The 288,358-nt window shown below is 42.1% G+C and overlaps 1 protein-coding gene and 2 long non-coding RNA genes across 7 annotated transcripts; 1 reads left to right on the top strand and 2 right to left on the bottom strand.

Annotated features, from left to right (window-relative positions):
- Positions 1–108,264: 108,264 nt before the first annotated feature.
- LOC140896863 (uncharacterized) lies at positions 108,265–123,302 on the bottom strand. The gene is made up of 3 exons (XR_012154627.2): positions 123,121–123,302; positions 121,646–121,825; positions 108,265–112,255 (listed from the first exon to the last, which is right to left on the bottom strand). It is a non-coding gene; the product is annotated as an uncharacterized LOC140896863 (long non-coding RNA).
- Positions 123,303–134,956: 11,654 nt separating this feature from the next.
- Positions 134,957–270,255, bottom strand: NFATC2 (nuclear factor of activated T cells 2). Of its 5 annotated transcripts, XM_073309386.2 has the most exons (11): positions 252,757–253,239; positions 241,458–242,490; positions 237,897–238,065; positions 220,823–221,025; positions 219,948–220,120; positions 205,081–205,221; positions 182,778–182,833; positions 181,929–182,055; positions 179,129–179,824; positions 150,409–150,496; positions 141,837–141,908 (listed from the first exon to the last, which is right to left on the bottom strand). In XM_073309386.2, the coding sequence occupies exons 1-10, from the start codon at positions 252,887–252,889 to the stop codon at positions 150,453–150,455; spliced, it is 2,775 nt and encodes a 924-aa protein (XP_073165487.1). In that variant the 5' UTR covers positions 252,890–253,239; the 3' UTR covers positions 141,837–141,908; positions 150,409–150,452. The 5 variants fall into 5 exon arrangements, with proteins under 5 accessions (XP_073165489.1, XP_073165485.1, XP_073165486.1 ...); XM_073309388.2 differs by lacking the exons at positions 150,409–150,496; positions 252,757–253,239 and adding an exon at positions 269,946–270,255 and having other exon boundaries at positions 134,957–141,908; positions 241,458–241,967; XM_073309384.2 differs by lacking the exon at positions 150,409–150,496 and having other exon boundaries at positions 134,957–141,908.
- Positions 263,769–267,454, top strand: LOC140897089 (uncharacterized). Its single transcript, XR_012154679.1, has 3 exons — positions 263,769–263,883; positions 265,997–266,160; positions 266,467–267,454. It is a non-coding gene; the product is annotated as an uncharacterized LOC140897089 (long non-coding RNA).
- Positions 270,256–288,358: the final 18,103 nt, after the last annotated feature.

Below are 288,358 nucleotides of genomic sequence, written 5' to 3'. Positions count from 1 at the left end.
AATGTAATGACAGTAATACAGTCATAGATGGCTGTGGCAATGTTGCACTTGTGCTAGGCTGGATATGAATATCTTTTTTTAAGGAGCACCTTAAGACAAGCTGGTTCTTAAACCTTCTCTGCTGACATGATTTCCTGCTGGTTGAAGATGTTCTATTTATGGGCCTTTCTTATGGTTGTTATGGCAACCAGATGCCAGTTACTGGAAGCTTTTAAGGGCCTCTGTAATGAACAGCGGGTTTAAGTGCTGCACCTGCTGACTCTTAGTGTCTCTGATAGCTTCAAGAGCTCAAACATCCATGAGAATGGCAGAGCCAAACACTTGGACATGGTGGTTCAATGCAGCATCGAACCTTTGGGTAAGGCTCCATCTGAACACTTGGCATTTACTATATGGAAGCGGGATTCATTCATTGTTAGCTTTGAGAAATGTGAAGTTAATTTTAGACACATGCACTCCTGAAGCCTTTCTGTCTTTTTATGTCTGGGCTGTGTGATTGCTCCCTCCTTCTCTCCAGGCCCCTTTGCTCTTCCAATTAATTTCCCTTTGCTTCTTCAGCCTGGCGCTGTACCTGCTTGTGTGCCTCCCCCTTGTAACTGGAATGGCCTTTTTGACTCTGTACTCCGTACATCTTCACTCTCCTTTTGCTAATCCCAGTCTCAGGACTTTTCTTCCATCACCCATCTCCACCCCTGTCACTACTTGAAAATGCAGCTGTAATTAACCCTGCTTGAGGTTGAACCTGTGCGCTCTGGATCCTAAAACATGACTCCCCACAAAGCCTAAGCCAAAGGACCATCTCCCTTAGCAAGATGGCATTAGAAGACACCTAAATCCTCTGTGGCCCAACCACTAGAGGGTTACAAAGACCAATACTTCCAACAACCCCATGGGAGTCAAGGGAAATCCAAGCAGAAATGGGCCCCAAACATGGCAGATGGCAGAGAGAGGTAATAGCTTTGGCACTTGGTTTAGGGCAAGAGCATTGCAATTCCTGTTCCAGTGCTTGGAGGAATCTCAGTGGCATCCGTGAGGGCCGAAGATAGGGGGTGGGAGTTGGGTGTCAGGGATGGCAGTACTGGATTTGGGTATATTGATCCAAACTATGAACTTTTGGAGGTTTTTTTTTTTCTACCACTGCCTGTCATGCAAGAAAACCACATAAAGGAATTGCAGCGGCTCACACTATGCTTTTTGCAGAAGGCTTTAAGGAACAGAAATACTGTGCTATGGTTGCCCTTCCTTTTGGAGGGAATCTCCTTTTTATATTTTATTTTTTGTCATGTGCTTATTATAGCTATTTCCCAATTCGTTTCTCTTACTAATAGCTGGCATATTACATCCAGTCAGAGAGAGTTGTAGAAGTCCTAGGTTTTAACACTGAGTGACTACAGAGTGGGGCACTGCCATTTTTCTTGCACAAATGACTATGAGAAAGGATGGTTTTAGTGCTGTAATAATGAGCTTGGAGGGAGAGGGAAGAGAGCCAATCCCTCAGAGGACTGCAGTGGGTCACGTTATGGTCTCCTAATATTCCCTTTTTGTCTACTGTATGATTCTAGTGCACTTTCTAAGGGCATATATTCCACCCTGTAAGTCATCTTTATTTTATTCTATATCAGTTTTTTTGCTGCTGGGTTTTGGGTCACCTTCACCATGGTATCTCGATGTCTTACCAAATTTTGATAGAAGCCTTCTTGTTCAGAGTCAGTGTGGGGTATTAACTGTGGGAGGATACATCTATACATGGGTAAAAAAACAGATGTCAGTGTAATTATGCACTAAGGCTGGTATCTTATCAGCAGTAATATCACTGCCAGGTTGTGAGAGCATAAAGGGCCCCTCTGAAGCTACTGGTCTGCACAGGCAGAGGTGAGAGGACCACAGCTCGTGCTACTCGATTAGGTTGGGTTATGGAGTGATTGAGCGTATATGATGAGATGATGTTCTGAGAATAAGGGATGTTTGGACCCATATCCACACTAACTTTGCTTGGGATTTGAGGCTGAAGCAGAGTTCAGATTCAATTACATCAAAATCTCATGAACCTTTTCCACAAAAGTTCAGCCCTAAATGGAATCCAACTCTTTGAGGTCCAGTGTTTTAATGAGGTTTCCAGTGTCTCTTGTGTTTTTGGCTCCACTGTGGAACTAAATCAGCAGGGTGGTTTGGCACCAAGGTTTTGCATAGAAATTCCTCTGGCATTCAGAAGGTTTCAGATTGAAGTTTCTGGTTTTGGCCTTTCTCCAGAAATGAGAACACACTTTTTTAGATTTCCATTTAATTTACACAACTGCTCCAAATGCCTGAAATAGTAGAAGAGCTATAGACAGAGCATCTGCAACTGGAAAACTGCCCTCCAATTGCAGTGTAGTGTAAAGTGGGAAACTGAGGCATGAGTCCACCCAATTAAATTTTCAGACAATCGTTGTCACTTAGTTTCTGATTTTATATATATGAATGAACAGATAAGAGAGAACAGGCATGGGGCCAAGTTACTATGTTCTGGGGTATTGGGAAGCTCTCCACTTCATGATTGTTGTCTCAGGCTTTGGTCTGGTATTTCCAACTTGGGTACTTGTTCACTTGGGCTTTTTGTATCTTTCTTCATTATGTATTCATTTGCTTTCTTCCAATAAACATTAAGGATGATCTCTTACATAACCCATACATTACACATGTGAAAGCTTCAACTGACATAACTTTTGCTGTCTATATCTATTTTCATGTCATGTCAACGTGAACAATGTGCCCCAATATCCCCAGTGTCAGCAGCATATTCTTATCTTTTCCAAACATGGATTTCCAGAGGACTTTTTTGCTCAAAGTTTAGCACTATGCTTGTAAATCATTAAAAACCCTGGTCAGTAATTTTTCCTGTTGCATGTTAAGGTGCTTCATTCAGTTTAGAGCCTGGGTATTTAATTGTTCCCCAACACTAGACATACTCCAAAATGATCTGAACTTCATGCAACATGAAGCAGTTGCTAACTCATTCAGTGTCCACCTCTCTCCTCGTGCCATGTTTTCACACACACAAGCTTAATGTTTACTTTTGATAGCTTCCTCTCATCTGTTTATTTAAAAAACACATTTAAATGTTAAGCACTGATTAACATCACTTGTCAATTGGAAGAGTAGCTTGAACCTCTTCCTATGCCTTTTTTTATCCAACACTTTAATAAAATGCAGTCAGACCACCAAGCTTTACATAAGATTTAAGATTGGTCTGAAATAATTTTGATGATACCCTGATTTGGTGTGACAGCGAGTGATGGGAGCAAGAAACACCATGGTAGAACTGAACTGGCATCATATTCAAATATAAAGATTTTATTCGTGCAATTTGGTGATGTCTTTATTCAAAACACTTAGCTATTTATCACTGCAGTTATACAATGCCATTATTCATTGAACTTTTCCTGTTGTTTTTGGTTTTTTTCCCCCTTTCATCTGCAAATTATCATTATTTTGCTAACATACACTGACCTTATCAGCTAATGCAGTCAAAATTAGGTTGATTCGGCTACCATCCCTCGTTTTACTCAGGTGTCACAGATGACTTTAAACTTATTAAATGATCCCTTATGAAAAAGCCCCATAGAACTGAATTGAACTTACAGGGCAGGATACTTTTTCCTGGGGGGTAGTGAATCTGAAAAGGACTTGGGGGTCATGGTGGATAGTCAGCTGAACATGAGCTCCCAGTGAGATGCTGTGGCCAAAAGGGTTAACACGATCCTTGGATGTGTAAACAAGGATATATCAAATAGAAATAGGGAGGTTATTCTACCTCTGTATTTGGCACTGGTGCAACCGTTGCTGTTATACTGTGTCTAGTGCTGGTGTCAACAATTCAAGAAGGATGTTGATAAATTGGAGAGAGTTCAGAGAGTGAGCTCCTTGAGTCAATCAATGTGCATAGCTTAATAGAGAGAAGGTTATAGACAATGATCAAATCACCCCATAACTGCCTACAGGTTTGATAATACAGTAGGTGGCTTTTCAGCCTAGCAGACAAAGATTTAACAAGATAAAATGGTTGAAAGTTGAAGCTAGAAAAATTCAGAAACAACATTTTTAACCATGAGGCTAATTGACCATTGGAACACCCTACCAAGGGTTGTGGTAGACTCTCCATCACTGGAAATGTTTAAATTAAAATTGGATGTTTTTCTAAAAGATAGGCTGCAGTTCAAACAGGAATTAACTCAGGGAGGTCCTGTGCCCTGTGTTATGCAGATCAGACAAGATCACAATGGTTCCTTCTAGCCTTATCTATGAATTGGAGTTATGAAAACAATAATTCCATAGAAATTATTAAATTCTATAGGTTTTTAGAGTAAAGAGGTAGCTTTTCTATCAAATGTTTAAACCACCCTAAAGAATGTAATATAGAATTCTGTCTGCTATGGAAGTTTGTAGGATTTTTTTTTAAAGTACCCCATTTTGCATAGGAGATCATTCTCCTTTTCATAAGGGTCAGGAGGTCTTAAATGTTGAATACTGAATCCTCCAACCTTTTCCAGACACTGCTGTGAACATTAACCCCTTAATTGATGTATTATTAAAGCAGTAGGTGAAACGAGGAGTCAAATAGCTCAAAACACTCGAAATGTTGTCTTCAGGGTCTGATCAGCTGAAAGGTCTGACAGTTGTTCCTGCATTTGTCACCTCACGCATGGGTAATGGCAATGAACTCTGTGTAGGGCGACCTTTGAACCTCATCAAGAATGCTATTGCCTACCTCTACAATGGGGTGAGCCGATATGAGCATCAATCGCCAGTGCTTCATGCTCTGCCTTGGCTGTCTATTCAATTTTTAGTGCAATTGAAGATGTTGATGACCATCTCTATAGCCTTTGGTAGCTTGGGACCTGGCTGTTGGAGAAGCTGCCTCTTTCCCATCCCAAGTCAACTTGGGGCACTGTTGCTGTTGGTTCATAGAGCTGAACATGGCAAAGAGGCAGTGTCAGAGCTTTCTTCGTGGAAAGACCTCCTCTGCAGAATTCATTCCAGGCGACTTTATGAATCCCAGCTGGCAGCATGCAGGTGACAAGATAACTACATCTGTTGTGTTTATTTATGCATTTATTTTAATTACAGTGTTTTCAGCTGGCAGGATAACTTTAAGTTCTAACAAAGCAACATTATTTCTATTCAGTTTGTTTCCACTATGGAATTTTAAAGCATAGCTCTAGTTGTAATTACTGAGTCTCTATATGTTCACAGAAAAGTATCACTTCATAAATATTGAATTGTGCTATTATGTACAGTCCATTTTGTGCGTGATGGTTACCTAGAAATAAATTATCACTGGAGGTATTTATGAGGATTTGAAAGCAGATAAATAATAAATAGGAATGTTGTTTACTCATTCAGCTTTAAAACCAAAGAACATTCTTGTCATTATCTCATTGATGCATCCGGTCCAGTAAGCAGGAAGGACTATGTGAAGGAAGAAAAGAAAAAAGCTAAAGGCAATCTAGGTGTTTTACAGGCAACAATTGTCACCGAAAACAGGCCAACATTGGGGATGCGGGGACAGGGTCTTGAAGAGGAACAAAACTGCTTAGTAGATTGTTTCAGTAGACTTTAGTCCCTGGGTGCTTAAAACTTCTCAGGATTAGGCCCTGTAAAAGATGACAACCACTTGTACCCTGTATCCATTGAAGTTGGGCCCTGTCCCAATTTAATAAAACACTTAACTGAGTTTAAGTGCTTGCTCAATCTGGGCCTATGTAAGCTAAGTGTTTATCAGTTTAAACTGCCTGCACGTGTTAAAAATTCATTCTGTGCATCACTCCTTTCTGCTTCACTATCATCTCTGCCAATGAGACCCAGCATACTGAAGACTCTGAAATATTAGGATATTGTTACTTCCATGATTGCCAGCAACAATATAAAAAACACCACGTCATTTGATTTTCGTAAATCTTATCTGTACCTAGAGGTGAGATTAAAACCAGGTTGCATTGTGTGACTAAGAGGACAATACAATGGTTTCTCTTAATTTGTTTTTACACTTGTGCTTCACCAAATCACCTATTACAAAGTGTACATTGATTTAGACATTTTGCAGGGGCCCTGAGCTCAGAGTGGTGTCTGAACTACTGCTGTGTAATCATCTTCAGTGAAGGTTCTTTTTATCATCTGCATTGGTGGTTAGCCTTCCCCTGCTTCCCCTCCTATTTTGCCCTATTTCAAAGTTCCATTAGTCAAACTCTGTTTGATAAAAATGCCGAGGTCTCTTGTTACCTTCCGCCATGTAATGGCTTTCTTATATATCCCTCTCTGTGCATTGTTGATTTCTGACTTCATTTGTCTGGCTGTTTACAGTCATTTTCTGAGTCCCAGCACCAGAGAAGCAATTTATAGACAGAAAGTAGAGAAAACTTGTGTGTTTATCTTGGATACTTAAAAAATAATTTTCAAACATTAAAAAAACAAAAAGCTAGGCATTTCAGCTTAAAATATATTCATATGTTGAGAGTCGCAAAAGCAAGTATTATTTTCAATCAGCTGTGTATGAATCAAAGTTAGGATACAAACAATGTTCAGAATCTTTACTCAAGCTGCTTATGTTCTACTGGCATTTGAGAGGGACAGGACTGAATTTATTGATGTTTTAAATTCTGTTAAAGAATATTTGACTGGCTATATGTGATCTTTCTGAGTCCATTGATATTTACACCTTTTTCCTACTTGTTATTTTCAGACCATCTTTTTTTTTCTTATGAAAAACTGCATTCTTTTTATATGTTCAATGATTTTTCTCTTTGAGTCAGTACTGAATCATTCTCCCAGCGTGGCATTATGGCACACTGCATGGCTGGCTGTGTCATCCATTGGATGAGATGTAATATTGCAATGTTGAACACTGGTGGCTGTTTAAAAAATCAAACAAGCAAAAAACTCACTGTCACTTTTGGGACTGTTTATAACGAGTGGCAAACTATTGGAAATTCAAGAAGTAAGGGTTTTTTTTTTTTTTTTTGTATTTCATCGTGAATTTAAAAATGATCCTATTTTGCTTGCTAAATTATCTAAATATAGTTAATTTCTTTTAAAAAAATTGGTGGACCAGTTTGAGTGAAAGTAACATACTGGAAATGAAAGAATGTGTCACGTGAATGTAAAATAACCATTTTGTCAAAGTGAGGAAACTCCAAATTTGGCTAAAAATGAAATGGTTAAAAAACAGGGGGAGGAGGGGAAGGAATCACTCACTGTTGTCTCACAACCTCAATGTTAACCTGATAAAATTCCAGTGTGGGTAAATCTATCCTGCCTACTTAACATTCCCCTTGTAGTCTCATGAGGAATAAGATAGACAATATCTCCTGTTCTCAAGTTTTTGATAGTTTTGCTGTTGTATAGGAATTGGGAGCCCTTTAGATAGTTTGGGAGTCCTCTAGTGGACCTCCCAGTCTTTTATTGTAGAAATCACCAGATCTTAACAGATAGACAGTGTGTGTATATAGAGAGAGATGTGGACCTTGTACGATTGTATGTAGTCAGTGAGCTTCGTTATTTAGAACCCACCTGTGCCCATGTGGTTTCCTAATATTATCAGTGCTGTGAGGAGAGTAAAGACACAACAGCTGGACACTGTTAATAGCTGCTTTGGTTTGCTGTAGAGGTAGTTGCACTTCACTAGTGATTCTTAACACTACTTGCAAATATCTTGGTAAAGTTTTTGCAAGGCATTCTGGAATGCTTCTAAATGAAAGACCCTATATATAATTAGAATCATGATTAGCCATAAGTAACCATAGTGCAAAGAAGACAGTTACTACATCATTCCGTTTTGTGGCCTCTTATTACAGTTTAGGAAAAGCTCGTTCCCCTGTCTAACACAGATTTGATGCTTTCAGTTCTTCAAGGTTTGACCCATGTTACCTTCCATCTTGACATGAAACTGATCATTATATCATAAGGCAGGAAGAAAAATAAAACCACATCTAGATCCATTAATCAATGCAGTACTGGAATTATTTGAGCTGATTTCCCCACCCCTCACACTTCCCTTCTCCCCAGATTGATGGAAATATAATAGTTAATAAAATGTGTTTTCGGGATAGCCTCATGCTTTGGATAAGGAATCACTTATCTCTAATGTGCATGTTATTGCATAAAGGCCAATGGAAAAACTATTTAAAGCATACAAAGCTGCCCTTTTCCCTTCCCAATAGCTGCTAACTCTTATGTTCCAAGATTTTTCAATTGCTGGCGCAGAGAAATGATTAAAAAAACAAACAAACTTGACGTTTGTTTATCAGTTAAACTCTGAACAAATAGGTGGTTTGCGTGGGAGCTCTGTGGGCTGCAGTTACAAACTGTGCTCTCAGACATGCTTGTAACTAAAAGTTCAGTTTAGCAGATCCTTCTGTTCCAGGGTGTCTGTTTGGGGAAAGCATCCGTGAGGCGAATAGGGCTGTGCCAGCTGTACCGTATGGAAACTAATCCTGTTCCCATTGAAGGCAAAGGGCCCAGGATTGGGTCCATGGTACCTGACCTTTTTTCTTTTTTTCTTTTAAGTTCTGATCTGGCAATTTCTGTGGATGAAATGAAAGATCTTGCCTCCAAAGAGCTAGTGACCTGGTAGCAGTGGGTGAAGTACCTGAAATGAGGAGAAGAAGATAAAGAGAGAAACCTCCGAAAAAAGACATTTTCCACTCCTCCAGCTCCTTTATGGTGCTCTGTTGGCATAAAGGGGGGCAGAAATGACACCCCCCCACCCACCGGTCCTCTTCCTCCCAATCCCTCCTTAGGGTGAAGTTGGGAAGGGAAAGAAGTGGGACGGGGTGGAGAGAGGGTATCGCCAGATCACTGCTGCAATCTGGGTATTAATTGCCTCTTCTATTCTCCTTCTCTTGGCTCCTTATGAGACTTTGATTAGGAGTTAAACTAGGCAGGATCTTGGCGGGGTCCAGAATATGGTGGTTCCAAAGTGGCTCACATCTCCTGCCGCCTTCATTTCTGCACTGAGTGCAGGAATTGGGACATGAGGGGAGATTTTCCATTGCCTTGCCCTGTGTGTAGTCGTTTGCACCTGTGCAAAGCTGGGTGTAAAATGCTGCTGTTTCTGATGTGGGTGGCTGTATGTGACAGCATAAGGTACAATACAAAGGCGAGACAGGTTCATAATGATCTGTATAGGAGCTGCTCCTAAAATGGCACAGTGTTCAGTTTTCTTCTTTTGAAGGAGGCCTTTTTGTTTGGCCTTTTCTGGTTGTCTGGGTAGAATATTACAGCAAATATCACTGAACAGCCATGATTAGACAGATTGCTGTTTGTATTCCCTCGGTGCACTGGGCAGGAGTGTTTCATTTCAAACATCATTGACAACTTGCTTCAGTGATTCTATGGCATCCATAGCATAACCCTATCATGAGGGACAGATGAAAGGGAAATATTTATATATTTTATTTTGGAAGATAGGCACATTGGACACACACATCCTTGCTTTCCCACAACAACAGCTGTATTGAGAGCAAAGAAATCTCACTATCTCTCAGCCCATCAAAGATCAAAGCAAATGTAGTTTTTACTTTGTTGTCTGAAAGTTCCATTTTAAGATTAGCTGGCACAATTTTCATTCCACTTATCATGATTGAGCTCAGCTGATAGTGAAGTCACAAATCCTTAATGCAAGTCAAAAGGATATAGAACAAGATATTTGTAATGGGTTCTTTATACCTATTAACCTATGGTAACCTTGTTGATAAATACTGATTTTTAAGTTACATGACAGAAGTGTATTGCTTGACTTGGCTGTGTACCTTGCATGAAATCAGAGCTGATTTGAAGCATAAGGAGTTATGAGTTAGTATCCTGGTAAGGGATCTTTTGCAATCTTATGGATAGTCCCACTGGTTTCAACGGAGCCTCTCACATGAGTAAATATTGCAGCATTTGGCCCCTGTACACTAACAATAAATAGCCATAAGTACATTAATCGAAATTCCAATTGTTTTAATTAATAACTGGGAAATGAATCTTTCTTTTCTGCTCCCAATATAATCACAATGTCCTTTACTTAAAAATTGAATTAAGAACATCTTTCTGAGGCTAGCCTGAGTTCATCACCTAGAGCAACTCTCTTGAGCTAAGCAAAGGAAAGTACATTACTGTTCAGAATGGTGGGTCCAGTGCTGAAAAACTAAGTGTCTTCGAACGTTCCAAGTAAAGTAATTGGAGTGGGGGGTATTGTGGTGCCTGGAGTGGGTCAAAGCTGTGAGTGCCGGTCACAGGTCAGACTGTCAGAAAACTGGGCAGACACACCCAAGCTGGTGGTATATTCTATAATTAGATTTTACTAAACTAGAAACAAATGTGCGCTCCTGGATCACTACATTAGTTTTACCATAGAGTGACAATCTGCCTTAGACTCCACAGCCTGCACTTTACCACCTAGACAGACTGGACTTTATGATGAAAGGTTATTAAAACCCAAATCACTGCACATTAGGTTCTTCCAGCCCCAAAGGGCCAGTCACTTACCCTAGGTCAAGGTACCTGTCAGATCTCACCAAAGACAACACTGGAGCCAATTTCTGTACTAAAGTAAATTAAAGATTTATTAGCTATGAAAAGAAAAAAGAGTTGTTGAGAGGTTAAAGCAGGTAAAATACATTGCAGATTAATCAAAGTTTGTAAGTCCAATCTGATAGCAGAAATGGTGTATCTGTTTACTTCTCCATAAGTCTCTCAGGGCTGCCCAAAAATGATTTTGGTTTGGGGATCTCTGTCTTGTATCTGGAACACTCCCTGACAGCATCCACATAGATCAGAGATGAAGGATTTTCTTCTTATAGCCATTTTCTTTGGAAAGCAATCTGGCAGGTGTTTTTATCACAGCATGCATTTTCCACTGACGAAGAATAGGCAATGTAGACAATGTAGTTTGTGAATCTCCATTGTTAAACTAAGGAATCTTGCTTTGAAGACAGGATGCTTCCTCAGTTACAGTTCTAAGGCAGTTTTCATGAAGCTTTCACATCAAATACATTCTTATCTTAAAACGAACACACTGTAAATTAAGGTTATTAAATTACCAGAGAGTACATAATAGGATAGCCGGAAACAATTCTTCATTGGCTTTCATATCATTTACATATTAAGTATGTTCACATATAAACACTAAATACAGGCCTTTTGACCTAATGTTAACTAAGTAGAGTTGCATACTTAATGTACAGGTAATCACAGAATTACAGGACATGAAAAAGGATATAGCAACAACAGGTTAATTTAGTTACACTAGTATACATCAAACAGGATATAGGTAGATGAAGACAAATACAATTAACATCTGTTTTAACAAGTGAATTGTCTAGATGCACAACAGTACCTTTTAACACTCCTTTGTAGTTTCACACACCAGTGAATTGCCCGAGGGCTCTGATCTGTCAACATCACAGGGGGAAATTGTACAGAACAATATGTCACCAGAAATGGTGGTTGTTTGAGGGTTTGGTTGTATAGACCTTGTGACAGATATGGGGCTGTCTCTAATAACTTATGAAAACCATATGTTAGACTGATTATTGAAGTGTTTTCTGTATGACTGTATGCACTCTGGTATACACTGCTATTTGCACTGCCTGAAGTTGGAACTGTGGGGCACTGTAGACAAGCCCTTAGGATAAGAAGACAATCCATGGCCCAAAGGCTGTAGTCTAACAACTGACTCAATAACTTGCCATGCTTATGACTTTTGAAGTTTGAAATTAGAAGTCTAGATATTAGAGATAAAACCTCTTTAAGTCCCGTCCCCCCCCCATGGAAAACAAAATTTTCATTGAAAAAATTGAACACTCAAAAAAGAAAAAAAATGTTGGTTGTAATTCAGAAAATGTTAATTTGGCAATGCTGCCATGGTGCCTCATGGGAATTACAGTTTGGGTGCCTTGTGCCCCCGTTCTCCTCTGGGTATATTACATTTTCCATGATGCCCTCTGTTCTCCCCTCTTGCAAAGCCACCATGAAGCAGCATGGGAGATCTAGGCCAGCCATCAAGCTCATCCCACAGAGGAGAATGAGAGCATGAGGCACCCATACCTACAACTCCCATAAGGCACCATGGCAGCTATTGTGAAACTAAATTCAATTTTCAAAGGTTTAATTTCTCAACAAAAACTGCATTATTTTGTGGAAAGCAGACCCTTTTCACAAACATAGCTGAAAACCTAATTTTCTGTCAACTTGTTTTGACAGAAAACTTACAACAAGCCCTACTAGAGATGGGTCTGAGCTGCAAACTTTGGGCCCAGATCCAAGTTATGAAGGACATTTGAGCTGCTGGTAATATTTTTATGAATATTATATGCTCCATCAGTTTGTCTGTTGTGGTGTTTACTCTATTAGTATAAAGGGTTAATTCAATCAGGAGCTGACAGCAGGTAGACAAAGGGAGACGATGACCTGGTAACATCTCCTACAACATCTGGGCAGTGCTGGAGTAATTTGATGTGATGCTCTGGCTAGATCCTGTTTTAATAACTGGGCCTACAAGGCCCTTAATTGTGAGCAAGTTTATAACGTGCCACAATAACCTATAACTATAAATGTTAATGGGGAAAGATGCAAATGAGAGATGGAGAAACAAGCAAAAAGATCTACTGATATAAATCAAGGACTGTGTTCAGATCATGCCTGGCAAGCAAGAGAATTGTGGGACTGGAAATTAAGGGACCAAAACTGGCATGTCAGAAATTAGGCCTAATTGGTGGACAAAATAACGAGAGGACAGGCTGTTCTTTCCATGACTCCCTTTTGGGATTCTCAAAAAGAGATTTTTGTGGTGAAAACTGGTTGCCATGAAGGATAACAGACGGAAAGAAAGGGATGGAACGAGCTCCATCATTATGGCTGCCAGCCCCACCATCTCCTGGGATCCAGTGTGACAACATTGTGCCTTCTTCTTCCTAATCCTGAGAGAAGTCCTGACTAGACTGGGCCAGAGAGATGACATCACCACCTCCAATGCTCTAGCTAATCCCAATTTCCACCTGGGATGTGAGACTTGGTTACACTGCCCCTCTTCCCTCTTCCTTGTCCTTCCACACCCTTCTCTTCTTTCCTTATCCCTTTCCTTTTTCCCCCTTTCTGCATATTTTGAAACGTTTTAAATATGTGACCGGAGAGACAGCCAAAAACGACGTCCTAAACACCTTGACGCTGATACGGGTTTGCCAGGTTTCAGAGTGGTTGATAAGGCCATGTGCTGTTTCTGTGTTTTTCCACCAGCTAGGCTGCAAGTGAGAGTCAACCCAGAGACAGAAGCTGCATTTTCTCTTTGCTGTTCTTTTCTTTCCACTTTTGTGTGTTTGTCTTGTTTTGTCTTCTAGAAAATGGGATCGAACTTTAACAGCTCCAGTCTACCTCAACTAACATCTTCTCTTTTCCCCAAAAATGAGTTATTACCATTTGAGACTGTCAAATAAAGGGATTTTTTCTTCTCAAAACTCTCTGCAGTTAAAGGGAAAAGGAACACGGGATGTTGTTAAAATGAGAGCAAATGCTTTAACTTTTTTTCTTTTTTCTCTCTCTATGTTTAATCAAAGGTTTTGTTTTTTCACAAAAGGATTTTTAATGAGGTATTTACCTTGGTACTAAGCAGGCTGAGATCTCTGTATATCAAACCCTGAACTTTAACACCATTTAATATTGGAGCCTGGTAGGGTTAAGTTAACATCTTTGACTCTTTGGGCCCATATATTCCATCTAATACAACAACCTCCTCCTACTGGGTTTGCTAAACAGGTTTCTCCAGGAATGTCTGAACTTCAGCAGTTAGGGTGTGGGAGATTTTTTTAAAGACACAGAGGCCAGACAGTTATGGGAGAGATTATTGGGGAGCAGTTTGATATTCATACCCTGAGGTCAGGAGGGTAAGATAGGCCTTTAGATATGATAGACAAGCATATAGCCTGTGGTTTTAAAATCCTTTTCTCTTCTTAGGTTATGGTACTGTTAGGATTAAACAATGCTTTGTTTTAAGAAGGCTGCTTTGTGCTCCCTCTATTCTTCACTGGTCACAGTCCCAAAGGGAGGATTTGCAGGTGATGACCCTAGTTGGCCCTGTTGAGAAATCATGGATGACACACAGAGGGCTGTAGCCTGGGGACCTGGTCTAAGAGTGGGAGAATTGCAGGATTTCACCCAGAGAGAGATGATGGCACAGGCCCTATTACATGAAGTGGTACCTGCTGAGAGGCCCGAGAGGGGTCAAAGGTGCAGCTCTCTCTAAATGTGACTCATGACTAAAGTCCTGGGAGTTTGGTTTAGGGGCATCTCTACTGCAATCTGAACTTCTGCTTGGAGAGTATTCAAATATCATGTGAAGAAAAGTTAGGTGATACTGTTTTCTCTAGGGAATTTGGAAATCAAAATTTAACACAATATTAAATGGAAATAGAATTTGAATGTAAGCTATATTTCTGTCCTGTAAGATGAACAGTATGTGTAACGTAATGAAAAGGTAACAGAAGAAAATGAGAAGAGAACATTGTAGAAGAATTGTATTAAAATATATAGCACTTCCCTCTATGTCCAATATTATATGCTAAAGAGCCACTTACTGTAATAACTTACAGGCAGCATGGTCCTTAAAATAGGTTATGATGAGAGTGGGAATCAGGAGAACTGGCTTCTGTGTTCAGCCCTGCCACTGACTTACTTTGGCAAGTCATTTATAGCTTGATTCTGCACCCATTGAAGGCAGTAACCATATCGACTTCAATGGGTGCAGGGTCAGACTCCCATAGCTTTCTGTGCCTTAGTTTCTCCGGGTGCAAAATGGGCATAATCACACCTACCACTTCTGTAAACTCTTTGAGATGTACCGCTGAACTGCTAATTATTGATATTGTTATGAAAAATAGTCTTGGAACTGTATTTTCTGCAAATGTAAAGATCCTTGTATTAGTGCTCTCACTGACTTTCATTCATATTTCACATTAATATTTTGCTCAGCAACCACCACCAAAAGAGAGAGGGAGAGAGAAAGCAGTGGGGGGAGGGGAGCAAAATCAAACTGAAATCTTAAGGCCTTAAGTAGATAACGTACTGAGAGACAGAAGCATGGCACAGGATTACCAAAGTAACTTATCATTGGCCTGATATAAAGTGCTGTACTGTGCCTGAATTATATCATTATATCACTGTGATCAATGGAGGCTAATGCATCCATCTCTACAATCTGAGCCGACGAATTATAAATCCCCCCCCCCCCCCCCGCCTCTGATGAACAAAGTGTGTCATCAAGTTAGGTCCAATGTAAATGCAAATCATCAGCATTAATTAACAGGAACTGCACAGCAGTTATTATGTACTGCAAGAACATGTACAAAATTCATAGATCCCCTGCAGCTTTGTCTTTTGATAATTAGATTTCTTAGAGAGGAGAAGGAATTTCAGAAGGCAGCAATTGCTTTGGACAGGGAACAGCCCTGACACGCTTGTCTCACTTTGTAATACCCTGAGTGTAATCACTATGCAGAGTGAGCCATCCCTTCCCACAGCAGTCACCAACCCCTCACCATTACTGAGATATGGCCCTGCAGGAACAGAACCCTTAAAATAACACATGGTGCATAAAGCAGTCAGAAGGCAGAGGTGTTATTAAAGCATATGTGCAATTTTTTAAAAGGCCTTTTATGTTGCCTGCAGCTGCATAATTGCCAGCTTTCATGTACAGGGGAAGGGGCTGTGCCGCTACTATACAGCATTTTAAATACTTGTTCAACAGGAAACATCAAAAGGCCCAAAGATACAATTGTGACAGTAGCTAGTCTCCAGTAAAAGCCATTACAAATTATCCATCAATGTGGCTAGTCTATTCCTGTAATTATTCGAGCTGTCTTCCCATCTTTGTTTCAATAAAGGTTAGGAATCTTACAAATGTGCTCCATATATAACGATGCTGTAAGATCAGCCCTCTAGTTTTTAATTAAACAATGTATAATTGGGGAGTGAATGTCACTGTGGATTGGTGGGCTGAGCTCTTTTACCTCCAGAGGGCGATGGCTTTCTGTACCAATGAGTTGGCAGGGATGAATGATAAGGTAAGCAGTGGATCTCACTTCCTATCATACAGTATCCATTCCATGCAATCAGGCTTCAGTGATATTTGCTTTTGAAAGGCCAACAATTATGTGTTTGTGGAAACCAGATTCTTTCTGAACTTAGGAGAAATGAGGACACATTGTGGGTTGTGATTTTTCCCCCCCCAGGTCTTCAACTTTTTAGGTTCTATTAACTCATCTCTTACTTCCCCCAAATCTGCTATGGGACAAAAGTGTCCCATATTTTAAAAGCACATTGTTTTATTCTCGAGAACACTTGGATTTTGCAATGCGTATCTTTGGTATCGAATATGCTTTTACCAGGCTGTCAAGAACAGGCATCATGCTGGGATTACAATGTGCTTTTAAAATATTAATTAAGCCTCAGACTATCCCTATGAGTCAGTGAAGCATTAACCCTATTTTACAGAGGGAGAAACTAAGGTAAAGTGACTTATCTAAGATCGCCAGGGGGTCAGTCAGTCAACAGGGCCACTAAGTGTCTCTACTTTCGGCCCCTATTTCTGGCCACAAGACCATGCTCTTTTATTGTGCTCTGCCTGCCATAGTGCACGTGCTTTACAACAGCCTTGACTTCTCAAGTTTAGGCAGTTATGAGCTTCCTGAGGTTTTAACAAGATGATTTAATAAATAATTAACTTTTGCCTTCTGATGGGATGTTGTATTGGGGCTCAAGCCATAACATTTGCATGGTGGACCTCTAGATGTCTGGGAGCAGTACAATTAAACTTTTCCAAGTGCATGAGGCTGTTGGGGTGTAGAATTCGGGGTCAGTCCACTCCAGAGAAATGGACCTTTGTGAAGCGTGGCTCTTTCTGAAGGCTTTTGCTTGTATTCTATCTAATGTAAATAGCACCATTTTCCCAAACAACCCTATATGTTTCAGAGTAGCAGCTGTGTTCGCCTGTATCCGTAAAAAGTAAAGGAGGACTTGTGGCACCTTAGAGACTGACAAATTTATTAGAGCATAAGCTTTTGAGAGCTACAGCTCACTTCATTGGATGCATCCTTATATGTTGTTTCCTATCAATCATGAAACTGTTTGCAGCAAAAATAAAAGTAACTGTGTGCGTGTGTGTGTGTGTGTGTGTACTGAAAGCTTTGCTATGCTGCTGCAATACAGGTATTATTAGACAGGCACCCCTTCACTTCCCCCACAGCCCCCTTATTATCTACCTTCTCCTCTAAAAAAACAAGCCTGCATTGAATCCTTCGCTGGTGATTACATTTGTCTATTGACAGGTTTCAGAATAACAGCTGTGTTAGTCTGTATTCACAAAAAGAAAAGGAGTACTTGTGGCACCTTAGAGACTAACAAATTTATTTGAGCATAAGCTTTCGTGAGCTACAGCTCACTTCATTGGATGCATGCAGTGGAAAAGTATGCAGTGGGGTCAGACAGCAGCAGTAATCAGAGTTAAGTGCATACAAAGCACTGACACCTGGTGCTTTAGATAAAACAAGTTAATTCTTTGGCACCTTAGGCGATGGAAAATATTTTGTATTTTAGTCTGTATTTTAAATAGTTCTTCCACTGAAACATCTTGATTTCAGGGCTGGTTGCGTTATGGTAAGAGAGAGTGTCGCTGAGGTGAGAAGAATTGTGTGGACTAAATTTTCTAAAAGGAGATGCTTCTGTACTCCAGTTATCACTTTCCCATGGGATATTTCTATTAATATACTGGTGAGGTGCCTATCATTTTAGGAGTTGATTTCTCACCTACATTTCCTCTTCCTTTAAAACAAACAAACAAAAACAAAATACGTATCTGGGACATTTCTGGGGGTTGAGTGAAATTCTAATTAGACCTGTCTCTCTCTCATTGATATACATTATTTTCTTCCTTCATTCGCTTTGAAGAAAATAATGTATATCAATGAGAGAGAGATAGGTCTAATTAGAATTTCACTCAACCCCCAGGTTTCAGAGTAACAGCCATGTTAGTCTGTATTCGCAAAAAGAAAAGGAGGACTTGTGGCACCTTAGAGACTAACCAATTTATTAGAGCATAAGCTTTCGTGAGCTACAGCTCACTTCTTCAGATGCATATCGTGGAAACTGCAGCAGGCTTTATATATACACAGAGAATATGAAACAATACCTATTCCCACCCCACTGTCCTGCTGGTAATAGCTTATCTAAAGTGATTTCCAGCACAAATCCAGGTTTTCTCACCCTCCACCCCCCCACACAAATTCACTCTCCTGCTGGTGATAGCCCATCCAAAGTGATAACTCTTTACACAATGTGCATGACAATTAAGCTGGGCTATTTCCTGCATAAATCCAGGTTCTCACATCCCCCCCACCCCCATACACACACAAACTCACTCTCCTGCTGGTAATAGCTCATCCAAACTGACCACTCTTCAAGTTAAAATCCAAGTTAAACCAGAACATCTGGGGGGGGGGGTAGGAAAAAACAAGAGGAAACAGGCTACCTTGCATAATGACTTAGCCACTCCAAGTCTCTATTTAAGCCTAAATTAATAGTATCCAATTTGCAAATGAATTCCAATTCAGCAGTTTCTCGCTGGAGTCTGGATTTGAAGTTTTTTTGTTTTAAGATAGCGACCTTCATGTCTGTGATCGCGTGACCAGAGAGATTGAAGTGTTCTCCGACTGGTTTATGAATGTTATAATTCTTGACATCTGATTTGTGTCCATTTATTCTTTTACGTAGAGACTGTCCAGTTTGACCAATGTACATGGCAGAGGGGCATTGCTGGCACATGATGGCATATATCACATTGGTGGATGTGCAGGTGAACGAGCCTCTGATAGTGTGGCTGATGTTATTAGGCCCTGTGATGGTGTCCCCTGAATAGATATGTGGGCACAGTTGGCAACGGGCTTTGTTGCAAGGATAAGTTCCTGGGTTAGTGGTTCTGTTGTGTGGTATGTGGTTGTTGGTGAGTATTTGCTTCAGGTTGCGGGGCTGTCTGTAGGCAAGGACTGGCCTGTCTCCCAAGATTTGTGAGAGTGTTGGGTCATCCTTTAGGATAGGTTGTAGATCCTTAATAATGCGTTGGAGGCGTTTTAGTTGGGGGCTGAAGGTGACGGCTAGTGGCGTTCTGTTATTTTCTTTGTTAGGCCTGTCCTGTAGTAGGTAACTTCTGGGAACTCTTCTGGCTCTATCAATCTGTTTCTTTACTTCTGCAGGTGGGTATTGTAGTTGTAAGAAAGCTTGACAGAGATCTTGTAGGTGTTTGTCTCTGTCTGAGGGGTTGGAGCAAATGCGGTTGTATCGCAGAGCTTGGCTGTAGACGATGGATCGTGTGGTGTGGTCAGGGTGAAAGCTGGAGGCATGCAGGTAGGAATAGCGGTCAGTAGGTTTCCGGTATAGGGTGGTGTTTATGTGACCATTGTTTATTAGCACTGTAGTGTCCAGGAAGTGGATCTCTTGTGTGGACTGGACCAGGTCATTTTGAGAACTCATAAAGCAGCTAAAAAGCAGATTTTTTTTTTATAGCTTTGGAAAGCTTTCATGCATTTATTCCATTTAAAGAGCCTCTCACTAATTCTCTTGAAGGGTATCCTGTTTCCCCTATTTGTTTCTCTTTTTCTTCATGATTTCCAGGATGGTACTGGAGCTCCTTCTGATTAGTGCGTGTCCTGGTTCAACACAGTGTCTGTGTAACCTGCTAGTCAGTGTGTTTCATGTCCTCTGTCTCAACCTGATTCAGCAGGTTTGAGTATGTTACAGCTCCAAGCTACTGAGATATTCGTTTAGCTGTAAAAGTCACTGGTTCAAGCCCCGGCATGACTAAGATAGATTCTGTTAACATCTGCATAAGTAGCATGTGTGACTGATGTGAAGGAATAATCAGAATAAATATGGACATTGCTGCACAGCAATGTGTAACTCCAGCTCTTAAGTCATTGTCCTGTGGAATCTCTCTGAAATCTTTTTACACAACTTCCTGGCTCTTCAGCAGAGCATTTTAATACAAATACATAGAGGTTCTGTACTGGTGTGTAGTGTGATGCGGGAAGAGGGTTCCTGTCCATAGGAGCCAGCTACAATCATGTCTTTATGCCCTCACCGCACAAGGACCAAGTAAATCTAACTCCATTCTTGGCACTTGCAACATCAAAGGAGAAGGCAGTCTTCACTTAAAAATTAGATCTTGAGGCTGTGAAAAATTTCACACCCTGAGTGCTGTAGTTAGGTTGAGCTAACCCCTGCAGTAGATGCAGCTAGAATTCTTCCCTCAAACTAGCTACTGCTTCTTGGAGAGATGGATTATCTACATGGAAAAACCTCTTCTATTGATGTAGGAAATGTCTACACTACACCGCTACAGCTATGCCTGAAATGCTTAATGCATTTTTAGTTATTATAATACATGGATCTAAATAGTATATTTTTAAAAACTTTTTGCAAACTGCTTTACAAACAGTAATTCTCATAGCCTAGTATTATCACCTCCATTTTACTGAACTGAAAAAAGACGGCTTTTTTTTAAGTGACTCACCCAAGGCCAGAAAAGAGGCTGCTCTCACAGCTGGGATTTGAATTTAGGAGTTCCTAGCTCCCTATCATATGTTCAGGCCACTGGGCCATGCCAGTTCCAGCTGATTCCATATTAAAGCATACAGCACAACATTACATGATATCTGTTAAGTGACAGGTTGCATTACTCATCCTGTTTTTACATAAATTTAAAGGGCCAGATACTGGGATCCTTAGTCAGGCAAAAATTCCATTGAAATTAACTGGAATTTTGCCTGAATAAGATCTGAGTAAGAACAGCAGGATTTGGCTTAAGGTGTGGTTATCATAGGAACGTAAAAATGACATTGTTGGGGTTGAATTGGATCCTTCAGCAGTATACAAATGCCATTAATCATAGTAACAAAGCCATAGCATTGATTAATTTGAAATATCTGTCTGCTCTAGCCCTGTGGAATACCCTATAAGAGTTCAATCCTATGGTTTAATAATAAGAGCTGTATATATATAAGCTAGGAATTACTATTGTTACTGTTAATGAAGTTCACACAATGACTGTAGATACCTAAAGGGGGTGGCTAAATTGCAACATCGGATGAGACCATTTTGTTTCTCTCCAGAGGCTCCTCTAGCCCACCTGTTTGTCAGGATCAAGATTGCTTTAAATTCATAACTGTTTTTCAAGACAGTAAAATCTCCCATAACACAGGAAAAAAGTCTATTTGGTCTCAGGAAATTTTGAAAGTCAGTTCTTCCCTCCCTCTCACGCATCCACTCAGCCTCATTTTCAAAAGTTTAGATACCAAAAATGTGTGAAAACTATAATTATTTTTTCTTAAAATACATGTGTATTTGTGTCTAATTCATACAAGCGATCACTATGATTGCACACAAATGGATTTTTTGTGCAGCCAATTAATTTAGTGGCACAACTGGTTGTGCCTGTAAATACCTGATTGCATGTGGTTGCTGTAATTACATGTGCAAATTAGATGCATGTATTTTTACATGCATGCCTGGTCACTTGACCTTTTTGAAAGCCAGGCCCTTAGTTTCTTCAGGTGCTCATATCTCTCAGCTCATGTGGAAGAAGGAATTGAAAAGAGAGAGGAACACCTGTAAGTGTGGATTACCTGAGGCTTCTGCTCCCAGTAAACATTGTCTAATAATATGCAAAAAGAAAGAATAGCCTGTTCTATAGCTGGCAGTTAACTGGCAATTTAGGGATATAAAATGTTGTAGAGCTTTATAAAAGTGGCGATAATAAAATGCTTCCTGCTCCTGGCAGCCCTGTTTTTGCTGGAAAAATTGATAAGCTGCTTGCTTGAATATGCCATGTATAGATTACATAGGGTGTGTGTGTATTGATCTGGCATTTCTAACTTGTGGAAAAGATTCAGTTCAGTCTCTTTTAATTTCTATGGCTACCATCTTTTGGTGAGAGACTCCTAATGGCCAAGATCAGGAACTTTTAATAAAGTAAGAGCAGGATGTTTACATAATCTCCCCCAACGCTTTCTTTAGCAGTGGTTACAAAATGGGACTCACCAAATTTGGCAAGGAAGGGCTGTGCCTGAAATACTGACCCAGAACATCTTCAGCCTCAGTGGAGTATAACCCCTAGCTGCCCATGGGGCGATAAGTGTCCTAGGGTCAGACGGATGTAATCCCGTAATCACTGATAGTTTCTCCTGTCAAAACAGCCTCAGGGAAGCTTGTAAAATGTACTATGTATTGAGACAAGCAATAATGAAAGACACTGTACTAATCAAGCTCAATGTATGGAGGTGTTCAGAGACCTTCACTGTAGTATTTGCCTACTTAGTGCTGGATTGTGTCCCTCTGTGGTTGCAAGAGGGACACTGTGGTGTGGAGGGCATAAGGGTGGGAGGATGTAGTGCTATTGTTTTACAAGGACTAGAGAGGGGGCATGAATTCCATACTTATGCTTCTGGCACGTATGGACTAGGGACTTCAGTACAGATGCTGGTACCAGAAAGCCCATAGAGGGCAGGGACACAGCCCCTGTAGCCATTTTGCGCTAGCTGTTGAATGCTGGTGCAATGTGGCGCATCACACTTTCTTGAAGAATAAAACTGATGTTATTGTAATGTGGGCCCACAGTGGCCCTTGAGAAGCACAATACATGCCAGGGCTACCACCAGCACTTTTCACCTGCACCGGGGCAATGAGTTAAAACCACAGTTTAGCTCTCAGTGAATTAGAGCTATGACCTTAACTTGAGTGTACAGAGCAATACAAGCTGGGGGAGACGGGGGGACATTTGATGGAGTAGTATAAAAGAAATAATGTTGTGATCTGTAAGAAATAAGTTTATCTTCCTCTTAAATCAAACAAACAAAAACAACAAACCATCCACATTAGGAGTACAAGAATTGTTGTTCACAGGAATATAAACCTCATCATTAGCAAATGAATCTTCTTACCTGTTACCTATATGGATAAGATAATCCAAAAGCAAAAAGTCAGACACAGGCAATTGGAGATATATATCTGCCATATGTGTCATATGTTACATTTATTGAAACCACATGTCCATGGGTACATCAAGCAGCTGTGTGTGTCTTTCAGGGAAATACACTCTCGTGGCCATGCAATTGATTTGTATTCATCACATCAGAGTGAGGGAAGCTGCAGTCAGCACATGGAGAAGGTGTGCTCTGGATTCTAAAGGTGAGAGCTGTGGGGCTAAACTGACTCTTTTTTAACTCAATCCACTGTCACACTGGAGTTTCCTTTAGCTCTTAATGTTGCTTGATGTCGTCATTATTGGTGCAGCCGAATATCTAGCAGTGGAATCAAAATGTTGATTTCCCATTCATCCTGGGTAAAAGAATTAATGTGTGAGACATATGGCATACAATCTCATGTGACAGGAGATCTGTGTGATCCAGTTGCTGTCCTGGTACAGTAGGATTATAATGTTAAATGACACTGGTACTGGGCTTTCATGAATTTGTGAAAATAACGTCCTCCATATGAATTCCACAAATCATAAGCTTGTATCTTCTGGTTTTTGGTTTAATTGCTAACAGTCCCTGTTTAAATGGGCATTTTTTTTACCAAGGCACATCTGGGTTTTGGAATAAAAATTTAAAGCAGTACATGAAAGAGATAAGAGAGAGACTGACTATATGGAGATTCCCCCACTGAAGATTTTTACGCTGATTCAGAATTACAATGAGGAAATATTTTTGTCTGTGAAGTAATTAGTGATATTCAGCAAAGAGAAGAGACAGTGTCTTCCTGGAAGCATTAAAGGGATCCTTTTGTTTTAAAAACAATTAAACATTAATAAACTCATTCTCATTTGCAAGTGCCAATATCATAAATGGTGTAGTGTAGGAATAGTTTTAGCCTTGGTCTACACTAGGAGTTGAGGTCGAATTTAGCAGTGTTAAATGGATTTAACCCTGCACCCGTCCACACGATGAAGCCCTTTTTTTTGACTTAAAGGCCTCTTAAAATTGATTTCCTTACTCCACCCCCAACAAGGGGATTAGCGCTGAAATCAGCCTTGCTGGGTCGAATTTGGGGTTCGATGGACACAATTAGACGGTATTGGCCTCCATGAGCTATCCCAGAGTGCTCCATTGTGACCGCTATGGACAGCACTCTCAACTCAGATGCACTGGCCAGGTAGACAGGAAAAGGCCTGTGAACTTTTGAATTTCAATTTCCTGTTTGGCCAGCGTGGCAAGCTGCAGGTGACCATGCAGAGCTCATCAACAGAGGTGACCATGATGGAGTCCCAGAATTGAAAAAGAGCTCCAGCATGGACTGAACGGGAGGTATGGAATCTGATCACTGTATGGGGAGAGGAATCCATGCTATCAGAACTACATTTCAGTTTTCAAAATGCCAAAACATTTGTCAAAATCTCCCACGGCATGAAGGACAGAGGTCATAACAGGGACCCGAAGCAGTGCCGTGTGAAACTTAAGGAGCTGAGGCAAGCCTACCAGAGAGGCGAACGGCCGCTCTGAGTCAGAGCCCAAAACATGCCACTTCTACGCTGAGCGGAATGCCATTTTAGGGGGTTCAGCCACCACTACCCCAGCCATATTGTTTGACTCCTTCAATGGAGATGGAGGCAACACGGAAGCAGGTTTTGTGGACGAGGAAGATAGCTCACAGCAAGCAAGTGGAGAAACCAGTTTTCCTAACAGCCAGGAACTGTTTCTCACCCTGGATCTAGAGCTAGTACCCCCCGAACCCACCCAAGGCTGTCTCCTGGACCCACCAGGCAGAGTAGGGACCTCTGGTGAGTGTACCTTTTAAATTACTATACATGGTTTAAAAACAAGCATGTTTAATGATTAATTTGCCCTGGCATTCGCGGCTCTCCTGGATGTTGGATGTACTCCAAAGCCTTTGCAAAAGGTTTCTGGGGAGGGCAACCTTATTCCATCCACCATGGTAGCACACTTTACCACTCCAGGCTAGTAGGACGTACTCGGGAATCATTGTAGAACAAAGCATTGCAGTGTATGTTTGCTGGCATTCAAACAACATCCGTTCTTTATCTCTCTCTGTTATCCTCAGGAGAGTGATATCATTCATGGTCACCTGGTTGAAATAGGGTGCTTTTCTTAAGGTGACATTCAGAGGTGCCCGTTCCTGCTGGGCTGTTTGCCTGTGGCTGAACAGAAATGTTCCCCGCTGTTAGCCACAGGGAGGGTGCAGGGTGGAGGGACTAGCCATGTGCTGGGGGGGGGAGGCAAAATGCGACCTTGGAACGAAAGCACATGTGCTATGTATGTAATGTTAACAGCAAGGTTTACTGTGAAAAAGTGTACCCATTGTTCTATAAAAAGTGTCTTTTTAAATACCACTGTCCCTTTTTTTTTCTTCACCAGCTGGATGTGTTTCAAGGATCACAGGATCTTCTCCTTTCCAGAGGCTAGTGAAGATCAGAAGGCAAAAAAACCGCACTCGCGATGAAATGTTCTCTGAGCTCATGCTGTCCTCCCACACTGAGAGAGCACAGACGAATGCGTGGAGGCAGACAATGTCAAAGTGCAGGAAAGCACAAAATGACCGGGAGGAGAGGTGGCGGGCTGAAGAGAGTAAGTGTTGGGCTGAAGAGAGGGCTGAAGCTGAAAGGTGGCGGCAGTGTGATGAGAGGAGGCAGGACTCAATGCTGAAGCTGCTGGAGGATCAAACTAATATGCTCCAGCATATGGTTGAGCTGCAGGAAAGGCAGCAGGAGCACAGACCGCCGCTACAGCCCCTGTGTAACCAACCACAGTCCTCCCCAAGTTCCATAGCCTCCTCACCCAGACACCCAAGAACGCGGTGGGGGGGCCTCTGGCCACCCAGCCACTCCACCCCAGAGGATTGCCCGAACAACAGAAGGGTGGCATTCAATAAGTTTTAAAGTTTTAAACTTTTAAAGTGCTGTGTGGTCTTATCCTTCCCTCCTCCATCACCCCTCCTAGTGCTTCTCTCCTCCACCAACCCTCCTGGGCTACCTTGGTAGTTATCCCTCTATTTGTGTGATGAATTAATAAAGAATGCATGAATGTGAAGCAACAATGACTTTATTGCCTCTGCAAGCGGTGATCGAAGGGAGGAGGGGAGGGTGGTTAGCTTACAGGGAAGTAGAGTGAACCAAGGGGCGGGTGTTTCATCAAGGAGAAACAAACAGAACTTTCACACCGTAGCCTGGCCAGTCATGAAACTGGTTTTGAAAGCTTCTCTGATGTGCACCACGCTCTTCTAACCACCCTGGTGTCTGGCTGTGCATAACCAGCAGCCAGGCAATTTGCCTCAACCTCCCACCCTGCCATAAATGTCTCCCCCTTACTCTCACAGATATTGTGGAGTGCACAGCAAGCAGCAATAACAGTGGGAATATTGGTTTCGCTGAGGTCTAACTGAGTCAGTAAACTGCACCAGCGTGCTTTTAAACATCCAAATGCACATTCTACCACCATTCTGCACTTGCTCAGCCTGTAGTTGAACAGCTCCTGACTACTGTCCAGGCTGCCTGTGTATGGATTTATGAGCCATAGCATTAAGGGGTAGGCTGGGTTCCCAAGGATAACTATAGACATTTCAATATCCCCAATGGTTATTTTCTGGTCTGGGAATAAAGTCCCTTCCCGCAGCTTTTGAAACAGACCAGAGTTCCTGAAGATGCGAGCGTCATGTACCTTTCCTGGCCATCCCATGTTGATGTTGGTGAAACGTCCTTTTTGATCCACCAGTGCTTGCAGCACTATTGAAAAGTACCCATTGTGGTTTATTTACTCGCCGGCTTGGTGCTCGGGTCCCAAGATAGGGATATGGGTTCCGTCTATGGCCCCACCACAGTTAGGGAATCCCATTGCAGCAAAGCCATCCACTATGACCTGCACATTTCCCAGGGTCACTACCCTTGATATCAGCAGATCTTTGATTGCATTGGCTACTTGCATCACAGCAGCCCCCACAGTAGATTTTCCCACTCCAAATTGATTCCCGACTGACCGGTAGCTGACTGGCGTTGCAAGCTTCCACAGGGCTATTGCCACTCGCTTGTGAACTGTGTGGGCTGCTCTCATCTTGGTATTCTTGCACCTCAGGGTGGGGGAAAGCAAGTCACAAAGTTCCATGAAAGTGCCCTTATGCATGCAAAAGTTTCAGAGCCACTGGGAATCGTCCCAGACCCGCAACACTATGCGGTCCCATCAGTCTGTACTTGTTTCCCGAGCCCAGAATCGGCGTTCCACCACATGAACCTGACCCATTAGCACCATGATGCCCACATTGCCAGGGCCCGTACTTTGAGAGAAGTCTGTGTCCATGTCCTCATCACTCTCATGACCATGCTGACGTCACCTACTCGCCCAGTTTCGCTTTGCCAGGTTCTGGTGCTGCATATACTGCTGGATAATGCGTGTGGTGTTTAATGTGCTCCTAATTGCCAAAGTGATCTGAGCAGGCTCCATGCTTGCTTTGGTATGGCATCTGCACAGAAAAAAGGCGCGGAACGATTGTCTGCCATTGCTCTGATGGAGGGAGGGGCGACTGATCACATGGCTTACAGGGTTGGCTTACAGGGAATTAAAATCAACAAAGGGGGTGGCTTTGCAAGAAACAGAATGGCCCCCTCAAGGATAGAACTCAAAACCTCAAGGATAGAACTCAAAACTGGGTTTAGCAGGCTGTTGATTTCACGGAGGAAGGGAGGAGAAAATGAATACAAAACAAATCTGGTCTATTTCTCGTTTTGAGCCACTTGGTCTATCTTTATACATCTTGCTGGCAGCAGACTGTGCAGTATGACCGCTAGCCATCGTCATCTCCTAGGTGCTCGGCAGAAGACGGTGCTGGATGACTGCTGGCCATTGTCTTCTGCTGGTGCTGATTAAAAGACAGTGCAGTGCCAGTAGGACTGCATCACCATGAGATGAAGCTTAAAAGGGAAATGACCTGGCTGAGTCACTCCCATGTTTGCCCAGGCACCCGTGACCTCATCGAGGTCAGTTAAAAGAGCACCCTGGACTACGTGGATGACGGCTACCAGTCATGCTGCACTGTCTGCTGCCAAAAGGCAATAAAGTGCTGCTGTGTAGCAATGCAGTACCGCGTCTGCCAGCACCCAGGAGACATACGGTGATGGTTAGCTGAGCGGGCTCCATGCTTGCCGTGGTATGGCGTCTGCACAGGTAACTCAAGAAAAAAGGCACAAAACGATTGTCTGCCCTTGCTTTCACGGAGGGAGGGAGGGAACGGGGGTCTGACAATATGTACCCAGAACCACCTGTGACAATGTTTTAGCCCCATCAGGCACTGGGATTTCTACCCAGAATTCAAATGGGCAGCGGAGACTGCAGGAACTGTGGGATAGCTACCCACAGTGCAACGCTCCGGAAGTCGACGGTTGCCTCGGTTCTGTGGATGCACTCTGCCGACTACATGCACTTAGAGCATTTGTGTGGGGACACACACCATCGCCTGTATAAAAACGCTTTCTACAAAACCAACTTCTATAAATTCGACCTAATTTCGTAGTATAGACATACCCTTAGTTTTAATTCCAGAACTTTAATAGTTGCTCTTAATCCTTAATTGTAAATGACATTGCAACACCTCTTGCAAAATTTCAGGAAATGGATCAACACAGCAGCATGTGAAGATTTCTGATACATCAAATGATCATTATACCTTTTTACTTCAAGAGCTCCTAGGAATAAAATACTCCTAGTAAATTACATGCATTGCAATCTTCATAGCAAGTAATCCTATAGGCAACAGTCCTGTAAAATGCTGAGTACCATCATTTCCCATTGACTTGCATCTCAGAAGGTGCTCAGGACCTTGCAGGATTGGCCCCACAATTTGCAATGGAATGACATTCTGATTACAGATAATTTTCTAAACATACCCTTCATGCCATGTCACTTCGGTGACTCTGAGGCCATTCCATTCAACCCTTGTCATGTGTGAATAGCACAGACCCTGATTTTGTAGAGTAGAATTTAAGTTAACTATCAGCTATGATGTATCAAAGTGGTGGCAGTCAATGAACAAATCTTGTTAGTTGCCATAATACAGTATGTAATTACTTGCAAGCTGATACTTTTAGGGGCTGGGTGAAAGGGTTTGTCTAAAATCAGAACTGATGACTCAAACTTCCATCCAATACTCTGAGTAAACTTATTTGTGGCCTGAAATAAAATGTATGTAACTTCCTCCCCTTTAAGTTTAGTTTTATTATTTTCACATTTCTCTGCACATCCTTCTCAGGGCTGGAAGTAGAGATCTGTAGTACAACAAGACAGGGTATTTCTGGCCCAGCTGGAAGCAGGAAATCCAAAGAACTTCCTAAGGCCTGGTCTACACTACGAGTTTATGTCATTTTAGCAGCGTTAAATCTGAATTAACCCTGTACCCGTCCACACAACGAAGCCATTTTTTTGACATAAAGCGCTCTTAAAACCGAATTCTGTACTCCTCCCCAAAGAGGGGATTAGTGCTGAAATCGACATCGCCGTTTCGAATTAGGGTTAGTGTGGACGCAATTCAAAGGCATTGGCCTCCGGGAGCTATCCCACAGTGCACCATTGTGACCGCTCTGGACAGCACTCTGAACTCGGATGCACTGGCCAGGTGTACAGGAAAAGCCCTGGGAACTTTTGAATCTCATTTCCTGTTTGGCCAGGCAAGCTCATCAGCACAGATGACCATACAGAGCTCATCAACACAGGTGACCATGCAGTCCCAGAATCGAAAAAAAGCTCCAGCATGGACCGAACGGGAGGTACTGGATCTGATTGCTGTATGGGGAGAGGAATCTGTGCTATCAGAACTACATTCCAAAAGATCAAATGCCAAAACATTTCAAAAAATCTCCGAGGTCATGAGAGACAGAGGCTACATCAGGGACACAGCGCAGTGCCGCGTGAAACTTAAGGAGCTCAGACAAGTGTACCAGAAAACCAAAGAATCAAGCGGATGCTCCAGGACAGAGCCCCAGACATGCCTCTTCTACGCTGAGCTGCATGCAATTCTAGGGGGGGGCTGCCACCACTACCCCACCCCTATCCGTGGACTCCGATGATGGGGTACTCTCCGCCGTGGCTGAGGATTTTGCAGATGGGGACGATGAGGAGGAGGACAAGCTTGGGGAGAGCCCACAGCACACCATTCTCCCCCACACCCAGGATCTTTTTATCACGCTGACTGAAATACCCTCCCAACCGAATGAAGCCGGAGAAGGGACCTCTGATGAGTGTACCTTTTTAAATATAATACATGTTATAAAAGCAAGCGTTTTTTAATGATTAAGTAGCCCTGAGGACTTGGGATGCATTCGTGGCCAGTACTGCTACTGGAAAAGTCTGTTATCATGTCTGGGGATGGAGCAGAAATCCTCCAGGGACATCTCCATGAAGTTCTCCTGGATGTACTCTGAAAGCCTTTGCAGAAGGTTTTTGGGGAGAGCAGCCTTATTCCATCCTCCAGGGTAGGACACTTTACCATGCCATGCTAGTAGCAAGTAATCTGGTATCATTGCATGACAACGCCTGGCAGTTTATGGTCCCGGTGTTTGCTGGCATTCAAGCAACATCCGTTCTTTATCTCTCTGTGTTATCCTCAGGAGAGTGATATCGTTCATGGTAACCTGGTTGAAATAGGGGAATTTGATTAAGGGGACATTCAGAGGTGCCCATTCCTACTGGGCTGTTTGCCTGTGGCTGAAAAGAAATCCTCCCCACAGTTAGCCACACGGTGGGGCGGGGAGGGGTGCCATTGGCGCTGAGCTGTTCGCGTTTGGCTAGCAGGGATCTTCCCTGATACCAGCCAGGCGGTGGGGGGAGGGGAAAAGCAATCATCCCAGAGAATTGGATGGGGGGAGGGGGTTAGTTTGGTTTCTGCTGCTGCACGTTAACAGGAAAACTGCAGCACTAAATGGCCAACTCAACGGGCTTTGCTTGGTATGGGAAAGGAGGGGGCTGCTGTTATGAAGGTTGCAGAAGCCGAAAGACTATGGCTTACCATGGCCGTCTGCAAGCCGAATTCTGTTACCTGGCCCTGCGTGTGTGATCTCGAATACCAAAGCCGCAGGCACTCAATATAAGATGCAAAATGCGATCTTGTACCAAAATCACACGTGCCATGTAATGTGAATAGCATTGTTCACCGTGAAAGAGTATAGCCATTGTTCTGTAAAATGTATCTTTTAAAATACTTCACTCCCTTTTTTTCCTCCAGCAGCTGCAAATGTTTCAAGCCTCTCTCCTCCATCCCAAAGGCTATCTCAGATAAGGTGGCGAAAAAAACGTACGCGCAATGACATGTTCTCTGAGCCCATGCAGTCGTCCAGTACTGACAGAGCTGTGTGGAGGGACACAATAGCAGAGTACAGGACGGTGGCCGATGAACGTGAGGAGAGGTGGCGGCAGGAAGATCAGAGGAGGCATGAGGCAACGCTGGGGCTACTGCGGGATCAAACGGACATGCTCCAGCATCTGGTGGAGGTTCATGAATGGCAGCAGGATCACAGACTGCCGCTGCAGCCCCTGCTTAACCGCCCTCCGTCCTCCCTAAGTTCCATAGCTTCCCCACCCAGACACCCAAGACCGCGGGGTGGGAGGATCTGGGCACCCAACCACTCCACCCCAGTGGACAGCTCAAGCAACAGAAGGCTGGCATTAAACACGTTTTAAAGTGGCCTTTTCCTTCCCTCCTACCCTCCTCCCGCACCCCACCCGGGCTACTTTGTGAGTTATCTCCCTATTTTTGTAATCAATTAATAAAGAATAGATGTTTTTTAACTGATAGTGACTTTATTTCCTTTGCAAGCAAGCTGTGATCAAATGGGGAGGGCAGGTGGCTTACAGGGAATTTAGAGGCAACCAAGGGGGCGGGTTTTCATCAAGGAGAAACAAACAGAAGTGTCACACAGTACCCTGGCCAGTCATGAAACTGGTTTTCAAAGCTTCTCTGATGCGCACCGCTTCCTGCTGTGCTCTTCTAACCGCCTTGGTGTCTGGCTGCGTGTATTCAGCGGCCAGGTGATTTGCATCATCCTCCCACCCCTCCATAAATATCTCCCCCTTACTCTCACAGCGATTGTGGAGCACACAGCAAGCAGCAATAACAATGGGAATATTGGTTTCCCTGAGGTCTGAGCGAGTCAGTAAACTGCGCCAGCGACTCTTTAAATGACCAAATGCGCACACTACCACCATTCTGCACTTGCTCAGCCTATAGTTGAATAGCTCCTGACTATTGTCCAGGGTGCCTGTGTATGGCTTCATGAGCCAGGGCATTAAGGGGTAGGCTGGGTCCCCAAGGATAACTATAGAGATTTCAACATCCCCAACAGTTATTTTCTGGTCTGGGAAGTAAATCCCTTCCTGCAGCTTTTGAAACAGACCAGAGTTTCTGAAGACGCGAGCGTCATGGACCTTTCTCGGCCATCCCACGTTGATGTTGTTGAAACATCCCTTGTGATCCACCAATGCTTGCAGCACCATTGAACAGTACCCCTTGTGGTTTATGTAATGGCTGCCCTGGTCGTCAGGTTCCAAGATAGGGATATGCGTTCCGTCTATAGCCCCACGACAGTTAGGGAATCCCATTGCAGCAAAGCCTTTTAATATGACCTGCACATTTCCCAGAGTCACTACCTTTGATAGCAGTAGCTCAATGATTGCGTTGGCTACTTGCATCACAGCAGCCCCCACAGTAGATTTTCCCACTCCAAATTGATTCCCGACTGACCGGTAGCTGTCTGGCATTGCAAGCTTCCACAGGGCTATTGCCACTCACTTGTGAACTGTGAGGGCTGCTCTCATCTTGGTATTCTTGCACGTCAGGGGAGGGGAAAGCAAGTCTCAAAGTTCCATGAAACTGCGCGTACACATGCAAAAGTTTCGGAGCCACTGGGAATCATCCCAGACCTGCAACACTATGCAGTCCCACCACTCTATGCTTGTTTCCCGGGCCCAGAATCGGCGTTCCATGGCATGAGCCTGCCCCATTAACACCATGATCTGCAAATTGCGGGGGAACGCGGTTTAAGAGAAAAGTGTGTTCATATCCTCATCACTGTGCTGCTGTCGCCTCCTCGCCTGGTTTTTCAGGTGCGGGTTCTGCATACACTGCACGATAATGCACGAGGTGTTTACAATTGTCATAAATGCTGCGGTGAGCTGAACAGGCTCCATGCTTGCTGTGCTATTGTGTCTGTTCCTGCTCGGGCAATCCAGGGAAAAGGGCACGAAACATTTGTTTGCTGTTGCTCTGATGGAGGGAGGGGTGACTGACAACATGGCTTATAGGGTTGGCTTACAGGGAATTAAAATCAACAAAAGGGGTGGCTTTGCAAGAAACAGAATGACCTCCTCAAGGATAGAACTCAAAACCTCAAGGATAGAACTCAAAACTGGGTTTAGCAGGCCATTGATTTCATGGAGGGAGGGAGGAGAAAATGAATACAAAACAAATCTGGTCTATTTCTCGTTTTGAGCCACTTCATCTATCTTTATACATCTTGCTGGCAGCAGACCATGCAGTACGATCGCTAGCCATCGTCATCTCCTGGGTGCCCGGCAGAAGATGATGCTGGATGACTGCTGGCCATTGTCTTCTGCTGGCTGCTGATTAAAAGACAGTGCATTGCCGGTAGGACTGAATCGCCATGAGACGAAACTTAAAAGGGAAATGACCTGGCTGAGTCACTCCCATGTTTGCCCAGGTGCCTCTGACCTCATCGAGGTCAGTTAAAAGAGCACCCTGGACTATGTGGACGACGGCTACCAGTCATACTGCACTGTCTGCTGCCAAAAGGCAATAAAGTGTTGCTGTGTAGCAATGCAGAACCGCGTCTGCCAGCACCCAGGAGACATACGGTGACGGTTAGCTGAGCGGGCTCCATGCTTGCCATGATATGGCATCTGCACAGGTAACTCAGAAAAAAAGGCCCAAAACGATTGTCTGCCCTTGCTTTCACGGAAGGAGGGAGGGAAGTGGGGCTTGACGATATGTACCCAAAACCACCCGCGACAATGTTTTAGTTCCATCAGGCACTGGGATTTCTACCCAGAATTCAAATGGGCAGTGGAGACTGCGGGAACTGTGGGATAGCTACCCACAGTGCAACGCTCCGGAAGTCGACGGTTGCCTTGGTACTGTGGAAGCACTCCGTCGACTACATGCACTTAGAGCATTTGTGTGGGGACACACACAATCGCCTATATAAAAACGCTTTCTACAAAACAGACTTCTATTAATTCGACTTAATTTCGTAGTGTAGACAAGGCCTGAGAGAATCTGCTCTCTTGAGACTTCATCCCATGTTTGCAAACTCAAATGGACAGATTTACCCCTTGTGTTACTCCATTGACATAAAAGTTTATCTCCAAAACTTTGAGTTTAAAAATTTGGCATTTAGTCTAATTATTAAACATTTATTCAGTATCAAAGATGTGCATCATCCTTTGGAGAACAAATAAGACATGGGCTTCTCCCCCAAAAGCCTAAACAAACTTTAACAATGTGTAGTAGCTGCTGCCAGGCTGTAAAAAGAAAGACACATGGGGTACCAGGATCAGTGAGAAGGAATGGTTAATTATGCATGTTTCATGGTACAGAACTAACCTCAAAATCTTATTGAATAGTTTTAACTAGAGATGGGTCTGAACTAAAATACTAGGTTTGAAAGAGCCCATCATTTTGGAGGCAAAAATGTTTGGAATCCAAACCTTTCAAACATCCCTGGACTTTGGTGTGTTCTAAATCAATATCAAAACGTTTTGTGATGGGTTGATCTCTAGGTTTAGCCTATCAGGAGTTAAAATGGGAAAGAACACGATTGTTGACTGCTGCAAATTATTGTTGCTTTGAAAAACTGGCAACACATTTGGCCAGGGATTTTGCTTTTTGTCAGTGTTTCTTGTGCACTGTGGTAAGAGCATTATACATGAATGTAATTCCATCTAACAAAATAGATTTTTCATTGTAGATTACAAAAAAATATCATGCCATTGTGTATTTGATTTATGAAACCATTAAAATGTCACACCAGGGATACTTTATCACTCCAAATCATGAATATAATATATCAGTGCCAACATAGAATGGATGTGTCATAATATTGCGTGCTGTATGGTACTGGAAAGATTATGATTTGATTCTAGACACCCCATAAAGTGATTCAGACAGCAGAGGGTATGATGGATTTTATATCATTTCTCATCTATTTAACTACATTAGATCTAAGATAACATATATTCACTAGAAGCCTGGCATCTGTCTCCTCAAGTATGTAGGTTGCTTAGCAGGGTCAAGCTATACCTCTAGTATTTGGATTTGCATGCCCATTTGTTGTGCTTTGTACAAGCATGAGTACAAAACTATTTCCCCATCTTTTTCCTTTCACACTTTACTGGCATAATTTCATATGTTTCAAAAACATACTTAAGTCTGACAGCATGAGGATATCAGTGATTTTGCAGTGGAACTGTATAAAGTCATTCACCAAAAATGTGACATGATCAACGTTACTGGGTATTATTAGCAACTAATCAGAATTTGCCCATTGTTACTATATCACTTCAAAATCCCTAGAAGTTCCTTCTCATGCAAAATTTTCCTATTGACTTCAATGGGAGTTTTGCCTGATGACCCTTTGATTAAGGAACTTGGCAATTGGGCTCAGTGATTGCAAATATAGAAGTAAAACACTTGTGGTGCTATAGTATTTTGTATCTGTTTTTACTGGACTCTTGGAATCCATTGTGTAACCCTTTGTGTGTGTGTGTGTGTGTGTGTGTGCGTTCACATGTGAGTAAATTCCTACAGTGTATAGTAAATTCCTACAGTGTATAGCACATACTAGAGCTGGTTCGAAAATGGGAGGTATTTTCTGCAAAACACTTGGAAGGAAATGAAACTTTTTGTGGAATGGAAAATGTTACCTTTTGCTGATCAATATGGTAGTCTCCTTCACAGGGCAATTATGATTAAAACCAAGGGTTTATATGGGGTGGATTGTTCCACAAATGGCAGCAGAAAAATACTGAAACTGCCAGCAGCACCCAGTGTGGTTATTTGGCATTTGATTTGTTGTTAGATATAAACTTGAGGTGGGAGGAGCCCATCTGTCTTCTTCATTGTCAGCAACATGGGTGGCACAAAAATGTTCCATTTTGCCTTAAAACGATGACATAGTTTTTCTGAGTTCCTATATACTGATGCCTTTTATATCCAGGAAGGAATGATATGAAAGCATGTTGGACTTGCTTTTGCAACATCCAGGCAATACCGATGAGAAAACTGCATTAATTTGCATGTTGCTAATTAATTTAGCTGATTGTTGTCATAAAATGTAAGGTTAGCTTTCATCACTGGCTGATTAGCTGTGTATCAGGGATTCTGAAATTGTTCTTGCATGTTCAGAGGATGATTGTTTCAGTTCAAGTATTTTTTTAGCTTTATCTGTGGAGATGGGGCTTGAGCCTCTCTGTCATGAAGAAGTCATTGCCTTTGTCTTGAAGAAAAGTGCTCTCTCTGAATGAATAAAGGTTACAAAGAAGGTGTAACCACACAGCTTGCTAAATCCGTTCCAACAGTCACATATGCAGCTTGGGAGCTACAGTCTCATTGCACAGGTTGAATCTTGACCTTTCTACTCTTGACTCCCCCTCACAAAATGTGTACTGTTTATACAGTAGAACCTCAGTGAATTGACACCTATGTTCTCAGAAAGTTATGTCTTAGTTGTACCGCAGTAGTGTCTAGAGGCCCCAGCTGAGATTGGAGTCCAGTGGTTTTAGGCACTGTATGAACACATAGTAAGAGTGAGAGTCTCTGACTCAAAGCTCTCAGTCTCAGAGAAGGCGGCAAGCTACAGCTGGGTGTGGGGTGGGGGGGTATGGGGGGAAGGGAGGGTGTGAACCAGAGGCACAGACACTTGCTCAAGGTTGCACACTGTGAATGGCAAAGCCTGGTACAGAAACCAGGTCTCACATTCTGGGTGCAATCAGACCAGTGAGGAGTTGTGTAACTGCCTGCCCTGTTACCCTGGGTGCCTTAAATCCTCTGCTGCTGTGACTCACAGCCTGGACACCAACAACCAGCAGACAAGCATGCACTGAGTGGGTCTGTGTGTTAAGTAGCTCTGGCTTAGCACTTCTTTCCAGCAACTTGCTTTTTACATCCCAGCCACACTCTGGTATCTACCAGCAATGGTTACTGCTAGCCAAGTGACTCCAACACACTTCCCGTCCTGATTTTCCCTAAAACGATGTGCTCTGCAGTCTCCAGCCCTTTCTTGGACCATTCAGGGAATAATAAGGTCTGTTTGCTCCTTTAAAGATACAGTACCCAACAGTTTGCCACATTAACTGCTATTAACAATCACTTCAATTCAAATATAGCACTGGGTTGGTTTAGATTAAAATAAAACAAGTTTATTAACAGGACATAGGCTAAGTGATGCGAAGTAAAGGAAATAAAGGTAGAGATGTTTACAAGCAAATAAAAATGAAAAACACAGGTTTAAAACTTAATCTAGCACAGCACAGCCTTTGATTAAGATGATTTCTCTCACCAGCCACAAGCTGTCCAGCTTGGCTGACTCTCTCTGTAAGGCCTTCCACAGAAGAACAGGGTGCTGGTTCCCCATGTCTTCCGAGATGAAAGAAAACTTGGGGTTCTTTGTCCCTCTCTTTTATAGTACAGTGAACCTTTGAAATGGATTCTTCCAAAAGTTACCCCCCGAAATAAAATTCATTCCAGCTATGAGGAAGGAGACATGGAGAAGGAAGTTCCATGCTGGTTTCTTCCCCGATTGTGTTTGCTAAAATGCAAATTGATCTGTTCCTGCCCTCTTCAATGCAAATGAATGGCACTTGACATGTGATAGCTAATCGACTCTGTCACCTGGATGGAGGCATTGGCTTGTTCTTTGTCTAGGATAAACTGTTTACCCACTCCCCAAACTTGTCTGGTAAACATATTTTAGTTCAACGTTTCCTTCATATTTGTATGGTCTCATGGACATTTACTATACACACACCATGCAAGAATATTAATTATCAACATGGTATTAGTTTTCTAATGATATCTTACATGACACACATCAGATACAGTTTGACATTAGTGAATTGGGATACACTGAACTGCTCAGGCCAGCTGAAACTCATTACCAGGTAACAATGAGCCTCTTGCACTGTGATGCTGTTTGGGTCACACCAGATCTGCTGATTCCCAGTCCAATGCCTTAGTCACTAGACTATGCTGCCACTCATCTCCTTTGCCTACTTTGTGTCTTTCGGAATGTAAGTTCTCTGGGGCAGGGATTGTCTCTTACCTATATTTTTAAAATGCCCTGCTGTGATCTTGATTGAGGCCTTTGTTGTACATTATAGTATAAATACTTACTACTAGTAAAACTATAAATGACACAGAAATATGTCTGGATGATCCTAAAGCTTACTCAATGAGCTCTGTGCATCATTTGAATAATTAAGGTTGCACTGAATGGTTATACTTCTTGTTTTTTTTATTACAGCAGTTTTTACGAACTCCTCTCAAGGATCATGCTCATTGTACTAGGCAAAAAGAAAAGGAGGACTTGTGGCACCTTAGAGACTAACCAATTTATTTGAGCATGAGCTTTCGTGAGCTACAGCTCACTTCATCGGATGTACTAGGCAGTGTACCAAGAAGAAAGTCCCTGCCTCACAGAGCTCCAAATGGACATGATGGCTGGGATGTAACAGGTGGACAAAACAGACAATTGGGATGCGGATGGATTGAGAGAAGGAATCAATGATAAAACAAACGGGGTAGCAGAAGTGGCAGCTCATCATTTGCCTACTCGATGTCAGATGGGAGTGATTTGGAGGCATCCCAGCAGAGGCAGGCTTTAAAGACAGATGTAAACTTAAAATAATAAAAGATAAAGCCAGCATTTTTGTGAAAGAAATTGTTGTGAATCGTCAGATATGTTAGGCTGCTCATTGGCAATTCAGAGGAATATTACTCAGCCGTCTGGTAGGTTGGAGTTTGGGACAGGTTGCTGAATGCCCCAGGCTGGAACTGGCTGAGCTTCTTATTATCACATAAATAACACACTGTGTTTGTTAATGCACAATGTAAAGGTGTTTTTTCTTTGTTTGTTTATGCCTACGGCTGAACTGTTAGTAATATGTTGTTGTATAGTAAAAACAGTAGTAACTACTTTGTCTGGAAACCTACACAGATGTGCCTAGCTGTGTACGTGGGGAAAGGAAAGGAGACTTCTGATGAATCTACCAAGGACCAGCCACAGCATAGCTGTGCATAGAGGAGCAGCATAGAGCAGCATAGAGGAGAACATTTGCTGAACTCTTTAGTAGGGTGGTTTTGCTGCTATTGTAGAATGCACTCTGAGCCTCATGAAGAATTTAAACTAAGTCCTCCAGAATTTCTCTTGGGGGAGGGCAGGGGTCCGATTAGCAGCATAGCTTCCTCTACACCCCCTCCTCCTGTGTTGCTGGGCTGTGTCTTGAACGTATCGCCTATCCCAGAGTTCATATGACAGATTTGCATCTCCATAGTTAAGGTTTAAGCTAACTTCCCACTATAAACCTGACTGTCAACCTTCTGAAGTCCCCCTCCCCCACAGCCCCAAAGAAACTAATCCCATTGAAATTTCACGTTACTTGAGCTACTGGGGTAGAATTTTTCTGGGAAATCTGGAAAAATCACAGATACAATTTGAAAGTGATGGTGTTTGCAAACCTTTCATTGTGGTTGACTTTCCCCCCCAAACTTTTTATTTTGTTAATCTCCAAAATAATTTGGTCTAAAAACGCCACGTCTGTGTCATTTCATTGGCCTTGCTAAGGAGAGGGGATGTTTAGTGGTATTTTTGGGGGGTGGGGCAGGAGTAGGGGGAGACAGCCTGGAAATTACAAAGATACATGACAAAACCAATTTGTGATGGTAGTGCAAATCAGCTGTCATAGGATCAGTGCAGTGTGGCCCTCCATATCTTCTGTTGTTCTCAACTCATCCCTTTCCTTATAACATCACTTTCACAGCCTTTACATCATCCTTGATTCTGAACCTCCATTCTCCTCCCACATGTGCTATGTCCTGCATATAAATTGTTGCCATTGCCAGTACATGTCAATGCCTTAAACCCACCTCTGCTGAAATGCTATTCCACGTCTTCTCCACCTCCGATCAACTTGACTACTGCTGTCCCTTCTTTGTAGCTTTCCCATACTTCAGCTCTCCATACTGCAGCCTGGGCAGAATGGCTCAGTTGACTTTTCACGCTTACAAAGTCTTGCAGCTCCATCATCTTACAGATTCTTCATTCATGTTCATATCAGACCTAACTTGACCACCTTAATTTGTGGATTTTGCTCTTGTGCACCTCTCTGTTCCTTCACCGTGATTTGTGCTTGCTGCTTCTGCCATCTGGGACAGTTTCTTTGTGTCTAAATGCCTCCTTGACATGACTCCTGATTCCAAATCTTGGAGGTGAAAACCTCTGTTTTTATTGCCTATTTATTTCTCTCTCCTTTTTGGTTTTTGTAACACTTATTTAACTATGAAAGGCATTTTAGTTAAAGTTTGTATGAAAGACTTTGTTTGATATGTCTATACAAATGGAACTCCTTCTCTTAAGATTTCTATTCTTTGTGCAATTGGATCATATTGGATCTAGATTGAAATGAAGAATGTGAACATCAAAATGAGTGGTAGCCAGACAGTGCCTGAGGGGAAGAATAGAGAAGCTAGTATAAAGGAGAAAATGTGGAAGTTTTTAATTACAGTAAAACTTTATCCTCATGAATATACTTGTTATTCCTCCTCCAGTTTTGCCCAATTTAATGAAAGCTTGGAGAACTTTAAATCCTGTACACCTCCTGATTTTTAATGAAAACCCATGGAAGGGAGTAGATATTTACTTGTAATCTCTTTGGTAAAATGAATAGATGTCTTCATATTACAAACCACTCCTGCATAAAAGCGCCTATGAAATGCATTTTTCTGTATCCCTGCTTTATTTACTTCCTGTTTTAACGGACAAAATCTGCTAATTCTGATATTCACTGGGGACATTCGTTTACACTGGAGAATGGAATGCTAACTGGTGGTTAGAAGAAAAGTTGGTGGGTTAGGACTCCTGGCTTTTCCTTGTGACTCTGCCACTGACTTACTGTGTGCCCGTGGGAAAAGTCCCCTCTCTCTGCCTCAGTTTAATCCTCTGTGATGTAGAGATAAGATTTAGCTACTGCAAAAGGAATTGTGAGGCTACGTTCACTATAGTTTATGAAGCTTTGAGATCCATAGATGCAACGTGTGATGGTACAAATTTACTAGCAGTTCCTTTTGAAACACTTACTGCACAAATAACACAAGGGGAATCAGATTCAGAGATGTTTCAGATAGTTATACAGATACTAGAAATGTGTCAGAATTCTATTTTACTCTGAGAAAAGACTTTAATGTTTTCTTCACTAAATTCAAGGACATTCAAATATTCAAGGACATCCTTCTTCTGGAGTGATCCAAAGAGCCTATAAGCAGATTCATTTTGCTGACAGGTGTCTTCCAATAAGACATAGAATCAGTCATTCTGAATGGGAGCTTGAGGCTTGAAGGCCCTGGCTGTCACCATAATAATATTAATTTAACACTTACAGGCCCAGATTTTCACATGTGCCCTTCTGTACACTTGAGTTGGGTTTTGCACATGCAGAACCCAACATGTACAAGTGAATTGGGGTTGCACGTGTGAGGTATGCAGTAAAGTGCACTTCTGAAAATCTCTCTCATGTAGTTTCATCTGGGGATCTCAAAGTGCTTTACGAAGATGGGAAAAGTTAGAGAGTTTAAATGATTTGCCCAATGTCACTCAGCAATTCAGTTTTAGAGTTAGGTGATAAGATGGGTGTCCTAATTCCTCTTGCCCTATTCTATTAGATCAGCGGTCGGGGGCGAGGAGTAACATTCGGGGTGAGGGAGGGTAGCTGAGGCCCAGACCAGCCCCCACAGGGGGTGGGGAGGCAGCACCACCCAGCTCCACTCCTGGCAGCCTCGGCCTCCTTACCCCTGTCCATGTCCCCCCTCCTGGAGCTGTGGCCCCACTCCCGGCTCCATGAGGGAGAGGGGGCGTGGATGGGGCAGGAAGGTAAAAAGTTTGGGGATCACTGTTCTAGATCATGCAGCTCTCACATATCTAAGGCATCTAGAGTGTGGAACATTCGTTGGCCCTCGCCGCTTCCCGCAGCCCCCGTTAGCCTGGAATGGCGAATCGTGGCCAGTGGGAGCTGCAATTGGCCAAACCTGCGGACGCTGCAGGTAAACAAACCATCCTGGCCCGCCAGTGGATTTCCCTGATGGGCCGCGTGCCAAAGGTTGCTGATCACTGCTTTAGGCCCTTCTCTTAATATTTCTAACTTGGTGTTTTGTTGATGGAGTTAGTTTGCTTTAACAGGCATTCCTGCACTGGATATGAGGGTAGAGTTCTGCAGAAGAGATTAGAAATTTTTAGTTGCGTGTATGTGGGAGGAGAACTTACGTAGTCGTGTACTTTTAAGATAAACTCTTGCTGCAGTTTTTCTTACTTGTCACTTAATAGTTAATTACTTGTGCTCCAGATTCTGTGGTGATCAAAACTTTGCTGTTACACTACGGCCTTGGCTACACTTGCAAGTTAGAGAGCATTAACTCAGCCCTGGGTGCCCTAACTCCTGAGGTGGCCACACTGGCAAGGCACTTAGAATACCTGGACTCTGCAGCTGGAGCACCCCAGTAATCCACCTCCACGAGAAGCATAAAGCTTGCTGTGCCCTGGCTGAAATGCCCGGGTGTCAGTGTGGATGACGGGTTGCATTACAGCGCTGTGATTGGGCTCCAAAAATGTCCCATAATCCCTTGAAGTCAAGTGGCCACTCTGGTCATTGGATTGAACTCGGCTCAGGCATGCGGATATCCCCTTTCAAAGCTCCGTTTCTGACAGCCTGCATACTTATCTGCTCCAGGACACAAAGCAAACCATTACTGTGGAATGCTCCTGCTTCACAGGCAGGCTTTTGTGCATGTGTGAGAGAGAGGCGGGGGGGTGGGGGCTGATGTCGGGGTTTCCCTCTTCCCCCTGCCGCTGTCTGAACTTACAAGACAGCATGCTGACACACTCTCTGTCCCCCCAAACACACTGTTTCTCCTCCCACATACACACAACGCAATCCCTGTCACACTCCACCCCCGCCATTTGAAAAGCACACTGGGATAACTACCACAATGCACTGCTCTATGTGGCGTTGCAAGACCGGCTAATGTGGCCACGCCACTGCGTTTGCTGCTGCCACTGTGAGCACACGGCAGCGCTTTCCCTGCTGCTGTCTTCGAGGGCTGGTTTAACTCCCAGTGCTCTACATCTGCAAGCATAGCCATAGCCTTCATCTAATGATAGAGCATTTACCCAGAAATACAGATGGCCTCTATGTCACCTCCTTTAATTAGGCAGGTGGTGACTCTAAATCTGTGGGATTATTCTGAGAGTACTGTACTACTGACCATGAGTAAGGGTAGCAGGATTGAGCCCCTTCACTTTCTTTGCACTGCACAGTATTCTTGAATGAAGAGCTGCTCAGATTCAGCTGTCTAGAATTTATAGGAAATGCTGTATGTGTCCTTAAGTGAAATATCATTAATGCTCAAGGCTGAGAGGTAGATCCATATTTTGCTGGCTGAAAATGCCAATGACCAGTTTCCATGTTCCAGATGTGATTCATGGGGCTGCTGTCTGAGAAGTTTTTATATCCAACCCTAACAAAGATAAATAGAGTGACACAGTTTATTAAGCCGGAGGCAAAGGTAAATGATAAAAAGCTGCTGTGTAAGAACCACATTAAACACATCCTGTTACATGATATAAACCAAATTTTGTAGTTGCTTAAACTTAACACACTTTTTTTATTTCTCTAATTTCCCAGTAATTTTAAATCTCTATCACTCAAGTTTTTTTAATGAGGTAGGAAAATTTATGAATTGTGCCTCTTGTACATTTTAATACAAATATTATCAGTGTCAAAATACTACATGGAATAATGTTATTAGGATAGATATTGGTCTCTAAATATTCCGTAGTTCAGAAAGGGAGCCTCCTTTTATATCCACACAATTTTTTACCCATAGCTGAATTGTGAGTATTTGTCCCTCTGCTTGCTTGTGGGCACTAGTCAGGTAGTTAGGTATGCTACTACTTAGATTTACAGACCTGCAAGTCGATTTGCAAGCACAGAATTGGAAGGTATAAATCGCATCTACAAACAAGGAGGCTGGGCTTCAGGGTGATTGCGAATATACCCTTCAAATATGACTGCAGGTATTAGAACAAAATCTACTGGCACTAGTAGGTTTTCACATCCATTGCCTGCAATAGGAAAAGAATTAATTTGGCCTTTAGTCCATTATCAATTCAACTGACAGGGTCAACCAGGGAGAGCGGGTTTTCTAACAGGTGCATTAAGAGATATCTGTCAAACTGTACAGACAAGCAAGGTGTTGGCAACGACACCAGCTACTAATCTGCTGTCATGGCCTTGGCTATAACAAGAGCCTTTTATTATTCCTTTGGGGCAGACTGGACAGCTGGGTACAGTTTGCCGTGTGAGAACCCTGTTAGGGGCTTCTTTTTAAACGTACCTGTTGCAGACAGGCTTTCCGCAAGTTTTAATCTGTTCCATTTCTCTGATTTTTTTTGGTGGATAAATGCAGCACCACAGCATGTGATCTCATTCAGACAGGCCCCTCCTCACCAAATCTGGGACTGAAAGCCCATCCCACCTATGTTAAAAACAGCTGCAATAAATATTCTGAGTGGATTGCAGCTGAGCATCTATGGCCCTCTGGCATTCGTTAAGGGTTACTGAAGACTTTTCTCTGTCAGGAATAATCTTCGCTAATGCAAGGGAATGTGAGTGTAAATAACAACTTGTGGAGCTTCCACTGATTCCGAGTGAAAGGAAGGGTGTGTGTTAGCTAGGTGCATCTAGCTTTCTGAAAGAGGCCAGAAGTGTGGTGGGTTTTTTTTTTTATATACTTGATTAAATGCTACCAATTGGGAGCAAGGTTTTTAGAAATGTTCTGTGCAGACCGGAATGCAAAAAAGATGCACAATACCCATGGATGCACATAAACATTGCATGTGCCAGTGGGTATAATTAGGGCCAGATAGTGGCCTGGTTTATGAGCATTGCAAAGGGAGCAAGGGGGTGAACTTGCCAGCTACCTGGATTATGGGAAAGCAGTGTGGGGAGGAGAGTAAACTCTTTGAACTTTGAACCCTCTCTGCTTCCAGAACATTGCACTTCATTATTTTTAATTTTTAAGCGCATCTGAATCATAGCTACTGCTAGATGTGGAGGCAGAGGTCTCCAGACAGTATGAAGGAAGCTGGTTTTTAGGTAGTTTTATCATGACCAGGAGTTGAAACGTACTGGAAATCTGGCTCAGAAGCCTCTTTTTCTGATTTCCAGATAGATTTTGCAGGCTCCATAGGCTCAGTTAATCTAAAGAAACATCTGAACTACATTCATTTTACCTGCACCACCTTACCTGAAGCTTTGGACACTTTTCCTAACTAGCTTGTGAGATTTGCACTAAGACCACATCAAGGTACCGTATAGCCAGGGAGATCATCCATGCTTCCAAGCCCTGCTAAATCCCACAGAGTAGAGAAACTCATGCTTTGGAGTGATTTATTCCTGCTAAAATGAGAAGTGTTTCCATGTATCACAGCTTTATCGCCTTCTTTTAGAATTTTGTTTGGCATAAATTTAGATGTAATTTGTTGTTCGTAAATGTGAGAAATGGAAATACGGCCTTGAAAGATTGAAGGATATAAAGGATTCAGATGCACTGCAGGTCTCCACTCACTTGCTCAAAGTCTATTGTTGTCCCAGTCTTTTATTGTTCCAGTGTTTGGCCTACTTTTCTGAAACAGATGCTGTCAGGTTGCATGTGATATGTGGATAAATATCCATTCATTACTAGGTTAATACTTGCTTTCTTCATGCATGAGAATGAATTTAGTTAATGAGAACAACAAAACAAGAAAGAACAAAAGTAAAGTGTCCATGAGCAAAGCACAGTGGATGTATCTCTCTTCCTTGTGGAACAGGCTGCAGTAGCTCTGAGAACAAAATGGCTCCTTTTCTCTACGTATAGGCAGTGCTCTGAGAAATGTGAAGATGCAATGTACCATGAACAAAGGCATCACCGTTTCAGAACTCGTGTGCCCCAGTAAAGATAATCAAATTCATTTTAATTGTGTCTTCTTACATTTGAAACCAAAGGTGTTAGTAAGTGGTGAAAAAGAGAGTAAATTTCCCTCTCTTTGAACCCTCTCCTAAGGCTGAAAAGGAAATATTGAGCTCAGTTCTGAATCTGGACATGGAGAGGAGGGTTCAGGTTCAACTCAGACAGACTTCAAGTTCACTGGACATAGGGTTGCCAGCATTGTATTTCAAAAATAAGGGACTGTTTTCTTAGCACCCCCACTCCACGCCTCCTCTCAATATTATTATTATTTATTAATAAGCGGTACTCCCCTACATTCACCAGGGGTATTTCTTGCTGCTTTTTGCAGTACTCAGCAACTTCCGATCTTGTTGTACAGAGATGAAAAAATAACACCAAAATCTCATGAGAACAATAATTCTCACAAAATGTTGGCTATGTCTGAATCAAGCCTGGAAAATAGGTTCTTTGCTTTTGGCCTGTGGAATTTTGTGTGTGCATATATTTATATTAGACTGTTTAGCAGCTGTGTGCATTTCCCATCAGAAAAGTAACTAGATTTTAACATAGTGTAAAGGGCAAGCATAGACCTATGTTATCTCTCTTATGAGTGAGGCGCCCTCTCTGTGCATGTCATGTGATCCAATTTTGCTTTTTGAATTTTTCATTTACACACTTGTGCAGTTTCTCTCCTGATAACCTGCTGCTCTCGGCCATAAATGATCAGCAGTTGTAGCCCTGAATAGTTCCACAAAATAAGCAATCAGTGCTACTTGCTCTACTCTACTTCTGTAGCCTTTGTGGTTTCTTTGCTGTCCTTACATTTGTTCAGGTACGGACGGGCTGTACTCAAGTTGTTCAGCACTAGGTCCAGTAGATGTTACACTTAAAAAATGTTTCAAAAGAATATTCTTCAGGGAGTATTTTTTGTGCTTGTACCATTAGGGCCATTAGATTTGGGTGCCTATTACACCCCTACATGCTCCACAATTTGTGTTTTTCCTCCTACCTTTTTAAAAATAGCCATCTCAGTGCTCTGCAGCATCACAGTGTGTTGCTGTGGAGACGACTGTGATGTTGCCTATGGAGACTGTGACTTCACTGACAGACTCTGAAGCAGAACAGAAACACAGAGAGCGGTTATTGTTTTTGTTTCAGCGTCCAGTCCCTAATGACTTCATTCTCACAGTTGGCTGTGTTCCCCATGCTTTTACACACTGCATATTGAACTGGAATTAGTGCACCAGTCCCCTTTCTTTCTCCATGCTGTCTATGTTTTGCCATATTTAAATATATTTAAGGTAAGCCCAAATGTAGTCTGCAGAAAGACGCAGAACATGGGCATCTAGATACTGATTTCTACGTGCAGCTGTTGTTGCCCAACACAAATTTGTACAATATGGGGGCTGAGCTGTTTTCTTGTATGTCTTCCTTGTAAAGGTCAGCATTGTTTACCTTGGGCTAAGAGCAGGCTTTTCCCGCCAATTCACACCATTGCCCAACAACAAACAAAGTAACTTTTTGCCCCCAAAGCCACTGGATTGCAATGCAAAGGTAACCTTCCCCGACTCCCACAGCTCCTCCTCTCCTCTTCCATATTTCTCCTTGCCACCCTCAGGGTCAAGTGTGAAGCACAAATGAGCCTTGCAGCATGACCTGAAGGGATTTGGCATTTGGTGAACAGCTGAGAACCCTCACCGGGAATGCCCCGTCTCCAGCCTCCTCACTTCTTAAACAAGAGAAGTGTCCGTTCTAGTGCTTCAGGTTCTAGTGCCATGGTTCCCTTTTAAAAATGTTGTTTATTACCAGAAGGCCAGGGTAACTGTTGCAGAGTAAATTATTTATTTTCATTAGATCCATGTGTGGAAGATGCAGGGAGTGGCATTCCAAGAGAAAAGTGAGGGGGCTGGGATAGGGCCAGTTCACCAGGCATCGTTGTCCGTCCGTCTTGAGCTCCTGGTGGAAATGTAATGCAATTCCAGGTTGTGTTACGGAGCCCCGTCTGCACTCTGGGTATCTTAATGAGAAATGAGTTGCATGGGAGTTGTTGGGAGGCCATGAGGACACAGAGTTGGCTTGGACAGTCTGTGGTTGGGCCCTGTGGCCTGTTCTTCTGCGGGAGATGAGGAACAAACCCCATCCTCTGATGGAACGACTGGAGAGAAATCTTGGTGAGGAAACCTTTTAGTCTCCTCCTGTGGGTTTTTCCGTGGCATGGGGTAATCAAGCCCTTAGATTTATAGCTAGATGGTACTATATTGGAGCTCCCATGGTCAATGTCAAACTAATGTTCTCTTCCAGGCTAAAAGAAAATCTAACTCCAGTGACTAGAGCAGACCCTGTATGTCTATTTGTGTAATTTGTAGTTCTACAAAGTTTTGTATGAAACTCCCAAACTGTCTAAACGAATGACAAAGTTAGCACTCTAGAAATACAACATATTTCTTTCTGGCAATCTGGGAGCTCATATTGAAAACTTCTTGCACTCTGATGGTAATTGGGTGCCACTTGATTGCAGCTGAACTATGAATCAACTACAGCCCATGTTTAATAATGAAGTACTAAAACATATTCAGAAATGTACTTTCCAATGCTCTGCTACAGATTACAACAATTATGTGCAGGAGATGGTGCCCATGGCCTCCTCTTAAGAAAAATTCAATCTTCAGAACAGCTGATTTGACATGAAATGGAACAGAATGCAAGAACAAATATTGCTCTTTTCTGTGCCCCAGTGCAGTCCTGTTTCTGACATCCTGTTTGAGAGGAACTTCCTTTCATAGCCACTATGCAATGCCAAAATAATCAGCAGGCATTATTGTTAGTAGGAGTGAAATGTGTGCTTTAAATCAGTTGTGAAAATGGTGCATTAACCTCAAGTGTGGATAACTGAAAACTGTATTTTAGCTCTCCTCAATAAATGACAATGCCTGATAATATTAATACATGGATAAGATACTGGGGTGATGGAGGCCATATAAATAATTAGATAGAAATGAATATATGTGTAATACCTTTCAGGTGAGATCTAACACCACACCCCTGACCACTAGTAGCCATTAATGATACCTTGGCACTTTGTGGTAGGATAGGGTGTGTTAGTACTAGTGCTCAAGCCAAATTCCTTTTTTCTTGGCTAAAGGCTTGATCCTGAGCACATCATTGAAATTAATGAATGTTGCACATTTTCAGCACACTTCAGGTGTAGAATTCCTCCAGCAGTTCCAAATGGTCCTGGTACTCCTTACTTCCTATCCTAAGCTGTTGTATGGTCATAGTGTGTTAAACAGTTTCCTTATTCCTCTCCATTGTTTTATCATCCTCCAGCTCTAGATACTGAATTTTGCCCAGGTCATCTCAGCTGAATAGAATTCTCTTCCCATGAGGTACATTCCACCTGAGCAAATGCAAATTCCAGACAAAACTCCAAAGCTGATACTTTTCTAGTTCTCGCCATCTCAGTTCCTATTGATGTCCTTTGTTTGGTTTCCAAGATTCAGTGCTCTGCTATTTGGGAAGAGAGCTCCATTGGATTGTAGACCTGGACTCAGTTTCCTTATGATTTATGGCACCCTTTGTTTCTTGTGGCAATTATGGTGTAAGGGCAGTAGATCTGCTCCTGCAGAATAATCTTAGAACAGGGGCAACTCCATCTGGCTCAGAATTGATGCAGCTGGCTGTACAAAATACAGGTCAATGAAACAGGTGGTCTGGGCCATGACTGGGTTAAGGGGACATGGCTGGTGCACCACTGCTATATTCTGCTGACACAATGGCCCTGAGGAGCCATGGACTACTGAGGCCCGGTTTAAACTAGAAAATTAGGTTGGTTTAACTATGTGGGTCAAGGGTGTGAAAAATCCGCACCCCTGAATAGCAGTGTTAAGACGACCTAAGTCTGCATAGATGGCGCTAAGTTGACGGAAGAATTCTTCCTTTGACTGAGTTAGCGCCTCTCAGGGAGGTGGATTACCTACGCTGGTGAGAGATCCCCTGCTGTCAGCATATGTCGTATCTAAACGGAAGTGCTACAGAGGTGCAGCTATAGCATTTTAAGTGTAGATATACCCTCTGTGTGTGTTTAGAGCAGCACCGAGGCTGGCTGAGCAGATCCTGGACAGCCACAGGTGCAGTGGAGAGGTGCAGTGCACTGGTCAGGAAATGCCTCATCTCCCACCCCGGAAAATGTCAATAGAAATGAAAAAAATGGATATTTAATGGAAAAGCACACTGATTTTTTCAGGTTTTGGCCAATTTTTTCCCCTAGTTTTGGGTGTTCAATTTTCCACTGAAAAATCAATTTTTTTCAAGGAAGCCAGATGCTTTCAGGAAACATTTGTTTAGTTGAAACCCAGGGTTTCCATCAAAAATGTTTTGGTGGAAAATTTTCAGCCAGCCCTAAATGTCACTTTGCCTCTCTCTGAGCCCAGGCTGGCCAGAATAGACAACTGGGTCCTTTAACTGCCTCCATCTTTGTCTGTAAAGTGCCTGCTGCAGTTTGGGAGCTGGATATGTAAATAATAGTAAAGATACAGTACCATTTAATTAAAAAGAGGCCGGGTTAGTTATTAATGTTTTGCCCACAACTTGTGTCAATCTACAGGATCTAATACAGTGATTAAAAATGTTAAGAGTACTAGATCATGTCTGACCTCTGCAGGTCTTGCTTTTGTCAGAAGAATTGGTTTAATTGGCTAGGCTCTTAGAATCATAGAATCATAGAATATCAGGGTTGGAAGGGACCCCAGAAGGTCATCTAGTCCAACCCCCTGCTCGAAGCAGGACCAATTCCCAGTTAAATCATCTCTTTGGCACTGATTGTCAGACCTGCAATCTTCAGTTAATCTTCAGGAAGGGACTCGGGACTCAGTCTGTGGAGAATTCCATGAAATGCTGTTCAGTGGATGATAATAGAATGACATGGATAACACAAACTGGGCAAGGAGAACAGCAAGGTTAATTTACTAAAACTGGCACTTTATGAGCTGTTGATTTATTGATGAGCTCTGCTCTGCTTGCTGAAGAGATTAGCTGGATTAGCTACTTTTAATTAGTCTTTCTGAACTTTACTGCCTTTTTTTCAGAACCAACTCATGCTTTGCTAAATTGAAGCAGATCTGATTAAATCAGAAGAAAGGAAGGGAGCAGTCTTTTGACTTTAAATGCTTAGGGACAACACCGTGGTGGGGAGAGCTGGCTGCAGCTTCATAGAGTGATCGGTAGGTTGACTTTAATGTGGATTACGAGGGTTAAATTTCTCTTTCAGTTTCTTTGCATTCTACATGTTGATACAGGGCAGAGAAGTGTTACTCTGCTGATGAGGTTGCATCAGTGGTAAAGGATTTGTATCTCCTGATTGAACAGGCCAATTTGGCTCTTTTGCAGAATTCTGGTGTCGTGGTAGAAATGAAAGCTGACGTGGTATAAAAATCCTGACTGTTGCTATTAGCAGTCCCTTTGGAACAGTGATCAGATTTCCTTTTTAGGTAGTCATACTCTGAAAATGAAATTGAACCAAATCTGCAGATCCTTGATGCGTTTTTACTCAGTTCTTACTCAGTCAAACTCCCATTCAGTAAGTAAGGATTAATTTAAATAAAGGCTTGAGGGCCTTTGGGTTTGATCCATTGTGAAATTCCATATTTACTCCCTTTCAATGACATCCAGGTCCTGGTCTTGTAACTTTTCTTACTTAAGCAGTAAAAGTCAAAGTCTTGCTTGCCTTACTTAGGCAAGTAGATTCATTGATTTCAATGGGACCACTTGCATGAGGAAGGACTATGGAATCAAGCCCCAAATATGTGATAAGTCAGGACCTGAATTTTCTAACATCTGGCATTTGTTCTTCTGCCTCCTATATTAACCCCAGTAATAAAGACTCGAGCACTGAACTTAGATGAGTGTTCTGGTGGTGATACATGATGAGGAAACAAATCCAGCTCCCCCTTCCATTACTCCTTTGGCTCTGCAGTGTTGAGAGAAATGAAAACTGGTTTTGTCAATAAAATAAATAGATGTGGATGAAAGAGCTAGAGGATGCTGAGTAAGAATGTGCTACTTTAACATTTTCTGACCACAAGCACAGTTTATCGTGGGTCTTGATGGCAGCTGTGAGTGACTGACTGTGATGCATTTGCAAGGGACTTCACACAGCTCATTTGCAACACTCTCTACTTGCTCTTTTGGTTTTCCACTGTTTCACATAATGACCGTGAAAGGAAGGTATCAGTCCTCCAGAATTTTTTTGTGATCTTAACCGGCTTGAAGACAAACTGCCACCCCAGAAAAGACCTTTGTTCTCTCCTATGAGGTCAGATGTGATAGTGATGGATACTTTAGAAATGAGGATAATAAATGACAGTGTTTAATGAATGATGAAAAGGGATGTGTGTCAGCTTATAAACTGAGTGAACTCCAATGCTGTGAATGTAGGGTTGAGCCATCTAAGGGAACGTATTTGTGTTTGCACATAATGCTATAGTTTTCCCCTCATTAGTAGCTTTCCTTCTTCTCTGAAGAAAGTTTCCAGTTATGCCTTTTTGAGTGCATAGGCATCAATATCACTGAATATATCCTCAGCTTTTAGCTAGGTGTGATGCTTTCTCGGGGTGTCCAGAACTGTGAGTCACTCTATTACCCTTCTGCTTTAGCAAAAGAGGAGCTTGTTGGTGCTACACTGTGTGACAGCTCCCTGTCACTCCAGTTTGTAAACCTGACAAAGTTCTTAGGGTTCTGCCAGTCCTTGCCATGATGGTTAACACTTTGTGTGCTTCAATTTCTGAACTCTTCAGAAGTGTCTCTCTGCAGCATCCGGCCTCTGTCTCTGGATGCCTGCAGGAACACCAAGCTTGCTGTCTGCAGAGATAGAATATCATTAGCTCAGCTGAAGATGCACACCTCACTTTAATATAGCAGCACTGAGATGAATTGATAATAAAACAAGAATAAGAGGTACTAAGCAGAGATAGGAGAAACAGAAAATGGTTGTAAATAAAACATAAAAATCTAATCATGCTTTCTAGTGACTAAAAGTTAACTCAACAGGCTACACTCCTTGTCTTTTCTCACCTACAGCCAGTCCTTAGTGTCCCCAGCCCCACACAGTTGGGGATCCACCATTCATGGAATGCAAAGAGCACTGACCTCTCTGTTTCCTCCATGATGGGATAACAAGATGCCCTTGTGCTTCTCCTTATATTCCCCAAAGTTCACTGTCTTCGTCTCAAGAGTCAGGATTACCCCTGGTTGTCCTCTGGTTTTCTGACACCAGGCTGTTTCCTCATCCTACTCATAACTGGTGTTTCCCGCAGAAGCAAATGACCCTCCCATTGTCTGTGGCATCCCTATGTTCAGTTTACATCAGAGATGCTGGCAAATCAACATTCCTTTGTCAAGGACAAACGTATTTATCATCTGTGCCCCCAAAGCATGTTTTAGGAACATGTTTCCAGCACATATACATAACTTTTTACACACCATCAGTATATACTTTACCTAATGATATTAATAACCAGTGAGTCACCAGCCTTAATTTGATACTTCACACATCACTCTTTACAGAGAAGTACTATGACAGCAATGGGCTAGGCGTAGTAAGTGTGTCAGTCCATATAGGAGTTACAGAAGAGTGGGGCCTCTGCCAGTTGCATTGAAGGGCTCATAGGGTCACACCGGTTAACTATAGACATTAACTATTTTATTACTTAGCATCCAGCTATTACTGGGATTCTGAGCACAGCTTGATTCTCCCCTTTTTGCCCCCATTATCTGATTCTGACGGACCCACCAAGTTGCACCTGCTTTCACACACACATGTTGAATTCCATATGGGTTCATATCTGTCCATGCTGAACCTTAGCAAATAGTTCAGTGAATCTGAATTAAGATTTGAATTTGAAACAAAAAATGACACCACACATTTAGTTTTCTTTTCTGCTACACATGCAACTGTGCATGCAGTCACTGTGATTGTACACATAAGCTGGACAACTACCTGTGCATTTGACTAACTCTTTGACATTCTGACCTGTGGGATATGGAGCTACCGGACTGGTTTGTGTTGTCACTGTAACTGTGCATTCAGATCAGCTATATATTTGCATGTGCGGTTTAACACATGCAACTGAGCACAACATTTAGCAAATCAAGCTTGGATCATTTTGATTTCAGAAGGACCTCTAGTGGACCATTTAGTCCATGATTAATTTTTGTTATCCTTCAAGTTTAAACTTTCCTGATAGTGATATCCAGTCTAAGAGTTTCTGGGAAACTTTTAGGGAAGGTTTTAGAAGTTATACCAATATGGTTAAGCTGCTATAGTTATACTTGTATAACTCCCCGTGTGGACACTTTTATTCTGGGGAATAAGAGTGTCTTTTTCACTTCAGTTTAAGGCAAAGTGACAACAACTACACTGAAAAAAGCCATTCTCTTATGGTGGAATAGGAGTATCCACTTTGGGAAGGGGGATGAGTAGCTATATTGGTATAACTGTATTTGTTCGCATAACTTTTCTGTGACAAACCCTTTCAATCTCCAGTTAGAGAGGCCTATAACTGACACTGGTAGTCTCTTTCTTTGCCAGGTTTCAGAGTAGCAGCCGTGTTAGTCTGTATCCGCAAAAAGAAAAGGAGGACTTGTGGCACCTTAGAGACTAACAAATTTATTTGAGCATAAGCTTTCATGAGCTACAGCTCACTTCATCGGATGCATTCAGTGGAAAATACAGTGGGGAGATTTATATACACAGAGAACATGAAACAATGGGTGTTACCATACACACTGTAAGGAGAGTGATCAGGTAAGGTGAGCTACTACCAGCAGGAGGTGGGGGGGGGGGGAACCTTTTGTAGTGATAATCAAGGTGGGCCATTTCCAGCAGTTGACAAGAACTTCTGAGGAACAACGGGAGGGGGGTTTAATAAACATGGAGAAATAGTTTTACTTTGTGTAATGAACTATCCATTCCCAGTCTTTATTCAAGCCTAAGTTAATTGTATCCAGTTTGCAAATTAATTCCAATTCAGCAGTCTCTTGTTGGAGTCTGTTTTTGAAGTTTTTTTGTTGAAGAATTGCCACGTTTAGGTCTGTAATCTAGTGACCAAAGAGACTGCAGTGTTCTCCGACTGGTTTTTGAATGTTATAATTCTTGACATCTGATTTGTGTCCATTTATTCTTTTACATAGAGACTGTCCAGTTTGGCCAATGTACATGGCAGAGGGGCATTGCTGGCACATGATGGCATATATTACATTTGTAGATGTGCAGGTGAACGAGCCTCTGATAGTGTGGCTGATGTGATTAGGTCCCATGATGGTGTCTCCTGAATAGATATGCGGACACAGTTGGCAACGGGCTTTGTTGCAAGGATAGGTTCCTGGCTTAGTGGTTCTGTTGTGTGGTATGTGGTTGCTGGTGAGTATTTGCTTCAGGTTGGGGAGCTGTCTATAAGCAAGAACTGGCCTGTCTCCCAAGATCTGTGAGAGTGATGGGTCATCCTTCAGGATAGGTTGTAGATCCTTGATGATGCGTTGGAGAGGTTTTAGTTGGGGGCTGAAGGTGATGGCTAGTGGCGTTCCGTTATTTTCTTTGTTGGGCCTGTCCTGTAGTTGGTGACTTCTGGGTACTCTTCTGGCTCTGTCAATCTGTTTCTTCACTTCAGCAGGTGGGTATTGTAGTTGTAAGAATGCTTGATAGAGATCGTGTAGGTGTTTGTCTCTGTCTGAGGGGTTGGAGCAAATGTGGTTGTATTGTAGAGCTTGGCTGTAGACAATGGATTGTGTGGTGTGGTCTGCCTGAAAGATGGAGGCATGTAGGTAGGCACAGCTGTCAGTAGGTTTCCGGTATAGGGTGGTGTTTATGTGACCATCGCTTATTAGCACCGTAGTGTCCAGGAAGTGGATCTTTTGTGTGGACTGGTCCAGGCTGAGGTTGATGGTGGGATGGAAATTGTTGAAATCATCGTGGAATTCCTCAAGGGCTTCTTTTCCATGGGTCCAGGTGATGAAGATGTCATCAATGTAGCACAAGTAGAGTAGGGGCATTAGGGGACGAGAGCTGAGGAAGCATTGTTCTAAGTCAGCCGTAAAAATGTTGGCATACTTCGGGGCCATGCGCATACCCATGGTAGTGCCGCTGATTTGAAGGTATACATTGTCCCCAAATGTGAAATAGTTATGGGTAAGGACAAAGTCACAAAGTTCAGCCACCAGGTTTGCCGTGACATTATCGGGGATAGTGTTCCTGACGGCTTGTAAGTCCATCTTTGTGTGGAATGTTGGTGTAGAGGGCTTCTCCATCCATAGTGGCTAGGATGGTGTTTTCAGGAAGATCACCGATGGATTGTAGTTTCCTCAGGAAGTCAGTGGTGTCTCAAAGGTAGCTGGGCGTGCTGGTAGTGTAGGACCTGAGGAGGGAGTCTACATAGCCAGACAATCCTGCTGTCAGGGTGCCAGTGCCTGAGATGATGGGGCATCCAGGATTTCCAGGTTTATGGATCTTGGTAGCAGATAGAATATCCCTGGTCTGGGTTCCAGGGGCGTGTCTGTTTATCCCCATGTTTATTTCCCTCCTCCCCCTCCCCCCGGGGCGGTTCCTCAGACGTTCTTGTCAACTGCTGGAAATGGCCCACCTTGATTATCACTACAAAAGGTTCCCCCTCCCACTCTTCTGCTGGTAATAGCTCACCTTACCTGATCACTCTCCTTACAGTGTATATGGTAACACCCATTGTTCCATGTTCTCTGTGTATATAAATCTCCCCACCGTATTTTCCACTGAATGCATCTGATGAAGTGAGCTATAGGTCACGAAAGCTTATGCTCAAATACATTTGTTAATCTCTAAGGTGCCACAAGTCCTCCTGTTCTTCTTTCTTTGCCCTAACTCTTAAAACATCCTTTCCTAATAATTAAACCACTCTTTCTTGGCTGCATCTTAAATCCATTTACTCTTCTGTTTTCATGAACATGAACTTACTGGTACCCATTTTCTTTAGGTATCATACCTCCAGTCTATCTTCTTCTCTCAATCAGATTAGTTTTTTGTACATAAATTTATACTAGTCAGTATTTCCCAAATCCCCAGGAGGTCTTCAGCTCATGATTTTTATTTGTGAATTGGAAAGTGCATATATTTTCACTTGTTCTTACAGCATTCACATACAGTGTTATTATTTCTAACAAAAACTATTTAGTATGCAGATTGCAGTGTAAAAGATATTACCTCACCCTCTTTAGTATGCAGTGTTACTTTACTGATTAATACCACAACTAGCCTTATATACTTCAAAGTTTGTTTGCTTTATCTACATTTGTTTGTACGCAGAATTTTTTGTTATAATGCCAGAAAGCAAAATGTAGCTTCATGTCTCTTCAAAGCATCATAAAACACTAAACAGAGTCAAGAAAACTAGCAGCCCTGAGAGTGGCACAAAGCCAGGAGCCCTGCATAGAAAAGTAAACTCTAGCTAGCTCATTTATTTGTTTCTCATCAAAATAATGGAATATATATCACTGTTCTGTAATCATAGCAGTACTAAAGGATTAGTGTATGGCACAACAGATCTGCAGTGTATGGAAAGAATATTTTTAAAGCAATTGTGCCAAATTGTGCTCTTATACCAGGAAAACCTGGAGGGATGTATTACTCCAGATGTACACAGGTACAGTGTATCTCCTTTTAGGAGGGCTACTTTTTACTCCAAGTGAACTGTTTACATTTCTCGACCCTTTGCATTTACTATAAAGTAAGAGGGCAAAATGTACTTACAATTATTATAAGCCAGTATAATTTGTGTATGCATTTCAACAGGTTGACAGAGAATAACTTGACCTTGAAGGGTAAAGGTGTGTTTGGAAAGAGGGAGCAAGATTATCTTTGCTTTAGAATCATAGAATATCAGGATTGGAAGGGACCTCAGGAGGTCATCTAGTCTAACCCCCTGCTCAAAGCAGGACCAATCCCCAATTTTTGCCCCAATCCCTAAATGGCCCCCTCAAGGATTGAACTCACAACCCTGGGTTTAGCAGGCCAATGCTCAAACCACTGAGCTATCCCTTAGATTGTTGTTACCTAAAACTGGGCCAGCTAGTAAGCTTAGGGAGGACTAATGACCCACCAGAGTTTGGGAGAAAGCAGCACGTTTATTATACTGATAGCTAAGCTCAAAAGAAGGCGGGGGGTGTCACACTCACACTCGCATACTCATGTTCCCAGAACAGGCACAGCACTGGAGATGTCAGGAGCCTTCAAGGTAAGTGTTCCACTGTGCAGTGATGGATGGTGTGATGAAGGTAAGTCTTCCCGAGGCACGATGGAATTCAATGTGGTGAACCACTGGCCAGGTGGTCCCGGCAAAGGGCCTTTACGGGAGGTACAAGCTTGTGAGTGCACTCCTGAGCACATGGCCCCTTCCCCTTTTAAGGACCCGCTCCTCATGGCCTGCCACTAGAGATGACTTGGCCGCGTCTGGCTGGTCACACTCCGCCTCGGCCAGTGTCCTTGCATTGGGTGTGTGATCGCTGCCTAATTAGAGTCCCAGACACCTTGTCTACCTGGGAGCTCTTCTGATCTTCCAGCTGTTCAACCAGCCCATTCATCCCACAAGCCTTCCAGGAGGGAGGGGGAGGGGGAAAGCCACTACACAGGTATTCAAAGTGGGAAAGGAGACAAAATGGGGGGGAAAGTGTAACAGACCTTTTGAACATACAGGTTATACAGAGCACACAGATCACTGCTGCTCCTACAACAATCGTAATTAATTTTTTCAACTCCTTAGTGACAGCCCCTATTGCCTTTCATGATCTTCCCGCTCCAGGGGTCGTGACCCACTGGTTGAGAAACACTGCATTAATATAAAGGAGGGCAGAATTTGGTCCTTGTCATATATCTTGGTAGTGCATATAGGAGTGAATGCCCATGAGGATGCATTCCTAGGGAGACCAGATAAACCATTTTTATAGGGACAGTCCCGTTTTTTGGGACTTTTTCTAATATAGGCGCCTATTACTGCCCACCCCTGTCTTGTTTTTTCACAGTTGCTATCCTGTCACCCTACGCATTGCAAAACATGGGGCCAAATCCTGAAGTTCTGACACAAATTTTACTTACTGATCACTCACTCTTTACTCAAACTTACATTTGAGTCTCACTCCTGAGAGTAAAACAAGGTGCTTAATTTTTTTTACTGACTATGGGAGTTCTGCTTGAGTAAGGACTGAATAAAGTCCACATAGTTTGTTTCAGTGAGAGTTTGCCTGAGTAAAAGTGAAGTGAAGCGTTCAAGATTTGCCCCTAAAGCCAATACACACTACCACACAGCAGTTTGAAAGCTTACACTTCTAATCTATTAACTGGCTCTAAGGAGATAACAAATGGACCCAGGTGCTTAGCAAACATCATTATGTGGTTGGGGAAACATCATTCTGTCCTACTACTGAAAAATTAGACTTTAAAGAAAATGTTAATGCAGCCTGAAATCACATTTGCATTGCAAACAATGCAATTAGTTCTGCTTTTGTACCTGATTAATTTGAGCTCTGTTTGTTGTTTGTTTTAATTGTGAAATAGAATAATGAATCTCCTTTGGGATCCCATCATTGTGAAGAACCTTTCCATAAGCGAGGCAGGGTAAATTAAAACTTTGCTAGACAGACAGTTTACCTCTTCTACTTTCTGACATTCATTTTATCAGCCATCTTCAGAACCCTAATTCTGGCAGGGAGTCCCATTCTCCTCAGAAACGAACAAGAAATATTGTTGCTGGTTTGTTCAGTTAAAACAAGGATTTGAATTGCAGCTAAACTGGGTGAGTAGCTCGGGTTAAGCTGCAGCACAAAGTGGTCTTGTTAGCTCTTTAACTTACAGTAAACAGAATACAGAAAACTATATGCATTATTTGGTAACTGATTAAACATCTAATACTGTAGCAAGCCATAGAGGATGTGAATGCAGTGTAGACAGTAGTCCCTTCCATTACTGTATGATTGGTTAGTCTATCTGGGCAGGGATGTAGGGTGACTCTGGATATGGTGGTACTAGGTTGCCTAGGTGGTGTTTAGTTAGAGAATACAGAGAGAACCACAGAATCTGTGTCTAGCAACTTCATTACAATACAATTTGGCTGGTAGCTATGCTCCATCTAGGTTCTTGTAACACCACAGTATCTTAGGGTTGAGACAGATCTGGGAATTTCACTACACAATGCCTGGTGTGATGTCATCAGCCATGGTCACTCTGGCTAGCGCAATGGTCCTTGGTAGACTCTGGGTATCTGATGATGATGTATACTTCAGGGCTATTTTCTACGTCATCCCACATGACACCAGGCCATTGTTTAACCACAATATTGTTGAAGAGACATTGCCCAGTACAATAACCTCGAATCCTTCTGAGTTATAAATGCTGGTGAGGGAGACAGATTGGAGATCCTGGGTCAAAACCTGCTCCTCCTACAGCTTTGTTTTCAGATTGCACCCAAAATTTCACTCCTGGCTTGGATGCAGTATTTGAGCAGTGCTGATGAAAGCCGTATGACAGTATCTGTATGGATAGTTGCAGCTGAAATCTTGTGAGAACAGACCTGTGGTTCTGAACCCTTGGCCCGCAGGCCACTTGCAGGCCAATCTGCACACAGCTGCGGCCCATGTGATATCCTCAGGGCCGTACAAGTAGTACACATGTGTGGATTTGGCTCTGATAACACACAGAGAGCTGCATATGCAGCCCACATTGGTAAATAGGTTGAGAACCACTGGAACAGATTGAGATTTCAACACTGTCTAATCAGAATCTGAACAGAAACGGATCTGTGTTCACACAAAACAAAAACAAACAAACAAAACACCCCCACCCCCACCAAAACCACAAAAACTTGCAGTATTATAAAGAAGTCACGAACTGCCAACAGCAAACACTGCACACACACACCAGCCCATTCACTACTATCAGCTTATTCATAGAACTCAGAAACCTGCTCTGTTATGAATTTGTCATAAGCTAGAATGACATGCAAGTCAGAGCATCCTGCTTGGCTTCAGAATTCCACGATTCTGTATGGATGTAGCAAGCAGCCTTGAAATTGGAATGGGGTTTCCACAGGCCAGGTTTACATTCTGACATGTTTCATCTTGTTTGGTAACTGATGCAGAAAGATAGTAGGGTTTATCCTGGATACTTACAGTGAAGGGCAATAAAAACCCTGTGGATTTACTAGTCCAGAAAACAAGTGACTGTCAAGAATAGGCAAATTGGTTCAGATAAAATAAGAACCACTACCAAGGCTCATGTAGAACTCAAACCAAATCTTTTTGAAGCTTAAGGAAAAGGTTTTTCATACTGTTCCCCCATCCCACCCCCCCAGTTTCTGAGTCCTCTCTGGGTTCTATTCAAGACCAGAGTTGAAAATGCCAGAATATGATGAGAGGCTGTTCTGATGGATTTTCTGCTTCAAATGGAATTGGGAGATTGTGATATTTCACTCCATATTCTTTATGAAAATATGCTTATGATATGAATATGACATGACTGAGATGTACTTTATGCAAGATGGGTCTTGTAAGATATCATTGGAAAGGGTATAATTTACTGAATGTAATTATCCAATTTGTATGCCTGTATCATTTCTCAGAGTGGCAGCCGTGTTAGTCTGTATTCGCAAAAAGAAAAGGAGGACTTGTGGTACCTTAGAGACTAACCAATTTATTTGGGCATAAGCTTTTGTGAGCTACAGCTCACTTCATCAGATGCATGCAGTGGACATTTCTGTATCTGAAATTGGGACTATTGACTATGTATCTGTATTTCAACTGTGCTACTTTGGGTGACGCCCACAGCTAACACTTCTGGTACAGCAGTGGAAAAGCTGTCAGTGAGGACAATGGACTGTGAAAAGGCTTGGCCTTCCTGCAGATGGATGCCCCATATTGCCCTGACTCATGGACACTGTGATACTACAGAGTCAGATGGTTTTGTCACCTGATACTAAACATTACCTGGGACTTCTTGTAACTTTCCACTGGAAGAGAAGGAGGGGGGTGTCAAGTTTTGGAAACAAAGGATTCCCGCCTTATGTAAATCCTATTTAAGGGTTGGGAGGAAGGAAAACAAGACTCCTTCTCTCCATGGCCTGTCTGCCCAAGAAGAAAGACTGCTAAAACCACCTGAACGGAAGGCAAAGGGGGACTCCAGACTGAGACAGGGGTCCAGTCTGAAAAGAAATATAACTGGAACTCTGAACCACAGAAACTTTGCAAACTGCCTAAAATAACATTTAGGGTGAGAATTTACATTTTGTAACCTGTTTCTTAAGTGTATTGAGCTTAGCTGGCGTACTTTGTTTTATTTGCTCAGTAATCTGCTTTGTTGTGTCTGTTCTCTCTTATATTCACTTGAAATTCACCTTTTGTAGTTAATAAAACTTATTTCTTGTTTATAATGTAACCCATTTTATGTAATTTCTAACTGGGAGGGCAAGAAGTTGTGCCTATCTCCCTCCACATTGAGGGAGGGGGTGAATTTCATAAAACCTTTGGGTTTATGCCCCTTAAAGGGAGTGGGCACCAGAGTGTTGGGGCAAGCCCCTAAGGCTGAATCTTTCCAGAGTGGATCTCTGTCTCTCTCTGCAGCTGGGTGTGGCCCTGCCTATGTGCTTGGCTAGAAGAGGCTTGTAAGCCTAACCCAGCAAGGCCAGGTAAAGGGGACCCAGGCTGACAGAATAGGCTGACTCAGTGGCATCCCAGCATATCAGGTGACACCCCAAAGGGCCCAAACCCATCCTCCCGTGCCCCGCCTGTTCCCTCCCCCTCCTCCAAGCATGCCACATCCCCGCTTCTTCCCCATAGAGCATTCTGTCAAGTGATGGCATCACACAATGAAGTTCATAAGTAAACTGTGACTAGCAGAAAAGGTTATGCAATGCTAACGAGCAATTGCCTTGCAATTTCATAACTTTTGCTTGTATCAGAGCAATTTGAAAGGAGGTTGATATCTTAATAGGGTTTATATGCCTCATATGGCAAATGCTATGAGACTGAGTGCAGTGTCTGATTTAAACAGCAATTTTTCACCATTTACTTCTTTTTTTATTCCTGTTACATGGTTCTAGCACAAAAAGTGAGTGAGTGAAAAATTGCTGTCATAAAAGACTCATCTGCTTTCCATTACAGTGACATTTAAAGACTGTACACATTAAAGTTTTCTTACCTGCTGCAGCAACTGACATGGAAAAAACAGAACGTACAGTATGTGAAATTTACAACAGGTGGGAGATTTTATAATTAGACAATACATTAAAAAGAATCCAATGATTTAGATACTATAATGCTCTCCCCACACCTAATCTCTTCTCACTCCCACATATATCTGGTTGTCAAGAGGATGAACTGCCAGTAGAGGGGAAACTGGGTTTCACCTATCTAATTCTTCACAAGGATCATACTACTGTAGTACAGGAACAAAGTCAGTTGGCCAGGTTCCCTGCTGGCATAATTCCTTTGAAGTCAATGGCTTAATATAGACCAGCGGGTGTAGTCTATTTCCTTGGTTACAGATGTAAGAGAGCATTTTTGTTTAAATAGAGAGAAAATTGGTTCCCAGCCCCTCCACTCTCCTTTGGGCAGTGTATATCCCTGGTACTGTACGTGGGATTTATGGCAAGATAAGGAGGAAAGTTTTTGTAAGAGCCTTATTAAAATTCTAGCAGCACATCTCTGCCTATGGCAGATAAATGACTCTATCGTTAGCATGTGAAAACAAAGGGGAGAGCGTCTCCAGGCCACCCAGGTATTGGCAGCAGAATGGAATCCACCTACCCCACAAAATCTTGCATCCACTTTTTACTGAGTTCCAAAGGCACTACAAGGGGGCGGTGTTCAGACAATGATTGATTTGTTCATTGCAGGGATTTTATGATGAAATCAACCATATCTGTAGGCTTGGCAGAATTTGATTTTTATTTTTTATAATTTTGATGAATAATATTGATGTTTATTTTTAAGCATTTTTTCTATTTTTATCAATTTAAATTTTCACAATGGTAGGAAATTGTGGAGACAGACAATGCTGGGGAGGAGGTCCCAGGGGTCAGACAATAGTTATGTAATAACAGTAGATGTTCCAATTCAAAAATTACAGCTTTGTAACCATTAAAACAAAAATTGTCAAAATATAAAAGGTAAATATTCTTAAATCAATCTAAGTTCTTAACCAGCATTTTTTCTTACTTTGCTTAACTGTAAACTTTGATTATCAGTGATTAAATATTTTTTCAGCAGTTTGTGTGTGTATGTGGCGAAATCGACATTTACCAGTAAAAATCTACTCCTTCCAAGCCTACGTATTGGATATATGCTATCAAAAATATGACAAAGCTAATCAATTGCAACTGAATTTTGCCTTGAATAGAAATGGGCTTGAAACAAAATAAGGAGCAAACTTTTAAGCATGAGGGTAATTGACCATTGGGACATAGCATGGTCTCCCATCATATGAAGTCTTGTTTTTAAAATTAAGGTTACGTATCTTTTTAAAAAGACATACAGTAGCTTTAACAGAAATTATGGGTGTATGCAGAAATTACTGGGTAAGGTTCTCCAGCCTGTGGTATGCAGGATGTCACATTAGTAGATCATAATGGTCCGTTTTGGCATTAAAAATCTGTGAAGCACCTGGGAAGTTTAGGGAAATCACATTTGTGGATCCCCATTTTGTAGCTTCACCCTATCTCTGGTCTTGAGCTTTTGAGTTTGAATGAACCCTTAACTCAGATCACATTTCTTCTCATGAAGGTCTCTGAACCAAATCTACAGGAAAGGTTTGAGTCTTTTATTTGAACAAAAAGTGCAGGATTTTCTTCTCAAGCATTCAGTAGTAGAGCATCTGATTGTCTGCACCTGTTTTTTAAATCTGCTGGACAAACAATTGTGTGTCTAATTTGTGCACACAATTATTGTAAATTGTACGCACAGTTCAGGTAGTTGTGAATGTAAATAAAAACATAAGAATGACCGTACTGGGTCAGACCAAAGGTCCATCCAGCCCAGTATCCTGTCTACCAACAGTGGCCAATGCCAGGTGCCCCAGAGGGAGTGAACCTAACAGGTAATGATCTAGCGATCTCTCTCCTGCCATCCATCTCCACCCTCTGACAAACAGAGGCTAAGGACATCATTCCTTACCCATCCTGGCTAAAAGCCATTAATGGACTTAACCTCCATGAATTTATCCAGTTCTCTTTTAAACCCTGTTATAGTCCTAGCCTTCACAACCTCCTCAGGCAAGCAGTTCCACAGGTTGACTGTGCACTGAGTGAAGAAGAACTTCCTTTTATTTGTTTTAAACCTGCTACCCACTAATTTCATTTGGTTGCCCCAAGTTCTTTTATTATGGAAACAAGTAAATAACGTTTTCTTATTCACTTTCTCCACACCACTCATGATTTTATATACCTCTATCATATCCCCCCTTAGTCTCCTCTTTTCCAAGCTGAAAAGTCCTAGCCTCTTTTAATCTCTCCTCATATGGGACCCGCTCCAAACCCCTAATCATTTTAGTTGCCCTTTTCTGAACCTTTGCTAATGCCAGTATATCTTTTTTGAGATGAGGGGACCACATCTGTACGCAGTATTCAAAATGTGGGCGTACCATGGATTTATATTAGGGCAATAAGATATTCTCCATCTTATTCTCTATCCTTTTTTTAATGATTCCTAACATCCAGTTTGCTTTTTGACTGCCGCTGCACACTGCGTGGATGTCTTCAGAGAACTATCCACGATGACGCCAAGATCTTTCTCCTGATTAGTCATAGCTAAATTAGCCCCCATCATAATGTATGTATAGTTGGGGTTATTTGACTATAAAATGACACCCTGGGGTTTCTCTCTTGTGCGCCATCCACCTTTCATGGACTGAGAACTGTTTAAAAGACAGGGAACAAATGGTAGGAATAAATGGTAAATTTTCAGAATGGAGAGGGGTAACTAGTGGCATTCCCCAAGGGTCAGTCCTGGGACCAATCCTATTCAACTTATTCATAAATGATCTGGAGAAAGGGGTAGACAGTGAGGTGGCAAAGTTTGCAGATGATACTAAACTGCTCAAGATAGTTAAGACCAAAGCAGACTGTGAAGAACTTCAAAAGATCTCACAAAACTAAGTGATTGGGCAGCTAAAATGGCAAATGAAATTTAGTGTGGATAAATGTAAAGTAATGCACATTGAAAAAAATAACCCCAACTATACATACAATATGATGAGGGCTAATTTAACTACTACTAATTAGGAGAAAGATTTTGGAGACATCGTGGATGACTTGTAAACTGAGCAAATTTGTAAACTGAGCAAATAGAGGCGAAGGACATGCAAAACATGGTGTTAGATTCCTGCCCTCCCCTGCCCCCCCAAATGACGCCATTGTGCATATCATTCTCTGTTCATTCTACTTCATACAATGTCCCTGCCAGCAATTAAGCTGGAATTAGAATGTGGCTGGCAGTGGTGCTTCTGCTGTATGACACAGAAAAGAATAGTTTGCACTTTTGCTATTATATGAACGCTGCATCTTGAAAGGAGAAAAAAACTTGATTTTGTCAGTAAACAAAGCTGCTTAGTCCCAGAACATGGATCCTAAGGGGAGTAAGTATGGAGAGTATCAAGGTATCATGGTATTCAGTGTGCACAGTTTTTCTGACCCTTAAAACGCATTATATAAAATGCATCTTTCTGCTTAGTAGAAATTCTCTGTCTGCAGAAATAAGATATTTGCTATTTTAGAGCAAAGTACAAAATGGAGTTAATTTATGAAATGGGTAAAATTCCATAATTCCATAAAATTCCATAATAAAATTCCAAATTTGCTCTTAATCAAAAGCAAAACTGTGTGTAGAAGCCTGGAATCCTGACTCCCTGATCCCTTTCTCACCCCTAAACAGATTATATCCCTATGTTAGTTAACATTATAAAAAAGAAATGGAATTGTCTTGGCTAATCAGAATACAGAGATGCTATACATTTACTGGTCCATAAATACTCTGGTCTAATTAGATGAGGGGGGGTCCTGATTTGCACAATAATTTTAAGATGTGTACAATATGACAATATAAAATAGCAATTAGGGACAATTAAACACACCAGGAGCCAAATAATAAACTCTGGCCTACATATCTGTGGATGCACTTCTGCAAATGTTGATGCTGATGTTTCTCACTCCCAAACGAACTGCGGGTTCAGTATTTCAGCCCTGAATTTATGGCTTTGCAAACATTAACTGTGTGCAGAGATAACAGTTTTCTTGGTGAGAGGGCAAGATTCACTCTATTTAGAAAAGACCAACAAAGGGATAGAATGAATGTCAATACCGTACTATGCATTGCAACATTTAGCTGGTGTGTCAGGGATCAATAACAGCCACTTTCTTTTTAGCAGTATTCTGTTGCCTGTTGCATTATGTGATCTGTTTTCTGTAAATACTGAGGATATGAAACAAATGCTCCTGACAAGATTAGTGGGGAATTGTAATCAAAATGGAGACCAAAGACTATTTGGCAACCCATTTGTAGGGCTTGGAGGAGGGTTAGCAAATTGAAAAGGAGTACTTGTGGCACCTTAGAGTGAGCTGTAGCTCACGAAAGCTCATGCTCAAATAAATTGGTTAGTCTCTAAGGTGCCACAAGTACTCCTTTTCTTTTTGCGAATACAGACTAACACGGCTGTTACTCTGAAACCGGTTAGCAAATTGTAACAGTCCTCTTTGTTATAAAAAGGCCACCGGTACTTCTAAACACCTTTTATTATAGCTGGGTGAAGTTTGGGCAAGTCATTTAATGTCTCCCTTGGTATCTCAGTATCCCCTTTTGTAAAGTGGAAATAGCAATAGAAACTGTTATGTAGGAACAGTATCTGAATCCAATGTTCATATTTTAAATCCATGAATAACACTTATTAAATTGACTAATGGTATAAAACACTCTGTGTTTCTTTTCCCAAGGTTTTCAAAGTCTTATAACAAAACCTGAAATAGAGGGAAGGGTGATCTTAACACACAGGACTGGAACACAGGAGAACAGTGTTCAGTTCTCAGCTTTCCCACAGACTGCCTCTGCAACCTTGGGCAAATCACTTAAACCCCAGTTTAACGTCAAGCACACAAACAGTTCTATTGACTTCAATGGAGCTATGAGCTTAAAGTTAGGCATGTGCTTAAGTAATTTGCTGAATTGGGGCCTTAAACTTTGTGCCTCAGTTCTCGATCCCTAAAATGGAGATAATGATACACCATTTCTTCCACCTTACTTTTCTTGTCTATTTTGGACTGAAAAATCTTTGAGGCAAGGGTAGTCTTTCACCATGTGGGTGTACAGCACTCAAAACAATGGGGACTCTAGATGCAGTTGTAGTAATAATAATAAATAACATAACTTAGGTTCACAAACCTCTCAGGCACCTGGTGTTGTTCATGTAAATGCCCTTAAATGCAACGAGGTCTATGGAAGGATTTATGATTCTACTTTGTTTAGCTTCTTTTACCATGGCCACCACCACCGATATGAGCCATAACTTTGCACATGGTTTGGAATCAATTTGGTGTTTTTAAGCTTTTTTTTTTAAATTTTTGGTTTTGTTTAATAAAAGTTAAACAGACTAAACCGAAAGAACACACTGTGATCAATTAAATCACCATGGCCCGTTGGAAAGAAGCACCTCTTTTGTGTGCCTGGTTTCTAACTGATCCATTGCAGAGTTTTGCTTGGATTGATGTAACTTGGGTGCTTCCAGAAACTGGAGCATCAGCAAATGCTGCCTTAATATGTTCTAGTTGGCAGAAAATACAAAATGAGCTACGTGGGCATAATATGGAAGCAAGTATGGTCAGATTTAATCGAGGAGAAATACAGATGGGTTATTTGCAAATGAGGAAAATATCTAAAGGTGTCTTTTTAATTATTTTAGCCCTGATATTTGCAGAAAATAGTGCCTCAGTCTCCTCTCACTTATACCAGTTTTAAACTGGTTTAACTCCATTGGCTTCAATTTGGTTATGCCTGATTCTACCTTAGTGACCATCAGATGAGAATCAGGCCCTTTATATTCACATTGTATGTGAAGTTAAACACATTATTTTTGTTTTAATTTAGAACTGGGCCTCAAGCCAAAAACCTGCAGATAATCCGTCTGTGGTTTGCACTAGATCTGGATGTGATGGCTTGGCACCATCTCTAAAACAGGGAGAACCAAAATGCTGGACCCTCAGTATCCCCAAGCTTTGGGGAAGATTGACTCTGGATTGAGATTCAGGCTTTGTGGTGTTAGTGTTGCCAACTCTCATGGTATTTGGTGTTTTTGTCGCTAAAGCCCTAGCTGCTGGAAACAGGAGATTGCATGAGAATCTCAGCTTTCCTCTTAAAAAAAGGGTTTTAGCCTTTGTAGTTGTAGAAAAAAGCTTGAAAATGTGAAGCAAGTGCAACTTAAAGGCTCAGAAACCAGAAAGCAATTAAGAAGCACCCAAGACTTCTTATTATTTTAAAATAATGACCTCATGATTTTTAAACCAATCTCATGAAACTTTGAGGCCTGACTCCAGATTTTTAAATTCTTGTGGTTGGCAACATGGGTGGTGCCAAGTCTGTTTCTAAATTACATGCATTAGTGGCTCCTACATGGTGGAATGAGGTAATTTTGGGAGTAGTCTAATGTCCCTCAAACAGACTTGGGCAAGGGAAGAGAGTGGTGAGCAATAAGGACCACAGAGAATCTGACAGGAAAGACTCAGGAGCGAAATCTATTTAGCATAACAGAGAGAAGGTTAAGGGGTGACTTGATCACAGTTTATAAGTACCTACATGGGAAAACAAAAATTTGATCATGGGTGCTTCCATCTAGCAGAGAAATGTATAACAACAACCAACGGCTGGAAGTTGAAGCTAGACTAATTCAGACTGGAAATAATACGTATATATTTAACCGTGAGGGTAGTTAAGCATCGGAATAATTTACCAAGAGTGATGGTGGCTTCTTCACACTGGCAATTTTAAAATCAAGTTTAGTTGTTTTTCTAAAAGCTATGCTCTACTTCCAACAGGAATTAATTCAGGGATGTCCCATGGCCCGTGTTATGCAGTAGCTCAGAGTAGATGATCACACTGGTCCCTTCTGGCTTTGAATCTATGAACCATGGAAGACATCATTAAGTTTGGGATTTACCCATTAGCACTCAGACACTGTGATCAATGCGCTTGAAATATGCTGGATAGATGAGCTAGGTTAGATAGTAACAGCTTGTCAGTGAAATCATTTTACCTCACGACCAGTAGAGAATTCAGGGTCACCTTGCTTTCAAAACCTAACCCTTCCCTCCACCTTTCTCCTGAAAAAAATATTATTTTGGTTCCTTTTAATTGTTTAACTCAAGCTCCATACAATAAAATCATGCTTATTTATCAAGCTTTTTTATAGGCTTGTCACATTTCACTTTAATTTCAGGTGACCTTCAGCAATGATCATGTCATAATTCGAAGAGCACATCAACAGAAGTTAACATCAATTTAAAAGAAAATCAAGGGTGATTTTTCAACTAGCTCTGTTGCTATTTGTATTGATGAATGAGAGAGATCATGTTTTTGTGATTTCAGTCACTTTCTGTAGAAAAGTAGGTATCCCAATTAAAAACCCCAGACATAAAGATCCATAAGTCTCAGAATCCTGAGAAATTATTAGTAATTCAGTAGGATGAATAAATTGGTTTTCAGGTTTTGAGAAGGAGTATTGACAATCCTGGCATTCAAAAGTCAGGAGTCAGGCCCAAACAAGTCATGAGATTGGCTTACAAATCATGACATTTAGAAAAAAAGTTATAAATGTTGGTTGCTTTTTATTTGTCTTCTGGCTGTTGAGTCTTTAGTGGGCTCTTCAGGTCACTTTTCAAGCATTTCCCCATATTCATGAGGGCTAGAAACTTACGTTTTTAAAATGAAAGCTGAGGTTCTCTTGTAATCATTTGATTGCTATAGCTGAGGTTTTGAGAAAAACTTCAAATATCACAAGACTCACAATATAATGGCAAAAGTTGGCAACTCTATTTCAGGCATACTTTCAAGTTTTATACAGTATATTAAGTTATATTTACATAAAGTTAGTCTTAGGAAGGGGACTATTAAATTAAGTTAATTGGAGAATTGATAAAAATATCATCTGAGTGCCTTTATTTTCATAATCTTTACAAATTGCATAAAAAGGCTGAATGCATGTGGCAGAACAAAGGGCATGCAGACATTTGTAACTCATCATGGAAAATAAGGCAGGCAAAAGAAAACATTATTGCCTCTATTACAGGACAATTCACATTCTTATATTTTTGTTAGGGTACAGGTAAAGTAATTGCATATGAGTCAACATTTAAGCAGCAAAAGAGATCAGGAGTAATTCCTAAAAGTCAGTGCAGTTACACTGAGGAGAGGAGAGTTGCAGAGGAGAGGAGAGTGTCTGTCTATAATTGACCCAAGTTATTTCATGCTTCAAGAGGTATTCAGAGAAGGCAGTGCTACTTTAAGCATTTGAGAGGCACAATAATGCAAATATGGGGTTTTGAAGGCTTAATGGGTCCACCCATGCACCTTCCTTTTAAAATCTAACTTTGCCTTTCAATAATGCCTGACATCCAAAGATGGCAGAGGGAGATGTACTTAATTAATTCAGTGCAATAATTAGTAATTAATTAAATGCCCTAACATTCCTGTGAGTTAGGTCAATAGCATTTATCCCAAATCGAGATCCCCAAGAGTTTAACCGAAGGAACTGAATATCTCCTACAAGCTACTGACCATCCTTGCTCTGATTGACGACAGTCAAAACATAAGAATGGCCATACTGGGTCAGTCCAATGGTACATCTAGCCCATTATCCTGTCTTCTAACAGTAGCCAATGCCAGGTGCTTCAGAGGGAATGAACAGAACAGGCAATCATCAAGTGATCCATTCCGTTGTCCACTCCCAGCTTCGGGCAAACAGATGGTAGGGATATTCAAAGCATGGTGTTGCATTCCTGCCAATCCTGGCTAATAGCCATTGCTGGACCTATCCTCCATGAACTTAACTAGTTCTTTTTTGAACCCTGTTATATTTTTGGCCTTTGCAACATCCCCTGGCAAGGAGTTCCATAGATTGACTGTGCATTGTGTGAAGATCTTCCTTTAGTTTGTTTTAAACCTGCTGCCTACTAATTTCATTGGGTGACCCCCCCCCCATGAATAAGCATGGCAGTTCCTGATGCCCTTTATAGAGAGTACTGCTGGGGACACTGATGTCTACTCTGCAGTGGCTACAGAGGCACAGATATGGTGCTGCAGCTGTGCCGCTGTAATGCTGTAGTGTAGACATGTCCTACATTGACAGAACGGGCTTTTCCATCAATGTAGGCAATCCACCTCTCCAAGAGGCAGTAACTATGCTTACAGTGGGGGTTAGGTCAAACTCATTTTTCACAGCCCCTGAGTGATGTAGCTAGGTTGATCTAATTTTTAAGTGAGACTCGCCCAAAGTCAAGCAGAAAGTCAGTAGCAGATCTCTGAACTTGGCTTCCTTGTACCGTGGAATGTTTAAAGAATTGTTAAACTTTTCCCATATTGGTCTCCTTTGATTTATGTTTTCAGTAATACTCTCTCCTTCCAATTTGACAGATATTGCTATATATTTAAACCAGTTATTTATAATGATAGTAAACCCTTTTATAGTTCAAACTCTTCTTTTTTGCTTTAAAATGCTCATCTTGGATAATTTTATCCTTCCTATCAGAAGATTCAAATATTGGCAATCTAATATAAATTGGATATATAGAGAGTTAGATTATATACTGGAGTTGCATAGCTGTAAGATTGGAAGAACACAGTTGGATCTGATCCATATTCATAAGATTTGGAACATGGAGTGGCTTGGAATAAGTAAAAATCCTTTATAAAATATTTTAATTCTTTCCCAGAAGGGTATTTTATTATGGGTATTTTATTATTGTTTACTCTATAATACTGTTGCCCCCTTTCACCTGAGCAACTAGTCAAAGTTTGGGGCCGTAGTAGGGTTTCCAATTTTCCAATCCCACAAAACTGAACACCCTAGCCCCGCCCCTTCCCTGAGGCCACGCCCCCTGCCCCCGCACCTTCCCCAGGGCCCTGCCCCCCTCTCACTACATTCCCCCTCCATCAGTGGTGCTAGGTAAGGTAGACCCTGCCTGTTCCGTTTGAATGGGAGATTCACCTCTGCAACAGTTTTCCAGCCTCAACTTCCACACCTACATTCTCAAATAGGGGGCGGGGGCTGCAAGCCAGTCTGAAATTCTGTCCCTGAAACTGTAAGCACTAGCATCTGTGTCCAATATGAAAGGGGGGGTTGAACCATGGATAGGACAAGACAGTCTTAGTCCCAAAAGCCCTTTTCAACTCTGAGAATGCTAAATCATACCATGTGACCACTGAAATGGTTTCCCTTTTTTTACTATTTGTCCGAAATATTCAGCAAATGAACAGGGATTGGTTCCTGTCTCCGATCCACAAGAGCTTTGGCAGCTAAGATTCCCTGAGACCTGGGGTCTCAAAACAGGTTTCAACTACCCCCGTCTTGCCCTTGATGGAAAGCTATCAAAGCACATAGCTGTTATAATGGTTTCTGCACTTGAGGGCAGGATAATATGTTCAAGGCAAACCAATTACCTAAAAACCATTTGTCTTATGTGCGCTTATATCTTTAAAGGGATTTTCCACAGCATGAATTTGTAGAACACCTTTCCTGGCGTTGGTTACATCGTTATTAGCCATAAGGAAATCCAAGTTAATTATTAGCTCATCCACTATTTCAGCCAGCCACACTTCTTCCTCGAATTCCAGAGGTCTAATCTTCAAACCCCATTTCCCCAGTTTTTGGATAGGTATCTTTGCCCCAGTCACTTGTCTCCATTTGAGACCAGTTTTAGGTAGTTCACTTTGGATCCCCAATTCCCTAGGCTTTTTAGAATATCTGGTTTTATGATTGTTATGTTTGAGCTATGTGACAATCACTGCTGTGTTGTTTATCGATCCTCTTTCAATATCCAAGCTCTCAGTATTGTTGATTAACTGCCCAGATCTAAATAAAAATTGTGAAGCTGTTCCTGATACCTCCACCAAACTTTGTCCCTTTGTCCCTTCAGCTTGGTGCTCCCGTGTTTCCTGAACTGGGAGAGAGGCTTTCATTAGACACTTGAGACAATCTGTCTTGGCCTGCTTTCCATTTATAACAAGCTGCTGTTGTGTGGCCAGTTTTATCACATTACCAGCACTGAACTGAATTGTTTCCTTTTATTTTTGCATTATTGCCAATTTCCTGTTTTTTGTTTTGTTTTTTTTACAAACCAAATCTATCAGTTTTTCTAATCATTCAATAAGTCCATGAACAGATTAGAATCCCTTCTTTCATTGTACCTATTGGACACACGGCTGTATTTACAGAGCTCGTGGCGATCAGTCTGGTGAACTGTTTCAAGCAAAGATTCAAGTTCTGTGGCAAATTCCACAGCCTCACATAGTGTCTTTGGCCTCCTTTTACTGATCTTTCACTGCAAGTCCAAGTCCAGCAGAGCAGTTATGAATTGGTCCATTGCCAGTTTATGTTGGAAGGCCTCAGTGGTATCTGGGTGTGCCAGGAACACAAGTCTCTGCAGGTCCTCTGCCAGTTCTTCTTTTCCTCTCCTTCTAGCTCTTGACTGTGCCCTAGCCAGCTCTCACTGATGGCTATCTCCAAACCGCACGTCAGGAGTTTGTACCAGGTCAAGATAACTCAGTCTTTTCTGGCAGTAAATTCTGCAGCATTGTCAAAACTGGGCCACCCAAGTCGGTTGCTAGAAACCCCCCTTTCTATCCATCTTCCCAGCCGTTCATTTGAGCTATAAAGTTGAAATGAGCCAAGTAAGCCTCCCAGTGAGTTTTCCCCCTCAAAGCTAGTGGGGCTTTTGCATCATTTGCAATGGGACAATCCCACCTCTTTCCTCTGAGCCTCTGTGGGTTACAAACAGGGCAGAAAACTGTTGTAAATGGCCTCTGGCTCAATTCCTCATCAAGCCAGCTGCCTTATGTGACACCCTTTGATTTCCTTCTGGAGCTGAATTTTCAGTTCCTTAAGTCCTTGCTGCAACTCACCTCTGTTAGCAAGTTCCAAACTGGCCAAAGCCTGTTTGATTTTCCACTATTTCCACTAGATTTTAGTAGAAAAAATCTACTGGTCTGTGATAGTCAGATTGCTGGTCGCCTCATCAGTCCGTTTTACCATTCCAGCCTGGGTGTGTTGCAGCTGGATTTTGCAATGTGTCTGGGCTCTTTGTAATTGCTTCTCCAGCAGGGATCTCAGCCTGCAAGTCCTCTCTGAGCCTTTCTGGGAAATCTTTAGCTCTTGCTTTAGGTCTTGTGTTTAATTCCTTTTGTGAAGTATCTAGCTCCTATGCTTTGTCTTGTTTTAAATCCCACTGGCCATTTTTGATGGCTGCGAGCACTGCCATCATTTGTTCCATCAGGATTCCAACTCACAAGCTTTTCCCTTGGAAATGATCCCATGGCTAATGTCAGTGTTGCCCCCTTTCAGCCTGAGTGGCTGGTCAAAATGTGGGGTCTGATAGAGTCACAGCATGTCATGGGTGTGTGCATGCATTGCTGTTTGATTACTAGTTGGTAAGGTTTTGTGAGGAAGTTTTAAAATTAATGGAATAAGATACTAAATTTTACAGAAAAAATATTAGGAGGCAAAATTGAAGGGCCCTTAAAAATATTACATAGGACTTAGTGAATACTAGTTTGGCTGCAACAATGGGAATGTTAAGAATATAACTGAGGGAACTGAACATCTCCTGCAAGCTACTGACCACCCTCAATTGTGATTGGAGACAACGGGCATGGTAGTTTCTGATGCCCTTTGAGGTGCATCATATGTAAACTTCTCACTGCTTAAAAATTGTAACACATCTGATAGAGCAGTTTTAAATCTCAGACCCAACTACGGTATGCATGTGTCTATAAAGGAAGGCAGTGTGGTCTAGAATGAGAGTCCTGGGCGGGGACTCAGCAGACATAGGAGATTTTTGCAGAGCTCAAGTATTGATCTCGCAGTTCTGATTTCACTTGGCAGGAACCAAACAGAAATATCACAGCTGGGATTGTTGAAGGTTGAGACAGATAGAGACCCACACAGCACCCTATTAAAAATTAAGAAGAATTTGAGGTGAAAAGGAAAGCAGAAGGAAGGGAAGTTCTTTCCCTCACATGCAAAAAGCTAACCATTGAGTGAACACAGTGCCTTTTAACTTCCAGCCATGGTCCAGATCTGTTGTCTTTGATAACAACAACACGATCCTGCCAACCCTTTTTTCCTCTAAAGGATTTATTACTTACCTGTAGTCTGATGATAGAAACACCAGTCAAATACTGTGGGCCTGGCAAAAGCTGATTTCATGCTATGTACTTCACAGTCCTTACGCTTGACTCACCTTAGGAAATGAATATGGCAAGTCTCATCCACTTGCCATTGACTTTCAGAATTTATATGCAAAAGCTCTGGGCTTGTCTGCATTGTCTGTAGCCACTAGACCACATCTAAGAGCCAGGAACAGAAACAAAGTTTCTGGATTCCCAAAGTTCCTCCGCTAGTCATGTATTGACAAGTGAGCTGTCCATATAGCTTTGTCTTCGTTATTAAAAAAAAAGTGTTCTTAACTCAAGTTTAAAATATGACATGACTGTAATATGTTTTATGCTAGATATGCCATGTAACATATCCCTGCAAAGGTTACGATCTACTGGATATATTCATCCTATTTACATGCATGTATCATTTTTGTATTCAAAGTTATGAATATTAGCTATTTACTTGTTTGATTTTAAGTAGCCTCAGTGAAGCAGTTGTTCAGCTTCTTGAGAAAAGACTATTCTCAGTAAGTGCCCAGTCAAGAAACACTTAAGCTAACCATGAACTTTGAGAGATGCCAATTCACATCTGAGCTTTCCCGGGAATGTGGCATAGGCTGGTAAAGTTCTGAGTCATGCATGGACATGTGACTTGCCCATGTGACTCCAAAACTCCATCTTGCAGCTGGATTCTGCATAGGAGAGGAGAAGGGGTTTCCACCCACAAGAGAAAGTCTATTTAAGCCCCTGGAAACCCCTTCATTTTGTCTTCAGCTGGCTGAAGAGGTAGCCTCTCCACCCCCAAAGGATACCTGAAAGAAATTGGAACAAAGGACAGTAACTACAGGGGTGTGAGTGATTGCTGGATCCAGACTAGAAGGAGCCTAGTATGTAAAAGAAGCTTATTGGAACATCTCTGAGGGTGAGATTTCATCTGTAATCACTTTTTTACTGTATTAGGCTTAGACTTGCGTGTTTTATTTTATTTTGCTTGGTAATTCACTTTGTTCTGTCTGTTATTACTTGAAACCACTTACATCCTACTTTTTGTATTTAATAAAATCACTTTTTACTTATTAATTAACTCAGAGTATGTATTAATACCTTGGGGGGTGGGGCAAACAGCTGTGCATATCTCTCTATCAGTGTCATAGAGGGTGAACAATTTATGAGTTTATCCTGTATAAGCTTTATACAGGGTAAAACAGATTTATTTAGGGTTTGGACCCCATTGGGAACTGAGCATCTGGGTGTTGGAGACAGGAACACTTCTTAAGCTGTTTTCAGTTAAGCTTGCAGCTTTTAGGGGACATGGTTCAGACCTGGGTCTGTGTTTGTAGCAGGCTAGCATGTCTGGCACAACCAGGCAGGGCACTGAAGTCCCAAGCTGGCAGGGAAAACAGGCTCAGAGGTAGTCAGGTGGCAGTCCTAATGGGGGTTTCTGTGTTTCAACCCGTCACAGTGTTCTTAGGCAATTTTGACTGCTGGATTGTCAAGATTTATGGATACAAGCTTACTCAAAGGTTTGTTTGTCTTTCTTTTATCATCAGTATGTTTAGTGTTCAGAGTAGAAATTGCATATGAAAAGAAACCCTAAAGTGGACCTGCAACAGAAAGATAATTGGGCACATGTTTTGTATATATTAAGGGGTTTTCTTCTGCTTGTTTTTCTCTGTCAAGTCACGTCTTGCCAGGTAACTCATTAACATTGTCACATATGGTTTGTGAGACCTTTCCTATTGTTTAATTGAAGGGGGCAGAGGAAATAAAAACATCTTTACTCTGAAGTGTTTCTTAGATGTCCGAGTTAAAGTAGTAGTAACAAAACCAAACAGCTTTAAATAGTCACCTCCCATCTCAATGATTTAGGATGATAACAGCAGTGATACTGTGCAAGTGAAACCTATCAGTTCTCCAATCATCTTGGAAAATCTGAGTAGATAGGGCCTGAATGTCCAATATACAAACAAAACAGAAGAAGATATTTTTATAAAAATTAAATAAAAATAAAAACATTTGGACCTTTTTTAAAAACACCAGAAGGCACCAAAGATAAAAATAAAAAAGGCTCACAGCCTGTCCTTTTTCCCTTTCAAAATCCCCTTAATAAGGTGTTTTTTATTAGGAACAACTGTGTCAGTTTTGTTCTTTGCTTCCGTAAAAGACTTTCTCCATTCTCTGTGGTACTTATTATTAATTAGGTCTGTGATTTTCAAAATTAGGCAGCTAAAGTGAGTTTTCTACACTTATGCACCTCGGCTGAGACCCTGAAGAGGTATTTAGGTGCCTAGGTTCCTCTTCCGTTATTTTTGAGGATCTGGGTCTTAGGGCCGGATTCAGCTCCCTTTAAACTCAGTGGAAAGATTCCCTCTGACTCCCAAAATAGTGGCCTGATTTTCAAGGGCGCTGAACACCCATTTACTTCACTTTTGAAAATCACGTTTTTAGATTCCTGCTATAGATTTATTTAAGAGCTTAACTTTATTTTGCATAAGTTTGGATATCTTGGCCTAGAGATTTATGTCCAGCTAATAAAACAGCTCATGGTTCACCAAAATGCTTCAATTCTCTTTCTCCAAGGTGATGCTTCTAAACGTAGCCTTTAATGAGGTACTTGGGTGAAAACAAGTTCAAGAGGTCATCTAGGAGGATGAGGTTAATAGTCTGTTGGTTGTCAATCCTTCTGCATCATTAGTGACTGTTCCTTGGTGGTATAAATAGTGTTACTAATTACATTAATATTAACATCACCACCAATCTGATGAAACTTCATTATGGATACAAATTAGGTTTGCTTCAGGATCAGAGAAATCAGCAACAGAGGGAATTTGTGATGGACTCTTGCCAGTGTCCAAGCCACACAAGCACATGCATGCCTGTAAATTAAAGTAGTTTTGAAATATTCAGTCATTAACGCTTCATTTTCTTCCTCTCTGGCGTGGATGATAACACCAAAGAGACCAACCTAACTCTAAATCAATGGAGCGACTCCAGCTGACTTTAATAGGAGTTGGACCAATCTTCAAGGCAGGAAGAAGTTTAGATCTTGGCATCTAAGAGAAGCAAGAGAGGCTTAGAGTTGCCTTTCCTCATTGTTTCAATGGGTAAAGTGAGCCAAGGGAAGAGAATACCCAATGCGAACTACAAAGAGGCAAATTGGGAGAAATGGAAGAGTCACCCATAAGATGATATAATTTAGACTTGAAATTAGACAAAGGTTTCTAACCATCAGAGGAGTGAAGTTCTGGAACAGACTTCCAAGGGGAGAAGTGGGGGCAAAAGACATATCTGGCTTCAAGACTAAGCTTGATAAGTTTATGAAAGGGATTATATGATGGAATAGCCTAATTTTGGCAATTAATTGATCTATGCCCAATGGCCTGTGATGGGATATTAGATGGGGTGGGATCTGAGTTCCTACAGAGAATTCTTTCCTGGGTATCTGGCTGGTAAGTCTTGCCCACATGCTCAGGATTTAGCTGATGGCCATATTTGGGGTCAGGAAGGAATTTTCCTCCAGGGCAGATTGGCAGAGGCCCTGGGGGTTTTTTGCCTTCCTCTGCAGCGTGGGGCACGGGTCACTTGCTGGAGGATTCTCTGCACCTTGAAGTCTTTAAACCACGATTTGAGGACTTCAATAGCTCAGATGTAGGTTAGGGGTTTGTTACAGGAGTGTGTGGGTGAGATTCTGTGGCCTGCGTTGTGCAGGAGGTCAGACTCGAGGATCATAATTGTCCCTTCTGACCTTAAAGTCTATGATTCTATGAAGATTGTAAGTGCGAATTATTAGCAATCAGGAATATCAGGAATTAGCAACCAGAAATATCATGATTCTCACAATATTACACTGTATTTAGCAGTTTCTGCTCTGGTCCCAGCTAGAAGCAGGAAGAGCAGACACAGACTAAAAAATGACTAACAATAAAGAGTGAGATATAATTTCTTTGTAGCTTCAAAATGGTGGTGGAGGTTTTGGATAAGGGTGTAGATTGCTGCTTGTTTTTTGTACACCGATTCCTCCATTCCTAATCACCCCTGAATCTGCTGCCACAACCAGCACCCAAACAAAGGGGCTTATCCTGCAAGCTAGCAAGTACTTCCTGTAAGACTATGGGCACCCTCAGCTCCACTCACCATTTCAGGTGGAGGAGAGGCTGTTCAGCACCTTATAGAATTGCCTAAGAAACAATCTAGTAGGGGATATGAGGGGATGTTGACAACCCCATAATCAAAACTCCAGGGTGCCTTCATAGATAAGCATTTGCTGTATCCTGTATTTAGGGTTACACATGTGCTATTCACAGTGATAACCCTGCCCCACAGCAACTTAATAGCAAGAACTCCACATAAAAATTGTGATCGACAAAGAGAGGCCAGGATTCCTAATAAAAAACTGGAAAATGGTGAAAACTGATGCTGGGCTGTATTATGCTAAGGACTTTCTTTAGAAAGAGAGTTTAAAACTAATTTGGATAATTTTTCCTCTATCAGTAAGTGAAAGCCTGAGGAATTGGTTATTTCAAAGAAGAAGGGAAGTTTTTCTTTTTCTTTTGATTATAATTCTTGGCAGTCTTAAGCTACTTAAAGAAAATTCCTGCGTCCTTCTTGCCAGTAGATGTAGATATCCGAAGTTAATGGCCTTTGCACAAGACAGTCACTGTAGAATCAAAAGCCCTTGAAATCTTTAAGTCGCAGCTTGATTCAGACTATTGTGAAGAAGTCTATTAGTGCTGGACTGTTGCTTGATGGTGTATGGAACGTAGTCTTCTACAAAAGCTGAGCAATAAATGGGACTCCCTTTGAGTTCCTGCGGTACTACATGTTCTCTGATTCTACTGCTATGTGAATGTATTATGTAACTACATTCTGCATCCATAGCAGCCAGAATGAAAAAATAGAGAGGAAAGCTGCCCTTAAAAATGAAGAAATGGGACTGTAAATAAGATGAGGGGAAAGAATAGCCAGATGCATGCAGCTGAGTTTTTGACCAGCCAACAAACAACCCCCTAAAACAATAGAGGATAAGATGTATCCTCTGTATTAAAACCAGTCGGAGAACACTTCAATCTTTTTGGTCACTCGATTACAGACCTAAAAGTGGCAATTCTTCAACAAAAAAAATTCAAAAACAGACTCCAACGAGAGACTGCTGAATTGGAATTAATTTGCAAACTGGATACAATTAATTTAGGCTTGAATAAAGACTGGGAGTGGATGGCTCATTACACAAAGTAAAACTATTTTCCCATGTTTATTCCTTCCCCCCCCCCCCCCCGCTGTTCCTCAGACATTCTTGTCAACTGCTGGAAATAGCCCACCTTGATTATCACTACAAAAGGTTTCCCCCCTGACTCTCCTGCTGGTAATAGCTCACCTTACCTGATCACTCTTGTTACAGTGTGTATGGTAACACCCATTGTTTCATGTTCTCTGTGTATATAAATCTCCCCACTGTATTTTCCACTGAATGCATCTGATGAAGTGAGCTGTAGCTCACGAAAGCTTATGCTCAAATACATTTGTTAGTCTCTAAGGTGCCACAAGTCCTCCTTTTCTTTTTCCTCTGTATTAAGGGGTCCAACTCCATTCAAGTAAAAGCACCATGGGCTACATTCAGCCCTGATGGAAACAGGTACAACAGCTCCATTGGTTTCATTAGCTTATGAGTTCCCAGCCCAGAGGTTGCAACTTACAACAGGTCACACAATGACCCTGCCCCTCCCATATTGCTCAGTGGGAGACTAGATCCCTACCAGCTGGAAGGGAAGGAGGTCCCCAGTATGAAAAATGTTGAGAATGACTGCACTGAAGTCACCAAACACAACCTGGAATTAAACTCTTGGAAGTCTCCAGGCAATGCAAGCCGTCATTTAAGTTACAAGTTGGGGCCTGATTCTCCCTGGCTTGGCAGCTCGCAAATGGTACACATGTGCCAAGAATGTTAAACAAAATCAATCTGGCATTCTCCACTTACTCATTCAGCAGCAGTTGGGTTTTATACCTCATATGCACTCACCTGGCTCAGATATAAATAACTAGGCAAGGAGCAAGGGACACCCAGACCATACCTCTTTTCCCCATCCTGATTTCCTCTGCCAATGGCTGGGAGGGGAGGTGGCACATGCATCACCCAAACATTTCCCCAGGGAGGAGCTGGATCCATTGTCCTTAGGGCTGCTTTGCAGCACTGCAGTGGTGCAGGGTGACCAGAGCACCAAGAGAGTTAAGGCTTCAGCCTCCAAGTGTAAATTGAGAATACATCAGGGAGTGGCAAAATAATGTAACTTGGACTGATTTTGCATTCAGCAATTGTGTAACTTACATGCTGAGATGGGTGTTTTAGCAGGAAAAGCAGCTAGCAGGAGGATATAAAATAAAGCAGTTCCCACCTCATGCACTTAAAGTTATGCCCACATAATCCCCAGAGCAAACTCAAAGCTAGCATAAGTGTGTGTGGCTTTCGTTGCTTTCCATTCATGCCAACGCTGAATTTGATCCTTCCCTCCCCAGTCCTTTCCAGAAAGTGGCTTCCTCTAAATCCCAAATTTGAACCCCAAATCAGATCCTAGCCCTAACACATATAGGAAGCAGGCTGTTCAACGATTAAGGTAACATTTAGTCACTCAGGCCCAGCTCCTTTGAGTTATTTAGGGGCCTAACTCCTACTGTTTTCAATGGGACTCAAGTGCCTATATACCTCTGAAGATCTGTGCTTCCCTGCTAATGGTCGACTCCTTTGGAGAGAGTTTCAGGCTCTTCAAATGCTCTGAGCCCTGGATCTTTATATCCTACCAGTCTGTCTGTTCTGTAGATGCTAAGGAAAGATAATAAGGAAAACAAAGTTAATGGAACTTTTTCAAACCTCAAGAGAGTTTGTTTCAGGTTTTTGGGAAAGGTTCAAGTTGGTTTGTGCCATCCATAAAATGGTACTCTCAATATGCATAGGTTAGTACCTACAACCATGCTGGGTGGTGTGTACACCTATGGTGGAGGCAAATACCCATATCTTTGGTGAATGCAGAACTCTAGCCATCTTTCATTATTAATATTATTAGGAGTATTTAGTGAGTGCCAGTAATGTGTATGGTGCTGTGTAAGATCCAAAATGCAGTGAGTCTCTGCTGTTGCCCTTGCTGTACTGGTTTTGTAAGTATGCAAGCAGGCTCTTGCAATCCTTGAGCTGTAATCCAGCAGCACTAAAAATTAATCTGCAATGGACATATAAACAAATGAAATGCTTGTGAATGGAGCGGGAGGCTGGGTCTGGGCATAACTAGACCCTAGTCTCCGTCCCCTCCCTGGCAGATAAACATATCTACATAATTATTATTTTTTTAGAAAAGAAATTTACAACCATCGTCCGGGTTGCCATGTTGTGAAAGTCTCAGGCAAGATGTAAATTGTGCCTCACCTGGGAGCACCATGACTTTTACTTCAAGATAGTTCTGTTTTTCATCCAAATAAAATTGACATTTCCAAACTAGCTGTCTCTGTTGCTCTCACCTTGAGGGATGAATATGATTTGTAACACGTGGAGTGTAGGAGCCAAATGTCTGACATAGGAAAACAGTCTTGATCCTACCTTTGACCTTTAGAATGAGGTGTTATCTTCACTGGACCTCAGGTTACTTCACTGCTATTGTAACCCAAGTTAGCTAACCCAAGTTAAGTTTCAGAGTAACAGCCGTGTTAGTCTGTATTCGCAAAAAGAAAAGGAGTACTTGTGGCACCTTAGAGACTAACCAATTTATTTGAGCATGAGCTTTCGTGAGCTACAGCTCACTTCATCGGATGCATACCATGGAAACTGCAGCAGACATTATATACACACAGAGATCATGAAACAATACCTCCTCCCACCCCACTGTCCTGCTGGTAATAGCTTTTCTAAAGTGATCATCAAGTTGGGCCATTTCCAGCACAAATCCAGGTTTTCTCACCCTCCACCCCCCCACACACAAACTCACTCTCCTGCTGGTAATAGCCCATCCAAAGTGACCACTCTCTTTAAAATGTGTATGATAATCAAGGTGGGCCATTTCCTGCACAAATCCAGGTTCTCTCACCCCCTCACCCCCCTCCAAAAACCACACGCACAAACTCACTATCCTGCTGGTAATAGCTCATCCAAAGTGACCACTCTCCCTACAATGTGCATGATAATCAAGGTGGGCCATTTCCAGCACAAATCCAGGTTTTCTCACCCCCCCACCCTCATACACACACAAACTCACTCTCCTGCTGGCAATAGCTCATCCAAACTGACCACTCTCCAAGTTTAAATCCAAGTTTAACCAGAACGTCTGGGGGGGGGGGGTAGGAAAAAACAAGGGGAAATAGGCTCAGTACTGTGTAAGTCATGGAGAGGAAGCTACCAATGAGAAGTAGTCCTCTGGTTCGAGGATGAGAGTCATATTGGCAGGGCTGTGTGGAGAAGCTGGTTGTGCTGTACCTATACTGGGGATAGTTAGAATTCAGCCTCTAGGACTCTTGTTCAGCTGTAGCCCCTCCAAACAGCATTTAATTCAAAGTTTTTGTGGGAAAAAATAACTGCAGCTCTCTGTGAATTACAATAATTACAATACAGGTTGTTTACCACTTTTCTCCCTTTTAAAAAGATTTTCCTTTTAACCCACATGCCCTATCCAGACCTGTATACCCAGAGAGCACTCTCCATCTCAGATCTATAAAATTGCCTAGGGTCCTCACTTTCTTTTGATCCTAGGCAGCCATTATTCACTAAACAATCTCATTTCCCCTTTTTATAGATCAGCAGTGTTAACCCTGCAGCTATGAAAGCTCACAGTCTCCTTTGAGACTCTGCTGATAGTCCAGAGCTGACTGCCAGATAGAGTTAGTATAGGTCTACCTGTGGCTACCTACAATGAGTGGATTTAAAATAAAAAGAGAGCTGATAGGTGATAAATGAGTAACACCGGCAGCACAGGGAACCAGGGTTGGAGGGCTTGATTCTGATCTCACATTACTAGTTTTGCGCTTTTTTTCTGTCTCATATACACAGTGTTACATCTAGTGCTGGTGAAGGGTGCTGAACTGACAGGACTGGAGGCTTCTGTTTATTCACCAAAAGGACACATCATTGAACATAGTACATGCAAACTTCCTCACACTGCACCTTAATCCTCACTTGGAATAGAGATTATCATTTATAATTTTTTCTGCAGTTGTACCTAGAGGTCCTGTCAGAAGTATAAAGGGAAGGGTAACCACCTTTCTGTATACAGTGCTATAAAATCCCTCCTGGCCAGAGGCAACATCCTGTTACCTGTAAAGGGTTAAGAAGCTCAGCTAACTTGGCTGGCACCTGACCCAAAGGACCAATAAGGGGACAAGATACTTTCAAATCTTGGGGGAATTGGAGGGGGGGAAGGCTTTTGTTTGTGCTCTTTGTTTACATGGTTGTTCTCTCTTGGGACTGAGAAAGGCCAGACAGAAATCCATCTTCTCCAACCCATCCTAATCCAAGTCTCCAATATTGCAACCAGTATAGGTAAGCCAGGCAAGGCGGATTAGTTTATCTTTTGTTTTATGTGAATTTTCCCTGTGTTAAGAGGGAGGTTTATTCCTGTATTCTGTAACTTTAAGGTTTTGCCCAGAGGGGCATCCTCTATGTTTTGAATCTGAATACCCTGTATTTTCCATCCTGATTTTACAGAGATGATTTTTACCTTTTTTTTTCTTTTAAGAAGCTGACTGATTTTTCCATTGTTCCAAGATCCAGGGGTTTGGGTCTTTGATGATTTTGTAACCAATTGGTTAGGATATTATTCTCAAGCCTGCCCAGCAAAGGGGGTGTGTAGGGCTTGGGGGGATATTTTGTGGGGAAGACGTCTCCAAGTGGTCTCTTTCCCTGTTCTTTGTTTAAAATGCGTGGTGGTGGCAGCATACTGTTCAAGGACAAGGCAAAGTTTGTACCTTGGGGAAGTTTTTAACCTAAACTGGTAAAAATAAGCTTAGGGAGTCTTTCATGCAGGTCCCCACATCTGTACCCTAGAGTTCAGAGTGGGGAAGGAACCCTGACAGGCCCCCACTAAGAACGGGGGCCCCCTGGTGCTAATCACTGTACTGACACAGTATAGTGACAGTTACAGCCCTGAGGAACTTGCAGTCTAATTAGGGGTGAGAAGGTCATTCAGACTCCATGTCCCTCAGTCTTTGCCTTTTGAACCTGGGCTGACAGTAAAGGTGCCAATAGTGGTGGTTGCTTTCATAATATCAATAGCTACCTTCAAGGAGCTGTCTTCCCCCAAATCAGTCTAAACTTCTCTCCAAACAGCCATCAGCTAGAACTGACTTATTCCTCTAAATATCGTTTAGGGCCTGATCCCAAAGTCAGTGGCCCATTGACTTCAATAGGCTTTGGATCCAGACCTTATTCATTAAAATTCTACCAGTGAAAAATATCTGCCTATTATGGGTTTCATGATTTTGTCACTCGACATCAGTAAGGGAAAGTATGGCTTGCTGAACTATTAACTTGTTCGTATAATACAAGGATAATGTGCAGAATGAACCACTTAGGCAGTTTTAATAGCAGGCATGACATTTGAGCATTAAATTAATGACCACTACTCTCCCTTAATCCAGCCCTCTGTTATCTAACATAGAACTTCAAAATGAATGATTTCGGACTTCCATGAGAAGTCTGCAAATTCCCTTAGTGACCATAATACCCTGAATAGCGAAGAGTGAGAATTACATTGTGACCCTCTAATTGCAGAAAAAAGTTATGCAAATCTACAGATTTCCTTGCAAAAAATCCTTGCATATTGAGGCTTTAATGGTGCATGTATAGTACAACCAGTGTTCACTAAAACTTTGTGGGTGTGTTTCTAAAACTTTGTCTCTATTTACCTGTTTTAATGATGACTCCAAACTTTTCTGCCCATAAATCAAAAGACATACCATTCAAAAGTGGCTTCTATGTGACAGTGAATTTTGGACAGAATGTCTCTCCAGTTACAGAAGGAGAAGGCTCCCCTCTTGTGGCTGTGAAAGAAAATTACTGACTTTTGTTTTACTGTCTTCCTCACATCTCTGGTTATGGAGGGAGATAAACAAGAAAGTTATAAAATTCCAACCCCGCCTTCCAGTTACACTAAAAAATACGGTACTGTACACTTTTGTAGAGGTGTAGCAGAATCACAGCAGTCTTTTCCATGACTGCCAAAGCTACATTAGGGCTAAAAGAGCGGTGTGCTGACACTATTCTGCACAGGTTGTATTTAGTCCGACGGGGAGCGAGACAATCTCTAAGAACTACATGTTTAGTCTGTGTCCAGCAGCCTCAATAAAGAATTTGTATCTAACACAACCATTTGGTGTCTCTTCTCTGTTGCAAAGGACATTGAATTTTTCATGGTACGTTTTCTAAGGGAATTTTATGAAGAGGAATAACTTCACTCATCAACAAAATGCAGCAACTTCTGGGCTGGACCACGGCAACTGTTTAACACAGCACTGAGACACCAAATGGGTTAGGGCAGGAGGTTAAATTAGAAACACATCTGCTAGAATACATGTGATTTGGGGAAGTTTTGGAATCACAGCACAGAGATGTCTTGTATCTTGCAATTTGGAGAAGACAGTCCATATTCCAGGGATTGGATTGATAGGTGGGATTCGTATCTGAACTATCACAAAACCCAAAGAGTTATGGATGCAGAGCTCTGCTTTTGGCCTGCCCCTGAAGGAAAATATAGGCAGGTTGGCTCAAGACACTATAACTATAATTAAAACAATCCCTCTTAGTTAAAATTTTCAGCTATTTCTGAAATACAAATATAATAATCCCCAAAATCTAAGCAGTAAAACCTGGTTCCTTTCCTTATGTTGAAAAGAAGAGTTTTCTAGTGAGGAAGCTTTTATTTTGTAAATTTTCCAATTTGTGGTCACTGTCCATTTTCTTTAAAGCAGAAATATTTAGCCCAATAGTTTGGGATATTTAGGAGCATTGTCTTTTTTGCTACAGCTTTAACATACGAGGACACTTAGTCTTGAAACTTTCCTTGTGTACCTGGCAAGTAGCTCTGTTCGAAAAACTGAGATTAGTATGGAAATTGAATCCATCTTTAGGGTATGGTACGAATGGAAAAGAAGCCTAAGCTCACTTCATTCTTCAAACTATATTCTCATCCAGGAGCAGCGGCTCAGGTGCAGCAGACAGAGCTGTAAGCAGGGTGGGTTGAATGGGAGTTCTGTTGAAGGAGAAGGGAGGAACAAGCCTGTGGTCCTTAGGGACAGCGAGTGAGTGTGTTTTTGTGTGTGTTGTGTGTGGTTTTCTGTTTTGTATGGGTGGCCTTTATTTTTTTTTCCCTTCTCCTTGTTCGGTTTGTAGCGGCTGATAGGGGGCAGTGTGCTGTGAGAGAAGTAGAGACCTGGTTAGGGGGTGGGGCTTCCCTGGTTAGGGAGTTTATAAAGGCAGCCAAACAGTCAGCCAGCAGCACAGGAGCAGCAAACAGAGCTGTAAACAGGGGGGAGTTTGAGTGCGAGTAGTCATGCTTGGAGTACCGGTATTGAAGGGTACGTACTGTTCAGGAAAGACCGAAATAAAGGCAAAGGTGGTGGAGTAGCACTGCATATTAATGATGAGGTAGACTGTAAAGAAATTAGAAGTGATGGAATGGATGAGACAGAGTCTGTTTGGGCCTAAATCACTTTGGGGAAGAAAGCTGCTGGAGGTTCCCCTGATATAGTGCTTGGGGTGTGTTACAGATCACCAGAATCTGATCTGGATATGGATAGAGACCTCTTTAATGTTTTTAGTGAAATAAATACTACTGGGAATTGTGTGAGAGACTTTAACTTCCCAGATATAGATTGGAGGACAAGTGCTACTAATAATAGTAGGGCCCAGATTTTCCTGGATGTGATAAATGACAGATTTCTTCATCAAATAGTCGCTGAACTAACAAGAGGTGATGCCATTTTAGATTTGGTATTGGTGAGTAGTGAAGACCTCATAGAAGAACTGGTTGTAGAGGACAACCTTGGTTCAAGTGATCATGAGTTAATTCATTTTTAAACTAAATGGAAGGATTAAAAAAAAAATCTGCAACAAGGGTCCTTGATTTCAAAAAAGCTTACTTTAAAAAATAAAGGGAATTAGTTCGGGAAGTGGATTGGACTGAAGAACGCAAAGGTTTGATTGTGGAGGAGACTTGGAATTACTTTAAGTCAAAATTGCAGAAGCTATCTGAAGCCTGCATCCCAAACAAGGGGAAAAAATTCATAGGGAAGTGTTGCATACCAAGCTGCATGAGCAAGCATCTCAAGCAAGTGATTAAAAAAAAGCAGAAAGCCTACAAAGCACATGAAATTGCAAGCCCAATAGCAAGGATTTTTAATGAATCTGTACCTCAGGGGTCATACTGAAAGGCGAACTGTCAGGCTGTAGGGAGGTTACTCATGGAATTCCTCAGGGATTGGCTTGGGACCAATCTTATTCAACATTTTTATTACTGACCTTGGCACAAAAAGTGGGAATGTGCTAATAAAATTTGCAGATGACACAAAGTTTGGAGGTATTGCCAATGTGGAAGAGGATGGGAATATAATGCAAGATGATCTGGATGACCTTGGAGTAATAGAAATGGGATGATATTTAATAGTGCAAAGTGCAAGGTCATGCATTTATGGAATAAAAATGTTTAAATAAAAATAAGAATGTTTGCTGTAAGCTGGAGACTTATCAGTGACAAACGAGGGAAAAGACCTGGGTGTATTGGTTGATCACAGGATGTCTATGAGCCATCAATGTGATGTGACTAATGCAGTCCTAAGATGCATCAGGCAAGGTATTTCCAGTAGAGACAGGGAAGTATTAGTACCATCACACAAGGCACTGTTGAGATCTCATCTGGAACACTGTGTGCAATTCTGATCTCCCTTGTTTAAGAAAGATGAATTCAAACTGGAACAGCCTATCCAAAAGAAGGCTGAGGGGAGATATGATTGCTCTCTATAAATACATCAGAAGGATAAATACCAGGGAGGGAGAGAAGTTATTTAAGTTAAGCACCAATGTGGACACACAAACAAATGGCTATAAACTGGCCATCAACAAGTTTAGGCTTGAAATTAGGCAAAAGTTTAACCATCAGAGGAGTGAAGTTCTGGAACAGCCTCCGAAGGGGACCAGGGCAGCAAAAACCTAACTGGCTTCACAACTGAGCTTGATAAGTTTATGGAGGGGATGGTATGATGGGACTACCTATGATGGCATGTGGCACATTGGCAACTGCCGGTGGCAAAAATCCCCTACGGCTGGAGATGGGACACTAGATGGGGAAGGCTCTGAGTTATTACAGAGAATTCTTTCCCAGGTGTCTGGCTGGCGGGTCTTGTCCACATACTCAGGGACTAATGGATCACCATATTTATGGTCAGGAAGGAATTTCCCCCCCTCCCCCAGGTCAGATTGGCAGAAACCCTGGGGGTTTTTCACCTTCCTCTGCAGCATGGGGCACAAGTCTCTTTCAGGTTTAAACTAGTGTAAATGATGAATTTCCTGTAACTTAAGTCTTTAAACCATGGTTTGAGGACTTCAGTAACTCAGCCAGAAGTGGGTGGGTGAGATTCTGTGGCCTGCAATGTGCAGGAGGTCAGACTAGAGATCACAGTGGTCCCTTCTGACCTTAAAGTCTATGAGACTGAGTCTGAGACACAAAACTAGTTTACAAAGAAACATGAGAGTTGTCACATCAGATCAGAATATGAGGCCCTCTACTTTAGCATACTGCCTTTGGCAGTGGCCCACTCTAGATGCTATTGAGGAAGACAAGACAAGGAAAAAATTAAAAAAGAAGAAAAAGAAAGAAGAAGAAGAAGAAAAGGAGTACTTGTGGCACCTTAGAGACTAACCAATTTATTTGAGCATAAGCTTTCGTGAGCTACAGCTCACTTCATCGGATGCTCACGAAAGCTTATGCTCAAATAAATTGGTTAGTCTCTAAGGTGCCACAAGTACTCCTTTTCTTTTTGTGAATACAGACTAACACGGCTGTTACTCTGAAACCTGGAAAAAATTGAAATAACCATAATGCACCTTGTCGGTTTGTGCACTGTTATATCAGCGAAATTTATATGGAAAATGCTTTGTCTAACCCTCCCTTATGCACACGTGGAACTTGAAGCATGAGGTTTGAATATACCCTGATTGTACTTTGCATACACAGGTGCAAATGTTATTGATGGTCAGACTGATCCAGTTCTTTCTTGTAATTCAGACAAACTACCATTTTGATTATTATTGATGATTTCCTGTGGCAGTGGTAATTTAACACATATGGCACAGCAGGAACAAAAGTGACTCTGTGTTGCTGTTCTTTGACAATGCAGAGAACATCTACAGCTTTTCAGTTGGAAATATCTCCAAAGTTGTTATTTTTATCTAGTCTGCATACATTATGCATGTCCTTAGGCATGCTGTGGGCTTCTCCTAAGATGTAGATGTGACCACAATATAACTGAATATTTATTCTCATCTGGTAAATACATATGTATTACAGAAGGCAATTTCAGACTGCTGCCTTTAGACCTATATCACCATTTGTACAAACAGTCTTTCTGGAATAAAGGGCACTTAAGAACTCTGTCTGTGCACTTAGAAATGGATATACAGTGCACTTAAAGAGAGATCGAAAGTCCTGTTGTTAACACTGTGTCATCCCTTGTTAGCTCTGTTCTGGTTGTTAGAGCTATCTGATATAGATGGTGTTTAAAGGTGTGGCTGCATAACTTTTAATCACAATTAAAAATGAAAAAATGCTGCATATCAAGACTACTGTGGAGGCTGACAGGGGAAGTGAAAAATGGGAGCTATTCTCTTTACCTGTTGTCTGTGGGGGGAAGTTCAGACATTATTATGCTTCCCTTAAAGAATTGTGCCCTAGACTCAGGTTCTGCCATTTCGCATCAAGCAGTTCATGGTCTAGAACTGTATGATTCAATGACCAGCTACAAACTAGCCTCCCTGGTGGCAGGAATACTTCCAGGGTAGAGTCAATGGATTCTCTATGGGGAACAGCTCTCCCCCTGAAATGAATGGCACAGCCTTATTTTCTGATGGAGATGAGCTCTGTTTCTCAAATAGATATGAGAAATGAACAAAACAAGTTTATGCCTTTTATCTGAGCCTGCGTTGGGCATCCGATTAGAAAGCGGAAGCTGGAGCTGCAAAATTTTTATTTGGATCTACATTTTTTAATATCTGGATCCAGAGTTCTGATGTGGCCCATTGTAGGAAGAAGAGGTTGTTTGCAAAATTTGGAGCTGGATTTGTGTCCAGAGTTTGAACTTATCCAAAGGTCAGAGATTCAAAGATTCAAAAGTTTTGGCTGTAGCTTATCACTGACTGAAATGTGAGTTTTGCTTTTATTTAACAAATTAATATTATTTTGTTAGGCTCCACCTGGCTGCAGTGTGTTCTGGCTCATGAACTGCAGGGGACACAAATTTTGCTTTTGAGTGACTGGCTTACGAATGACACAGCTTCAGTGAGCTTTAGTGAAAGGTTAGCAAAAGAATTTGATTTCAAACTACTCTATTAATAGTGTACAGTGTGTTAGCAAGAACATTTTTTAAAAATGCCTCTAAATATGTGCCCACAATACTTAACACCCACATCATTTGTGGGTGCAAATTCTGACATCTAGCTTCTTGAGTGGAACACATTTGCATCTGCAAATTAGGGAGAGAGATAATAAATGTTTTTTATTTGTGCCTTGAAAGGCTGAGGCACGTACAATGATGGGTGTAAAGGTAGAGACTGGGAGGAGGTCCTTTTGAAAGTATTTCCATTTCTGTGATCTCGTCTTATCTCATATGCTGAGCAGTTTCACTCCTGGCCAAAATGGGGATAGATCTGCAAGAACACCTCCTCCCTCCCTGGTACTCTGAAAAGTGGTTTGAAGGTCAGTTGATGGCACACTCCTATCTGCGTCAGTCCCAGAGATGGATCTAAATCTGATCCAAACCTCCTCAGATATCTTTGAGCATACAGTAGAACCTCAGAGCTATGAACACCAGAGTTACAAATTGACTGGTCAACCACACACCTCATTTGGAACCGAAAGTACACACTCAGGCATAAGAGACCAAAAAAAGAAAAGCAAATATTGTACAGTACAGTACTGTGTTAAACATAAACTACTAAAAAAAATAAAGGGAAAGTTTAAAAAAAGATGTGACAAGGTAAGGAAACTGTTTCTGTGCTTGTTTCATTTAAATTAAAATGGTTAAAAGCAGCATTTTTCTTCTGCATAGTAAAGTTTCAAAGCTGTATAAAGTCTATGTTCAGTTGTAAACTTTTGAAAGAACAACCATAACATTTTTTTCCGAGTTACAAACATTTCATAGTTATGAACAACTTCCACTCCTGAGCTGTTCATAACTCTGAGGTTCTACTGTATTCACGTCCTGATGTGAACTTGGTTTGGGCACATCCCCCTTAGCGACTCACCGTGGTAGTGGAGGGTATGTGCAGTGAGCGTGGCTGTTTCTTTCTGAAAGATTCAAAATCCAGGGCCAAATCCTGCTTTCCTTACTGACGTGAATCAATAGGGTTGATCGCTTGAGTAAAGAAAGCAGGATAATTGTCTGCAGTCAGTCAAATACTAATGCAAGACAGATGCTTGCTTCTGTGTGAAATTCAGCCCTCATGCAGGCACCAGCCCAGGGCCTATGTCCCATTTATGCTCCATTTTGAGGTTTGGGCCTATATCTGGTAGTGACCTACATAAAACCATGCCTTGTGCTGTGCTTTATACAGGAATACATTTTTCCTAGTAGGCATGTAGGGACTGGAAAGAGGAATCCCACAAGGTGTATACAAACTGATCCTACAAACCGACATGTTTTTATAGCTCTTATTTGAGTGAGGAGCCCCAGTAGCTTCAATGAAACTATTCATGGTAGTAAGGATTGGGCCCTTTATACCTCATGGTGCCTTTATACCTTCACATTACCCACTCCATGCTAACCTATCTGTGCTTTACAAAGAGTAGAGCTCACTCACACTTGCAAATTTGTTAGTTTATAAGATCGTTTGGAGTTCTCCAGGGTAAAATGTGCTACTGGAAGCGATGCTGGTTTTATGTTCCAGTTACAATAAGAATTTAATTAGCCCCTGGTTTTCAAAGGTGATGAATATTTGCACAATAAATAGATCAGTAATATTGAAAATGTGTTACAACTTTATTCTTCCCAGCACTAAAGATTATGGGTGAAATCCTGGCTCTGTTGAAGTCAATGGGTCAGATTTTGAAAAGTGGTCACGCTCAGCAATTTCCAGGGAGAAGAGTGGGAGTTGCTGGGTGCCTCACTGAGAGCTGAGCACTTTTCAGAATCTGGCCCTGCTTACCTGCATGACCACCCCATTTGTATACACATTTATGCATGCAGCTTCTTGTACTGTATTTGTAATAGCTTCACCCATTTCTAAAACAGAAACTCTGAAACATTGCTCTAGTGAGCGGGTTAGAATCATCGCTTGTGTCTCCTTGCCTTGCCGCCATCATTAATATCCCAGTGAAAAGCTTTTATTTTATCATTAAACAAAAGTCTCAAAACAAACAACAACAAAAACATTGCCTCCATAAAGGGGGCAATTAAGTTAAAATAATCATGTTTGTACTTTGTTAAAAAAAATGTTTCTGTCCTATTAATAACATTGTAGATTATTAAAGTGAATGAATCTGACAAATCCAATTTGCTTTTCATCGTTGTTTGCTTTTTGCATCACTTTCAACTGGAATAATGAAAATAGTCTTGTGTTATTAATAATAATAATAAATAATATTTGTATTTATTATTTACTGTACTTATTTTATGTCAATAGGAGGCATGCTAAGTGCTTCAGCAAAGACATATAAAGACAAAAAAGTGTGCCTTTTAAAGTCCGTTTCTGGTCACTTTTATGTTGTGGTTGTCATTCCCAGGCACACTGTTGAAACATTTGTGTTGCAAGCACAGCAATTGGTTGTTTACATCCAAACAAAAACCAATTTTTTGGAACTGAAAAAATTAATGGGAATGTTATTGATGTTAGGCTTTTGTAAAGTCTTTTATCTGGGGCTAGATTGAACTGAACAAAAAGGATAGCCACTGGGCATAGCTCCATTGACTTCAGGGAAACTGTGCCAGTATATACCAGCTGAAGAGTCAGCCCCTTGTGTTAAAAATATGTTATATTTATTTATTTGTATTAGTAAAATATGTCTAACATATTATGTGATTCTGCTGCCAAGTAAAGTAAAATCCCATTGATTTAAAAGGAACATGATGGTGCCCATTGGGCCTGATTCTGATCTCACATTCATTGGTGTATCTCAATGAATGGAGTAACACCTCTGTAAGATTGGAGTGAGTTCAGAAGAACAGGTCCATGATCTGTAAGAACAAACAACACAAATGTAATAAAACATGTACAATATTCCATCTAAATTGTCAGGAATAAACCAGGCCCGTATATTGAATGCTCACCTGTTGTTCGTTGTGTATCCATTATGATTGAACTTCTTTTGAAAAATGTCCGTTTTCTTTCTTGTTGGAATGAATATAAATACCAGGCCCATGAAACTGAGTAGATATGGAAAAGCCTTCCATGATTCCATATGGATAAATCTCTTCTGCTGTTGGCAGAATGTCTGAGACACAATGCACACTGATGTCATGGTGTCCCATCACTCTAAATTACCCACCAGTGTGTCTGTGGTCAGCCAGGGTCTAAAAGTGTCTGTGCCATTATGAAGTAAGTTTCCTCAGCTATGGGTTTGGTTACCAATAATTGCTTGTGTATGTACAAATGAGAAACAAACATTTCTGGAGACTTGCAATGCATCATTTGGGACCTTCAGTACAGAATAAACACCCTGGAACCCTAGAGCTCATAAATGAACCTAGGCAATTTAGAGCTTACCATTTGTAAATTACAAATGCCTCTCATTTAAAAAGAAAAAGAAAAAGAAGGGCCCTAGGATTTTTAAGTGGAAACAAGCATGTTTGAAGGGTCTGGTAACAATTTTGTTTGTTACTATTTACTTGTTCTGTTGGAGTGGGAGGAAGAGGTGGGGCGGGGGTTCTTTTTAGGGCAGAACCTTTGGCAGCTCAGTTTAATAGTTTCAGTGATTTTCATTGTGGACTTCACTCTCCCCTTTCACATGTGAAAGAGAGAGGAAAGGCATCAGTGACACCCCACCCTGGCTGTCCTGGGCTGCCGGTCTGTCACGTCATGGTCCCTGGAACATCGGGCATGGTAGCAGAGTGGGATGGATAGGCGTGTTCATGATCCTTGGGAACAACAGGGCCAGTCGCGTATCTGCCCATCTGCGTTATCCACCCCATGGTCATCATCAGCCTGAGAATAACCACTGTCGAAGGGGGATCATTCTGGGGTGTATACCTTCTGTGTTATTGGTGTGGCAGAGAAAAAGGGGATGTGGTTAGAGAAAGTGGCATATCCGGATGTCCCTATGCTAAGGCAGTCCTGGACTATATGTTTGGACCTTTTCGGCACTAAAGTATCTCTTGGGGAGGAAGGAATGCAAAGAGTTGTAACAGGATGGTATAAGGGGGGGCTGTAAATTCCCTTTGTCCTACAGACTCTGCATTTGAGCTGCAACTGAGGAGCTGAGCCCAGAGGTTTTTATGGCATCCAAATTTTTCTTTCATAAGGAAAATCTAAGCTAATTCAGTGAGATAGCTATTTATGTGCACTCAGTGATAGTGGGGGTTATTTGAGGCAAGAGATGTGTAGAGTTGCCATTCATAGGAATGAACTATCTGTGGTTATAACAAAGAAGAAGAAAAATATCTTGCCTTCACCCTGCTCTTTTCTTTGCTTATTATACCCGGGGCTGAGGTTCTGGAAAAGTTTATGAACATTTTATAGGACTTTACTGGCATTGTCTGCCATATGAACCACTTCCTATCATAACAGTAATTTCCTAGCATTATGGCAGTGCGTTTGTGATGCTCTGGCAAAGATGCGTCAGTGTTTCCATTAGAAATTCTGTCTTTCCAGAGTTTTGTAACTGTGGTAGCAATTCCTTCCCACGACAAAACTTGGTTTATAGGGTCTCAAAGCAGGCCCAAGGACACTTCTTCTATAAATGCTGGGCAATTGCCAAAAAGTGATTTACTGGAAATGGGCCACAAAACCAACCCAACAGTAACTCCATTAATCCCTCCACCCAAATTATTACTACTGCTATAACAGTAGCACCTAGAAGCCCAGCTGAGAATAGAGCCCACGGAACTAGTGCTGCACAAACATATACTGAAAGACAGGGCTTGATATGATGAGTTTAATATTCAAACAGATAAGACAGACAAAGGGTAGGAAATGGGAAGGATTATTATCTGCATTTTACAGATCGGAAAATGAGGTGCAAGGGATTATGGCACTTGCCACACAGAAAATCTGTGGCAGAATGGGGTTTAAATGCAGATATCTTGAATCCCAATCCAGTGCCTTACCCACAGGACCATCTTTCCTCTCAAAAATCAAATAAGGAATCCAATTCAATTAGAAATATTCCATGGAGCAGCCATCAAAAATGTTACTTCATAGAATGCTAACATCAACAGATGGAAAATACCAATTAGATCATCCATCTTATTTCCTTGAGACATTAATGAGTTTAGTCTCACAATACTCATGAGATAGGGTAAGGATTATTATATTGACTGAATATATATTATATTCAGATGGGGAACTTGAGCACAAAGGTTAAGTGACTTGCCCAAGGACATGCTGGAAGTTGGTGTCAACAAATAATCCTGACTCTATTCTGTACACTATTTCTTCCTGTTGTGTCTTTTATTGTTATCCTTTCCTTGGACCATGTTATCACTTCTGGTATATTCTTCGTTGACTTTGCAAATCATTACAAATATATAGGTTTCAAACTTAATGGAGGAACCCTGACAGATACATGTTTCTGTGAGGCCAAATTGTCAAGATACCTAATTCTACAGAGAGAGAAATTTTAAGACAAAGCCCAATAGCTCTGAAACAATCTGTATTTTCAAAGATTGTGAGTTTTTAGTGTAGATGAGAGTTGAAATTTATGGAGCCTTTCTTATTAATCTGTTAAACCAAATGGACCATTCCTAATAACATATTCACAAGGTCACCTCTGCCAGTTCCAAAGGAGAATTTCGAATTAGTCTAGATTTCTCATACAGTCACAATGGGTTTGGGCTAACGCCAAAGGAAGCAATGCAGGCCAGCAATAAACAAGATACCCATGAGGCAATGTGTGCTGCCAGGCTTTCATCCAGGGGATGTTTGGAGAGGAGCTGGGAAGCCAGCAGAATCATGGTTTAAGAGGTAGCTCTCCTTTCCATGGTCTTCCTCCTTGTTTTCCCATATTGTTGATCACATGGTCTTCCCCATGAGACACGTATCCCTCATTTACTCTCCTGCTCCTGCTTGCTCCTTCAAGACGTAATTGCCCTATGTGCTGCTTCTTCTCAACTCCTCCATGTGGGGTTCCCCTATACTGTAACTGAAAGAAAACAGTTTGAACTTTATGGACAGGTGTCCAATATTTGTGTGCAAAACAGACGTATGTATTTGCATGCATAATGTACATATGCGCTCATTGAGCTTGCATATGTAACTCTGATATTTATGAGAGCAAATGGCCAGTTAAAGGCCTAACTTTCCATTTGCATATCAATCACAGTAACTGCAAGGGTAGCTGCAGGCACATTTTGCACTCAGACTTCTGCAAACCTGGGCCGAATCCTTTAATTTACTAAAAGTCCTCTCTGAAGGGCTGCTATCATGATCACACAGAATTTCTGCTCTTATTACACAATGTCTGGAGTGGACTTTGTAATTCACTAGATCAGCACGCCTCTGAGGGGATGTTTGCACAGCAACAGCTGCGCATGGGCCAGCCTACCTCCGGTAGCTTGAATCCAGCTTGTGTGGGTAACACAAGTAATGAAACCAGCCCCGCGTGGGCTAGCGAGCCAAACCGGTGCCCAGATTCTGTGCAGGGCTTGTAGTACTGGCTGTGCTGTTTTCACTATTGTTACCAGGACTCGCAGGGTTCAAACTCAGGTGGGCTGGCCTATGCACAACTTTTTCTGTGTAGACATCCCCTAAATTACACGCCCCTTTGGGATACGTGTTCTCCATGAGACACAAGAATTGTACTCGGGTGCTGGCACTGCAATGTTAGAAATCCCGCAGCTTTCAGATGAAGCATTATGGACCACGGTTTTGAAGGGCCTCCAAAATCGTGCCCACAACATTTGCCAGTTCAAAATTTGCACAGGAAAAACCCTGCCTGTGTGTGCACAGCTGGGCATTAGTGCACCCACAACGTATGGGTGCATGTATATGTACCCAGTTTATAGATGAAAATGCAGGGTGCAAAGTGGACACCCTGGGTGGGTGCATATTCGAATGCCATTTTACAATGTGGCCCAACGTATAAAATACAAATCTCAAGACAATAGCTCTTTGGCTGTGAATTTTGGTTCTTTTGTGGATTCTAGTGGCAGCTTTAGCATTCCATTAATTGTATTTTGGATTTTAGAAACTTGACGGGCCAGAGATGTGTTTTGTTTCCATTAATGTTATAATTGGAATTTTGTGCATGAATCTCTCTATTCATCAGAGTGACAGCATGGCTGTTTGTCTGTGAATTGTATCATATACTGCCACTGCTGATAATGTATTAGCATAGTTATGTGTTAATAGAATTTTGATACTCCAAGGAAATTATGGAACTTTGCTAACAGAATTAAATTGGAATAATATATCAGGGCAGTAGTGTCACTGGCAGCAATGAAGACTTTTAGAAGGTGACAGCGTAGAACACTGCCAGCACTGCAGAAAAACACTGAGGACTGTCCATAAAACATGTCAGAATTAAATATTATATGGGTATATTTGCCACAAACTTCCCATTAAATTTAGTAGGATTTATGCATGCACAGCCAGGGGAGAATACATATACTTACACACAGCTGCTCAGTCTTGTCCTTCTGCTATAATGGTTGAAATCTCAGCAAAAGATCTGGTATGAGATTATTACAGCACATTTACCACATGTAAAAGTTTTATAAGTCACCCAGTTCCAGACTTTCACCCTTGGACTCCAAATTTGGATGCTCACGTTTGTATTTCCTGAGACATACAACTGCTAAAGTATAAAATTGGGATACTTGGATGCAGAATTACTGGTTTGAGTGTGGGGTTTTGTGCACATCAGAGAGGTACTAAGTGTCCAATTTTTGGGTGTGGTCAGATGCAAAAACAGAGGCTAGTGGCTGGTGAAACATTTGGATTTCAGCATGCAATTTTGGAGTTACACACGCTGAACCAACCATTCTAATGGTCCCAATGTAATCATTTTGCCATTGTCTGTTTTTAAGATGTCTAGCTACTTGCTATTCATTTGAGAAAGGGACTCACATCTGAGGCCTCAATTCTTCTTAGTAGTGATGTCTATTTGCCAATATGTATACCTGGATCTCTTTGTGGGGATAGTTAAAATTACTGAAAGTTTAGAGTCCATTAAAGGATGCTGGAGATTTTTTGTTTTGTTTTTTAATTAATGTTGGGCTACATGCCCACACAAGGGAGTAAGAACTCCCCTGGCTCATTTGTGTGGGCTGCCTAGACCTTGAGTCCAGGAGTTATGGGGTAAGCACTGTATGCTACCCACTTATTCCTATCCTTGGAGCAATTGGTTGGAGAATGGGAGGGTGGATGTGGGCAATCAGAAGAGTCATGACTCCATCCCTTCTACTCAGTGGTCTGGGTAGCTGAATCAGCAAAGGGTGGGGCTCTTATGCCAGCAGCAAATTACTGTCTCTCTGGACCAAGGGGCCAGCAAGTGAGGAATTAGGACCCAGAGGGATAGCTCTGAATCACAGTGCTGTGTAGGGCTCCTCCTAGTTGTGTAGGGTACAGTTTACACACCACCCTTTTCTCAGGGCTGTGCTTACTCGCCCAGCTTGATTCTCCCCATGTCTGAACTCTGCTGTCTGACCGGGGATGGGTGGGTTGTTGGGGAGCTGGTTACAGCTCCAGGATCTGCACTGAGTATAGACATCTCCACATTACTTTAACTTATGCCCCAGTGTAAGGTTCCTAAGGGCCTTGCACCCATGGAAGGTCATGAGTAGCATAAACACCATAGGTACACAGGTGGCATTTGTAAATGTTCTCATGAGTTAGAGTATTCATTTCTGAGATGTATTTTTAGTTGGCCACCATTATAAACTCTGGTGGCTTCTCTGTTGAGTCTGTAAGAGCTGTGAAAACAGAAATATCCAATATGTGATCGTTGTAAACTACAGCTGGCTTCTCTGGCTCTCTTGTTTGGTTTCCACCCATCTTGAAATTTCTTCACTGGCATAAAAGGCAATAGTACCTGGATTAGAGGATACCAAGTACTTTAAGGGAGGTGCTGTGTGCGACTCATTCTAATTAATAAAAAGAAAAGGAGGACTTGTGGCACCTTAGAGACTAACCAATTTATTTGAGCATAAGCTTTCGTGAGCTACAGCTCACTTCATCGGATTAATTAATGTCAGTGACTGTCTGTAGTGCACTACAAATGGCAGGAATGTCCCTAGATTATCAAGGCTAGCAGAGTGCACTTTGTGTCCACCTCTACATGGTAGATAAATGACAGGAGGGAATCAGAAGTTATAGGGCCTCAGGATGAAATAAAGCTCTACAAGTCCAAATCACAGCATGGTCCTGTCAAGCTGGGACCTTAAATTCTTCAGTTTATTCCATGCCTGATGTATATTTTGCCTTGTGGGAGGTAGTAGTGGAGCCATATGCTGTAAGAAATCCTCCAGGCCCACAAAAGAGCACATTGGAGCTGGCAGAAGGGGAGAACTAAAACAATGAGGGGAGTGAGAGTCCTGCCAGAACGGATGACCAGATGAATGGCTTCAGATACACCATGTACAAAGCCATCCCAGAGCTCCACAGTGCAGGTTTTAGCACCTAGATTGAACTTTTCTTTTTGGCAGCAAGAGAAGAATGGACAGACACCAGTCTGTTTGAGCTCTCTATTTGCAAATAGCTGGGTGGCTCTGCTAAAATGATCATAGTTATTGATCTTTAGACTTCAGAGTCAACAACCACTGAGATAGCTAGGGCCAGCTCACACCAGAGTGCTTCATTCCTCTATGTGCAGACTCTGAAGGTGAGCACTTAATGGGTCACTTGTTTTTTGAATGTTTTTCCTCACAACCAAGATGGCTAGGAATTGAATTTCCTTTTAATGAAAGCTTAAATTCTGCAGAAATTGAAGGGGCCCCAGAGAAGTGCTGGTGCAATGATACCACTGAGTACCAGCTCAATCCAGCCTCTGACTTCAGAGAAGATATTGAGAACATGTTGGAGAAGGGTTACAGTGAACAGAGCAGGAATGGAAAGGGTTCTTTTTAAGTCAGTTAATCATAATTTCTCTCCAGGGTGTGATGGCTGTAATGGCCATCTGCAGTTTTCATACTACCCAAACAAAGCAAGTATTAGAAAGGGAAGGAAACACTGAGAAAACCAGCCTTGATATGCTACTGGTTAATTTTAAAAGCTGGGTGGTGTCTCTGGTACTCCAATATCTGACTAGGGAACCAATATCTGAGCAGGGGTATATTCTACTAGTTAAAGTATTGGGAGCCAGGACTCCTGGGTTTTATTCCTAGTTTTGTTAGTGACTTGTTGCCTGATCTGTAATAGTCACTTTACTGGCTTGTGCCTCAGTTTCCCCATCCGTAAAATGGAGGTAGTACCACCTCCCTACCTTTTTGAGTTGTTTTACAGATTAACTGTTAATATTTATCAAGTGCTTTCAGATTCTCAAATCAAAGGTGCTAATTTTATATCTTTATGCCAGATTTATTAGATCTTAGCGTGTGTGTGTGTCGCGTGTCCTTCCAAGCACTAAGTCTGAAAAAGGGCTCAGCATCTGAAGAGTTAACAGGAGAAAAGTAATTCAGCAACTTCTCTTTGTTTTCATTATGGCACAGTCTCCACTGTACTTTGAATTCCAGCCAATATGAACTACCACCCTGCTTGCAACAATACCTTCTTAGTGCACTCAAAATGTCTCTCTCGTCATGACTTTGTACTTCAGGTCTCACCAAAAGAAATAAAACCTGGTATGCATAGCTCCCAGAATACCAGACTGAACTCCTCTCCCCCCACCTCCCTTTCTTCTGAAGGCTGCAGGCTCTGAAGGTCTGAAGTCAGTTTAGTAAGTGTTCTCTGCAGCATTTTTGCTTTTTATTGTGCCACATTAAACAGTCATTTTTTATTAAAAGAGCAAAACCAGAGCGTTTCTTTTTGAATGTTCCTGGTTTAAATTTTATTTTGAAGTGAAAGCTTTATGCAGAACACCCTACATGAGAATATAGAATCATAGAATTGTAGGACTGGAAGGGACTTCAAGAGGTCATCTAGTCCAGTCCTCTGCACTCATGACAGGACTAACTATTATCTAGACCATCCCTGACAGGTGTTTGTCTAACGTGCTCTTAACAATCTCCAATGATGGAGATTCCAGAACCTCCTTAGGCAATTTATTCCAGTGCTTAACTACGCTGACAGCTAGGAAGTTTTTCCTAATATCCAACCTAAACTGCTGCAGTTATTGTTTCTTGTCCTATTCTTAGAGGTTAAGGAGAACGATTTTTCTCCCTCCTTCTTGTAACAACTTGAAAACAGGTTTCAGAGGAACAGCCGTGTTAGTCTGTATTCGCAAAAAGAAAAGGAGTACTTGTGGCACCTTAGAGACTAACCAATTTATTTGAGCATGAGCTTTCGTGAGCTACAGCTCACTTCATCAGATGTTTACCGTGGAAACTGCAGCAGACTTTATATACACACAGAAATCATGAAACAATACCTCCTCCCACCCCACTGTCCTGCTGGTAATAGCTTATCTAAAGTGATCAACAGGTGGGACATTTCCAGCACAAATCCAGGTTTTCTCACCCTCCACCCCCCCACACAAATTCACTCTCCTGCTGGTGCTAGCTCATCCAAAGTGACAACTCTTTACATAATCAAGTCGGGCTATTTCCTGCATAGATCAAGGTTTTCTCACATCCCCCCCACCCCCATACACACACAAACTCACTCTCCTGCTGGTAATAGCTCATCTAAACTGACCATTCTCCAGGTTTAAATCCAAGTTAAACCAGAACATCTGGGGGGGGGGGTAGGAAAAAACAAGAGGAAACAGGCTACCTTGCATAATGACTTAGCCACTCCCAGTCTCTATTTAAGCCTAAATTAATAGTATCCAATTTGCAAATGAATTCCAATTCAGCAGTTTCTCGCTGGAGTCTGGATTTGAAGTTTTTTTGTTTTAAGATAGCGACCTTCATGTCTGTGATTGCGTGACCAGAGAGATTGAAGTGTTCTCCGACTGGTTTATGAATGTTATAATTCTTGACATCTGATTTGTGTCCATTTATTCTTTTACGTAGAGACTGTCCAGTTTGACCAATGTACATGGCAGAGGGGCATTGCTGGCACATGATGGCATAGATCACATTGGTGGATGTGCAGGTGAACGAGCCTCTGATAGTGTGGCTGATGTTATTAGGCCCTGTGATGGTGTCCCCTGAATAGATATGTGGGCACAATTGGCAACGGGCTTTGTTGCAAGGATAAGTTCCTGGGTTAGTGGTTCTGTTGTGTGGTATGTGGTTGTTGGTGAGTATTTGCTTCAGGTTGCGGGGCTGTCTGTAGGCAAGGACTGGCCTGTCTCCTTGTGACAGGCCAGTCCTTGCCTACAGACAGCCCCGCAACCTGAAGCAAATACTCACCAACAACCACATACCACACAACAGAACCACTAACCCAGGAACTTATCCTTGCAACAAAGCCCGTTGCCAATTGTGCCCACATATCTATTCAGGGGACACCATCACAGGGCCTAATAACATCAGCCACACTATCAGAGGCTCGTTCACCTGCACATCCACCAATGTGATCTATGCCATCATGTGCCAGCAATGCCCCTCTGCCATGTACATTGGTCAAACTGGACAGTCTCTACGTAAAAGAATAAATGGACACAAATCAGATGTCAAGAATTATAACATTCATAAACCAGTCGGAGAACACTTCAATCTCTCTGGTCACGCAATCACAGACATGAAGGTCGCTATCTTAAAACAAAAAAACTTCAAATCCAGACTCCAGCGAGAAACTGCTGAATTGGAATTCATTTGCAAATTGGATACTATTAATTTAGGCTTAAATAGAGACTGGGAGTGGCTAAGTCATTATGCAAGGTAGCCTGTTTCCTCTTGTTTTTTCCTACCCCCCCCCCCCCCCAGATGTTCTGGTTTAACTTGGATTTAAACCTGGAGAATGGTCAGTTTAGATGAGCTATTACCAGCAGGAGAGTGAGTTTGTGTGTGTATGGGGGTGGGGGGGATGTGAGAAAACCTTGATCTATGCAGGAAATAGCCCGACTTGATTATGTAAAGAGTTGTCACTTTGGATGGGCTAGCACCAGCAGGAGAGTGAATTTGTGTGGGGGGGTGGAGGGTGAGAAAACCTGGATTTGTGCTGGAAATGTCCCACCTGTTGATCACTTTAGATAAGCTATTACCAGCAGGACAGTGGGGTGGGAGGAGGTATTGTTTCATGATTTCTGTGTGTATATAAAGTCTGCTGCAGTTTCCACGGTAAACATCTGATGAAGTGAGCTGTAGCTCACGAAAGCTCATGCTCAAATAAATTGGTTAGTCTCTAAGGTGCCACAAGTACTCCTCAACTTGAAAACAGTTATCATATCCCCTCTCTGTTTTCTCCAGACTAAACAAACCCAATTTTTTCAGTCTTCCTTCATAGGTCATGTTTTCTAGACCTTTAATCATTTTTGTTGCTCTTCTCTGGACTTTCTTCAGTTTGTCCACGTCTTTCCTGAAATGTGGCACCCAGAACTGAACACAATTCTCCAGTTGAGCCCTAATCAGCGCTGAGTAGAGTGCAAGAATTACTTCTTGTGTCTTGCTTACGACACTCCTGCTAATACACGTTTCAGTTCCTGCATGCAACGCTGACTGTCTGGAGGCAAACTCCAGTAACCTAGCCTGTGGAGGGAGGGCTGATTCAGACTTGCCAGTGCTATACCAGTTCAAAAAGCCACTCATTCTCCCTCCGCATCCCAGCCCAGAATACCCCTGCCTCAGAAGGCTTTCCCTGACACGCATGAAGATGGCTTTGTTGTCTATGTGTTCACAGGGAGGGACAGTCTGTTCTGAAAAAGTGAGTGACTGGGGTGGTCCTGTAGCAAAGTCTATAGGAGGTATGGGCAGTCTGGTGCATGGTGCCTCCCATAAGGCTATCCAAGCCTGCACCAGGAGCTGAACAGACCTCCAGCAGCACGAGGTTCAGAGCTGGGGCATAAGCTCCTTCCTGTCAGTCTCTGCATTCAGCTCTGTACCAGGGAAGGGATGGCTTGGGGCTGGAGAGAGTCCATGTAGATAGCTCAAACCAGCCAGGTGCTGAAGGTCTCCTCAGCAGTGTATTAACAATGTAGACAGTTGAAAGTATTCTTTTAAATAACAATATTTATCTATTACGGTTGATTCTGCTGTTGTCAGGAAATGGGCCACTCTCATTACCACTTCAAAACTTATTTTTCCTCCCTTGGTATCCTGCTGTCAGTTGAATTGTCTCATTAGACTGACCTCGCACTTGGTAAAGCTACTCACATCTTTTCATGTATTTATATCTGCTCCTGTATTTTCCACTCCATGCATCTGATGAAGGGGGTTCTAGTCCACAAAAGCTTATGCCCAAATAAATTTGTTAGTCTCTAAGGTGCCACAAGGACTCCTCATTGTTTTATCTATTACTGTTGACTGTATTCAGAGTAACAGCCGTGTTAGTCTGTATTCGCAAAAAGAAAAGGAGTACTTGTGGCACCTTAGAGACTAACCAATTTATTAGAGCATAAGCTTTCGTGAGCTACAGCTCACTTCATGTACTGTACTGATGGGCACTGCAGCAAAAGAGAGGAAGGAGGGCTTGAATGCACAGATTGTAGTGGCTTGGCAGATTAGAATTTCCTGTCCTTTTCTCCTCAGAATTACATTATGGACTGTGACTGGGGACCTAATGGGGAGCCAGCTATGATCACTCAACTTGGGTGAACTGCAAAGAATGGGGCAGATGATCCTCATAAAGCTGGTGGATATTCCAATACTTAGATTTACCAAGCCAGCATAAAAACAGCTTCTTTATTACCTTACTGGTTACTCAGAAGTCCAGACAACACTGTTTCCTTAAAGTGATCCAGCCTCAGGCCTCCATCCAGGTACCTAAGTCAAATATGATGAAGATTCCGGAAAATCTTATTTCATCATATAAAAGAAAAGGTTCTACAAAGGATTGGACACATTACCTCCCAGGTTATTGAATGTTTCAGACCTTACCCAAATACACTCTACAGCCAATTCTTATGAATTAAACTAAAATTTATTAAAAAACAAAAGAGAGAGAGTATGGTTAAAAGATCAATATACATACAGACATGAGTTCAATTCACTGAGGTTCAGATTCATAACAGAGATGGTGAACTTTGTAGTTGCAAAGAGTTATTTTAGAAATAGTTCATAGGTTATAGTCCAAGGTCCAAATATCATATTCAGGGCGTACCAACATAACTAGGACCTCAGTCTTGCGACTCAAACTTCCCCTGACGAAGCCTAAGCAGATCTGAGATGACAGAATCAGGACCTAAGGATCTTTTATACAATTTCATGTCTTTTGACAATTTGGAGTTCCTCAGGGAACAAAAGGTAATTTAGGATGACTTTGAAGGAGGTCTGTCACCGGTACTTAGCTATAGAATTAACATAAGGCAATTTATTTGTTCCTCCACCATTCACAGATTATTTGCTATACATTTCAAAGAGAGATGATTACAGAGATATCCCTTGTTTACAATTCATTTAAACGGATGTTCTTTTGATCTCTGAATTATCAGAATACAGCAAAGACAGGGACTGTTGATTACATTGTTGACCCTACTCTAACATATGTAAATACACAAAAACACAAACATTATCTCCCCACTTGTCTTTTGAGGATTATTTATTTTGCAGGATGTTTAACCCTTTCTGGCCACCAGTCACATGGACCATACCCTGCTCCCATTGAAACTAGTCAGAGTTTTGCCACTTAATTGAATAGAGCAGGGACATGCATTAGGGAGATTCTGTATGTCTTTTCTAAATCTTAAGTTCCAGAGGGGGATTTCAGTATCTGTGTTAATTGCCCTGACTCTGCATTGTTGGTCCATCCTATTGATGTGGACACAGTGGCAAAATGAGGGCAGACACATGCATGGAATTAAGCATCAGGTGCAACTTTTATTAAACTTTAACGCAGGGGAGGGGTGCTACTTGGCCAACACTCATACTGTCCTATACCAGGCAGTTAATTGGTTCCAGTGTGGGGAATACAGGGCTCCTTACCATATAATGCATAATGCGGGGTAGGCTCTCCTCAGCCTACTCCCCAGGACTCAGCTCTCTCTGAGTCCTAGCACCCTTCCCCCTGACACAGGGGGGACAGAGGGTGCAGAAGGGTGGGGACATCAGCCCGCAAGAGGCACAAGGCTCTCACCCTATCGCATAAGCCCAAGGCCCATCATCAAAGTAACAGGTCTTTTACCTCTGGGAACCGTTCATTTTATTCTCTTAACCACCTGGAAGTCGTAATGAATAAACAACTCCACCCCAGTACCTAAGTTAGGTACTAAATGCATTCCTGCTTAACCCATTGTGGCTTGAAGGTGCTTTAAGGAAGGCAAAAAACTCTGTGGTCCTCTGCCAATTGGCCTGTGGGAGAAAAAATTCCTTCCTAACCCCCTAAACGGGCAATCGGCTAGACCAGCAGCATCTGTCTGGCCGGATTCCCATCCTTAGACCAGGTGGGTAGGAGCGGCTGTTGGAATGGAGTTAAAAGAAGCTCCACATGATCCCCATATCGGTTAAATCCTGGGAACTGAGGAATGCAAGCCAATCACCACCCTTCTCCCCAGCTGGCCAATGGGTGCCAGAGACTTCCGGGGGAGGAGCTACCTATTGTCCCTTGGCAAATGTCTCCTCCTTTTGCTGCTGGCCCCATCAATTTCCTCTACCCCCTGGTGCAAGTGAGTGGCATTTCTGAGGTTGCTGGTGGTGGTGATAGTGAGTTGGAGGGATAGCTTTGGGGTTTGTAGACAGATAGGGTTTGATAACTGGAGACATGCAACAGTCTTCATTGCAGAGAGGTGTTCCTTTAATCCAGGCTTCTGAGGGCTCAATCAAAAAACATCCCACCATTATTTCAGACAACCCATGTGTTTCAGTGTTCCTGACTGCTCCTAGATGTGAGATGGTTGTATCAGGAAAAAAGAAGGTTAGATATACAAGATGATAAAGAGGGGGAGAAAAAGGAAAGATCAGGAAAGAGAGAAAGGAGAAGTGGATGGGCGAGGAACCTTCTTTTTTAAAGCATTAAATATTAAACTCGTGAATTCAACGACCTGTTGATAATTATCATGACCACATAAGATACCAAAGCTGTTTGGTATTTAAGCCATGTATAGATTCAAAGATGAGTCACAAACCAGCTCTGATATTTTACCCTTGGGCTACAGTGGTGGAAGGCTTTTTAATATAAAGATCTCTTCCTTCTCCCTTCTGCCCCTAAGGCTTTCCTGTTCTCAGAAGGTTAATACCATTATGACAAGCAGATTGTTTTCCATAGATGCCTGAAGCCAAACATAGCATGAAGTTTATAGCTGGTGGGACCACCGATTATTACAGTCTTAATTATTTTCTAAAAAAATTAGTTGGGAGAAAATATATTGCTATTCAATAGCACAGGGAAGTTCCAAGTTCCCACTCCCAGGGAGTACCAGTTAAGAGGGGAAATCCATCTGGCCTTGCATTCCTATAAGAAGCTTTGAGCACAATTTTGTGCTGTTGATGGATGACTCGCCAACTGAACTCACTTTTTGAGCACCTTTTTATGAATAGGCAGTGTGTAACATGTTAGTGGGCTGGTTAGTGGACACTTGGGAGATGCAGGAGGGTGTATCCAATGGCATGAAACAATGTGAATCTACAGTAATATTGTGCTAGGTTTCCTTCCCCTGAAATTGGAGTCAAGCTCAAGGTATGGCAGATAATACCAAAGTGGGCTGCACTTTTCCTGAGAAAAGTATCCCTGATCTTGGAGTCACAAGCATCAAACACTGCTCTGCCTTTGGCTGGCATATTTCTAGAGTCATAGCCAGCAAGGTAACAGACCTGTCAGAACATCAAGAGTATTGCTCTGCAAATGTAGGTCCTATGACAGAGGATGTAATATTAGTAAGAACCTCTGCAAACTCTGACATGATCACCCTTCCTTCCTAGCCCCCTTTCTTCCTTGTATCAATGGATCTTAGAAGCATCACTGTCTTTAGAACAGTTTAGGATGCTGAGTAAGAACATATGCTTAGTGCCCTTAGCCTTTCCCATTTTCTAGCCTGTCCCTATTCACTGTCTGGTGCACCCACCCACCCCGCTCCCAGGAGACTACACTCACTAGTGTGCAGTGCAGGGATCACACTGTGAAGGATGTCCATTTCTACAGGGGCTCCATTAGGTGGAGAAAACAGGAGGATGAACCCGTTGGCTGCGGCTCTTGCTTCCTGCACACGCTTGCTGTAGTATAACATCTTCTCCATTTGAGTCCTTTTTATTTTCTCTTGCCTTCATCCCTCCTTTCTCCAGGCTGGGATCAATGGGTGGAGAGCAACATTTATCTTAATGGGTAGAGCAGGAACATTCCGGTCACATAATTGCCATGAATGCTGCTGAGTGTACCAGACGGTACCAGTTTGTGCTGATATTTTTCCAGAGTGTGCCAACAATAGGCGGCTGCTGCATGAGCAGAAATTGCTTCATTTTTGTGTGTGTTCACATCTGTATTTGATTTTCAATCAAGACTTGGTTGGTGAAAGGCCAACTAATCTACAGCGCTGAGTTTTTTCTTCGAAGGGCTAGTTTGAGCCAAGTTTAGAACCATGGAAGTAGTGTTGTTGTTTTTTTTAATTGAGAACTGTTGGACATAGAATTTTCAGATGGATCATTGGGGAAATTTTTGTTATTATTTATTTACTTATATTGTGGCAGTGCCTAAGAGCTCCAGTCATTGACCGAACCTCATTGTGCTAAGCGCTGTACAAACACAAAACAAAAAGATGGTTCCTGCCCCAAAGAGTTTACAATCTGAAGTCCTTCGGGTGAGATGCCCACCTAAACTGACCCCGTCATCTGTGCGCTCTAGTCATGAGAGTGGGTATAATTTGAGCTGGGTGAAAACTGATGAAGAAGTTTTCACAGGATTTTGTCTGACATTTTTGGTATTTTGTTTGGGATGGAGTCCTTACACGCCCCCAGGTTTAGCTTTTCTGTGAAATTCGATGAAGTGGCTGTTTTTCTTTGAGGATGCCTGAAAATTCAAATGTAAAATTATAAATTTCAGCATTACACAAAATTGGCCTATTTTCAATCAAGTCCTCACCACAAAATATATTACATTTGGGGCATAAGAGGCCTTGTTTTCAAGCTGGTACCAAAATGAAAAAACATTCCTATTTCCCATAGTTCATCTTTTGCTGCAATTATACTATGAATTACAATAATATAAAACACTTAACAATGCCTAGCACAACTTTCCAAGGAATATTCTAACATTGTCTTTCCTGTCATTTATTTGTCCAAGTGACAATCTCCATTTATATTAGGCTCATTTTTTAAAATAGAGCGTTTAGTTTGGAAGTGCATTTAGTGCGGTTGAAAGATGCTGGACTGACATCCTTGGTGAATGAAGCTCTTTCTTTATGCAGAATGGGGGGAAAAAGCACACAGGTTAAAAAGTAATAAAATAACCAAAATAATTTGTAGCACTGTAGTATGCTGTAGAGTTGTTCACCATTATACAACAGTCAATGTTATAAAGATGCTTTCCCCATACTGACTTGCTGAAAGGCCTCGTTGTTGCTTCTCTGGAAGAGCTCCCTCTATAGATGAGCTATGGTAGTTGAGATTCATGATAAAATAATCATTTATCTTTCTGCTGCCTGTACCAGCTGTGGTAGTGATTTTTGGGAGGTGAGTACATATCTGGTAGGAATTAAACTGAGATTGCCTCGCTTTCATGTCAGACAGGTCATTGAACACCCGTTCACTCCCTAATAAATTCCACCTGAGCTGGATTTTTAATTTGTGGCCAAAAAAAAATGAGACCTTGATATTTCCCATCTCCTATCCATGTGGCTTTCCTTAGAGAGAAAACATAGGACCTGATTCTCCACTCCCTTTCATCTTGTGTCATCATTTACTGGTGCACCGCAAAGTGTGTGTAAACACTGCCTCAGTCAGAATGCTTGTGTTTTATACCTACTTTTTCTCTGATTTTTTTAGGGGAGTAAGTGACAGCACCAGGTGAACGGTTAGTGGAGGACCAGGACTCCTGCCATGTCTTTGGCATCCATGCATAAACTGTGAAATGATGATAAATTTAATAATGTGGCTCTATTAAATAGCTGCAAGCGAAATGTGTGTGCATGTGTGCACACATAGGTTAGGCTGTGTCCCAAGGGAAAATTATTTGTATTGCAGTAGGGCACAAAATATGTTAGGTTCTGTATGGAATACATATGGATGTAGGAATGCACCGTCCATGCTCTGAAAAGCTTATAGTCTAAACATTATAAAATTTAATGATGTGGCAATATTGAATAGCTGCTTAGTTGCCAGGACAACTCCTTTTGGGTCTAGTAAGTAAGCACATGTTGGAACTGGCAGACACTCTTCCTTCAGCAGGAACACAGCTGTATTTATTATTTTACTGATGCTCCCTCTAGTGGTACCTCTTGAATATGATGAGTGTTACCTTTTGTCATTAAGCATGGTGAGGGTTTTATTCTTTTTACTGTACTGTGATACCTTTCAACAAGTTTGCTGAAGCCTTTTTTCCCCTAAAAGGACATGGCTATGAATGAGGGTCTAGTTCTACCACCCTTATGTTGGAAAGTATGTTGCAACTAATCCTTTAATACTACTTGTTGTAATAGCTACTACTCACTAGAAGAAGCTAGTAGCTTAAATGTTTGTGAGATTATAGACTGACCATAATATCTTCAATCATATGCCAAAAGCTGAACGTTAGTTTGAATAATTGACAATCTGGATAACGAAGTCTCTCATTCTACATTTGATTAGTCACATTTTGGCAGGTGGAGAGCTCAGTCATACTCTTTGCACGTAAAGCTGCTAGTTTATTTCCCATCAGTAATTGCCTGGGTCAGTCCTGCAAGTCTGGATGTTTTAAAAAATGTAATAGGTTGAAGACTAAGTATATTTCAGGAGCTTTCTGCACCATGGTTTTGTGTAGCAGGCCAAATGATGAAAATTGGCAGTCCTGATTGTATAGGGAGTTAACTAACTGCCTGGCTATTAAAGAAGGCCCGTTGGAGTTGTCGGTAGCAATCATTGCTAACACATGCCTGGTTATGATGCCATCAGCTTAGGTGACTACATATGAGTGAAACATTCATTTAGAATTTGTATTTTTAAATGAATTTATTACTGTTGGGGCAGATTGGCAGACTTGTTTCTTCCAGATTGAGGTGGCAGTACACAAGGGAGGTTTTAAAGGTGCTTGCACCCCATATCCAGTTCAATGCTTGGCATTTTTGATGAGCTTGCACAGTATGGTACACCTTCTGTAATACACATTAGCATGTATTGGTGTCTTCCCTGCAATGGTTGAAAACATGCCTCCTTCGGTCTGAGTTTCATGTGCATATCCAGTGTATTTTCCCCTCCATATGACTCGTGCACCTCTGTGCAAACATATAACCTGTGATTTTTGGTTTTCTTTTTGAAGTCTCCTTACTTCTGCCACACTCAGCCTGCCGCGAAAAAATAGTTTTTGTTGTTGTTTTTTAAAGAAAAAATACTGAACTTCTGTTTGCCTCATTTTTGATTGAACAGAGCCCTGTGTGTTAATCCTCCTCTATACAATGGAACTCTGTACAGTAAACATTAGCTAAGCGACTCCTTATTTAGAATCATTCATCACCATGGCACAATCTCATGTGTACAAGGCAGATTTACATCAGTGAAACTGAGAAACCAAAACAAAGACCTTATGATCTGAGGGTGGGTGGTTATTATTTATGGAGTGTCAGCAATGTGCTAAGGACTAGGTTAAAATCATGGATTCATTTCAAAGCCTGGATCACTCTTCAGTGGTGCTGGTGGCACTGTGTCAGACCACAGAATGCTGCTATAGGGAGGAGAATGGGAGAATGTGTCCAGCACCTCAGGGCTAGATTCACAAAGGGACTTAGCCTAAATGCTACTGTTGGCACCTAAAAATGTAGGCACTACTAGCATTCACAATACCCCCATCCAGCTTTCCCCTAACCCTGAGGGTGCCTAAAATTCCTGTTTCCACTGTTAAAGTCCCCAAGGTACTTAAATTTTGGCAGCTGGGCATGTGCATAGCTGCTTCAGTTCTATCATCACCTAGCATCTTGGTCCCAGGAGGGATGCTTAGATTAGGTTTTTCCCTGTCTAGCTTGCCTTCAAGGCCCAATCCACTAATCAGTGGGCCAGAGAACAAGTGAGAATGACTTGATAGCCCAGTAGTTAGGGCATTCGCTGAGGAGGTGGGAGACCTAAGTCCCAGTTCCAGTGATTGTTTAATTATTTATACAGAGTGAAACAGCTTCAACAGGAGAGATTAAGAGAGTTTTATCCCAGAACACTCAATAGTCCAATGGTCAAGGCATTCTGCCAAGAGATAGAAGATGTGGGTTCAAATCCCTGCTCTATGTCAGGAAGTAAGGGGATTAGAAACTGCTTGCTGGCTCCTGTGAATCACATTCTGATGCACCTACCTCTCCCTTGCATTGCACAGGGATCCTGAGGCCTAACTGAGGGCTGCTGATACCACTGGGCAGAGTGCCTGAAAGCTGGGTGCGGCAATGCTCAGCCCGGCAGTGCCTAAATCTTTAGGGTACGTCTACACTGCAATAGCCCCATAGCCCAAGCCCTGTGAACCCAAGTCAGCTGTCCTCCCCGGCCAGTTGGGGCACTGCTATGGGTCTTTTATTGCACTATTGACTTACCCTTAGTCTCCTCAAAAGGCATGTGGTAAACGTCAGTTGTGCATTGGCCCCTTCTGATTTACCTTTCAGATGATGAGGCCGTGGCTCGTGGAGACTTGTGGGCTACGATGGATGGCAAATTGGGTTAAAATAAAAAAAAAGGAATCTCTGTGATCCTTCCTCATTTTATACCTCCGCTTAACAGGGCCTAGCCAGGTGGCGAACTGGACCCTCCCAGGATTGGGAAGCCACAGTGATAGCTTAAAGTCTCTCTTGCCCCTCCAGGTTTTTTTGAACTTGCCACAGTATTTGCCTGAGCAGTTACCTATTTTGCCCAAGCAAACTAGATGCACTCACAAATGCAGTAGGTGCAGCTAAGTTGAATTGAAACTAAAGTCCATGGAGCTTATCATTTTCCCCATTTTAGGAGTCCCAAATATATATGTTCACTTCTACCATTTGACACAGTTTACAGAGAAAGCAGTACAATGACCAGACTTTGAGGTTGCTACCCAGGGGGCTCAAACCCACGGGTCACACTCAGGCTAGGTTCACTAAGAGCTCCGCTTGCGTAAGAACTGCAGGGTTTCGTGCACAGTGATGTGACATCAGCTAAACAAATGTATTACACAGCTCATTCACAAAACCTCTGCTTTACCATGGAGATGGTGGCTAAACAGTCAGTTGCTAGGCAATGAGAAGCATTACCAGAGGCTGTGTGCACTAGTGTTTTTTGTTAGAGGAGAAACTGCAACTCTTGGCTTGTGGGAGTTCTTTTGGTTTCGTAGGCATTTCTGTTTGGTGAGTGTCCCCAGCTGCAGCACACCCTTTCAGAGAGGGCCTGACTCATGCTTTTAGCTGCCACAATGAATCTGTTTTCCTAAACAAAATTAAATGTGCTGTGTTTGCTCATTAGGGAGACTTAAATTCAGACGTCTCTGAGCAACCAGGAAATATGTAAAAAGAAAAGGAGGACTTGTGGCACCTCAGAGACTAACAAATGTATTTGAGCATAAGCTTTCGTGAGCTACAGCTCACTTCATCAGATGCATTCAGTGGAAAATACAGTTGGGAGATTTATATACATAAAGAACATGAAACAATGGGTGTTACCATGCACACTGTAATGAGAAAAGGAGGACTTGTGGCACCTTAGAGACTAACCAATTTATTAGAGCATAAGCTTTCGTGAGCTACAGCTCACTTCCTCAGATGCATATCGTGGAAACTGCAGCAGGCTTTATATATACACAGAGAATATGAAACAATACCTATTCCCACCCCACTGTCCTGCTGGTAATAGCTTATCTAAAGTGATTTCCAGCACAAATCCAGGTTTTCTCACCCTCCACCCCCCCACACAAATTCACTCTCCTGCTGGTGATAGCCCATCCAAAGTGACAACTCTTTACACAATGTGCATGACAATCAAGCTGGGCTATTTCCTGCATAAATCCAGGTTCTCACATCCCCCCCACCCCCATACACACACAAACTCACTCTCCTGCTGGTAATAGCTCATCCAAACTGACCACTCTTCAAGTTAAAATCCAAGTTAAACCAGAACATCTGGGGGGGGGGGGGGAGGAAAAAACAAGAGGAAACGGGCTACCTTGCATAATGACTTAGCCACTCCAAAAAGAAGCCCTTGAGGAATTCCACCATGATTTCAACAATTTCCATCCCACCACCAACCTCAGCCTGGTCCAGTCCACACAAGAGATCCACTTCCTGGACACTACAGTGCTAATAAACAATGGTCACATAAACACCACCCTATACCGGAAACCTACTGACCGCTATTCCTACCTGCATGCCTCCAGCTTTCACCCTGACCACACCACACGATCCATCGTCTACAGCCAAGCTCTGCGATACAACCGCATTTGCTCCAACCCCTCAGACAGAGACAAACACCTACAAGATCTCTGTCAAGCTTTCTTACAACTACAATACCCACCTGCAGAAGTAAAGAAACAGATTGATAGAGCCAGAAGAGTTCCCAGAAGTTACCTACTACAGGACAGGCCTAACAAAGAAAATAACAGAACGCCACTAGCCGTCACCTTCAGCCCCCAACTAAAACCCCTCCAACGCATTATTAAGGATCTACAACCTATCCTAAAGGATGACCCAACACTCTCACAAATCTTGGGAGACAGGCCAGTCCTTGCCTACAGACAGCCCCGCAACCTGAAGCAAATACTCACCAACAACCACATACCACACAACAGAACCACTAACCCAGGAACTTATCCTTGCAACAAAGCCCGTTGCCAACTGTGCCCACATATCTATTCAGGGGACACCATCACAGGGCCTAATAACATCAGCCACGCTATCAGAGGCTCATTCACCTGCACATCCACCAATGTGATATATGCCATCATGTGCCAGCAATGCCCCTCTGCCATGTACATTGGTCAAACTGGACAGTCTCTACGTAAAAGAATAAATGGACACAAATCAGATGTCAAGAATTGTAACATTCATAAACCAGTCGGAGAACACTTCAATCTCTCTGGTCAAGCGATCACAGACATGAAGGTCGCTATCTTAAAACAAAAAAACTTCAAATCCAGACTCCAGCGAGAAACTGCTGAATTGGAATTCATTTGCAAATTGGATACTATTAATTTAGGCTTAAATAGAGACTTGGAGTGGCTAAGTCATTATGCAAGGTAGCCCGTTTCCTCTTGTTTTTTCCTACCCCCCCCCCAGATGTTCTGGTTTAACTTGGATTTTAACTTGAAGAGTGGTCAGTTTGGATGAGCTATTACCAGCAGGAGAGTGAGTTTGTGTGTGTATGGGGGTGGGGGGGATGTGAGAACCTGGATTTATGCAGGAAATAGCCCAGCTTGATTGTCATGCACATTGTGTAAAGAGTTGTCACTTTGGATGGGCTATCACCAGCAGGAGAGTGAATTTGTGTGGGGGGGTGGAGGGTGAGAAAACCTGGATTTGTGCTGGAAATCACTTTAGATAAGCTATTACCAGCAGGACAGTGGGGTGGGAATAGGTATTGTTTCATATTCTCTGTGTATATATAAAGCCTGCTGCAGTTTCCACGATATGCATCTGAGGAAGTGAGCTGTAGCTCACGAAAGCTTATGCTCTAATAAATTGGTTAGTCTCTAAGGTGCCACAAGTCCTCCTTTTCTTTTTGCGAATACAGACTAACACGGCTGCTACTCTGGAAACTGTAATGAGAGTGATCACTTAAGGTGAGCTGTTACCAGCAGGAGAGTGGGGGGTGGGAGGGAACCTTTTGTAATGATAATCAAGGTGGGCCATTTCCAGCAGTTGACAAGAACGTCTGAGGAACAGTGGGGGGTCAGGGTGGGAGGAATAAACATGGGGAAATATTTTTACTTTGTGTAATGACCCATCCACTCCCAGTCTTTATTCAAGCCTAAGTTAATTGTATCCAGTTTTCAAATTAATTCCAGTTCAGCAGTCTCTCGTTGGAGTCTGTTTTTGAAGTTTTTTTGTTGGAGAATTGCAACTACGCTACCAGCACTCCCAGCTATCTTCGACACACCACTGACTTCCTGAGGAAACTACAATCCATCGGTGATCTTCCTGAAAACACCATCCTAGCCACTATGGATGTAGAAGCCCTCTACACCAACATTCCACACAAAGATGGACTACAAGCTGTCAGGAACAGTATCCCCGATAATGTCACGGCAAACCTGGTGGCTGAACTTTGTGACTTTGTCCTCACCCATAACTATTTCACGTTTGGGGACAATGTATACCTTTAAATCAGCAGCACTGCTATGGGTACCCGCATGGCCCCACAGTATGCCAACATTTTTATGGCTGACTTAGAACAATGCTTCCTCAGCTCTCGTCCCCTAACTCCCCTACTCTACTTCCGCTATATTGATGACATCTTCATCATCTGGACCCATGGAAAAGAAGCCCTTGAGGAATTCCACCATGATTTCAACAATTTCCATCCCACCATCAACCTCAGCCTGGACAGATCCACTTCCTGGACATTACGGTGCTAATAAGCAATGGTCACATAAACACCACCCTATACCGGAAACCTACTGACCGCTATTCCTACCTACATGCCTCCAGCTTTCATCCAGACCACACCACACAATCCATTGTCTACAGCCAAGCTCTACAATACAACCGCATTTGCTCCAACCCCTCAGACAGAGACAAACACCTACACGATCTCTATCAAGCATTCTTACAACTACAATACCCACCTGCTGAAATGAAGAAACAGATTGACAGAGCCAGAAGAGTACCCAGAAGTCACCTACTACAGGACAGGCCCAACAAAGAAAATAACAGAACACCACTAGCCATCACCTTCAACCCCCAACTAAAACCTCTCCAACGCATCATCAAGGATCTACCTATCCTGAAGGACGACTCATCACTCTCACAGATCTTGGGAGACAGGCCAGTCCTTGCTTACAGACAGCCCCCCAACCTGAAGCAAATACTAACCAGCAACCACACAACAGAACCACTAAGCCAGGAACCTATCCTTGCAACAAAGCCCGTTGCCAACTGTGTCCACATATCTATTCAGGGGACACCATCATAGGGCCTAATCACATCAGCACACTATCAGAGGCTCGTTCACCTGCACATCTACCAATGTGATATATGCCATCATGTGCCAGCAATGCCCCTCTGCCATGTACATAGGTCAAACTGGACAGTCTCTACATAAAAGAATAAATGGACACAAATCAGACGTCAAGAATTATAACATTCAAAAACCAGTTGGAGAACACTTCAATCTCTTTGGTCACTCGATTACAGACCTAAAAGTTGCAATTCTTCAACAAAAAAACTTCAAAAACAGACTCCAACAAGAGACTGCTGAATTGGAATTAATTTGCAAACTGGATACAATTAAATTAGGCTTGAATAGAGACTGGGAGTGGATGGGTCATTAAACAAAGTAAAACTATTTCCCCATGTTTATTTCCCCCCCTTCATCCCCCCACTGTTCCTCAGAGGTTCTTGTCAACTGCTGGAAATGGCCCACCTTGATTATCACTACAAAAGGTTCCCCCCCCCACCCCGCCCCGCTCTCCTGCTGGTAATAGCTCACCTTAAGTGATCACTCTTGTTACAGTGTGTATGGTAACACCCATTGTTTCATGTTCTCTATGTATATAAATCTCCCCACAGTATTTTCCACTGAATGCATCCGATGACGTGAGCTGTAGCTCTCGAAAGCTTATGCTCAAATACATTTGTTAGTCGCTAAGGTGCCACAAGTACTCCCTTTCTTTTTGCGAGTACAGGCTAGCACTGCTGCTACTCTGAAACAGGAAATATGTGTTAGGGGTTAGAGCTTTATTCATCTTTTTTTAAAGCTCAGGGGAAACATTTGAAAGAGCAGTTTTAAAAAACACACCCAGTGGATTCATTCTCCTGGTATGAGTAGAAATGCACACCACAAGGAGCTGGCTTGTTGGATATTCAGTAGTGGTTTGCAGGCCTCACTGAGAGCCGAAGAAGATGGTCTGAAGTGTGGCATTAGAATTGCACAAAGCAAAGCAGGAAGGAATAGGAAATGTTAAGGAACTGAGCTTTAAACAGCATTCCAAGTTAGTGCTGGTGAAAGGTGGACCACTTGCAGACAGAAGCTCTGTTCAGTTCTACAAAGCAGGTACAATGTGGGCACTGAGAGCACCAGCCTCCCCCACTCTTCCCAGCCAATGTTTCTCCCATACCTGTGGTTGCAGGAAGTTTAGTACTGACTCCATGGCTTCCTGGCATGTCCATGGCTCCATGTCAAGTCTCTAGTCCTTCTCGTTCCTGGGCCCCCCGTTAAGGCTTCCATCAGTGGTAATAGTCGATGCCATTTCTGATGGTGGCTAGCGTTTGTGACATGGATGTGCTTTCCCTAAAGGCTGGATTAATACCACAGATTCCTTTTACATAGGAAGAGCCACCAGAGAGTAACAACTTGTGGCCACTACTGAAAAGGGACAAATTTAGACAAGGGCAAACTGTGCAACTGATGCAAAGATAAAGTGTAAGGGTAGCATTCTGGAGAGAGAGCTGAAGTCTGAAGCAGCATCCAAGCTCTTAATTGATCAGTCTGCTATAATATTGCATAACTGTTAAGTGACAGAAGTCATAAAACTGAGCAAGCAGTTAGAACCCCAAAAGTAGCATTTTGATTTCATCCAAGTTTCATATAAAACAATCAAACAAACAAAAAATGCATTTACATCAAGCATGCAGATGGAATCATCTGAAAGACTCTGAATAGCATGTATTCTTGGTGTAGATAGAGCACTGCAGAAGGAAAAGTATATATGAGAATCTCCCAGGCCACCTAACAATGTTATAATGAATAAACCCCAATATTTAATAATCTCAGCTACAAATAGTGCAGTGAACCATAAATTCTGGAAACAGATAAGCCCTATTTTGGTATATATCTTGCCCATCCCAGCTTGCCAGTGCAGGATTGTTCCATATGGTATATTTCCTACTGCCTTGTCCTTCTGTTTTTTAGTGTCTCCAGTGATGAGGTTTCAGTCACTTCCCTTGGAAATCTATGACCCCGATAGAATTAAAATGACAGAGAATCCAAGAAGGAGATTTGAGAAACTCCCAACACTGCATTCATGATTCCGTCAGAGATAATTGTCTCTAGCCCCAGGAAATAGGTAAATTTGGTGGGAAAAACTACTGTGGTCATAAAACCACTGGAAGGCAGTAGGAGTAGTTCTATTTTCATAGCTATTATTTTCTTATATGGTGGATTTTTATCCCACCCTTTGAAGAGAGATTCTTTATCACAATAGATATTAATTAGCAACAAGTGTTATTGCTGGGTAGAAAACAAACCTTGAGTTTCTATTCTTAACAAAACCCCTTTGCCTTTTTTCTGTACAAATCTTGAGTCCTTTGAGCAGAAAATCAGTGTGGAATTTGCTGTCTCTGCATTAAGAATGCATTTCAGCCATTCCTGAAATCCTACTTCCCACCACACATACAGTAAGCAAAGTGGATACTTTTCACTTGTGCTCTTGAGGGATCCATAACTCAGAAGTGGGGGAGAGCGGAATAACAAGGGTGTTTCTGGCACTAACATACTTGACATATATCCAGTGCCAAGAGCAACAATGACAACTTGAACTGCAGCTCGTATGCCAAGCTATTAAATGTACCTTTGCTACAGCGCTTGCCTCACCTTTCAGTCGTAAGAATAACATCAGGTCTTCAAATGATAGGGTACAGTCTCTTACAGATGTCACACCTCGGGAAGATAGATCTGCAGCCTAATTTGATTGATTTTTAAAAAGAGGTACTGTGAGCCAATGGATAGTGCACTAGACTGGGACTCAAGAGATCTGGGTTCTATGACACTGTCCTGCTGTATAACCCTGAGCAAATAACTTCACTTTTCTGTGTCTCAGTTTCACCTTCTGTAAAAGGTGGTTAATGATTCTTGCTTTGTAAGTACTTTGAGCTGTGGATGAAAAATGCTGAGTAAGAGCTACACATGATTTAACTTTTAAAAATTAAGTAACGCTTTTTAATGTGTGGACCTTTATTTTTTTGGGATAGACCACTGACTCAGAATACCTTTCAGCTGAAATTTGCATATGCAAAACTGAGCCTAATTGGTGTTCTGCTAAAGGCACAAATGTGCACATGGAATCCTGGAAATCTGGACCTGAAGAACCAGGTCTCATAAAGGAAGGCAGTTTAACCAAGTGATTAGTGTATGGACTCCATGGTATATCTGTAAATCACACCCCAGCTAATGTTTGCCGTGTTGTAGCCATGTTGGTCCCAGAATATTAAAGAGACAGAATGGGTGGGGTAGCATCTTTTATTGGACTAACTTCTCTTGGTGAAAGAGACAAGCTTGGGAGCTAAACAGAGTTCGTCTTCAGGTCAGTGCACAGCTGATGATATTTTTCCTTCTTTTGGCCTGGGAATCTCTTGTCACTGAAAAATGCACAGACTGGAGCAGTGGCCAGGTTGAAGGAGCTGAATTTAATTCCCAGCTCTGTGTGCACTTCAACCTCAAAGTCTGATTACTCAGACACAGTCCCTCAAATGCCTCTCACTGAAGGGTCCTAAATGAATACCTGTTGAATGTTACTATTTCCAGATAATTAGCTCTTGGAGCCAAATCTTCAGAGGTATTTTCATGCCTAACTCCCACTGAAATCAATGGGAGCTAGCTGCCTAAATACCCTGGGGGATCTGGGCTTCAGTCCTAAACATGGTGTCCTACATCGAGCTAAGGGATTCCAAAACGTTATGTCCTATATCAAGGTCTCTGTGAAATTCTGTTTCTCATTTTTAAAATGCTATTACCTCACCTACCTTGTCTCCCTAATAAAACAGACATGGCAGAATTCTCATCAAAAACTTCCACACCTGCTGGGCCCACAGGCTGCATCTGGTTCTACATTACAATGAAAGCCCAAGCTACAAAATTCAGATTTCAAACAGCCCAAAGTTTGTAGGTGTTTAGATCTCGTCTTTTAGTTTGAGACATTATCAGGAGAGAGGTCATCTTAATAACTCTTGATCCATCTCTAGTATACTGTAACTAAGTAATTTTTGCTTGGGATTCTGTCATTATCTGTTGGGCATGGAGTTCCTCTAAACCACAACCAGCCTCAGCCTCTGATTTTCTTCTCAAGCACAAGACCCCTATTGCTGCACACCTCCTCTCTCCTTAGTGGGAGAGTCACTGCCTTCTCCTGACAGTATCTGTTATATGGCTAAAAATAAAATCATCATTAATCTTCTTATTTCAAAGGGTTCCAAGATGGACTACAAGATCTGGCCTTATCTGATACAACTTTAGTGAAGATGATTAATGTTGGACAATAATGAAGACAAAAATGGATCTCATTTACACATGGCCTCTTGTAGAAGAATTCAAAAGTTTATCGTAATTTATTACTAAGGAATGTAAGAATCATTCATTCAGTTGTTTATTAATTGCTACCAAATCCATCCACAATGTAATACAGCACCACATCCATCTTTCAGAGAAAACACACAGTATGAAATAATCGTATATTGTTTCCTGCTTGTTTTGTACAAGGGAACTAAGTTCTTACTCAAGGTTTGCTGTTCTGCATTAAGCTGCAGTGGCCTAGTGAATAGTACCCAGTCCTGGAAGACAGCAAACCTGAGTTCTGCTCCCACATCTGTCACTAACTTGCTATGTGAACTTGGGCAGATTCATGTATTTTGGTTTCCCCATTTGTACAATGGAGGTATTTCTGCTTGCTTGAAGGATGGAGGGTACATTGCAAGTGGGAAAAGTTTGGAGCAGGACACAGGAAATCCGTCTGTGTTCACATGGCTAGAATGCTACTCTGCAGTTATAACAGTTCTTTAATTGTTGATCTAGTATAGAGACAGTTTAATTTAATAAGTAAGGAGTCCTCTTGTATCATGATTCAACATGTGGTACATGAAATATGGTGGAGGCAGTTAGCCTAGTGAAGACCCACAGCAAGGAAGAGAGTGTGATTAAAAGAGAAACAGTGCAGCACCTGCAAACAGGCAGCATGGAGAGACTCAGACCACTGGGAAGGCAGGATTTCCAGACAAAACACTTTGCACAAGCATGAAACACCTACCAGCCTTGGCAAAGTGTTGTGAGATCTATGGGTGAAGAAGGCATCCTGAATTATTATTACTTCCTTTGGATGGGTGTCACTATTAAGGCACAAATCATCATCTTCTTTGCATGCAAATGCCTCTAGGAGGGAAATGATTTCACCTGATCTTTGACTTGCAGTGTTTCTGCTGCATTCTCCTTTTAGCAGGCATGGGATTATGCAGAGAAAGTTTGTGGTGCCTGGGGATCCACACAGGCAAATTCTGCAGAGTGAGGGAGCAGACCAGCACCTTGTCAAGTACAGCCATCTTCTTTCCTCTCCCATGGCAGCCTGGCTGTCTCAGGAGTCCTCTCCTGCATGTATAGCATCTATTTAACAACCGCTTTGGCTAGGAATCCTCTGGATTGCTCCAGAGTAGAGAGGATGTTCCCCAGCTCCAGATCCCTCGGAAAACCCAGCTCAAAGTTCCCAACTACCTGGTGCTTGAACTGAGGGGCATTCGTTCAGGCCCATTTCTGTTTATTTACACTCCTATCCAATAGACCAGAGGTTCTCAAAGTGGGGGTTGGGACCCCTCAGGGGGTCGTGAGGTTATTATATGGGGGGTTGCAAGCTGTCAGCCTCCATCCCAAACCCCGCTTTGCATCCAGCATTTATAATGGTGTTAAATATATTAAAAAGTGTTTTTAATTTGTAAGGAGAGTTGCACTCAGAGGCTTGCTATGTGAAAGGGATCATCAGTACAAAAGTTTGAGAACTACTGCAATAGACCTCATGGGATCACAGCGTTAATTAAGATTTAGGGGGGTGCGGGTGGGGTGATAAGTTAACAGCTTGCTGCTCTCTAGCTGGGTTTTCATCATGTCCTTGGGCTTCTTTGTTCTCCTCGGCTCAGCACAAATGACCGCATGTGTTGAGAATACAGTGACAAGTATTGAGTATCTGCATGCTCACTTGGTGGCATGTTAATATGAGTCATCTGATGTAACTGGATTCATAAGATCACCAAGGCAGCTGTGATCGCTGCTTTCCTCCAGATGGCAGTGATAGTCTGCATAGCACTGAATCCTTAGCCTCAATTCTACAGTGGCTTTTGTTTTTAAAAGGGGGAAACGGTTCTTTTTACTCAAAAAAAAAAAAAAATGGGTTGAGCCTAAAGAACAATTTGTGTCTAAACTTTGTTTTGGCACCACTGTAGAGGCTAGAGGGAGCAGTGCCATTTGGAGGGAAAGTATTTCATATCCCAAACACACATAAATGTGTTGAAAATGTAAGAAATGTGGGCCTGGTTCAATTACATATATTCTTTCATTTAGTTCTGGTGTTGTATGGCTCTTTTCAGGAAAATGAGGCCAGAACAGCATCTTGCAAAATCTTTTGCCTGGTCAGCAGGAATCCTGATTTATAGAACTGTTTGAATGAATGAATGAATGAATGAATAAAAAAAAAAAAGAGAGAGAGAGACACTTCAGTACTAATGATAGAGTGAGCGGTTCACCAGGCACCTGAACTCAAGGAGGGAGCAAGCACTTCTCCTTTTCCCCACAGCTCCCTCCAGCAAGGCTGACTTGGGAAAGTTTGTAAATTCATTATCTGTTAAACCTGGATGGAGAAGCAAGCTGGAGTCCAATATTTAGTCTAGTCTGAGGTGCTTGCTAGTGCTAATACAGTCAAGAGTTTGTGAATAGTCCAGCGCCCTATTTTCCATAGGTTATATAACATGGCCATAAAAACGTACTTCAGCCAACTCTCAATATTAAAAGCAGTCGGTTCACTAATGAAATAGCTTTACCTTTAGTGGAAGCATTCATCTGTATTGTTGGGTATATTGAGAGAGGACATGGGTCAAACCCAAGACCTTATTGTGAATCTAATGAAAGTACCTTTCCTATCACTTACGACGTGTTTTGACTCCAAATTTTTCTAGATGTGCATGTCCAAGCCTCTGGAAAAAAATTACCATGAAAGTAGTGCTCATATAATGTTATCCATTTAATAAATAGGCAAGTGTTCTGGACAATATCCTTTTCGGCTCCTCCCAGGTTCGCTCAGCAGTCTCTGTTACTGATGTGTCAATGCCGATACTGTGTGGACTATTTCACTGCCTGCTGGAAAAGTTAGGATTTCATGTGACATAATGAGCCCTCTTCATAAGTTAGCTGGGAAGGCTAAACACTGGTAATAATCAATTCTCCCTCCAAAAGAGGCACCAAAAAAAAATCCAAATTTATGGAGAGTGAAATTAAAACCCTATGATTAGAGATGGGCTGAGGCTGTTGCAATGTAGTCAGCAGTCTCTTCAATGATTGCTTATTCCAGGCTAGGTTTCTGCTGACACAAATAAACACAAACTGAGTTGAGTCAGTGTGGGTGCTGGAGAATCCGCGAGAACCATAGCATTTGTCTGCATCCAGCTACCTCAATATTAATGTATATCCCATTTATATTTTTTAGTACTGAGTCTTGTCCCTTCTCTACCGTGATGGAATTTTCAGCCACACCATTGGATGCAGATCCAAATGAGTTCCTAGCGTGAAGGGATTTCTAGCTAGAGTTTTAAATTCAGGCTTATGTCTCCATATATTGCACTCTTTTCTATTCAGCAACCAATATGATATCACACAGTATGATTGTCCTGAAATATTATAACTTTGTTTCTGAATGTGTTAGGAATTTTGACTTCTGCAGTCATCGCATTTTGAACAAATAAGTCATGTGAGGTGCAGCTTATGAAATTTCCTACTAGTGCAAAAATGTAAGTAAATAAAAATGAAAAAAATATATAACTGTAATAAATACTCATCTGTCAAAATTTATACAAAATCAAAGTTGACTCCTTCCAGAGTTACTCATAAGACATCATTAGGGGCTTGCCTTATTGGGTACACTCAGGAAAGTTAACCTGAATGAACTAAAGGTGTGAATTCAAAGTGGATAGTTAAACTGCATTAAACTCCTACATGGAAAATCTCATTCAGAATTAAAATTGCCTTAATTCAGTTTAATTTAATTTTTGATTTAAGGTGACTTTATAATTCTGAATGAGAGTGTCCACACAAGTGTTCAGTGAAGTTTAAGTAATCTACTTTTACACTGTCTGAGGGCAGACACTGTGGGCAATCACAAAGAGTTTGTTGGAGAATTTCTGCGAGACTTTTAAAAGGTTCGTAATCCATTCCATATCTTCAACAATATTTGGGGATAGAGCGTTTCTGTAGGCACCCCTCTGAGCGAGGGGTGATGCATAACCTGTTTCTGGTGGCATATCTGAATCATACTTCCTCCACTGCTTCCGTTTTACTTGGCGAGGGAAGGGACCTGATAGTAACTTGCTGCTGCTCTGTGGCAGAATCAAATTATAATGCCCTCGCAAGGGCTCATCTGAGTGGACGGGGTTGTGGAGCCAAGACTCTGCCCACCTGTAGTAAGCAAATAAGCAAGAACAGAGCACTTGTTGTCTCCTATGCACCTGGGCCCTAGGTCTAGGTAATCTGTACATAGATTTGAGGATTTTTTTATTTCCCCTTACTCCTTTACATATGTTTGTTGTCTGAGATGCAGTAGAATGTACTGCTACCACAGGATATGATTAGTTTTTTTGTCCTTGATGCAATTATCTCAGTTGTGCTCCAGCTATATATTGAGGGCCTTTAAAAAAATTATGGGGCGTGATTGAAACTGTTAATCAGACACACAGACCAGGAAAGGCCATCAAGAGGCCAACAGGCAGTAAATTAGCATGGCCGTGGTAGAGAAATGCCCTTAACATAAGAAAAAATTAAAAACTTTAGTAGGAGAAGAGATAGGAGCCTTGTTAAAAATCAGAGAATTGATTTCTCTCCTTTCTTTTGTACCCAAGAGACTTTTGTGGTGTTAAGATACAAAAGTATCAGTGGTGAATAATCAGTGCCCATAGGTTGACTTGGAGTTCTAGTCTGAGAAAGAGCCAGCCTAGTCTCTCTCTCCCCCAGTTTGCCAGGCACAGGGCTATCAGATAATCCAGATAATTGTTCCTCTGCAGGTCAACAAGGACTAGACTGTTTGGGGTTGCTAGTACCCTAATCAATAGCTGTCCTGAGCAAGCTGCGTTAAAGACTGAGCCGTCTCAATCAGGCTTTCTGAAGCAGCTGCACTAAATGATGCTAACCTTTGCATGCATGGCTAGCATGGACATTGTTAGACAGTGCAATGACAGAAATGAGAGTCACAACTGTCCAGTTCTAATTTTTTTAAACATTTGTTTTTGTGTGTGTGTGTGTGTTACAGATTTCAGAACGACTTCCCATTTTTGACATAGTGCATGTGTGTTTTAGGCATGCTTTCTGCTGTACCGGATGGGGTAAACTAATTTGTTTTCATCAATTGACCACAAAACTAGAATGGGGCTTAGTTAGCAGCAGCAGACAGAGCTGTAGGTGTGTGGTTGGGGAAGAGAACAGATGGAACCAAGACCCATTGCTGCAATCAGCCAAAATACAATCTCTTTGGCAGTATTATATTAATTCACTACACAGCAGCTGGGGGTTGCTGGGTAACTTTGCCCCTACGCTCAGATGAACCTAATAACAGCCTTGCCAGGAAGGATACTTGAAGAAGCTGTCATTCCCTCTGTTTTAGTTGTTTTATAAACCTGCTTTTAATGAGCATTTCAGTAAATTTGCCTGGTACCAAAGTGAGGTTCATGGGGCTGTAATTCCCAGCTTCACTACTATTGTCTTTCCCAAAGATAGGTAACACATTTGCTCCCATCCTCTGGAGTATTGGGGAGACTGCATATTTTTGATAGTAACTCAGGCCTTGTCTACACAAGAAAGTTTACAGCCGTTAAATTGATTTTAAAATCCATTTAGTTAAACCAGTGCAACCTCCCCTGTGCGGACATTCTTATTTCAGTTTATGAGCAGTTTATTTCAGCTAACCTTAAGCTGATTCCTAATTGACTTAAGCTAAACTGAAACAAGCCTGGTTTATATTGAAATAAGAGTGGTTTAACTAAATCAGTTTAAACTCACACCTTTAGTTAAACCAGTTCAACTTTCTCATGTAGACATGGTGTCAGTCAGCTGATTCTTACATTCCTTTAGAATCCTTGCATGTACGCTACCCGGAACTGATAAGGTAGTGTGCTTTAATATGTCAGTCTGTTCATATACCTTGGACACTTTGAGCACTTCCTCTGGTCTTCTTGCTTCCTTTTTTATTTAAGAATATGCATGTCTTCTGTGACACTGTTGTGGTATAGCCTCAACGCTAATTGTATGTATTTTAATTTCCTTACTTACACATTGTGGTCTCTTTGACTAGCTTCCTTTCCTTTTTATTTGGTAAACATCCCCTTCCTAATGCTTAGTGTGTGAATACTAGGTTTTTGGTATGGTATCTCTCCTGATTATGATGATTCTATTACAATGACTGTAACTATACTTTTGGTCACTGTTGCTTCTTGAACCAACTCTCTCATGCGTAGGGTCCTATCAAATTCACGGCCATGAAAAATGCATCACAGACCATGATATCTGGTCTCCCCCTGTGAACTCTGGTCTTTTGTGAGCTTTTACCCTATACTATACAGATTTCATTGGTGTGGGGGGGGGGAGACCAGCATTTCGCAAATTGGGGGTCCTGACCCAAAAGGGAGTTGCAGGGGGCTCACAAGGTTATTTTAGGGGAGTCGTGGTATTGCCACCCTTACTTCTGAGCTGCCTTCAGAGCTGGATGGCCGGAGAGCAGAGGCTGTTGGACAGGCATCTGGCTCTGAAGGCAGCGCCCTGCCAGCAGCAGTGCAGAAGTAAGGGTGGCGATACCATACCATGGCCCCCTTACTTCTGTGCTGCTGCTTCAGAGCTGGGCAACCGGAGAGTGGCGGCTGCTGACTGAGGGCCCAGCTCTAGAAGTAGCAGCGCAGAAGTAAAGTTGGCGATACCGTACCGTGCCATCCTTACTTCTGCGCTGCTGCTAATGGCGGCTCTGCCTTCAGAGCTGGGCTCCGGGCCCGTAGCCGCCGCTGTCCAGCTGCTCAGCTCTGAAGGCAGCGCCTCTGCCAGCAGCATGGCAGAAGTAAGGGTAGCAGTACTGCAAACTCCCCCACACTAACCTTGCAACCTCCCCCCACTCCTTTTTGGGACAGGACCCCTACAGTTACAATAGCATGAAATTTCAGATTTAAATAGCTGAAATAATGAAACTTACAATTTTTAAGATCCTAGGACTGTGAAATTGACCAAAATGGACTGTGAATTTGGTAGGGCCCTATGCATGCGTATTTTGGCCCAAAATCCAGAGCAGCCTTTATACTCTTGTATTCTCTAGAACCAGCTGTTTCCAGAAGGCATCATATAAGGCATAAAAAAATTGCCTCTTTATATCGTTCTTTGACCAGAAACTGGTGGACAGCTGAAGTCACTAACTAGTATTTCCTTATTAGATTTAATTGCCTCTTTGGTCACTGTCAACATTATGCTCTCAGTATCCTTCCCCTTATCAGGAGGCAAGTGGTAGATTTGTATTTTTATGACTTGAGCTTTGTATCCATATAGATTCTACTGCCTGGTCCTCTGTACTCACCAACTGTATCTCTTTAGGCTCTATGGATCCTTGTAGGTTCAGGATTACTTCCCCAACTAGTTGTTCCTTTATATCTTGGTAAACATCAACATTTGTCATTCCACCATGTTTCAGTAAAGCCTATTATTAAAGATCCTCTGCCACTACCAGATATTACCCTCAGCAAGTTTGCAGGTGACACTAAACTGGGAGGAGTGGTAGATATGCTGGAGGGTAGGGATAGGATACAGAGGGACTTAGACAAATTAGAAGATTGGGCCAAAAGAAATGTGATGAGGTTCAACAAGGACAAGTACAGAATCCTGCACTTAGGATGGAAGAATCCCATGCACTGCTACAGACTAGGGACCGAGTGGCTAGGCAGCAGTTCTGCAGAAAAGGACCTAGGGGTTACAGTGGACGAGAAGCTGGATATGAGTCAACAGTGTGCCCTTGTTGCCAAGAAGGCTAACGGCATTTTGGGCTGTATAAGTAGGGGCATTGCCAGCAGATTGAGGGATGTGATCATTCCCTTCTATTCAGCATTGGTGAGGCCTCATCTGGAGTACTATGTCCAGTTATGGGCCACACACTACAAGGATGTGGAAAAATTGGAAAGAGTCCGGCAGAGGGCAACAAAAATGATTAGGGGTCTGGAACACATGACTTATGAGGAGAGGCTGAGGGAACTGGGATTATTTAGTCTGCAGAAGAGAAGAATGAGGAGGGGGGTTTGATAGCTGCTTTCAACTACCTGAAAAGTGGTTCCAAAGGGGATGGATCTAGACTGTTCTCAGTGGCAGCAGATGACAGAACAAGGAGTAATGGTCTCAAGTTGCATTGGGGGAGGTTTAGGTTGGATATTAGGAAAAGCTTTTTCACTAGGAGGGTGGTGAAGCACTGGAATGGGTTACCTAGGCAGGTGGTGGAATCTCCATCCTTAGAGGTTTTTTAGGTTTTTTGACAGAGCCCTGGCTGGGATGATTTAGTTGGGGATTGGTCTGGCTTTGAGCAGGGGGTTGGACTAGATGACCTCCTGGGGTCCCTTCTAACCATGATATTCTATGATTCCAGGTCACTTATTTTACTCTTTTGACTTCTTATGGGACCAGACCCTCAGTTGGTGTAAATCACTGTGTCTCCAGTGATGTTAATGGAGATATGCCAGCTGAGGCTCTGGCCCTAATAGTTTTTATTTTATGCCATGTGCCTTCACTCCTTTGCCTGACAATTTTATTTTTATGATCTCCAGCTCCTTTTCAGCTGTAATTTCTGTCCTACCCTTTGCTGGATAAGGAGTTGCTTTTTGTAGTGCTGTCACCCTAACAGATATGTCTGTGCAAGTTGAGTGTAGCTCAGCACCTGCTACCTTTTCCCTGGGCTTCCAAGCTGCCCCCCGACCAGCAATTTTCTGTGCCAGCAGTCTTAACCTTTGGTTATGGTGGAACCCATAGGCTTTCCATTCCTTAAAAAGTTCCTTGGTTGCTAATAAATATAATGCCATTCTCTTCTCATCCATGCATTGGGACCTAGAAGATAGCCTCTCTTGCTCCCATCTTCCTGCTATCTAAGCTGTCGTCATGATGAGTGGGGACCATGATAACTAATAGGATTTAAGATGTAGTTTGGGGCACATTTACTAGTTTGGGGCCTTAATGGCAAACAGTTTAAACTTAGTACAGTGAATGCAATGGTGCTGAAAGGGCATTTATTACAGAACAAGACATTCATCATGATGTATTTATAAAAAGAGCGTGGTATCAGGCTGAAAAGGGGCTTCTTAAATGCAGTAAATTAAATTTGTTGTCAAAATCTTGTAGATCACTTATTTACACAGTGAAGCATGAGAACTGGCAAGTTACCATACTAGATAAAATCCAGGACATTCACAGTTCAGAATGAAAATTTGGGGTACCATTGTAGGATTCTGTTTTGGGCCCAAGAAATTAATTAAAGCCAGAGCATCAGCTCAGGTGCTAAAGTTTTCAGCCTTACTTGTGGAATTTTGAGGTTAGGTTACTTGCATTTTCCTGTTGCTGAATACAGCTAAAATTCTGTGTGCCATGTATTTGCTCGTCATAAAATGTTCCCCCTAGCCAGTAACAGCTTCTTTGTTGGCTAAGCTTGTCTGGTTTATGGGCTTCCCAGCCTTTGTGCAGTGTAATGGGAGTTAAGAACTTCCACATGGTTCTTACCCCGAATAAGCAAAGCATTTGCTTCCATGTCCAACAAATGCATCAAATACGGTTTGAATTTTGTGTTTTTAAATGCAAAGGATAATATTGATTTTGTTAAGGTAAATGTCTTTAATCGTATGCTACATAAACTTAACTGTTACCAAGAAATAATGGGTTTTCTGGGTACCTTTCCAGCACAGCAGTCTGAAAATGTACCTTTTAGTGTGTCCAGAAAAAAATTGCACAGTTGGGATTTAGATGAACACAAATTAAACGGATCACATCCCCAATAACTGTAAACTGTGTATATGCATACTTTGCTTAAATGGAACTTAAATTTGTACCATTTTGTAACACTCTACAGAGCATCTGTTAATTTGGCCTGTTTAGTTCTCTTACTAGGAAAACAGAAAATGACTGTTCAGAGCTAAGGATGGACTTTATTATTTCTTTTCACTATGTAATTCAATCTGATCTACAGAAGCCGGAGAAGACCTTGATTCAGAGGGACACTGAGTTTCTAGTTTGCAAACAATGGTGCCAGTTCGGAAATCTTTACTCATACTAGCGTGCCTGAAGAGTTCCACCAAAGCAGTCTCATTGGCATTATTCGGGAAAGTGAAGGTTACAAGATCAAGCCTAATTACTGTAAATAAGGTGATACAGGTATTTAAGAACACAGAAACACACATGCTGCAATGTTGTCCTTTGATTTATTGCTTAACTATCATAGTACAAGCTATATAAAAATATTTTACAGATAGGAAAAATCATTGAATTGGAGGTTAACAATGTTTTGCATAGGAATGTGTGTGATATAAATCCCTCTTCACGTTTTAAACATAGACTTTTGCGCAAGCAATTTAGTAGTAAATGTCTGTTTGTAAGTCATTTTTCACTTCAGGTGAGTATCCGCATTTAATGCAGAGTGTTAGCTGAACATAGTTACTTTTAAAATTGATTTACTTACTTATTGCCCAATTATGCCACCCTTACTGACACTGAATAGCACCTGACTACACCCATAGTTTCCAACCTTCCAACATCCATTGGACTGCTCATGTAATAAGGTACTGCTCAGCATGAGTATGAGCATTGCAGTCTAGTCCTTAGTACTATTTGAAAATAACCCATCTACTCTACAACAGATATATGGATTGTTTGGAAACTCAATATATCCATGTAGCATCTGCATAGGTCATTATTGCTGGAATCTTCCAGCTTTTCTGTAGCAGTTTCAGGGGAGTTAGTGAAGGAAACTCATAATATAAACTTTTCCCCTGATTGCCTTTCGTTGGCAGCCTATATGATCATATACAGCTACCAGCACCTGCATTTGAAACTTTATTGCAACATTAGTCAGGTACCAGTTTATTTCTTTGGATTATACACCAGGAACAATTAAAAAATAGATAAACAAATCTTACATATCAGAGGGGTAGCCGTGTTAGTCTGGATCTGTAAAAGCGGCAAAGAGTCCTGCGGCACCTTATAGACTAACAGACGGATTGGAGCCTAAGCTTTCATGGTTGAATACCCACTTCGCCAGATGCATGTAGTGGAAATTTTCAGAGGCAGGTAGAAATATGAAGAAACTTCGAAGAAACTGCTGAGCTTCAGTTCATTTGCAAATTTGACACCATCAGCTCAGGATTAAACAAAGACTGTGACTGGCTCGCCAACGACAAAAGCAGTTTCTCCTCCCTTGGTGTTCACACGTCAACTGCTAGAAGAGGGCTTCATCCTCCCTGATTGAACTAACCTCGTTATCCCTAGCCTGATTCTTGCTTGCATATTTACCTGCCTCTAGAACTTTCCACTACATGCATCTGACAAAGTGGGTATTCACCCACGAAAACTTATGCTCCAATACGTCTGTTAGTCTATAAGGTGCCACAGGACTCTGCCGCTTTTACAAATCTTACATAGACTATAGTCAGGTGATTGATGCTGGTTAAGCAAATTGTTAGCAACTGTCATTTACTGGGATTACACAGTAGCACAGGTGTAAGAGAAAGGTTTGCTAACTTGATGGGAAATGTTCAAAGGAGTGGATAGTTCATATTGTATTAAGAGCTAATTGGTACATTGGTATCTATCCCTTTTCATATCAAACTAAATGCTTTAGAATTGCATGTGTGAAATCATGGACAGTACAAAAAACACACCACAAATTCCATAGGAAACAATAAGTAACTGAGTTTTGGGGAATCTGTGGTTCACTTTTTCTAAATCCAATGTGGGCACCTCTCCCAATTCCATAAGCACAAACAGTATAAATAACAAACATTCAATGTAGATACTAAATTGAGCCATCACATAATTTAAAATGGGTGAAACCTAGTGGTGTGTGACCTAGTTTTATATCTTAAATTTAGGCAGACATTTTCTTGAATCCATGTAAGAAACAATTGTTCTGTGACAAGTAGCAATTTGGAAACTGATTCATGGGAAAACAAGTCACACTGAAGTATTTAGAAAAATACTGTGTTCAAAAACACATTTGGAGTCTTTGGAACACTTATCAAATACCAACTTGAAATCATTTATCTTATAGGGGGAAAGTTCAGTAACAAATGCATAGAGAAATTAATCCACTTGGAAAAAATGCAAAACAATCTTTTATAAATACCATTTCTAATGCAAAAGATGCTGCATATTTGGGGCAGATAAAAAGCATAGGCACTTTTATTTTTTAAGATATGGATTACAAAATATATTAAAAAACATGCTAGCTAATTTTGAGAACTGTTTTAGATATATTATCAAGCAGCAGCATTTTTATACAATAGAGAATAACATAGTGCTGTCTTTGGAAATATACTACATTCAGAAAATGGTGTATTCCTACAAGAAGAATGAAGTAATACATATTTACATGGATACAAATAAAGCAAGTGCAAAAAACATGGCTCTTCTACATTCTTTCTACCAATCGAAAACACATACAATAGACACTTTCAATCCACTGCTGCTGTTCAGATCTTACATTTTGCTCATTCTCATGGAGAAAAACAAAACTGGGCTGCATATTTCATTACAAATCTCTTCACAAGCAAATACTCCCCTGGCAAACTTTACTTACAACATTTGTAGCTGACATAAAATCTTCCTTATAGCTGTCAACTCCCATTACGCTCTCAGATTGTTTATGTATCAAGAATGATTATTTTATTTTATGTATTTATATAATTGATGCAACAGTTTATAGAAGTGCATCCTGTAATTCGCAGCCAAAGCTAGGATGGAAAAGTATGTGTGGGGGAAAAGACAGCTAGACGAACTTTGGGTTACAATGAGCCCCATGTACTTAGCATGGTATAACATTGATGGAAAACGCATTAGAGTTGTTCACCCTGAGGACAGTATATTTGGAGGGCCTTTGGTACAATAGCAGGAAGGCACTGTGGTGAAACATTCAGATAACTGAGGAAAGACAGAATTTCCTCATGTGCAAATATGGCTATTTTCCAGATAAAGTGAGAACAAATTACTCACAAATGCTATTAACTCTTCCAAGGTGAACCTAATGTTTCTACAGAGAGAGCAAGAGAGCAATTTTTATTTATGTAACAATATTAATACTGGAAAAACACTGCTCAGCAAAAAAAAAAAAAAAAAAAAAAGAAATAATTTAGTACTATATATTTTGAAGCTATTCAGCATAGCTATAACATTTTTGAGAGATAAAACTGCATAACTCTGTGTCTTAGGATCCTCCTTCCTCTCTCCAGAAATAAATATGATGTTAGTTAAGACTATATTATTTATCGAATGTTTTGCATGTAAAATGATGAAAAGCAGATACAGTAGTATAAGCAGACTACATGTAGCTGTAAATAAAACCACTAAAATGTAGTCTATATTATATACATGTATGAAGAGCCTTGATCCTTTAGCTGACATCATGCGGGTGCAGTGATCTGTCCCTTTGGTGCCAGTTGCAGGATTGCAACCCAAGTATATAACATATGTGTGTATATGCACATACACAAATACATCTAATTAGCTATGTGTTAAACTTTAGGAAGAAAAGCATCCAGCTTAATGCAAGCAGCAATAGAAACCTTGAAGCACATAAAAATTACTATCCCACCCTACCCAGCCTAGCTCTTGAAGGAAAATGTAAGATCAATGGATTTAAAAAGAAAAACAAAACAAGTCTTCCACCAAAATAGGAGAGAGAGCATGTTTAACAGGCAGATCCTGCAATGTGACTTCTGTGGAATTCCACGGGGGTGTCACATTGTAAGGATCAAAGCCTTAGTTCCTGTGTGGTTTATACATTAATGTATCATGGTAAGAAAAGCCTAATTATGTAAAATGGGGAAATGATGCAGGATGCTCAACTGATAATTTAGGGGCGAGCCAGAACAGCTAGGCACTCTTAATGGGAACACCTGTACCATGATTTCACATTTCATCTGAGTAATTGCGTGTTGAGATGACCAAGGTTTCTAGTGGATTTGTGTGTGCAATTACCCTATATACTTGTCCAAGTCAGGCATGCATTTATTTGTGTGCATAATGCTGTTGAAAACCTGTCCCTTCTTGGGGATTTATTTTTAAACTATCACCTAATGAGTGGCAGTGTTTTTTAGAACATGCCATCTAGCCAATTTATTATGTAAACAAAATAATTAGTTCACATATTTCTTTGTGCTGCTTGTTAAAATCCAACAAGAAGAGAGTCCATATGGGAAAAAAATCTGCCAAGTAATTTTTGTGGTAGCTTTAAATTACTTCTGTGCGCAAATTGTGTAAAACTGGAAAACTCCTTTGGACTACACTCTTGCTCAAGTAAAGTCAGCTGAAATAAACAACTTGTGCAAGATGACTTTGCTCCTTGAGAACCAAGACAATTCGAAACAATGGGATGTTTTGCCTGGAACTGTATCTGCCTTAGAAAGAACCAAAGATCTTGAATAGCTCATGGTACACTGCATTATTAAAGCAAGTTTTGAGGAAATTAAACATATTAAAACAGAGCACCTAGAGTTGTTGAATAATATCAATAATTCCACTACATCTAGGTAATTTTTAATTCATCATATTCAAAGCCCCAGGCTTGTTCCCATGGAAGCCAATGGCAAAATGTCTATTGACTTCAGTGGGTACAGGACCAGGACTTGATACTTTTGTTGTATTATTTACGGATGGAGCATGTGTAGCTGGCTATATGAATGGCAGACTGAAATATCCACTGCTGGCAGTATTGAGTGACAGTCACCTTTTGTATTGCTGAAATGGCATATGGGAAAATGACCTTCTCAAAAAGATTCTAATCGTACAAAGCAGAATACCTTCCAACTGGAAGAAATGCTCCTGCTTGGTCTGTGTGTTACACTAGCACTGTATACATGAGCAGTATATGTTTGACCCACCTGAAAAAAAAAGACGCAAACTTCATGAGCAGGCCACATATCTAATCAACTTTTCGATTAAGAATAGAAAGGGGCTCAAGCAAGCCACAAAATTCTGTTCAGGCTATAAACCCAGACTTTTAAATGACCTAAGAAGGTTTGAATCCAGGCTTTTGGTTTTTCCCGTTTGCAAAATTCTGATTTCAGATACTCCAAAGATCCCAGGTTGTTTAAGATCCAAGATTTTGGTTCAGGTCAATTTCTTAATCAGGCATTCTGAAGCTATGCAAAGGCTTATATCCTGGAGAGAGTTAGTGAAATGCTATCCACTAACTCTCTCCAGGATATAAGATGTTGCATAGCTTAAGTAGTAGAATTTAGTGGCAGAAAATATATATTTTCACAAAACTCACGAAGAATAGCTGAGCCAAACCCAGTATTGATTCTATGGGGGTCTATGCACTTATCTTTCTTGCAGCATTGGGCAAACATTCTACAAAAGTTCTGCTGATCTAATATTTTCATACAACCTAATTCATGCTGTCACCATGTAGACACATGGGTACTGGCAATCTGTGCTTTGAAACCCTTGAGACTTTAGCAAGTGTGCCTTCTAAAGCAATCTTTAGCACTGCAGATTTCCTACAAGCACTCTTAAGGATATCGATTTCATTAATTTAACAAAAGATTATTACATATTTGCAGCAATATTATGGTTAGCCCTTAATGTATTTATATTATCCAGGTATGATATCTTTTTATCTTGTCACGGAAGCAATAACACACTAAAAATGGAAAGCGTGAAACTTGACAAGCTTACTAGCTGTGCAACTGCAAATGGCAAATATTATCCATATTCTGTTTCTTACTGTGATTAACTGTCTTGAGCACAGTATATTCAAACTATGTGTTAGAGCAAGAAGTCATACATAGCTAACTTATTAGACTAACAAGGAGGTTCAGCCTTTCTGTAAATTGCTGCTGGCTTTTCAAAGCAAAAGAAAAAAGGACAAATAAATGTTTGGCTTCTTTTAGATGTAATTACTTTCCCCTGCAGCTTGCATGGTTAAATGTTGTGGTTTCTAAATGAGAGCAGTTACGAATTGAAGGCAGGTTTTACATGAAAATAAACAGCAGTACTTTACTAGAATAAAAAAATTAAAAGCTGTCAATGTATTGGCTAACCACTAATTTGGGTCAATCACAAAGTCTTTTGACAGGCATAATTCTGCTTGAATTTTGTAACTCCAATAGATGCATCCGCTTCATTTTATCAGGGGTTATTTTAACTTGGGCTGTTCGTTAGAAATTTGTAATTGCTCTTTTAATTTAATTTTCTTTAAGCATCTCTCGCCTTCAAAGGCACATCAGCTCTTATTAAAAACAACAAAGAAAGTCTTGGATTCATGTGGCAACTACAGTTTGGTGTGCCGAGCACAGGAGTAAGAGTCAGGAAAGCTGGGTTCTGTTCTCAGATAAGACTGAGACTTGGTCTACTCTAAAATATTAGGTTGACATGGCCACACTCTTGAGTACCATAGCTTTGCTGACCTAAACCCCGGGATAGATGCAGCTAAGTTGATGGAAGAATTTGTCCATTGACCTAGTTGCTGCCCCTGGGAGAGGTGGATTACCTACAGCGATGGAAAAACACCTTCCATCAATGTAGAACCCATAGTGTAGATGTGGCCTGACTTGTGCAAGTCACTTAACTGCTGGGTGCCTCAGTTACCCCCATTGGTAACATTGGAAATAATAATGTGTAACCTGTGTTTGTAAAGGGCTTTGAGATCTGGATGGAAAGGTGTTGCTATTTAAATGCAAAGTGTTGTTGATCTTATATAAAACGCAGGCACTCCCTCTACTCTTATTTCTCATCCCCACTGACTTAAGTGCTAATATATAACCACATTTGTTGTAGAACAGAGCTCTGGAATGACGCCTTTCTTCTCCCTTATTATGATATCTATATGTTTTTGCAGCAGGCAAGACACATACCGTGTTATATGAGAACAATACAATCTTTGGACTAAAGGAAGGGTGTCCTTTTGATGTTTACAGAGAGAGGTGGCGAGCTGCTTAGTCAAGGCTGTCAGCTTGATGCCAATACATTGTTCCTTGCATTGAATTGGTGCCTTGAGATGAACGATTAAGGAAGCAGGAGGTTGAAGGGGCAGTGGAAGGATCTAAACAGGTCAGTTATGGAAGGATTCAGTAAAAGTTGTCTCACAAATCTCTTCTTCTATGTCTGATTTCTGGCAGGGAGTCCAGAAAACTCCTTCCTGATAATTTCATTAACTGTGAAATGAAAAAGCAGAAAGAGATTTAGCATGTTCTGAAAGTGATGGGAATCCAAAGCAATACGAGCAGGTTTTGCTATTAAGTCTCAAACATCCTTTTGACATTTTATAATGATAACACATCTATTCTTAACAAAAAACCCAAACACTCACATAACTCAGTTCCCAACTGGATCACCAAAATATGCACATGCCTAAACTGAGTAACCACATACTTTTATTTGATTTACACTTTGTCACTCAATCCTGTCCATACTGTTTAACCCCATTTGTTGTGTCATGTCTAAAGTAGGGCTTGATCCTGTAAACACTAACTTATGGGTGTAGTTCTATATATTAGCATACTATTTACTATTCCAGACTATGCCTCGTTGAAGTGGTCACAGGATTGGGCCTTTAGATGGTAAACATTTTGGGACAACACCCATGTATTGCTGTTTTTCTATATCGTGTTCAGCACATTTCAAGCACTATACAATCAGAATGACCTTTTGTGTCCTGTGATGATGCATCTGATGTCCCTTGCATAAAATAATTATTTTCCTGCTTCATAGACAAAAAGTCCCAAAGAGTCAATGGATATTGACATTCTTACCAAGATGAAGTAAGAAAAATTAGAAAAGTGAAGCACCAGATTTTGGGAAGTGCAGTTTTACACATGCCAAACTTATGTGCTTGGATTGAAAATTCTGTGTATGTAAGTCATGTGCAAAAGTATTTTTCTGAAAATCTGGCCTTAAACATATTTGTCGCATAGTGTATTTTTCTTTACAACACAGAAATAAAACTTCCATGTCTCTTTATACAATTATTATTCTAACCTCCTGACATTGTGTGCTGGTGATTAATAATAAAGGCCAACAGAATGCATTAGTGTACTCCCATCCTTGCTTTTCTATGCAAAAACCCAAACCAACATCATTATGTGTTACCATATACAGTAGAACCTCAGAGTTATGAACATCTCGGGAATGGAGGTTCATAACTCTGAAATGTTTGTAACTCTGAACAAAATGTTATGGTTGTTCTGTCAAAAGTTTACAACTGAACATTGACTTAATACAGCTTTGAAACTTTACTATGCAGAAGAAAAATCCCCCCCACACACCTTTTTTTAGTAGTTTATGTTTAACACAGAACTGTATTTGACTTTTCTTTTTTTTTTTTGGTCTCTGCCGCTTTTTTTCCGGTTCCAAATGAGGTGCGTGGTTGACCAGTCAGTTCATAACTCTGGTGTTCATAACCCTGAGGTTCTACTGTAGTATGCAATATTGTAGCTGTATCGGTCCCAGGATATTAGGTAATATCTTTTATCGGACCAACTTCTGCTGGTGAAAGAGATACACTTTTGCACTTACACAGAGCTTTTCTTCAGGTCTGGGAAGCGTACTCCCACATAGTTGTTATTGGGACATTTAATGCACTGGATGAGGTACACCACATGTAATGATAGGCATGTGTAGGATCCACGGATTTGAAAGGTGTGTTGAGAGGGGGAAGGTTTTCCTGAATCCCCTCTTCTGGCCTTCAGACAACCCCTCAACCCCTCCAAGCCCATCAGAAGAAGAAAACTCCCCACACACCAGGACATACCAACTGAAAGCGGCATCAGATCCTGCCAGAACAACTAATGCAAAACCTACAGACATATCTCCACTGCTAAAATGGAGATAATGGGAAGCTATCTCATTTGTATCTGGCACAGCAATTATGTGTGCATATTTTTGCCAGAATTTGCTATTTGTGGGTTCAGTTTAACCTGTCAGAATCATGGCAATTGCATTTGCAAATAAGGTGCATAATTATGAAGATATGGGTCTCTCAGTCTATCTTGGTAAATTCTTGTTAAAATCATAATAACCAAATATTCAATTTTAGAAGCCCAGATCTATGATCAAAATTATTTCAACTGCTTGTGCAAATTGATTATATGCTCACAATAGTACGCTACTAATTTTTGCATGCAATTACTGGGGATGCATTACAGATGGATTAGTCCAGAACACCAGATCCAAACTCTCTTCTTGGCCCAAATCTTTGGCAAAAATTCTGATTTGGATCTATGTCCAGATCCCATCTCTAATTGCTCTTGCAATCACAGGCACACTTTCTTGCATGGGGACTTAGAACTGCCATTTGATTTTTTTGTTAGAACTAATTCTCTTAAAACAGTATGTATCCTCTGCCCCAAGCCACTGTACAGAGAGCGAAAGAGCGAGAGAGAGAGAGAGACACCAATTTAGGAAAGAACTTATGCTCATGCTTCAGCACCCTATCTGAATAAGAAGATGCTTTTCTGAAGCAGGGTTAGAAAAAGATAGAACTACACTGATCCCTTTTTAATTAATCAGAGAATGAACCTAACAATAGAATAAAAATCCAGTGCCACATGTTAAGATTCCATAGAAAATGAACCTGGTAAGGGCGAGGGCTGCTTCAAAGAGGCAGTGCCAGGGTAACAATCCAGTTGGTGTTTTACCCTTTTGAAAAAAACCTGTGGGTGCAGTGATCTCTGCTTTATTCTGCTGATGGGATTTGGACTCCCTAAATTCTCCCCCCACACCGATACAGCAGAACAATATTAAGTTCAATGCATTCAGGGCTTCTCCATGCACAGAAAGCCCACTGGTAGTATGCCTCAGAATTTAGCACGTCTTCCTACTTCCAGTCAGGATATGCTTTCATGTGCTTGACCTCGCTTTGATTGGTGGAGGCGCCAACTGAAAAGCAGAGGTATGCTAGAAAAAACTATTATACAGTGAAGGGGATTTTTACCATCTCCTTGTGCCTAAACTTCCACCTGCCATATCTTATCTCAGCTTCTGCCCAAAACCGCTTGTGCAAGTTCACTGAAACGACTGTATAGCTGAAGGTTATTAGATCTGATGTGGTTCTGAGGCTTTGCAGTGCAATCAGACTGCCAGTGGGAGGTGAGATTGCTCTAGTTTCATACAAAACCGACTTAGGCTCAGCTTAAAGGACTTCCTGTTTTCTCTACCCAGGAAATGAGAGGAGCAGATCTTCAATGGAAATTTTTCATAGCCTCTGACTGCTAAAAATAGCAGTGAGGTGAAAGAAGTGGGCACCGACTCTATGGGGTCATTTCCTTTATAAAAAGGAGTGGGCTGAAACGGCAGGCTGAATTATTTATCAACACGTTTGTTCAGTCAGTGTCTCAAAAACATATTGTATGTACATTTCCTGTCAATTTAATACAGCCACCTCAGATGGAAACATCACATTCTTCCTGATGACAAGAGGTCATTTCAGTCTAGGGACGGCTAATATTTTAGCTGAAAACAAAAAGGTGAAAAAGACTTACCCTATTTGGAAAATAGACCTAAACTAATCTTCTTAAACTTACTGGGGGAAATTCATCTGGGATGCTGAATTTTTTTTCATTTGTTTCTACAGCTAAAAATAAAACTCAAGGAAAGCAAAATCTGCAGGACAGGGCTGCCAAGCTAACAGCACAGCGACAGGAGAACAGCTACTATCTGGTCTCCAGCGCAAATATGGATGAGACTATAGCTGGTAGGTGCAAAACAGTGTGGACAATGTAGTGAAGCAGTTGAAATCTAGTGGTTATGGGGTTTATTTGACAGTCAGCTTCCCTTTCTCCCCTGCATGCTGCATTCATTTGCATTGCAGGGTTTTATTGGCTGAGGTGACAGGGTGGACAACAGTGACTGTACAACAATAAAACCAGCAGAGCAACACAGTGAACCAGACAGTTTTGTAACCTGACTGGTTACCGTTTCTTGGACTGCGGTGGGGCTTCACGGGTGTAAGGAAGAGCAGAGGTTTGTCTGTGCTATGACAAGTCAGGCTGTTGGTTCCTGAGGGCTGCAAAGCAAACTCTCATCCTTGTATATATTTACTACTAATGAAAGTCAGCATGAATCAATAAGGCTGTAAATTAAGCTAGCCAGAGGCTGCTGTCTTCTTACTATAAATGGGCCTGAGCCACAACACTGCAGCTTTAAGAGAAGGACAAGCAATCCTGTTTGTACAGCACCTTGCACAACTGGTCTAAATCTGGGGCTCCTAAGCACTACTGCGTGACAAATAAATAAAATAACAGCAACTGGAGCCAATCTTCCCAGCTCAGGGTTATCTCGACACTGGGCTGAATGAAACCATTCATGTTGAACCTGTCTTCCCTAGTATTTTGGGAGAATCTGAATCCATATCCAGATCTGATTGTAGTGACCTGAGTTTCTATTGTGGGCTGAATGGGAGCTACAAATCCAGACACACCCAAACTTTGGAGGAAGTTTGCATTCTGATCTGACTTTCATCTCTAAATGTCTCTCTTTTTGTGATAGCATAGGCCTGGTCTACACTACACCATTAGGTTGACGTAAGGCAGCTGACATCGACCTCATTCTGTCAGTGTACACACCACAGCCTTGTCCCACCGATGTAAGTGCCCTACTACACGGACATCATAATTCCACCCCCAGGAGAGGTGTAGCGCTTATGTTGGTGTAGTCGGTGTAGACACTGTGTTACTTATATCAGCTGTTGGCTGTCTTGTCAAGAAAGCTGGGCAGTTAGAGCCCAGAAGCCTCCAGCTGCCCACTCCCATCTGGGCTGCTGCCTGGAGACTCCCTGCTCAGGGAGCTGAGAAGCTCAGGCAGCTGCCCTCCGCTTCCGCCTGGGAGCTGGGAGGCAAGAGCTGAGGGCATAGCTGGACTTCCTGTGGAGAGCTGCGCAGAGCTGAGAGCCCTGGCTCTCAGTCCCTCCCACCCTGCCACTCTTCAGTCAGTGGAAGTGCTCCGGGTGAGGATGCGCACCACCGACAGAAGAAGGGTAGTTATCGTGCTGGCTGTAAGTCGACCTATATTAGGTTGACTTACAGCTGTAGTGTAGAAATGCCCATAGTTAAAATATCCAGTATAGGGTGGACACTTCCACATACCCAGAAAACATTCCAGTATTTCCAGGAATGGCGTGACCCTATCCCTGCTGACATGACTTCACATGCACTGTGCAAGTGAAATCACACTGCATGAGGAAGCCATTTTGAAGACCACCTTCCCCCCTCCCTTGCTGGTGTGATCTCATACGTATGGTGCATGCTGGTGGGGTGAAGGCGGCATGCCATTCAAAATGGTTTTCTCTGTCTGCACAACCACATCCGGTTTTGTCTCAATACCAGACAGGGGCCAAACCCTAGCAAAAGAGGACTGTCCAAAGTAGACTAGACAAATGGCTGGCCTAGTCCAGTGTCGGAGTCCTCTGAGCCCAATCACACTACTCTTTGGCTGAGAGTAAACAGAAATGATCTGACTAATAAATAAAATGTTATCATTTTAAGGTGCCTGTTGTGTGCCTGCTTTGTCGTGTACTGTCGCCTATGTTTTCATGAGAAGCCAGAAGAGCTGCTAAAACAGGACAAGCCACATTATGAGGACATAAGCAAACATTATGAAAATTAACTAATAAAGAATGAACATTTAAATAATATCTGATGTCAGCTGAACAGAACAGGGAAATTCTCAGGCTAGAATTCCTACTGCAGCTTATCCTTGTGTGTGACTCCATTTAATATGGAATACATGAAAATAATACTTGGAGTTCCCTGCAATAGCTACAAGCAACAGTATAGCTCAAACATCATGCATTACTGCAGTCTGCATTACTTTGGGTTAGAGTTAGTACTTTACTGTCCAGTTTTCCAAGGGCCTTCAAAACCATGACTGCAACAATGCCTTCTCCCCCATATTTGCACATGCAAATAAGCACCTGAGCAAAGTGAGACAGTCGCTTTTCTATTAGATTCCCATTTGGCACATGCAAATGTTGGCTGTGTCATGCACAAATACTGAGCCACATTTTCAATAGGATGGTTGTCATTTTGTGAGTGCAATTTGCACTGGTAATTTTGCTCTTCACTTGGATTATGGGCATGAATTGAAGTGCTGGCATCTTCAGTGACCTGCTTGAGCATGTAACTTGGATTGTTACAGGCACAAGAAGTCTGATTTGCAAGTGCATGATTCACTATAAATACAAACTGTACACGCAAAAAAAAAAAAAGCCCTTTGAGAATTTGGCCTTTGACTTTTTTTAAATCATATTTTTAATTTTTAAGGTAATATACATAAAAAAACACAATAAACCATTGAAAAGACTGTAACTCTGAATGTGTTGCAGCCCTGATATACAATCCTTGGACTCTGTAAAGATGCAGCAAAGTGTGGTATGTTGTGCATAATCTGCCTGAACAATGGGAGGTATTAGTGTACAGTGGGTGAAATTCTCCCAGTGTAATAGCAACCAAGCCACTCCCCCTATCCCCTCTCAACACTCCTGCATTCACCAGCCCAGTGAAACAGGTAGTTCTGCTGTATGGGGAGTGAGCGGACTGGCAGACACAGGGATGTCAAATCATCTGCCCAGCCCACATAGGTCAGCATGGAGAGGTGTTGGGGACTATACTAGCAACAGTACCGATTCAGTGGTCACAAACACCTACGTTAAGGGATTGTGCTGCGGTCACAGTGGTGGCTGGTGCCCTTCTTGAGGAACGGATTCTGCCTCTTCATGTGCTGCATCGTCTCCCTGCACAAGCTTGTTTATTTGGTCTCTGTGCCGGGGGTGGATTCCATCCACTCTGACTTTGACATTATGGATCCATAATGCATAGGAAGGGCTTGTAGTTGGGGGAATCTAGACAAGACCTGGGTGCTGCTGGCAGCTCACCACAGACATCCTGCATGACCTTGGGCAAGTCACTTAAACTCTCTGTGCCTCAGCTCACCTGCCTAATGGGGGGGGGGTGTGGGGATAAATTCATTAATGTTTGTGACGAGCTATTTTACTGTGGCCTTTATGAGCCTAGACAGATAAAACCCAAAGAGTCAAAATCCATATGAGAGATCTGAATTCTTTTCAACCCTCAGTTCAGGTGTCTATTTTTGTTGCTTTACAAAAGGTCAAGTCCACATTACACAAGGTAGATCCTCAGCTGGTGTAACCTGGCATAGCTCCACTGGAGTCATTGTGGAGGGGTTTAAATTACAGATGGCTACACCACTAGAAAAAGGGTCCAGAATTGAATGTCCCCTTGACTTTTCAGTTTAAATCTGTATTATTGCAAAAAGGCTGCATGTAAATTTGTAGTAAAGTAGCTCTTTACAAGACAAACACAACAGGGTCAAAACTCTGACTTGCAAAACTCTACTGTGCCAGGCTTTTGCTCAGAGCAACTTTTAACAGATGAGTAATAAATCCCTTAAAAAGGGGGGGGGGGTGTTAATGATAGAAAACACCCTGCCTAACTCATTGCAGCAGGGAAGTTAGTGGGAACTGTAGTACTCATGTATACATTCGAGACTTGCCAGTTAAAAACAGTAGAAGCCTTAAAGGATTCTTGCTAGCACTTTTACTGTGAGGATGTTAACCAGCAATAGTACAAGGACTGCTATTGTATTTTTGCTGGTTAACATCCTCACAGTAAAAGGACTGTTATTACTAATGTCATGGGCTGACGATGCAAGATCCCAAGTTTACATGCACATGATAAAGTCAGTTTTAATAAATAAATACATTTAAAAAAATCAAACCCCCTCTTGATAAATAAATTTAAAAGCTTGAGCCAGCAAATGAAATATCCAGGCAAAGATTTTTTTTAAAAAGGGGTCATGGAGTTCTCAATCAAGCAATGCTCCATTCTAAGCAGTGGGCCAAAGTCAGACTTGATTTAAGTGGATGTGTAGCCACTTAAAGTGAGCTTGATTCTCTTCTCACTTAGGACCCTACCCAATGATCATTGAAATCAAAGAAAATACTCTCACTGGCCATGGTGAGCATTGAGTCAGGTCCTTGTGGCTGCATAAATCAGAAGTAATTCTTAGTCACATCACTACAGCCAGGCCACCATAAAACCAGGGCAAGTGAGAGGACTTTCTTGCCCAGGTGGAGTCCTGTGACAGTGAGGTCTGCAGGATCTGGCCCAAAATTCTCACTAAAGGAGATGAAACTAATCTGCATTGCAGGATAAATTCCCCTCTCTTCTCTGTGCTGCAGTTAAGAAATCCTGCTTATTCGTAGACATTGCCAGTGGTTCTGCATGTGAAACAAGTGCAGACTATGCCTTAAGGAACTGACTGCATAAAAGAGACCCACAGTGAGGAGTGGGGAGGACGATCTTTCCTCACAGTTGTAGAGTGACATGTTTGCTAGGAACACAGTTTGATACACCCAGGCGAACTGGGGGTTCTAATGACACAGAGTAGCCACCAAATGTAAATGTCAATATTCTTATACACAGAGCATGCACAATCCAATGCCTCTTCCCTGCCCACCAAGCCCCAGATATTTCAGGAAATCTACAAGGTATATAAAATGGAAGCAAGAGGAATTTTAAAAAAAGATTTAAAAGCTTTTACGCCAAATTAAAAGTGGCAGAATTTTTAATTTTTTTTTTAAAATAAGTATAAGGTTAAGAAAACACACAGCTGGAGAAAAGGCAGAAAAATATCAATTACCTTTTACTTTGATTGCTTGGATCAAAGATCACAGTCATTCTGTTTCATATAATGTTTTGTATCCAGCTAAGGTGTGTATCTATCAGCTCTGAAAAAGATTTGCAAAACCATTTTTGAGAAAAAAATTTTAACCTTCAGCCTATTTCATAAGGCCAAATGTTACAGTTATCGGCTACTCTTTCATAGTGTGTCTTGGTTTATTAAACGGACATTTCGGCATACACAATACACAAGGCAGAACTTAACCGCTGACCTTTTGTTGCCTCAGATCCAGCACTCTATTTTACTGGGGTTTTTTGCATTTCCTAACTGATAATATTATCTAAAAATGAATATTAAAAATTATTCTGCTAAATGACCTTGATTCAAACTGTACGAGAAGTGCCAATAATTTGATCTGATATTTCTGAGGCACAGGAGCTCCATGTGTCTTATAAGCCAGGTCAAAGACTAGTCACTGCCTTTTACAGTAATTCCATATAATTATCATCTTAGTGGCCCAAATGAAACATGATACAAATATGCCAAATCTAATCTCAGCCTCTTTTAGATTACATGATGGCCATGTAAATGCATTAGATTTTTGCATTATCTACGAAGAACAGGAAAGTTATGTGCAAAGAAATTCTGAAAGTTACATCTTTGTTTCAACCACAAAGGAGGTGAAACTTTTTTCTCATAAAATGGCCATACTTTATAGTCAGTTTCTTTTTATCTGTCAGATCTCTTTAGATTTCTTTTAAATTCATTGTGAAAGCCTTTGGCTCCTATTTAAACACAGTGCAGAGATTAAAAAAAATCATCATAGTATTAAAGGAATAAAAATGCTCTTTCAAGAATAATCTAATTTTGAGATTCAGAAATGTCTTTGCAGTTGGATTTCAGTTGGCTATATATAGAAGAGAAATATTTTATTTGGCTCCCTAAGATGGTGCAGCCACATATTATGTGCTTGATCCTACCATTCAGTATATGAAATATGTTATACCCTCTGTCTTGGAAAACTATCCTTTGAACATGTGAGCACATCAACTTCCTAAGGTACAGACTCAGATATATCAGAAGGAAGGAGCCAAGCCCCAGCAAGCTACACTGGTAAAAAAACAGGGGAACTTACTAGTTTTGTAAATAACAGAATGAAAGATACATTCTGGGATCTAGAAAGAGGTACTCAGCTCAGACTCATTGAATTACTCCTAATGTATTCATCTGTTACAAAATTCAACTCCCTAGTTTAAAGAATAAGTTTGAACCCCACCTGGACCCATTCCTCCTTCTCCTCCCCATTAGCTGTGTGTTTCCTCACTCTCCCACCATCCCTCACATAACAAGCTAGGTTGTTAATGTCATTTAATTAAGCAAACTCTTGAAACAAGATAGATATTTAAAAGTAAATGGTAATTCTGCCTCCATGCCCAAACTTTATGCCAGTTTAAATGGACACAAAACCCATCCAACCAACAAGATCTTTCCAAGAATCTCACATATCATCTAGAAAGCTGATGGAAAACAGAATCTAAATACATTGCACTGCAATGAAGTAATATTTGCACTTGTGGCTAAAGCTTGGCTTCACCTAGATTAATATCAAAACTCTCATCGAGTTCAGGGGACCTGGATTTGGTCCAGAATGTTTTGAATACCCTCTAGTTATCATACTTCAATAGGGCTACTTGCAAAGTAAGGAACAAAGAAGAGAAAATGGATATTGTGCTACTGTACCCAGAATTATTAACAGGGAAGCTGGGCAGGTCTGTGAGAGAAGAGTGAAAAAATGTCTGTTCCTTTCAAACCCAAAATCTCCTGTGTGCAGAATGCATCACAAGTATTGAGGGAAAATTCTAGACAGATCAGTAAGTTGTTCACATTGCTGATTATTAGGACCCTAGAAATCCAGAGTGGATTTTGCATAGTTCTATTATTGTCAATGTCCCTCCTGACAGGGAAGCTGGGCATCACTCGTTTATAAAAATTCACCCTTAAATGTGTCACTAAGAAGTGTTACCTTGTGGTTAGAGCACAAGACTAGCTGCTAGCATGCCTACGCTTGGTTCTCAGCTTTGCCACTAACTTGTCATGTAGCTTTGGCCCAGTCACAGAGACCAGCATTCTCTGAAGTGTCCACTAAGGGTCTGATTTTCAAAGGTACTGAGGTGCCTAAAGATGCAGATTAGCACCTAATGGGGTTGTCAGAATTGCCTATGCAGGTTAGATGCCTAACTCCTGGAGCCACCTCTCTCCATCTTTAAGCATCTAAATACATTTGCGAATCTGGCCCTAAGTGCCTAAGTCTTCAGATGTCCACCTTGAAGTACTCAGGGCAGTTTGCATAAACTTCAATCAAGTTATTAGTGCTCAGTACCTCTGAGAATCAGGCCTTAGATGTTTCAGTTTGGACATCCAAAAATTGAGGCAACTCAGATTAGGTAATATGTTTGAAAACTTGGACCTTAACAGCTCTATCTCTGCATTTACTCATCTTTGAGATCCTCAGACAAAAGTTACTACCCAGAAGTGCAGAATACTATCATAAACAGCAAACAGTCTGGGCCAGGAAAGTGGTCCTTAAAGGCATTTTCTTCTCAATGAAGTAAGGAAAAAATGAATGTATAAAGAGAGAAAAAAATGGAGCTGTTTGCCAGAGCATAGCTAATTTGAAACTTGCACTGGCCCCAGACTCCATTCCTATAACTGCTTGCATAGTTGTTGGATTCCTTTACTGTTTTGCCATGCTTCACATCAGGCAAATAGTTACAGCCTTGTAAATTAGTAATAAGTCACACCTGAGTTTGTAAGTCACTGGTTAAGTCATTACACTTTTGTGGCCAGAGGGCTTTCACACAGTTAACCTGGTTGTTTAATTCTGTGGAAACCAGTTTATTAAGATCCCACAATAAGAGGACTGAAATCTCAAGTACAAACAGCAAATGGGGGAGAGGTGTTATTTATAAAGTCCGAAGTCTCCGCTGGGAAAAGATAGCAAATATCACATTATGAAGAGTGAGATGTTAAGAGTTTTAAATGATAATAAAGGGTTATCTGTGGTGGTTTCAGTTATTTAAATGTTTTCCCTTTTTAAGCCCACTGGATGCCAATGAATTAAGGATTCTAGACTGCTTCTCCATGAACTGGGAATAACTGGTACTGCAGTGTTTCTAGGACGCACACATTAACTTGTCACTTAACTTTTCTCAGCAAGGGAAGGTTTGTTGATTTGCAATTGCAAAGCAATTTTTGTTTCAGAAGTGTGATTTCCTGTTTGCTTGATGGATTACAGTATTTTATCATTGGTTTCTCATAAGAAGATTCTAAGATAGGCACAAACTCTGCCTACACATTGAGCTGGAGGAAGAATTTGCGTCAGCTGGAAATCAAGAAAGTGCACTTTCATGCAAAACTTTCATGTACTTTCCCTCCTTTTCTACAAGCCATTAGGTATTAACATATTGTTGCTGGAGGTATCTTGATCTGATTTGGAGACTCTATCCCTCTAATGCCCAGAAAACTATCATATGGGGGCTGAATTTATGACTCTCAATCATCAGGGGATGGGGTGGATCAGCATGCCATGCCAGTCACAGGGAATATTCAACTCTACAGGTCTTTCATAGAATCATAGAATATCAGGGTTGGAAGGGACCTCAGGAGGTCATCTAGTCCAACCCCCCTGCTCAAAGCCGGACCAATCCCCAACTAAATCATCCCAGCCAGGGCTTTGTCAAGCACCCTTTCCTAGCACCCTTCTGAGTGGTCTACAGCACTGCATGTACTCAAGCTTGGGTAGACCACAGACATTCAGTATGGTACCAAATACAGTCATTGGTGTTCCAATCCATGACTCAGTGGAGTGAGGTACTAATCAGTGTGAGTAAGGCTCTATACCACAATCAGGCCCTGTATAATTAAGGAGCAAGACTCCTTAATCACATCAAACCTCTAGACCAGTGGTTCTCAAAGCCGGTCCGCCGCTTGTTCAGGGAAAGTCCCTGGAGCGCCAGACTGGTTTGTTTACCTGCCGCGTCTGCAGGTTTGGCCGATCGCGGCTCCCACTGGCCACAGTTCGCCGTTTCAGGCCAATGGGGCCTGCGGGAAGGGTGGCCAGCACGTCCTTGGCCCACGCCACTTCCCGGAGCCCCCATTTTCCTGGAATGGCAAACTGTGGCCAGTGGGAGCTGCGATCAGCCGAACCTGTGGACATGGCAAGTAAACAAACCAGTCTGGCGCACCAGGGGCTTTCCCTGAACAAGCAGCGGACTGGCTTTGAGAACCACTGCTCTAGACAATCATGCAAAGAATGAGGAGCCTAAATATTCCACTTATAGTGCTTGATTGTTTGTCTGTTCAATCTTTATATAAGTTAGGAAGACCTACATGATGGACTGGAAAGTGATTCGAAATCATCATGTGGGAGTTCTGGAAGTGTAAATTGTGACTTCAAAAATATATATACTGCCAGTGGACACCTGAATTGGATTTGGTGTGATGTGGAAGTCCAGCACCTCCTTGCGGATTTGATTTGTATTAGCTAATACCAAAGTTTTTTTAAAAACTTTATTTCTGTTTGCATATATTTAGATATAACTTTCATTGTGCAATTATTTGATGCCAGGGTGTTTTAGCTGAAATTGTAAGAGACGGATATGTGTTTGAGTCATGCAACTGGCTCTCTGTGATTGATAGTAGTAAGTTACTGAGAAGAGATTAAAATGGAGTTTAGTTTTAGTTAACTTGTGATGAGATCAAGTGAAATAGTCCAAGTACCTACACTTGCTCATTGAATAAATATGTACAAACTTATATAGAAGTGGGGGAGGTAGTTGATTTCCTTAAACCAGAATGGATGGTTAAAGCAATACACAAGTGTTTACTTCCAGCAAACGGACTGAAGCCAAAGAAGGGACATAAACACAGGACAGGAGTCTCCACTGGTATGTCTACACTACCCACCAGATCAGCGGGCAGCGATCAATCCAGCGGGGATCGATTTATTGTGTCATCGACCCCCAAGCGCTCTCCCGTCGACTCCTGTACTCCATCGCCACAAGAGGCGCAGGCGGAGTCGACGGGGGAGTGGCAGTAGTCGACTCACCGCGGTGGAGACACCACGGTGAGTCGATCTAAGCATGTCGACTTCAGCTACGTTAGTCACGTAGCTGAAGTTGCGTAACTTAGATCGATCCCCCGCCTGGTGTAGACCAGGGCTTGGTCGCTCCTATTTTAGGCTGATGTAACCCTATTGCACTGGTGTAAACTGGAGTAATGCAGTGGTGAATCATGCTTACACTTGTCTATGAGTGGATATGTTGAGCCCTATCAGCTTGTTAAATAAATGCTGAGATAAGATGTGCTGTTCGCTATTAACAAATCTTACTTTTAAATTCAAAACAGCAAAACCAAAATGGATTTAGGGGGGAGGGATAGCTCAGAGGGGGAGGGATAGCTCAGTGGTTTGAGCATTGGCCTGCTAAACCCAGGGTTGTGAGTTCAATCCTTGAAGGGGCCATTTAGGGATTTGGGGCAATTTTGGGGATTGGTCCTGCTTTGAGCAGGGGGTTGGACTAGATGACCTCCTGAGGTCTCTTCCAACCCTGATATTCTATGATTCTATGATTTTTGCTACTGTAATGTACACCTCTTGTCTTAAGTACTAAGGCAAGTCCCAGCAGTTACCACAATACCTCTAAAATAGCAAGAACTGGGAGGAAAAGCACACATACTAACCTACTGTTGTTCACTTGTCATTCTGCAGTTTCATACAGTCCTAGACTTAACCTCTCTGGGAGGAGGTGATAGTAGCCATTTAATGAAGCATTTTAAAAACGAGAATGAAAAATGGACTGGGAAAAGGGCACTTTTGGCTGAAAATAATTATGGTATAGGAATCAAAAAAGCTAGCTACTGCATGTTCATGTTCATCCACTGCTTATGTCTTCTAAGTGCTGTTACTTATTAACTTTTCTGCCACAAACAAATTATTAGAACATATATTTCATTGGCTGGGAAACAAAACCATTATTTTTAGATAGTTTTTTTAAAATAGATGTACAGGCAATAACCTGATCTGTCCTGTCCCCTCCCAGCCCGAAAGCACCAAAGCGTTTCTGGTGATTTCAATTTAGTCACATAACTAATTACTGGGCCACATTCTGCCACCCTTACCCATGCTGAGTCATCCTTTATTCTGTAAGAAGCCCTACTGTTAAGGCACTTAACTTCCTTAGGGTCTATTGAAAATCTCAGTCTTAAACTGAATAAAATCTGTTCTTGTGTATATATCCCACTCCCATTACACGCCCTCCAAAAGATGAACATTTTGAGCTTTGGGCTACTAATATTAGGACGAGAGTTATGATCCATAATAGAACCTTGTTGTGAAGATACCATGTCCAGTGCATGTGCAGGTATTAGAATATATGACATGCCCAGAAGATCTATTTATTGCAGAAGCTTGCTAAAACCCACCAAACGACACTGTAATTTCAAGAAAAAAACTAAAGACTACAGGAAACCAGCACTACATCTGTATTTGCATTTCATCTAAATAAGGTCTGAAACCTTTTACCAGCAAATAGTCTGAGATGATAAGAAAACTTTATATCCATCATCCAAAGAGTCAAAACTTTCAGTATGAGTAAATTGTGCTAGTGAGAAAACTTTTGTTTTAAGTAAGAAAAAAAGGTGCCAATTACCAGAAACTACATTGAACTCTTCATTGTACAGTAGCAGATAGATCATTTTATTTTTGAAGGCGGGATTAAGGGTTATAAGGTTGGGTAATTCCCAACCTCATAATAATAGCAATAATTTAAACCAATGGGGCCCTGAGACTATTTTAAAAATCTGGGCCCAATGCTTTGGGGACATCCCCTCCAGATTCTAGGTCAAGACTTTGGAACAATTAAAGAAGAGACTGCCCCAGAGAATCTGTCTCAGGTTTTAATGAGCCATTCCAAATTATACAACTGTACAAGACTTTGTGCTATGTATATACCCATGTAGTACAGGCAAGACCAATAAAGCTGTATTCATCATAGAATCTCAGGGGCATGGTTTAAGAAGCGTCCAGTAATTGTCAACTGTATGACAATCTACAGGTCTATACACTTGCATACATGGCCAGCCTATGACCCTGCATTTGTAACTTGTATTGAATATATTTGTGTTTTTGTTTGTTTTTACAAGAAGCACATTACCCATCTCTGGCTATGATTCTGGGTGAGTTTCAACCCAACTAGAACAGGTTTTCGAACTCTATAGTAATAAAACACCCTCCTCTCTAAAATCAAAGCACTTGCTAATGTCTGGCGTGATCTCACTGGAGAATGGAGTACATCCAAAGACAATTGTCTATTATAAGTATAGTCATAGAATCAGAGAGGTGTAGGGCTGGAAGGGACCCAAAAGGTCATCAAGTCCATCCTCCCATGCTGATGCAGGACCAAGTATGCCTTGACTGATGTTTGTCCAACATGTCCTTAAAAACCTCCAATGATGGGGAATTCCTGATCTGTTATCAGGTTCTCCCCTCATACTTCTTTTCTCAACACTAAACATATCCAGTTTTTTAACCTTTCCTCATAGGCTGGATTTTCTAAACCTTTTATCATTTTTGTTCCTCTCAACAATTTGTCCACATCTTTCTTAAAGTGTGGTGCCCCAAACGGGATACAGTACTCCAGCTCAGGCTTCAGCAGTGCTGATTAGAATGGAACAATTACCTGCCATGCTATACATACGACACTACTGTTAATACACTCTAGAAAGATATTATCCGTTTTTGCAACTCCACATTGTTGGCTCATATTCAGTTTGTGGTCCACTATAACCCCAGACCCTTTTGTGCAGTATTGCATCCGATGAAGTGAGCTGTAGCTCACGAAAGCTTATGCTCAAATAAATTGATTAGTCTTTAAGGTGCCACAAGTCCTCCTTTCCTACCTAGCAGTTATTCGCATTTTTTGTATTGATGCAGTTAATTTTTCCTTCCTAAGTGAAGCACTGTGCACTTGTCTTTATTGAATTTCATCTTGTTGATTTCAGACCAATTCTCTAATTTGTCAAGATCATTTTGAATTCTAATCCTATCCTTCAAAGTGCTTGCAACCTCTCCCATCTTGCTGTCATCCTCAGATTTTATAAGCAGGATCATCATTTACTATGGGCAAGGTGGTGGTGGTGGGGGGCAGTTCCTCCCAACATTAGTTTGTCCCCTCCCCACTTTTCATAGGTCTATAGGCTCCATTTTTTGTCCTCTTCCCCCACCCCCAGAATTTGCCAGATAAAATATAATCACATGTAATGTTCTAAATGCTCACAAATGATGTCCCTGTTTATAAGCATTCTCTCCACTCCTTTATTCAAGGCACTGAGGAAAGTACTGAATTGTACCAAACCCAGGGCAAACTCCTATGGTACTACACTAGATGTGATCTCCCAGTTTGACAGGGAACCACTGATAACTATTCTTTGAGTATGGGTTTTCAAACAGTTGTGCACCCATTTTATAGTAATTCCACATTTCCCTAGTTTGCTTATGAGAATGTCACGTGGGCCAGTGACAAAAGCTTTACTAAAATCAAAGAAAATAACAGAACGCCACTAGCCATCACCTGCAGACCCCAACTAAAACCTCTCCAGCGCATCATCAAGGATCTACAACCTATCCTGAAGGACGACCCATCACTCTCACAGATCTTGGGAGACAGGCCAGGCCTTGCTTACAGACAGCCCCCCAACCTGAAGCAAATACTCACCAGCAACCACACACCACACAACAAAAACACTAACCCAGGAACCTATCCTTGCAACAAAGCCTATTGCCAACTGTGTCCATATATCTATTCAGGGGACACCATCATGGGGCCTAATCACATCAGCCACACTATCAGAGGCTCGTTCACCTGCACATCTACCAATGTGATATATGCCATCATGTGCCAGCAATGCCCCTCTGCCATGTACATTGGCTAAACAGGACAGTCTCTACGTAAAAAAATAAATGGACACAAATCAGACGTCAAGAATTATAACATTCAAAAACCAGTCGGAGAACACTTCAATCTCTCTGGTCACTCGATTACAGACCTAAAAGTTGCAATTCTTCAACAAAAAAAACTTCAAAAACAGACTCCAACGAGAGACTGCTGAATTGGAATTAATTAGCAAACTGGACACCATTACATTAGGCTTGAATAAAGACTGGGAGTGGATGTGTCATTACACAAAGTAAAACTATTTTCCCAATGTTTATTTCTCCCCACTACTGTTCCTCAGATGTTCTTGTCAACTGCTGGAAATGGCCCACCTTGATTATCACTACAAAAGGTTGGGGTTTTTTTCTCCTCTCCTGCTGGTAATAGCTCACCTTACCTGATCATTCTTGTTACAGTGTGTATGGTTTCAGAGTAACAGCCATGTTAGTCTGTATTCGCAAAAAGAAAAGGAGTACTTGTGGCACCTTAGAGACTAACCAATTTATTTGAGCATGAGCTTCTTGAGCTACAGCTCACTTCATCGGATGCATACCGTGGAAACTGCAGCAGACATTATATACACACAGAGATTATGAAACAATACCTCCTCCCACCCCACTGTCCTGCTGGTAATAGCTTAACTAAAGTGATCATCAAGGTGGGCCATTTCCAGCACAAATCCAGGTTTTCTCACCCCCCCGCTCCCATACACACACAAACTCACTCTCCTGCAGGTAATAGCTCATCCAAAGTGACCACTCTCCCTACAATGTGCATGGTAATCAAGGTGGGCCATTTCCAGCACAAATCCAGGCTTTCTCACCACCCCCCTTTTTTCCGGGGACACACACACACACACACAAACTCACTCTCCTGCTGGCAATAGCTCATCCAAACTGACCACCCTCCAAGTTTAAATCCAAGTTTAACCAGAACGTCTGGGTAACACCCATTGTTTCATGTTCTCTGTGTATATAAAATCTCCCCACTGTATTTTCCACTGCATGCATCCAATGAAGTGAGCTGTTCTCACGAAAGCTTATGCTCAAATAAATTTGTTAGTCTCTAAGGTGCCACAAGTATTCCTTTTCTTTTTACTAAAATCAAGATAAGTCACGTCTACTGCTTCCGCTCTATCCACTAGGCCAGTAACCCTGTCAAAAAAGGAAATTAGGTTGGTTTGGCATGATTTGTTCTTGACAAATCCATGCTGGGTATTACTTATCACCCTATTATCCCCTCGGTGCTTACAAATTGATTGTTTAATAATTTGTTCCAGTCGACTGTATTTCTGCAGGGAAGGCTGCTTAGATGGGAATAATGTTTGTTTTGTAGAGTGGGGAACTAAATGAAGACAGAACTATAAAAAACATTCATAGTGAATCCTGAGACCATACCAAATCACCATTGCCCTTTCAAAGTGCCCTTATGGGGATAGCAAGATTCCTTTCCAAACCAACAAGTCTAAATTTCTTCCTGGTGTAAATACTCAAGAGACAAATACACCCACTTCAACAACACATTAGTAACATTTTGGATCTTCATCTTTTTCTCAATGACTAAATAAATAAATGAACCAATTTAATAAATGTTTTGTGTTTGTAAAGGAATGTTGTTTCTGTTCATATAAATTGATACTCCGAGGCTCAGAAGCATGTGGCTCCCCCCCCCCCCCTAACAGATATTAGTCACCAATTAGGATTGCCCAACTTCTGAGTTCTTTTGTAAACAAATATCCATTGTGCACATTGGGACAGATTTTGCAAAATTATAGCTATGCAATTTCATGCTTAATATGTGCACCCAGTCCACAGCTATATGAGAAAATCCGGCAACTGCATATAACTGCAAATGTAGTTATTTCCAATCACCTAGTTTGCACATGCTGTTGTAGTAATTATGAACACATATGAGAAGCACAAATTAGCACCCATGGGGTATGATACTGCAAGTTTCTGAGTGCCGTCTGCCAGGTACTAAGGCCCAGATCCTCAAAAGTATTTAGGCACTTAACTACCATTGAAATCAGTGACATGCCCAGCAATCAAATGGAGTTTAGGTGCCTAAATCATTTCAGCTCCCACTGGGAGATAGGCACGTATCTGGATCAGGCCCTCAAAGTTTTTCAAAGTCTGGCTCATACTATATCTCTTGCTCTGTATAATCTATCAGACAAACACATTATTCAATACACAACAACAATGGAAGTGCTACTCTAACAATTGGCAAGAGTCATTACAAACCGTGGATTAAACAGAGGGTTGAAGGGTGACGGGTTGGCAATAATAAGAGCAGGTATACAGACCCGGCTAATTAGTCGTGAGGTGATGTTGCCTCCTCATGGTTTCAATGCAACATCATTTTGATGAAGGCTATTGATGTAATGTTGCAGCGTTGTGTCGTGATAATGCAGTTCTCACAATGGGGAAGTGCTGCTTTGTGATGTGGCAAGGCATGACCAGAACATGTCAGTTTTTTCTTGAGGACTTGGGCCTGTACTATGGAAATTGGTCTGATAGGTGACTACTGCCGGTTTCCATAGCCCATGGCTAAGTGCAGAGGGGAAGGACCCCGAGCCAGCTGTCTGGGGAAGAACGCCAAAATCAATCAAAAGAACAGCTGTAAATTCTAATTACCACACTCCCATAATTTGTGTGATTGCAGGTGACTTGGCTGTATAACGCACCACACACTTAGGCATTTGTCAGCAGCTGGATGCAGGCTCAAATGGTATTCTACAGTATAGCATGCTTTCCTGGCATCTATTTGCAGCCAGTAGTAAGAAGCCTCTGGGATGGAATTACCTTCTTGGTCATGTGGGCCAGCAGCAAGAAAACAAGAAGGTGCCCAGCCATGGAGAGAAAAGATTCAGGAGGGACAAAAATGCTAAATGTAAAAGGAATAAAAATGAAGGGGATTCTTTGCTGGGGAAAGGTGCCAGACTGAAGCCTCTAGAGACTGACTCCAGTAAGGCCCTGATTCAGCGCTTCATCCCTATTCAGTAAAGTCCTTAAGTGTGTGCTTAAGTCCTGCTGTCTTCATGATACGCATACGCTTATGTGTTTTGATGAAGAACAGCTTGCAGTATGTGCATAAATGCTGTGCTGAACTGGAGCTAGAGTGGGCAACAGCAATGAAGGCTTTCCCCTTATTGCACTGCGAGTCTCCTGGCTTCAGGAGTGAGAGAGTAGGCCCATCTCTGTGGCTAATTCAATGATCAGCCTCTCAGCAAGGCTGCCAGTCAGCTTTAGTTAGATTCTCTGGGACAAGGGCTGTCTCCTATTCTGTTTGTACAGCACAATGGGGTCCCATTCTCGGCTGGTCCACAGGCACTACTGTAATCAACAATAATAATAGCTCAGTCTTTATTTTTGATGTAAATCACCACTTTTTAAAGGATATAAGGTCATCAGTTGGTAATGACTGCTGGTCACTGCTGCACCTGGTCTGCCTCTGAATCGCTGACCTGCCTATGGAAGGCTCCACTTGCTGTCAGCACCAGTTCTTGGGGACATCGACTCCCATCCCTTCCCGCCCCCAAATGTCTATTTTCGTGCAAAAGTTACAGTGCAAACATTATTGGTGGATATATTTCCACACCCATAAATGTTAGCTATAACAATCTCCAGGTTGTTTATCAAGTGCCCAAAGCGACCTGGGGTGTCACTGTGTGGGGGCAGCGTCAGAAGCGGGTGAGAGAGTTCTTTTTATTTTCTTTTTCTTTTTTTTAATTCTGAAATGTCATTTGCATCCAGCTGTTGATATTTTGGAAATCTGCTGGGCTTTGTTTTCCTCTGTGGTTCAGCATGGCTGCCTCCAGCTGCAAAATCCTAGGCAGCCAATGGCTGTACTTAAAGCAACAGCCTGTGAAATCCTGTGTTCTGCCTTGCTACATTCTTCTGTTAAGACTCTCTTAGCCTGCATTGCTTCTTTCCCTTCAAAAACTGACTTAAAAAACAAGACTGGACAAAACACTAGACAATGTACTGAAGGAAAAAATTGTACATTAGAGTCTAGAGGATGGACTGGATGATGTAGAAGGTCTTTTCTGTCTCCAAATTCTATGAGAAAGGGGACCCTGACCAGCATAGGGGATGCCACCTTGTTTATAAGCATCATTTTCAGGGTAAAATAAAGACATTGATAGGTGAGGCAGTTCTAGGTAGGATGTGCTCACTGCCCAGTTTGTAAAATCTTGTGGGGGACACACTCCCAACCACAACCATCGTCAACCCCAGCCCAAATTTTTGTTAAAGGGCAGGGACAGTTATAAAGGGCAGCATAATGTGGGTACTATCATAATACAACTATGAAGTATTAATGAAATGGCAAAGTACCCTGGCAACAGAGTAATGACATCACAGGCCATAGAAAATATGGTGGGATTTTCCACATTGTCCAGTAAGTAGGTACAGGAACCTAAAACTAGACAAGGACTTCATTCCTTTTGTGATTTCGCCCATCTAGTAGCTGAACTCATATACCCTGATTTTTACACACACAATGGTAAGTGCATTTGCACTCCTACTTTGCATGCTTAAGTGCCATGATTGTACACACTATCGATCCTTTATATTGAATTGCAGTGTTAATACAGAGAATGACTGTAAGGGATTTAGAGTAACAGCCGTGTTAGTCTGTCTTCGCAAAAAGAAAAGGAGTAACTTGTGGCACCTTTCTCTAAGTCTCTAAGGTGCCACAAGTACTCCTTTTCTTTTTGTAAGGGATTTGATCGCCTCACTGGCACTTACATGTTTCTACATACAACCAATGCTGAGCAGCAGTGGATCAGCACTTGGAGATACACGTATATTGAGAAAGTTAAATGAATGGATCAGAGTCCCAGCTGCAGCAGGGTGCGGCAGGGCAGGGGATGATTTTAGGTGCGGTGTCAAGGAAGTATTCACAGAAGGGCTTTGGCAATTGGAAGTGGGGAACTCATGCGATGGTGGGCTCACTAGCTTTGTGGGGAAGAGAGGATGAGAACATATGACAAGTCTGGTTGGAGAGCTTTAAGGTGCATAGCTGTTTAGCCAGTCTGCTGTCACTTGCACTGGGTTAGATTGCTGGTTTACAAAAACCAGCACCTATTTTGTAAAACCAATACCAAGTACCTGGAACCAGGGATATTTCATTTTCAGGGACTCATTTTCACCCTATGCTCTTGGGTTGCTGCAATGTATAATCACGTGCTGGTTGTGAGTAAAAGAGACAATAGAGATCTAGCGACCACACATACAGAAAAATACAAGGTAAAGTGGTTACACAAAAACCCTCCTGAGGTATTATACAAAGCAGAGAAGCAGAACATCCTGGCTGAACATAAATCCTGTTAGCCCTGAGTTTAGTTTACGATGCTTTTGCAGGACATCTGTTGGGGGAAAAAAGTAATTATAGAAGTATATGGTGCAGGATGCTTATAAGGTCCCTAAACTAGTGATAAAAGGAGGTATTTTATTTCCCTTTTACCCGGAATCAAAAATAACTAAAAAGCCCCATCCTCTATTTACCAAAGTGAAAACCCCCCAACCCTTTGAGGACAGGGATGGTTAAAAATGCCTCATTGATTTCATGTTGTTTTACATCCCCCAGAAGTAGAACCTTGTAGTGTGCCTTTTACCACAGCTGAACTCTGGGCAGGCATATAGGGGGAGGAGGAGAAAGGGGATGTGAAGTTTGCTGTGCAGTCCAGTAGATGAAAACACTACTGCTGTTTATAGAGGGAAACCCAGTTTGTCAGCCCAAATGAATTCCTTTGCTAATCCATGCAGGCTTCATGTTTTCCACCAGTCCCAGCCACTGTGAAGACTATCTTTAGGAGGCACAGTGTGTTTGGAAAGGAGCAGCTGGAAAGAGGAGGACGTTAATGCCAGCTTGGCAGGCTTTTTGGTATGGAAAAAGAGGAATGCTCTCTTGGGTCCCCCCACAAAATTAAAGCATATTCGTCCAGAGCAAAGTGATGCCAAGCACAACAAACAAAAACGGCTTTCCCCAAGCCTCCTGGGCAGCTTCCCTCCAAGGTTTCACAATGGTTTCCATAGAACTTGTTTTGCTATCATAACAAATTCAATCTATCCAGGCACTATGGCGCGCACTGTGTTCTGAAGACAAGAAAATTAATTTCCTGGCTTTTTGGCCTGCCAAGTCATTTTTGTCTAGGTGCCACAGACAGGGACTCCCCAGATAACTGGTGCATCTGCCTTTCAGCAAACTGTAACATTCGGCTTTTTAAAAGCCTCTTGCAATCTTTTAGTCTAAATACAGAGGAAAGACGAGTTAACTCTGCTGCAAGGGCTGAGAGGAGATGTTTTCCTTGGTTGAGCACTCCAATTCCGTGGCCTCAGATCATCCCAATTAAACCAAGCCAGCCTGTGTGCAATGTGTCTGTGTGCGGCAACATACATTTCCTGTAATAAACCAGCCTTCTACTGCATGTATCTCTCATTGCGTACATAAAGGAAACGAATGTCTCACTTTACTCACCACAATATTGTTGAAATGCTAGAAATTATTAAGGCCTAGTTGCGATTAAAGACTTGATTATTTGCACTGCTGAGCTGAGGTACTTTCTCTGAATGCACGCGAGGATAAGAAGTGTAGTGGAAGGTAACACACAGGGGAAACCCTCCTTGAGCATTTTAGCTGAGAGAGTCACGTTCCTCAAAGGTTTTAAATAGCCAAGATGTTTTCCTAAGTGTCAGACAAAATGGGGAAGCCGAAAGAAACGACTTGAACCACCAGGCCCAGACCCTCAAAGGTATTTAGATTCCTAACTTCTGCTGAAATCAATGTAAGTTAGGAGGCTAAATAACTTTGAGGGTTTCGGCCCCAGAGTTTTGGGAAACTCTAGGTCTTGATCTCAACTATATGGCTAGCCCCTAATTCTAGTTCAGAAATTCAATTCAGAGAAATCTGAATACATATTTGAACTATCCAGATCTTATTGAAAAGTGTTGTAGAATTTAACAGGGATAAAAGAACTAGAGTATAGCTTACTCTAAAAATGACAGACTATAATGGAGAATGGGAGCCTTTGGATAGGTTCTTATTTTAACACCACCCTCTCTAACTGTTTTGCAGGAATATAAATATTAAGTCTGATAGGATTACTTTTTTTAAAAAAAAACAGACAAAACAAACAAAACAATACTGCAAACATTACAGGAAGTTTCCTTTAACAAAATAAGTAATTAAGCTTTTGAGTTTTCCCTTGGGGGGAGACCTCTAGCATATCCAGCACTGAGCGGGGCATTTCATAAGACCAAGCAGTCTTGTGTGACAGCTGGTCAGATATGCCTGGTGGTCAGGATGGTAATATCAGGAGACAGGTACTCTGGTGATAACATGGCACATCCACCCCCAGAAAGTATAGATGCACTGGGAGGCGGGGGGAGGAAGGAATTAACAAAACTTAAAAAACAAAGGAAACCTCCTATATTATCCTATATTTATTTTCTGATTTAGCCTGTATCTGAGTGAGGAATCAGATCACTTCTTATTTTAGCCAAGCCAATTTTCTTACCCCCTACTTTGCAGTCTCACCTGTGTCTGGAATGGATAGGGCTAATGCATAACATTATTTCTATAACTATTTCATTTCAAAAGAACTGCCTGGAGAGTCTCCAATGTCACATGGGAACATGTTCTAGTCTGATAATTATTTACTTACACAAATACTGGACTAAATTTTCAAATATGGGTGCCTTTTAGTAACACTTGCTTTTTTGTGCGGCAACCCTTGCTATTATAAATGACAGCTGCGTGCCTCTGAAAAGTTAATTGCTCACACAACTAACCATTTTGATGGCTACCTGGAAATGAAGGTGTTAATACAACATCTATGGGCAGATTGGGTACAAAGGCAAATGCTGAGGATGTTACTTAGGTCAAATGGCTACAAATGCACAGAACTAGCCCTAGGCATTATTTGGTGCTATTTAAAATGAGACATTTGGGGCACCAGACAGCTTCCTTTCCAGTGGGCCTGTACCACTGTGGCTAGTGAGTCTGGTAAAGGCTGCCCAGGCAAGTGGAGTTCTTGTGAAATAACCAGTGCTATTATTGCTCATAATGACCAGATATTTAACCCAAGAAGGTTTTGAATGCCATAACTCTTCCACCACTGGCTCCTGGCTCATCCTTCTGGAGTGTCTCCCCTTCAGTTAGTCATGCTCGCTCTTTCAAAAGAAGCTTAGATACCACCTAAATAAACCAGCACAGATCGAGACATTGCAAATGTCATAAGAGTTATTCATATGTCTCACTATTTGTCCTACATTCGATTCAATTCATTCATGGATGATGAAGTCATTTTATCATTAAAAAAACCAAAAACCCAAACCTAACCACACTTTGGGGACCTTTGACTAGATTACGCTGGTACCGATGATCAGAGGGCGTGATTACAAGTTTATACTCCCCCTATTTCATTGCTTTTCTTTCTCTGGTCCAAATTAATTTGTGCATATTAAATGCAAAGTTCATGAGTCTTCATGCTAATTCAGGACTAATTCAAAGATAAGCATTATACATGGGTTTAGGTTGTCACAGATGTACAATTAACTTTCAAGTAATTTGGATTTTTCAGTAGGGCCTCAACCCAGTCTTCCCTGGTGCATGCACAATTTTTCATTCATGCAAATCGTGTGCACTTTGAACCACTAATAGCTGCTAATTTGCTCTAGTAGAATTGGCATGTGAAAATCACGTGTGTATACTATTGTCTGTGCTTCAAAGTGCATATACAAGTGTGCACAAAGGCAAATGTGCACATGGGTTGGTGGAGACAGCAAACTACAAATCTTTGCATTTTACTTTGAGGCAGTCTGCTAGTATAACGGTGAACACATATAAGGGCAAATTCTGCCCTCAACTGCAAACATACAGCACCCTTTAACATGCATGGGTGAAATCCTGGATGTGTTGAAGTCAATGACAATGCGTTCATCAACTTCAATTCAGCCAGGATTTTGCCCCATAGGAATTGTGTGTATGTAGCTGAAGATAGAATTTGGCCCATGCTTTCAAACTGGCGTGGAGTTTCAAAATTAAAAGTCCGTACTGGGCCATAGCTTAGCGGACTGGTTGGCTTAGAGCTTTCCTCCTGTGATATGGAGACTATTCGGTCAGAAGCTCAGTGTACATTAGCATAGCACTACATTGCTAGTGAAATTCCTAGGAGAGACTTCAGTGGAGCTATGCTGATTTATACCAGCTAAGGAGATGTCCCTTGTACGACTAAAGTAGACCACCACTTTACTTTATCCCAAGGCCAGGGATAACAAAAGTTATTTCTATCTGATCTCTGGAAGACACAGCACAGAGACCACAGACTTAATGTGGCTAAGACTATAACAGGGATCAGAAATGAACCATTAGCCAGAATGGGCAGGGATGGTGTCCCTAGCCTCTGTTTGCCAGAAGGTGGGAATGGGTGATAGGGGATGGATCACTTGACGATTGCCTGTTCTGTTCATTCCCTCTGGGGCACCTGGCATTGGCCACTGTCAGAAGACAGGATACTGGGCTAGATGGACCTTTGGTCTGACCCAGTATGGCCATTCTTATGTACCAGAGAGACTATAGTATGTGTATTAGAGGCGGGCACACACACCAGAATTTGTTTTTGATTTTGAATGCCCCAAAGATGTATTGGGGGGGGGGGTTGGTTGTGACCCCACCTGTGAAATTTGCATCTGGATTTACCCAGATTTCAAACACTTGCAAAACTGGAGTTTGGACTTTTGATTCTGACTCATCACTGTGATTTATCTATTTTAGGTTACCTGTTACCTTCCCCTTATTTCTTCTTTGTTAACCTTAAAAATAATATATTATAAAATGAGAAACAAGGAGTATGAAAGTCAGCAGCCTGATACAAATTACTGAGATGTAAATCAGCAGGGTAAGGATGTTCAGTCATTTTCTCCCCCATCTCTGACTGCTGCTGGGTTGGCCCAAGATGTGCTGCTTGCTTTTTCAAATCACTGAAGCCAAAGATGTAAAAGACCTTTCAGGTCATCAATGCAAAATTGTCCCTACAGTGTTTCTTCTAGAATACTTGTCCAGTCTGATTTTAAAGTTTCTCTAGAAACATACAGCATTGAAATTAGAGCATAAAAGTGTGTTGGAACTGGTGAGTAAGCGGTCCTATAAAACAGTCTGTGAGAGTAAGCTCATAGCAGCTTCTGCTATGGACAGAAAAAGGGCTCTCACCCTTGAGAGCTTTCTTAAGAAAACTGACTTGCAAATGGATGGAAAATTCAGATGATTCATCACCAGTTTTCTTTTTTTAAAAGCACAGTGGTCAGTAAAAAAAAGTTTTTATGTGAGACAAATTATGATGACCAGGTGGAAGAAAACTATATTTTAAATGCCTCATCCATAAGGCTTCATTTGTATTTGAAAAGGCCCATCTTTCCAATGTGTTAAGAATGAACGATCATGCCCCAAATGATCATGAGATTGGCTACAAATCATGCAATTTTAAAAGAAATACAGTTGGGGTTGTTTTTATTTGCCTCTCGGTTTCTGAACCTTTGCGGTTCATGTTTCCAAGTTTTGTTCCACAACTACAAAGGCTTGAAACTTACTTAAAACAAACAAACAAACAAACAAATAAAAGCTGATATTCTGACTCCAGGCACTGGGTCCTGGAAAAACATGAAATATTGCCGAACTCACAATAAAATTGCAAGAGCTGGCAATACAGTTGCGCTATGCATAAGGCCTTGGATACTGATTATTTGGTTACGTTAACACGAAAATGAAGGTACTGATTACAAGGGAGTGAGAACTGGATGTACTCGCAGAACAATGACATACATGAAAGACTCATGTGCTGGGGTCATAAGAAAAAGGACAAATCCGCCACACAATTACAGCCAGTGGATTGCATTAGCCTTGTCAGAAGTACATGGCCATTAGGATCAATTTTTTCAAAAGGCAGAGATTTGGGTCCTTAGCTAAGAAACATGTGCAAAGCTCATGTGATTATTGCCAATGTGACCATCAGAGGTGGTGTGTGCATAAATAGCTAGTGAGGCACCTAGGGAGAAATTACCCCTGTGCATCTCTTAGGCGTCGTTTACACTTAAAGGTGTTGGCAGTTTAGCTATGCTGGTATAGTTAAACCAGCAGAGACATCCTAGTGTAGACACAATTATATTGGTATAAAAGTATTTCTACCAACATAGCTTATCTGGTTTCCCTGAACAGACATAAACTATGCAGATACAAGCACTTTTATACCAATATAACTGCATCTAGGGCTTAATAGCAATGTCAGCAAAAGAAATCACACACCCCTAATCAACATAACCAGGTGGTAAAACTTCTAAAAGTGTAGACCAAGCTTCACAGCCCCTTTCCCAGGGCTTACATGGTGAAGGGGGCACTATATGGGCCCGGTACAGAGAGCACTGTCTGGGTGCTGTGTACAGTGATGTAGTTCACCCAAGCAGCAATTTGTTCATACATTTACCTGCTTTGCATGTGCACTTACAGTAACTGCAGGCATGGTCATGCACACAGATTTTTATCATGCCTTTTATAAATTTGGCCTTTGGGGAAATATTTCAGTTAAAAATAGTAAAGATTTTGATTTAATTAAAATAATCTTTGCACAAGCAACCTAGCAGCCCCTCTGCATATAATGAGCTATTAGGGAGGAGGAAAACTTTTGATATATTTTAACATTATGTTTACACGCTTTACACGCTGACACGTGGTACAGTCTAGTGGATCACACAGAGAATTGGGAATTAGCACTCCTTGTTCTATTTTCACTTTTGCCAGTGACTTCCTGTATGAGCTTGGGCAAGTCACGTAACCACTGTGTGTCTCAGTTTACCAATCTGTGTCATGCAGACAATAACACTCACCTGCCTCCCTAGCTAGTAGTGTAAGGCATAATTCATTAGTGTGTCTCTCCCTAGAGTGAAAGGTGTCCCAGACGTGACAAGTACTGTGGTTATCCCTTTAATTTAAAAGTTCTGTGTGAATTGAGCAAGTAAAAGTAAATATATGGCCTATTTTGGCAAGTGTCTTCCAGCAGATGGACATCTAATGATGTTCCTATGGTCTTCTTTATAGGAGCTGTCTGCTGCCCATGATTCAGACTGTCTATGGAATGCAATGAGTGTAAAGTAAGTGAACAACAAGTCTGGGAATGGACTTTTATTGTGGTTTAGAAGCTTTCAGTTCCCAAATGCATGAACACATTCCTTTTTCAAGTTATTGTTTTCCAGGATTTCAAAATTACAATCGAAAGTTGTTTCATGCCATCTGGAAGCTGACTCCTTGGTGCTGATAATCGTCAACTGGTTTAGTCTCCAAACAAGCTTGTCTTCCACCAGCAAGTAGATGGGATGTTTTCTTGTCTTGGTGCACCAGTTGTCTGAGAGGCCCTACCCACAAACACAGTGAGCGTATATATACCCCTACGTGACTATCCGTTCTCCACAGTCTGCGTGCTCTCTTAATGGACTTTGCATGTTCTTCTGAACAGGAAATGCTTTGTCAGAAACTTGCCTGTGGGCATTGTGCTGCACCAATTAAAGATTCCTGAACTCAAGAACAAAGGGATGCTAGTGGAACTATGCTTTTAATCACTTGGTTCATTTTTTTCCTTCCTCCACAGCTGATTTTGGATGTATGGCGTGTTTTTTGTTTGTTGTTTTATTTTGGTTTGGTTTTTTTGGATAGCTACTCAGGAATGCTGCTAGGGAAACATCTTCATTTTTACATATGCAGAGAGGATGTCAGGCTACTTATGCAAAGGTTACTTGAATACAATAAAAATATTTACTATTTTTAATTGTAATATTGCCTTGAGTGCCAAAAATGTTTAGAATTGGAGTTTCTGGGGTTCGTACACATGTGAAAAAATGCTTGGGCTTTTGTGGTCTTGTTTTGTTTCAAGAGGCCTGTGAAAAATCAGGTGTGAGCCAACCATGACAATAATAATACCTGGCACTTAGCCAAGTAAATGCCACCTTTTCCCCAAGGATTCTTGTGCATTTTACTAACATGCATCAACTTGGCCTCCCAACACCTCCTGTGAGGTAGGATAACTATTAGGATACATTTTTACATAAGGGTACACCAAAGCCCAGAGTGGTTAGGTGACTTGACTTTTTCATGTCCCTGGCAGAGTTGAGAATAGAATGCAGGAGTCCTGCCTCCCATTGTTATGTTCTTTCCACCTCTTTTTAATAGATATTAAGCTCTTGAAGGCAGGGACCATCTTTCTGCTCTGAATAAGCAGAATAAGTAATAATAATAATAATAATTAATAAAATATATGGGGTGCAGTGGAACCAAAACATAGAATAGTGACCTCAACTGAGACCAAGTGGATAATGCTCAGTAGTAAGAGCTATAGGACCAGCATCAGATTGGCTAATGCATAGATTTGCTTTAATCCAGGTGAAATTGTTTGGAGAATGTACAGGCTCTACTCGGAGTCCACTGAATCTGTGACCACACCTTCTATGAAAAGTAGTTCTAATCATAAACAGAAAGTGGCTTTTTTGATGCAAATGTTTTCTCTACTCAAACCACAGCCCTACAAAATACAAATTCACTACCTTCTATAATGCGAGAAAATAGAAAGAGAAAAAGGCATTTTTCTCCCTCAACTATAGGCTCCTTTGTGATCTTGTCCAACACTCATAGGTGGGAAAAGAGAGAGCTAAAACTGTAACGTAAGCATAGGAGACCATGTTCTGTGCAGCCTGAAGTTGAAAGAAACAGTGTGACTCAGAGAGATAGCTTCACTGAATCCAGTCAAAGGGCTGGATCCTTGGCCCCAGGTAAGTTTTCTGTGCTACTGCAGTAGCGTGAAGGGGACTTTAAGCTGCCTTAATCATGCAGCTAAGGTTCCCCTTGTGCGGGGGAATCCCCAGCTGACATAAAGCTGACATCGCTGGCTTTAGGCCACGTGCTCCTTTACCCGCAGCAGAGGGGGCTGGAGAGGGCAGAGCTGGAGCTCAGTGAGCTGTGATAATTCTGGCCCACAAGAAAGGTCCAATGAAGACTGCTCCAGCTGGAATAAATTAGAGCAGCCCTGTGCCCTGCAACTAACTGCAAGTCCTTCCTCTTCTTTCCTCCCATATAGATATAATCCTCACCTTCCCTAAATACTGCTTCTTGCCCTGAAACACAGCCAGGGCCTTGCACAGGAGCACAGCAGGCCCAAGCCTGCATTGGAGAAGTGCAAGAAGCCTCCCCATTTGCCCCGCCATCGGTGAGTCCTGATGCTCTGAACGTACAAAATGTCTGGGGTCAGATGCAGCCACAGTATGGGCTAGCACCACGGTTGCAGTCCCGTCCAGTGGGTGGTACAGCGGCTGCACTATGCGGGTGCTCCAGGAAGCACTGTGTTTTCTTGAGATACGCTCCCTCCCACAGCATCTCCCGAAGGAGGGCTGCTTTGCATTGGACGCCCAGTGGAAGCCTGTGGCTAACGATACAACCTGGTTCATTATTAGTAAGAGAGAAAACAAGAGATGCACACTTCAACTCCTGGACGAGTCCTGGGGACCCTGTAAGGCCTGGTAACTTTCTCAGAGTGGGCGGAAGCATGCAATAGAATAATTTCCTAAGCATCTGGTGACACTTTTGTGTCATGCTGAACAAAGATAAGTAGAATCATCCTGAAGTGTCAATAATCAGAATAAAAATCTCATTTGGGCGACAATTACTGTGGTGTGTGGCAGAACCCACAGAGAGTAATATCCTGGTCTTAGTGAAGGTGAGTGAAAGTCCTAGGTCATTTATATGTATCACAAGGTGCAGGTTGCAATTTCAGTTCTACTGAAACATCCGTTTCAAGTGCAGTTTTTCTGTGAAGTAACTTTGCTATAAAAGGGCTCCACGGAACTGCAAGTCTGATGAACTGCGGGAGTTGTGCCTACCGCCTTCCTTCTCACTGCTCTTCTAATTACTGACACACTGAAAATAATTCAGCTATATTGCAGCAGAGAGGCTATTTTGTGGTTTTGAGATGTGGTTAGATAGTTGCCATCTGAATGACAAACATATTTCTTTGTGAAGTAAAAAAACATGTAACTTACGTATTCTCAGGCTGGAAAATCAATACCACTTTGGAGAGCAGCTACATATTTATTTACTTATTTAAGGCCAGATTCTACCACCTTTATTTACTCCCACTGAGTCTGTCTAAGGTAGTTTTGTGGCCACTATTTCTGTAGTATCTGAGTGCCTCACAATCATCAACATATTGATGTCAGTACCCCCTCACCAGGGTATTGTGATTTTTCCATTTTACAGATGGAGAATTGAAGCACACAGAGGCTAAATGACTTGCCCAAGGTCACACAGGAGCTCTGTGCAATTGCAGGTACTTGAATCTTTGTAGGCTAGTTCCCTAGCAACTGTGCCTTCCTTTTTGTACCCTAGATTTAGAGACTTCTGTGCCTAGTGGCACATGGGGCAATCCACTTTGCCCACTGCTGTCTATCCAGAGCAAGATGTTTGATTCCACTGGAAGTTGTCTCTGTGATGGCAGCATCCTTTTCAATTATCCTGCGCTAGGTCATTCTTTGTCCTCCCCACCTTCTCTTTCTTCCAGGTGGAATCCAATCTAAGATGTATCTTGTGCTTCTAACACAGAGTAGCATGGGGGAAATGGTTGAAACAGGTCCAAATCTGAACCCTGGATAAAATCTCCCTGAAGAGCTGGACAGACTTAATTTAGACAACATCCAACTCAAGTTATCTCCATCTGTTTTCCATTTCCAAACAGAACCTAAACTGCTGGATAGCTTTGTTCTATGCTCCCTTTAAATAATGTTATGGAAGGACAAGAAGTTTGGTGGTTCTGTCAGCCCTTGCCTGTGAGACTAAGGAAGCTGAGAAGAAGATGGAAGTGAATGGCAGTGGATTGGAAAGGTAGTTAGTGGAAGTGTAACACCGACAAAACCCGGTTGCCAGTGGGTGGGATCGAACCTGGGACCTCTGAAGCTTAGTGCCTGAGCCTCTAGTGCATGAGCTAAAAACCAACTGGCTGTTAGCTAAGGCTGCAGGGCAGACTCATTTAACTCTCTCCTTAAGTGGTCTCAGTGCCACTAGATGAGACAGAACACCACACCCAGGAGGTGTGTGGGTTACACAAGCCAGCTGACCTCTTGTTGTAAGGTGGCACACACAAGTGGAACTATCATAGGAAGGCATCACCGATGAGTATGTGTAGCATTTGGGCACAGGAAGTGGCAATATTGTTTGGAGGTGGAACAAGAATCATATTTTAAAAGTAAGATGAAAAGGAAGGGCTACGTGGATTACTCTAATAGTATGTGTCAGCGGCAGGGGTCCTTGGAACCGAGAGTGCACTGGGCAAAGAAAGAGTCATGATCTCAAAAAGAAGAAAAGCTGCTTTTTAGCTGCAGAGATGGGAGGAGAATTACTACAGGGAGACAACATAACGGACCTGGCAGCAGAAACACAATAAGAGGGCCAGAAGAAAAAAAGAGAAATAATATTAATAATAATAATAATTGTACCCTGTATTTCTCTGGTTGCTTCCAAGATTGTTCAAACATTAATGAACACTATAGCCCTGTGTGGCAGTAGTTGTTATCTCCCATTGAACAGATGAGGAACCGATGGGGCAGGATTTGCCCAAGGTCACACAGGAACTTCATGTCAGAGCTGAGAATAGATTCTTAGTTCCCTGAATTGCAAGACTTTGCATTAACCACAAGAGCAAGGGACTTGGAAACAGAGAGGAGAGGGAAGGATGCAACTGTAATACAAAAAAACCCCAAACCAAACCAAAAACCCCACCAATCCTGGCGTGTCAGCAGAAATCTAGAGAGAGAAGAACAGGATGAAGGACTAGAAGGAGAAAGATGGGGAAGGGGAAGAAAAGAGAAGGGAAGCAAGAAACACCAAAACAACCATGGTCTTAGTAGTAACTATGCAGAAGTAGTCAGCTACAGCACAATACAACCATCCAGCTGGTTAAACCTAACCATGGGAAGGAAGAGACAAGGTGGGTGAGGTCATATCTTTTATTAGACCAACTTCTCCTGGTGAAAGAGATAAGCTTTGGAGCTACACAGAGCTCTTCTTCAGGTCTGGGAAAGGTACTCAGAGTATCACAACTAAATACAAGGTGGAACTAGCCATGGGAATGATCATCTAAGCATCTACCTGATAAGTATCACAGCAAGATTAATCACCTCTTATAATCTCAGGAGATCGATTCAGCCAAAGGGACTTGTCAAACTTCCATAATTGTATTGCTCTGGGTTTCTTTTAATACTATAAAGTGCAAAAATAAATTTTATAGTTAGCAAAATGTGGTTTTTGTTATATTCTGAATCACTTTTCCCCATGGAAAAGCAAAGTGGTTTTCAAGACCTGAACATTTTGGAATCATGTGTTTTGCAAAGTAAAGCATAACTACCCCAAGGGCTCCTTCTTAATAAAGTAAACATGTAGGGAAGGGAAATACTAGTGTGAATAGTTCCCCATAGTCCATCTTGGGCATAATACCTTATAATTAATCTGAGAATTCTGAAAATTCAGATGATTGAGAGCTGACCTCTAGTTTTGACCTACAATGTGCAATATCATGATAATTTGTGCATACTTAATATTTCCATTCCATGGATGGATGTGGCCTCTATCCTAAAAAAATAGCTGAAAGAACCCTCTGAATAAGAATACAGTTTATGCTAAGGATTTTAAGGGCTCCAATGAGCTATTATGATTTAAACAGGTAAATAAAATGTGTCCAAATGTCAGACCAAAGCAGCTCTTTTACCCTGTTGTGTCACTTGCAAAATTTCTCCATAGAAAAGGGTTCTGTTCTGTAGTCCTGACTCAGACACAACTCCCACAAACAACTAACTTTGAGCAATATTGTATGCTCAGGGGGCATGCAATTTTTTCATGCTTTTCCGAGACAAAGGCACCTATTGTGAATGTAGGCACTAATATCCCATAGAGTTCAGTGGAACGTTAGTATACAGACCAGCAGCCAACCTGATGACAAAGATGTTCAAACAGAAGCCTGGAATTTCATTCCCAACTCACTGCCAGTCTTTCACTTGCACCCCCTGTTTTATAACACATGCTTTGAGGTACACTGTGCACCATTCTGATGCACTCATGGTATAGTTGGGCATTACAGATGTGATCCAAAGCCCACTGAAGTCTTTCTTTTAACTTCAGTGGGTTCTGGAACAGGCCCAAAGTTCATCAGACTTAACTTTGAATTTCTTTATTTTTTCATTTGTATTGCAACCATGAGATTTTTTTGTGTGTGTCCAATATTTATAGAAAGGAGGAAGAATCTCTGATGCCCTAATATTAAAAGAATGTAAAGACACAGTGGCCACTTCTATTACAGAGAAAAATTACCTCGCGCTGTTATAATGCTGCTTTCGCTGAGCAGTCCCTGGCTTTTGCTTACTTTATTTATTTCAGGTCCAAAAAATACTAGCAAAATTCTCTCTGCAGACAAAGATCATTTTATATTTGTAAGAACTGCCCCAGAATGATTGCTGTAATGGGGCCAAGATGACATCAACTGCCATGGCTGAATGAAGAAGCTCAAACATTTCAAATACAGACTACATTAAGAAGGAAAAAAGTGTGTCTGTGAGGGGTGGGGAATAGAAACCTGTTCTGCCCGCAGCAAGCAGCCATGATGATCATATCAGATAAATGTGTCCTCAAATACTCAGTACCTCTAGGTTCACAGAGGAAAACTGACAGGGCTAGAATTTCAAAATCTATACCTGTATAACTGTGCATGAAAGATCACTAAGTATTGTTTGCCTAATTTATACATCGATTGTCAGAATTGCACGTGCACACGCATGGGACCAAAATTAGCAATTTGCACAGGTAATACTTGGATTGTGAGTGCAGTCACAGTAACAGCACATGAAAATTAGGTGTGCATTTTACATACACAATTACACAATCCAGCCCACTCCACTTATATGCAGCATTCTAATCAAGGGCTTGTGCTCCCATGGAAGTAAACATGGGTTTTGCTACTAACTTTAATAGGAACAGGATCTAGCCCCCAAGCCTTAGCTTTATATTTTTTGCCTGCTATGAAATAGTACTAATGTTTAACAAAACAACCAATCAACCCGTTTGCCAATAACTCTTATCTACCTAAGGATAAGCAGGATATATTCAAACAAGGCTTTACTTTTGCTTTTATTCACTGCTAACAGCTAAATCTACTGGGCTCACAACAAAGAAATGACATTGTTTTACTAATCAATGTACTACTGTTCATCTAGAACATCTGCAATAGTTTTGCCTGCAGCACAACCCCATTCATTATGTATCTTCATGGACTGTTCAATTAGGCTTTTTAAAAATGTATTTATTAAATGTATAAAAGGGTTTTACATTGTGGAATTTGCATTGATATAAATAATTTTTAAAAAAAACCACTTTTTGTCGGTTTCTCCATTTTCAACTAACGTTTGGCAAGTGGAAAAAAAATTAGAAACAGTTTAAAACCTGACAGCTCACCCCGTGACTTAAAGACAGAGGTTTTCTATGGACTGTGGAAATGCTTCATTTTTTTGCGTTGCTATCTACCAAAAATGCAGCTGATGAAAGGCTCTTACATTAAGAAAATATAAAACTTTACAAGGGATGGGTTCTCACCCTGTCAAGAAGGAGGCCACATTATTTTTGTACAGAGGACCAGATGGAATTATATGTAATAAAAAGACAGTGCTGCTTACCATCATCCAGATATGCCTGGTCCAGGTTCTGTTCCTGTTTAATAGTGACTCCGGCTGGTAACACTTCTTTCTGATCACTAATGGGTGGTCCATTTTTTGCTGCTCTTGGGCTTGTGGCTGTCTGCTGCTGAATCACGGTAGGATATGAACTTGGACTTATCCTTTGTGCTTGACTGACCTGAGGCTGGCTGGGTCTTGCTACATTAGAGGTAAAATTTTCACAGCACATGATATGCTGGAATTCTTGATGACTTCCACACCTCAGCTGCTGATTGGTTGGAGAATAGTGTATCACGGGAGAAGATTGTTGACTGCTTGGAGAGTGGTGGAGCACAGCTGAGGTTTGGCCTGGGGAACCAGCATGTACCAGCACTGACCTGTGTGCATCTGAAATGGAAACCTGTGTGGCCATCAAACTGGATTGCTGGTAGCCTAGTTGGCTAGGACTGAGACTTTTGCTTCTTTGGTATATTACAGCTGCTGGATTCTGTTGATGATATCGAGAATCAGTAGAAGATAGGCCTGAACGCAACTGCTGGCAGGAAGCCATAGTGGCCACAAGACAGGAAGGGGATTCGGTGACCATTGTGTGCTGTGAATAGTAAGGCTGTGTTACTGTTCCCAGACCACTGTGTACTGTATTGCAGATTAAAGCTGGATCATAGTCATCAATGGGCTCTGTTTTGATTGATGGTACTAGAATAAAGCATGCAAAGGACATTATTCTTAACGAGCAACTGAGACACAACGATTTTTTTCCCCTGGCACTAAGAAGAGACCTAAATCATTGTGAGAGTGTGTGTGGGTGAGTGCACTCTCCACAAGGGCACTACAGGTAGTAAATTGCTTGAGTGCAATCATGGGAGAATCTCTCGTGAAAGCACTTAGCGTTAGGATGGACAAAAACTTTACCCAAAACTTAAACCTCATATTTCTCAAGGTTCAAACATTCAAATTAGCTTATTATTTTTATTGCTGTGATTTTAATTAATTTTTGTCTCAGTTCTGCAATTTCTAGTTCTAGGTGAAACCCAAAGCAAAACTACAAAGAAACCAGGAGAGAGGCATTCCTCATAGCACTTCTGACCCCAATGGAAAACGGAATTAATAGACAGTTTCTGAGACGTGCTGATATCGCAAGATTTGCAGCCCTGTTTTCCAGTCCAAGAGATTAATTAGAGATCCAAAGGAACAGACTAGGCTTGACCATTTTTTAACGCTGTCTTCGAGACCCAACCTTTTTGCATAAGTCTTCCCCAGTAACAACGGCCGACATCATCAATAAAAGGAGAATAAACTCCCATTTGTAAAAGTCGACTGAATCTTAATGTTGTGGGAAAAGAAGGGTTTTTTGCAGGCAAATAATGCAATTTTTACTTCTTGTAACCATCCCTACATCTTAATGCCCTGAATCTTAGTGCAGATAAGATTCCGGGCATACCAGGCAGACTGGACAACAGTTATATAGACAGTAAAAACAACAAGGAGTCCTTGTGGCACCTTAGAGACTAAGAAATTTATTTGGGCATAAGCTTTTGTGGGCTATAACCCATTTCATCAGATGCATGGAGTGGAAAATACAGTAGGCAGGTATAAAAATACAGCACATGAAAGGATGGGAGTTGCCTTACCAAGTGGGGGGTCAATACTAACGAGGCCAATTCAATTAGGGTGGATGTAGCCCATTCCCAACAGTTGACGAGAAGTATCAACGGAGGGAAAATTATTTTATATTCTATTATATAAATTATATTTATACCTGCTTACTGTATTTCTCACTCCATGCACCTGATGAAGTGGGTTATAGCCCACGAAAGCTTATGCCCAAAAAAATGTGCTAGTCTCTAAGGTGCCACAAGGACTCCTCGTTGTTTTTACTGATACAGACGAACACGGATACCCCTCTGAAACCTGTAGACAGATAAATTTCTAATGGAATCTTATAGCTTTTTTTTAAAGTTTACATTTTGAGGCTCTTTTTGAAATAACAGCGTATTTACAAATGTAATTTCACAGTGCAACAATTTAGTGGCCATCAAAAGCCTTAACTCTCTCTAACTGTGAATCAGATAGAGCAGTGAAGCATTTTCCACTAGGGACTGGTGAAATGCTTTGTACTAAGTAAGAACTGATCAGGATGTTTCCCCATCCTTAGAAATTAGTGGCACTGAGATATTAGTTCAAAGCTTGAAAAATCCAGTCAGGTTATTTCGTGCTTTCTGGTTTCCACTGAGAAAATCAGCCAAAACTAGGAAGTGCTGGGAATTTCATGAGTAATCCTGTTTCACTTCTTGCTCACCAATTCCCCAGGGAAAGAGTTTGAGAAACATCCAAACTTTTCTTTCATATCTAAACTGGCCCTCCATTAAAGAATATGTCCCACTCTTCTCCTTCCCTACTCTAGTACTCCTTTCCCTGGGTCTGATGTTAACTTACTGTGGTATATGTCAACTAGGGAAGGCAATATTCATTGTTTTCACAGGGTCAGAGCACATAAGTGTCTGATCCTGCTCTCACTGAAATCATTTGCGAACTCCTATTGTCATAAATGGGGCACGATCAGCCCATTGCCTGGATATCTGATGTAAAGCCCCCTTACATACATATATGTATATATAAAAAAATCCTCCTCCAAAATTACACGCAACCTTTAAACCAAATAACAACTGGTGATCTGGCAGTAACTCTGCATTAAATTAGAAAAATTCAGATGCTTAATGACAAGAGAATGAGGTATCAGACTACAAAGCCTGCCCTATGAGACATTGTAGCCCAATCTGCCCTCTGCATAAAGAATTACCTGGGTGATAGGTAAAATGCTGTGGCTGACTTCTTTTTCTTTTTCCATTGATGACATAGAAATTCACCTTCACCGGTGTACGGATGTGTTTGTTCCTATACTCTGGTATCTCTACAAAAAGCATGCTCTGAAACAATGAAAGGAGACAATATCCTATTAGAAACTGAAGTCCAATGATCAACAGGCTCTCAGGTAACTACCCCATGGAGTACATATCCTTGGAGGAAGGAAAAGGAATTTTCTTGTTCCCCTCTGAAAAGGAGGATGTGGGGAAGGAAGGGACAGGTGGGTTAGGACTGGAAGATTTCTGATATCGGGAAACTGCTTTTTAAATGTCACATCCTCTGTGGCTTCTGTTGCTGATGTCCTGATGTTGAAGAGAGAAGTCTCAGCTAAATACAGAACACACAGAATACTGATTAATGCTCTAGTGCTTTGACTACTCCAATGCACTTGATAAACATGAAATGTAATTATTCAAAATGTGTATTTATTACTTTTTTACAATCTGATCCCACTGATCCAACTTCCATTGCAACAGTGCCATTCACTTCCTTAGGAGCAGATAAGGCCCATTCCACTATAAGGGCTGGAACCTAGAAGGCGCTGATGTTGCACTGTAAGGTTCCACCTCAACAGGCGTCAAGGCTGCTCAGCACCTTGCAGAATCAGGCCCTAAATGTAAATAAAGCAACGCAAACAAAGGGTCCCAGCCTGCAAAACTCCGACCAGCCTGGATTCCCACTGAAGTCAATGGAAGTTGGAGGTGCTCAGCACCTTGCAGAAGATATTCTCAGCATATAGCTGAAACGCAGGGAGTAAAGGACATACATTATTTTGTATACTTACAGGTTGGCTCTTATCTTTATCCACCGTTGCCTCCATCTCCCAGATCTGCTGACCATCTAAAAGTAATATTACACTATTAACTTATTGAAAAATATTATCAGAAACCTGACTTAAATAAAGTCAAATCAGTCATTAAGGCTCAGATTTAGTAGAGCACTTAAGCACATGCTTAGTTCCAGCTGAAGTCAATGGGATTTAAATATAAGCATGTACTTGAGTACTTTCCCGAACAGAAAAAGATTTATGCACATGCTTAAAGTTAAGCACACACTTAAGAGCTTTGCTGAATTGAGGCCCAGCTGATGCTTTATATGTAAATATTAGGAATGTTCAATACACATGAAACATCTGCTTTTCAGCAAGAGTCTGACTTCAGTCAGCAGGACTGACTGAGGGTACAAGGAGGTCAAATGATTTGACCAGAGTCATAGTGTGAGTCAGTGGCTCAGCAGAACCCGGTTGAATCTTCATTGTTTGTTTTAACCACAAGACCATGCAAGTCTTCATTTTCTTTAATAACATTCATGTTACTGACTGGAGGATTGGTTTCTGGTAAAAAACTATTATTTTTTGAAATATAAGTCCTAATTTTTCACCTTATTTTGGGTGTCACTGGTTTTAAGTGCCCAAATTGAGACACCTAGGGCTTTGATTTTCAGAGATGCTGAGCATCCAGAGCTCTCACTGAAATCACCTGGTAGTGCGAGTGCTCCACACCTCTGAAAATCAAAGCCCCAGCTTTCTTTAGTAGTAATTTATAGGGTCAAATTGTCACTGCAGTTTTTTTTAAACAGGAAAAAAGATATTACCCAAAGTGAAGGGAAAGAGGGAACATTGTTATTATTATTAGAAGACGACTCATCCATTTGTTTGATTTTATTCTACCCAAGCTTTTTAAGAACCATAATTGGGAAGACAGTTACAAAGTGTCTGATTTCTTTGTGCTATTTGTGTCCTCTTCCTGTTTCATAGGGGTTTCTGATATGTACAACATGAAGCCTAAATTTACATGATAGCTATCTATCAACCCATCTACTCTAGCAAGTAATAAAAATGCTAGAGCTAGATAGGCACCTTCAGTATGTCTTTACTCCAAACTTCTAACAACTCCCATAGACATTCACTGTCTGGCTTATCCAACTATAGTGGATTGAGGATTTACTGTATATGCTCTAATTAGCAATAAATCGATCACATCCATGATGATGGCCACTGAAGCACAGAATCTCTTTCTGCTGCCTGTTACACTCATGCACTTCCAGTGAGTTTCATGGAATTACACGGATATAACTGAGAGCAGAATTTGGCCCACAGTAATTCAATCTGTTTTCTTTCTGTTGCTTACTAGTATTATCAGTTGCATAGTCCAAAGTCTCTTAGCAACCCAAGGCTAACAATATTAGGTAATTCATATACCCTGAATAATTTTTCATTTAAGGGCTGTTCAAAGAAATATACAAAATATGTCCTGTGAAGTGCCTAGCAGTTACTTCTGAGACTGCCCGAGGGCTTTGGGGTCATTGCATATTTAGTCTCTATGAGGTGCAATGTCACTTTGATTGTGTTACACATATTTTTTACATATCCGTCTAAAACAGATTATACATACAATGCTCTGCCACTGCATTCTATGGACTGTACCTGCATCAGCCTGGGACATTTCTCACAACAGTACGTGGGTGTCCGTTAACACCAATTTAGCTCACTGGCTGCTACTGTAAAACTCTGTGTACTCTGCACATTGATAAAATGGCATCCCAGGTTTTGTGTGTGAAATGTAAACTGTTGGACTGAAATTAAATTTTGCAGAAGCAGAAATAAATGTCTCCTTGGAACCTTCATGATTGGACCATATGTTGTGTACGATGCCTACATAAATCTACCCGCCTTATTATCTTTATTAGTTGTACTGCTTGCATGCTTCTGAGCCACCTCTTATGCACATAAAACCTACCTACTAAGAGCAATTTAGTTATCTTACTCAGAGACCAGTTTACTGTAGTATATACTCTACATATGCTGTAGGGCATTTACTTGAATGCACTAAAGCATGTTCAGAGCATGTGACAATAACAAAAAGTTTTATATCAGTAGAATTAAATTGGTAAGGTTCAAAAACTATAGGTATCCAGTTGTGTACCCAATTACCATGTGTACACATGCCAGGCAAGCTATTGCATGTACAAATGGTCAATGCAGGGGTTTTGCACATGCATTTTTAATACTAGTGCACAAATTAGAGGCTCAATCTAACCAGGAATATCTCTTCATTGACCCAAAAAATAATTTGGAAGCTGCTTTTTTTTTTTTTAAAGACTTTGAGCCCTGCCGCTAACATTGTCAGTACATTGCATTGAGTTTTCAGTTCGGTGATTTACTTTAAAAATTTTGATGGCGTGTAAAAACGCCGAATAGCTCTCTGACAATTTGGTTACTGTGAATTATGGGAATTGTGCATCCAAATCACTGAGCCGGCACCCAAAACTCTTTCAACAGTTTAGCCACTAGCTGAGTGTTTGTGCTAGAGGGTGGGGGAATCTTCAAAGGTGAGGTTCTGTGGGAAGGTTTCCCTGAAGCTTATACATGTGCTTTGGGTCTACAGAACTGGGGTGGAAATCTAATGAAAACTGCTTCTCTCAAGACTTCTTATTTTTCCGGATGCCTGGAAATTCTGCAAGAGCAGCCTCTCTCTTGTCTCATATTGGGACTTCTGCTTCTTGTCCAAATGGAAGCAAAGAACGCAGGAAAATTAATTGTGAGGATTTTTGCGTTTTATTTAATGCACTTTGCACCTTTTATGCTCCTTGGTTTCTCTATATATTCCACTCCCTGTGGCTAATGAGAACTGACATGACAGTTCCTCTTGGATGTCTAGTCCGTTTCCTCCCTGCAGCCCATAAGCAGAGGCTAATTCCAACTCTAGGAGACATACCTGTGCTTAAGCTTAGCCAGGGTGGTGAGGGGCTAGCTGCCCTGAGTATGTACCCATCCAAGATGCTAGGTGTGTACTCAGGACAACTAGCCGCTCCCACGATTTGTGTTGCTGCTGGTACCCTTGTAATTTTAGTGCATGAGATGGATCAGATCTAAAGTAGGTATATCTCCTCCTGCTGGACTTTACACCTTCCAGCTTGAAGTGTAGACATACCCTAAGTAATAACAACAACAACATGCCATATTCATGCCAGTGTAACTCCATCGGCTGCCATCAGGGATGAATTTGGCCCAGTATGTGGCTCTTCTATAATGCCTTTCATCCAATGATCTCAAAGCACTTATCCAACAATAAATAATTAAGTCAGCACCCCTATGAGGTAGATAAGCGGCACCCACTGCTGAAATGCAGCCACCTCTGGGCTGGAATATGGCTGCTGTTTAACAGTGTGCAGCATCACTACACACTGGAGAGCAGAAAGTGAAGAATATTCAATCCAGTTGAAGGTCCAAGGGGATTTGTAGCCCAGATGGAATTACTGGAGTTGGCGTAATCTAACTGCTACTACTACTACTGAATTACTACCCAGGCGAGGCTCTGATTCAAACAGCCTCTCAAGGGGGAGAAGGAATCCCCCTTACATCCATTCTAAGGGCTAGCTGGAGCTGGGTGCACAGGCATAAGTGGGGGCCACTCACCCACTTACTCCCTCCCTGCAGCGGAGAGAGCTTTCAAATGGCTGGAGACTTGGTTCCACCCACCGCGCTCACTGAACAGAGTAGATGAGCCAATGCAAGGAGTCTGTAGCAGTTTACTACTGTGACAAGTGAGCAGTAAATCACTCTCCCCTCTCTTCTTTCCCCCAACAAGGCAGCGTCAGGGGAGGAATTATGACTCAACATGTCTCTGAGTCACAGTACCTCCTTTGGGACTACTTCTGAAGTTGTATAGTTTATGCACGGCCCGGAGCTGTGCCTAAAGGCACAATCTACCCCTTTGTCTAAAATCTGGAGGCACAGATTTTTCAGAACTGCACTCTCTGTCACCAAGAGACTCTGGACAATCATAGCACTGGCATGCAAAAATGCCCAGTTAGATACTCTATTACTTGCATGTGCAATCAAACACAAATGCCTACACAACCATTGCAGTGCAAACTGGGACTGCAGATATGCGTAGGTTATGAAAATCTGGGGCTAGGTGTCAACATTTTCTCATTTATTGTCATCTTTAACACCCTCTCAGATACTTTTTCTTTGTTACTATACAGGAAGAAAATGCTCGATAATTTCCTTTTAGTACTGAACAGTTCAGTTCCTCCAAAGTGAGCCCGTTGTCTCTTCTATATATATTTATAGCATGTAATGGATTTCCAGAGTGCAGACAGCATAAGCAGGCTGTAATTAGAGTCTGCAAGCCTCTCACCCGATTTGCTGCTTAGCCCTAACATCCCAGAGGACCACTGTGTAAATTAACGGAGAGGATTCCAGAATTTTAATAATAAGCATTTATTTTGGCCACTGCTGTGGACTGTCACAGGTTACAGCTATGCTTCTGTTAACACATTTACTGCTGAAACCTATAGAGTCAGTTGAAATGAAAACACCTTTTTTGTGTGTGTGGCAGCTCTGGGTTTACTCCAGCAAAAACAAGGGCATCTCCTGGCTGAAAAGCAGCACTTACTGAAGGATTCCCTTTGTAGCTGGTCATCATGGTGAAAGGCCATCATATTAACTATTAAGGATTCCTCATAAATCAAAAATACCAAAGAGACAGTTATTGCAATTCCCTTGAATGTAAGAGGAGGAGGAGATCAACAGCAAAAAGTATCTTACAGTAAAATAGTTTAGAAATAAATCAATTAGGAGTTGACTGGGGATTTTTGTTCTGCTCAAGGAATTGAAGGATAGGGTTAAAGCAGTTGAAAAGCACAGCTGGAGGCAGACACCTTGCAATGGTGCTTACACTGATCTGGTGATGTACTTCACTTTTCACCTGCTGCAGCACATTGTCCCATACACCACTCTGCTAAAGCACCTCCTGCTGTCCTAGTCCTGGGTCTCCACCCAGCTCTGCCAAAGCACCTCAACTCTCAACATGCAAAACTTCCTTTTATTACATTCCTGCTTCTCCATATTACTGCCAGTGCCTCGAAGGCAGATACTTGCTGTTTCCGCCCTTGGCATCTTCAAACTACCACGTAAGTGGTACTGTGAGACATGGAAATTCACTACAGATTCCGTTTAATTAATTTTCATTTTTGACCTTTTCTTGCCTTCACATTTAAACCCAGGACTTCATGGATGACAAGCTGGGCACTCATTGTTCCAACCAGTACTTAAATTGATACCTTTGGAAAAGGTGAAGGTTAGAGGCTTGTTTGACACATAATGGAGTTTATGGACTGTTATGAGATTTTGCTGGTGTAGGTTAGGTACTGTAAGTTCTTGAACTTGGAGAGGAGTTAAGAATTCGGATAGAGCTGAATGTCAAATTAGCCAAGAAAATCCTATGTGTAAAACCAAAAGCTGACTGGTATATTTCTAGCTACAAGTCTGGGTGCTAGTCTTCCTCTCAGAACTGCATGGGTTAAACAGTTCCTTAACTAACCCTAAAAGCCAGCAGGCACATGCATATAACTTTGAGTCAACTAAACAATGCAGTATGACCGATCCCTAATAACAACTAAGGCAACTAAATGGGACTTTTGACACTATTCTTCCTCAATATAGAATATGATCATCATAGATTGTGTGCTGTAGCCCAGTGTTTATATAACAGAGTTACCTTGGCATAGAAGTACTACAGGCAGAGTTTTATCTGTCAGTAATGCATGAAACAAAGGCAACACAGGCCTCAGAGTCATATTCAATACTCAAGAGGCTTGTGAAGCATATGCAAACCACAACAACATTCAATTTGATTTAGTGACTGAGCCACTGAAACAGCATTGAAACCTAGTGAATCCACGCATAAAAATCAGATGTTGATTAGACTGAGTTCAAAGTCCATGGGGATTAAGAGTGGGAACGAGACTAACGCCAAGTAAACAAGGAATGTATTTATTTTGGGGTTATCATTCTAATGATGACGGATGCTTCTACATGGATCTATTTATGCCCACAGCCGTTAACATTTTCCTATCAAATCTGTCACCAGTGACAATTCCTGTTCTTTAAGCACTGAAACGCTGTTGAATATAAACATTTTGCAGCTCATGCACTGACCTTTATGCTTAAATATCATGTAGCGTGCTCCATCTGTCTTGCTGCTTTTCTTTTATAGTCATGAACACACAAACCCTAATTTTAGATGGTCAATATTTGCTTTTCCCTTAACCTCCATTGCTATGATCAGTGGAGCGAGCTTCTGGCAGAGAAGATGAGGCCATGCACTCATTAAAAAGAGCCCCACTTTACTCTATTTTTTTTCATAACAATAATAATAAAAAGAAACCTCTGAATTGTGCACACCCAGAAAGGTAACTAAAAATTGGAATAAAATGTGAAACAGAGACGGCTTCTCTTGGATTCACTGATGGGGCAATCTGGGACAGCCCTGAACACAGAATACTTTTCACACAGCTGCCAACACAATACATTTCACCACCATGAAATATGCATAAATGTGGGGGGGAGGGAAGGAGAGAGAGAGATTGAAAGAAAGTTTTAAAATGAACTATTAAAAAGATGTATCTTGTGTAGCTGTAGCCGAGTCTCTCTCTCTCTCTCTCTCTCTCTCTCTCTCTTTCTCTCTCTCTCACCAACAGAAGTTGGTCCAATAAAAGATATTACCTCACCCACCTTGTCCCTCTGTTGAAAAGGTGGAATTTTTACCAGGAAGGTCGATGCACTGAGAGATGCATGGGTTACTAATATCTATATTATAGTAAAATCTATAGGCCCCATCTGACATTGAGATGTTATAGCCTTTCTGTAGGCTTGGAAGGATTCGCTTTTTATCGGTAAATATCAATAAATGTTGATTTCACCATGCCCTTGCGCACACGCACACACCAACCGACAAATAAAATATTTCCACTGAGAAAGCTCAATATTTTTACAGATAGGCAAAGTCAGAAAAATGCTGCTTGAGAAGGTATCAGACATGGATCAAAGGCTGTGTATTTTGACAGGACATGTTGACAATTTGTTTTTTAATGGTTGTAAATGTAACATTGACCCCCTTGATTGTCGTCAGCAAGGATCAACCTGGGACCTTTTGAGCTAAATGCATGAGGCTCTACTGCCTGAGCTAAAAGACTTGTGTCTCTTAGTCAACCTGTAGCAGGCTCATCAATCACTAGCTGGCCTAGCCACCACTAGAGGGAGACAGAGTGCCGCACCGAGCAGGCAGAAGTTACACAAAGTTTTAACTTAAAAAGAAAAGGAGTACTTGGGGCACCTTAGAGACTAACAAATTTATTTGAGCATAAGCTACAGCTCATAAGCTCATAAGCTTATGCTCAAATAAATTTGTTAGTCTCTAAGGTGCCACAAGTACTCCTTTTCTTTTTGCGGATACAGACTAACACGGCTGCTACTCTGAAAAGTTTTAACTTGTTGAGTCTCAATGTCTATTGTCATTAAATAATTATTTTCTGACCCCTCCGTCTAACCCACCCCACATAATTACCTGCAACTGTGAAAATTTAAATTAATAATTGAAAAAAGGCTTAAAAAATAACATCAATATTATCTATTGAAATTAGAAAAAAATAAAAATCTAATTCTCTCAAGCCTGTTTTTATAGCTGGATGCAAGTAGGTTTCTTCCCCACTGAGCAACATGCCCAATGTCAGAATTGGAGGAACTGCATAGTGTTTAGCTATCATAATCAGGCTCTCTCCATGAGTTAGATAGAAATAAATTTTCAAGTCGCCTCCTGCTTGCTAACAGAGAAAACTGGGCATCAGCCTGGCTGATAATTTACCCCCAACCATGTGTGTAGAACACTGCCCTCTGCTGGACAGACTCAAAACTTCCCCAACTGTATACTGAAGTAAGGAGGCCACAAAAGCTCAGCAACAAGCCTTCAGAATGGGTTCTTGCACTTCACTGAACAGCCTAACTGCCCTAGAAGAGGACTGGCATATTTTCCAAAGTCGCCTCTTATTATTGTGCACAGAGGTAACCAGAATGGGTTACCGAGCTTGACCTAAAATTTGGACCCAGAGCCACAGAAGGAAATTTAAAGTGGAGGCTGGTGGTGGAATATGCATTTCAAAACCGTTGGAATCTATTCAGTTCTACACTCTGTTAAAGGTTTGGTAGGCATTTATTTCTGACCCTGTACACCAGTTTCTAAAAAAGGGGACATAATGCACTGTAGCTAAACACACTTTCATGATTTTTTCACCCCTTTATCATCATGTTTACTAAGTCTTCATAAGCACATGAGAGTGGCAATGAAGCCCCTGTGTGCCCTGTTACCTAAAATCAGAGGCTGATCTATCCCTGAAAGGACACCCACTTGAAAACGCATTGCCATTACTACCCAAGACATGGTAGATGAGACCAGCTCCAAGCCGGTTCATTGCCAGGGGTCCATGTGAGCAAAGAGTCTCTTGAATTCTGTGTGAGGATTTTACATACCTAATTCAGACTGCATAGCTGAAAGGCCAGCAGATCAACTAAAGACAGTAAATGTAGCTGGATTTAGACCTCTAAGCCATAGTAGCCTTGATAGCCGACTTCTCCGTTTTTACCCGTGTGGTTCCCTGTATTTGTTCATTTAATAGTTGTCCTAGTTGGCAAGTCTATAACCCTACAGTGCAGTGAAATGTTCAGGAAATAGCTGATTTTTGTACTGCTTCAGGGCAGTGAGCTTTAGCACTAAGCCCTGATGAGAGATCTGATTGTGTCAGCACTCTCTGTAGGAATGAATGAGTTGTTAGAAGAATGTAATTCTACCTTTCTAGCCCAAACCATGATCATACCAAAAGTCTTGCTTCAAACTTTGGGGGGAAATCAAAGTGTCAATCTGCATTAGGAAAACTTAGCATGATCCTCTGCAGGTCCCTTGTAGTTGTTTTTCTTAATTAGTCAACTAAGTTTTCTTGAACCAGTTACAGCCTTTGCACATTATTCACGATTCCTTATTCATTATTTTGGGATTGTTAACTAGCAAGAAAATGAGCTTTCTGCCTTAGCTGACTGAGCTGGCATGACTGATGGACTGAGACGTTCAGGAAATTCTCTTCACAGTTCTCACAAGCTAAAGACTAACCGTATTATTCTGTGGATTCTGTAGCATCTGGTAGGTGATTTTCAATTGAAAATGTACATTGCCTTTTAAGGCTTACACCAATTATTTAAGGGACACTATGTTAACTTTTCATCACACAGTAAGCCCACGGCAACTCCTAAAGGAATTTAGCATGGCTGGTAGGACAGTTGCTTCATCACTAAACGCCTATATAGAATTGCCTCTGGACTTAGCTATTCACAGTGCTTCCAAAATGCATGAAGATTAATATGTCTCTGACTTTTTATGAGCAGGCGATAGGCTGCCCTCCACCCCACCCCAAGAAGAGCCTAGAAAATTTTTCAAGATGCCCTGAGAACAAAAACTATCACAACTTTGCCAACTCCACTGTTCCAAAGGAAGAGACTCCACCTATGGAATGTTCAGATACATCCTGGGAGACACTGTTAGGGGATGGCATCTGATCTCAGCCAATGGCATTACTCTGAGTCACACCACTGAACTGTGAGGTCGGAATGTGACACTAGGCAGAGCTCCCCAGGAGCGTCCAGTTAGAGATAACTCTCAAAGTTAGAGTTACTGCACCTTGAACACATTTAGAGCTCACCCAAAAAGGGCCACTTAGTTCTTCCTAAGGGTCAAATGCTGTGGACCCTTTTGTTTTGTTTTTGGATCAAAACTCCCATTGCAGTTGTTTGTGGTAAGCTGAAGCCAGTGCTTTCATTTCACTGTGGACTTGAATTTGAGTCACCAGGGCCAAAGATACATGTCAGGGTCTGGGAGGTAAAAGGCCAGCGAATTAGTCATCCACCACTCAACCCCACCCCAAGTCTGACATTTGGTACAGTGAGAACAAGTCTTAGAGGAGCTGTCTATTGTTTAAGGAATTCGACTTGAGTTGCAATGAAACAAATACAGTAGTTGAGTAGTGAAACAGCAGGGGCAGATTGTAGTTCCAGAGCTGTTCCAAATAATTCCTTAGGCCAATTCATGGAAATATACTTAGGTTTTTTTTAATAAGAAATATATATCGGACACATATTTCTATATTTTATTAAACAAAAGCTCCACTCAAAATAAAACTACTGGGAACCTCCATATAATAAAATGAGTCACACCAGGATGCAATGACTAAGTGGGAGAATGGGGAATTCCACGACCCACGCCAGCTTTTTATATGATCAATTTGCTTTCAACAGGTGATGGGAGCTTCTCTCGCTGCCTTTTGTTTATTCCAAGAAATTTCATTGTTTTTTTTGTAAATGCTCTTTAAACAATTAAGTTTCAAAGCTGAATAATCAGGAACAGGCCTGCTTCCACCCAGAGCCCCCATAGTAAACAGTTAGCCAGGGAATCCAAGCCAGTAGTGGCTGCCTGTGTTAATAAGGATTTACCAGCTGTAAAATTCCAAAACCTTGTGTCATACGGGGAAACCTTCCAAAACACTGGATTCCACCCTGTCTTAGTGAGTCTCTCACAGCTATGGCAACTCAGCTTCGGCAGCCGCATTTTTAAAATATAAGTATATACTTGGTGAATGTATCCTTAGATTTTTCCCCCTGTTTTGCAGTGAGGTTTTTGGGGGTCCCCAGTTTAACATCTGACAACTTCCCCTTGGAGTGTGAGAATGCCACACCCAAGCGAAAGCATGCAGCTGGAACGGTTGGCAGTGCTTTTTCAGCAACTGTTAAACTGAGAAAAGCAGAACGTCCCATTTACCAACAAAACTTCCAGTCTGCTCAACAGAAAAAAGACAAACTTTAAGTTGCCATGAAGGCCGACATAATAAGCATGTGGCATGTTGATGGCTGATGCTCCTCTTCAGCCAAATGCTCAAGCACTGGAATTTATCAAGGCATCTTTGTCTTTCTTCACCCAAAGCACTGCCCTCTACAGTTCGTGCTGAAACCTGACCTCTTTTGGCAGCAAAACCTCCCAGCTGGGCTCTGGGCTCTACTCTCAATTCTGCAGACATTTTTCTTTGGTGGCGTGCAAGCCATAAGGAGAGGAGATTAACTTGTAAGGCAGTCGGTCACCTTTAACTAATATAAAAAGCAGGGGGGACTCCCCACACACAGAAGTATAATTTATTCCCCTGAACCATCCCGCTGCTCTGCAGGGGTATACTGGGAGAGGATGTGCATCCAGAAGCATCCGGCATTAAAAGATGGATTGCAGTCACAAAATGAGAGGACCAGAGAAAATCCTAGCAATCCAGTGCACCAAGAAAGGAGCAATACTAGCATTGTAGCACGTTTATTTCATATAGTCCCTGAGAAAAATCTTGTTGATCCATAATCAATTAAGTAATCCCATGTTCAAAGGTGACAAGCTCAGATCTATTGAGTCTGTTGCTTTTCCCAGAGTCTACAACTCCTTTTCTGGCCTCTTCTACTGAAAAACTGAATCAAATTCCTGTTGTTCCTGATGCTGAGTTCTGGGTTCAGTGAGTTATGAAAACAGAAAGTGGTGTGTGTGCATGGTGAGATTTTTATAAAATCAGAGAGTGGTATGTTAAACTATAATCTCTTTAAGTCATGTTCTATTGCTCTGGCTGCTCTCAAAATTTAAATTTTCCCATTTCAATTCCTTTGCATTTGAAATTTGCTGTCAGAATTTACTGGGACTTCCTTGGAATCCTGCAAGTTGTTCTCTAGGGTCAGAAAGTAAACCTTTCTGCGGGGAGAAATGGGAGTGCTTTATTGTGGATCCTTAATTTTCCAGGGTGTCATTAAATCCAACAGTACAGTTGTTGAAAATAGCCTGAAATTTTTGTATTTCCTTTGGATGTTTTTGAGGTGAACGGCATGATCATTAATAAACTGGGAGGATTATTAGAAGGTAGCTGTTCCCCTATTTCTCACCTACTTTAGACTTAGTACTATGAAAAAGAGAAGAAGAATATTGCTCTAGGGCAGAGAGTGTCTTCTTTATACTTGGGCACAATGGGGCCCTGACCTTGACTGGGGCTCCTAGGCACTACTGTAATATAAATAAATAACTGCATATTTGAATTATGGCCTGGAAATGCATGCAATTATCCCATTAAATTGGAACTGTGAAAGTAAAACTTTAGCACTGGGAGGGCATGTGCTTCTAGTGATTTGTGCCTGAATTTATGCATGTATATGACAATCAACGCAAGTGTGAGAGCATGTGTTTAAATTAAAGGTATGCTGGCAGGTATGGACTGCAGAATGCCTATGTGCACATTCTGGCAGGGCTCTGCACACCAGCAAAACTGTATGTCACTAAACAGCATGCCAGTCACAGCAAAGCACAGAAGGGCACTTCCAGAAGTGGCCCTAATTAGGGCCAGATTTTAAGAGCAACATCTGCAGCATTCATTTAGATTCAGTGGGATCTGGAGGTGCTTAACAGGATTTAGCCATTGATGTGCCCATGTGCAGCTAAAGCCCCACCAAAAAATTTGTCCCCGAGATGCAACTGTGTTTAGTTTCTGTCCTTGCATGGTTTCTGTACTCTCCCCCAGCTCCCCCTTTGCAACCTGGCATTATAGAGCTAAAAGACCTGATGCTCTGGGATGCTGAGGATCCTGAACTCCCATTAAAAAATGACAGGTTTCAGAGTAGCAGCCGTGTTAGTGTGTATTCACAAAAAGAACAGGAGTACTCGTGGCACCTTAGAGACTAACAAATTTATTTGAGCATAAGCTTTCGTGAGCTACAGCTCACTTCATCGGATGTATTCAGTGGAAAAGCCTGATGAAGCATCCGATGAAGTGAGCTGTAGCTCACGAAAGCTTATGCTCAAATAAATGTGTTAGTCTCTAAGGTGCCACAAGTCCTCCTTTTCTTTTTATTAAAAATGAGGCTTTCCCCACTCCTCTGTATGCATTCAGTGCCTTTTCGGCCTGATTTTCAAAAGAACCAAGCACTTGCTGCTCCCACTGACTTCAATTGGAACTGAGGGTTCTCAGGACCAGTAGACGTCAGGCCCTAAGTGAAGAGAGAGTTAAGATTGAGCTTTTCTTATTTGATCAGCAAGTGTTCATTTTAACTACATTTTAAAGATATAGTGGCAATCCACACATTTCCTCAACTAGAGGGGGAGATTATAAAAGCCACAGTTTCCTTTAAACTATGGTAGACAGCAGTATACAATGTATTTCAGTAGGACTGACAACAAGCATCCAATTTATCTTCCTCTTTAGAGGAGAAATGCCAAACAATAGAAAGTGCCCCTACACTCACCTGCTTTGAATGATATGCTCCAGGAATATTTAAAGAGTTCAACCTTTGGCAGAAAAATTGATGTAAACTCTGGTTTTTTTACAATTGCAGTGATATGTTTCTGAGAACTGGCCGTACTTGCCCACTGTCAGAGTACTGATGTGTGTGGTGAAGGCTGTGCTGGTGTTAGAAATCAGCAACAGAAATAGTGCAAATGAACTCAGTTGTTTATTATTAGAGGGCAGCGCAGGATGGGTATTCAAAAAACTTGGCTTGCGTATTTGCATGTCTACCTATGTGTGCCGGCATAATTACTTTGTGCAAAGCAGGCAAATGGAGCACAGATGGTTTATTAGGCACATTTGAACATGCAATCACCCATTTTGTGTATGCAATCAGGGACTTGCTCACACAAAGTAGAAGCACATGTATATGTGCACAAGAGCAGTTACAGGAGCTGCTTTGACAGCTGTACCCAAACAATCTCTCTGACATATTGTGGATTTCCAGCCACCAGCTCAAGTTAAGCATGGCTAAAACGCAGCTCCGAACTTCCCCCCGAAACATTCCCTACTGCCTCCTTTCTCAATCACTAGGGACAACACCATCATCCTGCCTGTCAAATAGGCCTGTAACCTGAGCATCATCTTTAACTCAGACCTCTCTCTAGATCCTCGTATCTGGGCTATGTCTAAATCTTGCCAATTCTTTCTGCATAACATCTCTAAGACACGGCCATTCTTATCCATCCACACAGCTAAAACTCTCATCCGGGCTCTTTATCATCATGCATCTCAATTACAGAAATAGCCTTCTCTCTGGCCATTGACAAGTGCAAACCTGCCCTGCTCTTATCCACTCAGAATGCTGCTGCAAAGAGCATTTTCCTAGCCTATCACTTTGGTCAACACAAGTTGCCTGTATTCACTTTCAAGGCTCTTCATAGCCAAAACCCATCCTACCTGTCATCTGTCACTCATGACTGAGCTGTTGATGCCAGCCTCCATTGCCCACTTGTTACATTTTCAAACAAGCCCCTGTGTGCTGCCCCCTACACTTGGGAGAATCTTCCTGTGAACATCTGCACAGCTACCTCATTATCTACCTTCAAATCCTTCCTCAACACTCTCTTTTGCTTTGATCCCTACAAAAAACTGGACAACCATTAGACTGCTGGTGTGCAGAGAGCACAGCCTGTCATGCTGACCAATATTGTCTCACTGTTTCCCTGTGCTCCCCTATCTGCCTGTATCCATCTTTTGTCCCTTGTCTTATACTTAGCTTGTAAGCCCCTTGGGGAAGGGATCATCTTTTTGTTCTGTGTTTGCACAGTGTCTACTAAAGTTGGATCACAGTCCATGACTGGGGCGCTATGGCACTATAATAAATAAGAACAGAGCAATGAACAGATATGCTCCTTAACAGAGCAGGGACTTTGCTTTTGGATTCACTGTGAGGATGGTGTTGGGATCACTGAGACTGGGGTCTCAGTGAGGATGGTGATGGGGTCACTGAGACTGGATGTAAATCAGGATGAGAAATCTATTCACCTTTTGTAGCTACCAGGGAAACACAAACTGTTTTTGCCTAATTTGAAGCCTGCTCAGATATCATGGGTTGAAAAGTTCATCTCAAAACTTTAACAATATCAGGTTCCCATTCTGCGTAGGGCAGACTCTGGGAAAGGGAGCAGAGAGCAGTGGAGAAAATTTCTAGTGGACCAATTAATACGCTGGGCCAAATTCGGGATTCCTTACACTGGTGCAAGCAATCCTGGTGAAGACCATTTTATTATTCCCACTTGTAGGGCAGGTATATCGCCTGCAGTATATTTTGTACTTAAGCACGGACAATGGCAGGGAATTGCAGGAGATACTTTGTATCATTTTCTCCCCTGAGCCATTTTCCCAAAATGATCAGCCTGGATGGACACTAAAGGGCCAAAGCCTGTACTTGCTGAATTTCCAGCCCAACAGACAGTGCTTACAACATCAAAGCAAACAGTTATTTTTTTAGACTTAGTCGGTAGTTGACATAACACAGCATGACACTGTGATGATAAATTATACCTGTAACGCATGTTATGTCATGCAGTCTCTTGCATGACATAGTGAATGCTACTGAGACACCTTCAAAAATGAAGCCGCGGACTCTGTACAACTTCCCGCAGGTGGAACAAGAAGAGGGTTGGCAGTCAGGGAGTCGTGAGCTTTTGTCTTGGCTCTGCCACTTATTTTCTGTGTTGAGTTTGGCAAGTGCCTCAAGTTCCTCCATGTGTACAAAGAGATAATATCGACGGTGCAGTCGTAGATGACTCGTGCCTCCCTATACGGGGTGTGGGGGTGTTACACTAAAGGGGAGGACACGTGACTGCCCCACGCGTCTACCCTGCCCAGTGACACCCCCCCCCACACACCCTGTGCTCAGCCCTGCGCCCAGCCCTGAGTCACCATGCTCGCCCCGCCCCATATTACCTGCAGGGGGAGGCTCTGACCATCTCGCCCTGCACCTCCCCCAACACACATGTTCAGCCACTCTCCCTGGTAGCCATGGCGGGGACAGAGGCCAAGTGAGCTAGAAACATGCCGGGGGGACAGGGTGCCCCTACTCGCTTGGCCACTGTCCCCGGCAGCTAGGGCAGCAGTGGGCCGCTCCCCGCCTGGACCCAGCTGCCAGGGACAGGGGCCGAGCAAGCCGGAGCTCCTCCTCCCCCGCCCCACCCACAGCATGCTAGGCCCCTGTCCCTGGCAGCCGCGACTGGGCAACCACATGGAGCTCCTTTGAAGTCAGTCGGCCTCCATATAGAGCCAGGGGTTCATGTATATACACTGCTACCAGATTGGAGCCTTAGATACCATAGAGATGGGAACCTCAGAAATGTGAGATAGACAGACTCCAGAGGGAGAAAAAAATCAGGATTCTGCTGTCTGAATCTGGAGGGTTGAAGTTATTTTTCTTAAATGGACTTTAAGCATCAATGCATCAGAGACCTCAACAGCTGCACCAAGTTCAAAGGGCACAGAGGCAGCCACCTCCTCTCCCTACACTGTATAACTGAGTTAATGAAAGATTTATGGTGGATCTGCTCCAAAGACATACACTTTCCATCTGGGTTGTTCTTCCACCTCCCGCATTGTCCTACAGATGATTCATGATGTCTATGTGGCCACCATAAGAGTTTGGCAAAGGAAAACACCGTGCATATGTACGATTCTCCCAGAGGAATACGAAGCTTTTCTAACACTTGCAAAAAGCAGCAGTAACCAGCACACAAAATGGGAGTAAATACAATGCAACTGAAGGCATGTAATTTGCAAATTACTACATGGTAATTAAAACAAATCTAAAAGGGAAATTCCAGAACTTTTTTTTACATGGATTTTACTAGTAAGATCGAGACTCAACCAAAACATGGACAGCCTTGAATTTCTGGACCTTTGAAACCCTTCTCCGACATTGGAGCCCTCCTCTACCAAGGTCAAGATAAAAAGAATAATTTGGCCTCAGAAAATGAATTCTTGTCTGCAGAATCACTTGCTCCCTTATTAAATTTTATAGACTCAAGTATTATATTTACTTGAATTAGCACCAAGTAAGTGCAAATCTTAACCCACTTTCAGCCAGATTCTTAACTGATGTAAATCAGTGTAGCTCCATTAACTTCACTCAGCTATAATGACTTACACCAACTGAGGATCTGGCCCTTAGTTCTGAGATGCCTTCTTAATAAAAGCATGCAATGCAGTACATGGTTGGAGCTCAAGACTACAGTGCTTAACAGTAGCGCCCAGCCACTGAAGTTCACTTCCTGCTACCATTTCCTGTACCAGTCTTAAAACGACAGTCTTTTATATAGTGCTTGTTTGTGTTGTGGTCAGTACAACAGAACAAGCACCAGTTATTTTAACATTGCCAGCCAAATATATTTCAGCCTATCACCTAATGAGTTGCCCAGGGAAAAATCTATAATGCCCTCCTTGCTGTAATGAAATAGTTTGTACACAAAATCCAGTAACATTTACCATTGTTCCTTATGGATGCATGGAATATCGTATGTTAGTATCAAATATGGGTAGAGTTTCATTTCTCTAATGATGAATGTTGAGTTGTCTATAAAAGCCAAAGAAGAAATTGAAAGGTCATCTCAGGAATGGCAAATTTAGGGTTTCAGTTTAGAGAGTCAAGTTTAATTTATCATGAAACACTTTAATAGCACTTTAGCTCTATTTCTTATTGCACACCATGTCATACATCCTCAGTTCCCAGTTCAGTGGAGAGACTGGCCTTTTGACCCCACATCCAAACACACCCAGATTCTGGAGTGTTTGCAATTAAGATCAAAATTGTCAGATTGAGCAAATCTCAGATTCACAGCGAAAAAGGTTCATTAAAATTTCTTGCTGCATGGAGATGTGTGTGCTAGTCGATTCTAATCCTCACCCCCGCTGGTTCTGTCAGCTGGGTTGCTAGGGTGGCCTGAAACTTCACCTTTTAAGGATCATGTCATCGAAGCATGCTCTGAGCAGGTGTACACACTGTACAGCATTTAAACGCCCATACTTGCTAGTGCCCTGTTTACACTAGCGCTCCCACCCTTGCTAGCACTGATGGACCTGAAACGGGGACAGCCAATGTTGGAAATTTTTGAGACAATTTCCCCATGTGGACAAGCCCTATGAGTTCACAAAGTGAAACTCAGAGATAATCATACTTTCCCTGTGTGCTGGTGCAGCTTCCTTCCTTCACAAAGATATAATCCTTGCATAGGCTCACTAGGGCAGCTTCGCTATCTGAAAGCGGAAGCAACAATGACGGGGGCACCAGAAAGATGTACAACCCACCTACCATGGGTTTATTTTGGCTTTGTTTGCTTCTGAACAGCTTATCAGTGTTTCTTATAAGATAGCATGAAGATCAGAGTTGCAGCATGCAAGCTACTCCTTTAAAAAAAACTTCTTGGTGTTTCTCCAGCAGCTTGCACGCAAGGATCTCAAATACTGTTATAAACATTAATAAATTAGGTCTCACACCCTCACTCTGAGGCAGGGGATTGCATTATCCCTCTCGTTGTTTCCTGGTGCTCTCCTGTCTGTCTGTTTTGTCTCCACCTGTTGGCTCTTGTCTTAGGCCATGTCTACACTACCTACCGGATCAGCAGGTAGTGATCGATCTATCAGTAATCAGGGATTGATTTATCACATCTCGTGTAAACACGATAAATCGATCCACGATCGCTCTGCTGTCGACTCCGGAACTCCACCACGGCGAGAGGCGGAAGCGGAGTCTACGGGGGAGTGGTGGCCGTCGATCCCGCGCCTCGAGGACGCAAAGTAAGTGTTTCTAAGTTGATCTAAGATACATTGACTTCAGCTATGCTATTCCCGTAGCTGAAGTTGCGTATCTTAGATTGATCCCCCCCCCCCCACAGTGTAGTACAGGCCTTAGACTTAGACTATCTTGGGGGCAGGGACTATCCTTTTGTTTTATGTTTGTACAGCACCTAGCACAATAGGGTCCCGGTCCATGACTGGGGCTTGTAGGTTCTCCAGTAATGAATGTAATTATTAATACTACTAATAATCCCCATTTTATAGATAAGGAAACTGAAGTACAGAGGCCCCGATTATCAGAGGTGCTGAGCACCTGCAGCTCCCACTGGTTTCAAATAGCTGGGAACAGAACCATCTTTCACCTTCAGTGCCTTAACCACAAGAGTCCTATCCTTCCTCTCTTCTTGGACTGATATTCCCTACATCCTGCTATTTGGAAGGTACCCCCCTGGCAAAAATTAAGGCATTTGCTGAAACAGATCAAAATTAATCTCAACATCATTTGCTTGGGGTTAGCTATGAAGATATGAGCTATATTTTTGCTCTGTTATCAAAAAGACTTCCTTTGCGCCGTCAGTTTGTAAAAATGGTGCTCTGGCTGTATTGGAAAGATTTTCAATCCCATCACATTCTGTTGTTTGGAAGACACCTAATGTTCCACTACCCACACACAGTCTCCATTAACTGTGTCTCATATTTTCTCTCTGGTAGTACGTCCATGCAATGCCACCCAGATAGCATTACATGGCGTTCCACAATCTGATGGATGGGGATCATTCCAGGTTGAAAACATCAATCTCAGACTGATTTTAGGTCTTTATTCTTCTTAGAGTAGATGCCCTTAGATTTCACGTGGTCAGAACTCTTGTTTATTTCACTTTCTAACATCCATTTTGGTCACAAATTTCTCTGGAAGTCCTATGGAAATAGCAGGAGGGATTTCAGATGCTGCTTCAAAATGGCATTGAGAGGAGCCATTGACCCTCTTTAGTCTCTGCAAAACAGCTAGCAGTGCTATGCTACCAAACATACTCTCATGCACCCCAACAATTCACTGACATTGACGGAACAATGGCAGCACAGCAGGGAAAGAATCAACACACAGGCCTAATCAGAAAAAAAGTGAACCAAGAAATTGCTCTGACTGACATTAAAAGTTCCAAGGAAGGATTGGTGGCCCACAGACCGCTTGTCTCTCCACTAAATAGCAACACACTTTCTGATGGTGTGTGGAGCAACTGAGGCTGACCGCACTTTTTATTTTTAATTATGTCTATATTGGGCAATTACTGGCCCTAGCCTTCATTTCCCCCCCAAAAAAGACAATTATCATTAATCAGACATGTTGTATTAAAATTATACACTGCTCAAGAGACCCAAGCCCAATTACTCCTATGAGACCTTGGGAACATCACTTAATTGTTCCATGCCTCAGTTTACCTACCCATAAAATGGGAACAACACTATTTGCCTTATCTTCCGAGGGCATTTCAAAGCTCAGTTAAAAGGGACAGATTCCGCCTCTTTTGTTCAGGAGTCCCTTACTCCTCAACTAGTCCTACTGAAATCAACACGAGCACAAGTGGCAGAATCCGGCCCTCCACATTTGTAAAGTGCTTTGTGATCCTTGGATGAAAGGGGCTGTATTCTGTTAGACTTCATTATTATTATTCCTATGTAGTGCATTGTTTAAAATATAAAAGTCAAGTCTCTTGTAGGATAAGTTATACAAAACTAGACAACTTGTAAAAATAATATGGGTCCTTTTTCTGAGAACAAGAGAAAATGTAGTATAGGGCATGTACTGCTTAGAGAGTGGGCTAAGCTGCGTTCATGCATATGTAATCAGAACAGCAACAAGGCTCCTCTCTGGGAAAAGAGGTAACGAACAACAGCAGAATGCATTTGTTTGCATTCCGCCCCGGTAAATATGGTAGTCTGGATTTGTGCTACCTTGCTTAAAACCATTACCAGGGCTTCTCAAACTTCACTCCTTCTGACTACAAAAATTACTACACAACCCCAGGAGGGGGGACCGAAGCCTGAGCCCTTCCACTCTGGGGGAGGGGGCCAAAGCCCGACCCACAGTTTGAGAACCGCTGCATTAGACCATGCTGAACATATTTTCTGAGGTCAGGTATACTTTGACTCAGAAACCAAAGGGTTGCTGATTCTGATTTTGACATACCATTATGAACACACAGTCAGGAGAGGTCAGCAAAGATGGTAAAGTTGACTCGAGGAAAACTAAAAATCCCTGCGCAACTATCATTATTTTCATTCTAGTAACACTGCGAGGATTCGGTGGTAGGCACTGTAAAAACGTATAACAGGCTGTACGCTTGTAGAGGCAGGGACTCCCTAAGGGCTTGTCTATGCAGTGGGGTAATGCACATTACAGGGGTATGATTCCTACAGCGCACTAATGTGCAGCACATTAATTGGTCCATGTAGACCCCGCTGGAGCACACTAAACAGTTTCAAACAGTACTATGTTAAAGTGCACTAGGGAACCTCTAGTGCACTCCAGCGGGGTCTATACGGACCAATCAATGTGCAATTCAGCTGACTTGGGCTCACAGGGCTCAGGCTGTGGGGCTAACAATTGCAGTGCAGACATTCAGGCTGGGGCCGTAGCACAGGCTCAGAGACCCTCCATCTTTGTGGGGTCTCAGAGCCTGGGCTCCAATCTGAGCCCAAACATCTACATTGCAATTTTATAGCGACTCAGCATGAACCTTGCAAGCTCGAGTCAGCTGACTCAGGCCAGCTGCAGCCATGCCGGGGGTCTTTTATCTATACAGACATACCCTCAGTGCCTTACAGAATCAGTCTCTTAGTCAAGAAAATGTATATCAATATGATACAAGTTTTGGATCAAGAACAATATCAAGTTAGTTGGATTATAAAAAGCATTGTGCAAAAGGGGAAATAATTTTTTGTGAAATTTCTCATGAAACTATTTTCCAATTCATTTCAGGACTTTTCACATGCCTGAAATTTCACTTTTCTATGGAGGAGCTATTTTCACATTGAAAATGTGGAAAATTATGATTTTGTTGTTGTTTTGCACTAAAAATTGTTCTCAAAAATTGTTCTCTCTAAGGAAAAGGTTGAAATTATAGGTATGCAATATATATGCAACAATATAGGAGATTAAAAGTAACTTTCTTTTGCATTTCAATATGAATACAAAAATCATCCTATTTTTACAAAAAAATACACGATTCATGTTTTTTTCAAGGAAGATGGACTCATTTTGTACTAGATTTGCAATAGAAAAAATTCAGTTTCAAATATATCTATGATAGTATTTAGCTTTTAAAAAATGAAATACAATTAGCATTAGAAAATTGCAACAATATACCTAAATGTCATCTTTGTACTCCTCTGGGCCCTGCATAACAAGGTGGCCTTGATTTACCATTTATTTATTGGAGCCTGAAAATTAAGGGCCTATCGCAGATATTTACGCCTACGAGTAACTTTACTTTATATGATTAGCTCCATGGAATGGCTTTACTCATGTGAACTTTAGTGGGATTACTCATATGAGTACAGATACTCATAATGTGTGACATATTTTTAAGACTAAGACTATACATTTCATCAGGGAAACACTGCAAAATCTGCCTTACCTGACGTCTTCTCAGTGAATACAACTTTAGACTCTGCTGTGAAATTCTGACCAGACAGGATCATCTGCTGTCCGCCGTAAACTAGGCAGCTCTCAATATCTTGTCTTTCAACCATTGGAAGCTCATGAGCAGATCTTTGCGCTGTGGACAAAATGCAGACATGAATGAAATCAAATATGGTTTACCAGGACTTTCCAGATCTTCACAGAACTATCCACGGATTGATCTTGTCATCGTTACCATCCTCTTGCTGCCAAAGGAGCTTCTCTAAGATGCTAAATTTAGGTTAAAAAGGAAAAATAAGCTTACTCAAGACCTTTTATTTGGAATCATTCAGGAGCTGGCTCCAAAGCTGTAGCTGTGCTGGCCTTACTCCTTGTCCTTGACAAAGGACAACTTGGATGAATGAGCTGGAGCGTGCCCATGTCTGTTTCCAAATAAATGGCCAAATTTTAAATGCTCACACACTACAATCCTGGAGCCTTAACATTCCACCTGCAAGAAGGATTCCACTGAACAACACTGAATTCCTTTTTAAGAGAACCAATGCAAAACTCCACGCCTGTCCAGCAGGACAGACAACATGAAAAGGCTTCAGAACAATCCGTTCAAAAATGCACAACTGCTGTGTACACAAAGCCCTGAGAAGAAAAGGAGGACTTGTGGCACCTTAGAGACTAACCAATTTATTAGAGCATAAGCTTTCGTGAGCTACAGCTCACTTCTTCAGATGCATATCGTGGAAACTGCAGCAGGCTTTATATATACACAGAGAATATGAAACAATACCTATTCCCACCCCACTGTCCTGCTGGTAATAGCTTATCTAAAGTGATTTCCAGCACAAATCCAGGTTTTCTCACCCTCCACCCCCCCACACAAATTTTGTGTGGGGGGGTGGAGGGTGAGAAAACCTGGATTTGTGCTGGAAATCACTTTAGATAAGCTATTACCAGCAGGACAGTGGGGTGGGAATAGGTATTGTTTCATATTCTCTGTGTATATATAAAGCCTGCTGCAGTTTCCACGATATGCATCTGAAGAAGTGAGCTGTAGCTCACGAAAGCTTATGCTCTAATAAATTGGTTAGTCTCTAAGGTGCCACAAGTCCTCCTTTTCTTTTTGCGAATACAGACTAACACGGCTGTTACTCTAAAGCCCTGAGAGAGAGTTATGAAGCACATGAGGCTCTTCTACAGAAATGTAATATAGCATCTTCCAGATCATAATCACTGATTAACATGAGTTAGAACAATTCATACGGGCAGGAAAAAAGCTTCTAGGAATCACATCTCCATCCACATTAATCTGTTTCCTCAAGCAAGTCTGCTTGTTCACAAGCAGCAGGATCTGAAAAAAAGCCATGATCCAGGAGTCCTTCCCCAGAATAGACATCTGGAAAGGATCAAACACCATCCTGGGACCAGGCCCGGTGTTTAGCCCAAATGTATTTCTGTGCGCAATATTGCAATTGATGCTATGGAGGCTGGGTACAGGCTCAGCTGACAAACTCCACCTCCAATCCCAGAATACACTTTATGCTTATTTTAAAAATTTAGTCTGGTATTTATCACTGTAACTGTGTCATTGTAGATTTTTTTGTTTTGTTTTGCTTTGAATTTAGGACAATCGTTTGCCTTATTGTGCCCATCAAATGTATTATGACAGCTGGACTAAGAATATGCCAATTAAGAGTATCTTTGCAGATAACTTTCACAGAAGCTGTTAATTTCTTCCACATGACTGTATGATTAATCCCTCTTTTTAAATACTCAAGTTTTGATGAGTTCATAATTGGATTTATCACAAAGACAGATTTATAGCCCTGAAAGCTTAAGAGTAAATAATATTCATCAAAAACCCATCTACTGCATTTTAAGGAGGACACACTTAAACTTCACCTGGGTTTGAATGTCCTCTCATTCAATCCAGTGTCATGTCAGAATGAAGGTGTGATGTTTCTTTATAGGGTCACTATGGGCCTAATTTTCAATGGAGCACAGCACGCACTGAAGCGTCCATTGATTTCAGTGAGTGAGGCAGGACGCCTTAAATCCAGTTTCCTTAAGGGCACATGCTTCCTCCTGCTTCTGGACCCTGCTTTTCCTTTTAAAGGGGCCCACAGAGGGGAACAGATACACTGGGAGGTGTGCATGCATTCCAAGCCCTAGTGTTCCTTTATGGGCACCTTTAATTCTAAAAGTACTTTTCACACTGGCCCATGTGACTATGTATTCAAAATCCACACTTGATTTGCCCCTGTAGGTTCAGCAACCGTGTGGCCAAATCTTGCAACTGCATACACATATCGGCAATTACAGTCATTTGCCTGCATAATTACCAATGTGAGCATGCAGCGATCATAACTACATGTATAAATTAGGCCCATGGTTGCAAGTGAATTTTGCGCATGCAACTGCACCTCTTGTTCCCCTGAAAATTGTGCTTGTATATTGGGATCATTTTGCCCATCATTGAAAGGCAGCCATTTCTGGGGGTAAGAATGGTGACAACTCCCCTCCCTCCCCCCGAAATACTAGATGACACTTTAGGACAGTGAAACATTCCATATCTAATTAATATGTCAGGATCAGAGGATTAAAAATATCAGTCCTAAGAATTTCAATCACAGGGTTTGTTTTTTCTCCTTGAGGCTGGCATAAGGTTAATGGAAGCACATGGGGAAGAGGTGAGGTCATGGTGCATAACATGGTTTATTCAGATGACATTTACCTATATGCATCCAGCTGCCTTTAAGTTGTTTGCAAATTCAATATTCTATTATTATTATTTACTATTATTTTTAATGTATTATTTTCTCCCTGAGCCACAATTGTAACAGAACTGACAAAGAAATTAGGATCTTAACATATGCCATGTTTTCACTTGTAAGAGGACAGAAGATTCACTGGTGTGTTGCTTCCGCAGGATTATTTTGTTTTCCTTTGCAAGGAATATTAATCACCAGTAAATCCTCTTCCTCTAAAGCTCAGGAGGGATGGCCTGTATGTAATAATTTCACATTATTTCTTCTTCTCCCCCAGGGGTCGGCACTTCATAAAGTGACCTCCAGCTACTGTAGTTTATGAGCTTGAATAAATAAAACACTGTTGATTTAGCCAGTTGGGGTGTTTACTTTCAATAGCAACTGTTACTGACATAAGGCAGCAAAGCAAATGTTAAAGAAATACTCGCACTTGGCCTAAAGCAGCATGTCAACCTATTAAAGTCTGCACTATTTTTCTATTTTATTTGACTGTCTGCAAATCAAGATGTCATGGATCCTCAATGCCAAGAAATACAATACGCCCAGCAACATGAGAGAAAAAGGGAACTGCTGTCTGGGGGGGCTGTGGTGTGCCTCTGCAAGCCCCAGCCTCACAAAAGGGGAGGAGGGAGGGAAAGGGGGAAGCAAATCACTCCACATGCCACGCTTCAGACGTGCAGAGCACACGACAGGCAGAATGTGTGACAGGCAGGAAGGGAGGTAGCTCCTACATCTTTCTGGTAGTGCAGCATGCTTTCCTCATTCACATTCATAGATCCAAGGCCAGAAGGGGCCATTGGGATCATCTAGTCTGACCTCCTACATCACACAGGCCAGAGAACTGCCCCCAAACAATTCCTAGAGCAGATCTTTTTAAAAAGCATCCAACCTTGATGCCAGATAATGAGGAAAAGGGTGAGTCCATGCCTCCCTTAGCACTTTGGGGTGGCTAGCAATGCCAGAAGGATTTATGCTGGACTTAGGGTGCTTGAGGATTGGGATTGTGTCTGATCCCTGTGCAGGTGTGCATGGGTTCGGGGAAGCTCCTAGCACCTGCTCGCTTTTCCCTTCCTCCTCTGTCCAGCTGCACAGAGCCAGCTACCATCTGCTCCTCACAAGTTCCCTGCAGAAGAGCTGATGGTTCCTTGTATGAAGAAGTTGGAAGACAGCAAGTGGCTCAGAGACCTGATTGGAGACAATCAGCCCTTGAGATAAGCACCACTGTTGGCCCAATCCTGCCCAAAGGGAGTGTTGTTAATGGCTGTGTAGCAGGCAGCGGTGGGATCCAAGTGACAAACTCTAGTAACGGCCTTACAAGCATTATTTTAAAAAATCACTGACCCTTCCAGCTTCACCTGAGACCCGCCTCCCCCATCACCCCAAGAGGTGCCACTCTTCTCTTCCACTTTCACCCTGCAATGCGTCACTTTGGATAAGCAGATCTAGTCCTACTTTGGGGTCATGCTTCCTTCCATTGGCTGGGAGGGCTGCCAAGCATTGCTCTGTTTTCCCCTCATGCCGACAGGGGGATGACAATGACACAGCGATTTTTGAGGTTCCAAAGTTTGTTTTAGTCCAATGCACAACAGAAACACTCAGATGTTTTTGATTTGGGGAAAGCCAGGTGTGTGGGGGAGGGTGGTTTGGGAGCTAGGGCCCTGGCCTGGGATATGGGAGACCCAGAGAGTGTGAGAATCTCTCTCTCTTCCTCTCTAACTTTCCCAAGGAAAACTTCATTGAAACCAATACGTCTCAGGGAGACATTTCCACTTTGGTGAAACAACATATTTAGTTGAAATTTCATTTAGCCAAAGATCTTCTGACCAGCTCTCGTACTGACTCATTCTATGACTAAACTTCATTGAGTCCAACGCTTGCCTGAGTCCCCAGAGAGGAACTTCTTAGGCATTCTTTGTGTGTTTCTGTGTGTGCATGGTGCGTGTGAAAGGAGCAGTGGGGTGGAATGGGAGATGTGAAGAAAACCACTAAATTGATCTGCCTCTTGGGAGAAGTAGACTCGTGGGCTCACTGTGGGGAGCACCAATCCAGCCATCACATAATGAACAGATGCTCTGCTATGTACACAGAAATGGCTGGATCCTGTCCCCTTTTCTCAGGGGACGAGAGCATTTTCAAAAACTAAATAACCAGGATTAACATATATATATGCTACCTTCACTATGATGCTTTTACATCATCAGGAATTACTCACATTGATAGGAATGTTAAAAGGTAGGATTTGATCCTAAGTCTATTGAAATCAAGAAAGGGCTCCCATTGACTTTGTTTGGCTCTGGATCAGTGGCTTACTTCTATTCTATATTGACTCTTATGTTGCCCTCATCACTGTGTTATCTCGGCATCTTAATCTCCGGGGCCTGTTCCAGTCTAGTTGCAATAATTCCTCTAAGAGCTTTACCCTGACCTCCAAGAACACTTATGAAGAGAGAGTCCAAAGAACAGGGATGGACTCAGTTATGTACCCAAATTTCAAACTCCTGCAAAGTTCAGGTTGTTTGGTCCCAGAGTTTTGGTTTGACCTATTATCATAAGGTCAGCTGCAAAATTCTGATCTGGTGCTTGGTTTGCATTTTGATCCCTCTCCAACTCAAAGGTTAACGGTTTTTCAAATCAAGGTTGTTAGCTTGTGGTCATCCCTACCTGAAAGTTGAAAGGATCAGAGGCAGGATGTCTAATGAGGAAAGTCTGAAATGATGATCTATGCATGGCTCAAATCAAAGACAGTAGGATAGTACTGGAAAGGAATGGCTGAACCTTACAGGATTTAGAACAGAGGCTTAGTATGTAAAAGCATCCAAAAGCACCTGGAAGCTAAAAGTGCAAAAGCTTTAGATAAACAGTTCAGAAGCTCAAAAGAAGTTTGGCTGAGTTTTGGATGAAGGTTCAGATGTTCACTCTTATTTTACCTGACCTGGTTTGCCCAATCCGTAGGGCTTTGCAGGGAACCAAAAGTAAGAAGAGAGATTATTTGGATTGGTCAAAAGGGACAAGGAGGCAGCGATGAATGGAAGTAACGAGGACACTGAAAACTGAAAGCGAGATGGTTACGGGGAAACATTGCTACCACAGCTTCAGTCAAGGGCTGGCGCTGGATCTTGAAGGAGCTCCACCAAAGCACCATCACAAGTAGAGCTCACAAGAAAAAATGGACGCTTGAGGAATTACAGCCTGGATTCACATTGCAATTGTCCCCCCGTGCAAACTTCAGGCATCCCCTGGACATCTCCCCCTCCCCAACCCCCGCCTTCCCACCCGGTGTCTCAGCCAGCCAGAGTTCGCCTCAGCCAGCCTGAGATCACCTTTGCAGGCAGGCTTTCAATTCACTGATCCAAACAGAGTCCCCTGATTCCCAAGGCTCTTGACTCAGTTCAATGCCATATGGGGGAAGAGGAACACAGGAATAGATGACTGAGGGGATGCTTTCTGGTGCTAAAAATATCTGATCCTATAAAATTCAAACTAAAACCTGAGAGCAATAGGAACAATTCTTCCTTCTCTTCTTTTTAGAGTGAAACTTAATGAGCCAAAGTAAATATCTCTTTCCTCCTGTCAGACTGTGTTTATTAACCACAAGCTGCTCGCCTGAGGCAGGGTAGACGTTAGCAGAGCTCCTGAGCCCCATGCCTAATCGAAGCACAAATGTTCCGGAGGAGACTTCAATCCAACAATCACAGTCACAGAAGCACTCCAAGTCTTCTGGGATACATGCATGGGAAAGCTGCAGGAGAAAGGAGACAAAGGCTGGAGGCCGTGCTTAATTTGTGCCAGGGCTTGCCAGGGCTCAGCCCTGGCACCTCTAGCCCCAGCACCTGTGCCATGTCAGTTCTGAAAGTAAACTAATTGCTTGAGCCCCGGAACCTCTTTCATTACAAATTAAGCCCTGGCTGGAGGGAGATCTGGATTCTGGGATTTCCACAAGGAGACCAGGGATGGGAGGTAGTTTCAATAGAAAGGGTGGGATATTCTGTTTCCAGATAGGAGTGAAGGATGGTGAATGGCCTATGTGAAAATTGCATCTTTCATTAAATCAAATCAATCAATCAATAAAATAGCTATGTTTCTGGACCTCAGGGTTGCAGAGAAAAGCTTGAAAATATGACCTAAGTACACCAAAAAGGCTAAAAAGAAGTCAAAGAAAGAGAACCTAACATTGGTTTAAAAACAAATCAAACTTTGGGACCTGGCTGTGCTCAGTGCTTGGGGTTGTCAATACTACCCTGTGTCCCACACTATTAGCCTGCACAAGGCTAAACGGTCCCATGCTAGAACTATCTTGGAAAATGGTAGGGAAATGCAGTTCTGGGAGAGCAATATGGGATGAGAACAGTTTAGAAAGCATTTGTTGCCAGCACAATTGAAGCAGCAGTTTGCACAAGGCCTTTCAAACAGAAACAATGCACAATAAATAGAGGGCTTGTTCATGCCCTCCCCTTGCACATTACTGTTTAAATGAAACCCTTGGGGAGAAGGAGTAAACAGCATGGATGGTAACAAAGTGCGTTAAGAATGGTACTTTCTATACTGCAACCAGCTCATCAACCCAGCACGTGATTAATGACAGGAAAACCATGGCCTTGCTTCACTTCACTGCAAAGCAACTCTCTGGGTATGCACAGCATTTCCTTTTAATCCCTCATGGAGGAGATCTACCGAGATTAACCTTTGCTCAAAAGTTTATGGTCTGCATAATGCATTGGGTTGTTTGCTTACACTTGCAGCAGCACCCTGATGGCAGGCAGTAAACAGGAGTTTACTCTCACACCAGGACTTTCAGCCTGAAACTGCGGGTATGCATTGTCCCACTGTCTGCAGCTCACAGCTACCGGGCCGAATTCTGCCAGCAGGCACTGGGGTGAATATGGAATTGCTATTGCCTAGATTTACACAAAATGATGTTGAAAGAGGCAAACATTATCTCTGTTGCAATGAAATTTCCAATTCTAAATTTTGAAATTTACCTAGGGAGGTGGTGGAATCTCCTTCCTTAGAAGTTTTTAAGGTCAGGCTTGACAAAGCCCTGGCTGGGACGATTTAGTTGGGGATTGGTCCTGCTTTGAGCAGGGGGTTGGACTAGATGACCTCCTGAGGTCCCTTCCAACCCTGATATTCTATGATTCTATGAAAGGGAAAAATTTAAACAAATTTTTTTTTTAAACCCACAAAATTTCAAGGTATGTTTTTCTGATGCTAAATTGGACAATTTTCATGAAATAAAAAAAAGTTAAGTTTTTCAAATTTAATTGAGAAAATTTGCAATCATCTTAGCACTCATGCTCTATTAAAGGAGCAAATTAAACAATCTACCAATTGCCACTAGATCATTTATTACTGCTTTTAATCGCTATAAACTAAAGCTCCTCTAGCCTGTCACTGTAGTCTGATCAGCTGGGATTCACAGCTGAGGAAAAGCAATAAATGATTTGACAAGAAGATGACAACATTCTTTAAAATGACTAGCTCTTTCCATCATAGTTATTAGTGTGCCATATGTTATAAACTGAGAACATCTAAATTATGGGAAAATCTACTAGAAGAAAAGAAAAATAAAGGAAACTTGCAGGGAAATTGATTAAAAGTAAACAAAATCTTTGATCCAATTTAGTGGAACAAAATTAGAAAATCGGAACCATCTAAATTTCTCAGATGGACACTGTATTAAAGGAAGAGTTTTTTTTAAAACAAAGCAATCAACCAACCACCTTATAATATAAGAATAGGTTTTCAGAACTCTCTGTTATGTCAACTGCAACCATTGTAAAGAATTTATGAGGCCGGCATAACATCAGCTAACATAGACTACATAGGTTTCAGAGTAACAGCTGTGTTAGTCTGTATTCGCAAAAAGAAAAGGAGTACTTGTGGCACCTTAGAGACTAACCAATTTATTTGAGCATAAGTGAGCTGTAGCTCACGAAAGCTTATGCTCACATAAACTGGTTAGTCTCTAAGGTGCCACAAGTCCTCCTTTTCTTTCTATAGACTGCATAATAAAAGGGCTGCAAGATACTTCAAAAAAGACTAACAAGCATCTACTAGAACAGAAGCTGTGACACAGCTTGAATGGTATTCATGATTCTTGCATTCATTTCCCATGAGGGATTTTTTTTGTTTGAAAGAACCTTTGAGAAAGCAAAATGCCAATGTGTCTCAATGCCAGAAATGCTCATGGGGCTACCTGGAAATCCCTCCTTCTCTTTATAGAAGTTTGAGTCAAGGAGCAGAAACAAAACCATCTGACTCAGGTAGCCAATCACATACCAAGAGTAAACCTCAGCCGATAGTAAAAGATGCAGTGCAAGCAAACAAGCTGAAGTAATTTCACAGAAAGGGTTTGAATAATTCTGTAATATTGGACAAGCTTCTAAAGATTCAAAACTGTTCACGGATGAGTCACAAGGAGGAAAAAAGGAGGGAGGATAGATATATTCGCTGAATAAGCTATTCATGATGGAGAGTTTGCCAGGCTATAATAGCAGCTATGTATCCAGAAACATCATGCTGAACCTAACATAGACTCATATTTTGGCACTAAAGAAATTAGGGCTCAGATTTTCAGAACCAAAGACCAGATTGTTTCTTATGGGCGAGCAGTCTTCCACCTTTGTACCCCTGCACAGCAACAGGACAGTCACATCCAGGGCAACGCAAGGACTGCTTTTTCTGAGAGCCCCTGGGGTTAGGGTTGCCAGGCGTCCAGTTTTTGACGGGAACACTGGGTCGAAAAGGGACCCTGGTGGCTCCAGTCGGCACCGCCAACCAGGCTGTTAAAAGTCTGGTCAGCAGCGCAGCGGGGCCCTGGGCCTAAGGCAGGCTCAGCTCCGCGCAGTCCCTGTGGCCCCTAGGTGCATGGGTGGCCAGGGAGGCTCCGTGCGCTGCCTCCACCTGAGTGCCGGCTCTGCAGCTCCTGTTGGCCAGGAACCGTGACCAATGGGAGCTGCAGGAATGGTGCCTGTGGGTGTGAGGGCAGCGCACGGAGCTTCCCTAGCCACCCATGTGACTAGGGGCCGCAGGGACCTGGCTGCTGCTTCCTGGGAGCCGTGGTAAGCGCCGCCAGGACCCCGCACCACCGCCTGCACCCCAACCCCCTGCCCCAGTACGGAGTCCCCTCCCGCATCCAAACTCCCTCCCAGAACCTTCCTACCGCACCCCCACACCCCAACCCCCTGCCCCAGCCTTGAACCCCTTCCTGCACCCCAGACTCCTCATCCCTGGACCCATCCCAGAGCCCACACCCCGAGCCAGAGCTTTCACCCCCGACCCCCTACCACACACAGCCAAACCCCTGCCCCAGCCCGGTGAAAATGAATGAGGGTGGGGAAGAGCGAACGATGGAGGGAGGGGGGATGGAGCAAGTGGGGGGAGAGGCCTTGGAGAAGGGGCAGGGTAGGGGTGGGAAAGGGGCATTCGGTTTTGTGCGGTTACAAAGTTGGGAACCCTACCTGGGGTACAAGACACCCCTGTGCACCAGGCAGAATATGCTGCACCTCCTGAAATGTTGTGGTAGGTGACACACTCCCACTGTGTGTCCTACAGCCCACTGGGTTTGTTGGCTCTGCACCGCATGTATTGCTCACCTAGGCCCTAACTCAGCAAGGTACTTAAGCATGTGCCTAACTTTAAGGACATTGATTTATGTGCTTAAGTAACTTGTTAAATAATGGCCCTAATTTGTGCATTACCACAAGTACCTACGCAACGCACAGGTGACTGACCAGTGTGTGCAGGCACTGGGATTGTGCACACACAATCACAATAACTGCACAGGCATATCGCCTGTGCAAATGCGCTCATGTGCAGAGCAGTTTGGGGGCTGGGGGAACAACCAGGTGAACACACTGCTATTTGGATCCACTGGCTATAGATCTCTGCAGACATCTGGTACAGTTGTGGAGGCTAGTACAGCATCAGGGCTCCACAGCCTGGAGGGGAGGATTCCTACCAGCCCATGTAGAACCCCCACCAGTGCCAAGCCCAGGAGGGAGTGGATTCATCCACAATCAAATGTTAACGGTTGCTACAATTAACAGTGCAGTTTAAAATTCCTTTGCCTCATCGATTGCTTCAGAGTAAAAGCCACAGCCACAAAAGTCACTAGCTGCCGAATAATCTAGATGTCTAGTTACAGTTTACTCCTAATGATATTTTTAAAATCACTCCTGAATCTGAGGCTGAATCTGACATGAGTGAGGTGGAATAAGACCTCCCCATAAAAGGAAGATACTTCTACAATTCTGTGATTCACAATTTCTGCTTCGTTGCAGGAACTGTTCTGCTGACACCAAAGGGAGTTCTTAAGCAAGCTCAGCCTCTGTTGAGGTGGACAGTCCAGCATTCTGTTGGAAGCAACAGTAATCTCTGGGGAGCCACAACCGGCAGAGCTAATGACCAGTTCACTTGAAGCTGCTACGTAATGATGTTCCCCTTGGGGACATTTTAAACCGCTGCTGGATACGGTGGGTCTTACGGGAGGGTTTATCGTGGACCAGGACTCCCAAGTGACAAAAGGGAAAAAATAGCAGAATAGTGAAACCACATTAATACTAGAGGGGGGCGAGGGGGGTGGGGGAGGAATGAGGATCCGACCCAGTAAGTATCCTGGATTGTGGCATCCATGGTGACTCTACACTTTGTGATGCTAACCATGTGATTTGAACTAATCTGAGTCAAGGCTAGAAGGCGTTATGTTTCTATAAACTAGTCCAGAGGTGGGTAAACTATGGCCCGCAGGCCACATCCAGCCCACAGGACCATCCTGCCCAGCCCCTGAGCTCCTGGCCCGGGAGGCTGCCCCCCCTCCTCTGCAACCATGCCGCCATGTGGCACAATGCTCTGGGCAGCGGGGCTGCAGAGCCCAGCCTGACCCGGTCCTCTGTGCTGCGTGGTGCGGCGTGGCTGCCTGTCCTGGTGCAGCCACGCTGCCAGCCACTGGTGCTCCAGGCAGCACGGTAAGTGGGCAGGGAGCAAGGGGGGGTTGGAATAGAGGGCAGGGGAGTTTGGGAGGTGGTCAGGGGCGTGGATAGGGGGCGGGGCAGTCAGAGGGTGGGGAATGGGGGTTGAATGGAGGCAGGGGTCCCAGGGCAGCAGTCAGGAAGGAGAGGAGGGGTTGGATGGGGCGGCCGGGGTCGGTCAGGAAGCAGGGGAGGTGGATGGGGCAGGGGTCCCGGGGGGGGGGGAGCAGTCAGGAAGGAGAGGGGTGTTGAATGGGATGGTGGGGGACTGTTAGGGGCAGGGGGCAGTTAGGGGCAAGGTGTCCAGGGGTGGTCAGGGAGAAGGGGTGGTTGGATGGGACAGGGGTCCCGGGGGGCAGTCAGGAAGGAGGGGGGCTGGATGGGGTCACGGGGGGCAGTTAGGGGGGGAGGGTCCAGTGGCAGTCAGGGGACCGAGAGCGGGGGGATGGCAGGGTGGATAGGGCAGGAGGCCTGGGGGGCTGTCAGAGGGTGAGAAGCGGTGGGATCGGATAGGGGGTGGGAGCCGGGCCATGCCTGGCTGTTTGGGGAGGCACAGCCTCCCCTAACTGGCCCTCCATACAATTTCAGAAACCCAATGCGGCCCTCAGGCCAAAAAAGTGTGCCCGCCCCTGAACTAGCCTGTCTGAACACAGCTTTCTCCTTTATTGTGTGAACTAGGCTGAGGTTAGTAACTGGTGCTGCCATTTGTAAACACTGATAATTAAATACCGGACATTAGAAATGGAAAAGACTTATTACTCCTAATTATCTAGTCCATCCCATCAGACCAACCAAGATGGCTCCCTAAAATACATTACAGTGCTTTGTCCCAGCCAGGGTTATGTTTCCCAAGTGATGGGGCTTTCTCTTTTTTCCTTAGGGAAACAAATCCACTTTTTTCCAACGGGAACTTTAGTTACTTATAATAGGAACCTAAATTTTAATTGACTCAATTTAATTCCAGTAATCCTAGCAATAAACCACCTGGGCCAATCTCTGTCTTCTTGGAGTTTACATCCTTCAAATATTTGTATAAAGTTATCATGCCACCAGAGTAAATGTGTAGCCACGTTGAGCAGGCCAACATTTTCAAAATAGCACAGGTGCTATTGCAGCAATTCCCCAGGCAAATTAAACATGCATGTGCAAAATGGCGTATGCAAATAACCAGCTACCTGATTGACTCCTACAGTTCTGTTGACTGTGTGCACAAAGTCAATGCACAATTGCGGATGGTTTTAAAAAACTTCAGGCTGCATTCTTTTCAAAAGAAAGCATTGTTCTTTGGGTGGGAGCCCAGGAGCCTGAGTTCTCTTCTATGCTTAGACACTGACTCACTGTGTGACCTTGGGGCAAGTCACTTAACCACTCTGTGCTCATTTTACCTCTCAGTAAAGTGAATATAAGACTTACCCTACCTAGCTCACAATGGTCCATTGAAGCTTAAATAATTCTGAAAACTGCTTTGATACCATCTGTTAGTCTCTAAGGTGCCACAAGTACTCCTTTTCTTTTTGCGAATACAGACTAACACGGCTGCTACTCTTAAACCTTTGATACCATCGATTGCATTGATATCTGATCTCTTCAGATGAAAGTAACTAGGGAGATGTAAAGTTCCACTAACCTTCCCTCATAAACCAATCTTCCTTCCTCTAGCCCACTCTAGTCACTTTTGCTGCTCTTCTCCAAACAAGCTAATACCACGAGTAAATTTATATTTGTAACACTTGATTTCTTATCACAAAACTGCTTCTCCTCCCACACAACACTTACACTAATTGCTCTAAACAGAGCCTGCCTCTGAATTATAAAACACATGGTGGCCTCTTCAGTAACCTCCTTCACATGGCTTACTACAAAACACTCTTTGTTCATGGACATGAGTCATGCAGTGCAAGGAGTGAAAACTGTTCATGATGTATTTGTGAAATCCCCAAACAATCCAGAAAGCTCCCATTACCAACAAAAAGTATCACAGGATGCACACAGGCCAGATAAGTAGGTGGAGACCTTCCAGAAATGACTCTCATGATTAGGTGCACTTTATTAGAGACCTTTTCATGGCCTATGGTTTCTTAAAGTCCAAGCCTGTCAGGTGCTGAGTGTCCTCAACTCCCATGAAAACTAGTGGGAGATGTGGGCTTTTCAGCATCTTATAGGATCTGGTCCTTAAAGAATCAAACTCACACTCTTTCCTCTATCTCTATTATGTTCCCCATCACAGGAATACCAGAAAACCAGGGGCTTTTCATGGTTTGTTCTCGTGCGCTTCTGCTATGCCCGCAAGCTTTTAGATAAATTAAATAGCTATCAAAGATGAACCCAAGCTTCAAAATCCAGATTGCCATTGCACATCCTCCCCTTCAAAGCTCCCTCCCCCCCCCCAAAAAATAAAACAACTGTTCAGGGATTTTCAGTTCTGCAGATTGGGGTTAATCCATAACAGAAATAGAGATTAACCACAAAGTTGGGATCTGATCTAGATTCTGATTCCAAACATCCCAATGTCTGTGAACATTTGGATCCAGAGTTTTCCTTCCGGCATCTTTCTACTAAATACAAAAAATGTCTCTGGGGTAGATTAGGTAGGTATGTTAAACACACACACATACATACAGCCTCCATATGAGCACAGATGCAGAAAAGAGGATGACCTATCAGTCAGAAGGATCCAGAAACAAGGAGCTAATGTTAGGTTGGATTTTCAAAAATGCCTGATGGGAATTAGGCACCAAAGCACTTTTGAAAATCCTACTATAAAGCCTTTTCTACTCCCAAAGTTAAATGCTTCTCCCAGGGACACAAACCCTATAACCAAATTCTGCCATATGCTGACATTTGGAGCCTGTGTACATCTCTAGCTCCTGAACCTGCAACTCTGCATGCCTGGACAATCCTTGCTCACTGAGAAATCCTCGAATTTCAATGGAACTACATATATTGGTAAGGATAGCTTGCATGAATGAGAGCTGCGAGACCAGGAGTCAATCAGTGAGAAAGGCAGAGCATCTGCACTTCGCCAAACGATGTGCACAGTACATGGGATGTGCTAATTTCCCTTTACTGCATTCTGGCGTATAAGGACAATGATGTAAATTGACAAATGTAATGGGTAGTGGGCAACTTACAGCATTCGATGGGATTAGATGCCGCTTGCAAAGAGACTATTCTGCCACTGGATTCAGGGATGTGCACACGGAAGACAAGCCGCACCCTGGTGTTCTTCCTACCAATATCCGTCTCCCCCTTCCGCAGTTCGATGTCCGCGTTCCTCAGCTTCAAAATCCCTGCACAGTCAATGCTGACAAACAAACAGAAGACATGTTGTGTATGCGTATGTCAGTGTTTCTGCTCTCAAACATTTCAAAGACATCTGAAAGACAAAAGAGGGCTAAACCATTTTGCCTCAATGATTTTGAAGAAGCAAAGATAAGAGAAGCCCTGAATTCTCTTTCCATTTTTAATTTAGGTATTACAGTTAAAATGTCCAAGGGTTTTCAGCAACATGACTAGGCAGTTGTGCATCTAATTTGTGACTGCTACGTGTGTGCATATAGCTAGTTGCACATCTAAACTGTGCAATAAGTGATTAACATGGTACCAGTGCATGATGGGATTAACATGGTTCTCACCAGATGATGTACAGCTGACCCTGTGACCCCTAATCTACCCCACATATCATATGTCACTCACCACGCAGTACAATATTTACACATTTCCTCCAGTTCATACACTATTAGTTGCTGCAGGGTTTCTTTCATCCCTGAAACACCATCACAAATTCTCCAAGCCCAAGTCATTCACACTAAGAACATTTGTACCACTCTGGCATCGTAAAAGGGGCCTTAGGTTGTACAAATTATATTCACACCTAAAAATCTAGAATCTATCTCCAACACAGGAAGTTGATTTATTTAAGTGATTCCTCTCTAAACAACACACGCAAATTAATTCTGCCTTATCTCACATAGTAATAAGAGATTTGCTGCAATAGCATCCTTACGTTGCTCTCATGTTGTTTTTGGGCTCGAGGGGGATCTCTAGAACTTTGGTGTTGCCTATGATTTTCTCATAGCTGGTGGTGGTAACAGTTTTGCCCGTAATGCGATGGACTTGATAGAAAGCATGAGGTTTAAGTATCCGTTCATCTGCTGTCCCAATGAAGATCTGAAGACCCAGGGGTTTGTTCTCCATGTAACCATGAAGCTGTCAAGAAATCAAATCTATTAGCACATATTGTACTCCCAGTGCCCTCAATCATGTAGAAATTGAGACATATGCACAACACTAAAACCAGTTCATCTCAACTCATGTAAATGGGATTCTTTTCCCATAGCAGTACCTTCTGGAGCCCTTGGTATACATGGAATACATCTAAGAAAAGATGAATGATTAATTATACTTTGATGTTCAGTGGAGATTAGAAACCATATTGCCTCAATGTTGTTTTTGATTGCAGTCTTTAAAAAAATCTGGGAAGTAACAGCGGAAGCTCTTGGCTGCTTGACTCAATCAGCCATTTTTGAAGCAGACAGACAGGAGGAGGGGATGCTGCTATTTTGCTCAGACTGGGTTTTGGAGCAAAGACCATCTTTTTGTTCTGTGTTTGTACAACACTAGCACAATGGGATCCTGGGCCATGGCTTGGGCTCCTAGGTGCTACATCCAGACAGATAATGAAATAATAAGAACAATAATAAATGAACACAGGTTTTTGAAGTACATTTGCTAAGAGATGAGCAAAACAGGGCTAGAATTTCTCTCTAGGCCAGAGACCAGGGAATATATATCTTTGTTTATTAACTTAAAAAATTATTAATCAAACCATTTGAAATTTCTCACATCACTGAAAATTAAAAACAGACATATCTACCACATAGCCAGGGATCTAGCTGAAAGGGAACTTTATGGCCTGAGGCATGCTAGATTTGTTTTCAATTACTCTGTCCGCATACGAAACCTTGATGAAGCCATACAAAGCAAACAGCACTGGAAGATCAGAGAACAAAACCATTAAGCTAATAGCATTCATGGCCAAAATCTTTTTTCTTCTTTTCACCAGGCAGCAGGAGGTATCTTTGCATAGAGTGATTAATTCACCCCCCTGGAAAGAGACCACATGCGGCATCAATGCATTGCTGGCAACCTTCCCCTGGTATGGTAAATGTAAAGTAACACTCACAGTCCTCTGCTACATTATGCAAAAAGAAAAGGAGTACTTGTGGCACCTTAGAGACTAACCAATTTATTTGAGCATGAGCTTTCGTGAGCTATGCTCAAATAAATTGGTTAGTCTCTAAGGTGCCACAAGTACTCCTTTTCTTTTTGCGAATACAGACTAACACGGCTGTTACTCTGAAACCTGCTACATTATGATTCACATAGCACATATTTGCCATCCACATGAAGACAGGATCCTTGTCCCAGAGATCTTACAACCTAAGGTCCCAATCTTGCAACCTTTACTCACACGAATGGTCCCACTGAAGTCAATGAAACTTAAGTCTCAGATAGTAAGGATCACTTGTGTGAGTAAAAGAGTTACTGGATCAGGCCCAGACACAGTTTGATGCAATACACTGACAACAGTTCAGATGTAAAAGGCCTGGTGACACTGCTAATGGAGAGATCAGCCTAGGGTGATTTGTGGAAGAGGCGGATTTGTAGGAGTGATGTGAAGGAGCAGAGAGATAATATTCCAAGCTCGGGGGTGGAATGAAGGATTGTGCCTCATCAAGAATGTGCGAAAGATGAAGGCTGCAATTAGGAGATTTAGCAATGTATGGACAGAAAAGGGGCATGAAGATTAAATGAGGACACAGATGGAATTGGCAATTCCATAGCGCAACCTGGACCAGACTTGCATTTATGGATCACTCCCCAGCTATCTGAGCAAGGAGGTTTAGGGTTGTACTGGAATTGCACTTAAATGTACTGAATTCAAAACCCAAGGTTTCTTAGGCTATGTACACATTACATCTTACGCTGGTATAAGTTGTGTCACTGAAGAGGGTGAATAAGCCACCCCCTGAATGACGTAAATTACACTGACTTAAGGGCCACTGTGGGCAGTGCTATGTTGGTGAGAGAACTTCTCCCACCGACATAGCTCCTGTCGCTCGTGGGGCTGGAGCAAGTAAGGAGACAGGAGAGCTCTCTCCTGTCAACTTAGAGCATCTGCACTAGCTACGCTACAGCAGCACAACTGTAAGTTCGGTAGTGTAGCCCTAGCCTGAGACTTCTTGGCCAAAGAACCATATAGTAAAGGGAGGAGGATATGAGGAAGGGGAGATTCTTCTTCGAACGATGGTCCTGATTGTATTCCACTGAGGGGTTATACGCATGCAAAGATGGGGAAGTGGAGATTACTTTTTAAGTACTCTCAGCATAGGATGGGAGTCATGAAGTCCAGAGATCTAATTTCAACTCTGCCACTGACTTGCTGCCTGGCCCTGGGTATATCACATAACCTCTCTGTGCTTCATTTTCTCTTCTGTAAAATGGGCAAAATAATACTAAACCTACCACTTTGGCTTTTTGAGGATTAACAAATTAGCACTCTGTGCAGCACTTTGTAGAGAGAAACTAGTGAACAAGAATAAACCAGTAAATTGAGGCTTTATTTTAAAGGTATCTTTCCTCAAAGATTGAACTATAAGGAAATTTTAGTCTTAATCAGTATTCACCTAAGCTACCCAACCCAGCCAGCTACTAGGTACTTCAATACAATTAAGGAACAAGAGTCTGGTTTTCTTCCAGGATAGTACTAACCCCTATACTGTATAGATACAGTAAACAGGAGGGGATCATTGGGAGATCAGCCCTTCAAAACCAGCTCTTCTCTAACTCAGGAAGACAACAGAGTTTTCATCATGATTACCTACATGCTACGCTGCCACAGTCTCAGAGGAGGGCCTGGTGCTGCATTCTACTCAGGTGAAAGGGGAGTTTTGTTTGAGTAACGAATATGGGATCATCTCCCAAGGCCAAGGCGTTACCCCAGCTTCATTTTTACTATTCTTTCAACAAAGTAGAAAATACAAATCTGGATTTCAGGATAGAGACTGAAAGCTGAGAATGATTTATGACTAGAAAACCCTGACAGGGGATATTTTGGGGGGTATTATAAGGTGAGCTATTCACAGTAAAACTCCCCAAACTATATACAGATTGGGCTGGAGAAAAACCAACTCCTTTGAGTCACATTTGCCACAAGGGAAAAGAGAAGCCAGACATTATGTGTACCTTTCCATACGCTATTTTGGGATTTTAAGATCCTATTTCTTTTAGTTTAAAAGTTTTTTTTTTAAATAAAAACAACTTTGCTGTTGCATAACTCTTATAATATTAACATAGTCAGACATGGGCTGGTCTGTGACCTGAGGAAATGCAAGGCACTTTGGCAGATAAACAAATAACATCATTCAGAAAATAAGGAGACTTTTCTTGTTTGGTTTGCTACAGCAATTGGGCTTTATAAACAAAATGGAAATGTGTGGCATGATTTGACTCACCGCTTCCTAAACAAGGTTCATTCATGTATTCTACATTGCATTTCTGTATCAATATCAGTTAAAAATGATGTCTAAGTTTGAGTGCATTATGATTTTTAGAAGTGCACACCTATCATTTTAAATGCAAAAACTCTCTATGCATTTGCACGTACATTACCACTGTTGTATGTATGTGTAGTAGAAGTCCAATGAGCCATTTGGCAACACAATTACCACACAAAATTGCAGTAACTGTGACCACAAATTAGGCAAGCAAATGAACATGAAATTTTACTTGTGCAGCTCTAAACAAATGGGCCAGTACATCCTACAAATGGATGTAAACACAGATCCAAAAGTCCTCAGACCTTTCAAAGGGAATTTGAAATTCAAATCTAGACCCCGATCTGCATTGGCCCTTGTCCCAATATTTGGCTGAACCAAAATCCCAGTCTGAATACCCTTCAACTTTGGAGGTTTTGAAAATCCAAACTCATCTCTAAAGTGTTATCCAGTGCACTCAGAATAAAGCCCATCACTCAAGACTGAAGGGGTGAATCCTTTAACATTGCTCAGTTACTGCAACTGAAAACTGCAAAATAAACTTATCGTGTACATCAGTGATAGAGGTGTAAATTCCCTAGAGTCTTCCAAGTGTGCTCACATATCCATATTACACACACATGTATTTCTGTCTATAGGGAATTTAGTTGGACCCTCTTTAAAATATATTTACTGACTTAAGTTTACATTGACCACCATACAGCTTATAAACAGCAGAGATTTACCCCTTCAAAGACACCACTCATATTATATTTGTTGTGAGATGTGAATTATAGCCCCTTTGTACAAATGGGAAACCTGATGATTTAAGTGATTTGCTTACAGTCACACAGTGAATTAGTAACGGAGGTGGGGTAAGAATATCAAGAGCTCCTAGCTCCCATGGCTATGCACAGTGCAGTAGATCACACTAAAAGAATTCGAAACTAATCTGGTATTCCAAGAATGAAGTTGTAACAATTTCTGACACCATTCCACTCTCCTTGGCTTGCACTATTTATATGGCAGTATTTGTTGATGTTTTTGTCTTTTTTAATTTGTAGACTTTTAGGGCCAAATTTGTCATGGGCTTCTGTTTTGGGCACCTGCACATTAGAAAATTACACACCTGGCTGCCTGTTGAGCGAAGGCAAATTGTGATGAGTTTTGCACTAAGAAAAATGGAGACACCTGCAAATCTTGTAGGCACCTTTTGGGAGGCCCACAGAAAATCTGGCCCTGTGTAGTAGAAGTGCAAGTTGCATGACAGAGTGAATGTCATGGGCAATTTTTGTTTCCCCTTCATCCCAGCAGAGCTTCTCCTAGTCTGGATTTGCAGGTCTTTCTCCCCTCTGGGGGGATAAAGCTGCATCTTTAAAGTTGATTACATACATCTTCCTGCCTAGACAATGCAAGCAACTGCCAGAAAGAAAGTATAAAATAAGCAAATGAATTCACAGGCCCTACTCATTTTGTTTGCTTGAAACGAATCAGCACTCTTGCTTATTTCAGTTCACCACAACCTGAGGGCTGGTCTGTTAATTGTTGCATATTACTTGCCATCTCCCTGTGGAAGTCATTTCAGCTTCCCTCTGAATGAGATGTGTGTGTGCAGTCAACTTTTGAAATAAAGCACTGGTGATTCAGAGAGACGTTCATCAGCCTCTGGTAAAAAATGAGAAAACAGACCTGTGCTGGTTACATTCAATTAGAAGTAAATACAAAGCAGCGTGAGAAATCGCTTCCGCCTACTGCTTCCCTTTTCCTGCTGTACATGAAAAGATAAGAAAACACTTAGAAGCTTTCTCCTAAGTTTACAAGGAGTGGCATAGGATTTCAGCTTCCAGCTCCCTCTAGCTCAAATTGGAGCTGCATGCCTGCTAAATTCCCTACTCCCCTTTAGACATGGAGAGGGGTTTCCACATGAAACCAATGGCTCTCATCATTTTTAACATTATGAACTATTTCCCAATCCAAATTCTTCATCTTCCCTGTGTCTATTAAAATACTCAGCTACATGAAAAGTAACATTAGGACACTACTGAGGAGACAGGGTGAAGATATACTTGTTTAGCTACCTCCTGCTTGCTTCACATTTTCCATCTTGGCTGTTGAATTCATCTCCTGTGAGGAAGAATTTTACATTTGGTGTCTAATCACCTACTAATCATTAATTCTCTTAGACTGCAGTGTTTCCAAGGATGCCTAGAGACCTTTATTCACAAATGTTCCAACCTGAACTGAAAGCCTCATTTTCTTGTCCCATGGATACCAGGGTATCCATAGCTGTCACTAAGCACAAAGGCCTCAGCCAGCCACTGTACCATATAACAGTCGGCATGCTTGTTTTAGTTAAAGCAATAAAGGGGAAACTTGTCACATGTTTTCGTTCAATGTAATGTAGTCAGGACGTTCCAAGAGAACACGAGCCAGAGGAACTCTCTTCCCTAGTTCTTTTTGCTACTTACAGAAGCAGCCTAAAAAGGCCTCAGACAATTATCATTTGAACATCTGATTCTGCTAAATGGTGAATTTTTATTATGCTCGTATTTTATGTTTTTTATTTTGATGATATTTTATTAACATTCCAGGGACCTGAATCTCATTTACTCTAATGTCCCCCTAATGAGATTCAGGCCCCAAGTGTTTGGGATTTCTGTTCCCTAAAGAGACAGAACTGGGTTAGGCGAGAGCTTTTAGAAGGGGAGGCAGGAGCGAGTCACGGTTACAGCAAGTGATAGAGCATGAGACCTATAGGTTCTCGTCTTGACTCTTTTGGCGCTGACTTACTCTGAGACCTTGGGCAAGGCCCTATGTCTTTCTGTGCCTCCATTTCCTCTCCATTGTGTACATAAACTATCTTGAGACAGTGGTTTCAAGGTATGTTGAACACCTCTAAAGAATGGTGCTATAGAAGCACAGTGTACATTATTATTAACTACATACTGAAATGTGGCACCAATGCACTTCTGTGTAGTTATATTTCACACCTACATGTGGCCATTGGTACTGTTTCGGAGGGAAAAAATGCTTTTTGCTGTTGCTAGCATGTGATTCTCTCCTTTTTCAAGCACTGGTGAAGTTAAAACATAATCTTCTCAAGCAGATCATATAGTGTTTGGTTACCATTGAACAAAACAAACAAGACAGATAACTGTAGGAGTTGATCAACACAAATGGACTTTTTAAAGGGAAAGTTACTGAGGAACAGACTAAAATGGAACAGGGTAGATGATTCCTATATAAAGAGCCATGTGTAGCAGCTGGTTATGGGTTTGCAGGTGTATTAATAGGTGATATATATGGGTATTGTTTTACAGTGATGGATAAGATTTATTATACTTGTGTGGAAATGTGAATTTACTTAATGTTAAGAAGGATAAACTGAATAGTTTAAGGCAGTGGTTCCCAAACTTGTTCCGCCGCTTATGCAGGGAAAGCCCCTGGTGGGCCGGGTTGGTTTGTTTACCTGCTGTGTCTGTAGGTTCGATCAAGAGCGGCTCTCAGTGGCCACGGTTCGCTGCTTCAGGCCAAGGGGGGCTGCTGGAAGCAGCAGCCAGTACATCCCTCTGCCCGCGCCGCTTCCAGCAGCTCCCCATTGGCCTGGAGCAGAGAACTGTGGCCACTGGGAGCCGCGATCGGCCGAACCTGTGGACGCGGCAGATAAACAAACCGGCCCGGCCCACCAGGGGCTTTCCCTGAACAAGCAGCGGAACAAGTTTGGGAACCACTGATTTACGGGATTCTATTTTCTGTTCATGTATGTTAATGACAAAAATAAAAAGTTTAAACAACAACATATGCATCCTCTATGTCTCAAGTAAAACACAAAGGGTCTAATTCACCACTGGAGAGAAAAACACAGTAAGCAGGTATAAATATACAGCACATGAAAAGATGGGAGTTGCCTTACCAAGTGGGGGGTCAGTGCTAATGAGGCCAATTCAATTCGTGTGGATGTGGCCCACTCCCAACAGAATATCTGTTGGTATTCACCCCTTCTTGTCTACTGTTGGGAATGGGCCACATCCACCTTAACTGAATTGGCCTCGTTAGCACTGACCCCCCCACTTGGTACGGCAACTCCCATCTTTTCATGTGCTGTATATTTATACCTGCTTACTGTGTTTTTCACTCCATGCATCTGACGAAGTGGGTTATAGCCCACGAAAGCTTATGCCCAAATAAATTTGTTAGTCTCTAAAGTGCCACAAGGATTCCTCGTTGTTTTTAATGATGCTTCAGATTCCAAATCCAATATACATTCTCCAAAATAGTTACTTCGTTTATAACCGTTTATACAGCCCCCAGAGACTCTGCTGTGTAATTTAGACATAGCACAGTGAGCGAGAGTAACAAACAGAGTGGAAATGGGGTGAGGAAGGATGTAAGTTGCAGTGATAAAATCTCAGAGTTACTCAGCTTTGCTACATGCACATCACAGTAATTCAGTTACATTTGACACCCCCCCCCAAAAAAAATTAACACATGCATTGCAGGTGACAGAAGCAGCAGGGGGCTTCATGAAATGGGGACCGAGATTTCTTGGAAAAGTGTGATGAAACGCTTATGCCACTAAGTTGACTAATAATGCGAGAAACTCAGCAAAAACTCCACTGTGCAGCCCTCCATTCCCTACCTCCCTGTGGTTTCACTCAGTACCTGCTAGCAAAACACAGTAGCATTGCTGAGCCCTCAAGCCATCTATTCCATAGTCGTTTGGGTGAGCACTGTCTGACTTTCAAAAGGGCCCAGACACCTAGTGCCTATTCATTTCAATAAGATTTAGGCACTAAAGACACTTAATCTGTCTGTTTCCCATCTGTTAAATGGAATAATAGTATTTCCCAATGAAGTGAGGTGCTCAGATACTACATTAATAAATACACATAATTACCCAACACAGATGGGTTTTAAAACTAGAAGGGACCACTATGATCATCTGGCTTGACCTTCTGCATAAACTGGAGCAAAGAACCTAATTCAGTCATTTCTATTCAAAACCATCATTTTTGCTTGAGCTAAAGCTTATCAATTAAAATGTTATCCAGTCTCAATGTAAAGCCTTCAAGTGATGGAGCATCCATGTCTCCAGGGGAATTGTTCCAGTGGTTAATTACCCTCACAGTTATTAAAAGAAGCACAGATTGCTGGATAAGCCTGCACGTCTCCTCTTCCTTCAATTTTGCCTTATTATCAGGGGTTATACCTGACATTCCCTATTAACCAGTCTGGTTTCAGATGTCCATATAAACCAGCTGCAGGTTCCTCTAGGTTTACAGGAACTACATTTCATTTATCTAGTAATTTCATTTTCTCTTTAGCTCCAGTGAACCTTTAGTCTGTTACTTCCTCAAAGTAGGGAAATGTTAAGTGTTTGGCAAACTTCTAAAGATACAGCACTGTGTAACTGTAAGGACAATTGACTGATCTGCCCTAATATTTGGCAAGGTTCTTTTAAAGAGAATTTTTCAAATTAGCCAAAAATATAGGCCCCTGTTTGCAGAACTGCGTAGCTATCACTGCAATTTGCACACATAATTGAGGTAGATCTACCCACAAAACTATCCGTTTAGTGTCTACCTGGTCATTTACATGCACAATTATCACAGTTGCACAAACTACCCTAGTAATTTTGCACTTAGATTAGGCATGAAATGTATGTTCAGTTTGACATGTGCTGTTCTGAATATCTGGGTCATAATCTTTACAAGAAAGTCTGAGAAGAGGATCGGAGTGTGAACAAGGTTATTGCTTGCTAGGAAGGGGAAGTAGGTGGGTTGGACACAGCAGGAGTCTGCTTCACTGAGTTCAGCACAGTCTGTACAGACAAAATGCTAAGCAAGGAGCAAACACACAAAACTTGATTCTGGAACCCGTGCGACATTTCAACCAGTACCACGCTGGAGCTACAGCACTGCAGCTTCGCTGCTGGAATGCTTCAGTGTAGACACCACCTATGCTGAGAGGAGGGCTTCTCCCAAGAAGAGGCAGTAGGTAGGTCAATGGAAGAATTCTTCCGCTGACCTAGCACTGTCTATACTGGGGGTTAAGGTTGATATAACCGCATTGCTCAGGAATGTGGGTTTTTCACACCCCTGAGAAATGTAACCATCCTGATGAAAGTTCTTAGTGTAGACGAGGCCTTAGTGGTACTTAGCCAACTAGTCTCATTTAAATCAATATAAAAGAAGTAAGAGAGCTCTCCTGACAACAAAATAAAACCACCCCTAATGAGGGGCGGTAGTTTCGTCACCAGGAGAGCATCTCCCACCGACAAAACGCTGTCATTAAAACAAAAAAGCTTTTTGTCGTTAAAACTTTTGTCGTTTTTTCACACCCCGAGCAGCAAAAATTTTAACCACGAAAGTGCAGTGTAGACATAGCCTTAGTCCCACTCAGTGTGTGTTTGGGTTGCAGTATCAAGCCCATAATCTCGTGTTACGTTTGCATTTGATGGTCTGGTTTTACTAATAACCCTAAAAGTACTAGCTGAACATTAAACGTTACATATATGTAAAAGTCAGAGCCCTACAGGGAAGTCTGAGCTAGAAAACAATGTCCTCTTTGACTTGAAACCACAAGAGAACACCCACAGAAGAATGCTTGATTCAAAGAGGAAAGCAAAAAGTAAGTCTGTTATTATAAAACAAACTCCTCTGTGTTTCATTAATAGCTGGAAAGTTGTAGCTTCTTTGACTTAATTAAAAAAGCAAGAGTCACAATGATCACTAAAGAGTTAAGAACAGGGGATAGGAGAAAGGAAAATTTGGTGAGCCTGGTTGATTGAATGAGTCCCTTTTAAACGTCACTTCTCTCTCTTTGAATACAGGAGAAGATCTCCACATCAGCATGCAGCACACTACAGACTAGCCGAGGTAATGTTAAATATTGCATGTCTCTCATGCCGTTCATCTCAGGATCTGATACTTTGCAGACATTAAGGCCTGGTCTACACTTGAAAGTTGTACCAGTATGTTGGTTAGGGGTGTGATTTTTTACCACTATCACTATACCGGTACAAGCCTAGTGTGGAAGCAGTTATACTAGTATAAAGGTGCCTTATAGCTTATACCTTTCCTGTATGGCAATAGTTACACCTTAAAGAAGCACCTTTATGATATAACTGCATCCGTACTGGGGTGGGTGGGGGTGGGCTACTGTTTTAGATACACTAGTACAAATTTCTACGACCGAAAAGGCCTCATCCTCATGGCATTCAAGCAAAGTAGGTCGTATTATTATAGTCATTGTATGGATGGGTGTAAACTGAGGCCCAGAGTGGTGAAGTCATTTGCCTGAGGACACACAGGCCTGGTCTACACTGCAGGGGGAATCGATCTAAGATACACAACTTCAGCTACGAGAATAGCGTAGCTGAAGTTGACGTATCTGAGATCGACTTAGAATCGCTTACTTCACGTCTTCGCGGCGCAGGATCGACGGCCGCCGCTCCCCCATCGACTCCGCTTCCGCCTCTCGCCGTGGTGGAGTTCCGGAGTCGACGGCAGAACGATCGGGGATCAATTTATCGCGTCTACACTAGGCACGATAAATTGATCCCCGATAGATCAATCACTATCCGCCGATCTGGCGGGTAGTGTAGACATGGCCACAGTGAGTCCGTGGCAGATCCAGGAAGAGAACACAGGCCTCCTGCCTATCTCCCAGTAATTTGCTGTAAGCCCTGGTATTTTCAAAGGTCCCTAAATTACTAGTGCTCTTAAATCACTTAGGTGCTTTTGAAAATCCCACTCTAAGACCACACTCAGTTGACCAGATCAACTTAGACTGGGGGGGAGGGGGGGCGCGAAACTAGTCTTTGATGAAAAGTCATGACAGAATAACAGAGAATAATCACTTTCTCTTTAACAGTGAGAGAGAGATGCAAAATAACACAGCGCTTTTCATCCAAAAACATCCCAATCCTTTGCAAAGGTACGTAAGCAACAGGTTGGAGGAGGAGTGTGTTGAAATAGGACCAAAGAGCTACAAGATGCCAGGGTTGTGAAAGTTCCTTTTAAATAGTTATTGCTTACAAATCCTTTGAGTTGAGAGGCTCTATATAAATGTGAGATTTACACCTGGAATCCACCATATCTAGGTAATAACAATAGCTAATCACATGAATTCAGCTTACAGTTCTTCTGCAAGGAAATAATGCCAATGGGTGAGGAACATTATTTTGGTAAAAATACACTTCTGAAGAGTAACTCAAGTTTTTGTGTTAAAAACCAAATATAGATTCCTTACTATTACTTTTCTTTAAAAATTTCCCCAAGTTTGAGCTTAAATTGTACATGCCTTGTACTGTTCCTGCTGTGCTATTCACATGCATAATCCCCAATGAAAGAGTTATGGTTTATGTATTACTCCCCACTCTTCAAAGCTATTATTTCCAGCATGCTTTAGAGCGTGGGCCAGAATGTCATATAAGTCAGATGCAAAATTTGCTTGTCTAATTTACACACATGTAAACAGAGTAACTGTGCCTCACTAATTAACAACATGCAAGCACAATTATCCAAATTATATGTGCAATCTTTGCAGAAATTAACTGCAACATAACATGCCTAACTTGGTTAAAAATCTGTCCTTTTGCCCATTACTAAAAGGCAGTCACCTCTGGGGAAGAGCAGGGTGCCTGTTTAACCGCTCACAGAAACATTACACAACTGTTTAGGATATCATATTGAGTCAAAAAGTAAAACTGTTTTAACTTTTCAAATAAATTCAGCCTTCTGCAAAGACAATTTGGCACAAAGCCAAGGGGCTGCTTAAACTCTATCTAAGTCCTCAAAATAGGACTTAATGGGACTGAGGTTGTCCATAGGCTCTTGGGCTGGTCCAAGGTGAATTTCACCTTCATTTAGCTTCTAATTTTTGAACTGAAGAGGTATTTCCTGCGCAAAACATTCTTAATCAAACAGATACAACCTCTTTACTGAATACAAAGAAAATCTCTTTGCCTGGGTTCACCTCCCTTTTTTTTCCTGACTCAGTTTTCACACATACAAATATAGGATTTCAACAGTTTCCTGTGGGCGCTAGGAAAAAAAGAGAGGCCCAGCTAGCAGTACTCACACTCCAATCCTACTGCACACCCAGTTCCCTCAGGCAACTCTGAATTAAGCAATGTCAGTACTTCAGCATTGTTAGCCACTCAGGTGGGGGTGGGAGGTTTCAGAGGAGCTTGAGCAGATCAAGGTTCAGGTCTTGATCCCTGTGTCATGCTTGGGCAAGTCATTTATGTCTGTTTTAACCTCATTTCCCAATCTGTAAAATGGGGGTAATAATATTTCCACTCTCTGCCACCTTTTCTCTGTCTTGTCTATTTATACTGTAAGCTCTTCATGGCAGGGACTATCTCTTACTTTGTGTCTGGACGGCATCTAGCATAACCAGAGGCCTGATCTTGGGTGGGGTCTCTAGACTGGGGCTATGTAATGTAAAATACTATCCTCCCCCACCCCATTTCTTGGCCTTCCAATGCCAGTAAGCCTGATGGCAGCTTGCAAGGAGGAAACTGAAGGTGTCTGCAACTTCCTCTTTGCATAATCAGTGACCATGCCAAACCAATAAGAATATAGCGTCATGTTAGCACCATTTGTTTTTTCCTGACACACAGGCTCCTGTTGCTGTTGTCAGAGATCTAACGCAATGTAAAACACAAAAGCAAATGTCCCAGATCAGTGGTTTTCAACCTGTGGTCCGCAGACCCCTAGGGGTCTGCAGTCTATGTCTAAGATTTCCAAAGGAGTCCGCACCTCCTTTTGAAATTTTGTAGGGGTCTGCAAATGAAAAAAGGTTGAAAACCACTGCCCTAGTTCAATATGGCTTGTCCTGTCAGTGGCTCTAGCCTTAACAAGCAGTTCATTGTTCTGCCACTCTTGGGAGCACGGCCGTAGTGCAGGCTCCCCGGTGCAGCACTCCAAACGTTCCGCACTGAACACATGAAGAAGAGGAAGCAGCCTCAGAATGATCAACCGCAAGATAAAGCTGAAAGGATATGAGATCTGCCGGCTCATAAAAAACCCCCAAAAACAGCAGCTTGCATGCAAAACACAGATTTAAGGGGAAAAAAATGTAGGCCAACACCATGCCATAAAAATTAATCAATATAATAGAGGGAAATTTTTCTCCTTACAAAGAATTTGTGAGATAATGCAGGCACACACATGATCTCTCTCAACCTATGTCAGAAGGATTTTTAAAAGAGGGATTATTTCAGAGAGAGGGTAGTTGAAATGGTGGAATCAGCTTCCATAGACATTAACGGTGGAATCAAATAGGATGAATGGGACAAATTCATCCTTCGTGTAACTCTGCTGGAAACAATGGAGTTCCTACAGGAGGGGTGAGTTTGGCACATTGTAGATAAACACCATTTGGACAGCAATAACGAGAACTATACAGGATCAGACTTAGAAAAGCTAGTACAGGAAGGTGCTAGCGAAAACCTTCCAAGGAAACCCAACGACATGCTTTATGATCTGACAAACATAGGTGGTTGTGAATCTGTAGTTTCAAGTTATCTGACTGCTGGACAACTGCAGCCCCATCAACACTGTGCAGGCAGCATCAGCTTCCTATTTTGAGTCTTAAAAGGAAAAGAACTTGCTGAACATTAATTTTCATTAGTTAATAGACCATTCCCAGCCACTTGCTAAAAGGCTCCTGTATATTTTCAGCAATACAGTCTTTACTGCTTATAATCATAACAACCACCACCACCACTCGCCTGCTTTATTTCTTTTACTTCTGTACAATTTAAACTAAAAAGGAGTGAATACAAAAGTTGAAAGGTACTGAGGGATAGAAATAAAAATCAGCACCAAGCAAATTTTATTACCTAAAAGCTTTGGATTTTACTAGCCTGCTCTGGTTTCAGATGTCATAAACCATACAGGTGTAACTCTGTCATATTGCTCTGTACCCATATGAACCTTATTATGTTAGACTGAACTGAAATCCAGTGAATATTTCCAAGTTTATAATAAATCCTCATAAAGAAACTGACCATATTTTCTCCATATACATGCACATCTGTTCAGAAGCACATCTGTTTAGGAGAGTATAACATTCATTTTTTGAATTTACAGTTCAGTAACCTTAAGTCTGACTGTAAAATTATGATAAAATTAGGAATATCTGTTCCTGTCTCCACCAGGAAATGTAAATCCCTCCTTGACTGCTATCGATTAGAGGAAAGAAGTGAAGCACTGTTATTTTCCCCCACCTCTATCCCTTCATGTCATAAGAATCTCCTTCACTGTGATAAACATCTTACTGGTGGGCATTATCTTGGGAAGGTAAATGATACCAACCTGTAAGCAACATAAGGAATGAGTAAGTGCTGACTGGTCATATATCATAGAGCCAAATTAGCTTGTAGATGCTAAGTCTTCATTTAGACCAGTATAAATGTGAAGTTCTTCCATTGATTTCAGTGCATTTACACCAGTGTAACTCAGAGCAGAATTTGTGTCTGATCATTGATGTTTGGGTCAGACTCCAATGTACATGAACCATAAATTGTATAAAAAAATCCCACTGTTTCTGTGATTACACCATCCCAATTCACAAGTGAGGTCCTGCCCTAAACTCACTTACCCTTTCTCTACAGACTAATGCACCCAATAAACATGTCTTCTCTCTATTTACAACTTTATAGCAGGCGATCAAACTTCTCCTTGAAACCAGTCCCAGGACTGTGTACTTAAATTGTCCCCCTGTGCCTGTATCACACCCCAACTGTTGCTGGTGTATGTATTTCCTATTGGGGTCATATAATCCAGGAAAAGGAAAAAAGGAATTGTTACAACAGATGACAACTGGAACTGCTTGCAAGTATTAAATAAAGACATGATTCAGCATCTGCTCAGTGAATTAAATATATCCCAGGCAAAACATTAAAATGCATATGCTGAGGGATTAAACTTGGGAGAAATTAATTTGTCCGGCTAATTTCAAACCCACTGCTCAACTGATAGTAGGGTTTGCTATCCACCTAGGAGAGACTTTGTAAAAGGAAGGCAGAGACAGAAGAAAATTAAATAGAAGAAAATAGGGTGAAATAGTTGAAAAGAGAGAGGAGCAAAGGGAAAAGCAAACAGAGAGATGAAAAAAATGAACAAGCAAGAGAGAAATTCTAAAAAGTAATGGAAAAAGGAAGCCTAGTGTGTATAGTGCCGTATACAGGACACCAGCCTGTGTTAGTCAAGCTTTTTTGGGAGGGTGGGGGGTCTTGCAACCCCTCTATATAGCACAGGCTTCTCTTTAGGTAGAAAAACATGAGGCCAGCTTCTCCTCTCCTTTGCATGGATGAGACCCAAGGAGTTATAATGATGTAAGCAAGAGGTTTTAAAAGTCTTTTAATCACAGATCAGGGCAGGGAAGAGTTTACATTACAGGGCAAAAAAGATTTGGGAACTCAAACTAGTTTGGAAAATTAATTAAAAAAAATAGTTTTAAGTGGTTTGCAAAACCTCAACCCTCACCCCCAGAGGATCATCCAGTTCTGTCTTAAATTAACTCACATGAGTTATGGGGAGTGTATTATTAACTCTTTGGAAACTGTAGCTGAATGTACACACTGCCCCAATCCAACTCTCATTAAAGTGAAAGAGAGTGGTTGCTGTCTGTTCTTTCACTGTACTGGAAGCTGGATGAGCCCTTAGCATTTATTATCTGGCATAAAAAGACTCTCTGGGTTAGATGCATTCAGAAGTATGCTTGGCACCCTCTAGTTGGCAGGAATGTAATCTGCATAGCCCATGTAATCCAGTGAGAGAGAAAGGCAAAGTGGCTCAGAGACATTGAGATCTGCTGTGAACATTCACTGGAAACCCCAGCGTGAACCCAACCTTGAACTGATTTTTGAGATTGAAAAATGGGGTCGGTATTTATTTCACAAAATAATAACTATCACAAAAGGCCTGAGATGAAACAAAAAGAGCCTGTTTTGAGAGTTAAACTGGCTCAGTTGGAAGTAGGAATTGTTGGACATCTCATGACAGAGAGAGAGGAGAGTTCTAATGTGATTTCTAATCCAGAAAAGTTGGCATAAACTTTGGCCTCTGACAGGTTTCAGAGTAACAGCCGTGTTAGTCTGTATTCACAAAAAGAAAAGGAGTACTTGTGGCACCTTAGAGACTAACCAATTTATTTGAGCATAAGCTTTCGTGAGCTACAGCTCACTTCATCGGATGTATTTTCCACAGTATGCATCCGATGAAGTGAGCTGTAGCTCACGAAAGCTTATGCTCAGATAAATTGGCTAGTCTCTAAGGTGCCACAAGTCCTCCTTTTCTTTTTGGCCTATGAGGTTTTCACAAAGAAATCTCCAAACTTTTTGAAGTTTACCATTGCTCAACTTCAGAGACTTCACACATGGTGGTGAGTGCAAACATGTTGCTGCTTTGCATTTATGTTTGCAACTGTCCTCCCATAGGGCTATCTCCATAAAAAATGAATTAACATGCTTCCCTACTTCCCACTCCCCAACCATCTGCACATTTCATTAATTCTAAAATCTCTTACCTGGACCACAGGATGGCCCCCCGTTGGTGCTTTGACTGCCCCTCGACTCCCCTCTGTCTCATAGTGTGCCCGATGGTGAGGTTTTGGCTGCACTTCAATGCGCAATTCATAAGAGCCAGACTGATTGGAGAGTGGCCACTCAAGAGGTGGGAGGGATGCAACAGGTACGCTGGACAGGAAAAGATCAGGCAGTTTGAAAAACTCTATGAGATGTAGGTGTGATGCTGGCAACTTAATCAACTAACCCATAACAACTTAACTCTGAAACTTAACAAGAGGCATTGCAGTTGCAATCAGGACAATTCACTTGTGTGTGAATATCAAAGAGAGGTAAGTAGATCAGCAATCACTAACCCATTCATCTTTAGTAAAAGGAATCAAGGGAGATACTTAAATGTATTTGACTGTATACCTACATCCTGTAGAAGTTTCCAATGTAACCAAATCAGCTTGTAGATGCTAAGTCCCTTTCATGTCTTAATTGCCTTTACACTGTGTATGCAAATGTGTTCAGTCAACATTAAGATCAAAGATGTGAGACACTGCATAAAACTAATAATATTACATGTATTGTCTTCATCTTATCTACCCCTGTAATAATGAATGACAGGCAGTTGCCTTATGTAAATCAGTGTAACTGGGTTACCTGTGTATGCTTAAGAAATAGAATGTTAATTTCCAAGTGATGGGTCAGTGTGTACTCAACAAAGAAGAATCCGCAGTCACATGCTGCACTCATCACACTAGACAGCCTGTTTCAGTTATAAAAGAGAAAGCTCAGGCCTGATCCTGCCATATCTAGTCTGCTGAACTTTTAACAGGGAAAGTTTAAGCCGGGGGACTGAGATCTCCAAGTAGTTACTTGGAATACCCTGGAAAATGCATAGAAAGGCTCTCACAGACTCTACATCTAAGCTGCCTTTTGGGATCTAACCTTTTGGGATGATTCCTGAGAGACTTGTGTACACGCCAGCAGATTCACCATCATGGCTACAACTCTGATCTAAGGACTGTGCAATCATTTGTAATGTATATGATCCTTTTCACCATTTAATAACGCTCTTCTTTTCTTTTTTATTATTAATAAATCTTTAGTTTACTGAGGATTGGCTGACAACATGATATTTGGGTTAGATCTAAAATATCTATTGACCTGGGGGTAAGTGTCTGATCCTTTGGGAATGGTAGAACCTCATGTATGGTGAATTGGGTTTTCAGTAACCTCTCATCATAAAGGCAGTTGTCTGGATGGTGAACTGGGGGCTCGAATGCCTAATGGGGACTATGTTTTGGCTTCTTGTTACCCAGGGTGGTACTATGGAAGCTCATTTTGTTACTGGTCTGGTAAATCTAATCATAGAATAAATCACCAGTTTTGGGGGGGTGTCTCCCCTGTTTCTTGCCGTCTGCCCTGAGTGTGGCCCTTTCAGTTGTGATCCATTTTAGGCACCGGTCACAGTAGGCACTCATAAAAGTACTTGTAAACACTTCCCCTCCCTAGGGCTAAGGTGCTGTGGGTGAACTCCTGGCCCCACTGAAGTCATTGGGAATTTTTCCATTAACTTCAATGGGGTCAGGACTTTACCTTGTATTCTTAATTATAAATGCCACCAAAATCCAGGATTAGCAAATCTTTCTGTAAATCACACTCTAAGCAGAGACACGGTAGCTTACTAATAAAATAGTTTAATGGCAAGTGTGCACTTATATCTGATCTTTGCCATGCACCTTAGATTTTGCTCATTCACTGTGAAATAATGACAGGTTTCAGAATAGCAGCCCTGTTAGTCTGTATCCGCAAAAAGAACGAGAGTACTTGTGACACCTTAGAGACTAACAAATTTATCAGAGCATAAGCTTCAGTAGGAGAACACTTCAACCTCTCTGGCCACTCAGTAAAAGATTTAAAGGTGGCAATTTTGCAACAGAAAAGCTTCAAAAACAGACTCCAAGGAGAAACTGCTGAGCTTGAATTAATATGCAAACTAGATACCATTACCTTGGGTTTGAATAGAGACTGGGAGTGGCTGGGTCATTACACATATTGAATCTATTTCCCTAACTTAAGTATCCTCACACCTCTTGTCAACTGTCTAAATGGGCCATCTTGATTATCACTACAAAAGTTTTTTTTCTCCTGCTGATAATAGCTCATCTTAACTAATTAGCCTCTCACAGTTTGTATGGCAACTTCCACCTTTGCTGCATGTATATATATATGCAAAAAGAAAAGGAGGACTTGTGGCACCTTAGAGACTAACCAATTTATTTGAGCATGAGCTTTCGTGAGCTACAGCTCACTTCATCGGATGCATACTGTGGAAACTGCAGAAGACATTGTATATACACAGAGACCATGAAACAATACCTCCTCCCACCCCACTCTCCTGCTGGTAATAGCAGAGTGGGGTGGGAGGAGGTATTGTTTCATGGTCTCTGTGTATATACAATGTCTTCTGCAGTTTCCACAGTATGCATCCGATGAAGTGAGCTGTAGCTCACGAAAGCTCATGCTCAAATAAATTGGTTAGTCTCTAAGGTGCCACAAGTCCTCCTTTTCTTTTTGCGAATACAGACTAACACGGCTGTTACTCTGAAACCTGTATATATATATATATATATATATATATATATATATATATATATATATATCTTCTTACTATATATTCCATTCTATGCATCCGGTGAAGTGGGCTGTAGCCCACGAAAGCTTATGCTCAAATAAATTTGTTAGTCTCTAAGGTGCCACAAGTTCTCCTGTTCTTTTTGTGAAATAATAAATCTTCACTTACTTAACAGTTGTGTAAACTGTGGTTTTTTTTGTTTTTGTTTATATAAAAAGTGATGTATAATACACATGAAAACAAGGATAATAATGCACAAAAAACATCAATAAAATGCTAACATTTCTTACCAGATACTGCATTTCCCGGTTATTAAAGTACAGGAGAATCTAATATTATAAAATTACGGTAAGAGAAAATATGTTCAGTGCTGGCAATGGATCTTAACCAACGATTACCTCATTGAGATAAACTTCAGCAAAGACTCCTCTGATCAGGCAACCCATAGAATTTAATGTCCTCTATATTTTCGCAGTAGATTGGTGGTTACTAGAGGATAATGTGTTAAATCACACAGGGTCCAAATCTGTGGGATGCTGAGTAGCTTCAGTTCCCACTGGAATCACATCAGTGAGACTTGAGAGCATTCGATACCACAAAGGATTGAATCCATAATTTCCAAATACATCGCCGCATACTGAGGCACCAGTCCTACAGCATGATCTGAGGCAAAGGAACCTCACACAAGGACCAACACTGGTGAATCATACTGCAGGACTGGGGGCCTTATCCTGTAAGCGTCTTGGGAGGGAAACGGTATTCGTCTTTGAAGCGTGCCAGTGGTGCTGAATAAATTACATACAGTGCCTCCACTGGTAAAGTCGATCTGTTTATACGACTCTTTACAGTAATGCAGCGTAGCTGTGAAGAATTTGATGAAAGTCAAGGAATAAACCTAGCAAGTGAAAAATACAAAAATTTGAAAAGTTCAACATACCTGCAGATGGGTATTGCAGGCACCAGCTGCTTTGGCCAAGATGGAGGTACTAACAAAATGGATTCAGGTGCTGAGTTTCTCCTGTCTTCCTGATCACAAGGCCCAAGGTAATCAACGGTCTGAAAGACGTGACATGGAATGCTGTTTTTGTGTGAAGGCACTGATGGGGGATCAGGGCTGGTTTTCCAAATTTTCATGGGAACACCACAGGGAGGATCCGTGCTAAGGTTGTTCATAGCATCCATGAGACTAGAAGAGCTGGGCAACTGGGTGTAAGTGAGCAAAGTGCTGTCTTCTCTCAAAGGGATGTGAGGAGAGGCTTGTGGAGAAGGGGTTCTTGACTGTCGTGGAGAAGTGGAAGGCGGCTGAGAGTTGCAGAGCTCAGTGCAAGAGTACCTCCGTTTTGCACCTGGCGATGAAGACCTTGAGTTGGGACGGGGTGATGGTGAATGTGGTCCCAAGCAGGTATCCTCCGTGATGCTTGTTCGTGGTGACATTATTGGCGAGGTTCTAGGGGAATAATGAGTATGGATGTTTTGAAACTGTGGACAAAGGTCATCACTAGGACCATTATTTGGTGAAACACATGGTGATGTGTAAGGAGAGAAATTTGTCTCTGAAATGAAACTTGCAGATGAGCCGCTGCTAGCTGGGCTCAAACACAGCGGTTCTCTGTAGCCCTCAAAGCCAGGGACAGGCAGTGTAAACCTTGGGCTAGCGGTGGCTGAGTTGGACTGATGTTCTACCAAAAGATCTGTGTCTCTGCTGCGGAAGGGAACCCCTGAATGAATCAGTTCATGGGATGGAGTGATCTCAATCCTAGGGCTCAAAGCAGAGGCCCCAGACTTTACAGGGTCCAAGTTGCATTTTGACCCTATGCTATCTGGCTGTCCATATCTGCCCATGTGATCTGCAGAAAGACTAGGAAAAGCCAGGGGGCTGTATGGCTTGAGGCCATAGTCCAAGACATCATCATGAGGGTATGTAACTCCAGTGGGTGGGCTGTTGGTTTTATGTGAAGGAGTCGATTCTTCTGGAAAAAGAAGGGTCTCTTTAAGACTATAGATATTACTACAGAAGCTGAGCAATCATGGATTAAAAAATGCATATTGATAAAATGGATGTGATCTGGTATTAGGTGAATAGTAGGTTGTTGGTTTTTTGCTAAGCTTGGGAAGCTTAAATCCTCAGAACAGGCACAGGATGGACAGTGACACTGCAAACTTCTCCACACTGTCCTGCCAATCTACTGCTACCTGAACCCTGACATGGGGTCACCTGTGGGGGTGAGACGGTAGGTCAGTTTCCATGCCTCTTTAATCTTTGGCCTCTCTGCTGACACTGCCAACAGGGTACAAATTACTGCCAATTGTGGTGATGTGATTTTTGTATATTTTTATCTGCCAGGAGCTGGACTGAGACCTAACATGTCACAAAACCAGATCCCAAAGGGGCTGAATAAAACTAAAAGACAAAAAAAGTGTTTTTCCATTTTCTAATATGGCAAAGTCTAGGTCAAATATGCTTCATGAAAACAAAGTTCAATATAAATATATAAATTACCAATTAATTCTGTGTTTGCAATGTGGTTGTAGCCTTGTTGGTCCCAGGACATGAGAGTCATAAGGTGGGTGAGCTAATATCTTATTTATGGAAGAGACAAGTTTTTGAGCTTCACAGAGCTCTTCCTCAGGCCTGGAAAATGTAACCAGGGTGTCACAGTGTCAACACTTGTACCTTTGAGAACAAGAACTGATCTATCAATCCACATCTAACCTGACACTAAAAATCATGGTCTCAGCAGAGACATTGGCTTTATGGCTCATTACAACAATTTGTAACCTACTAAGCCTCTTTTGTCCTTGACTGCAGAAGTATTAATTGCCCACTTCATTTTCAGTGGTTTATTGCAACCATATGCTTAACAATCTGGCCCACCTTGTTTTTATCTCTGGTTACCTTTTCCAGGCCAAAAGAACTCTGTGGAGCTCAAAAGCTTGTCCCTTCTACCAGCAGAAGGTCCAATAAAAGATATTGTCTCACATAGCTTGTGTCGCCCAATAATTCTGTGTGACAGATTATTTGGCTTCATATTTCCTCAACAAAGCATGCAATAAGTCCCAACCAAGTGAGCACGAGTAATCAGAAAACTTACTGTACAGTTAGTATTTACAAATTAAATATGTACAAGGAAGCCAACCTATTTCTTATTCAGGCAAATTATTTCTTGATTTCAAGTCAAAGAGCATTTTGTCTGAATAAGGAGTACATGGTTCGGCAGAAGACGTCAAGGCTCAATCCTAGAATCTCTGCTTATGCAAGTAGGGTTGTAGGCCAAAGCCTATAATTATCTAAGAATCTAGATTTTTTTCAAATAGAGTGGGATGCCCAGGGGCTGCAACTGCAAGCACAGTCCCCGCTCAACTGCCTTGGAAGTCAATAGAAAAACTCCCACTGATGTCAATGGGCCTGATTCTGATTTCACACAGGGGTTCACCAGTCCACTGCTATCAGCTTCAGTGGAATTACTCCTGAATAGCATCTGTCAGTGAGAGCAGAATCATGCCCAGTGAGAGCAGCACTCGACCCCCAGACTTAATGAACACACATATGTTAGCTGCACTGCTGATACAGTTTCACCAAAATGACACCTGACAGATATTTTTTACTGAACAAAATTATAGACAATATAATAATGAATTCACCCTGAGGCCAGCTGTACCTATTGCAGACGAACAGCCCATCATTAAAATATCTAAATAACTGTTCCACCTTATTCACCTAGTCATTCCCAAACAGCACTCCATGCAAGAGACCAGTATTACATGTGTAACGCGGGAGGTGCCAATTGTGCACTGTATGTTTTTCCATGAAATGTTTGCTCACGCTCTCACATACACAATTACATTTTATTTCAGGGGACTTTTCACATCCTTTAGTATTTCTTTTTTCCTGATACAATGGCAGTTTTGCATTGAAAGCATGCAGGAATTCAAAAGTTGGCTTCCCTGTTTCAAATCCATCTTTATTTATAAACGTAAACTCATTATTCCCCCACTTTCCCAGATCACTTTCCAAGTGAAAAAAAAATATAATATGCTCTGAGTTCCTGGTAAAATGACTCTTTCTAATTTGCTACAAAACATGACCCTCACTCACAAAAAACCCAAAATACCAAAACCCACTAATGTTGACTAGTTCTGTTTTTTTGTTCTGCACATTTTGCACAGCCTCTGGGATGCTGCATTTAAACAGAAATTCTGTGTGGTTTTTTCCCCCCTTATTTTTTATGCCTCAAAAATGCCTCCCAAATGTTTATTTGACAGAGCCACAGAAGGCTCTCAGAGTCCCACTTGCAGATTTCTTCAGGCTCCTGTTAGCAGTTGCCTTATTTCATCACAGTAAAAGACTGCTTATAGGGATAACAAATTAGAAGTAACTAAATCTTGAGCCAGATACATTTTGGCATTGTTGATCTCAATTATCAAATCTTGGTATCCATGGAAACTGACTGTCATCCAGATCACCCAAGTTCTGTGGCACCTAACCCCAGAGGCTGATCCTACACATCATTTCATACAAGAGGAACTCATCCCACACCACTACTGTACAAGGCAACATGCCCCTTCTCATTCATGCAAACTGTCCCTTCCGGAGATTTACATTGGTGTAAGTGAGAGCAAAATCAGCCCCCCAACTAGAGCAGGACTGATCTCAACACTATAGGAACTTAAACTTCTACATTGTCTCAGTAATCATGGGACGGTTCTCTAGGCTGATCGATTTCACACCAAGGAACAGTAAAATGATTGCATGTTTCAGTTCCCAGATCAACTATGGTCCCTACCATACATAGCAATGTGATATGGGCACATAGACAGACAGATGATGAGATAGCACAATGTGGAAGCATTACAATTCCTGGCTCCAGATCCTTAGCTACATTTGTTAAGTGGTGCAGTTTTTCAGGAGTGTGTGTGTGTGTGTGTGCATGGAGGGCAAGAGGAAAGAAAAGAAATTGTCCTATATATGGAATTTTCAAAGATGCTGCTGCTAACAGACCTCACTCCTTCATATGTTTTTAAAATGAGCTGCAGAGATCTAATAAAGGCAAATTTTAATTCACACAAGAATAAATGTTGAAGAACTATTAATACAATAAAATTATTGTGATGAGCATCATTCTAAGATCACTTTGCTTATTATTAACATAACAAAATACTTCAACAGTCACTTTCACTCCAGGGTCAAGCAGGGGAATTCGCATTCCTGCTATGATTCACAGCAACAAGCAACAACATGAACCTAGATTCATATAGCACTTTTCATCCTCAGACATTCCAAAGACCTTTACAGACTATATCATCCGAGATCGCTCACCCACTATGATAACATGCCAGCAACACTACACACAGTGAAAATTAAAACCATCTGCATAAGTTATCAATAGAGCAGGCAGCATCACTGGAATCTGATCAAGGCACTAAGCAGAACATCTCTGAACATCGCCTTGAAAAAAACATGCCTGAGGATCTTCACTGACCAAAAAAAATGGCCAAGGCCTCAGTATTATTTCTCATGCAAAAGAGAGCACCTCCAGCAACCAGTGAATTCCCTAGAACCACTCTGGTATATTGGCTCAGGTCTGCTTCAGAGGGAAGGCTGCCACACACTGAATCAACATAACTTCCTGCAGTACCTAGGTTTTTCTTGGAATTCTCCCATCCAAATCCCAACTCTGCTGAGCTTAGGAGATGCAATGAAATCACTGTCTGAAGTGGTATGGCTATAACCCATGTGTTTGTGACATCACAGTCTGTCGCCATAGAAATGATCGTGATGTTACAAATAGAGCATTGTGACTTTGCTGCAGGAAGAAAGAAGAGAAGGTTGGTGCGAAGCAGCAATTCCACTCTTTCATTTAGGGCCCAATTTGGTTCCCATTGAAATCAGGGAGTTTTGCCTTTTAACTTCAGTGGAAGCAGGATACGGCCCCTAATTAGCAGACACATAGTTCTCAATAGTCCCTGTCTGGCTAGCGCAGTTGCTGGGTTTTGGACTCTGTTCCAGGAAGGAATAAGCTCAGCCAACATCCCAGCTCCCCTGCTTGAGCACCGCAGCAGTTTGTTTTTGTAAACAATGCCAGTCTCCTGCCTTTGAGAGGGGAAGTAAGGTGGTTTCTCCACATGCGGGGCAAGCCAATTGAGGGCTCTGCCTGGCTGCTTTCCATCTGCATTCACAGGCACCAGCAAAAGTGCAGAGCAGCCCAAACACTGGGAGTGCCTGGGGGAGGATTCAGCCAGATGGCCCCAAAGAGTGGCTGCACTACCCTGGCCCCTTTCCTTCCAGGTGATGATAGAACCATAGCAAATGCATAGCTTGGCCAGCAAGTCTAGGGGGCGGAGGGCAGAAATTCTCCCTGGGGCTGACCATCCACTTTTTTACAGCTTCACTGTAGGGGCTTGTGCAGTGGAGTGAGGGGGGTAATTAGTTGTGCGGTGGGGACAAAGATGCATCAGTGGTGTTGGGTGAACATGAAAAATAAACTGAAATGGAGCAGGGGGGACAAATGGCAGGACCTCAGGTCGGAGAGAAACAGGAGCACCTTGGGGTGAGAGAAAGAGGCAGGGAGAAGCCGCATACTACTGCTCCCCCATAGAAGATGTTAGGGGGAATGGCCCTAGTGCTCTTCCCCTGAAAGCAGCAAAGGGGGTCAGAGTCTCCTTCCTTGCAAGCAGATAATGACAGGTACAATGAGCCTGTTGGGAAAGGTTTGGGGGAATTTTTTGGGCGGTGGGGTTTTGAGTCTTCTTGTGAGGCCCTCCCTAGGTTCAGACAGGCATCCACACTTCCGTCTGTCTAACCAAATCCCACAGCTTTAAGGCTATGTCTGTTTCACCCATCTATGGCATCCTAAAACCTCGACTGCAAGCTCTCTGTTGTAAGGGCTGTCTTCTCTGGTGCTTGGCTCTACAGTGCCTGTCACAATTGGGGTTCCTAGGTGCTACCATAATATAAATAATAAGATATAGATATATTAAACTTATGTCCAAATGCATCAGAAAGCTCATACAACCACCTGGTGATTGGAGACTCCTCGCCCCCTACACACACACACCCTAGCTTACATGAAGAAGAATTGTCACTCGAGTTTATTTTTAAGAACACATAAAATTAAGCCACACAGAAGAAAAATAAGTGGGTTTAAGGGTCAAAAACTCTGTATTCCAAAACTCTCCTGACGTTGATGGGCAGTTAAAGTGCATAAGGAAGGAAAGCTGCCTCAGGCTCCTGTATATTCAAGATTTCCACAGCATGAAAGTTTCTCGTATTTTGTATTACTTGCAACTTCAAAGCTGCTTAGACTGCCAAATGTGATCTGGCCAATTAGCATGAATTTAGAGACAGAGCACAACCATGATGGATTTGTGAAAAATCATCTCAGAAAAGCTAAAGATAGCACCATCCAGGATGCAGGAATCAAGAGAATTCAAAGTAATGGGCTGATTTGGATCTCATACCAGTTTTGCAACAGTGCAACTCCCTTGATTTTAATGGAGTTATTTCTTATTTGCACCAGGGTGAAAGGAGAATCCAGCCCATAGAATGTTAAATTACATAAACTACGTAATTGAAATGACACAGTAAAGATATTTTTCATATATTTGAAAAAGCCCTTTCTTCTGTTATTTATACTAACTACTTGGAAGTGTAGAGTGAAAGTTGGTTTCATAAGTAAGAGTAATTCTCTCTAATGTGCATGTTGGATTCTTTATTGCAGGGCTGCTGATGAACTCTGGGCTGTGCATATTGGTTTGTTTATTGTACAGCTATTTACCAGGACTGGAATGCTGATATTTTTTCTTTTAATAAAAGCAGTAAAAAAGACTTTATTTTGTGGCAGGGGGAAGGCCGGGGGGAGGGAGGAGGGAATGAGGAAATTACATTGAGATTGAAAACAAAAGAAGCCAGGTCCCAAATTTGACTTATCAACTTTGGCAGTGTCCCTTTAAATCTGTGTAAAAGATTATAACTACATTGGATTGAAGATGTTAGCAAAAGGTTGTGCGCAGAGACAACTGCTGCCTTCAAGATATGCACACCAACTTTCATTGTTGTTAGTGGCACTTGCTTGTATCTTAGGGCAAAATTTGTCCTCAATCATTTCACAGAGACATTTTTATGGGTCTCAAATGACTCTACAAAAAATGGTGTCCCATTCTGAATCCTCAGTATTAATGGAACATAACTAGTCACCAACAGATTGTCTGATAGCAATCAGAGAACACATCTCATTCCAGAACATAGGAATTGCCTTCCTGGAACAGATCAGTGGATCAGATCTATCTAGTCCAGCATTTTATATCCCACGGTAGCCAGTACTCTGAAACATCTATTAAGATGTACAAAACCGTACAGAATGGTTGGTGTAACCTGCTCATACACAAAGTTCCTTTCTGACTCCCAACCATCAGAGGCTTATGAGAATTTGTAGCCTCTCAGCCAAAAATGGAGAATGGTGATCTTCGACTGGAAGAAATTCAGCAGATGGGTTTTCAAGAAGACATTGTCTCTGAGCAACAGAAAAAGATGTGTCTCAAGGTCAGGTTTTAAAATTAAATAAAATCAAGAAAGCAGCACTAAGAAGTCCTCAAAGCACTGGTCAGGTGCATCTTCAAGGGAATAAAAAAATATTACACACACCTTCGGTTACCATGGGAAAACGTACCGCTCATCCCTACAGTACAACACACCCTCTTTTCAGAATTCCAGAAGTCTGTTTATCTAAACAAACCTCTCAGTTCAGCCTGTTACTAGTTGGCATTTCTAGTTTTACTACCATCAGAAGAAGATAGCTAATGAAAACCTTAAGATCAAAGTTAAAAAAGAAAGGCAAAGTGGAAAGTGGCACCTTTTTGCTACACTCCTGCCTATGTAAATGCTTGGCTTAGAGATGAAAATCCAATATTAATAATATTGACGGTTGGATTTTTATTTACACTTTTTTTTCTCTCTGTTGTTTTTATAGCAGCCCATGTTCCTGTTGTCTCAGGCACATATAAGCACTGGAGACGGCCAACTGCTTTCAGTAAGGATATTGCTGTCTTTTCCATGGCAACAGATTGTAGTATAGATACTAGTTTTAAGACACAAGCTTAAAAGGACACTGTCAAGTTACAGTATTTTTTTTTCATTTGTCTAAAACAAATTTCCCCCAGGCTCCAATCCTGAAGCCTGAAATTGACATTTGTTTCCTTGCCAAAAAAATGGATCCTCTTTGCCATGTTTACAGTGACTTGCTATTATAGGGTTGGCCAGGAGAGGTGGGCTGAGCATCCTAGTCCATAAGGCAAAACCAGAGTCTCAATGTCTCTGAATGTATGAACTGGATTCAAAACCTAGGATCCAAAGACACTCCTATGGCTTTGGCTGTGTTTTGAATCTAAAACTGAAAAGGACCTGTTTACCTTGTTCCTGCTGAGATGTGGCCAAAATCTCTCAAAACCAATCACCTTCAACTACAACTAGCTTGACATGGATTAAAGCTTTTTCTTTACATTTTAAATTTTCTGTTCCATTGTAAACATTAGTACATTGAAGGTTACTGATGTCCACGAATTGCTTACAGATTCTGAATGATGTCTTTTCAAAGACAGGGAATGTTGTCCAGATTACAATGCTAGTATTTTGTTGTGCTATTTCTTATGCTAATTATTTCCATCTTGGGAACAAACAAAATTAATAGTAATTATGGTTTCTAGCCATTCAAATACACGGAAAGCAGGCTCTAGAAGGAAGTTACATCTCTCTACAAGTGTACACTGCTCACCATTAGTGCGGTTGAAAAGCTGAAGCTTTCTGCACCCTCCTACGTACTACGATATCCTGTGGAGTTTCCCACTAAAGACTACTCAGCACTAGCCTCTACACTTAAGAGATGAATGAAAAAAGAATCTGAAGACTTCACTGAAATATGTTTTTCATTAAAATAATTGCCATTAACAGTCACTGGTTTACTTTAGCAACTTTGAAATTGTATTAAACCTAACAGATAATGTGGATTTACGATAAACTTTAGATTATATTAACCATCCTGCTTCTATTACATTGCTTGTGCCTAGGAATGCAGCAATAAAAAGAATCTATGTGCTAATCGTGCCATAATTTATCTCCTTCTGCCACACAGCCCCCTATGCACTAAACACTCTTCCATTTCCAATGTGGCAAGCCATTACATTCTCTTCATTCAAATCCTTCCTAGAAAATTAACTTCTTTTGCAGTGCCCACAAAAAATGATTCTGTCTCAAAAACTAAATCCTAGTTATTCCCTTCTCTGTGTCCTGTCAACTGTTGCTACATAGTTTAGACTGGAAATTTTAGGGGACAGGAACGCTGTGTATTTTAGGTTTCAGAGTAACAGCCGTGTTAGTCTGTATTCGCAAAAAGAAAAGGAGTACTTGTGGCACCTTAGAGACTAACCAATTTATTTGAGCATAAGCTTTCGTGAGCTACAGCTCACTTAGCTAACAAATAGTAAGAAATCAAGCATGCTTAGTTTCATTAGGCCTGGAAAGCTCAACACAGTGGCTCTCAACCTTTCCAAACTACTGTACCCCTTTCAGGAGTCTGATTTGTCCTGCGCACCTCCAAGTTTCACCTCACTTAAAAACTACTTGCTTACAAAATCAGACATAAAAATACAAAAGTGTCACAGCACACTATTACTGAAAATTTGCTTACTTTCTCATTGCTACCATATCATTATAAAATAAATCAATGGGAATATAAATATTATAGTATACGCTGAAATGTAAATACATAGAGCAGTATAAACAAGTCATTGTCTGTATGAAATTTTAGTTTACACAGACTTTGCTAGTGCTTTTTATGTAGCCTGTTGTAAAACTAGGCAAATATCTAGATGAATTGATGAAATTCCCTGGAAGACCTCTGCGTACCCCCAGGGGTATGTGTACCCCTGGTTGAGAACCAGCGGCTTAACATGTAACTTTGGGCGTGGGGAGTGGGAAGGCATATATTCACATATCAACCTTCACAGTAACTCAGGCTTATGTGGGCTTAGCAGGATAAAAAATGCCCACCCACCCCCTTTTTTTCTGGATGGACTCAAATTGTAGTTTGGAACTAGAAAATTCCTCAAAATTCAGGAATGATTTTGGGTTTTGGTTCAGGCCCATCCAGTTTTTTTCTCCTCAAAATTTTAAATCCATCTAGTCCTTTAACCCAGTCATTTATGATGTCAGGTAGCACACAGGACTCCGGTTTTAAATTCAACTTTCAAGATACCCTCTTCAAGATGATGCTAGTCATAGGGAGTATAGTATGGCATCCTCAACTATAGTCAATTCCATTGCATAAATGTGCATGATTGACACTGATGTGCAAAGTATTTTAGAAAGGGCAGGAGAGTGCCTCCAGTCATTCAAGTCACTAGATGTAGCCAATCTACCTTGCCTTAGCGATTGGTTGCTATCGTCTTATAAAGGATCTGAACACTAGAATAATTTTAAAGCAACCACACATTTCACCTAAAACTAACTTGTAAAATAATCATTTCCCTCAGTATTAGTCACTCCAGTAAAGTATAATTTAGGCCTCACTCCTGCAAAAATTTATGCACATGTAACGTTACAATGGTGAACAACTCATACAAGTAAAATTCAGCAGGTGGGTAAGTCTTTGCAGGGTGGGAGCCACAGTAAGGAAGTGTTTAAAAACAACAAATTGAAATGATCTGTCGCAGTTTAAATCACGGTTCGCTCTCTTCTGCATTACCCAATTTTTTAAAAACACAAGGCAGTATATATTACATGGGTTCACTGGCTGTGTTTTGCCATTGTGATTAAATTCATCTGCCAGCTCTCTAGTCATTCATCCCATTACAACCAAAGCAAATAGTCTAACGGATACACTGTTGCTACTGCACGATGAGTAGCATGTGAAGTTTTCTTTATCTTCCTTTCCTTTTGCTAATACAAAGAAGCTCAAAGAACGGTCCACAACGGATATTGTAACCTCACCAGAGACTGTATTATTTCCCTACCGCCCCCTTAGGGTTAACTGGAGAAAACAACTTGATCTCTCCCGAGAGCGCAATCAAGCCCTCCCCTGAAATACAGTTACTTCTGCCCAAGTCTAGAAGGACCAGGCTCATCCCGGGCACAAAGCCCTACATAGTACATACACTCTCCGTACTTTGAAGCCATTATTTCACATATCCAGGGGCACGGGGTTTTAAGCTGTTTTTTTTTTTTTTAATGCGTAGTCGCCACAAACCTTCTATACACTTCAAGTAATCATAATCGAATAATATCGAGAAGTCGAATTCCTCTTGAGGGCTGACATTTTGATTTGGGTCATGGTCCCCCTGCTGTGAGTCAAACTCCGGATCCTTATGGGTGGAACTCATCTGTGTCGCCCGGCCAAGTCCTGCTTTATTAACAGAGAGAGGAGATGGGGGCAAAAAAGTTCACCTCCCTGGCTGAAAAGCTGTAAATTTCACGCCCACCAAAACCCAAGATCCTTCCAAGTATGAGGGGAAACGGGAGTTGAAAAAGAAAAAAAGAAAAAGAAAAAAAAATCTCCCGAGCTCCTGTTATCACCTCTCAGCTCAGTCAGCGGCACTTTTCAAGCAAGGTCCACTCTGGTCTGTCTAAATAATCCGGAATGGGACGGTGAGGTGAGGAGTCCCCGGCTGTCTGTGTGATGGGTGAGTGATCCCCCGCTCCTACCCCCTGTCACACAGCAGCTCAGTGACAAGAGTGTGAAATTAACTAGATGAACAATGTCAACTTCCTGTTCTCAGCAGCCACCTGCTGCTTGGAGGCGGGTCCTGCCTGAGGGAGGAGGAGCCCCCTCCTGCAACCAGCAAAAGGGTGGGTGGGTGTGGGACGGGGGGGGGACACTGCCCTGTAATTGGCAGCACTATCAACCCGGGGGACGCGGGGAGTTTGCAGCAGGGAAGGGCTCCTGTAATGCAAGCAGGATGAGGGGGGTCAGAGAGGGAGCTCGGTCAGGAGCAAGAGATGAGAGAACCCTGGGCACTGGGGAGCTGGAGAGAGGGGAGGCCGCATCTGAAAGCGGGGTGGGGGCTACATATTTTGGGGAGTGCAGAGAGGAGCCTACGTGTATGTGCATGCAAGGGGGGGTGCATGTGTTGTGGGGAGAGCCTTTAGCTGCGTTGGTGGGTTTTTAGTTCAGGGTGGGAGCTTTTGATAAGGAATTCTGCATGTGCCTGGGTGGGGAGCGTGTAGGAGGGAGAGATGATTTGGGGCGGGGAGGGGAGTGAAGCAAGTGGGCGTGTGCAGGGGCAAAAGTGGTTTGGGGAAGGGCAGTAGGAGAGTATGTGAGAGAGGCTGGAAGGAGATGAATCCATTCAGAGAGACTGGGGAGGGGGAATCCACAGAGCGAAGAAAGGAGGAACAGAGGAGGGGAAGGGAGAAGACCGGGGGGGACACACCGGAAAAGAAGAGAAGGAAGGAAAGGGACTGAGTATTTTCACAATACAGCAAACTAGACTTTACAAATCTGGTGGAAGAGATAAGGAGAGATGTAGTAGAAGGGGGAAAATAGAGAGGAGGAAATGAAAAGTGAAAGTGAAAAGAACAAACACATGGGATACAAAAGGGCCTTAATTTAATAGAGAGCTTAAATGGCAAACAGGAGGCTGTTGTTTTTAAAGGGGTGGATAGTATGGACCATAGAGGTATGGCCAGAAATTTGCTGAAAGCAGCAAACTGCCTAGGGCAGCCTTGTTCAGCCAGCTTCCTTCCCCAGGCTATCATTTTTTTCTATGCTGAATAAAATTCTTCCTCCTGGATCCTCCCTCCCCACTCCTGGGATTGTTCAGGTCGTTGCACTTGTTTTATGTGCTCTGGAGGGTCTGTTGCATCCCAGCCAGCCCCTGCTCTGCCCCCAGCCACTGCTTCATACGGTTCTCACTCCTTCAATTTCAATCATCTGTGGATTTTCACTAAGTCCGGTGTAGGACAGTAGGCAGGTTTTGGATTGGACCTATCCAGCAAACAAGGACTGGACTCTCTGGACTAGGGTACCTTTAGGAAAGAGAAATTTTGTGTCCATCTTCAGAGGCCTCTATTCTGCTCAATCTTGCTCATGGGGAAAAATAATCTTACAAAGCCATCCATCCAAGTCCCTTTATGCACTTCCCACTGACCACACTACCAATGCAACCAGCCTCCAGACCCCCTTAATCAGCTTCTCCACCAACCAGCTCCATATTTGCCTCAATTCACAGGACATCCTTCCTGAGCTAGTCCACAAAGCTGCTACCCCCTCCTGCCTCAAATCTCTCCTAGAAACTCACCTCTGCTGTGAGGCCTGGGACATGGCTGCCATGTGGGGTTCAGTATACTGGTACTATATGTTTTATTTCTTAAGCATGTGTTGTATTATCTAGGTATCTACAGGACTCTCATTACTATAGCATTTGAGGAGCTCTCAGTCCTTTAATTTGTCCAGTGAGGTAGGGAAAAGTGCTATTATTCCCACTGTACAGATGAGGAAGGAGGCACAAAGAGGCCTTTTTACCCTTCAGCATTTCACTTAGGTGCAGGTTTTTAAAGATATGTAGGTGTTGCTGCGCTCAGAGTTGCAATGTCTCACTGATTTAGGCACCTAACCCTCATTTTTCAAAAGGGATTTAGGCACTTGGGAGCCTACATCCCACTATCTTTAAAGATCTGGGTCTAAGTGACTTATAGAAGGTTACACAAGAAATCAGTGGTGAATCCGTTTCCCAAGTCCTAGGTTAGTGCCTTAACCACTGGACTATCCTTCTGCTCACTATTATCATAATGTAGCCAACACTTGCTGGCACTTTTGGTCCCCCTTCCTCTACTTTTCATGTCTCTTAGTTTTGAAAGACAAGATGGGTGACATAATATCTTTGGGCCAACTTCTCTTTGTTTTGTCATTTTTAAGAATGTAAGCTCTTTGGGGCAGATAATGTGCCTTTGTCTTTATTTGGAAAGCATTTCACACATTGCGACTTCCACCAGGTACAAATAATAACCATTTAAAAGCTGATATTGAATATATTACATTTATATAGCGTCTTCATCCACTATTGAAGTGAAGCTACTAATGGGATGGAACATTGGAGGGGTATATCGGTCGATACTTCCTGACATGAAATGAAGAAGATAATAAATGCAATAACATTCCTCTTGTAGGTTTCAGAGTAGCAGCCATGTTAGTCTGTATTCGCAAAAAGAAAAAGAGGACTTGTGGCACCTTAGAGACTAACCAATTTATTTGAGCATAAGCTTTCGTGAGCTACAGCTCACTTCATCGGATGCATTCAGTGGATCCACTGAATTGAGCTGTAGCTCACGAAAGTTTATGCTCAAATAAATTTGTTATTCTTCTTGTAGTCTCAGGTAGGCAAAGAGAATTACCCTCACTGGAATATGACCTGAATAACATGCTAACACTCCCACTATCACAGAAAGTGTCATGAAATATTTAAAGCTAGATTTTCAAAAAGGCAGGTGCTATTGTGTACCTAGTTTGCCTGTGCTGTTACTGTAGTTGCACACGCAACTCTGATATTTACAAAAGCAGATGGTTAGGAATGCCATGAAGTCTAGTGGTATTTTCTCCACAAGTACACACTGCAAGATACAATTTAAACAGACAGAGAAGAATCATAGTCTAGTCCTTAATTGACTGAACATTATGCTGACATTGATACTATATTTTAACCCAACAGAGATTAAGAGGACAATATCACACTTAATTCATGCAAAATGTACATAGTAACACAATAGCTTCCTTGGAGAGAGCAACTTGAGCTTTTTTCTGCACATATTGCCGAAACAGCCAGGAAAGACAATTGACAAGGTTTCCACTTTATCAGCACTAATGTAAGAAAAACAGAGAGAGGCTCACCTGCCATTTATTTGCCTCCTTTCATGGAATATGCAAAAAGAAAAGGAGTACTTGTGGCACCTTAGAGACTAACCAATTTATTTGAGCATGAGCTTTCGTGAGCTACAGCTCACAGCTCATGCTCAGATAAATTGGTTAGTCTCTAAGGTGCCACAAGGACTCCTTTTCTTTTTGCGAATACAGACTAACACGGCTGTTACTCTGAAACCTTTCATGGAATATGATGCTTCCTCCTTGCCTGAAATGTCTCTTATGTTACTGCTGGGGCCCCTGAGTCACCTTGAAAAAGATCCAGTGCTACTTCTGTAATCAAGCTTGAGACAACTCTTTAAAATCTCTACGGTCCCTCTCTCTCCCCTGGTCTATAGGTGTGGTTTCATAGAATCTGTGTTACTAGGGGAGTCAGGGCCCTGCTGCTGCTGCTGTTGAGAATAGGTACTACAGTTTGAGGGTCTATCCTGTTTCTGAGGTTAGTGGTCTTGGCTAGTGGGATTAGAAAAAGAGGCCACCTCAGAAAGCATTGCTGCCAATGGGTTTGGGCTCTGAAGGCATCCTGAAGAACTTATATCTGCTATTGCGCCATCTCAGAGGACAGCTGCTGCTGCCTTAGAAAGCCTGAGCTATTCTGAAAAGTTTCCATTTGAAGAAAATTTTTTAAAATGTACGCAATGGCTGCCAGGTATGTGTTTGAGAAAGCACCAGCCTTCCATCATTGGGACCATTATTTAAATGTAGTTAGAACATCAAATTGCAATATTTGTGGTCTTAGGATAGTACGCCGGGGTACCCAAGAAACAGATGTCAATGGTGGTGGTTGTCACCACCATCATTATTAGCCCTCCTGCCCCCCAAAAAGGAAAGAGCATGGATTCAACCACCACAAACAGTGAATTCTACTAATTCTAAACCCCCGCCCCTTTCTAGCTGGCCTGTGACTACATTAAAGATTTAAGTGTCAAACTTAGCCTTAATGTTTCTGAGAACAAATCATTTGTCGAGAAATAGAAAGTGAAGCTTTTTTCTTCCAAGAAAACCATGTTGTTTTAAACCTGGGCCATGGACATTCCATTTAAACATAAACGAAGACACCTGGGTGGGTCTAGAGCAGTGGTTCTCAACTGTGGTCCACCGTTTGTTCAGGAAAAGCCCCTGGCATGCCGGTCCAGTTTGTTTACCTGCCGCGTCCGAAGGTTCAGCTGATCGCGGCTCCCACTGGCCGCAGTTTGCCGCCCTGGGCCAATGTGAGTGTGGGAAGCGGCGCGGGCTGAGCGATGTGCCGGCCGCCCTTCCTGCAGCCCCCATTGGCCTGGAACGGCGAACCACAGCCAGTGGGAGCCGCAATCGGCTGAACCTTCAGACGCAGCAGGTAAACAAACTGGACCAGCGTGCCAGGGCCTTTCCCTGAACAAACGGTGGACCACAGTTGAGAACCACTGGTCTAGAGGGAGTAATGAGACAAAATCTAACCTGCTGGCCATCTTGGGCAGTATACAGTGCTCCACATGCCATCCAGGTCCCCCATCCATTGAGATGCATTACTGGTATATTGTACTGGCAACAGGAGGTAAGAAGCAGACCCCAGTGGCTGTGGAGGAGGAGTCACCTACCCCCAAGGCTGGGAGGTTTATAGCTGCCACATCCAAGAGGCAGCATAGGGTGCTGGTGGTCAGGGATTCCCTGCTGAGGGGGATGGAGGTACCTGACAGGATGTCTCAGGAGATGTACTGCCTGTCTGGCACCTGCATCTGATGGCATGCTGTTCCAGGAAGGGGGGCTACTGGGAGGAGATAGGGTCCACTTGGCCAAGAAGGGGAAGAGCATCTTCATGCACCAATTTGCCAATCTAGTGAAGAAGGCTTTAAACTAGGTTCAAAGTGGGCAGGTGATGAAAGCCCACAGGTAAGCGTTAAAAAATGTGACCTTAACAGAGGGCTAGATGTTGGGGGTGGGACACGGAAAATTACAGTAGGGTCATAGAAGCAACAAGAGGAAAATCAGTGGGGGAATCTGCTCAATCGTCTAGACGTCTATTCACAAATGCATAAGTATGGGGAAGAGAGAGGAAGAACTGGAGGTATTAATACGTAAGCTAAATCATGCCTTAATTGGCATCACAGAGCCTTGGTGGGATAAATCTCATAACTGGAGTATTGGAGAAGAGTGGTACAGCTTATTCATGAAGGGCAGGCAGGGAGAAAAGGGAGGAGGTGTTGCATTATACATCAAGAATATATACATTTGTTCTGAGACAGGGCCTGGTGAAATTCATTCTAGGATACTTAAAGAACTAGCTGAAGCAATCTTAGAATGGTTAGCATTTATCTTAGAGAACTCCTGGAGGAATGGTGAGGTCCCAGAGGACTGGAGAAGGGCAACCAATAGTACCTATCTTTAAAATGGGGGAACAAAGAGGACCCAGCCTAACCTCAATACCCAAGAAATTATTAAACAACCAATTTGTAAGCACCTAGAAGATAATAGGGTTATAAGGAATAGACAGCATGGATTTGTCAAGAACAAACCATGCCAAGCCAAACTAATTTCTGTCTTTGACGGGGTCATTAACCTAGTGGATAGGAGGAAGCAGTATATGTTCTATATCTTGATTTTAGTAAGGTCAGCTAGACTGTGTCAAAAACATTGTCATAAACAAACTAGGAAGATGTGCTCTAAATTAAATTACTATAAAGTGGGTGCACAACTCGTTTAAGGACCATACTCAAAGAGTACTCAATGGTCAAACTGGGATGGTTTGTTATCTGTATCTAGTGGGTTCTGCCAGGGTCAGTCCTGGGTCCAGTACTATTCAATATTTTCATTAATGACTTGGATAAAGGGTTGGAAAGTATGCTGATAAAATTTTCAGGTGACACCAAGATTAGAGGGGTTGCAAGCACTTTGGAAGACAGGATTAGAACTCAAAACAGCCTTGACAAATCAGAGAATTGGTTTGAAATCCACAAGAAGAAATCAATAAAGACAACGTGCAAATACTGCACTTAGGAAGGAAAAATCCAATGTACAACTACAAAATGGGGAACATCTGGCTAGATAGTTGCACTGCTGAAAAGGATCTGTGGGTTATAGTGGATTACAAATTGAATAAGAGTCAACAATGTGATGCAGTTGCAAAAAAAAGCTAATATCATATGGGGTGTATTAGCAGGAGTATCATATATAAGACATGGGAGGTAAGTGTCCTGCTCTACTTGGCACTGTTGAGGCCTCAGCTCGAGTATGGTGTCCAAGTCTGGGCATCACACTTTAGGAAAGATGTGGACAAATTCAAGAGAGTCCAGAGGAGAGCGACAAAAAGGTAATGGAGTGCTGTCTCTGAATGCAAAGCATGAATTGCATGCTCCAGGACTGGCTGTGCCCAGTGGATGATTTCATCCAGCCCTTGAACGCACATGGAGGATGCCATTTTGTGTCCTCCACACTGCATGACCTCACACACATCATACGTGTGAGGTCACGCCACATGGAGGATGCCATTTTGCATGCAAGTATAGAATTGTATGTCTAACTAAAAATGCAACAGCATGCCACTCATAAAAGGTTTATAAAACCTGACCTACAAGGAAAGGTTAAAAAACTGGGTATGTTTAGACTTGAGAAAAGAAGACCGAGTGGGGACTTGATAACAGTGTTCAAATATATTAAGGGCTGTTATAAAGAGGATGGTAGTCAATTGTTCTCCATATCCACTCAAGGTAGAACAAGAAGTAATGGGCTTAATCTGTAGCAAGGGAGATTTAAGTTAAATATTGGGAAAACTTTCTAACTAAAAGAGTAAAGTTCAGGAACTGGGTTCCAAGGGAGATTGTGGAATCCCCATCATTGGAGGTTTTTAAGAACAGATTGGACAAACACCTGTCAGGAATGGGTTTTTTAAAACATTTTAAAACTAAGAGTTTTACTTGGTCCTGCCTCAGCACAGGGCACTGGACTTGATGATCTCACAAGGGCCCTTCCAGTCCTTCATTTCTAAGATGCTATGAGAAAGTGCTGGATAAATGCATGGATTAGCTCTGATCAGAGGTGTCCAAACTTTGTCCACCTGGAGACTATATTGGCAACTTTCCAGGAATCTGACAGCTATGCCTAACGTATAAAAATGGGTTAGATTCCAGCTGCTCACAGAGCTGCAGCACACAGAGTGACTATAGATCTCATAGGACAAAGACGGAATATCACCTTCTGGGACTAGTAGTCTTCACAGGCTGCAATTCCATATTAAAGAAACAGTGGATACATTCTGTAACTATGCAGGCTGCATTCTACCCAACAACATATTGTTTTTGCTAGAGATAGTCCCAATCCACTAAATATGGATCTGAACTCTTGCCCAAATACCAGGAATGTTTGGCTCCACCAACCTAGTTGAGATCATGATAGAAATAACTGCTAGCTGCAAAATTCGGGTCAGATTATTGCTTTGGCTTCTGAGCACCTCCAAAGGCTGAGGGATTTTGATTCAGACCCATTTCTAACTTTCACCAAAGGTAGTCTCAAGCCATCAGAGGGAATAAAATGTCAGAAATAGTTTTAAGTTTCTGCTGTTGTGGCTACATATCTTACAAAATACTGCCTACAGTACAGTTGTTAATAATTATCAGTGCAGACATATGCAGGATAAAACTAGAATACTTGAATAGCCTGTGGAATCTTCAGTTGAATATACATACTCCAAGACAGCATCTAGCAGCCCCTGAATAACTTTAAACCAGCCTCGTCTTCTAATACAGCGTGACAAATACTTCCCAATATTCATTTTCTACCTAGAGCTGCAGTGATTTATGAAGGCAAAGAACAAACTGTAGAACACAATGTCCAAACATCATTAATGGGTTAGTTTGTTGTGGTGGATCTCAACCTTTCCATAGCAGACCACCTTGTCGATGTGAGGATCCTCCACTAACTTAGATGGGACTCATTCTCATTTACCAACATTGGAAGAGCAGGGTGGTCCTGATCCCTGACATCTGGTCGTGATCCAGCTGGGGTTCATAACTCTCAGACTGAGAACCTCTGACTTAGAGTTGCCTCATATTTTTGTGAAAGCCATTTTCATGAGCCAGAGAGGTGCATTGAGATCTTAAAGCAAGATCTGTCCTTTCAGCGTTAATAGAAATTGTAGCCATTTATGCCTATAGCAACCTCTACATGGAACATGACTGCAAATACACGGTTTGCATACTGCCATTTTGGGGAACTGGTAAATTTTTCACATAGCTCGATCAGTGCTTGACTTTGGAAGGGCTTTATTCTAATAAACTTGGAAAAGTATTTGGTACTCAACTACCTATGTACAACAGGACCAGGAGTCTATAAATAAAGGGAAGAAACAGCAGTAAAAACAGATTTTCTAATGTCATAGAAACTGATATTAAAATGATAATGAAAATATTTTTCAATTTGAAAGCCTTACGCAGATCCAAGTTTATTATTCACTGTGGCATCATGTTCAATTTTCACCTCATATCTAGGCTTGGAAGGATTAGGTTTTTTTTAAAACAGTAAATGTCAGCAAACATCCATTTCACACACAAACTGATGAAAAATATTTCCATTGATAAGAAAAATGCTACTTGAGAACGTATAAGAGTTTGATTTAAGAATGTTTACTTTGTATATTTTGACATGTGATTTGACAAATTGTATTTTAACAGTTATAAAGCTTTAACTTTCTGAATCTCAGCATCTCCTATCTGTGATGCTAGCAGAGCAGGTGCCAGCTTGTGCCAACATCCCCATGTCTCAGCTGAACACTGACAAATACTCAGCTGGCATCAGTTTGGCTCATCTGTGTGTCAGTATTGTTAAAATAGGTATTCGAATGATAAGAATGTGTTTAGGGTTTAGACATTAGACTTTATTGACTGCTTGGGAGTTGTTGCATGCATCAATCTCACTCATAACATCCATATCCCATACTGTAAGGTAATATTTGAGCAGTTGTATTGGGAGTCTCTCTGACTATGTAAATCACCAGGCATGAGAGAGACATTAACTAGTGTGAAGTGCTGAACTCCAACAGGAGGTGTTACTCCCTTCCCAAAAAGAAAGGTCCAGTGATACCGGATGGACAATTGTGGAACGTTGCAACTGGAATTTTCCTATGTGCCATCGATAAATGGACAAAATACTTTTGGTGTTATTCTGCTTCCTCTCTGTGAAGATGAGTCATGCAAGGGATTTGTCCCATCAGCTGAGCTTTGCAACCAAAAGCTTGTGGGATGAAGAGAATAAAACCCCTAACAAGAAGGAACTGATTATACTGCTTGGACTCTGGAGAGCAAGGTGTTTCTAGGCATAAACAAGAGATCCCCAGCTGCTCAGCCTGGGTTAGCCCTCAAGGACATATAGTGATTGCTGATTATAGAAGCTTCTATTATCTTTTGAAACTTAAGATTGTAACACATTTGTGTTTCTATGTTTACCTGCTTCAACCTTGTAAATAACTTTCATTTCCTTTTCTTAGTTAATAAATTGTTTGAGAGCTTATTATAGGATTGGCTACAAGTGTTGTCTTTGGAGTGAGATCTGAAGTGAAATTGACATGTGGTAAGTGACTGGTCCTTTGGAACCGGGAGTAACCTGAATATTGCTGTGATTCTTGGTGTAAAGGACCAGCTATCACGAAGGCATGCTTACCTGGAGGGTGACATAACTCAGAGTACCGGAGGGGACTGTCTATGACCCCATGTTAAGATTGTTATAGTGCTTGAGGAGTTTACACTTGACAATTGGTTGGTGAAATGTAAGTATAGCCCTCACAACCAATTTTGGGTTTGTGCCCTGGTTCCTAACAGTCTGTCCTGAGGTTGGTTCTCATGCTCTAGAGTCACTGCGGGCAGCGTTATGTGGTCATTAAATAATTATTGTCTGTGTGACACTGTACCTCAGGGGAGCACCCCAAAACTGCCATATTCATCATTTGTATATAATTGTGATATTTCAGATAAAGCATGCCATGTGAGGTATCATTGGAAAGGTTATGATCCACTGAAACCCACTGTTGCCTCTAAATATGTATATCATTAATGCATATGAAGTTATGAGAATTGTGTTATATGATTGTCACTAAAATATGCTGTGGATTTGGGAAGTGCCCAGATACTAGCTCCCCAATGACAATAACCGGGGGATAGCCAAACCCCGGGTGGATGTCAAAACAACCATCAACAGCCACTGTTCAGCAAGGAAGTCACAATTCAATGACTCACTTGCACAAGGCTATACCGGGGAATCGCTCAACCTTGCCTGGTGACTCAACAATGCCCATCAGACTTGCCTGGACTCGTATTCTCCAGCACATGGACTAAGGGTATAAAACAGAACACAGCGGCCACATGCTTGGCCTTTTCTCCTCCGCCCACCTATGCTGCAAGCAACAAGGACGCTGAGAAGACTGATGACTTCAACAGAGGAGACTGGTCCAGGTTTAAGAGACAGACGTGTATATTAAGGACTGTAAGATCCAATGGGGTGAGAACATTGCTTAATCTAAATTGGTCTAGTGTGATAAGAATTAAGGTTTAGACTGCGTACTTATATTTTCTTTTGCTCTGACTTTTAGCTTATCACTTAAAATCTATCTTTTGTAATCAATAAACTTGTTTTACTATTTATCTTTACCACTGAGTTTGCCTGAAGTGTTTGGTAAGACTGGTGTCAGACATGCCAAAGCCATGGAAAAAATTGGGCTTGTTTTGGGCTTAATTGGCTTGTGAGTTGCTTGTTGGCTAGTTTTTGGCTTGTAGCTTGTTGCTTCTTTTTTTTTGATCGGCTCCCAGCAAGCAGGGGCAAGAGTGGGGCAAGCAGGAGTAAGGGGGGGAGAGAGTCACGGGTGCACAGCAGGCCCACCACAGTCCCAGACTGCACACGAGGGGATCTAATCACATAGAGTGTTGGGGTTCTTAGGAATTGGCTTGTTTTGGCCTTGTTTTGAAATGGGATTAGCTTGATTTTTGGCTTATTGTGAAAGTCAGGGTGCTTATTTACTGTGTGAAAGTTGGCAACTGTGGCTAGTGTATGTCCACTTTCCATTGATGAAACTTGCATTGCTCAAGAAGGGGTCTTAAACAGTGCAAGATGGTATATTCCTGAGGTACAAGGCTGAGAGCTGGGGGATATGGCTGGTGCCTTTCTCAGTGTGATTCATGAGTGGCTCTGGGAGCATTCATGCAATCTAGCTGGGTGTGGGGCTCCACATGCAGTTGTGCTGAGTGATAACAGGGCCTGGAGGGGTTTGCTGTTTGTCACTAGCAGGAAAGCATTGTGAGAGACAGCCCAGGCTGGAGAGTTAAGGGGGCACAGCGGTCCCAGAGTCCCAGGCTGCACCCCAGGGATCCTGTCCCGGTCTGAGCCCCCTAGTGCTTGACCTGCGCCATAATTTCCCCAAACCATGAAAATTGAAATTGATAAAAATAAAATGCTTAAAAATAAACACTGATATTAACCATCAAAATTATTTAAAAAATAAAAATTGAATTCTGCCAGGCCTAGTCAGTGTTATGCCAGAACTTTACACACTATCATGGGTTGTATCAAACCATGTGTCTTCTCAGAAAAATGCAACTGATCAAAATATATACCAAGCTCAAGCAAATTTTAGACAATTTTCTGAAAGAGGTTTTGATTATATTAATTTTTATGTAGGCCAGGTTAGCTTTAGTTTATATTTATTTGAGGAGGAAAAAAATACTGGACCAGCAATGTACATGTGAACCTTTTTCTTAAAACAAACAAACAAACAAACAAAAATTAAAGGTAGAGAAGAAACATATAAAAGATATGGCACTTACATATCATCTTAAAACAAAAACAAAACACAACTGGTAGTTCCAGTGGTGTCTGTGGCATGCATTAGGAGCCTAAAAGTTACAAGTGGATTTTATCCAAGCTCTTAAAAGTGAGCTCTTTGGGTCCTGACTCCAAATGACTAGTTTGGGGTTTGTTTGTTTTTCAATAAAGAGAAGAAAAGGGGGGAAAGAATGTTATTCCTAGTAAGTTCTTTTAAAACAAGCACAAGCACTCATTTTTGGGGACAGCTTGAGTCAGATATTACCCCCCAATTTCAGACTCAAAGTGGTTTGGCAAGAAAAGCCAATGGAAAAATTGCTCATAATGTCCACGTTCCCATTAAATTCTACAGTTTGCTCTGCAAACCAATGGAATGTACATATCATAGTAAAAAAAAAAAAAAAAAAAAGACCAATAGTGGAAAAGAAGCTCTAAGACATTATTATCCCTGGCCCGTCCCAAGAGTGAAGCATATAAAAAGAATCTTCTGGTTATGGCAGCTTCGTGTCCACATCTGTGAATGGGATTTCTTTGCCATAGGAAAGACTTTGAAAATGAATGACTATTTGAGGACATTCAGCTCCAGGTCAGTCTCCTGGCAGCCCTTCTCCTTAGGGCATAACCACAAAAAGAAGGGAGAATCCCATTTCAAACATATAGGGCTACCAACCAGTGTTGTGTAAGATTTGTAAGGATGGATGTTTTGGGAAGTTTGGAATTGTCACTGGCTTCAATGCAGCCCAGTAACTGAAAGTCCTTAACATTTTATGGTTGTTTGTCCTTGTCTGTGAAATAGTCTTGGTGATCTCAGACCAATCCCTACTGGACTGATGGCTACTCGTGAAAAACCACTACCGTGATTGGCATCCTTGTTGCCATTCACAACAGAGGCCAAGCAGGGATCAAAAGAGTGAGGACGCTGAAGTATCTTCTCACCCATAGAGCTGGTTCACGAGTGAGGTAATACTTTCATTGACCATTCTGTACCTACTCTGTGAACAAACAGGGTCTGCAGCCAGACCTAGCTTTTACAAACCCTTATTTTGTGGCATTATAGTAACATGATAGAAAGACTCATGCACCACAAATTCCTTATATTTTGCATCTGATGAAGTGGGTTTTAGCCCATGAAAGCTTATGCCCAAATAAATTTGTTAGTAATGACATGGTGCAAAATACCCTAAAACCCACTTCATCAGATGTATCTAATGAAGTGGGTTTTAGCCCATGAAAACTTATGCCCAAATAAATTTGTTTGTCTCTAAGGTGCCACAAGGACTCCTAGCTGTTTTTGCTGATACAGACTAACATGGCTACCACTCTGAAATGTGTCATTACTGTGGCTTAGTGCTGCTCTTCTCCCTTTGGGCTACTACTCTATGGAGTTGATGGACAGCAGGATTACAACATCAGGGATGAATCAACCAAACATCAGCCTCCCCTCTTCTCTCCTCCCACCTACTGGTGCCCCAGTGCTGGGAGTGGCTTCAGTGAGAGTTTTGTCTGCATGAAGAGTGCAGGGGTTGGACCCAAGATTTAATCTCTCCTTGAGCAGCTGAGGGTAAGTAGTGTAAATACACTACATTGCTGCTTTGTTTACTGAGGTTCCCATGTTTAATCTGAAAACCCCAAACTTTAATTTCATTGCCGGCTTTCCATGGACAACCTCCAGCTCAAAGCTGAAGAGAGAAGAGAATTTCCTCTGGGATTTTTGACAGCCATGAGAAATTACAAGAGATGCATACTAATGCAAGGGAACTTGCTTGCTGCCATCCAAGTGCCTCAGGTGGCTGTTAGATACGTAGGCACAGGAGCTGATTTCCCAAAGCAGGTGGCAATGTGACCTGCCAACAAACAAAGGAGCAAGAAGAAACCTTCCATTTCCCCCTCTTCTTTTATATTTGCAGCAAATTAGCATGCTGGAAAGCAGATGGGGAAAAGGAGAGGTAGAGATACATTTAGGGGTGAAGTAAGGGCAACAGGGCTGCATAGGAGAAGGGGAAGGGCCCTGTAGGTACTTATAGCTGGAGAAAGTGTGGGTTGTGTGTGCAGTTGGAAAAGGGGCAGGGAGGGCCTGCTCCACAGCCCAGTGGAGTCAATAGGAGTCTTTGCAGGGACTTCAGTGAATTTTGGCTCAGGGCCTGTGTGTTCAGGAGCGTGTTTTAGCAGGTGTCTTCTGGGCCATCACATCTGCTTTAAAAAACAAACAAACGAACGAACAAACAAACAAACCAAAAACAGGCACCAGCAATAAGCCTCCAAAGAAAACCCTTTGCTACCGCGCCCCCAGCTGGCACCGCTTCGGCTGGCGTTCCCACGCCCGTCCTTCGAGCTGGCCGTACCTACTGCTCTCAGGCTGGGAACAGATGAAAGCAAACAGTGATCGCGGACAACACACGTCGGCATCGGAGCATTTTAAGCAGCAGCGTGTTTGCCTTTGAGAAGGGGGAGCGGAGCCGTTTGCGGGCCTCCAGTCTCCCTCCCGCACTTAAAACCCCCAACCCCCCCCCGCCCCGCCCCCCTTGACAGGGAGCAGGGGAGGGGCTCGCCCTCTGCTGTGAATGCGGAGCCGCGCTCCAGGCTCGGACTCCCCGGCCCGGCCAGTGCCGCGCGTCCCCCCCTCGCCCGGCTCCGCGCCCAGCCCGCGCCGCTCTCCTGCTGGTGGGCCAGGCCACGGCGCCTCTGTGAGTCACCCCCCTCCGCCAGCGCGGCCAGCGCCTCTCCGGGAGGAGGGGAGAGGCGGCTCCGAAGGACGGATCCGCGCCGCCCCAGAAGGGGTGGCGGCTGGGCTTGACAGTGGGTCTAGTCCATGGCAAAGAGCCCCCCCCCCCTCCCGCCCCAAAGTGGCTGCTTTCGTCACCAGCGCACGGGGCCATCTAAACCGAGCCACTCAATCCGCGCTCGAGGCCGGTTCCTTTCTCCGGGGCGCAGGTTTCCACGGGGTGCGCCCACGCTCGGCTTTCCTCGGGAGACTCGCCCGCGGCCCTCGTGTGCCGACGGCTGCTTTGCGAAGCCGAGCACAGAAAGGAGTCGCCCAAATACAGCCGTGTCCGCTGGTCGGCCTCTGCCAAGCAGTGGGGATTTTTGCAGCAAGCGGGCCACGGCTTGAGAGGGGTTTGAGGCACTTCCACGGCAGGAAACGGGGGGGATTTCGTGACGTTCAGACTAGATTAATCACCTGGCGCTAGTTTATATTGAGCCGCTAGTGCCTTAGCCCCTCACGAACTCGGTTACCGCGACAAGTCACGATCGGGCCCAGAGACATGAGTCTCTGTGAAACTAACGTGCTTCATTTCCAGAGCTGGGCGCTTCCTTGGGCGAGACAGCAGTTAACTTTCCTAGACCAGGGTCTGCTCCTCTCCGCTGGTTTTCCTGCCAACACGTTACCGCTTCAGCGGCTACCGCTCCGCATGCGAGTGTTTTTATCTAATCCGGATTACTCACACCCTCCTTCGCTCTCCCATATACACGTACACAGGAGACTCACCAGAGAGGCTGGCCCTGAGCTGGGAAAGCCCTGAGCGCCGTTTGTATTGAATCAGGCGGCTAGTAGTTGCAAAAAGGAGGGACGATCTTTTCTAGAGAGCTCTGTGTCCTCTAAACAGCTGCTAGGCTCAAGCCACGCCAGCGCCTGTGCCTATTGCCCGGTCCCCGCCCCCTCTCCCATGTCCCGCACGGATAATTACTGCCTAGCCCTGCGGTTCCCCTGGGGGGAGGAAGAGACGCGGGTTCAACCTTTCTGCAATCTACACAGCCAGGCTGTCCCACGCCTCCGAGCCCCGGTAGAGCTTGGCACGTTCAAAGCCTCCAAGCTCTTTTGTGAAGCGAGAGAGGAAAAAATCTCAGCTGGGCTCGGTGAAATTGCAGTTTTCTTCTCCCACAGCCCGGCCACGCCGAGCGCAAATCCCATCTTCATGACACCAAGCAGGCTCCTCCCCCACACGGCTCCCTTAACCCTTCCTTCGCCCCCCCTGGGGAACCCTCCCCGCGCCGCTTTCCCTGCTCCGAGGTGGGCTTGTGGTTTTTAAAGCCACCCTCCGGGCGCACGCGTTAGCAAAAAGGTCCCAGGGATCGTGCAGTTCAGAGGCGATCCCAACTCCCAGTCGCCCAGAGGCTGCCCCCTGCACCAACGGGAAATAAACAGAGCCGAGTGCATTCAATCAGCTCTAAGGTAAATTCTAGGTTGGGCGTACACGATACTTAAACCAAATGATAACACGGTGCGCATCACACTGGAAACCCGAGGGGAGGCATATAGAAAAATGAAAGGGAAAGGAAAGACAAATGAAGGATTACCTGTCCGCTTGGTTATTGGAGATTATAGCAACATCAAACATGAACCAGCCCAAGAACTATTTTGTTACTTTAAAAAATTGCACATAAACCATGGAAACCCCAGCCTGTAAGAGGTAAATTAAGGGTTAATCACACAAGGGGTTAGTAAGCAAGACTCCTCTGATGATGAAAGTCCCCCTGGCTGAGTTTTTACAGGAGATCTGTTTAGACAAATTTTGATCGCCTGTCCCGGAGCTCTTCAAACCAAGCCTGAAAGTTTCTGTACCTTCCACAGGCGAGGTTCTAGCAGTGGAAAACTTCCTACCTTGAGATCCTTGAGCTGAGCTTATTGGAGCAGAAACACACAAACACTGAACATTGCAGCTGGCCCTTAGGAAAGATCTACAAAGAAGTATCTGAAGGAATATAGAGAGCGCGCGCGAGACAGCATAGAATTGTGAGGACCCTACCTTGATCCATAGACCTCATGATGTGGTGGTAATGTACCAGCCTGCAGGCAGCTTCTCTCTGCATTAGGAATTTTTTAAAAATTACTCAGTGGCAGTGGGGAAAAAAATCTTCTTTAAACCATATTCAACCCAGGCTGCCCGAAGAGAGGCAACCCCCGTTGCTTGCCTGCCCTTGGTGGCGTTGGGGGTGCAAAGCGGGATCCGAATCGGGCTGAGTGTGTTCCTGAAGTGAAGTCAGTTCTCTGCTCTGAGATGTGGGTTACTAGAGAGGGAAAGGCCACTTCCTTCCCTGCTCCGAGTGTTTATAGTCTTTGAATGCTGTAAAATAACGGGATTCCCTCACTGTTTCCTCCTGTTTATCCCAGTGCCATGGAAACCCCTGGATCGCCTCCATCTCCCAAACTGAGGGCTTTCCTGCAAACTTCACACTCAGGAATCCATGACGTCTCCCAGCTCCGGGCCAAGGCAGCTCTGTGGCTTTTCTCAGTCTGCAGCACAAGCACTTAATTGTTGAGCCGAAAGTTACAGAGCGAGAGAGGAATATGGGTGATGTTACAAATCCCAGTGTGTGTGTTTTTAAACAAAACTTGCAGGCACTGCAAAAGCTTTCAAAGCAACGGGGCTTCTGTGCAGCTTTCTCTCTTCCCAGCCGAGAAGCTTAAGCTGCTGCTTTTTTACCTTTTCCATAAAAACATTCAGAAAACTCAACTTCCCGTCTCTCATTTAAAGTCCTTGAATTTTGCCAGCGCCCTAATAATATCCATCTTGTTATTGGCACAGGCTTTAGCTCCTCATTGGCACTGGCTCGATCCTTCAGTCAATAAATATGGCTAGTGTCATTTCACAAATCTCTCTCTGTCTCTATTTTTAGATCTGTGTCTGTGTGTGTGGGCGGGGGAGGGGGGAGCAGCCCCATGGATTTCCATTGATACACGTGGATCTTAGCAAGAATGAAATAGCCAAGGAAGCCTCTGAAACCAAGACAACCTCTGTATGTTTACACGGACTATATATAAACAGGAAAATAAAGTAAAAGAAAACAGGAAAATAAAGCCCAAGATGTCATGACCTTGTTGGTGGCTTACAATGTATAGTTTTCACTGTTATATTAACAGGCTTCCCTGGGTTCTTTAATGGGAATTAGAGCCTACACTCAGATGGCATTTTTTTTCCCATAAGAGATCAAGAGTTCAGAAATCAAAAGTGCTTAATGTGCAGGTTGCCACCCTCCCCCGGTGTTTGTCTCTAATCCAATCAAGCAGTGAAATGTACATTAAATACAAGTTGCTGCCGAGGTCAGATAGAATTGTGGGTAGCAATAGAGAGTGAGTCACTTTTTTTGCAGATGGACTTGGACTTCACTTGCCTGGAGGGCTGGCTGGCACCGGCGGGACATTTCCATTTTTCACTCTCTCAGTCCCACATCGACTCGAAGGAGGTGTCACAATCAAACTTTCTGCTGCTCTAGTTTGTTGTCTTGCAGGCTAGCAACTGCCGGCAGGCCAGGGAAACAAGCACACCTCACTTTCCTAGCCTTTGTCATTTTTGGACCCACTCAGGCGGAAATACATGGTACCTTCCTCAGCCCCATTAGTGTCTGTTATGTAACCTACGACTTCCACTGAACTCTCAAAGCACCTAGCAGTGAGCATGAGAGGCAGGGAGTCTGGGCCACCATTGGGGAATCCATCTTAACTTCATTCAATTAAGGTGCACCAAGTTTATAGAATCAGAGATTCAGAAGGCTGGTACTGTATGTTCTGCAGTTGCTTGAGGATTAAGGCTGTGTCCCCACAGGGAACACCTGGGGACTTCCCATTGTTTCCTTCAATTCTCCACACATTCATTTTTTTAAGCTTGTCGTGCTCAGTTTCAAGTCACTTACTCAGTGCCCTGAATGCAACTATGAACCTAGCCACTGAAACGATCACTGTTTTAATAAAGGACTGAAGGAGAAGGAGGGAAACACTGTTCGCAGGGAAGCCATGAAGAAACAAAATGGCATCCAGATTTATTGTCCCACACCAACTTGATAATTCTAGACAGAATGAAGTAAAACTGTTTTATGAGCACAGATCCTTCTCAAAAATGTTAGCATCTACTTCATCATTTGGGCAGGGCCTATGCGGCCATCAAAGTACTCCTAGCAACAAATACTTGTCTCAGCATCACATTATACTTCCCTATTGACCCCATTTTCCCTAAGATTAGTTTCTGCTCCTTTTAATGGATTTTTTTTTAGTTGTGTTTTTCTTAGAATGTTTAACACGAAGCTTCAAGACAAACTCTTGTTCTCCAAGTGAAGTCAGTGCTTGATCCGCTGATCACATTCATTGCCCCTTGAATTAAATACTGGTGTGTCAGCCCGTTTTGTTTGTGTGCTTTGATTTTTATTTCCTTGTATGCGAGCTGATAATAACTGTGCTCTGTCTTCCAAGAAGGGCAACATTATTGCCTTAAACCCAAACCCCAACTCTCTTCCTAGCACTTCGGGTTGGATCCCACCATTACTAGCAATGAGACATCTCAGCAGAAAGGAGGTGAGTGTCTATAATTAGTATTGAGGTGAGGGTAAGAGGTTGATGAAAGTGACCAGCTGGAGGAGGGGGTGGGAAGGGGATCAGAGGGGAGCAGTGAGGTACGTGTGACCAGAGAGAGAAGAACAGCTGGGGTGTATGAGGGCAGGAGTGAATGGCCTGCCAGAAGGTATCCCAGAGTGAGTGGAGAATGGGCTGCTGCCCTGGTGGAAAGCTTCGCCTCATCCTTGACCACACACTGCATAATAATCTGGGGAGCAGTCACAGCTCAGTGGTTATGGCACACAGGTTGGCTTCCCCAGGCTGGACAGTCTAAAAATACAAATGTCTTTCTTTTAATAGCTCAGGTTGATGGGTTCCAGCTTGTTCACAAGACGGAGTTTTCCTAAAATATCTCCTTGTACCAGTTTTTTCCAACTTAAAAATGCTGAATCCTGCTACCAAAATTAAACTCAGTGAAAAATAAAAAAAATAAAAAAAAAAAGCAGAAGAGCAGGGCTGGCAGCTGTCTCTGTAATGCTAGCATTCCCCACACCAGCATCTGACACAACTGTAAGATTTCCAAGGCTTTTGGAGAGTTCAGCGAGAGAATTGTGTCCTCCATTGGCTCCAACTCCACAGCTGAGTTAAACTTTCCTGATGGAACCTTTTCTCCATCTGGCTTCTGCTACTAGAGATTTGTGAGTGACTATGGAGAAGCAGGGGATAGTTCAGATGTTATATAACTGTACAGACTCGAAGAGGGGGTAGAGACTTTCCCTAGAAACGAGAGATTTTTATATATATAGTTACTTTCAACTTCCTTTTCAAAGGAAGGCCAAATACCTCCCTCTTTCCTTTGCTTTCTAATTTTGGGATCACTAAGGGATTCTATTTTTGTAGGAAAGGAGACAATAACTATTTATTCCTCTTCATTAGAATATTCCCTCTTTTTTTGAGCAGCACCTTCAAGACCAAATTCTTTCCCCTCCACAAAAATACCACTTTTCCCATCTTAACATGGCTCATCCCCAGAGATCTGCAAACCTAGGGCAGAATTTTGAAAAGTGACTCATGATTGTAGAGGACACCTTAGAGGGGGCCTGATTTGCAGAGTGCTTTAAAGACAAGACCCTTGAAGCATCTGAATTTGGGCTTCCCTGACCTGAAGCACTAAAGCACTAAAACCTTGGCTAGAGCGGCTCAGCTGTGCCTGTGTTACTAAATTATTGATCACAATTATCCTGAGCAGAATTTGTTCCTTAATTTCAATTGGGATTAATATTTTCAGCCAATGAAATGTAACTAGAAGGCACTCTTGGGAGAGCAGGGCAACTCTCCTCTCATAACTACACTGAAATCTTAGCTATTAAGGGATAAACTGCTGTGTAAAATCACCCTGCCTTACAAGTAATAGCACATATCATAATCAACACAACTTTATACATCTTCCCTACAAGCTGTATCTTGAAACCCCTGTTGGAAAGTTAAGCAGAGAAGGAGAAAAATGAAAAAGGTACAGAATAGGCAAGGGAGAAAGAAGCTTTGCAGGTAAAGTCTGAAATAAGCCAGAAAAGAGGCAGAAGGGTCCAAGAAGGATATTTTAGAGATCAGCAGCTGCAGAGGAGAAGGCTTTCACAGCAACAATCTCATCTCATCTCTGCCACCACACCAGTTAGAGAAGAGAATGTTTCAGACATAGTGAAACTCCATGTAAAGTAGAATGAAAGGTACTCAGATACCGGGGATAAGGACCTACATAAAACAGAAGAGACTAATAATTTCAATGTGCAGTGATATACAGCTTGCAACTGTAGTTGCAGGGCAAAATTCACTCCTCTGAGCAGCAACTAAGGAAGCTGTCAATGCAGTAGATGGATGATCGTGGAGCAGGTACACAAGGGGACTCTGCATCCTACAGAGCTTGGCTTCACACAAGTTCTGTACAGCTCAGCACATAGAAAGACTGTGGGAAGGATGGGTTTGACCATTAGGACTGTATATAGCTAGATCCAGTTCCACAAATGTTGCACTTGTTTTCCAAGTGAGTCTTAGCCCAAGGGACTCCAGCAACTGGAATAACAACTATGAAGAGGCTGTGGGCCTGCCTCGCTCACTGCCTGTAGGGTGGGTGAAGATTCCAGCCCACAAGCCTGACATTGGTTCCCCACCCAAAGTCCATTCACTTGAGCTTTGTGCCAGGAGTCCATGAGTGTGTGTAGACGGACCCTTAGAGTGTGAAGTTTATGTCTCTGTAAGAGTGTTCCACTGTACATGCTATTCTGCGTGATCTATTTATGTTTGGATCTTATTCTCTAGATCGGGGTGGCCAATCTGTGGCTGCAGAGCCACACGCGGCTCTTCAGAAGTTAATATGCAGCTCCTTGTATAGGCACCGACTCCGGGGTTCTGGTGCCAACTTTCCAATGTGATGGGGGGTGCTCACTGCTCAACCCCTGGCTCTGCCATAGGCCCTGCCCCCACTCCACCCCTTCCCTGAGCCTGCTATGCCCTCGCTCCTCCCACTCCCCCTTCAAGCCTCCTGCGTGACATGAAACAGCTGATCGGGAGGTGCAGGGAGGGAGTGGGTGGGGCTGCTGGTGGGAGGGAGGTGTTGGGAGCGTGGGGAGGGGAGCTCATGGGGGGCTGCTGATGTATTACTGTGGCTCTTTGGTAAATTCTGGCTCCTTCTCAGGCTCAGGTTGGTCACCCCTGCTCTAGTGGCCTTGTGTGTATAGATCATTGTTGCTTGCAGTTATTTTCTGGGTAAAGAATTTTCTTTTCTGTTTTCTAGAGGTTCTTATACCACACTCATCACCCTCGTGTCTGAGGGTCTTCCAGTAGTGCACTCAGCAATGTGACTAATACCTGGCAGCTGCTGTTTGTTCTCACGTCCTCTCCCCCGCAGGGAGAAGCCTGTAGGGGTGTGTCTTGTTTTGGTAAGTTTGGAGGGTTTTTGTTTTTTTTTAAATATACACGTTACTGTGTATTTGTGCTAGAAAAGGCAAAGTCAAAGGAACGTGCCTGGCTCTTGCAATGGAGGACGGTGAGATGTGTGACTAAGGTTTGTTATACACTGTCCTGTTCTTCCCTCCTCCCCCAAATTAATGTGCTGAGTAAACAGGGTTGAGTTTACAAAACTGCTCCCTGGGAAAGACTCCACAGTAGAACCCAGCGAGATCTGTATCATTACATTTGCAATACAAGGGAAAGATCATTTTTTTTCTCATGCTCTCTAAGACATCATGGCTTCCTGAGGATGTACTCTTAAGCCACTGCAGCAACTGCTATGGGTTTATCATAACAGTCTTCATGGAGATGTCTCCCTTTTCCATTTGTAAAAGTATTTCAGGCTCACAGTAACAATAGGCATTTCTGACAAAAGATCTTCATCCTTCCAAAGTAAATAATTCTCACTTGAACCTGCCATCACATGCAATACAGCACAGATAGTAAACTGAAATTGGTTAAGGCATTTCTAAAGTACCTAGTAGTGTCTAAGCACTGATTTGTACATGAAGGCCAGGTTTACACTAGGAGCACTTTACCAGTATAGGAATACTGCTATACCATACTGGCAAGGCACTCTTCATGTGGAAGCAGCTATGCTGCCAAAACTGATTTGTACCTGTATAGTAAAACCACCTGCCAGGAATGAAACAAGCTACTGTATATCGGGACAGGAGTAGGTTTGCCAGTATAGCTGCTTTCACACTAGGAACTTCTGCTGTCACAGCTATGGCGGAACAGCCTCATGACCGTGCATACAGTCTGCACACACAGTTACCTTTATTGTTTGTCTTCTCATTTGTGCATGCAATTGTCCGATTTGCACGTACAGCTGCAGGAACAACTCGTGAAAATTAGGCACATAATCGTATCTCAGCTTTCTGAAAATCTGCCCCCATATTTAGAAGTAAAAGCCAAAATAAACAGGTTGCAAAAACTGCAACCCACAATGGTTAAGGCTACTGAATGTCAGAAAGTGCAAATGCACTTCATTAATTAGACCAATGGCTAAGAGTGTTTGTGTGAGAGAATCTGATGTCTCAGAGGCACCCACAAGTTCCTGAATCATTTTAATATGAGGTACACACACAGACACAGAGCACATATTTTGGCAGCCTTCCCTGCCACTGTACTGAATGCTTGTTACTGTTGATTACACCAGAATATTATTCACCAAAATCACAATCTAGAACGGGCGGGCAAACTTTTTGGCTTGAGGGCTGCATTGGGTTTCTGAAATTGTATAGAGGGCCGCTTAGGGGAGGCAGTGCCTCCTCAAACAGCCAGGCATGGCCCAGCCCCCGCCCCCCATCCGACCCCCACTGCTTCTTGTCCCGACAGCCCTCCCCCGAGTCTCCTTTCCCATCTAACCCCCCGTTCCCTGACGGCCCCCCGGGGACCCCTGCCCCATCCAGCCCCCCCGCTGTCTGTCCCCTGACCGCCCCTGGACCCCCCACCGCTCCATCCAACTCCCCTCTCCTTCCTGACTGGCCCCGTCCGGGATTCCTGCCCCATCCAACCACCCCTTCTCCTTGACCACCCCCAGACCCCGTGCACCTGACTGCCCCCTGCTGCCCCATCCAACTCCCCCCTCTTTCCTGACGCCCCCCCCCAGGACCCCTGCTACATCCAACCAACCCTTCTCCCTGTCCCCTGATTGACCCCCGGGACCCCTGCCCCCATTCAATTATGCTGTTCACCCTCCGATCGCCCCCGACCACCCCCCGAACTTCCCTGCCCTCCATCCAACCCCCTGGCTCCCTGCCCCTTACCATGCTGCTGGAGCACTGGTGGCTGGCGGCACGGCTGCACCAGGACAGGCAGCCGTGCCGCGCAGCACAGAGCACTGGGTCAGGCTGCCCCAGGAGCTCGCTGCTCTGTCGCCCCGAACATTGTGCCAGCGGAGCAGTGAGCTGGGTCTGGGAGGAGGAGAACAAGGGAGGAGGGGCCGGGGACGAGCCTCCTGGGGCAGGAGCTCAGGGGCCGGGTAGAACGGTCCCGGGGGCTGTAGTTTGCCCACCCCTGATCTAGAACTACATCAGCACCTTACAGATCAGTTGGGAAAGATGCCACACTGACCCTGAAAGAGAGGCTTTTGAAACAAGGAAATTCTTCCTTTCAGTGTAATACACTAGATTATTCCACAATCTCCCATGGGAAATCATGGAAGCCTCTATTCAACTGAGACATTCAAACCTAAATTGGACCAACCACTAGAAATAATGGTGTAGGGAACAATCCTTCACGAACCATGAATTAAAGCCATGAATTAAGATGCTTGCTTCTTGCCAAAGGTATTTTATCTTGAAGATTATAAAACATTGGTTGAAAGTAGTGGTTTTCAACCTTTTTTCATTTGTGGACTCCTACAAATTTTCGAATGCAGGTGCAGACCCCTTTGTAAATCTTAGACATAGTCTGTGGACCCCTATGGGTCCGCGGACCACAGGTTGAAAACCACTGGTCTAAACTATGGTTCAGAGAACCAAGACAGCCAAATCAAGTAATGGCCCTGTTAGAATAATTAGGCTGGACATTAATCGGATTCACAGAGGCAGAGAGGTACTACTATTTTATTTAAAAGCAAACAAAAGCTATGTTTTACTACTAAACTAACTAAATGTATCTTCGTGCTTAAATCATTTTAACTACAGCCACAGGGTCAGATTTTGAGATTGTAGGCGTACAACTGTGCATATAAAGTACCTGGACAATTGTATTAAAGTCAGCTTCTTGGCCTCACTCTGCTCCCTCTCATCCCTAGCACTGGAGCACTAGCAGACTCATACTAGCAGACTCATACTAGCAGACTCATAGAGGCTCATACACCTCTTTCCCTGCAGTCCCTGGCATAGGGGACAAGGAGCAACTGGAGACCTATGAGCTTTGGCTACCTCCAGCTGATGTATAGCTAGCTCCTAGATAACCACAACCAGCTGGCTCAGTTTCGAGCAGCCCCTGATCTGCTCTAACCTGCACCAAGGGCGGGAGCTGAGCAGAGAATCAGGGATCCATAACAAGTTTCTTGAGAACCGCTCTTGCCCTGCTGCATTCAGTGGAAGCTGGATGTAGAAGGAAATCTGCCCCATATTTGTGATTGCAATTACTGGGATAGCTAGTCACATTTGCACATACAGTTACCCAATCTGCAGATTAAAACACAGTAGTTATACACACACATTAGTTGTACATTGTGCATGCACTGTTATAAATCTAAAATAGTGGGTGATCTAACCCATAAATCTTTATTTATTAATTCAGTGGAAATGTAAAGCGTATATAATTGAGTGATTTGAAGGGGCTCAAATGATTGGAGGTGATCGTGAATTGTTTTACTAGCTTTTTGTTTTATGAGATCTGGGTTCAAATTCTATGTAGTGTACAAATGAAAACTAAGGGGATGATTTTATCATTGTGTGCCCGCACCTTTCCCAAAACTACTGCACAGTTAGACCTACTTGCTCGCATCACTTCAAGAAAGGCTGAGAACTAGGTCTAGCAAGGGTGGGGCCAATCAGAACGGATGGGTGTTGGCAGAACTGTTGTAAGGAGTGCTTGAAAAGGGCAAACACCTCACAGAAAGCTAGTCTAGGCAAGACAGAAACGTAACAATACATGGCATCCTTTTATTTAGAAAATAAGGTGACAAAAAGATGGTTTGAAGTAGTACTGTAAGACGAGAGCGTTCTAAAGACAGTGACTTTCACTATGATGATAGCACTCTGCATTTTGCCACAATTTCAACTGCAGGCTGTACTTTACTTCCTGTCTAAACTGTGCACTCTTAAAGGTTGTGTTCTACCCCAGATCTGAAGTGATTCTTGCATGTAAGGTCAGATTCTATCCTATGATAGGAGTGGTGTTTATAAATGGATGGCATGGCTACAACAACACTGCATATAAGTGAATGATATCAGTTTCAATTACAGCTGTGTTGAATGTTGTCCATTATTAATAATTACAATGAATGAAGCAATTAAACACCTGTACAGTAGGTGTATGGGGATTGGTGTGGGGGGCACGACAACAAGGATGCAATTATTAGATGCAGCTTATGACAATTAAACTAACCCATGATGATGATGAAGAAAGGTATTTAGTTATTAATCAGTGTTTTGAAAAGATGATGCTATCCCTTTAAAAATCACAGCACCGGCCAAGGGAACCTGATCTAAGCACAATTTACAATTCATTACAATGGACACTGGCCACACCCTGGAGCTAATATAGAATGTCTCACATTTAATGAACTCCATACTTGAAATACATGGCCTGTAAAATCTGACTTACACTGTTGTTAAAATACTTGGTGTTTGAAAGAAAATGTTTAAAGGTATGTATTTGTGCACAGCATTTAAAAAAACCCCTCAAAATCAGTCATTAATTTACCTAAAAGCATATAAAATGTTCCCTAAAGCATTATTTCTAGTGCAGTATTTCTTTCAGCACCTCAAATTTAGTTGCTATTTTTTTTTGAGAGCAAATGTATTCAGTTACATAAGGATGGAGAAAGCCTTCACAATGTAATTGTAGATACTTCAAACAGTAATTTAACTTGACAAGTCAGTTCATGATGTAGTCCAGGTTCTATAATTAGTCCTTACCTGCCATCATAATAAAAACTCTGTATTAGGTTAGTTCTTGTCTGGGCCAAACAAGAGGTACCTTGCAATTCTATTTTATTCAGGCGTGTCCGATTTTTATTGGATGTTAACACCTGATATTTCCTTCAGGCTCTGGTTTTACTGAACGCTTTGTTGGATTATGTTCTTTGAAGCTGGAATGGCAAAAGGAGCTGACCCGAAAGAGAGAAGAGTGGGAATGGTTATAAATCACATCACTGCATGGTATCCTAATGGGGAAATAACAAAAAGAAACATGGCCTGCTAAAGGCAAGAGCTGTCATTCAAACATGAAATACAAGATGTTTCTCTCAATTGAAGGCTATTTATTGTGAATGCTAGACCTGTAAAAATTAGTTTCTCACTTCAATAGCGAAGTCTTTTGGGACTCAAAAGTTTGGCTTGAACAAATAAGGGCCAGATCCTCATCTGGTATAAACCAGCGTGGTTCCTATGCCAATTTACACCAGCTGGGGATCTGGCCCTAGAAGTCTACATAATACACTTCTCACCATGATGCTTATGGGAGGGTACTTTTCTAAAGATTAATGGTGTAAATGACAACTTCATGTGACAATCTTGTGTCCTGGAGCCTGGGCAAATGTGTCTCCCCTACAGCTGATGGGGAAGTTAGACTTTAACACAATTAAAAAACCAAACCAAACAAGTACACGCACCAAACAGGAGGTTTGAGATGGCCTTGAAGAAGAGATCAGCAGCTCTTTTGTCTATAGCTTGAGTAAGTTGCCTGGAATGTTTTGGCACTAGTTTGATTTGAAATGTAAACTCTCATTGATTGGGAGCTAGCTAAACGGCAACAATATGGCTCAGTAAACAAAAAACCCACCAAAAAACCCAGATGCTTAGGCTTGTATCTGGAGAAGAGCTGGTAATGTGTATCTCAGTTTGAATAAGAACATAAAAACGGCCATACTGGGTCAGACCAAAGGTCCATCTAGCTCAGTATCCTTTCCTCTGACAGTGGCCAATGCCAGGTGCCCCAGAGGGAATGAACAGAGCAGGTAATATCTAGTGATCCATCCCCTGTTGCCCATTCCTATCCCCTGGCAAACGGAGGCTAGGGACACCATCTCTGCCCATCCTAGCCAATAGCCATTGATGGACCTGTTCTCCATGAACTTATCTAGTTCTTTTTGAAGCCCCTTCAGCTTATAGCCCAGCAGTAATGGTGGAGAATCTAAGCCACTGTGCATCAGTGAAAATTGCTTTGACACTGGTCAGTGAGAGATGAAGATGATTGTGTAAGGCTCAGGCCCTATATTTGACAACTGAACCCATCTTCTCATTCAGGCTTTACCTGATCTTGGAGACAACCACATTACAAATGAAGGGAGGGACCAATGTTTGCAGCTAATGTTTTTGGGAAAAGATCTTCTACTTGTTTCCAAACTCTTAACTCTGAGAGCTATTCAGCTCTAATGTTCAGCTCCCTCCCCTTGCCGTCAGGCTTCCAAGTAATTTGCTCTGGCTGGAACTAAAGCAAAATGGCATTTAAAGTCATATTAATAACTTCAAGATGTATCTGCTCCAGTCACATTTTTTAAATGCGATTAGAGCAGATCCTGGTGTAAATGCATGTGTGCAGGCAATAGCTATGTAAGAACCAATGGAAATCAAACAGGGCCACTGAGAAAATGGACACCAGGACCACTGCACAATGGGATTTAGGAGAGTTTATCCTGCCAATGCTAGGCGTTTGCTCCAATTTTACCAGGGTTGTTATCACCAGCACAGCTCCTGCAGTCAGAGCTCTAGTGTAGACAGTCACTGGCATTTTACCCATAAGAACGGCCATACTGGATCAGACCAAAGGTGCATCTAGCCCAATATCCTGTCTTCCGACAGTGGCCAATGCCAGGTGCCCCAGAGGGAATGAACAGAGCAGGTAATTATCAAGTGATCCATCCCCTGTTGTCCATTCCCAGCTTCTGGCAGATAAAGGCTAGGGATACCATCCCTGCCCATCCTGGCTAATAGCCATTGATGGACCTGTCCTCCATGAACTTATCTAGTTCTTTTTTGAAGCCTCTTCAGCTTATATCCCAGCTGTAATGGTGGAGAAACTAAGCCACTGTGCATCAGGGAAAATTGTTTTGACACCAACTTATCTAGTTCTTTTTCGAACCCTATTATGTAAAACCAACATGTAATCTAGACTGGCTCTGAGGAAGGTTAGGCAACAGTGGTAAAGTGTCAGGGACCAGTTTATGCTAGGGTTTCCAACCTTGCTCCTACCCAAGGAGCTGTATCCAGGGTAAATGCTGGGAAATCTTAAGGAAAAATAAGTCTAGTGTAGGTGCAGTTTTGATAAGCTTCTCGGGTTCAACTTTCAGCTGCAATTTAAGGAGGGAGAAATAATTTTCCAAGTTGGAATTTGACTGGGACATCAAAGTTCACTTTTCAGAGTAACAGCCGTGTTAGTCTGTATTCGCAAAAAGAACAGGAGGACTTGTGGCACCTTAGAGACTAACCAATTTATTTGAGCATAAGCTTTCGTGAGCTACAGCTCACTTCATCGGATGCATACTGTGGAAAATACAGAAGATGTTTCTATACACACAGACCATGAAAAAATGGGTGTTTACCACTACAAAAGGTTTTCTCTCCCCCCACCCCACTCTCCTGCTGGTAATAGCTTATGTAAAGTGATCACTCTCCTTACAATGCGTATGGTAATCGAGGTGGGCCATTTCCAGCCCAAATCCAGGTTTTCTAATCTCTAGCAGCACAGTGCCCACTTGCACCATGCTGGGGCATTGGTTCAGAAAGCTCCCTATTAAATCACTCACTTTCTGTAGCATCTTAGAATTCTCTGGCCCAAGAAAGTCTTCACTTTAGAGACCTAACAAGATCAAAGCCAAAGGCATCCTCATAGTTACCTGTTAGGGTTTCAGCTCCACATCAGAGCCCTGATCTGCCCTAAATACAGCTGATCCCCATTCAAAGCCTTCCACACTGTCAAGAATTCCAAAGATGGCCCTGCTTGCAATGAGATACAAGAATGCAGTCATAGCAACAGAAGATGCAGAATACAGCAATTCATTAGAAACCAAATGTGTCAGAAAGGTGGTGTTGTTTAGCAGAAATAATGGCGACCCTTATAAATGTGCCTTTTATTCAGAAGCTTAACTTCAGATTTACAAATGATGCAAAGGAATTCTGCTGCTGTGAACAATGTGCTTTGATTTCATGGTAGACTCAGCACTAGACGACATTTGTTTTCAGGAAGGTTACATCACTAATTTTGAGATAGGTGATACACTTCACAAATGCCAACGCATGGCACCAACAACTTTCTGATAAAGATCTTCAAAATGAATGACAGTTTGTCTCAACATAATGTTGGCGTTACTTGCTCAGGTCTCTGACCACCGTTCATAACATTTTTCCACACAGAATTTTTGTAAAGTGACAGATGTTTGTCAGTGTTACCAGATACAACAGGCCTCAAGTACTTCTTGTGGTAGAATTCAGGCTCTTACATAGTTACATTTTGTATGCAGAGAGAAGTGTAGTGCCAATAGCATAGTTAGAATATATTTTTTTGGAGTAGATGAATTGCATCATGAAACTGAGAGCATAGAAGACACCTTGTCTGTGTGTGTAGCGGGTGTGTGTGCAATCTAATTAGTTCAACATTTTTGAAATAATTGAACTTAAATGTGGTAGTGTAATCCGCTCACCTTTGTTCATGCTCTAATTTATATTGTGGGCAATTATACTTTTCCCCTGGTAAACAAGTTTCTGGATATAGTTAAGCAACTCAGAGTGCATTTAAAATAAAATCTGTTTCACATAAAGGGAGAAATGAGAATGACTATTACCCCCATCTTTAATGCACTAAATTCTTTTGCACAGATTGTTCTTGTTACTACTTCTTTATTTGAAACGATCTGAGCAGCACACAATATTCTTTCCTACGTGCATGACTGCAACAAGCCAAGTTAAGGAAACGTAAAAAGTGGGAACACTGTTGTTTTAATGGTGCCATATTTTTAAATCACTTTTTCTGTAACACGTTTATCCATTATATCTACCAACTGAATGGGTCTAAGTGGCAGGGTGGGAGAAAAAATAAAAGCACAGTCTTATAGAGGCCGGATCCTACGAACTGCTGAATGCCTCCAGCTCCAGTCACGATCAATGCTCAGGACTCTGGAGGATTCACCATGTCATCTAGAGACAGCAATTGAACTCAAGAGATGTAGCGTCAGAGCACACAAAAATCAAAGGGCCAATTATGTGCAAGGTTATATAGCCAATTGGCTCATGGACCATATGAGAAGCATCAAATGGTGTGCCCTTGATTGAATTTTACCATTCAGGTCAATGGGAGCAGGACTGGGATTTAGTGTTACCGAGCAGCATCAGTGCTCTCAGTAGTTTTTACTTTCATTCTGTTGCCATAGGTAAGTGTATTTGTGATAAAGCTAGTGGTGTTATCTGCTTCTCACTTTGTTCTGACACTCATGACTTCAGCACTGAGTTGCAAAATATTTAGTGAAAAGTTATTTTTGAGCTGCAATGGTTCTCTAAATCTGAAATGGGAAAAGAGCCAAGATTTTTGGTTTCGGGCTTATGGAAACTCTGAGGGGACAACCAAGAAAATTTTGGAGGCCTGAGATCACACCTAGAATCTAAGGGCAGATGTGAGTATTCTATGAACTCAACGCCTTTCCCACTGTATTGACTTTGTTGATTCAGGTGCGGGGAAGGATGCTCCAGTGGTTAAAGCACTGGCCTGGGACTCAGAAGAACCTGGGGCTCCATTCCCTGCTCTGGCACAGACTTCCTGTGCGACCAGGAGCAAATCACAGTTTCTCTGGGACTCAGTTCTCTCTAGCTGTAAAATGGGAATAAAAGAGCTGCCCTACCTCCCAGGGCTGCAGTTAGGATAAATACTTTAAGAGCACACGTTGAGATAGATATTATAGTATGGGGGCCACACAAATACCTAATTTAGAAAAAAAGCAAAAGCCAGAATCCATAATCAGAGTTAGCTCCTTCCCCAATTTTTTTTTAAGTAAAGAGAAACCAGTACATATTTTTAGGCAACACAAAGTGGCAGGAGCCCAGAATTACCAGCCAACAGCAAGCCCATTTTTTATGTTTCTACAGAAGAGACTGTAGTATAGAATACAATCACAGCTTGGGGGGAAGGGGCTGGCATTCTTTGGTGAAGCTTAGTCTGAAAACTTATCCCAGGATGAGTGATCTTCCAAAAATCTGCCAACCCCTGCAGTGTTCAAACTTCTTGTATGACCACAGCCTCATGAAGAATGAAATTAAACCCCCATGGAAATCTTTGACCTTTCTAATATTATGCAATGTTTGGGTGAAAAAAAAAATTGCAGAAATTCTCATTCCCTTCCCAGAGTGAGTTTAGCAAAACTCTTTCTAGCTTTTTTTAATTACATACTTCTCCATTAATTTATGGCCAGCTTTAAAATGGGAAATTGGTAACAGTTGGGAGTGAAGTCTGTTACTGTAACTTCTAGAGGCTACAGCTTTCATTTTGTGTGTGCAAACATCACAAAATTTGTTTATTCAACATTTGCTTTAACTTTATGTATCACTGAAAATGTTTTAATTATGAAACAGGTTATGACTTTGGACCTGAGTCTTATTGAATCTAATAGAAAACAATGATTTTTTTCTGCATACTTTTTTTAAAGACATCCTGTAGAGAATTTTATCCCCATGACAGAATTATTTTAGAATGGCTCAAAAATTAGATTTCATTCTCTATTTACATTTTTATTGTGTTCTTCAGTGTATTTTTAATAAATCTATATAACATTTCCATAGAACCCTATTGATTTCATTTTATCAGAGTCTTCCACAGGAAGACTCTAAATGTAGCTTCAATTTTGTTTTTGTTTTTTTTTCGAAAAAGTTTCCATATAAAAAACAGGCAATTTTTTTTCCATTTGAAAGATACCGTGGTGCTTTTGGAGCTACCGTTTAGCAGCTAAATAATCAAACATTCAAGATAGGAGAACTTCTGAAGAAGAGTCATCCCTAAATAACATTTCTCAATCATCTATTTTCCAAAAAAAGGGCCTGATTCTCTTCATTTACAGTGGTGAATATCAGGATGAACACCGACTTCCATGGAGTTACATTAGTTTAAAATGAGAGCAGAATTAGACCCAGCGTTTTTCTAAATGAGCTAGGGCTTATGAAATTGAATTTCCAAATTAGACTGAATGTAGAAAGACTTGGGACAGTTGGGTACTCTGGGACTAACTGGTTCTAGAAAACACAAAACTGAGGTAGGCTATTTCAATACTTAAGTTCCACCTAGTGGACAAAATTGCAAGGGTCTGCGCTTGTGACAATCTATAGCAGTTTGCTTGCAGTTACACCAATACGAAGAATGGGAGAAAAAATGGCCCAGAGAAGATACATTTACAATGAGTAACTATCCTGGTGAATAGCTTTCTTAACACCAATCCATGCTCTTCATAAAAGCTATTTAGCATTATTCTTCTGGAAGATTTAAATTAGGATATAAGATCACAAGTGGCTAAATTCTTTACATTGCTGTATCCAGCAAATTATTTTTAAGGGAGTGGAGGATGGCAAAACCACATGCTTCCAATGAGAGTATTTTCTAGTTTATGAGCCGAATAAATCAGCTAGAAAACTTATTGTCTATAATAAAGATATGATGAAACAATTGCACACAAATTAGTAAAAATGTATCTTACGTCAGCTTCATATTTCCCCTGCATCCAAATTAAAAAGGCTGTAATAGATCTAAACCTACATACTATACCCCCAGAATAAACATCATGGACTGATCAGGACAAGATTAACTCAAGCCCATCATGCAAAGTGTATATACATAAAAGCATGAAGTTGCATAAAATTTATTTTTTCACCTGTTTTTACATCATTCCCTTTAAATTCTTACATGTCTGCAACATATAATTCCACAGAACAATAAATAATTTGCATTCATTTTTCTCTTGAATCAAAGGTATTTACATCTTATTTAACTAAATGACAGGTACAAAACATTGGCATCTCAATAAATATCATTTTGACACCAGAATCCATTTCCCCATACAATTGAAAAAGTTTTTAAAGGCATAGAAGCACACAGCTTTTATTAGGCAACAATAATGCGCCATCTTGGCAAAGTTGAAGAACCCAGGATTTCATGCAGATTAAAGGCTTGGATTCTTAATAAGAATTAAGGATCTGGTCCATCAACACTGAAGTCAACAGAAACACTAGGTTGGGCCCTAGATGTGCAATTGCATGGGCAAGTAGAACTCCCTTTGAAATTCTGAGTGGGCAAATAGCTCATGATGGTGATTTGTGCAGTTAGCTTGTTTGTACACATGGCTGTGACAAGCGCAGGTGATAATTAGGGGTGTATTTTGCACCCAACTCTGCAGCAGCCATTAAAAAAACAAAAACTAAAAATCGCCCCCAAACCTTAAGGCTTGAATTTTAAAGAAGCCAAAGGGGTTCAGGCAACTTGCTCTTTTAGGTGCCTTTGAAAACCCCAGCCTAACCTCCTAAAACAGCAATAATTTCCCACTAGAGTCACACACAGGTTTAAATGAGTTTGCAATGAGAGTGTATGGTTATATTAATTCAGCAGACTATAGAAAAGTAGAGGGTTTGGTGCTGCTCATTCTCGCTCTGCAGCAGCTGCAGCACTTAAACGTTGTGTTCCCACAGCTGTGATGACACTAATGATGTCACTGCTTACAGCTAACACAATTTTGGTGAGATAAGATGCTGTATAGGTTCAAGCTGTTACTGTTGAACAAACAGCCTATTAAATTACAGCTCCATTCTGAACAAAGGAAAAGAGATGGCTGTTAAGAGAAATAGGACAAGATTTGGGGAGGGAAAGAGGTATGGGATGTGTGTGTATACACACACACACACACACACATATATATATAGAGAGAGAGGCGATAAGCAATTGAATGCAAGAAAATCTACCTCCTATTTAAAAAAAAAAGCATGACTGCACACCTTTAGTTAGCTACATCAGTGATTCAAAGAATGAACTTCTTATGAAATATAGGCTATTGTGGTAACCAACTGCAAAGTGAAATAGAGCACTGATCAGAGATCTTTCTAAAGTAAGCATGGGAAGCAAGAGCAAGCAATGAAGCACATACTGCTGTCTCCTAGAATACTATTCGTAGAAGAGCTCCATAAAATGGAAGTTACATAAACTGCTACGATTCACAAATATAAAGAAGTTGCTAAACAA

Source organism: Lepidochelys kempii, chromosome 13, assembly GCF_965140285.1.
Source record: "Lepidochelys kempii isolate rLepKem1 chromosome 13, rLepKem1.hap1, whole genome shotgun sequence".
Taxonomy (NCBI): Eukaryota; Metazoa; Chordata; order Testudines; family Cheloniidae; genus Lepidochelys; species Lepidochelys kempii.
This window is presented reverse-complemented; position numbering and strand designations above follow the sequence as displayed.

What these genes read in the sequence shown, in the direction of transcription:
- NFATC2 (XM_073309384.2), bottom strand. Translation starts at nt 252,889, where the DNA reads ATGAGTTCCACCCATAAGGATCCGGAGTTTGACTCACAGCAGGGGGAC. An exon ending in ATCTAATCCCATCGAATGCT is followed by an intron (nt 205,222 to 219,947) that starts GTAAGTTGCCCA and finishes TTTTGTCCACAG; the next exon opens with CGCAAAGATCTGCTCATGAG. An exon ending in ATTCACTGAGAAGACGTCAG is followed by an intron (nt 182,834 to 205,080) that starts GTAAGGCAGATT and finishes TATTACTTTTAG; the next exon opens with ATGGTCAGCAGATCTGGGAG.